This window comes from Chanodichthys erythropterus, chromosome 7 (genome assembly GCF_024489055.1).
Source record: "Chanodichthys erythropterus isolate Z2021 chromosome 7, ASM2448905v1, whole genome shotgun sequence".
Lineage (NCBI taxonomy): Eukaryota > Metazoa > Chordata > Actinopteri > Cypriniformes > Xenocyprididae > Chanodichthys > Chanodichthys erythropterus.
The window spans coordinates 29,531,861-29,820,218 of NC_090227.1; the positions used below are offsets into that span (position 1 = coordinate 29,531,861).

Genomic DNA, 288,358 nt, shown 5'->3' on the forward strand with positions numbered 1-288,358 from the left:
CACCTCAATCTCCTTAAAAAATGGAATGAGGGAGAATCAGTGATGCTGGCGACGGTGATTAGCGGAGAGGATGATCTTGGGCCAGAGGCGAATATAAAAAAAGAATCTCTCGCACTGGCCCCAGGGGGAGATCATCTCTCGCCCTCCCAGCTCATTGATTTAACCAAATTACAGGCAGAGTTTGCTGACGTGTTTTCTCCCCTACCTGGTCGTACAAATCTCATTCAGCACCATATCGAGACAGAGCCGGGCGTGGTGGTTCGCAGCCGGCCGTATCGCTTACCTGAACACAAGAAAAAAGTAGTTCAGGAAGAATTAGGAGCGATGCTTGAAATGGGGGTAATAGAAGAATCCAGCAGTACCTGGGCGAGCCCGATAGTTTTGGTTCCCAAAACGGACGGCTCAGTTCGGTTCTGTGTGGATTACCGCAAGGTGAACGCTGTGTCGAAATTCGACGCGTATCCAATGCCACGGGTGGACAAATTGCTTGACCGGCTCGGTACGGCTCGCTTTTATTCGACATTGGACTTAACAAAGGGATATTGGCAGATCCCCTTGTCGCCATTATCCAAAGAAAAGACAGCTTTCACAACGCCGTTTGGATTACACCAATTTGTTACTCTTCCGTTCGGGCTGTTCGGGGCACCGGCCACCTTTCAGCGTCTCATGGATAAAATTTTGCGGCCCCATGGTGCATATGCTGCTGCTTATCTGGATGATATTATTATCTTCAGTAATGACTGGCGGCGGCATATGCAGCATTTGAGGGCCGTCCTGAGATCGCTGAGGGGGGCCGGGCTCACGGCCAACCCGAAGAAGTGTGCGATTGGGCGTGTGGAAGTAAGGTATCTGGGCTTCCACTTGGGACATGGACAGGTGCGTCCCCAAATTGATAAGACAGCAGCGATTGCGACCTGTCCGCGCCCTAAGACCAAAAAGGAGGTTAGACAGTTCCTCGGGCTGGCGGGATATTATAGAAGGTTTGTACCTAATTATTCGGACCTCACCAGCCCGTTGACTGATCTAACTAAAAAGGAGGCACCAGATACGGTCCAGTGGACGGAGCTGTGCCAGCAGGCCTTTACCCAGGTGAAGGCTGCTCTATGTGGCGGGCCATTGCTTCACTCTCCTGATTTTTCTCTCCCTTTTTTGTTGCAGACTGACGCGTCGGACAGGGGGCTGGGTGCTGTCCTGTCCCAGGAGATAGAGGGGGAGGAACGGCCGGTGCTGTACATTAGCCGTAAGCTCTCTAAGAGAGAAGCTAAGTACAGCACCGTGGAGAAAGAGTGTCTTGCCATCAGGTGGGCCGTCCTCACCCTCCGCTATTATCTCCTGGGACGGGAATTCACCCTCTGTTCGGATCACGCTCCCCTGCAGTGGCTCCACCGCATGAAGGATACCAACGCGCGGATCACTCGTTGGTATCTGGCTTTACAGCCTTTTAAGTTCAAAGTGGTCCACAGGCCGGGTGTTCAGATGGCTGTGGCCGATTTCCTCTCCAGAAATGGGGGGGGGGGGCTGCAGGCCGGATGGCTCCCCGGCCTGAGTCGGGCGGGGGGGGTATGTGGCAGGGAGGGCGTGGTTCAGTGAAGTCTGCAGCAGGAGAGAGAGTCGGGAGATGCTTGGTAAGTGAGTGGGTTAATTGTAAATTATGAACACCTGTTTCTAATTCCAGTAATTGGCACGGAGACAGGATAAAACACCAGGAGAAGCAGGAGTGTGGGAGAGAGAGAGGGACTGCTGACTGAGAAACACTGGGACTGAGCTGGAGAGCACTACTGGAGTGAAGCCCGTCTGTGGATGTGGATTGTTTATTGTGCGTTGCACAGACTTTTGTTTGGACATCTTGTTATTGAAATAAAAACTCAGTCAGCAGTCAAAGTCGACCCTGTCCTCTTCCTTCCCTACGAACTTGAACTTGTTACACTAAGACTGACGGAAAATGAAAAGTTGTGATTTTCTAGGCCGATATGGCTTGGAACTATACTCTCATTCCGGTGTAATAATCAATGAACTTTGCTGCCGTACCATGGGTGCAGCAGTGCAATGATAATATGCACAGTGTAACTATACAGAAGAGTCAAGTTTTAAATAGGAAAAATATCAAAACTCTTTGGTCATTTTTGAGTGAGATGCTAACGGTCTAATCAGATTCAATGAACTATGCTAAGCTATGCTAAAAGTGGTACCGCCAGAACCGGAGATCGGCTGAATGAATTCGAAAACAGTAAAACTCAACTGTTTAAATCTAGGGGAGTTGGAAAATGAGCCTATTTTCAAAAAAAGTGGAGTGTTCCTTTAATAATAATAGTAATAAGATGCTTTAAAAAATGACAATGTTGTTAGTAATAAAATGCTTAATAAAATTACAATGTTGTTAGCCTACCGGAACCAGTAATAAACTTTTTTTCCAGGCTTCTCCAACATGGCTTTTGACAGTGCTTCAAAGCTTTTTTGCGTTTTCATGTGGATGGTGATTTTTTTTTAAAAAACCATGCTTGTGTGGACACGATTTCTTTTTAAAAATGATGGAGGAAAAACTCTGTTAAAAAAATACTCACGTACTTGTGGACTAGGCCTCACGTTCATCTGTTTCAGATAAAACTGAATGCACTTTTAGCACCACTCACTGGACATTTCACTTTGAATGTGTCAAAAAATAAAAGTAATCATTTTAAATATTGCCGCAATGAGAATGGGTTGCCAAAACCAGTTACAACACTCTTCAAAACGTCATCTTTTGTGTTCTGCAGAAAAAAAAGAGAGGGTTGGAATACCATGAACCAATAAATGACAGCATTTTCATTTTTTGGGTGAACTATCCCTTTAAGTAGCAGTTTAATTCTCCATAATAATGTTTTGTGTTTGCAGAAAATGCTATAAGAGTTTGACTGACATCCCTTTGTGCAGCACAGAGCACTTCACACCATTCCATGGAGACAGATCACAACATAATGAATTTCAGAGTACTATTGTTTTTCCTCAGGTTTCCACAGCAGTGGTCTCACAGTCAAGCTGAGACAGAGATACATGTTTTCATTGGCTCCGTCACTGGCCACTAAGAGTGATCTGACTCTCTTTGACAGCGGATAGTTTCCATTTAATTCTGTACAGCGCTTGTGTTTCCTGATTTAGCCCTTGAACTAAATGCATTAACTCAGCATGTCAAATTCCAATTGCAACATGCTTTTTCACCCTGTAAAAGACATTTCTTTAAAGTATCCCCAATGCTGCCCTGATGCCAGAAGATCAGACTTACAATGTGTGTGGAGTATTTTTTTGCTGATAAAAGTTAGACTTGTCTATGGGCTGTTCATATAATTCATACACCAAACTTAATATGATCATTTTCAGCCCGTTCAACATTCATCATTTTAAATTATGAATAATTGTTTGTGTTGCAAGATGTGTGTGTTCTGAAAAGTAAAATTCCTCCCCAAGCTCCTTTATTGCTTAACACTACACCCTTTCCCATGTGCTTTAAATCTGTATTGCGTTAAATTTGTGTTGTTTTTACTGCAAGCTATGAAATTGCACAGCATACAGTGGTATATAAGGCTTGTCTGTATTGCCAGTGCATGTAACATTTTATTCAGCACTACACCAGACTTTAATTTGTTTGTACAAATTAGCATTTTAATGAAAATGGTGCTTCTGGGATTTGAGGAATAATTAAAGTACACTAAGGTCTGTAATTACGAGAGTTTTTGCGAGTTAAAAGGGTTGGCGCACCTGTCTTTAAATATTCCTAGTATTCCCAAAGCTGAAAAATGTTATTTCTGTATCACTGGCCTCAGGTGGCAGCTCAGAGCTGTGTTGCATTTCCGTTCTGTAATGGTCTTTATGCACCTGGGGATGTTAAAATGGCCACATTTTCTAGAATAGGTTTCTGAGACATTGCCAGAGCTTCAGGTGTGCCTTATCTGCCTGACCGCACATTGGTCTTATCCTGCCATGAACCTGAATATATGAATTTGGTGCTGAAATTGTTAAATAACAATGAAATCCAAAAAACCGCCCCTCCCCTAACCCCCTTGCAGAGTATTTTGCATTTAGACCACATTTTAAAATGAATGAATGTCACTTCATTAAGGTGAGGTCACATTTCACCAAAATTCCATATATGGAGTATGTCTGGGTTTTTTTTACAAGCGTGTTCTATTTGAGAGAAATGAAAACATCTGTTATCTTCATCTCTTTTGGCAAAGTTTATTTCAGTCTGAAAGATGGGATGCTGCTTTGACAATAAAGCAAGAAGAGACTCAGTCCTTTCACGCACATCTGTGTTTATCTGCATCCTGCGAGTCTGTAAGGTCATTGAGCCCAAGCATTGGGAGAAGATGAAAAGAATGACAGAGACTTATGAGGAAACTGTAAAGCACGCCAGTGGCCTCTTTCTGGCTTGAAAAAGAATAACTGCACTAAAGTCTTTGTAGGTTGGGCTTTATCTGGACATATAAAGAAAACAGATTTTTTTTTTTTTTTTTAAATGTCCTTTACTTTGGTGTTCAATATAGTATTTAAAGGGACAGTTCACCCAAAAATGAAAATAGCTTATTATTAGTTCACTTCTGAATTAAAATTTCATGATAATTTACTCACCCCCATGTCATCCAAGATGTTTATGTCTTCGACTGAAGAAAGAAATTAAGGTTTTTGATGAAAACATTCCAGGATTTTTCTCCATATAGTGGACTTCAGTGGGGTTCAACGGGTGGAAGGTCCAAATTGCAGTTTCAGTGCAGCTTCAAAGGGCTCTACACGATCCCAGTCGAGGAATAAGGGTCTTATCAAGCAAAACGATTGGTCATTTTCTAAAAAAATAAATTGTATGCACTGCTCTGTGATCCACCAGAAAGGTCACGCATGACGTTGGCGAAAGTACCGCGGTAGGGCGAAAAACTCCATCTCATTTTCTCCTTCAAATTCAAAATCGGCCAATATCATACCTTTTTTCTTTTTTTTTTTTTGTAAAGGGCATTTGGCTTAATCTTTGCACATTCTCTTTGAAGACACTAAATATGTACTTTCTAACGTGATTACGTCGTGCATTGCGCAAGATATGAATTTTTGGTTAAAAAAAAGTATAAATTATTATTATTATTTTTTTTTAAATGACCGATCTTTTCAGGTCTAGATAAGACCCTTAATCCTCATCTTGGATCATGTAAAGTGCTTTGAAGCTGCATTGAAACTGCAATTTGGACCTTCAACCCGTTGTACCCCACTGAAATCCACTATATATGGAGAAAAATCCTGGAATGTTTTCCTCAAAAACCTTCATTTCTTTTCATCAAAGAAAAAAGACATGAACATCTTGGATGACATGGGTTTGAGTAAATTATCAGGAAATTTTCATTCAAAAGTGAACTAATCCTTTAATAACCTTCGACCTGTTTGAAAACACAAAAAAAATATGCTTTACAGAATATTTCTGATAATCTTCCCCTTCCTCAGATGAGTTGATACAGGTTTGAAACTAGTAAATTATAAAGACTTCATTTTTGGGGTGAACAATTCCTTTAAACTTTCCTTCAGCAGTTCATATCTATTTGGTTTATAGGCTGTTTGAAAATCTTTATAGAACAATCATATATTGGTCACTATAAACCTTTTTCTCATCACAAGTGGTTGTGTTCATTGCATTTTTTTGTGAAGAGTGTCACCAGAGAGCTTCATAATCCAGAAGCTTTTGAGCAACCAGCACAGCTCATTTCCTTCATGTGCTCACATCCTGTTTTAGCATGCCTCAGTGCCATCTCCTCTCACCGGACAGGTCAGGGGTCATGAATAACTCAGCTAAATGATTTCTGTGCCGTATTTAAAAGGAACGCCAGGCACGGAGTTTTGCACCATAAAATTAGACATTGACTGTGACGGGAATGACGAAAGGAAAAATGTCTGAATGATTCAATAGGAATGTTTGTGTACAGTGTAATTAATGTTACAGTATTTTTAGGGAAACTTGGACTTTTAGGTCCAAGCCATATTAAATCCACATCAAATGCGTTTGGGGTCTTTCTTTTTCTCTTACAGCAATAAACAACTCAGTGCCTTATTAAACGGTCTTGGTTTATGGCATGCAAACACACATCATTTTCTGCTCATCTAAACTTGGAGGCAAAATAATGTTGAGTAGTAAAAAGCCTTTCAAGTCCAGTACATCAACTCATTTATTGAGTTATAGTTCCTCTGGGGCTTGTTGAGTTTTCTTGTTGCATGGCCTAAATCAGTTTCGTTATTAGCCAGCTGGAAGGAGATAACCTTCCTTTCACTGCTACTGGTGACATTTCTTTGGAAAGACCACTAAGAATGATAAACCATTACCCATTATTGCCCATTTAATTACCCTAAAAAGGCAGCAGCATTTCATTGTGAAGTTTATGGAAAAAAAACTGATATGAAAAAGAATTCCAACATTTAGACTTCAGTTCAGTATACATTTTATTTTTTTATTTATTTAAAAACATGGAAACCCAAGAGAGCTTTAATCATTTCAAGAATATTAAAATAGATTAACAGCATAAGTTTCCTCTCATTACTAAACTGACCACCAATCAGAATGTATATTCAAATTTTACAACAATGTTTGCTTTTGTCCACAATGCAGCAGGGAGGGGCCAAAATTTGCCACCAATCATTATCAGAGGTAGAAAATCAGCTTCATCAAACTGTAAAAAGAACAGGTGATGAGTCTCTTTCAACTTCAGCCAAAATATCAATGAAATGCAAATTATTCAAGGATCTCAAAGTAAGTGAGGATTAACAACAAGCAATTGTCTCTTGTGTTTTTGAATGAATCGGTTAAGTAAATGATTCAGTGACTTGCTCATACAGACAGTCGCTTGTTTCATTGCTGAATGAAGTCAGTTGTTTTGATATGCACACAAAACACGTTACATATTGCATAACAGAGTACAGCACATGAATATACATAGTACACACAAAAACAGTAACACCATAAAATTATGAGACATAATACAGGCATTACTGTATATGGGTATGAAGACAACATAGCGTCAGTATGATGGTAGAAATAGTATGTACATTGTGTAAAGGTGTAGTGTCAATTTAGGAGGCACATGATATTCAATTCCAGATTGTAAAGACTGCATATGATTCCTGAGTTGCATGATGGGACTGAGAATAACATATTGTAAGCAAAATGTGCATATTGTTGCGCACAAAATATAATTTAGAACGAAGCTGACATGAAATGTACATAGGCCATTGCTCAAGGCTGATTGACAGTTGGAACATGAGTTGACAAGTCTGTTCTTTTCCTCAGCTGTTGTGATGAGAAGGCAACATGTTTCAGGCTTCATTCATAGCACTGAAGTTGTTTTCCAATGGTCTCCATTGGCTTCACATTGGACCACATTCAGCCACTGGTGGCTTATTGTTTAAGATCTTTAAGAGTGGGTTTCGTCCAGCTACTTGTGAAGACGGGGCTGTCAGTCATCTTTTCATTTAACAAAGACCAGCAATCCAGTGAAACCAAACAGAGGGATCAATTCAATCCTAAATGGAAACTTAAAATATCTGAGGTAACAAATGCAGCCAAGTGGTTTTTATGGATTCATGGAAGACTTTATGAAATCATTGTAGGCGAAAGACCAACACTGTGAGCAAAATATATAATACTGTGCAAAAAAAGAGGTTACAAAACACACAAATGCTAATATATATCCTCATTTTAAATGCAAATACTTAGTGTAAATTCAAATATTTACACTAAGTGAAAATAGCTCGGCAAAAGGCGGATTCGAAACCCACGTCAACCGTGTTAAAAGCCAAGTTTACGATCCTTACTCACTACTACTGCACCACTGAAGACATTGAATTCTGTGTGTATTTTTTAAAACTTGAGTGGCCCAACCAGACATTGGTGGGTGGAGCTAGTGTAAATAGCGTTTGCCAACAAGGGACGCAATTTGCACTTAGTGTAAATAGACACTCCATTATTGGCATACTTATTGCATGTAAATGTATCCATATCTTGTTTAAAATATATTTTAATATATTTAAAATATATTAGATGTTTGTTTACTGGTTCAAGTAAAAAGAGCCCACCACCAAGTATCAAATATGTTCTAGTCTTTAGATATGACTTTAGATAAGTCCCCAATTGTTTTTTTTTTTTTTTTTATTTCATTCAAAAAAATGTCTTAGAAAAGTACCACCCCATCTCTTTTCTATTTAATACATAACATTAGGGGTTTGTTAAAATAGCAAGCACAACTAATAAAATAGTCTTATGTTTTATTTTCACGATACCACAGAATTATATTTTTTGGAAACAGTATTGCAACAATCTTGTTTACACTTGTAGCATACTTGGTTTTGAGTCTTTGATTACCCAGATTCTGGTGTAGAAAACCAGAGTAGCATTATGGCCCGTCCTTAAGACAGCCCACCCACTTTTCTATGTAATTAAAATCATGTTAATACCACAGAAATTCCTGATGGCCTTCACAGACGTTCAAGCGCAGCAATAAAAACCAACTGTGGACAACGCCATCTCTCAAAGCCCTCTGATCAACAGCAGGACTGGGCACACACAGATGTTAACCGCATTAGTGCCATCTGTCTCGTACAGAGGCACAGCAGGCCTGTAATGACACAATCTCAACAACACACCAGCTCCAGTCATCAAAGAACCAGTGTGAGGACTCAGAGGGTTAAATTCAGCCACAAACCTCCCTGTGAAGGCATGAGACCTCAAACGTCAATCAGCTTATAGACATCTCCCCAGCCAGCATGTGCCATCAGAATGGGCATAATAGATTCATCTAAATGATTAATGAGCTATTCAGCACTTGCAAACTCCGAAGTTGTGCAGATAACAGCATATAGTTGATTCAAAGAGCTGGTGAAACAAAACAGTCAAATAAAGCAGCGGGATTGCATTGGAGCGTTTTGCTGGAGTATTTTAATATTCAGCCCTAGCTGAGTGCACATTTAAAAGACTGCAAATTTGTCCTAAATACATTTGCTGCAAGCTTGCTTTCACAAACGGAGTCTTGTGTGTGTAAATCAGCAGTTTTCCAAAAATCCATTTTTCTGTTACCTTTTCTGTTTGATTTGGCTAAATTGTTGCTTTCTCCACTGTATTACATTTTTAGCCAATCCAGTTCCAAACATGCCAGGCAGAGGGACTGATACTGTGCTGGCAGAATCCAGAGGGAGGAAATCGGTAGCAGCTGTGGCAATAGTCTAAAGGAAATGCACTTTTGCATGTATGGCATGGAAGAGTGGCGTAGCCAATGTTGGAAAGACTTGTGGGAATGAGGTTAGATGATGTTGTAGTGCTCCATTAAGTTCAGCCTGGGGAAATATTGTAATAAAAAATTTTATCTACACCTATGAATGAATGTATCTTAGGACTAATGCAACAAACAAAAACAGTTATTTTTCTCACCAAAATATAATTAACCCTTAAATGCATGGATGTTTCGCCAATCATTGTTACATATTCAGGTCTTTAGTGACCTGGATCTACAGTGGGTATGGAAAGTATTCAGACCCCCTTAAATTTTTCACTCTTTGTTATATTGCAGCCATTTGCTAAAATCATTTAAGTTCATTTTTTTTTCCTCATCAATGTACACACAGCACCCCATATTGACAGAAAAACACAGAATTGACATTTTTGCAGATTTATTAAAAAAGAAAAACTGAAATATCACATGGTCCTAAGTATTCAGACCCTTTGCTCAGTATTTAGTAGAAGCACCCTTTTGATCTAATACAGCCATGAGTCTTTTTGGGAAAGATGCAACAAGTTTTTCACACCTGGATTTGGGGATCCTCTGCCATTCCTCCTTGCAGATCCTCTCCAGTTCTGTCAGGTTGGATGGTAAACGTTGGTGGACAGCCATTTTTAGGTCTCTCCAGAGATGCTCAATTGAGTTTAAGTCTGGGCTCTGGCTGGGCCATTCAAGAACAGTCACAGAGTTGTTGTGAAGCCACTCCTTCATTATTTTAGCTGTGTGCTTAGGGTCATTTTCTTGTTGGAAGGTAAACCTTCGGCCCAGTCTGAGGTCCTGAGCACTCTGGAGAAGGTTTTCGTCCAGGATATCCCTGTACTTGGCCGCATTCATCTTTCCCTCGATTGCAACTAGTCGTCCTGTCCCTGCAGCTGAAAAACACCCCCACAGCATGATGCTGCCACCACCATGCTTCACTGTTGGGACTGTATTGGACAGGTGATGAGCAGTGCCTGGTTTTCTCCACACATACCACTTAGAATTAAGGCCAAAAAGTTCTATCTTGGTCTCATCAGACCAGAGAATCTTATTTCTCACCATCTTGGCAAACTCCATGCAGGCTTTCATGTGTCTTGCACTGAGGAGAGGTTTCTGTCGGGCCACTGTGATGGTTGACTGTAACACAGTTCGTAAATGTGGGAAGAAGGAGGCGGGAACCGGCGAACATTCAACGTAACTTTAATAAAAAAAAAAAAAACAAAGAACAAAACGAAAGTAATGCCGGCAGACCCTCGCAGACGTCTGCCGGCCACACAAACATAACATAAAGTCCAGGCCTGGTCCTCTCTCGTCCTCCACGGTCGTCGCTCCTCCTTTTATGCTCCCGGAGCTCCTCTGTGAGAGACTCAAGGCCGGTGCGCCTCCCAGGTGATGCTTGTTATCACTTGCGTCACCGGCCTCGCGCCGTTCCCTCACGGCTCTCGCCCGCCCTGGTCGCCACATTGACTTTCTACAACTTTCTCCCATCTCCCGACTGCATCTCTGGAGCTCAGCCACAGTGATCTTTGGGTTCTTCTTTAACTCTCTCACTTCTCCCCCTATAGCTCAGTTTGGCCGGACGGCCAGCTCTAGGAAGGGTTCTGGTCGTCCCAAACGTCTTCCATTTAAGGATTATGGAGGCCACTGTGCTCTTAGGAACCTTAAGTGCAGCAGAAATTTTTTGTAGCCTTGGCCAGATCTGTGCCTTGCCACAATTCTGTCTCTGAGCTCTTCAGGCAGTTCCTTTGACCTCATGATTCTCATTTGCTCTGACATGCACTGTGAGCTGTAAGGTCTTATATAGACAGGTGTGTGGCTTTCCTAATCAAGTCCAATCAGTATAATCAAACACAGCTGGACTCAAATGAAGGTGTAGAACCATCTCAAGGATGATCAGAAGAAATGGACAGCACCTGAGTTAAATATATGAGTGTCACAGCAAAGGGTCTGAATACTTTGGACCATGTGATATTTCAGTTTTTCTTTTTTAATAAATCTGCAAAAATGTCAACAATTCTGTGTTTTTCTGTCAATATGGGGTGCTGTGTGTACATTAATGAGGAAAAAAAAATGAACTTAAATGATTTTAGCAAATGGCTGCAATATAACAAAGAGTGAAAAATTTAAGGGGGTCTGAATACTTTCCGTACCCACTGTATATCTAACACGGATGGATCTTTGCTTGTCGCGATAATATAAAACTCTCCTGATATTAGAGTAACAATCACAGAAGAATAAAATAAAGCAAATTGTGTTACCTCTTTGAGTTTGGAAGGGTTCAGTTTGAGCAGATGTTTTATACCATCATCACTGTCCTCGTCAGAGCTCATTTCCCATAACATTCAGCATCTGGCTCATATTCACGATCTCAAACATATTCTCAAACTATCATTTTCAACATCTTCAAAATCAATATTTTGATCGCTGACAGCTTCTTCACCAGATCCACCATCAAGTGACAGTGACACTAATATTTGATTGCATTCAGTACTTGCTCTTCAGTAAATCGCTGAGCCATTTCAAGTTTTGCTGATGATAATTCCTATTCTTTTGTTTTCTGCCTGCAGTAACTATGAGTGAAACGTCACTTCATTGTTGTGTATCAGACATTTCCACCTTGTGGAATAAAGGTGAATTGCACTTATCCAGTCATCAAAGATTCAATTATTGTTGACCCAAGGTATGCATTTAAGGGTTAAATAATTTTTGGTTCCAGATTTTTATCAATTTTACTGTTTCATAGTCCACTGTATGAAGAATTTTTGGGTATAATATGTCACAGTTTACTTTATTTTGCTATCCTCACTTACATAAATCAACTATAGTGTCCTGCACCCACTCGTAAAAAAAATATCAAAAATTTTCAAAAGTCTTAATTTTTGGTTTGACTTTTTGTCATTGTCTCATTGAGTATTAATTTAATGTCAAAAGATGATAAGTATAGACCTGGTACAACAGACCATACGGATTTGAAGTTGAACGGTTCACAGAGTAGAGCGTGCAGTGGAAACGCACAATGAGAACCTATGGGCAAATAAGTGTAGGTGAGTCGAACCACCAGTGCTGTCATATCTGCCTCATTATTCATCCTAATGACTTGTGCTGTTAAAACTACTCATTTTCAGAGAGGGGAACCATGGGCTATTTCGAGAGCCCTGCTCCCAGGATATCCTGTCTAAGGGGCACCCCTTAGGGCCAGAGAAAAATTTTCACAGAAAGAAATGGCAGACTTATTACTCACCGGGTTTTAAACGGCACATGAATCTTCACTTTCACAAGAACCTTAATGGCGCTGTTTGATGTCTGAGCAGCACGGACTGATGGGAAAATGGTTGTGAGTCTTTTTTTTTTTTTGTCATGGTAATTGCTCTTTGGTGGCCATTCCACTCAGAGCAGCTGTGCTCCCACCATGCCAACTAAAAGAAAGCCAGGCCTTTTTGGGACGAATTCAGGATAAGATTATGGGGAAACTCTGGGATTATGAAAGGATAATTAATGAAATGGGGCCATTTGTCAAGCGCTCCCTGACATGCTGCAGACTTGAAACAGAGCCTTACCAGATTTTTAAAATTCTGGCTTTTAAAATACATCCACTTTATATTCAGTTATGCATGAGAAGTTTAATTATTAATGGCCATATTATCTTGGGACAATCTATGGCCTTTACAATGTGTCAAATAGATCAAACGATGCGCAGAGTACTTACCTGTTTGTCAGTCAAGTTGATTATTCTATGTTGTGTGCTTTACTTCACATGGTGAGGTTCATGGGGCTGCTGAGAAAGTTCTGCTTCTCAAAAGCATAATTTAATCCAGCTGTCTCAATTAAGGAAGAAACAGGGAAAGAGGAAGCTTCAGCCACATTTATGGTCCACCTCAAACCCCATAACATGCTGGCTACACCATTGATCTCATAAGACCACCGTGACCATAAAGCCGCTGGACACACCAGACGCAATCAAGTCCCATTCATTTAACTCTGACATTGCACACACAACACTGAATGCAAATAAAAGCCTTATACTGTGGCCATACCAGTAAGGTGATTAATGACTGGAGCTATACTGAATCCATATGGTGTAGAAAACACCACTCCTGGTTTTATTTGTAAATGCATGGTTGTAATCCTCAAAACTCATAACTTTCTCAGCCTTTAAGATCACGGATGCTCTGACATTTAAATGGGAGCTCATGGCTTCATGCTCAGCTCCAATAAGACTTCTCGTCCTTTTGGCCGGTTCACTTTTTCCATCTCAGTGAAAGGTCACATGTTTATCTTTAGATGCTCAAAGACCTGGAAGTAGTCGTACATGACCAACTAACCTGCACCAAGCAGGACTGGTCCTGGCTATTCATACTCCATAAAATGTAAGTTAAATCTGTCTTTTATGCAAGTTTGGCCACAGTGACTAAATCTAACCATAATGTTTTATGAATCCCCTACAAGATTTTTTTTTTATCTTTGATTTTATCACAATGCTTTGTTTGCTACCTTCTATATATTCTATATACTCATTCATGTTGCTTTTGGTCATGCAGTGATGTTTTAAAATTAAGTGTGCTTTAAATTGGCCAGGGAATGTTGCTTTTTATACACATGAAACCTTCTGGAAGGAACTTGACTCCTGGAAATTATGTCAAAGCCCTAAGGAAAATGGTTCCTTTGCAAACTTCTTATATTTCTATAAGTAAATAAATAAATGGAAGAAAAATAACATTTAGAACGCAAACTTCTTGGTTACCACAGAATCCAAACACATTGTGTTACATAATTATGGAATCCAGAGGGCTTTCACATTGCAACACATATTTTAAACTCAAAAGTAAAAATGTTTACAGCCCTATAAAAGTCGAATAAAATGAGGAAAAACTTCCTATTTGATTCTGTTAAATTATTTGAGGCTTTGCTCAGTGATTATTTTCAGAGTAATTTATTATTACTATGTGGTTAACACACAATTATATGCATATTTATGTGCGTAATGATATTTATGGAGAGGTCCTGCAATAAAATATGCAGTGAGAGGTGGATGTTGGCTATGGAAAGTTTGGGCGTGATCAGGCTCACACGGAATCTCCATACATACAGAAATCTCAACTGGATCTGTCCAATTGGAATTATTCACTAATAATAATAATAATAATTATTATTATTATTATTATTTAACAATTATAAAAAAGGCTATTCAAAAAGTCTGCTGATTCTGTCTTGGCTTCAGAATGATCGCTTTGAGGGTGAAATTCAGTGTTACCAGTTTCATAAAAAACAACCTTGGCTGAAAATAAAGCTTTCATTCAGTAGCGTGAACATAATTTTTATATTTATCAAAGCTCACCTCTTGTTCAACTTCGTTCAATGTCATGTGCTTTAGAGCTGTGACCGCACCACATTAGAACCAGATACTATGAAGCAGATAGGGCAACATAGTAGGCCAAGTCAAAAGGTTTACAGCAGATTTTCTCAGGCAAGATTTATCATGCTCTGACCTTGCTGTCAGTTACCTTATCATGGAAACAATGTGTTTTGACTGTGCTTACTCTCCGTACAAGGCCGCAAAGGCAGCTGGATAAGGCCTGTAAGTCTTTTGAACTTTTAATCCAATGCAGTTTTTTGCTGCCAGATGTATCTATCCTGGCAGAGGAGCGTTTCACAGTGGGCAGTAGGGCCATAGAACAAAATGTGCTTGTGATATAAGTTCTAGGAGTTAACTCTTAACACCTGGGCTTGGTTCTTGATTTACTTTGCATGAAGTGGGAGAAAATGCAAATATTTTGACTAAATATATATTAAGATTACTCATTCAGCCAAAACTGAATCAACCAATCAATCAATAATAATAAAAATGTCTTACTAATATATATTTGAACATAATTATTGAATTGACTGTAAATCAGTTAAAAAAACATTTGAAAAAAAATTAACCTTTCAGAATATAACATTTCAGAATATCATTTAAAATGAACCTACATGTCCACATCAAATATATTCTATTATAAGTGTAATTTATCAATATATTTTTGTATATTTTAAAATGTACAAATGAAATAAAAGCAAAAATTCTGGAATTTTGTATTTTTATTGAGACTTACTATTATATCAAAGATAAAATGTTCTTGTGTCACTGTGGACAATGGAGAGTGGTAGAAATGAATCAAGTAAAGAAGACTCCAATTTTGTAATATGAATCTTAAAGGGTTAGTTCACCCAAAAATTTAAATTCTGTCATTAATTACTCACCCTCATGTTGTTCCAAACCCATAAGACCTTTGTTCATCTTTATAACACAAATTAAGATATTTTTAATAAAATCCAATGGCTCAGTGAGGCCTGCATTGCCAGCAAGAATGGGCGATTTCAAAACACTGCTTCATGAAGCTTCGAAGCTTTACGAATCTTTTGTTTCGAATCAGTGGTTCGGAGCATGTATCAGTATTATTATTCTTGTCGCTTCATAACATTAAGGTTGAACCACTGTAGTCATATGAACTGTTTAAAAAATGTCTTTAGTAGCTTTCTGGGCATTTGAAAGTGTCAGTTTAGTTATCTTTCCAGCAATGGAGGCCTCACTGAGCCATTGGATTTTATCAAAAGTATCTTCATTTGTGTTCCAAAGATGAACAAAGGTCTTACGGGTGTGGAACAACTTGAGGGTGAGACAGAATATGACAGAATTTTCATTTTTGAGTGAACTAACCCTTTAACTAGTTCTCAGCCTCTGGATTTGTTCTTTCTTTTTTGTATGTTTTGTACCTCAATTTGAATGAGCAAGGATTTAAAAGGTTTCACAACCGTGTTTCAGTGACAGCACTCTGGATGCTACTGTAAATCTTGCCTGAGAAGTAATTCCAAACTGTCTGGACAAAAGACTAGAAACAAAATTGTTAAAAAAAGGCATTTTTAAGTCTCCAGTATGCCACTGAGATGTCTGTTTTCAATTATGGAACCCACCCAAGCATGGTCCCCTTCATTTGGCTGCTTTTCCTGGCGACTACATGACGCTTCTTCTCAATAAATCACCATAGTGTCATCTTAATATATACAACATCACAAAGGATTTAATTTGGGTAACCAAACGTGACGAATACATAGCCTCCAACCACAGTCCCTTTAAGAGCAAGAAACAGTCGTTTAATTTAAGAGCGAAAAAAGAAATATGGATAAAGCTCAAACAGGACTAGACAACCTTCTGGCAAAATGAGAATATTTGTGGGTTTTGACCAAAGAAACTGGGATGCTAACAAGAATGTGGAAAATTCCGCCAACATGTTTCTAGTCAGTGTGGTGGAAAAGTAATGGGAAATGGGAATGTTACCCTAAGGAGGATATAAATATAGTTAATTCTACAGGAGACTATACTGTATGTCCTTTGGCTCTGCCCTTTTTGCAAATGCTCAGCGGTTAGGATAGGCAGTCTGTGTCTCATTCAGTCTGGATAGTTCAAATGGTAAGACAGGAGTTTATTGTAAGTACAGGTTGCAGAGTGGTTTTTATTTCAGCAGCGTTGAATCTTGGACAGATGTGAGGTGTGCATATGGCTAAAGTCATGTGCTCTTTATTATAGACATAAAAATCACCCTTTTGGAGGCTAAATGTCTGAAAATCAATGCCAGTTTGACTTGAAAAGAGACATTTACAAGTTCCTGTGAATGTGGTGTGTGAACAATGACATTACACACTTCTAGAAATCATTTCAAGTTTCATACTCATAACATTCAAATGCTTTCATTTTCTTGTACAGTTAGATATTTCAGAATCCTTGTTTAGGGAATGTCGCACTTCCTTCATCAGCAACTTCTCTTGAGCATCTCAAACATGCTCACGTTTTTGGAACCGGCACATGGATCAGCATTGCACTGGCCTCATCCAATTTCATTATGAAATGCAAGGCATCCCATTCTATGACAGATGGAGCCTCACTAGAATGTAGCTTTCAACTAAAGAAGAACCCATAAAGATTGTTTTGTTCCTGAAACTGCCACCAATGATGCATGAGTTTTCATCTTATAGATGTAAATAATTTGTATTATTCAAGTGATTATTGCAACTTTAAAAATGATTAACTTCATCCTTTGTAGTTTATCTTGTATGCTGTTACCAGTGTTGGGGAAAATTACTTTTAAAAGTAATGCATTACAATATTGCGTTACTCCATAAAAAAGTAACTCATTGCGTTACTTAGTTACTTTTTATGAAAAGTAATGCATGTCATTACTTTTGCGTTACTTTTTCTCAACTGGTCTGGGCTTGCTTATTTGATTTTTAATAACAACAACAACAAAAAAATTCTACTTTTGGCAAAAGTTTTTCAGCCCTTTCACACCAAAAGTGAAATGAATAAGCCTCAGGCTGAAGGAAATTCACATTTACACCTGTACAGTAGAGTGCGCAGCTCAAACAAACCTTTCAGATGTGCTGCCATTTTGGGATTAAAGAAGAATAGGATACAGGGAAAGGAAGTTCAACTCTATTATATCTAAATCTAAAGTAATTTTTGCTTATTAGTATGGTTGAATTAGATCATTGAAGGTCTGCAGCAAAGACATTGGATAATAAAGTGAGATTAAATACATAAAGTATATTTGTGTAATTTAATATAGTTAATTATTACAGGTTTGCATAAAATTCTAAGATTGCCTTTCACTCTTTTTATTCATTTTAAGGAATACTGAATGTTTTCGTGCAAGTGAGATGAGTAAATGCATGTTCACAACTACAATAACCCTCATGTCCACACAGAGCACACAACACCTCTGCACTTTATTTCTCTCAACATGGGGACAGGAGAGCTGTCAGTCAATAAATGTGAAAAAGTAACTTGCGTTACTTATTTGAAAAAAGTAACTTAGATATTTTGTTGTAAACTGAAAAAAGTAATGCGTTACTTTACTAGTTACTTGAAAAAGTAATCTGATTACGTAAGTCAAGTTACTTGTAACACATTACCACCAACACAGGCTGTTACTATCCTCTTCACCCTCAAGATCTCCCTTGCACATAGAAATGTTATTGACATTTCAAGGTATTTATATTTTTTAATCTTTTTTACTTTTATAAACATATTCGTGTGTTTTATTAGTTGGGTGGTTTAAGAATAAATCACCAGATTGCCACTCCATCCTCCGCTATCATAGTCAGTATTCCAGACTGAAGCAAAGGCTCTATGATCAATAATTTATGAAATTAATAACTCACCAGGCAGTAGACTCTTGCAAAGTACTGCTCAGTTGTGCTGTTTCTTAAGATATGCAATCAGATCGTGTGATGTTTTCATGTTGCATTCATCATTTACTGGCAGTTCTCTAAAATCATCTTTTGTTGTATTGTCATTAATCTGCTTTTTAATCTTTCTTTTTTTCATTCAGTCATTGAATTTATCCATTTGACTTTTATGCTATACTGTTTAATGAAATAAAAAGAGAAAGTCGTTACAGAAGGGAATCCAGCATAGCATTGCATGAATACTTGATAAGCAATTTCTAAATGTTCTTTAGAAGTCATGCAGTCATGCTGTTGGCATATGCAAAAAGCAAATTTATGTGCAAAAGCATTAATTAGTTTTAAACAGATCATGGAAAACTTTATTATAAACTGTTAGACATTTACTAACCTGCAAATGGTCTTGGGAGGAGGCTTTGAAAGGTCAAAATCATGTAAATAAAAATGACTAAATTGTACATTTATTATTTTATCATCATTTGGATTTGCTGTGTCTAATTGTATGTTTTCCTGTCATGCTGAAAGTGTGACAGAGCTCTCACAGAGGTAAAAAAAAAAATGCTATTTATTTCTCATGCAGTTAATAATATGGAACAGAGCATTGCATAATGGCTTTTTATGTGACTGTAATTACAGTTGTCGCCATCTCCAGTGATAGAGCTTTTCGACAGCTAATGAAAAAAGCCTTTGTCTAAAACATTTGTAAAACCCAGCAGCACTGCAGTCTTGAAATGTCAACCACCCCGCTGGTATAATCTCTCGCATAAAACAGCATGTAATAAAATAAAACTGCTTTCCACTAGGAACTCAGAGCATTTGCAAATTTCAAACATACAATAGGATATGTCAAATATATCATAATATCAAACGCTGTGCAAAGTGTTACTGCAGTAATGTTCAAAGCGTTAAGACCAACACAGACATACTACTGGAAAGGTTTGCCTTCGCAGCTTTTTTTCTTCTCTGTAAATGCAAAAGATGGCCAAACTCATCCCTCTCCACAAACAAGACAGGTTTAACAAGACTTGAGACAAGAGAGATAGAAAGACGGGCAGTAAGTAGGCTTTTGCAGGAGATGGCTTCTTAAAAGAGCTGTTGGATTAATGATTGTTGTGGGAGATGGAGATGGAAGAGTATGTGATCTGAAGTAACTGCAAGACAGAAAAAATACTGAATTACAATTACATTACAAAATGGTATTAATGTGGTTACTATGGTAAAACCATGGCAAGTGTTGTGGTTACTATGGTAAAACCATGGCAAGTGCTGTGGTACTGTGCTTTAACTACAAATACCACAGTAAAACTACAGTAACTGTGATAATACCATGGTACGTGTTGTGTTACTGTGCTTTACAAATAGTACACAGTGAAACCACAGTTTCTGCGGCATGGTAAATGTTGTTACTGTGTTTAAACTACAAATAGCACAGTGTTAAAAGCAAGGTGTTGTGTTACTCTTATTTACAGTGGGTACGGAAAGTATTCAGACCCCCTTAAAATTTTCACTCTTTGTTATATTGCAGCCATTTGCTAAAATCATTTAAGTTCATTTTTTTCCTCATCAATGTACACACAGCACCCCATATTGACAGAAAAACACAGAATTGACAGTTTTGCAGATTTATTAAAAAAGAAAAACTAAAATATCACATGGTCCCAAGTATTCAGACCCTTTTCTCAGTATTTAGTAGAAGCACCCTTTTGATCTAATACAGCCATGAGTCTTTTTGGGAAAGATGCAACAAGTTTTTCACACCTGGATTTGGGGATCCTCTGCCATTCCTCCTTGCAGATCCTCTCCAGTTCTGTCAGGTTGGATGGTAAACGTTGGTGGACAGCCATTTTTAGGTCTCTCCAGAGATGCTCAATTGGGTTTAAGTCAGGGCTCTGGCTGGGCCATTCAAGAACAGTCACAGAGTTGTTGTGAAGCCACTCCTTCATTATTTTAGCTGTGTGCTTAGGGTCATTTTCTTGTTGAAAGGTAAACCTTCGGCCCAGTCTGAGGTCCTGAGCACTCTGGAGAAGGTTTTCGTCCAGGATATCCCAGTACTTGGCCGCATTCATCTTTCCCTCGATTGCAACCAGTCATCCTGACCCTGCAGCTGAAAAACACCCCCACAGCATGATGCTGCCACCACCTGTTGGGACTGTATTGGACAGGTGATGAGCAGTGCCTGGTTTTCTCCACACATACCGCTTAGAATTAAGGCCAAAAAGTTCTATCTTGGTCTCATCAGACCAGAGAATCTTATCACCATCTTGGAGTTCTTCAGGTGTTTTTTAGCAAGCTCCCGACTGCATCTCTGGAGCTCAGCCACAGTGATCTTTGGGTTCTTCTTTACCTCTCTCACCAAGGCTCTTCTCCCCTGATAGCTCAGTTTGGCCGGACGGCCAGCTCTAGGAAGGGTTCTGGTTGTCCCAAACGTCTTCCATTTAAGGATTATGGAGGCCACTGTGCTCTTAGGAACCTTAAGTGCAGCAGAAATTTTTTGTAACCTTGGCCAGATCTGTACCTTGCCACAATTCTGTCTCTGAGCTCTTCAGGCAGTTCCTTTGACCTCATGATTCTCATTTGCTCTGACATGCACTGTGAGCTGTAAGGTCTTATATAGACAGGTGTGTGGCTTTCCTAATCAAGTCCAATCAGTATAATCAAACACAGCTGGACTCAAATTAAGTGTAGAAAAATCTCACGGATGATCAGAAGAAATGGACAGCACCTGAGTCAAATATATGAGTGTCACAGCAAAGGGTCTGAATACTTAGGACCATGTGATATTTCAGTTTTTCTTTTTAATAAATCTGCAAAAATGTCAACAATTCTGTGGTTTTCTGTCAATATGGGGTGCTGTGTGTACATTAATGAGGAAAAAAAATGAACTTAAATGATTTTAGCAAATGGCTGCAATATAACAAAGAGTTAAAAATTTAAGGGGGTCTGAATACTTTCCGTACCCACTGTAAGTACAAATACCACAGTAAAACTACAGTTACTATGGTAAAAAATATGGAAAGTGCTGAGGTCAGTGGTATTATTACTTACGCATGAATTGCAGACAAATAGAATGATAACTTTAAAAATAAAATTAAATAAAGATTAAATTTTGTGACTATCATGAACTGCCGTGAGACTGGGTTGGGATACAACAAGGAAATCGTTTTTTTTTTTATTATCTCAAAATCTATTATCAAAATGTGTAGTACAAAACTGAAATCTGCCAGTTCTGATTACTTGAACTTTAAATGTCTTTAAAAATTTGATGTAACTGATTACCTGAAATTTTTTGAGTTTCGCCAACTTATTTGGGTTTACAGTGCTCTTGACCTCTCAAATCAGGGTAATTTTACAGTGTACAACAAAAAAAAAACAGCTGTTTAGGGAAAGTTCTATGGTGGTTTTTGGTTGCTTTATGGCTTTTATAATCGAAATGGTCTTTTACCCCGTGAGGCTTTTAGCCCATTTTGAGAATACAAGCCATTTACTCAATTAATATCTGCTGCCAGTGTACTATTTTCCAGTATTGTAAGCAGAACAATACTAACGTTCTTTCTAAGGTAGGCATTGTGTGAATATTGTCACAATCTAACATCACAGATCATTAATCCTTCTGAACACTTTGTTTACTATAAATATACAGGCATGCACAGTTTGATAAAGTAGCTTGCTTGGTTCTCTGTGTTCTGGCCCTTGTCTCTCTATCGGTTTCTCTATCATTCCACCTTGACAAAGTCCAGATGGCATCACAGAACAAACAGCTGCTGTGCTGGCTGGCTGGGTAGAGAGAGAAAAGGAGAGAGTGGAGACAGACAGGGCAACATTTCACGCATATGATGAGCGTTGATATGCAAACCCCATTGACCTTGTATGATATATGCACAGTGTGTAACTCAAAGCCAATACTAATGCTTCCATTAATCCCATACTCTATCTATATAACTGCAACTCTCTCATTAAAAGTTATAAATTCACAGAGTTTGCTGTATTTTTCTTGTCAGCTTGTGGTTTGGGTCGAAATTGGAAATTGGTATTTTGTCCCTGTCTCCATAAGAAGCTATAATTTTCTGCCAAGCCCCTCCATTCAGTGCAAAATTAAATGTCTCCAGTGGGATGTTTGACTGCAACAGATGTTTGTCCCCCTCGCTGTATACGGTTTTCCATACCTCATAAACACTCGGAAAACAAAAAGGTTGGGGAATTTTAAAAGGGAAAATACATGCTGGGTCTTGGCATGGCATATATATATATAGACAATTTGAGCACCATATTAAGGAGATATAACGTGAAACATATAAAAGACAAAATGTGGGAAGCGTTAGCTTGATTACTTAACACTCGCTCTCAGTTTTATGCCAGATGGGCTACTTTTGATCACATGGAAAAACATTTATGTGACTACCTAATGTCAAATAGCCTTTCCCACACTAATATAAAACATTTTAGCATGGTAAGTGGCGTGCAAAAGAGATTTGAGAATTACAGCTAAGACGACGATTTTAATCAAATAACTACATAAATTTTGTTATATTTCTCACACAAAGTTATCATGGTTATAGAAGATTTGGAATATTGCACATAATTATGGTACTGTTATTGTGCTATTTTGTCCATTTTAATCACAAGGGTGAGTAAACGATTACAGAATTTTCAAAGTTGCATTTATGTTTAATTGTATTGATCCTATGTTGTTGTTCAGTTAAGAAAAGATGCATTTCTGCTGAGATTTTATTCTTTGCCGTAAATTAAATTTTAGATTCAATAAAAGCTGTCATTGTTTCTGCTATACGTGTTTTTAAGTTTTGGAATTTCTTTGTTTAAATGAGCTGGTGATTGTCGACCAGATCTGGCAACCCTGCTCACTCTATTCATTGGCAAGTGGACGAGGAGAACCATTTTCACCTGGTTCCCCTGCATGAAGCTGTGCACTTTCTTTGGATTTTCTTCTAGGACAAAACGGGTCAGATTCACTATGCTCAGTAAAACACATGAGGTGATACATTCCAATGAGATGAGCTCTGTTTGCTCGTATGAAATCAAACTGTCCTGTGCAGTGACACTGTCATCAAACACCTTCTGAAAAGGTCTGGGGAAAATCTGAATCTGAGCAACTTTAACAAGTGTTCAACGTAAACCAGAAACCATCTCCATTGTAGTCTGCTGGGCCAAAAATAAAGGTCTTCCCAGATTCTGGAATACGGTGTAGTCATAACTCCCAGTAAGTCACTGGAATGTGTGTATAGTGTGTGATGGGGTGACATATGTGTTACACAGACTTATGTTGCAAATAAAACAGAGAAAAATCAGTAAAACTTTACAACTAACATATTGAGCTCTACTTCTGACATATAGCACTGAGAAAATGGGTTCTAATATGACTTATTACTTATAATAAACTGTATTAATGAATGAAATGTTCAGGGTGCCTGAATAAAGTTTGGTTTGACTGTATATATATATGTTCAAAACTTTTAGATCGGTAATAGAATACATATAATAGAAAAGAATTATCTTCTGCTCACGTGCATTTAAACGCAGTAAAAACAGTAATATTGTGAAATATTTTTACAATTTAAAAGTTTTATATTTAAATATATTTTAAAATGAAATTTATTCCTGTGATGGCAAAGTTGAATGTTCAGCAGCCATTACTCCAGTGTCACATGATCCTTCAGACATCATTCTAAAATGCTGATTTGGTGCTTTATATCCATTATAAATTTGGATTGTATTGTTTCACGGTTTCCACAAAAAGTAGCAAAAACTGTTTTCAACATGATAAGTAATAATAAATGTTTCTTGAGCACCAAATCAGCATATTATAATGATTCCTGAAGCATCATGTGGCACTGAAGACTGAAAATTCAGCTTTGCCATCACAAGAATAAATTACATTTTAAAATATATTAAAATAGAAAACAATTGTTTTAAAGAGATTATTCACAATATTACTGATTTTACTGTATTGTTCCTCAAATAAACTGATTTAAAATTAATAGAGGGAGATTTTCTCTTCTCTGTTGATCTCTGATGGGCTCTCTGATATGGTCCTAAAGGGTACAGATCTCTGCTGGCAATGTAATAGTTTGATTAATGAAGATAAATGTGCTGCTATCAGGAGCCTGCTGAGTCTGGGGAGTGTAAGCAGGCTGGTGGGACAGAGGTGTACAAGTTCAACCCCAGGATACAAGAAATGCAGTGAGGTGTGGAGAAAAAGAGGGGGCTTTCACTTCACTCATGTTTCACCCGCTGCGGCTGAGTTCACATGATGCAAATTAGATTTAGATTGGCGTCCTGCTGTAAATATCAAATAAAGATGGATTTCACTTAAAGTTAGTCTTGATGTATTTCTAATTTACTAGAAAAAGACACTCTCTTTGTGCAACTGATGAGTGCAAAATGAATGATGCCACTAAGTGGATGAAAGCTCCGCTGGATTATTAGGTTAAAGAAAGAAGAATCACTACTCCCTCCCTCCCCAAGCTTTTATAGGGCCCTAGGCAGAATTTTATTTGGGGGCCCCTCGGTTAAAATAACTTAAGATAAACAGTATATAAAAAATAAATGTAAATGTACAAAATGGACAAAAATAAATTAAATACTTAAATAATGACATAAAATTCACAGTTCAGATGGACCTGTAGGAAGATAACAATAATAAATGTATTAACATTAAAGGAATAGTTCACCCAAAAATGAAAATTCTCTCATCATTTACTCGCTCTCAAGTTGTTTTAAACCTAAATAAATTTATTTCTTCTGCTGAACACAAAGTAAAATATTTTGAAGAATATAAATATCTTATGTTGTGTTCAGCAGAAGATACAGGTTTGGAATAACATGAGAGTGAGTAAATAATGACAGAATTTTCATTTTTGGGTGAACTATCCCTTCAAGGACAAGGGCAACATGTTTACTATTAGGCGGCTGTTACTTTAAGACGCGCTTCGGGTGTACGCGCTCAGAAAAAGCGCATGTCAGAAAGAAATGAATGAAATGTTTAACCGACAAGGCTTTGAAGCACATGCAAATAATGAACTTTTGTGATAGAGAACAAATGCAGAGTAACTCTACCGCTGCGTTAACGCGATGCAATGTACTTCGAGTTGTATAGTATTGGAACGGAGGCACAGAACTGCAACTGATAAGCGCTGTAAAAAAATCAAGCTGTCATTTTATTTGCTCTTGGGGGCCCCCTGGTGGCGGCGGGGCCCTAAGCAGCTGCTTAGTTTGCTTATAGGGGGGCCTGCTCTGCACTTCACTGACAGATATGTCAAAAAAGATACAAAACATTTTCTGTGACCTTATTTAGAAGTGAGAAACACATTTTCTCTGTTATTACACTGGTTTAATAGCTTTTTAAATTAATTTTCTAAACATTTTTTAGGGCTTGGCACACTGTGCTTAAAGGGTTAGTTCACCCAAAAATGAAAATTCTGTCATTTATTACCTACCCTCATGCCGTTCCACACCCGTAAGACCTTCATTAATCTTCGGAACACAAATTAAGATATTTTAGTTGAAATCCGATGGCTCAGTGAGGCCTTAATAGGGAGCAATGACATTTCCTCTCTTAAGATCCATAAAGGTACTAAAATCATTTTTAAATCGTTTCATGAGAGTACAGTGGTTCAATATTAATATTATAAAGCAACGAGAATATTTTTGGAGCGCCAAAAAAATAAAATAATGACTTATTTAGTGATGACCGATTTCAAAACACTGTTTCATGAAGCATCGGAGCACAAATCAATCAGTGTGTCGAATCATGATTCAGATCGCGTGTCAAACTGCCAACTGCTGAAATCACGTGACTTTGGCGCTTCGAACAGCAGATTCGATACACTGATTAATTTGTGCTCCGAATCTTCCTGAAGCAGTGTTTTGAAATCGGCCATCACTAAATAAGTCGTTATTTTGTTATTTTTGGTGCTCCAGAAAAATGATCGTGGCCTTATAATATTAATATTGAGCCACTGTACTCACATGAACTGATTTAAATATGTTTTTAGTACCTTTATGGATCTTGAGAGAGGAAGTGACATTGAGGCCTCACGGAGCCATCGGATTTAAACTAAAATATCTTCATTTGTGTTCCTAAGATTAACGAAGGTCTTACGGGTGTGGAATGGCATGAGGGTAAGTAATACATTTTAATTTTTGGGTGAACTAACCCTTTAACCCCGGGTTATCGTCATTCTAAACACCGCTTTTAACCCCGGGAAAAGGAGCGTTTCACACTTGTAATTATGCGGTGTTACCACCGCTTTTTACCCGGGGTTATGAAACCCTGTCTGAAGTGTCTTTTGCGGTGCCAAACTTGTACAGTGTGCAACGATGCGGTGTTAGAATGTTACAAATAGAGATGCTTAGCAACCGACAACCAATCGCGTGCCTTATTCACGCGCTTTGGGAAGTCACGGAAACACAGCGCGATGTCTAAACAGTCGTTTGTGCGTATAGTAAAAATGTCAAACGGCGATGGAAAACGTCTCGGGTTACGAGTGTAACCCTTGTTCCCTGAGTAAGGGAACGAGACGCTACGTCGGATGACGTGATGGGAACCCTCTGTATTTTTGTGTTCGTGAAGCACCTCTGTATCCAACCAATGAAAAGACGCGACGTCAGAGGCGGGTGACGTCACGGATCAGGAAGCTATAAAGCACACCTGAACACAAAGCACGCCAGCTTCTGTAGGTTGTCTGAAGCAAGCGCACCAGGTATGCAGGAGATACGGCCACGTGACGTAGCGTCTCGTTCCCTTACTCAGGGAACAAGGGTTACACTCGTAACCCGAGACGTTCCCTTTCGTGGGAACTATCGACGCTACGTCGGATGACGTGATGGGAACGCAATCCCAACTACGCCGTCTCTCCAAGTGTCTGGCTGCTATCTTGTAGCACCCTGGCCCCCGGAGTGATATTAAGGTGAAGATTGTAAAATCTGATAAAGGTGTGCTGGGATGACCATCCAGCCGCACCACAAATGTCGTCCATAGAGACACCAGATAGAAGAGCTCTGGACGCGGCCATACCTCTCGTGGAGTGAGCCCGCACCATCAAAGGACACGGGCGCCCCACCGTCTCATATGCAAGTGAGATGGCCTCGACCACCCACTTGCTCATCCGCTGTTTAGATGCTGGGCCCCCCTTCTTAGGGGACCCATAACACACAAACAATTGTTCTGTTTTTCTCCACAGGGCAGCTCTGTGGACATACGCATCTAATGCTCTTACAGGGCAAAGCAGATTCTTCCTTTCCTGATCCAAGTTTGCAAAAGGAGGCGGGCAGAAGCCTCAAGTACAATGGGGCCTGGGACCCTCGTCGGAACCTTTGGAACATAGCCCGGCCTGGTATGCAAAAGGCTTTCACCATACCAGGCGCAAACTCAAGACAAGATGGAGCTATTGACAGCGCTTGTAAATCACCAATTCTCTTCAAAGAAGAGACGGCCAAGAAGAAAGATAGTTTTAAGTGTCAGGAATTTGTCTGACACCTCCTCTATTGGCTCGAAGGGAGCCTCAGCCAGCCCTTGGAGCACAATAGTGAGGTCCCAGGTCGGGGTCTTTGTGCGCACCACAGGCCTCAACCTGAGTGCACCACGGAGGAAGCGTACTACTAGAGGGTCTCGACCCAGCGAGGAGCCCCCTACAGGAATATGATGAGCCGAAATAGCGGCCACATATACTTTCAGCGTGGAAGGGGTTAAACCTTCCGAGAACTTTTCCTGAAGGAACCGAAGCACGTCTGAGACTGAAGAATGGACCGGGTCCAAATTATGTTGTTCACACCACACAGAGAACAATTTCCATTTGTATAAGAGTACAACTTCCTCGTGGAGGGAGCTCTGGAATGAAGGATGGTCTCCACAACCTCAGTTGGGAGACCAGATCCTATGAGCCTTGCCCCCTCAGGGGCCAGGCCCACAGTTTCCACATTTCTGGGCGGGGATGGAGAATCGTGCCGCCCACTTGAGACAGGAGATCCTGCCTGAGGGGAAGCTCTAAGGGAGAGCCGTGCAAGAAGAGACATTATGTCCGAAAACCATATTCTGGTCGGCCAGTAAGGGGCCACCAATATTAGGTCGACCTTCTCCTGGCGAACCTTTTCCAGAACTCCCGGGAGCATTGAGACTGGGGGAAATGCATACAGACGTAGCCTCGGCCACGTCTGTAGCATGGCATCCAGCCCTAGAGGTGCTGGGTGTTGAAGTGAGTACCACAGAGGACACTGAGCTGACTCCTCTGTGGCAAAAAGATCGACTTGAGCTCGACCGAAAGTTTTCCATATTAACTCCACCACCTTGGTGTGGAGTTTCCATTCCCCGATCTCGCGCCCTGCCTCGACAGGGCGTCCGCTCCCACATTCAACCGCCCGGGGATGTAGGCTGCTCTCAGCGAGAGGAGCTTTCCCTGGGACCAGAGGAGGATGCGCCTGGCCAACTTTGATAATGGGCGAGACCGCAAACCCCCTGATGGTTGATATACGAGACCACCGTAGTGTTGTCCGTTCGGACCAGCACATGATGGTCTCTCAGGTCGGGGAGGAAGTGTTTCAGTGCAAGAAGCACCGCCATCATCTCCAGCCGATTTATGTGCCAGGAGAGCTGATGGTCCTCCCAAAGACCCTGAGCCGAGCGACCACTCATGATCGCCCCCCAGCCCGTGAGGGAAGCATCTGTCGTAAGCATTACACGACGACCAGAAGTCCCCAGCACGGGTCCCTGGGTTCTAGGAACCAAGGCTTCTTCCACATGACCAGAGCACGAAGGCATCGCCGCGTGACTTTGATCATGCGAAAAGGATTTCCCCTCGGGGAAAACCCCTTGGTCCTGAGCCACCACTGTAAGGGTCTCATGTGCAGGAGGCCAAAAGTAATGACGTTGGACGCAGCTGCCATCAGACCCAACAGTCTCTGACACTGTTTTACAGTGAGTGACTGGCCTAATTTCACCCCTTTCACGGCCCCGAGAATGGAACTCACACGAGCAGGGGACAACTGCGCCTGCATCGTGGTGGAATCCCAGATTACACCTAAATAGTTTGCAACCTGACTTGGGACCAGCACACTCTTTTTTGGCGTTGAGCCTCAGCCCAAGCCTTTTCATGTGCGACAGAACAACATCTCGATGTTGAACTGCCAATTGTTCTGTTTGAGCTAGTATCAACCAATCGTCGATATAGTTCAGCACGCGGATGCCCTGGAGTCTCAGCGGAGCCAGCGCTGCATCCACGCACTTCGTGAACGTGCGGGGTGAGAGGGATAGGCCGAACGGAAGAACCCTGTATTGGTAAGCTTCGCCCCCGAAAGCAAACCTGAGGAACTTCCTGTGTGAAGGATGGATGGATACATGAAAGTATGCGTCTTTCAGATCTATCGCTACAAACCAGTCCTCGGACCTGATCTGAGGGATGATCTGTCTGAGTGTAAGCATTTTGAACTTCAACTTCCTTACTGATCGATTTAACACACGTAAATCTATGATCGGACGCAACCCTCCATCCTTCTTCGGAACAATGAAGTAGCGGCTGTAAAAGCCCGACCTTTTGCTGGGAGGGGGAAACCCTTTCTATAGCCCCTTTTTGCAAAAGCGTCGTTACTTCTTGCTCCATCACCAGAGACTGCTCTGGGGTTACCACCGTAGGAAGCACCCCATTGAACTTGGGCGGTCGTGAACCGAACTGAATTCTGTAGCCCTGTTCTACCATGAGCAGCACCCACTTCGAAACATTCGGGAGATTTTTCCACTCTTCCAAATATTCTACTAAGGGAACCAGTCTCTCGAGACTGGTCTCTGGTGTTTTTTGAGCACTTGGCTCGTCCATCTGACGCGGCGCACCGGCAGACAGGCGAATCACGTGCTGGCCAACCCTCCTCGGAGGATCGGCGGAGACCGCTGTGCCCTGACGCACGCTGGGTGGCAGGGTTGACAGGACGGTCCCCTGAGGGCACCGGGAGGGACCCGATATCCGAATCCCCCCGGAGGGGGCTGCCCTCGAGAGATCCTGCACTATAAAGGTCAGGACCTCTTCTTTGAAGCCTTCCGGGAGATAATGACGGTCCTCAGATCCGTCCTACCTCCGGAAGGCTTCGCCTGTGCCACCCGCCCCGGCCCCCAAATCTTTGTGGGGGAGCGCGGGAGCGACACTGGCTCTTTGTTGCACCCTGTGTGCTGAGGAGCTGGCTGTCGGCCGCGGCTGCTCCCCCCCCAGCAGCCTCGGGGGGATGAGAGCGGCGGGGAATAATTTTAGAAAATGCCGCTGTCTGCTTTCGTGTCTCCTGAAACCTGTCGACGACAGTTGACACTGCGTCGCCGAACAGGCCATCAGGAGACAGCGGCGCGTCCATGAGAACATTTTTATCTCTCTCCTTGATGTCTGAGAGGTTGAGCCAGAGAGATGCCTCTCCGTGGCCACCAGGGCTGCCATAGAGCGGCCGATGGATTTGGCCGTCTCCTTGGTGGCCCGGAGAGCTAAATCTGTTGCCTTTCTGAGCTCGTGAATAGCCTCAAAGGACGCTTCCCCAGTGTCATCAATTTCCCCCAGCAGGTCGGCTTGGTATGCCTGTAAGATAGACATGGTATGAAGGCATGCCGCCGCCTGACCTGCCGCCGAATAAGCCTTGCCCACCAAGCTGGAAGTTGTCTTTAGGGGCTTGGTGGGCAGCGTCGGGGTCTTAAGGGACGATGTGGGCTCGGGTGAGAGATGGCTCGCGAGCGTCTCCTCGACCCGAGGCATCGCCCCATAGCCGTGACGTTTCAGCCCAACTATATTGCTATATAGTGACGTCTGCGGGCTGTACAGTCTGTATTGTACTGGCCTCTTCCACGACCTCGACACCTCGGTGTGGAGGTCGGGAAACGGCAGACCCCGGCGCTGAGGTAGTGACCGCGCGGGAAGAAACCTTTCATCAAGCTTACTTTTTGGTTTATTTTCAGCTTTTTCCGCGGGCCAGTCGATTTTTAACTTTTCTACTGCCCTGGTCACTACCTCTAATAGCTCCTCATAAGCAGGGGATGAGGATGGCGGTTCCTCATCGACGCTCTCCACATCAACCTCCTCGGAGGAAGATATGTTAAGCATCGGTGCCTCTCTTCGGGAAGAAACCGCTACGCGTGCTTCCGCCACCAAAGAAGAGACACTGGGTCTAGCAGGTAAGGGAAGCGATAGGGCAGTGCCCGTCTCTTCCCCCTCTGCTAGATCCATCTGTGAACCCCACGAGTGCAGCCTTCGCTGTGCCTCGGCAACAGCGGGACCAGACCCGCGGGGAACACTCGCCTCGGCGCCCTCCTCAAAGAGCGCCCGGCGAGATCGCAGCACTCTGAGGGTGAGCTGATCGCAGTGTACACAGACGGCTCCCTCGAGAGCCGCCTGTGCATGCTCAACCCCCAGGCATTTCACACACATGTCGTGTGAATCTCCTGTCACTATGTAGCGTGGACAAGGAGGAGTACACTTTTTAAACTGTTGCTGCTTTTCCGCCATAATGCTTTTTGTCTTATTTTTGTGCTTTGAAACTCTTGTCCTCGGACGAAGAGATCACTGTGTGAATATGTATATATATATATCAGACAGACAACAATAAATAAGACAGACAAGATACAGAGAACGCTTGCTGAAGACAACAGAAGCTGGCGTGCTTTGTGTTCAGGTGTGCTTTATAGCTTCCTGATCCGTGACGTCACCCGCCTCTGACGTCGCGTCTTTTCATTGGTTGGATACAGAGGTGCTTCACGAACACAAAAATACAGAGGGTTCCCATCACGTCATCCGACGTAGCGTCGATAGTTCCCACGAAAGGGAACGCGACAATTGGAGTGAAGAAAAGACCGTCATTCTTACCTTTATAGTTCGAAAAGTTAACTCAGAAAAAACTTGATATTAGGTACTGTCAGCAATGTGTAATATGAGGGCGCGCAATGCTAGAGCTTTTATAGAATCAGGTCACGTGCTGCGTTTGTCCAGTCAGTGACACTGACACTGCAAATATGCAGATAAGGGGTTTAGAATGACCCAGGGTTAACTATTTCAAATGTGAAAAGCCCTCTTGTGTACAGAATTTAAAACGAATAACTATAGTTTATTTACTACTGTATAACCACAATCAAGTTTACCTAGGCTATGTACTAGCTACATGTAACATAACTAAAATGGCTCTTTCAAATGTAGGCTAATTATGCTTATTATTATAGACTGCGTCTTTTTAACAAAACAGGCCAAGTGCAATTAATGATGCACTAAACTTTTTTGTCAATTTTCTGTTGATCATGACAGCATTAAATGTGAATATTATTTATAAGAAAACGTTTGATTCCGAGATATACAGCATTACTACATAGTCCTTCATCAGAACTTGCAAATGTTCACTTGGAGCTCTTCATGCATACCAATTCATGCCTGCTGTGAGTCTGTTTAAATTTAATTTTGGTGTGTTTAATTCAGATGTATTTAGGGCATGTATTAATGATGAAAACCAAGGATAAAGTGATTAATACACACTCCGTTTATTTTAGCTAAGAAAGAATAACAACCTTTGGTCTCTCAAGAACTTGGAAAGTTCAACCTTCATCATTTTCCCCTCAGAGGCATTTAGCCCAAAAACATTCAGAATTGGGATCCATTATTTACATCGCCTAACTAACATAGAGCTTTGAAGAGCTTTCAAGAAGCACTTAAGAGTTATTTTCCTCAAATTGAGGGAAATCTTGTTAGCGTTTGCCAGTTCATCCAGGACACGAATGGTCTTTTTCAGGGTAACTGCGGACATTTCTAGTTTCTCGTGAAGTGTTGTTAAGAACATTCATTTCCTTTAAACTGCACAGCAATTATAATGGTTTATATACTTTTAAGGCCTACAGAGTGTGAAAGCTTAGTAAAACATTGATGCATCTGGAAGAACTGTTCTGTCTCAGATGTTTTATTAAAACTAAAGACCATCTTTTCAGAAACGTATGGTCATGGGTGTTTATTTCTTTAAAAACCCTGTTCTCTGTGCAGAACCAGAAAGTTTCAGTGTTCTTCTCTGTGGTGTTTTCACCCTTCATGGAAGGCTTCCATTATGTCATCCCATTATATCATCTCCAGACATCACTGATCTGTGCTGACAATGGAAAAGTCTTTGTCAGGTTTGCGAATGTGTAAATTTTGATGTCAGCCTCATAAAGCTTGGGTACAGTGTGAGTTTAATAAAGTAGAACCCATAATAGTTCTGTGTTACATTTCATCTGATCTCAATTTTAGATGTGTGTCACGAGCACCAGAACATAGTACAGACAGACGCATAAAATATGTATGGACATACCGTTATTAGTAAACATTTCCATATTGATTTTGCAAATAAAGTGCAAATGTTACTTAATGTACAAAGAGAGATATTCTGTCCTGTTAATAAGCTCAACCAACTGAACTGCAAAACATTTCGTGAAGTACTTTAATCATTCAATGAAATGAAGATGGCAAAACCCAGCTATGTTATCTTTAGCATAAAACATTTTATTTATACAATATTTATAGAACATTTTTCTGAAACATTTTAGACCAGAGAACACTGAAAAGTAACATTCCCATAATACTTGCAAAGACATTTTGAATGTTCTGAGAAAGAGTTTTTGTAACCTAGTGGTAATGTTAGGAAAATGTTCTTAGAACATATTTTTTCTTACACTAAAAAAAATTGTTTGTTTAACATAAAACATAAGTTACCTGGTTGCCTTAACATTTTGAGTTCATTGAAATTAAAAATTAAGTTAATACAATGAAGGCGATTGGTTTAATCAACAGAAATTCAAATATTATGTTATCTGAACCACATTAATTATTGAAGTTGATTTGACAAAAGAAAAAAATTTTGTGATAACAAATCATGAAAATATTTTTTTAAAGTGTAGCTATGAACTTGGTTACAAGTCAGATATCTTTAGCTGTATATACTTCTAGCACAGTTTGATAAATATATGTAGTGTATATAGTTCTGCTGAATATTTTATGTCCATGTATTTATTTATTTGCTAAGTATCCAACTATTAAATTAGCAGGATACTGTAAAACATTTTTACAAAATAAACCCTGTCAGGGTGTATTTTGTGATAATGACTGGCTGACTGTACTGTTTAACGCCTAGACTATTTTAAATAAACAATTTTCTCATTTATCATATTTTGTGTGTGGCATTGAAAAACAAACCACATGTAAAATATAAACATTTCCTCCACTTTACAACATTTCTGAATATAATAAACACAGAAACAGTTCAACTTCGTACAGACCAAAGGAAAGATCTTTGACTAACCAACCAATTATTCATTCCAAACATTGGTTTTGCCCAGCACAACTCACTGAGACTCATGGGAGAGAGGAGTGCTGTTGCAGAATGCTTATGTCTGAGATCTGAACTCCTCTCCTTACTGGGTGGGCAGCACTGTAAGATGTGGCTTTGATGATTTATTTCCCTTTTGTCCCTCTGAGTCAGCAGGGGCAGACCACACTGTGACTTAAATCAGCCGGTAAACCTGGACATCACTGACATGTTGACTGAACCACAAGCAGACACAGAGTGAATGAAAGAGTGAATCAGTCCCCTCATCTTGACTGGCACAGTAACATTTTATTTTAGAAACAACTTGAGGGTAAGTAAATGATGACAGCATTTTCATTTTTGGGTGAACTATCCCTTTAAAGTATAGTCAGCCAATTCATTTTGACTCTTGCTGTGTTCACACCATGTCATAATTACCATAATTTCGAGATGACAACTTCTATTCAGAGCTGTTCATGTCCTCGGACTGGGAATTATGCGTTTCTATGGTAATGCCAAACCACTTGAAGGCAGCCCTGCAACCTTAGCCAAAAAAAAAAAGCATAATGCCTGCTAACGTCACGGTACACAAGGAACTGGACAAGAGACTGTTTTTTTAATGGATGTCATTGGAGGAGAGGCTTCTTATATATGCATATAAGAAGTCACGGACAATTGTGCGATTCAGTTTACAGCACTTTTCATTCATTTCACTGGAATCCACAAACAGTGTCAGTGACTGTCACACAACTCTGAACGAAATTCAATGACGTCAAGGCTGTAATGTGATTGGTTATGAAGGCAAACGTGATCCAAGTTAGCTGTTCTCCACTGGTAGAGCCTCATATCTCCCAATAATAAGACCATGGCAATGCTATCAATGCCTAAATGGTCATTTGGTACAAGTTGGAGCTCTCTGAAAATTCCCAGCTAACAAGTTGTAATTACGAGTTCTACAAGGCCTTGAACACTTTTTACAAGTTTAAATCTCATAATTACGGTAATTACGCCATGAAATTAACACACCTCTAATCTCGGCTTCTTTCTTCTTCATTTCAGACTACACGATATGAGCCCGATTATGACATTTGTTTGACGTTGGGTGTTGTTGTGATTTGTAAATAACAAAGAGCCTCAGGACACAAGAATCAATCTTTTTATCTTGTATAGTGTCATATTGGATGACAATAAACGCCACATCTACAAGGTTTCACGATGTCCTGACAAAAAGGCTGTGTCCGAAATCGCATACTCTGTTGAGTAGGTATTTAGTGTATAGTACGAATGTAATCTGGACGTACTACATCTGCCATGTTGTTACTGTCATGTGACCTACCAGCATCAGTTGCATGGCTTTACTGTCATTCACAAATCTTCTCCCATGGCCTCATGGGATAGGAAAGTGTCCATCGTATGGACACTTCAGAATCTTGCCAGAAGTACCAGGTTATCTGGGAACATTTTGCCAACACTGTAAAAAAAAAAAAGAAAAAAAATCATGATTTGTTATCACAACATTTTATCTTTTCTCAAATCATTAATTAATGTGGTTCAGATAACATAATATTTTAAGTTTCTTCTGATTAAACCAATTGCCTTCATTGTATTAACTAAACCAACCATTCTTTTTACTGTGTACTCTTTACAAGTGCTGTTAATTCGGATATACTTCTTTTGTCACATACTGTTATTTGCCTACTATATATTAGGGAAGTATGTGATTACAGATGCAGCCAAAGACTACACTCTATAAACTGCTGGGTTAAAAACAACCCAAGTTGGGTTAAAAATGGACAAACCCAGCAATTGGGTTGTTTTAACCCAGTGGCTGGGTTAAATGTTTGCCCAACGTGCTGGGTAGTTTTATTTAACTCAACTGTTGTATAAAAATTACTGTATTGCTTGCTTAAAATGAACCCAAAATATGCTGGAAATTAACATTTATTAATATGTTTAATAAATGAGCATTTATTAATAAGATAATGAATAATAAACAATAAACATTTATTAAATTGCTTATTAATAAATGTATACCTTTTGATTATTATTGGTGCCTCTAGTAATTATGTGTCTGATTTTTAATTTCTCACCTATTTTGGATTCATTTTAAGCCAGCCATATAGTAATTTTTAATCAGTAGTTGGGTTAAATAAAACTACCCAGCAGGTTGGGCAAACATTTAACCCAACCACTGGGTTAAAACAACCCAATTGCTGGGTTTGTCCATTTTCAACCCAACTTGGGTTGTTTTTAACCAAACATTTTTTAGAGTGTAGCATGTTTACTTCTTTTCAGTCCTCCACAACGGTTTCTTTGACCAATAGGAGCACAGAAGCTCTTCAGCTTTCAAACATGTTAAAGGATTAGTTCACTTTCAAATTACCCCAAGTTTTACTCACCCTCAAGCCATCCTAGGTGTAAATGACTTTCTGATGAACACAATCGGAGATATATTAATAAATATCCTGACGCATCCGAGCTTCATAATGTCAGTGAACAGGGGTCATGAGTATGAATACGCCTTCTGTAATTCAACTTACAAAAAAAAAAAAAAAAAAACTGAACTGAACTGCCGTTGCGTCAGTTACACTTTTTCCGTAAGTTGAACAGGGAAGGTGTAGGATGTAGTGTAAGCGTTTTGAACTGAAAGAGTTTTACACTTTCTTCGTAAGCTGAATATGGAAAGTGGTCTGGCAGAGGCTAGATATTTTACTTCATAACTTGTTAAATATGGATATTTTTTTACAGAAACACATCGCTTCTCTTCAGAAGGCCTTTATTAACCCCTCGGATCCATGTGGAGTATGTTTATGATGGATGAATGTGAATGGAGGCACTTTCAGCTTCATACTCGTGACCCCTGTTCACTGCCCTTATAAAGCTTGGATGCGTCAGGGTATTAATATATCACAGATTGTGTTCATCAGAAGAAGAAAGTCGTATACACTTAGGATAGCTTGAGGCTGAGTAAAGCTTGGGGAAATTTTCATTTGAAAGTGAACTAATCCTTTAAGTATACAAGAGCTATGTGTATTTTACTGTACATAGCTATGGACAACCAGTGCAGTGGAAAAATGCACCACAAAACATGCCACTTCCTCACTGGTCACTGTCTAAACCACCATAATGAAGCATTGCAATATAAAACATTCTTCAAGAGTGTATCTTTCCCTAAGGCTTGATTTTTTTTTTTTTAAATGCGCTGCTTCGTCTGGCCCTAAGTACTGGCGCCTATCACACAGCTGTGAAAACAGTCTGTTTAAGTGGATTTCACAATTTGCAGCAGAAAATCATTTCATATTTCTCACACCTGCTTGTGTATGTTCCCTTTGTGAGTGTATGTGAAATTGTGTGTATATTTGTGCCAGCATTTCCCTGGAAGCGAACCAGATAGACAGATGAAAGGTCTGAAGAGGTGAAAGAGCAAACCCTTGAGATGCTGTCCTGATGTTATGAAAGACCTTGCAAGTGTGCACAGGACAGAAAGAGTCAATTGGCTTGTAGTTAGAGTGCAGTAAGCATTTTCTTGTCTAAAGAAAGATTAATATTAATAGGTCTGCTATGAAAATTACTTTTCTTCCAGTAAAGATAATATGATAAACCTTTGCCAGTTGGGTGAAACTCAGTGCATACAGTCAAGATATGGTTTTGCACCCTGAAAACAGTTTCCCATATCATAATACAACTCAAAATAGATTACCAGACACAAAAAGGTTGTTTTACAGCATGTAAGTCCTTTATACCACACTGCAAATCCTGTATTTGTTTTATTTTCCACATATAATACCTCAAAATTCCTGAAACAAGACCAATTTATTTATACTTAAATATAAATGTATAAATTTGTTTATACTTAAAACAAGTGGAAAAAATCTGCCAGAGCAGTAAAACGAAATCATTAATATTCAAGATAAAATCTATGAAAGTCTTAATGTCTTTTACAAGTTTTTCTCTCAAATAAATTTACCTTTTTGTTAGGATATTTAGATATTTTTGCTGGATATTTTTACTGCTGCATTGTTTGGCATCCACAAAGAGCCTAATTAACTATATTACTTGCCATTAAAATGATTATGATTATTATCGTTATAAATTTGGTCTTTTATCGTATTGCTGTTGCCAGCATTTTATAACAGCACTTGTGCCTAAGAACACCCCTTAACCCTGGTAAATCACTAGTCCCAAGTAGCATATCACTTTATTTGGTAACACTTTACTGTTCCGTCATTAATGAATAAGGAACAAATGAGTAATGCAATATTTACAGTAACTACTGTTAACTAACAAGAAACTTTGATTAATTAATACGTAACAGTTGATACGTAACAGACTGATGTATCAGTTGAATGTGTAGTTCACTGTCAGCTTATCAAAAACTACTATTTTTTCATACATCCCAGAGGACTACTAAGAACTAATATATACAGGTTTATAATTAATTACAGTAATGCACAATGTATAATTAACTCAAGATCATGGTAACCTATTAACAATGACTCAAGTATTAGCAAATCTTTCAGAAGGAATTACTAATTATTGGCAACAGAGCTATTCTAAAGTGAAATACACGATAGCTCCCTAGTAATAACTGAAGTCATTGTAAGCTTTTGAGGATTTCGTAAGTTTTTGGATAGTAATGACACAAGTGTTACTACATTCTTTTAAAGTATTAATTATTTGGAACAGTATTCTAAAGCACAGACCATGGTAACCCACTAGTACCTACTCAAGTGTTACCAGATCCCTCAGAAGCAATTACTATCCAAAACCTTACAAAAACTTACGTAAACGTGCAATGACTTAAGTCTAGAGCAGGAGTTTTCAACCTCTTGGGCGTGAGCACCTGTTAATTCAGCTCGAGTCGAGTGAAACAGCTGTAAATGTGAGATCTTACAAACAAATATTCCACTAGAGGGGGCTATTTTCCCAGCTAATCATTTAAGCTGTTTGTATTTTAATGTTTCAGTTTTTAAATAATAGCCTACCCTGTCTACACCGGACATGAGCAGCGCGATGCAACGCACAAAATCGCTGACAGTAAACTGCAATGTCTTGTCCTTTTAACAGTTAAGGGGTTTTCCCATGACTGACAGCAATAGTCAAAGCATTTGTCAGTTGTGTCTTGTTCCGTGTTCACAACAATCCAGTCATTTCAATATAAAAGTCTTCTCTACTGACTGACACACTCATAAAGCCTGACACACTCTTTGCCGCCATCTTATGGTGTAAAAATAACTTCTGTTGCAGTTCACAGTCAGTAACTATTTTTTAGGCTTTTAGTGATTTTACTTCATGAAAGTTGCATTGATACATATATTTTTTGACTTTAATATTTGTTTTGTGTGGTAACCGTTTTATAAAAGCAATAAAGTACTCGAGGCTGGTGCTGTATTGTGAATAAGTCACGGCTGAAGGGGTTGCTTCACGTCGTGCCTAACAACGCCCTTCACTTATTGCTTACATATAGCAATATGATGTTCGAACACATCAAGTTATATATGAATGATGTAATTAGATCTAATTACGAAATTAGATAAATGTAGGGGGCACGTGTACTAAAAGGTTGAAAAACCTGGTCTAGAGTTATCGTGCTTATCATGCATTACCAATTATACATTATTCACTTTAATTATGAACCTTTATGTAGTTGTTATTAGTCCTCTGGGAGGTATGAAAAAAATAGTTGTTATTGATTGGCTAATAGTGAACTACCTAGCTAGTACTTAGGCCTACTAATTAATTAATCAGAGTTTTTTGTTAGTTAATAGTTAGGATGTTAATATTAATTTATTCATTTATTCCTGTGTAGTTATTCATCAATGACGGAACTGTATTTTAAAGTGTTACCCTTTATTCTAATATGGTGCAGTATAACCATAATCTGCTCTGAAATTAATGGCCCAGTTTCTTTAAGATTGAATCTTCTGAATCACCCTGCTTTAGGCAGCAGTTCCTTGACCTTAATTTTAATCCCAACTAAGAAATTAGATCAAGCTATTGCTACTGTGTGTGTGGTTTATATATATATTACTAAGAGTGATGGCTTTATATATTTTAATATGTACTGTCTGCTTGTTTCAGCATCAGAATTATAATTATGCAAATCAGTTAATGGCTCAAACACATCTAAAACATCACATTACCTTCATTTAGACTTGATGTGTTTCTTGGAAGGAAACAGCAGAACTCCTTTCTTCATTGTATGTATGTAGTCATGCATAGCTGAATGCAACATGTCTATGCAAATCTGTTCATCGAGTACTAATTACAGTTTTTAGACACTGATATCACCGCCACAGCATGATGTACGCTAGTGTTCATGTTGCAAATTCTTACACATTTAGAGATTCAAAGGTTGATAATCAGTATATGAAACCTGTCTGATTAACCTAAAAGGAAAATTATGAGCAGAAGTTTTGCAAACCAACATGCCTTGGAAGAAGATTGTGCTAATGAATGCAAAGCTCTGTGGGACAGATGACCCTTGGTTAGGTGTGACTGTTCTGTGGCTGAATGTATTGGCCTCGGTGTTATGTGATAGTTCTCCAGGCGGCTGTTAAATAAGGGATATCCTTTCAGGTCAGTGCGCCTGGTGATTGGCCTGTGGCCAGGAACACAGCAGGAGATAAAATCAGAACAAGAGCTGTTTCCTTAAAGCCAACTGAGTGGTCAATCTCAGCACATTTCTATCACAGAATAATGGCAAATAAAGATATTGAAGCTGGGCCTTAGATCAGCTGCCTCTCTACGGTGGAAAGTGTAGCAAGCGGGTACTTGCCGTTGACGTTGTCTGTTTGCAACTTTGAATATACTTTTAATCAAGAAGGATGCATTAAATTCAAAAGTGACAGTAAAGACATTTATAATGTTACAGAAGACTTTTATTTTACAATAAATGCTGTTCTATTGAACTTTCTATTCATCAAAAAATTCAGAATTACTTCTGAAGGATCATGTGAAGACTGGAGTAATTGCTGCTGAAAATTCAGCTTTGCCATCATAGGAATATGTTAAATCTTAAAAATATATATATAAAATTTGAAAACAGTTCTTTTAAATAGTAATAATATTTTGCAATATTACTGTACTATTTCAATGAAATAAATACCTTGGTGAGCTTAAGAGACTTGAAAAAATGTACAGACCTCAAACTTTTGAACGTTTGTTAGTGTATGTGTAAGCCATGTAATGAGGTCTATTTCTAAATAAAGCTGGATATTCAACAAGTAAACATGTAGGATGGATTTCAAAAGAATTGATTGTGAAAATGTGCTCTATGACATGTGATCATAAAGGAACACAGTTTCCATTTATAATGCCATATTGCTGAAGTCCTCGGTGATATCAAGTCCTTTCTAGTCAGTTTTGTGAATATATTCATTTAGAATTTGCCCAAAAAAAAGAGTCAACCAAAAAAAAAAAATTAAGTTGTGTAAATTTTACATTATTTTACATACTCTTAAAAATAAAGGGTGTATCATTCTTTGACAAGATGGATGGTTTTATAAAGAACCATTAACATCCCTCGAACCTTTTCAATGCACAAAAGATTCTAAATAATGGGAAAAGGTTCTTTTAACTATATATCTTTTAAAATGTGCTTCACTCAAGAAAAAAATGGTTCATTTAAGAACTGTTCACTGAAAGGTTCTTTTATGGCATCACTGCAAAAACACCCTTTTGAAACCTTTATTTTTAAGAGTAAGTCGATAGACACATGTTGTGTAGAATTTCAACCCCCTGCCAAATTATTACCCCCCTCGTTGAAGTCGCTACCTAATTGCCTAATCTTAACCCCACCCTTCCTCCACACCTACTCCTAAACCTACCAATACTAGGGGGGTAATAATTTGGAAGGGGCTCAAAATTCAGCACTTCACCGGTTCACACAGAATGCGTTTTTGCTCTTAAAAATGCAAGACAGGTCGGTGGAACGAAAAAAAACGCAAAAAGTCAATGGACACATTTTTTAAAAACTTCAGCGCCTGATTTTTATGCACAAAATGCTGTGAAAGATGCGAGCACAATGGTTAAAGATGTCCGTCTCACGTGTTTACATTGTAAAACGATGAAAAAGTAGCGGAATGGGAAAAAACGTGTTCTCAGTAAGATAAGGGGGGCATTTATTTCATGACTTTAATCTATAAACATTGTAAATAAATAGCTTAAATATATAACCCTTTTACCTGTTATCTCCCCTTTGTGGGTGAGCCCATGCACACATTGATATGAGTGACATTCATAGCCACTAAAATCAGCGAAGTTCATGCCTCCAAACACTTTCCAAATGGTTTCAGATTCAACTTACTGTAACCTCAGACTTCACTTTAACGGATATGTTTACAATGTGTTCAGTGTCAGTTTGTGACAGCTGCTTATCAGCACAAGCCTTGCCTTCTCAATCCTGACACTTTTTAAAGGATGAACCGTTGGACAGCTCTCAAATACATATGTTTTTGGTCTTTCTACACCCTGTTGTATTCGTGACCTCTTCTTTTCTATTCATCAATACTCTTCTATACACACAAGGGAGTGAACATAAAACTGGTTCCATTGGAAGAACACTTTTTTGGCCTGAGATGATAAGCAGGATTATAAGCCCACATTGAATGCTTGTGTCTCAGGTCTGCTTTAGAGAGATTCAGGCTGGGTCGTCTGGCACCAGAGCTGCCTCATCAAACACTCCAGGGACAAAGCCTTGAGGCCAGAGCGAGGAGACCAGGATGTCCAGCAGACTTTACTAGAATCATCCTCTCCACAGGGATCACGATCACAAGCCCCAGATGCCTCTGAATATCGGAAGTAAGGAAACAATATGCTGCAGTTCTCAGGCATCATCTACAAAATCAAAAGGTTTTATTCCCATGAAGGTAAGTAGAGATGAAACCTTTACTTTATTAGCTGTTTGAATATTGACTGATTAGACTGCCACGCAAGAAAAAAATCATGTTTTAGTAAACCATAATTATGAAAAAAGGCGACATAAAAAATCTCAATTATGACATAAAGTCATATTTATAAGATTTTAAAGTCATAAGTCATATTCATGAGAAAGTCATATTTATGAAAATTCGAAGTTGACATACTAAGTACAAATTATTACATAGAAAGTCAATTTGTATTTGTATGACTTATGTTATAATTTCACACATAAGAGCTTACCTGACTATGACATAGAGAGAAAAAAAAAATTTGCTAAAGTTTTCAAAATTTTTGCAAAAATTTTTTTGCTAAGATGTCAAATGACAAAAGTTAATTAAACAGTTGCTTCTGTTGCCTTGGGCCAGTCAGCAACCATCTAGCAACCAATCAGAACACCTTATTAAGCAGTAAACTCCCAGCAACAGCCTAGCAACCAATCAGAACCATCAGTATTTTAGCTGTGTCTTTTAAAAATGTTACAGCAGTAATTAATTACTGTATATTATTTCTCAGTCACAAAATATAGCCAAAACATACTTAACTGCATGAAAAAGCTAATTTATTATCATTTAAACATTATTTCACACAACTTTTAATCTAGTATTTTAAATATATGCCAAAATATTCCCTCAATTGCTAGTTTTTGCAATATCAAGATGCTTCTACTGTGAAAAAACGGTGTGCTCTTAGTGAAAGTACTTTAGTTTTTCTTGTAATAAATATTTCTCCCTTTGATGATGATGATTAGCGTGATCTGTAGGCTGATTATGAGAGGTAATAGTTTGACGGTCGCGCCTGAGTATGTTAGCTTAGTTGTGGTTAGGACAATCAGCTTCACCAGCCCTAATCACAAAGTCTCAAGTATTAGTAATTTAGGGAAAGGGAGGAACATTGGACCAGAAGCCTGAGGATGGAGAGATTACAACAGATGGCTTCCACAGGATTCTGTTCTCAATGGAAACTGATATACAGGTGCCAAGAATCATGCACTCAGCAGGATGGAAGATGAACAAAAAATGCGTTTTTCATTCCTTTTTGCCTTTCAGCACGACTGTGAAGTGATAGACGTCATTGTGCAAAACCAGTTTAAAGCTAAACTTATTGGCCAATGCATAACAGATATGCATGTCTATTTTAAATAAATAGCAGATGCATAAAAAAACAATAAGAAAATAAGAAATTGAATACATGAGATGCAGGTCGTCAGATATGGTAATGTTACTGACATAGAGATGGCTATTTTTATTGTTTAATTGTCTAAAAAATGTATGTGTGTATATATATATATATATATATATATATATATATATATATAAATATTTAAAAAAAAAAAAAAAAAAAAAAAAACTGGAACATTTTGCTTTCTACTTCAGATCTGCATTCAGGCCCAAAAAAAATCTTCACTGAATGTTGACCTTTACATAATGTCAGGTTTTTACACATCTGTAGAAAGAGACCTTAATTTATGAGAGTGCGCAGTATTTCACAGATTCTTCTACAGAACAGACCAGGATTTTCAAATGCAATATATAATAAGGCACTTAGTAGACCTACCACAGTTTTTCACAAACCACTGCTTTCCACTCCAAGCTCCATAACACTAAATCAATCATATGCACCTTGGGTGTGTTTCACACTGTTTTACTTGTGAGCATTTGTAACAGCAACGCCTTCAAATGGAATGAAGAGGAACATCTGCTGCTGATGCACTTAGGCTTGATTTTGACAGTTAGACAAGTAGGTATCCGTTTAAAGCAAATGCTTACAGCAACTCTATAGCCAGATTCAATGGGGAAAAGGGGGGTCTCAAACTTGCAAAAAAGATTTTGGATTAACCAAAGAGCATCCATGATGGCAAATAGATGATCATCTATTTGCAAAGATATGAATTTAGCTGATCATTGACAATGTAATATATAGAGAAAATTGGAGCTCCAAAATGTGTTGAAAGGAAGTGTGTGTCAAATGTTGTTCTATAGCGCCATCTTGTGGGTTAAAAAAAATGCCAAGTGAAAAAAACAGAATAATGGTATTAAAAACATTTAGTTTTTCTCATTTATAAAACAAAAACACATAATATAATTAATGTAAGCAGCAGAATGTAAACTGAAATAGCACACACTTATCCATGAGTAACATTATGGCAAAACTGATGGCACACCAATCAGAATCTCAGGATAAATAGGTGATTGTGCTTTAGAAAATGCATCCTAACACTGCGACTCTGTGAGAGCTGAAAGAATCATCTACAGGGTTTTATACTACTTACACAGTATAATTATAATACACAGTAACAGTACAGTAAATGTCACTATTTTATGTACAGTAAAGCACATGTTGTACACCCTCAATCACATGATTTTAAATTAGTAGCCATTTTTTACACATAGCCTACTGTATTTTTGCAAAAACTGAGGAAATTACTGCCTATGCTAGGTAAAGTCTTTCATCAGAAGACCAAAAAACCAAGAAACTGCTATAGTATACTTTATTGAAATACATTTTTGAAAAGCTAATTTTTGTATTTTACTGTATCTGTTTAATTTAGGTTGTATAGGCTAAACTGTTATAGACATGAGCTGCAAAATTATTCTTGAATCCCAATAAAAGTGTTTTGTTACAGTGTTTTGAATTGATCCCACTATAATGTTCACTGGGCAGGAAAGTAGTCTGTTTGTTAGATTTGTGTGTCATGACTCATAAGGCCAAAGTTTGTTTCTGACAAAAAATGACTGAACTAATTGATTTTGACTTGACAGTTTGGGGTTTGTACAAGTTGGTGTGTAGTTCTGAGATTGTGTTTATAGTTTGAGAAAATGGTGAATTGTTTCATGAATTGAGTGTTAGAAATTAAGAAAAACTAATAGCTTACTACAATCTTGTCTCAGCAAAGCTTATTTACTGTAAACCGTTTGAATCCTGTTGACTGTCATGATACAGTTTCATTTTGCATTTGGATCTTTTTAGGAACTTTTACTGAACTCTCACTGCCACCTCAACACTGTCAATCAACACTACAACGGCAAGATATTTTATACGGCCTCATTATCTGGGGTTTAGAGTCTCTGAGGACCCTTTAAATACAGACAATATTTCAGCATGTGTCCATCAGGTGTGTTTTAAGGATCTCCACAGAGCAGTTAACAGATTTATTATCCATAAATTGTGTCCTCCTTTAAGCGTAATAAAAAGCTTCTGTGACATCACATAAATTCCAAAAGTTTATTTTGTAAAATATATATTTTGTACCCTATCATTTATGTTTGTATATATATTATTTAATTATAAAAAAAATGTGCACAAAACACAATACAGTTTGTCAGCAATAGGCCTATAATCATTCAATTTAAAAATATGAGCATTTTAAAAAGAAACAAAACATGAATAAATGTTTGCACTTCTCATCTTTATTTGAAATCACCCCTAGAGCACCATTAAGAAAAGAAAAATATTAATCAGTAACACTTTACAATAAGGAACTATTAGTTAACATTAATTCAGTAGTTAACATGAACTAACAATTAAAAAAATGGTAAAGCGTTTTTTAATCTTAATGTTAATTTCAACATTTGCTAATACATTAAAAAATAAATCCTGTAACAAATGTATTGCTGATTTTAAGATAAAGTTAGTTAATGAATTTACTAACATTTTCTAATAAGACATTATTGTGAAGTGCTACTCATTAACATTATGTTGACAGATAATTCATAAAGATGAAAATAGAGAGATATATTTGAACAGTATGCTTCAGATTAGATATTAAATTATGAATATGGGGGTAGCTGCCTTCTCAGTTCAGTCCATACCTCTGAATGTGACAATATCACAGAATTAGGAGCCCTTCTACTTTAGACTAAATTGTCTCTGATTTAAAGGGATAGTTCACCCAAAAATGAAAATTTGATGTTTATCTGCTTACCCCCAGTGCATCCAAGATGTAGGTGACTTTTTTTTCTTCAGTTGAATGCAAATTATGATTTTTAACTGCAACCGCTACCGTCTGTCAGTCAAATAATAGCAGTGGATGGGAACTTCAACTATAACAGTAAATAAAACTTGCTTAGACAAATCAAAATTAAAACCTGCGGCTCGTGACGACACATTAATGTCCTAAGACACGAAACGATCGGTTTGTGCAAGAAACCGAACATTATTTATATAATTTTTACCTCTAATACACCACTATGTCCAACTTCATTCAGCTTCCTGTTAGTGAGGTCAAAAAACGCGTTGTGATGACGGAAGTGATGTCTCGCCCATATACTTCAATGAGCGCGAGACATCACTTCCGTTGTCAGAGCGCGATCCGACCTCACTAACCGGAAGCTGAACGAAGTTGGACATAGTGGTGTATTAGAGGTAAAAATTATATAAATACTGTTCGGTTTCTCGCACAAACCGATCGTTTCGTGTCTTAGGACATCAATGTGCCGTCACGAGCCGCAGGTTTTAATTTTGATTTGTCTATGGAAGCTTTTTCGACTCTTATTATGCTGCGTTCACACCGAACGCGTCTGGGGCGTCAAATTCGCGCCAGACGCGTCTAGTTGGACGCTTGAACATTTTGAAGTCAGACTCTTCAGACGCGCGTAAAATTCGCTCAATTCGCGCGTCGAAACAAAGTGTGTTCAGACGCGAATTCGCATCATGGGAGGGGCTTTCATCTCTTTCTGCACAGATCCTCTGAATAAACATAATCTCGTCAGTTGGAAACCTGTAGCGGCAATTTAACTCAGTTATGCCGGCCGACTTTTGCTAGCTAAAATCATGCAAAAAGTTTTACAACTAACCAGACTGTCCGATTTCTTTGCTTATTCTCTTCCAGGCAAGGTCCTTTTTATTCCTGTCTCGATAAAAATATAATGACACATCACAGAGCTCGGGGTGGCTACACACAGCGACATCTTTGTTCTGGTCTCCACCACTGATCACATCATAAACACGTTACTACCAAAGCAGAGTCCCTGATTGGTTAACGCGCCGCGAATTTACGCCAAAGTTCAGATTTTTCAACTCAGGCGTTTGGGCGTCAGCCGCTCAATTCGTGCGTCAGCCGCGTGAACGCTCAATTCGCGCCGCGACATTTGCGCGTCAACGGCCGATTCGCGCCACGCTAGACACTTGATTCGCGCCGCAGGACCTCTAGACGCGCGTTTGCATTGACTTAACATGTAAATCAGACGCCTCAGACGCCCCAGACGCGTTCGGTGTGAACGCAGCATTATTGTTCAAGTTCCCAATCACTGCTATTATTTGACTGACAGACGGCAGCGGTTGCTGCATAATTTGCGTTCGACTGAAGAAAAAAAGTCCTCTACATCTTGGATGCACTGGGGGTAAGCAGATAAACATCAAATTTTCATTTTTGGGTGAACTATCCCTTTAAGATGGACGTCTCCATCATAGACTATAATGCCACCCCTGCTATGATGTGTGCATCATCTTTGTTAGGTTCTTTGGTGTCCAAAGAATGCAGACTGGATGGTGGGTCATCCTGTGTGCTGACTTTGTGTGTAGGGCAGAAGGGCACATATTTGGTCCATGTGAAGGAAGAGAAGCAGGTAGTAATTCCAAAGGGAAGCCCATACACGTCATCACTTTCTAAGGTGTCTGACTCATTTTGGTGGGCCTTGTTCCATGCTATAATGCCCCGTTCGTGTTTCGTTCCTGCGGGAAAATTAAACAGACTGTTATTGCAAAGGTGCCAAGTTACTTGATGAATCAGATGTTAAAATTGGTACAGTTACTGAAGTAGATTATTAGCAGAACTCACCAGGTATTGTGTTATCAAGCAGAAATCCAAAAAATCCTCCAACAAACATGCTGGTTGTCAAAAGCACTAGAAGTACATGGTCCAGTTCAACAACTCCTAATACAAAAATAAAGCACAAGAGATTTGTAATTGGAATGCATACAGGATGTTGACTGTAAATGTGTCCTTATCTAAAGAGTTTGTAGCATGTGATTTTCCAGTACCGATCAAAGTTTATATACCTGTTGCTATAGATGTTGGGTTTTTCATTATCCAGTTAGGAATAGTAAGCCCAGTGAACATGGAGAATCCAAAGATAAAGATGTTCCGTGAAGAATTCATGTCTGTATACTATTAATAATAGAAATCAGTCATGTTAACAATATATCATATTAAACATATGAAGAAAGAAAATTAAGAAATTAATACTTTTATTCAGCAAGGATGCATAAAATTTATCAAAAGTGACAGTAAAGACATTTATAATGTTACAAAAATGTATGTTCTTTTAAACTTTCTATTAATCAAAGAACCTTGAATAAAAAATGATCATATTTTCCAGAAAAATATTAAGCAGCACAAATACAAAGTTATGTCATGAAACTCTAGATGGCGCAGGCTAATAGGTCCTTTAACTCAATCTGCTCGTAATCACAACTATAGGGCACAGTTGATTGGTTCCTGCTGTATAAGTAGCCAATGAGCTCGCTGTTCAACCTTCAAAATACTTGGGTAGCATTTGCCTTAGCAGTGCAGTGCGCTTCAGAAACCCTCCACCTTCCCCAGCTCCACCTGTATTGATCTGCTACGGGTAATTCATGTATGCTATATTGTACAGCAGCAGCGTGTCTTACTTGCTCACAGCAGCATGTCATGTATGTATTGACAATATCAAGTCTCAAACTTGCTCTGCAGCAGCAGCACCAAGACCAAACATATCAACCTTGTCATACCCCTTGATATGCCGAACACTCCGAGAGTGGTCATGACAGAACTGTTTTTCACCTTAATAATAATAAGAAATGTTTCTTGAGCATCAAATCAGTTTATTAGAAGGATGAAGGATGCTGAAAATTCAGATTCCTGCCATCACAGGAATAAATTACATTTTAAAATAAGTTAAAATAGAAAACAACTATGTATGTAATGTATTATTTTTTTTATCAAATTGATGAATCCTTGGTGAACATACATTTCTTGCTAACCCCAAACTTTTGACTGGTATGTAGGTACAATATGAGCACCTAATGTGAAGCTTTTGCATTAACAAATCGGTTTTTACCTGTAGACTTGAAACACCAGCAGCCATAATGACCCCGAACATGACCAGAAACATTCCTCCAACGACAGGTGTTGGTATTGTAGCAAATATGGCTCCAATTTTCCCAAACATTCCCATTATAATCATTACAAAGCCACTGGCCACAATCACCATGCGACTACCAACCTGCAAAGAGGAAAGTTTCCTCTCAATTAGTGTTGTAACTTCACATAAAATTCTCCAAACAATCCAAACTATCCAAAAAATCTCTCACAATCTTATTTGTTTTTTGTTTTGTTTTTTGGATGGGGGTTGGATTTTTTAGTATTTTAGATAGTGGATAGTAGTGTTGTAAGCCTTTGCAATCATTGAAAAATAAAGTGAAACTCTGAACCTTGGTGATCCCCAAGGCTCCTACGTTCTCGCTGTAGGAGGTGGTTCCGTTGCCTGTGCCCCAGGCACCTGCCAGCAGACACCCAATGCCTTCAATGCCAATGCCCCTGTTGATGGCATGTCTAGGTGGAGGTGGGGCACCAGATAGCCTGGCACAGGCATGATAATCACCCACTGATTCAATCATTGAGGATATGACTCCTGCCAAGATTCCAAAAACTCCTGCCAGACTAACAGTTGGCACTCCCCATTGACCTGGAAAAAGAATTACATATCTATAAAAACTTATATTGATGATGTCAATAGCCTATGTGATAATACAACAGCAATAATACATTATGATTACTGTAAAGATACAGTAATAGTCATTAAAAATACTTTATTGGTCTTAATTGTGCTGGTTGTAAAACCTGGATAAGGAAATCTGAACCAAGGTGCCCTGCCGGTAATGTCTCCTTTAATGTCAGTCCGGGCTAGATAGCCATATTTGTCAGGGTCTGAGGGCAGGACATCGTAGATCGTCAGCAGGTAACAAATCAACCAAGACAGAGTGATTCCTAGCAGCACCTGAGGAAACAAACCTTGCTTATAAAGGAGTTTTTATGAAGCATTCATATTTAGAAAACAGATATAAAACTTACAGGCAGAATCTGAAATATGTAAATCTTGGTGGTGTGAAATTTCTTGGCTTTGGTGTATTTGGGGAAAGGGATGGCAATATGACGGAGGTACTGTGAGAATATCACAATCAAACACGTCGTCCTGTGGAGGACAATAAGACTGTGGTTATGGCTCTGTGTCATTTTAAGATTAAAAGAGCATTACCTGTAACCATCTCATGTGAGTGACAAAAAAAAAAAAAATCCAAACAGTATTGATTATAGGGTACCTGCTTCAAATTTTGATTAATGATGATTAATTAGTACACACATGGAAGAGATGCCCCAATGGTGTCCTGCATTCATGCCAGCGGAGTCAAACAGCGATAAGCCGATTAGTGAAATAGTAGGTGCGATGGTCAAAGGGCCAATGAAACGCATAAAGAGGCCAATGAGACCGGAGAATCCCACCAGCACTTGGAATAGGGAGCCCACCATGATTGAGCCTTGGATCTGTGAAGACAACAGAAACAGAATTGTGTTGATGTTGTGTTGCTGTAACAAGATAATCTTGTATATCTTCTGTTAAATAACATCTTTACCTCTACCTTTCCATCTATCTAAATATGCAGTGGCCTAAAAAGTATGAATTTCATTGTGTTAAAATATAAGATATTATACTACAGGTCTGTTGAATGCTCAAATCTGATTGGTTGACCAACATTCTAAGGAGTGCAGTTATTTTCAGGGAAACGCACGGCTAAAGTAGTTCTAGCAGGTTTTGACCGCATTGCAGTTCCATATCACTTTGCCAAATGATTTCAGTTATTTCAAAAGTCCTACAGACTACAACCGCATAAGAAACAAAACCCACAATGACACCGACCAAGCAAATAAATATAGTAAACAATAGGATGAAAATGACAAATAATTGTCATGGTTTTTGCCACGAAATACGTTTTATTGTGTCCTAAAATGGCAAAATCTCTCACGCGCTCTCTCTCTTTCAAACGTACACACGTAGCCTACTGTATACTGTAGTACGGACACACACTCATACAGAACCGTTTGGAATTAGCAACGGAGGCTTGGGATGAGATGCGTAAGAAATTAGTCCCACACACAAGAGTGTTTTAAGGACAAAAACAAAACAAATGTCTTGAAATAAAACATTGGATCAGTGTCTTGAGGTGTGGTAACGTATAAGAAATGATTGACAACGGGCTGTTGAATTCTTAGAAAATAAGAATTCAGCATTATTTTCTAAGAATTCAAAGATCCGTCGTCAATTATTCCTTACTTAAAGGTGCTAAAGAGGATGTTTTGTTTTATACATTTTTGCAATATTACTTGAAACTGTCTTTACTAACTGATAAAATACTATTTATTAGGTGCACTGAAAGGAATAATATTAATATACATCATCTGTGCACGAGGTAGGGCCTTAAAAACATCAGCCAATCGTTTGTGTGATCATCGCATAAACGATTGGCCCTCTGGTTTGTCAATCACTGCCATGACGTTCCTTGTGAGAGACGAGCGCGGCTGCGCGCTCCAGTAACTTTCCACACTCTACAGGCGCCACATGCAATGTTTTTGTCAGAAGACAGGAGTAACAACTGCAGATTATGATTTACCTGTGGTGAGTCCGACATAATGCATGACACAGCGAATGCCGGTGGTAAACACTCGTGTTTTTTTGGGAGGCGTTCCCTCGAAATGTTCTTACGCATGCGCTCATTTCAAAAACTCACTAACAGTCTTTGGTTTCTCAGTCGACGAAAAGATCCTCTTTAGCACCCTTAAGTCACGTGTTATCAAGCAACTTGCAAACAAGCAATGCTTTTCTCACGTTTAACTATTTTTGCAATTAACCAGCTGGTTCCAAGGTCGAGTTTCCCTCAAGTTCACAGGGGTGACCCTCAAGGACCACAGGTGTATCATTTTCATCATTTTAACTATGAACATGTTACAAATTTGACATCCAGAAAGTGTCCATTTTTAACAGCCATTTTATTTGTAAATGTATAAAGTGTCATTTTGCCAATTTTTTGCTTCAGTTTTATTTAATATAAATGATTTTTCTGATGACGTTTTTACTGGGGCGAGGGCGGGACAACCTGTCATTCATATGAGATCACAGCAATAGCAAACCACAATCATCCAATCAATTCTTAACAGACGAAATCAAGTCTCGCTCTACATTTTATCTTGTTCAGGAAGCTGTTTCATTCAGATATATGTCAAAATAGAGAAGAAAAACACTATCGCATCTTCCATTTCATGACACCTTTAACTATGCAAATAAAATTAGGACTACTCTACATACTCTACATATATGCAGGGTCTATCAGTTACTGAGATACTCACCACTTGCATTCGACTTTGCCAAACTTCTATGAACTCGGGTGAAGTGGTGTTGACCAGGCTGGCGTTTTGTGTCCAGGCTGGACAGCTCCATTCAGGCATTGAAAGCAAAGCCATGGTGGGCGAAAGGAGCGTAAATGTTCCACCCTGGAGAATGGGTAACCTTGCATTCGGAAAGAGAGGAAGCTTGTCACCAAAAGTCTAGCTCTTGTGGTTTTGATTGTTATTTTTGTTTGTTTTTTTAAAAAAGTGCAGAGAAATAGTGAACAATCCAATCAATTCCCAAATGTTCAAAATCAAGTCCCGTCCGACATTCTGATATGTATATCACAATAGGGAAGAATAGACTATTGCAACTTCATTTCACCAAGCTTAAAATTAAAATCTCATTAAATGTTATATAATGACTTATTTTACAATGTTCCTACAAGTAAACATCTAGAGTCATTTTATGCATTTATACTGCAAGCTTTCACAATATCAGTTACACCTACAAAAGGTAATTTAGATTAAATTATACAACAATCATATACTGCTTCACACAAAAGGGAGCTCCTCAGCTGAGAGGCCTGAGGAATAAGGATTTAAAATGTGCTGAACTTCATGCTAAGATGGAAAATTCCTAATCCTATTATGGTTTTCAGCTACTGCAGGAAGCAGTCTGACCAATGTCCCACATATTATAACTGCTGTACATCAGTAATGGATTGTTTCAGATTCATCATGTGTGATTAGCATAAATGCTAATGCTCTCTGAGTTCTTAGGGTCTGTAGTGTAGAGTTAGCATTGCAGGATTTATTTGGCCTGTTATTCAGGCAAAGCAGCCCTAGCAGAAGAACACAATGGGATTTCAGTCTAAAACATGCAGAGGCTTATCAGACTGTGAAAACATTGCGAAGTCTACATTATTCACACTTTCCTAGGTCAATGAACCCTTGGACTGAATATTTGGATTGTTGCCTCAGGAGTTGGTTTATCTGGAACACAAGTAACTTTTCAGAGTCTTCAGAAGTACAGTCAAAATAAATACATAAAAACTTATGCCCTGCAAATTGGATAGCATCATAAACATACCTCACAAAATCCAGGTAATCTTATAATTAAACAAGGAACACATTCACTTCAAGTGTAAAGGCATCTGCAGTTATTTGCTATAAGAGAAACAGCTTTTTATAATTAACCACACATGGTTAAATAATTCACAGAGAAAGTCCCTTGTGTCTCAGTAACCACAACACAACACTGATTTATGACAATGATCAAAACACTCTGTGTTTCGTTGTTTAACCAACACCTCATCTATAAAAAATCTTTACACATCATTATCTAACTTCCCACCCGGTACACTGACTTTGGCCTTGGTTCTGTCACTATTTTTGAATTCTGCTGTGCAATTTTTCATGAGGTTTCCCTGTGAAACATATGATGTTGCCATGAGTGATATAATGAACCATACCTCACTCCAAAAGTGACCTGCAGTAAGGTGCACAACCCAGACACAAAGAAAATAGTGCTTATCAGGTGACTTTGCGTGAGGCCGTCATGCTGTAGACAAAGACCCTGAGACAATATCAGAGGAATGGCTATGATGCCACCAAACGCTGTAAGATAGTGCTGTCAGAGAGATGGAGAGAAATAGTTATGTGTGTCTTTCAGTAACCTACTAAACACATTCTATGTACAGTGAAGTCTAAAATTCTGAGATCACTAGTGAAAATGCTTTTATTTTGCATAATTTATTAATTTAAAGGGTTAGTTCACGCCCCCAAAAAGAAAAAAATTGTCATCAATTTCTCCCCCTTGTGTCTTTCCAAACCCCTAAGACTTTCGTTCATCTTCAAAACTCAATTGAAGATATTTTTAAAGAAATCTGAGAGATTTATGTCCCTCCATTGACAGTATACACAACTACCAACATTGATCAGAAAACATAACTAGAAGCTCAACCGTACTTGCCTGATGAGCGAGAACAAACCTCATTGGTTTTTGCATAAACTCAAACATGCTGCCTAACCAAAGAACCTCGGTGGTTCTTGCACATAAAGCAAGCATACTTGAGATTGCGTTTACCATATCTGACGTGTGTGTTGATGAATGTGTGAATAAAAGCCTAAACTGTATCTGTTCATATATAAAGCGATTGTGTCTCTTCAAAATTTGGACTAAACCGCTCAATTGATATAGGGTGCGTTCACACTTGTCATGTTTGGTTCGATTAAAACGAACCCCGGTGCGATTGCTAAGTTGGTGCGGTTCATTTGAACATATGTGAACGCTGCCATCCGAACCCTGGTGCGCACCAAACAAGCGGACCGAGACCGCTGAAAAGATGGGTCTCAGGGTGCGTTCACACTTGTAGTTCGGTTCGTTTGGTTAATTTGGTCCGGACCAAAGAAGAAAAAAAAAACATTTAGTCCTGGTCCGGTTAGCGTTCACATTGGCAATTTTATCACCGAACCAAAAGATACCAAACCTTAAGGCATAGGGATACATTCACAACCTGATTGGTCGGATTTTATGACGTATTGCCTATTTTGAGATGGAACTTACCGAACATCCAAAACAGTGCTGTTTTCTGAGGTAAATGCGCTCGTTGTGTGTGTGTGTGTGTGTAGCCTGCATGTGATGGTATTTTGGCCAGCTGGGAACTCGTGAAGAGCTTATAAAATGTGTAAAGTAGTCAAAACACCGGCGGGAATCCATCCGTCACACACACAAATGATCTGCTGCATGGAGACGCGCGTCTGATGCCTGTGATGGGCAAACTCGCGACTATGATGAGAAAAACAGACATGCGTGATGATTCTGTCCTTTTTAGAGTCTCGTCTTCCTGTTTTTGGTTCGGTTACATGTCTTTGGTTGTGTTGCGTTCATATATCATTCGAACTGCACCAGAGTTCGTTTGGAAGCGGACCAAGACCCATCTTTTTAGCGGTATCGGTCTGCTTGTTTGGTGCGCACCAGGGTTCGGATGGCAGCGTTCACACATGTTCAAATGAACCGCACTAACTGAGCAACCCCACCAGGGTTCGTTTTAATCTAACCAAACATGACAAGTGTGAACGCACCCTCAGTCCGCTTCCAAACGAACTCTGGTGTGGTTCGAATGATATATGAACGCAACACGGACCAAAGACATGTAACCGAACCAAAAACAGGAAGACGAGACCCTAAAATGGACAGAATCCTCACGCATGTAGGTTTTTCTCGTCATAGACACGAGTTTGACCATTACAGGCATCAGACGCACGTCTCCACACAGCAGATTGTTTGTGTGTGTGACAGATGGATTCCCGCCGGTGTTTTGACTACTTTACACATTTTATAAGCTCTTCACGAGTTCCCAGCTGGCCAAAATACCATCACATTCAGGCTACACACCGCTACGCACACACAACGAGCGCATTTACCTCAGCAAACAGCACTGTTTTGGATGTTCGGTAAGTTCCGTCTCAAAATAGGCAATACGTCATAAAATCCGACCAATCAGGTTGTGAATGTATCCCTATGCCTTAAGGTTCGGTATCTTTTGGTTCGGTGATAAAATTGCCAATGTGAACGCTAACCGGACCAGGACTAAATGTTTTCTTTTCTTCTTTGGTCCAGACCAAATGACACAAACGAACCGAACTACAAGTGCGAACGCACCCATAGATTAGTTTTATGCTCATTTTATGAACTTTTTGAAGTGTCATAAGCTGTGTTTCCACCACAGGAACTTTCCCTAGGAACTAGGGGTGGTACTCTGTGTTTTTTGACCGCTGGAACCAGAGTCTAAACTAAGTTCCGGGTAAAAATTTCCCCCTCAGAAAGTCCCTGCTCATGAGGTAGTACTTTTTCAAAGTTCAGGAACATTTGGGGGGTAGGACTTGAGCACTAATCATGCAGATTGGTTGAGTTCACACAGCATTTTGATTGGTTGACTCCACACAGCATTTTATTTCAACCACCATTTTTAAAAGTCTGAAGTTTAAAAAATACAACCGATGGACCAACGACAAGGTTCAAGCTTTATTAAGCTTATATGTGGAGGACGAATTCCAGCAGAAACTGGAAAGTCGCGCGCAGTCCTCCGTCACCAAACTTAATCTTCATGGTACTTTACACCACGATGGAAACGCAGACAGCAACAGGTTTGGGGGGAAAATTTCCTTGAAAAAAGTTCCTGGGACAAATTGTTCCATGTAATTTCATGGAAAAGCAGCTAAAGTGGTAATTGCATGGACTGTCAATGGAGGGACAAAAATATCTCATGTTTTATTACAATATCTTTGTTTGTGTTTCAAAGATAAACTAAAGTCGAAGGGTACGTAAATTATCACAGAATTTTCATTTTTGGCTGAACTAATCCTTTAATGCAACATGTTTATATAGTCACCATAGCAATATAAGTTGAATAGGATTTTTTTTTACATGATTTGAGAATGACCCTAAAAACACTTGACCATTTGTACAAAAGACTTCTCATGATCAATGTCACAAATTTTCTTATTTAATTAAAAATAGTGCTGAATCTTTACCCTGTAAAGCCTACTGTATTATATTTGGTACATGAATCAGAATTTTCCTTACTTTTTGTCCAAATAAATAACATTTGCACCAAATTGCATATTTTTGCTCAGTTTGGGCCTCTGAATAAAACTGAGGTGTATCAAAGTTTCTGTAGATTTTCTTTTTTAATATTTTGTCTCACAAAACTGTTCCTTAAAAAAATAAAAGGATTTTTCTGACTTATTTCATATGTCAGGCTTTATAGGGTTAATTATGTCTTACTCATTTTGTGTCATAACCTTTGGGTAAAGATCTTTCTCTTGATGTGCAAGCATTAAAAATCTCAGAGATTGTCAATGTAGTTTTAGATTTTTGGACCACACTGTATATTGGAACTGTACATATTTATTGAATACTGTGCTGTTCATAGTGCATACTCCAATTGAGATTGATAAATTTGAATTGATTTATATGAGTCCAATGATATGCAAAAAATCAATGTTCACAGAAATAAGTGTGCACAGTGCTTACCTGAATCCCCAAGAAGATACAAAGGTACCATGGTGGAATATCTGTGACACAATATGCTAGCTTGTTACTGTCTCCCTCCTCTGAAAAACTACCTCTTCCGTTCATATTTTCTGGTAACTCACAGAAGCGGTCTACACCATCAACCTAAAGTCAAAAAAGATTAAACAGTTTCTGATCCAGTAGTTGTCAATCATCAACCTTTCCTAATTCAGTCAATTTCACATGGCACATGTAAAAAAATGTTCACTTCCTCTACATTTATTTGGATTATTGAATAAAAACCAATGCACCTCGCTCCCGAGAGATGGGTCTCTTGGTTTTGTATTGCTGTTTTTTATAATAAAATTGACTGAAATGTCTAACAATCTCCATCAAAATGTACACAAGCATCAAATAAATTGGTGCTTTATGCTAAATAATAACTTAATGATTTTATATATCAAAACTGAAGCATTATATAGGCTGAGTGATACACACGCACATTGCTCCGGTTACACATTCCAGTCACTAAAACACAGAGCATGACCACAATAACAAACACATGAGTAATGTTTGAATTATCTTGGGTGATTAGAATCTTCGGTCATAAAAATAAATTACCATACACCATAGATTTTTACAACTGTGTGATTTTAAGGATCTTATAACTGCAGTCTGACGCAAGTTGTAGATTTACGCAATGAAAACAAGACCCATGATAACATAGTACATTCAAATTTCAATGTCCTTGGATTCAATCTGTCCATTTCTAGAAGCTCTAAGATTAATTTAAGAAAGAATCGAGTACTTCTACATCAAATCTCTTGTCTATTAATGGAGGTTACTCACAGTAAATGCATAGTTGTCCAGCCCATCACTGGTCTTCTCTGGAGCCATGAGTGTGGAGACAGGAGGCAGTATAGAATTCTCAATGGAAATTCTAATAAGAGAGAGGGCAAGAGCTAGTTAAGGACAGCATAATAAAGAAGAAACGAGAGAGGAGAAAGGAGGGGGAAAAACAGAGACACGGGACTGGGTTTGGGGATGCTGCCGCTGATTGTAAATGCTATGGGACCCATCAGCTGCTCATGTGAACTCAATTACACCACAACTTGCAGGCAGCTGACCAGAGCCACGTGCTGCTGGAGCAGAGCTCTTTCTGGCTTAAGAATACACACTGAACCAAACACACAAATGTGCACGTATGCACCAATACATTTGCGTGCGTGTTAATCGCCATGCAATGCACCTTGGAAGTCTTTCTGTATTTTTTTCAATCAAAAACAATAGCAAAAATGTATTACTTCTCTCAGAGCAAGGGTCATTTTATGTTACTGAATGATTGCTAGGTTTACATAGTAACTTGGAGCAGGGTTAACTAAAACCATTACATTTTTGTTACTTAAAATAACATAAACGTTAACTGTCAACTTTTTTGTTTCAGCCAGTTGCCAGAGCAACATTTCTCATTTTCATTTAGTTTAACTAATTTTGTTCTAAAACAATTAAAACTAATTAAAATGAAAAATATATATATATGGAAAAAATTAAGAGACCACTATATATAAATATATATATAAAATTTTAGGGTATAACAATAAATTAAAAAATTAAAAAACCCAAACATCCACATTACAAATATTTGATATTATTCTATTCCCATAAAGTTCATGATTTGCTGAAATTGTTTTTCCTGCAAGATTTTCTTACACTGCAGCATGTTTACATTTATTATTTTGCCAGATGCTTTTATCCTTCTTATTATAGCAATTATTTGATATTAATTTTATGTTTAAAACCTGTGATACTATACTGGCAGTATTCATGCGATGGCAGGTTCCCAATTTAACCCATATGGCATGACAACGTGTGAACATGATAAACTGTTTTTGTTTTTGTTTTTGTTTTTTTCTTTTTCTGAGCAGTAGATTTTTTGCTCAGTCTTTAATTTATGTGCCTATATATAAAAACCTGACTTTCAAAAATAAACCATATGAGAAACATTTTGGAGTAAACTGTGAAAAATATGCCCTTTCTTTCTTGTAATGGTTTTAAATTAAAGCTCTACCAACCAGGCCAATGCAAGACTTCCCAAAACTATGTATCACATGTCTCTCATTTTGCAGATTTATCTTAGATAGTGACAGTACAAACCTAATCATCCAATCATTATCTCATCAAATCAACCCAATTGGATGCCCATTTAGAGATTCTTGTTAACATGAGAAGATTTCTTTCATTAGATCATTAGATAATGTTAAAGATGCCGTTTACTTACCTTAACGGACTTTCCTCAGATGAAATGAACCTCACTGTTTTGACTGTGCCATCCTGTAGTTAATGATTATGAAAGTCAGTGTTTTCCAGATAATACATCTGATCATGTGATCTTTCACCCTCTTTTTCACTTATTATTTATAATGATGTGCTTGCCATTTCCTGGCCAATCAAATTAACATTTGAAAAGTTGAAACCTGTGCCACACAGTATGAGAAAATTAAATCACATGCAGTCTGGTGAAGAACAGACATCCGGAAGTACAGTGTGTCATGAGGTCTTTTTCTCAGCCTGTTCTCTTCTTCATATAATGTCCTTAGGCATGCTTCATTCTAGTGCTCTCTGGATCTGGAATGTGTCACATTCAGTGTTACATGATTAAGCTGAAATGTGCAGCATGCATGGAGAGACTAAAGGAATTACGTAGCTTATCATTAAATGTCTTATTTTTATTGATCTGTGATTGTTTCATTGGCAGTAGATCCATGGTGATTTACACTTACACAACTATATCATTAGTTATAGCCATGAATTTGATCTTCAGAGCAGCTTTAAGACTCGTGATGTTGAGATTGTGATGTCAGTGGCCTTCAAGTTGTTGGCTAACTAGTCAATGCTCAAGATTATGGCTATGATACATAATGAGTTCTACAACCTTCCGACTCATTTTGAACAATGAATTTGCATGACTTGTCCAGTCGTTCTGGATGACTGGATTTTTAAATATCATTTATAGAGATAGAGCACTTTCAAAGAACATTTTGCTGATTACATATTTTAGAGCTGTGCATAATTAGACAATATGGTCACTTTAGAAATGTCCACGGTGTTTCCATTCCAGAAAAGCGCAATTGTACAGTTCCCTATCTTAATATTAGCATTATTAATATTATTAGTATTTTGCTCATAATTTCAACCACTTCTCTTTAAGCGTGTAATGTACGTTCTTTTCCAGCAGGTGGCTGAACAGTATTTAATAATAAGATTCTTGTTTTCAATCTAGTAAGGTTATAGCCCTAATCTGAAAATCTTAAAAATGATCACTTTTTTTTTCTTTCTCGAGGATCAGATGTAGCCTATTTGCTGTACATTATGTACCCCACCTAATAATAATAGGCTAAATGAATGTGTCGAATTAGAATTGGTTATTATAATTTACATATTAGACTACTAATTATATTATAGTTGCACTCTCTCTTCGGCTGTACCGTATAGGCTACATATAGGCCCACTACTAACAATATACTAATGATACTAATATCTAATAAAATAAACGATGAGGGGACTGGGAGAGGGAGTGACGTCACATGTTGAGAGACAGATTCAACTTCTGCACACTTTGCATTCCGGGTAGATGGCGCCGGTTTTCTTCATAAAATTTTAAGTGAAAAATGTGTATTTGATAGATAGAATAATGGTGCAGTTTATCACAGCACTGTTTACAATGAAACAATCGAGTCCAGCCCATGTCACTCGTTTAAACATCATTTAATCATCGGCAAACAGGAGGCGCATCGGGACGGACGGACTGCAGCATTCACCTGAATCTCCTCATCAGCCTCCGCCTCTCTGAGAGCGCGCGAGTGACAGAAACCGAGGACGCAGAGATTAGGCGATGGCAGCCGGGGGAGGATGCGGGGAATCGGTGGATCAGTACCGGGCCGAGGTGGAAAGGCTGACCCGTGAGCTCGCAGAAGCGAACCGGGAGAAGATTCGGGCTGCGGAATGCGGTCTGGTGGTGTTGGAGGAGAACCAGACGCTCAAGCAGCAGTACGCGGAGCTCGAGACCGAGCAGGAGGCTCTCAAACAGGAGTTAGAGCAGCTGCAGGAGGTAAACATAGCTTCGACGGTCTGATATGTATGTATATGTGTATGGGTCTGGAACAATATAAATGTATGTAAATGACAGGATTCATGATAATATTTGATATGTATTTTAACCTGTCACTAACAGTACCAAAGAATTTTCATGGCAGCCTACTGTTTTGTAAGTAAAAAATGCTGGGTTAAAAGCAACCCAAGTTGGGTTAAATATGGACAAACCCAGCAGGTTGGGTTAAAGGGCACCTGTTATGCCCTCTTTCAAGATGTAATATAAGTCTCTGGTCTGGTCAAGTTTCAGCTTAAAATACCCCACAAATTTTTCCCCTATTTTGGGGTGAGCAAAACATGCCTTTTACTATATTACTATATTGCTGGCTAAAAAAATAAATCCAAAATTGGTTGAAAAAAAAAATGGCTCTCTGGGTTTGTCCATATTTAACCCAGCATTTTTTATACGTTTTGAGATATTGTTGAAAGAAATTGAGTCAGTGCTGTGCTGTAGGTAAATTGTAGACTTGCTCAAGCGAGGATTGGTTTCATGGTTTATGAAGAATCTTTGGTGTGTCCTTTGGCCCATAAAGTCTATCTCTGCTGGGAAATTTTGTCTTCTTTTTGTGTATCTCTGTCTGAATCCCAGCAATATGTTTACTCAATAGCATGTTGTTGGCTTATTAGGTGTGAAGCTATTTGTATATACTTTTATTGTTCTAAAAATACTCTCAAAACTACTTATAAAACATCATATTCACTCCCAGTCCATGCTTTTTTTTTCATTTTTTGTTTTTCTTACATCCTTAATGATAAGAACAATGCAAATGGAGTGAACAGTAACCATCTAAAGTGGACACCCATTGCTGTATTCAACTGACCAAACTGTAACATATCTGGGACAAATGGACTCTTTTGGAGAGGTGAAATGATGAAGAGATAGGTGAAATGATGAAAGGAGAGAGACAGAGGAAAACTGATGACAATAAAAAGATGGAACAAGATATTTTCTTACTGCTGCAGTGATCCAGGGACTGTGGCTGCACAGTGTGACTGATGACAAAGAGGGGTAGGGATACATGTGATGTGTTGTATTAGTACCGTTCAAAGGTTTGGGGTTGGGAAGATTTTTTAATGTTTTGAAAATGTTGTGAAAGAAGTCTCTTTTGCTCACCAAGGCTGTACAGTATTTATTTGATAATAACAGTAATATTTTGAAATTTTATTACAATTATTGCATAATCTATTTGAATATATTTTAATGTAATTCATGTGATGGCAAAGCTGTATTTTAAGCATCATTACAACATCCTTCAGTGTCACATGATCCTTCAGTCTAATATGTTGATTTGGTGCTCAAGAAACATTTCATTAATGCCAATGTTGAAAATGGTTGTGATGCTTAATATTTTTGTGGAAATTTTTCAGGATTTTTTGTTGAATTGAACATTCAAAAATATCATGTCTTTGAAATATAAATCTTTATAACACTTTATAAAAGTCATTACTGATCCTTTTGAACAATTTAAAGTATTAATCTCTTTTAAAAAATTCTGATTGACCCCAAACTTTTAAACAATAGTGTCTGTTGCTTAAATAAACTTGTATGGAAAAGATGACCGCCATTGAGGCAGAGTAACTTGACCTTTTGACCTTTGTTTAGGTTGTCTTCATTGGTGTTTTCAGTGTAGTATAAAAAATAAAGACTAGCTCAAATAAAAATTCAAATTTTTAAAGTCACATAGAAATATCATTTGATGTTATTTGGACCCATTTTATTTCAAAGAATGAATCTTAATTATTTTATGAGTGTCCCTGTGTTTCCCTAATGACCCCTAAATTCCCCTGAAGTAAAGCAATGACTATAACTAATGGGTCTTTGTTTAGTTTGACAATGTGTATGAATGCTTATCTCAGACATTTATAGTTATTTACTGACAGCAGTGAGTCATTTGCAGTGAATAACTGTCATGAAATTGTGTCAGTAATTGCATTTTTTTGTGGCAGCTCCCCCTAGATCTGGCTACTGTAGTTTGCCCTGCAGGCTTGTCTTTAATTAACTCTATCATGCAAATCATGATACAACTTGTCTTTCCAAGCCAGCCAAAAATTGGGGTCATAATTTACCTTCATTGTATCAATTAGTTTGGAATTGCATAGAACTGTGCAGCATCTGTTAGTTATTTGCAATGCGGTAAATGTGTTTTATCTATACAGGTTTAATTTCAGAAAAATAAAAAATGCATTTTCTTTTTTATTTAGGAATGCTTTGAGTACAGAAAGTCCAGACAGTTCAAATGCAGATTTATCTTAGGGTTCATGATACGATCAATAATGCACATATGTTTGGGTCCTTGGATTTCGAATAGTATCTCTATCTCTCTTTCTGTTCAAAGCATCTGTGCTGTTTATAATAGAGTCTGTCTGCGGCTGATAGTCTTGTGAAGGGCACGAGTGCTGGAGGTGATATTTAATCTCGAGGATTGACTTGCTGTATTTGGTGGGGTTTTTTTGTTTGTTTTTTTTCTTTATCTGTCTCTGTTCCTCCTTTATTTTAATGAATATTAAACAGAATATAAAAGACCACACTGCACCATTTGCCTTTGGGCAATTCCTCTGAGAGTTTTCCCAGAATTTACTTGTAAATCAGATTCTCTGAATGTGCAAGAGAAGGAAATACTATATGAGATATTACAGTTTCTGAGGACAGTTTTAGGTGTTTTCACACATGGTTCGTTTGGGGTGTTTGTTTCGGAACCTGGTGCATTTTTTCCCTTAGTTCAGTTCATTTAGGCATATATGAACATGGCAATCATGCTCGGATCTGCAAAAAAGCATATATATCATTTTTCATTTTGAGCGGGAATGACGGCTACATTTGTAAATGTTTGCGTGTGTCTCGAGAGCTACAAATAAAGTCACAAATAAAGCTTGCAGAAAACTTGTCAATCCATCTTGATGTATTTCACAGAGGAAACTCTGACCAATTTTACTCACATGTAACTTGCATAAACACATATGTACGGAAGAGGATTAGGGCCAAGCAATAATAAAAAAATGAAACCATCTCGAGATTAAAATCGCTAAATTTCGAGAAAAAAGTCGAAATGAAATGTTGAGAATAAACCCGTTAAATTACAAGAAAAAAATCGTTAAATTTTGAGAAAAAATTCGAGATTAAATGTTGAGAATAAACTCATTAAATTATGAGAAAAAAGTTGTTAAATTACGAGAACAAATTCTTTAAATTATGAGAAAAATGTTGTTAAATTTCGAGAAAAAAGTTGAGATAAAATGTGGAGAATAAAATCATTAAATTGAGAAAAAAGTTGTTAAATTACGAGAACAAATTCGTTAAATTACGACCTTTTTCTCGTAATTTAATGACTTTATTCTCATAATTTAATGAGTTTATTCTCATAATTTAATGAGTTTATTCTCAACATTTTATCTAAACTTTTTTCGCTTAATTTAATGACTTTTTTCTCATAATTTAATGAGTTTATTCTCAACATTTTATCTAGACTTTTTTCTCGAAATTTAACGAATTTGTTCTCGTAATTTAACGACTTTTCTCGTAATTTAATGAGTTTATTCTCAACATTTTATCTCAACTTTTTTTCTCGAAATTTAACGATTTTTTTCTCGAAATTTAACAACTTTAATCTTGAGATGGTTTTATTTTTTTATTATTGCTTGGCCCTAATCCTCTTCCGTACATATGGGTATGCTTTGAAATGTTGCCGAACCAAGAAAATGCAACATTGTAACAAATTAAGTTTCGGAGCAAAGTAAACAATCTATAGTACCGGTCTGAAAACACCTTTAGAGATGCCCCCATCAAATACAATACACAAAATATTTTTTTTAAATAAAAATGTTTTTGTCAATATTTTATTGTTCCCATATATCCTAGTAAGAACTTTGCAATTTGTAATTATTGCTGTAATTTGCCTCTTTTGTGTGTTAAGCATAACTCTGGGTATACTTTTTTTTTCTACAGTGAATGAAATACACATATTTTCAAGTGTGGGTATCTGCAGGTTGGAGTAATGGGCATAACGAAAGGTTGGGGTATGGATAAAGGTCTTCATCATTGGTCATGAAAGCTGTCTGTCAGGGTGTGGGGTGAGGTTAGGTGTTAGTTTTTGCAATTCACCCTTCAGCTCGCCCATTACTCTGACCTGTAGCTATCCCGGTCTCCATATTTTAGTTAGCACACACTTGGCTGGTTATTTTTCCTATTCATAAAGTCAGAATTGATATTAGAACTCATCACTTAATTGTTTATCTTGTTAAATGGAGCATAAAGAACAAGATAATTAGAATTTAGCCATTGGAAAACAGGCCAGTACCATTAGTTTATTAAATGTATTATCTGTATTAACCCAAAACCCTGCTTAAAGAGATAGTTCACCTAAAATTGAAAATCATTTACTTGTTCTCATGTTAGATGTTAGACCCCACTGACTTTCATTGTATGGACCAGAAACACTGAGAAAAACATATTTTTCAAAATTTCTTCTTTTGTGTTTTACAGAAAAAAATTTAGCTGAATCCCTTTAAGTTCAATGGTAAAATGCATAATCTATTCACAGGCAGTTTTTGTTAACTGGTTACTTTTTTTAATAATTCTTCATCCACAAAGGAGTCAAATGATTCATTGTTTTGCATTTGTTTTTTTTAATCTACTTGTGGTAAACAGCAAATAGAGCTCAAAATGTTTTTCGGTCCCTCAGGAGTCAGGACACAGACTGTTGAGTGTTTTATGGTTACAAATGGAGGGTGTTTGTGTGTACTTGAACAATGTAGTGCCCTACAGTTCTGTTTCCACTGAAATGCTCTTGATCTGACTTGATCTAAAGTACAATGATAAGACAGGAGAAATTTAATTTTTTTGGAGATGCTGCACATCTAATATGCAGCTGAAACTTTATATTCTATGCTATTTTCAACATATAATGCATTTAAACTAAACATTTGATTAGTTAATGCATTGGCCTTTCTAGCGCAATTAGCTTTTAAACTATACCATGTCATTTGAGGCTATAAATAATCCTCAAGGGACTCTGTATGCTACACAGAAGTAGTCACAATGTGAAAGCTGAGGTTGTTTTCTCACAGATGTTTAATGCACTCATCGACATATAAAACAAACATCAGTCACACATTCAGTTACATGGAAAACACACATATGCCTTTAAAATCATAAATAAACAGAAAATATATCCACATACCACTTTTGCCTGCTTGTGAGCTAAGTTTCTTATCAATGACTTATAATCATAGAGAGAAACACCTTAAAATTTGCGAAAATCGTTTCATCTTTTCATACAGGTGATAAATCAGGAATACATACAAAAAGCACAATGAAAAAAAAAAAAAATAACCAAAAACTCTTAGAAAGAATAAATCTTGCTCAAATAAACAGTTGAGTGTAGCATTATGAAATAGTCAAAGTATTAAATAAACAAATTAGACTAATCTAAAGTTTAAGTACACAAGCAAAAGTGAACAAGTGAAAATAACAAAGAATGTACAAAAAGAATGTAAGTACCGAAAGGTGGAGTTAGGTAGGGTTGGAATATGGTTGGAAATCTGATGAACTCTTTGAGTCTAGACTCTAGACCTCTTTTAACTCACAAAAGGGAATAGAGCATTTCTAGGTCATCCATATGGAGTCATAAATCTGCCTGCCCTAGACTGAAGAAGAAAAAGAAAAGAGAAGTAGTAAGAGACAGACAGAAGGACACGGTAGAAAGGAAGCCTCACCACCCCCTCACAGCATCAGCAGAGGTTCAAGGAGCTAATCGATAAAGAATGGTTGACAGGCCCTAGTTTTCTGCCCAGCCCCCATAGCCTAACCTCTTGGCACAAAGGACCTCATCTCTCAAGATCCCCTAGAGGTGAGAGATATTGATTTAAGTCTCTGATGCAAATGATTGTTGCATTGTGCACCAGCACCATTCTCCAAATTAATACCAATAAACAGCATTTTTTAGTGCTATTAGACTTAATTAATTATATATCATTGGTGCTTGCTACGAAAATCACTATTTCTTTGTTCATCCTTAAGCTTAGGTATTTAGATAAAAGGTCTGCCAAATGTATAAATGTAATCTTTGGTGGTGCATAACTCAGAGATGGATGATACCTCAAATTATGCATCTGGTTGATAATTTTCACATGATGAACGATAAAATAGGAATAGCGTCTTCTGACTTGGGCAAGTAATAAACCCACTTAGCAACCATCAAGAAAGCCCTAGCAGTGACCTATCAATGTCATAAGTCCCTGCTGGAGTAGACTCCAATTGATGTGCTTGCTTAGTGAACTAGCCAAAGAATAATTTGAAACCTGAATAAAAATAAAAACACCAGAAAGTCTGTATCTGAATTCCCTACTATATAGTAGGTATAAAACTGTATTTGGAAAAAATAGTATCCAAGCTAACAAAAATGTGTTCTAAAAACATTTTGCTTTTTGCTAACGTTCACATTCCAGTTATAAAAATATTATTTCTGAATGTTCTCTGAACAGAACAGTTTTTAAAATGTTTTAAAAACAAGTTTTCTTGGCAATATACGGAAAAAGATTAGGGCCGAGCAATAATAAATAAATAAAACCATCTTTTTTTTTAATCAAATTTTGAGAAAAAAAACTCGTTAAATTTCGGGAAAAAAGTCGAGATAAAATGTTGAGAATACACTCGTTAATTTACGAGAAAAAACTCATTAAATTTCGAGAAAAATGTTGAGAATAAAGTCATTAAATTACGAGAAAAAAGTTGTTAAATTTCGAAATAAAAGTCTAAATAAAATGTTGAGAATACACTCGTTAATTTACGAGAAAAAACTCATTAAATTTCGAGAAAAATTTTGAGAAAAAAGTCATTAAATTACGAGAAAAAAGTCAAGATAAAATGTTGAGAATAAACTCATTAAATTATGAAAAAAAGTCGTAATTTAACAAATTTGTTCTCGTAATTTAACGACTTTTTTTCTCATAATTTAATGAGTTTATTCTCAACATTTTATCTCGACTTTTTTCTCGTAATTTAATGACTTTTTTCTCATAATTTAACGAATTTTTTCTCGTAATTTAACGAGTTTTTTCTCGTAATTTAACGAGTTTTTTTCTCGTAATTTAACGAGTTTTTTCTCGTAATTTAATTACTTTTTTCTCATAATTTAAGGAATTTTTTCTCGTAATTTAACGAGTTTTTTCTCGTAATTTAATGACTTTTTTCTCATAATGTAACGAATTTGTTCTCGTAATTTAACAAGTTTTTTCTCGTAATTTAATGACTTTTTTCTCATAATTTAACGAATTTGTTCTCGTAATTTAACGATTTTTTTCTCGTAATTTAATGACTTTATTCTCAACATTTTATCTCGACATTTTTCTTGAAATTTAACAACTTAAATCTTGAGATGGTTTTATTTTTTTATTATTGCTTGGCCCTAATCCTCTTCCATAGTAATACAAAAGTTAAGGGTACATTATAATTTTGTAAACATTATGGGAACGTTACTTTTGAATGTTCTCTAAACTTTCTGAAACAAACACAGTAGTAATCAATCAAAATGTTTCAGAAAAAAAGAAAAAAACTTTCCATGAACAATATATAAAGTTTTTTTTTTTTTTTTTTTGAGCTAACGTTTTGAGAAATTATTGAAGAACAGATCATTTTGAACAAACATTAACTTTACTGTAATGACAAGATGGCAAATGTAGTATGTGTGGATTCATACTACACACAGTCATCTAGTATATAGAACATATTTTTTTAAAGGGTTGCAAAATACTTGTTCGAAAGAAGTATCTAATTTCAAACTCTGCCATTATGAAAGTGAAGCGACCACAGTTGAGATGCAAGGAGGTCTCAAGTTTGAAAGAGTGTGCTGTCCTCTGATTGCAGGTCATTACAAAGCAGTCCAAAAAAGTATGTCTGTATGGACTTGTGATCAGTGGAGTATACTTTGAAAGGCTGGAAAGCTTGACCTTAAAATGTAAGTTAGTCTTACTGAGTGTTCTAGTGGATTTGTAAATATCAAACTGTTGTGGCTGTAAAGAATTGGTGTGGCTTTGGGCCTGTACCTTTTTATCAAGCAATGAAGATATGTGCCTCTTCATCTCTCAGTGAAGAAACTGCCTAGAACCCTGCACAGTTTTTCACTGTGTTTATTTCTGCTGCAATGAGACTTTGGGAAAGAGCCGGTCTGCTTTACCCAGGGGTGTGTGTATTGATTGTTGCTTTACTTTAGCTTTCTAGACTGCAACTTCAATGCTTGCAGTAAAAGAAACTGTGGGCTCTGACAATGAAATGAATAAAGTATCTGCTCTTACAGAGGACTTATGAATGTTTCAGGCAGTTGTAGACTATAGACTCTATATCTCTCAATTGTTCTCTCACTAAGACAAATCCATTTGCTGCCTGATAGAGCGCATCACGTTCAATACACTTTCTGTACTCCTTTCACTTTGTAGAGTTTTTCACTTATTATTGCTAGTTCATAATTGAGAGAAACCCAAATACACATCCATCCATCCATCCATCCATCATGAATTTGCTTTACTAAAATGCCAAACATTTTAACCCATCCATTTTTCATATCCATTTATTTCTGTAAAAAACAAAATGGGATTTTTCAGCTGTCCATATTCAGCATTTTATTTTAAAAAATGTGATTTTTATTTTGATGTCTTGATTCACAGCTGATCTGTGGTAAATATACATTCTAAGGCAACATGTACCTTGGATGCTTCCAGTGTAGACACAGCATTAGACACCAGACATGTATGATTATATCAGTATAATCCCCCGCTAAATCTCATTTCCCCACCACCACTTTATTTCTGTGTCAGCATGTTAAAAGCAGACTCGGCCATCCATTACACCCTGTTTGGATGATGCCCAGTGGCACAGTTTCCTGTCCTTCAGTGTTTGTATTTTCAGGTGGTTGTGGCCCATGACTCCTGACCTGTGTGCTAATTAAATGGGACCCTGCCCTGTCTCAGTTCACTTCCCAGCATGTATGTAGGACGCTTACTCTCAAAGGATAGCTACTAAGTGATGATGTTGTAAGATGCTTGAGGCAGAGGACTGGAATACAACCTCCCTATACAGGACAATTTACTGCCCTAAAAGACTCCAGACCTGGACTAGTCTGTGCACTCTGAAAAAGAGACAAAAAGGAGAGACAGCAAAAGAGATACCATATCATACTGGCTCATACTGTTTTAAATGTGATGAATGGGCTTGTTTTCATTGCCCCGAGAAGTGCAGCAAATTTATTGTTTATTATTTAATGCTGTATTAGTATGATGAGCTATGCATTTATCTTTGAAGTGAACTGCCATACAAGTTGCAGATAATTTACACATTAACTGACAACCCTATTGGCAGCGCGCAATGCTCATATGAATTAATGCTGCTTACACAAAGAGGTTCTGTTCAACTATGAGATTCTTTCATACTCTTTTGTTATTATGCATGCTGCGAATTTCAGTCTCAAACATAATCAAATTCTGCCTATCTCTTTCAAAAAGGTATAATGAATAAGAAAAGCCTCTTTACTGCTTGAGGCTCCTAATTCCCAGGCAACTTCTACCCTGAAGGGTGATTTGGAGTAATACAGTCCTCTATTATTCTCGCCCTGCATTCTATTGTCAGCTGAACGTGTTGCAGAATTAGAAGTGCTGCATTGCTGCAAAGGTGTTTAGCTGAAGAATTGGTCGGTGTTTTCTCCTCCCTTCGTCGTCTTTTTACAAATACCAGGAAGTTCTGGTTTAGTGTGTAATTCAGTTTAATTCACATTTATTTGTATAGCGCCGTTCACAATACATATTTCAAAGAATTTTTTAAGGTGCCATCGAACGTTTTTTTACAAGATGTAATATAACTTTAAGGTGTCCCCTGAATGTGTCTGTGAAGTTTCAGCTCAAAATACCCCATCATTTTTTTTTTATAAATAATTTTTTAACTGCCTATTTTGGGGCATCATTAACTATGCACCAATTCATGCTGCTGGCTCTTTAATTGCTCGCGCTCTCCGTCCCCCCAGAGCTCTCGACTCTATCGTTGCATAAACAAAGTTCACACAGCTAATATAACCCTCAAAATGGATCTTTACAAAGTGTTCGTCATGCAGCATGTCTAATCGCGTAAGTATGGTATATATTTGGATGTTTACATTTGATTCTGAATGAGTTTGATAGTGCTCCGTGGCTAACGGCTAATGCTACTCTGTTGGAGAGATTTATAAAGAATGAAGTTGTGTTTGTGCATTATACAGACTGCAAGTGTTTAAAAATGAAAATAGCAACGGCTCTTGTCTCCGTGGATACAGTAAGAAACGATGGTAACTTTAACCACATTTAACAGTACATTAGCAACATGCTAACGAAACATTTAGAAAGATAATTTACAAATATCACTAAAAATATATCATGGATCATGACAGTAATTATCGCTCCATCTGCCATTTTTCGCTATTGTCCTTGCTTGCTTACCTAGTCTGATGATTCAGCTGTGCACATCCAGACGTTTTGCCCTTGTGTAATGCATTGAACATGGGCTGGCATATGCAAATATTGGGGGCGTACATATTAATGATGACCGTAGACATGACTGTTACGTAACAGTCGGTGTTATGTTGAGATTCGCCTGTTCTTCTGAGGTCTTTTAAACAAATGAGATTTATATAAGGAGGAGGAAACAATGGAGTTTGAGACTCACTGAATGTAATTTCCGTGTACTGAACTCTTGTTATTCAACTATGCCGAGGTAAATTCAATTTTCAATTCGATGGCACCTTTAAATTGTAATGAAACCTGCATTTTCTTTAGAGTAATCTGTTATCAGAGATGACTGTCGAAGTAATGTCTATATGTCAAAAATGTCCAGTTCTACAGTTAGCTAATATTATGTATTCATGAAACAATGAGCTAAAGCAATTCTCATAAGTTGCGATTGTAATGATTGCAATATATAGACAATTTGGCAGTGGTGCATGTAGATTCAGATTTGACATCATCTGGAGTCCTGGCAGGGGTTTTTCTCATCTCTTCACAGGTTGGGTAATCTGAAATCTTCATAAGAGGCTGGATCCAAACTACACAGGAGTCAAACCATTTAGGGCCTTATAGGTCAGTAGCAATACTTTGTAATCAATATATAACTTAATAGGTGCAGAGATGATAGAATTGGTGTTATATGATCATATTTTTTTGACCTGGTAAGAACTCTAGCAGCTGCAATTTGGACAACTGTAGCTTGTTTATTGAAGATGCAGGGCAACCACCTAGTAATGCATTACAGTAATCCAGTCTAGAGGTGAATTGAATGAATTGTTTACATAATATATATGTGTGTGTTCTGTGTATAATAATTATGTATATATAAATACACACACATTCATGTATATATTTAAGAAAAAATTTATATTTATATATAAAATATTTATGTTTATATGTAATATAAAAAATATATAAATATATATATTTATAATACATGCATATATTTCTAAACTTTATACCTTTATGTGTGTGTATTTATACATCATTATTATACACAGAACACACACATATATATTACGTAAACACAGACTTTTATTTTGCAAACGATTAATCGTTGCAGCCCTAGTCGTGATGAAATATATAACCAGCATAACAATGGAAACTACTTACATGTTTTCTAATAATATTACCAAGGTGCAGCATGTTGAAAATAGCAGAGGGCCTAAAACAGACCCTTGCAGCACTCCATGATTAACTGACATTAACTTGGATAATTACCCATTTAAATAAACAAAATGGTAATAGTCAAATAGGTATGATCTAAACCATCTAATCACTGTCCCTGAATACCAGTGTAATTTTGTAATCTATCTAAGAGTATGTCATGATCTATAGTGTTGAATGCAGCACTAAGATCAAGTAAATCTAATACTGAGATGCAACCTTAGTCAGAAGTTAGAAGTAAGTGATTTGTAATTTTAACAAGCACAGTTTCTGTGCTATGATGGGGCCTGAATCCTGACTGTATGTTCATAGATATAATTTTTTTCAAGAAAAAGCACAATTGAGTGACAACATTTTCTAGTATTTTACACAAAATATTGTGTAGCATTTGAGCATGTAATGTTTATATATATGCTTCATTAGAACCATGCAGAAATTACTGTTCTCATCGACTCTCCAGTGTGCAGTACCTGTATTAAACAAAAATTTCTTGTTGTATGCAGTTAAATATTGTCGCCTTCAATCAATTTTTAGTTTTGAATATCATGCAATAATAACATGTTTTACTTTTTACATATATAAAATTATATTATAATGTGGATCAAAATACACTACTTTTCAAAAGTTCTGAATCAGTACATTTAAAAAAAAAAAAAAGAAATTAATACTTTTATTCAGCACAAATGCATTTAAAGTGTTCAAAAATTAAGGTAAAGATGTATAATGTGACAAATTACTTTTCTTGAGCAGTAAATCAGCCTATTAGAATGCCTATTAGAATGATTTCTGAAGAATCATGTGACACTAAAGAATGGAGTAATGACTGCTGAAAATAAGCTTTGCCATTACAGAAATAAATAAAATATATTAAAATACAAAACCAGTATAAACCAGTCCAAACTGGTCAACCGGCCTCAATTTTGCTGTTTGCTGTGCTGGTCCACCTGCTAGATCAGCAACAATCCAGAATTTACCAGTATGGATGTTTATGCAGGTATAAGCTGGTGTTTCAGCAAGGTTTAGTTCTAGAACGAAGATAGTGTTGTTCACTTTCTCTCACTGCTAAGGAAATCATTCTAGCCAGACTCCACCCTGGATTTATAAGCCACCTGAGACTATGAAAATAGCCCCATTTTCCTGAAACCTGAAAACATACCCTGGTGGTACCTGATAAAAAATACAACAACAGGAAATTACCTTGCGTATGCGATTAGAACCCCACCAAAACTCAACAAGCCCCAGGTGTAGCTGTTGCATTGATTGTGAACTGTAGCTACTGTTCTCATCATTACTGTTGGCCAGTACTGAAGCCAGTTAAAGTAAAGTATTTATTCTTTTGACATAGTAATGTTGGATTTGTCAAGCAGTACATATCAATGCAATTGGTATGGCAATTATTTTGCTTTATTATGCCTTACTGCAAAGCTTTTACTATTTGAGATTCCTGTTTTCTATGTGACTCCATTGCAAATATATTGTGCTGTTAGACTCCATAATGCTAGCTTGCTAATGTATCTGCTTCCATTTATATTCCTTCACATTGACAGGAAGCCTGTGAAACACCCACACTATCTCTGTCTGAGTCATGATGATGAATCTCTGAACTGGCAGCATGACCACTAGCCCTCTTGTGTCTTTTCCTCTGAGGACTTTGCCTTGAGGTAATTCAGACAAATATGTTAGTCTTTAAAGATACAGATGAGGGTGAGACTATTGCTACAGTACAGCAGTTGTTTTCCTAATACCTCTGGCTATGATTAAGTTTATGTTGAGGTTTTGAAAAATGGATAATCTGTCAGAGAATAATCTGATTTAAGAGCAGTTACAAAATTACATTCAGGAAATGTTTGTGTGTGTATGTGTGTGTGTGTATGTATGTATTGGTCTTATCACCAAACTGGAATTTCTAACTTTGATACGATACCTTGATAGTTATCGATATTCAATACAATTTTGATACCACAGGAAAAAAAAATGCCATACTGCCATATTGTCATAATTATGTTTAGTTCTGTGGACTCTTATTTTAATATGGTGTTTTGTTTCCCTTAGTTCCTGTTTCCCTACTCTGTTCAGTTTTGGTTTTCTTGGTTTCTGATTATGTCCCTATTAGTTCCTCATGGTTATTGGTTAATTATAATTATCAGCTGTGTCGTATTTAGTTCCTTGTTAATCCCTGCATATATACTCCCTGTTTGTCCTCTGTTGGTTATTATCATTATGTAATTTGTTGTGTACTTCCTGTGTTTATCATTAAAGACTGTGTTCCTTGTTTGCGTGTGTTGCTTATCCTCACCAGCATGTGACATATATTTAATATCTCATAATTTTTTGTCCATCCATTGATATTCTAGTCAGTCAATATTTTTAAGCTTCAAAAAGTGACACATCATAACAGTAATCCATATGAATCGAGTGGTTTAATCCAAGTCTTCTGAAGAGACACGATCACTTTATATGATAAGCAGATTTTAATTCAATAAAAACATTGATCAGTTACCATTAGAAAAATAACACCTAAATGTTTGCTCATTCAATGCATTTGTGTTTTTGCAATGGGGTAATTTTGTTACAATAGCTCACACAGCACAAGAAAGTTTGATTTCAAACTTTGGAATTAATTCACAAAAAAGAAATGTAAACAAATTAAAAATAAATAATAAGTTGTAGCACAAACTTTGTCAGGTAGATCTAACGGTAGTATTCATGTAAGAAATGTTCTTTGATTAACAGGCAGCTGCAGGTTTATTAGGCTGCTGTCACTTTAAGAGCTGATGCACAGATCCAATTTACTGTTGCACATGAGTTTCCTTTGTTCTGTGTTTACGCGAATAATTGACGTAATTTTGTTTTGTGTTTAAATGCAATAAGCCACAAAAATTAACTCCCCGAGCTGTTTGAGAGGTGGCATTATGTGTTCGGGAATGAGAAAACCTGTGGGAATAAGAAAAATATGCCCACATTCAGGTCCTGTAACACTGGAGCGAATGAGATGAGTGAGTGAGAGGCTTGTGTGTCAACTCAATGTAGCAGAAGAGAGTTTATCAGTACTGTAGGAAATGTATATTGGAACTTTCAGATATTTTATTATCAATATGTATCGAAAAATCAAGATTTTTGACAAGAGTAATATGTATATATGCATGTTAAAAATATAGATTTTTCAATATGTATTGATACCGAAATATTGGAAATGGTTCCAATACACATTTCTCACTAAAGAATAGCATTACAATTCTAGATCCCAGATCCTCAAATATAAAGTGCTTGGGAAAAATGCACTTAGGAGGTTAAACAGACAGAAAACTGAAACTTTTGTGAGCAGTAAAAGTCAGTGTACACCCACATACTCATCCACATTACAGTAGGGCTACTATATATGTAGCAACAAAAATGAATGCGATGAGCTTGCTTTTGCTTAAATCTTTGCTTAAGACATTGTTTTGACCATATATGCTGATGTCAGAATTCAAATCACTGTGTGATTTATGTTTAGATTCATTTTTGCTTACATAATCCTTGGTGTATTTTTGAGAAGAGTCATGAGCTTAGTTAGGAGGAGTGTGAAGAAATTTGGTTTGCCAATTATTTTCTCTCTTTCTTATTTGCTTGAAGGTTTGTTGTCGCATGCAGTTAAATATTGTTGCCATACTTGGATTAATACATTTTTTACTTTCAAATACAATAATCTTGCAAGGTCTTGCAAATTCAGCTGATACCATATAACATATTTTATTTACACTCAGATACAGATGCATGCTAACCGCCAATACCTTTGAATGAATGAGACATGATGCAAGGTTGGACTGCGGCCCTGTTATAGAAAAATAACAAGGATTTTCTGGATTGTGCTGGCAGCGTTACAGAACAGACTGCTGTCCTGCTGTCACTGACATGCAGATGCTGCGACCACGACTGTCTCGAACAAATCACTGACAGCATTGACTGATGACTGCTCTGAGCTCTCTCTTTCTCCCACTCTTGTCTTTTCTTTCTGTTTCCCATGCACACGTACATTCATGTGAAAGGGGTAAATGAATTCATATTAATTTATACAGATGATGTTTAATGTTATCGTGGCTGTTGCTGTTGACACTTGCGCTTTCAGAGGCTTCCTGTCGTTGTAACCAATGTAAAGCATACTGTTCCCAGGCACAGTTACAGTAATGCTTGCATGTAAATGAAAACCAAAAAATATTTAGATGGTAACAGGTCATCCGATTGATAATATCAAGTGATCATTGACTTTTTTTCTTTTTTTAATGGGATGTTTAGTGGCAGGTAAATCTAAAATTAAACAACAAAAATAAATATAAGTGGATGATTGTCACAAAATTTGTCAAAAACATGTCTGTCATATATCAAAAAGCATCCTCTCATAAACTTTAAAGGTGCCCTAGATTCAAAAATTGAGTTTACCTTGGCATAGTTAAATAACAAGAGTTCAGTACATGGAAAAGACATACAGTGAGTCTCAAACTCCATTGTTTCCTCCTCCTTATATAAATCTCATTTGTTTAAAAGACCACCGAAGAACAGGCAAATCTCAACATAACACCGACTGTTACGTAACAGTCGGGGTGTACGCCCCCAATATTTGCATATGCCAGCTCATGTTCCCAGCATTATGAAAGAGATTACACGTCTGGATGTGCACAGCTGAATCATCAGACTAGGTAAGCAAGCAAGGACAACAGCGAAAAATGCCAGATGGAGCAATAATAACTGACATGATCCATGATATTTTTAGTGATATTTGTAAATTGTCTTTCTAAATGTTTCGTTAGCATGTTGCTAATGTACTGTTAAATGTGGTTAAAGTTACCATCGTTTCGTACTGTATTCACGGAGACAAGAGTCGTCGCTATTTTCATTTTTAAACACTTGCAGTCTGTATAATGCATAAACACATCTTCATTCTTTATAAATCTCTCCAACAGTGTAGCATTAGCCGTTAGACACGGAGCACTATCAAACTCATTCATAACCAAATCTAAACATCCAAATAAACACTGTATTTACGCGATTAGACATGCTGCATGACGAACACTTTGTAAAGATCAATTTTGAGGGTTATATTAGCTGTTTGAACTTTTTTTATGTTGTTTAAGGCAAGCGCGAGCTCTTGGGGCGTGGAGCACGAGATTTAAAGGGCCACACACCCTGAATCGGCTCATTTCTAATGATGCCCCAAAATAAGCAGTTAAAAAAATGAATTAAAAAAATCTATGGGGTATTTTGAGCTGAAACTTCACAGACACATTCAGGGGACACCTTAGAATTATATTACATCTTTTAAAAAAAAGTTCTAGGGCACCTTTAAATTCAGAGACTAGCTTAGAGACTAGTTCTTGAGTGGGCATCATATTATGACCACCCCACTCTAAATAAAAGAAACCAGATGGAGAAAGTCGGCTTTGCGGACACACTTCTCCACAAACCATCTGCCTCCTACATTATACAGCAAAGAAGCAGTCTCTGTGGTCTTAGCAACGTCCTACACGTGACTCCTATACGTCTCTGTCTCTTGTTCTCTCTCGGAGTGCAGCTGGGAGGCAGAGGGCCTTCAGCAGGGATTCTGGGACATTGACAGGCCCTCATTTTAAATCACAATGAGAGCTTATTCACACTTCTGTCACTGAATTAATGAAAGCGGTGTATCCATTTACTTTTGTGCCTTGAGTTCAGCAATCAAAAGGAAAAAAAAATTGAAAAGTGTTAAAGGGGTAGCACACCCAAAAATGATTCATAGAACTTCTGCACTATATTCACTAGTCTTCTGAAGCCATACAGTAGCTTTAAGTAAGAAGTAGACCAAAATGCAATTCATTGTTTACTGATAATCTTGTGGCAGTGAGTTGTTAACAACTAAAGCCAGGTTATTGAATAGAACCTGAGGAAAGTGCATCGTAAATCAAATTCCTGACAATAATAAAATATTTATGTAGCAGGAACATCTCCATTATTCATGTTCATGAAATGGGCAAGTATGATAAATGGCCTGTGGTCACAACAGACAATACACTGATCCATTACAAAGGCACTTAAAAAAAAAGAATTCTACTAAATGTTGTTTACACTCTAATATGCAGGCAATATTTGCTCATAAGACCAAACTGTTTATGTGATGAATAATGACTAATTGTGCATTTGTTTGTACATTTTAATGACAACTAAAAACATTGTCCACCTAAATTCTCCTTACTGTAATACATTTTTTTTTTTTATATATATATATATTTTGTTTTATTTATAAATATATGCGTACAACGTAAATATATTTACATATAATTCCATTTTTGGATTTATCCAAACAACCTTTTAAAATATTGTATTTCTTTCTTGAAGTGCCCCTATTATGCTTTTTCAGATATTACCTTTTTGACTTTGATCCTTAAAACGTTTGTAATAAAGTTACCAAAGTGCTTGACAAATGGAGTTATTGTCAACCCCATCAAAAAAGTAAAAACCAAATTCTAAACTGCCTAAATCAGTAATTCTAGTCTTACTTCCTGCACGAACCTGCTCAGATTTGTATCAAATTTGTATAATGCCCACCTATGGTCTTCATTGGCTGCCCACGAACAACGTACACTTTGACCCACCCTTCAACACAGTGGTTGTAGCTGAGGCCTGGAAGACTTTGGTTTGTGTTGTTAACATTTCGAGAAGATGCTGTTTTCTGTGCTGCGAAAGCAAATCCACTTTGCATGCACTTCCAAAGGTTCAGAACTCGGGCTCAAATTGATACGGTAAAATCAATGCCATTGTTACTGTTCATATCAATGTGTATACAAGTGCTGAGGAAGCCTCTGGAGCCAAAATTCAGATATGTAACGGCTATTTAATTTCCAACACATGCTGTAGGCAGTAGACCAATCACAACAGGGCAACAGATCTGACCAATCAGAGCAGAGTAGGCTCTCAGATAGAAATTTGGAGACAGAGGTGATGCTGCGATAAAGTGTTTTTTGATCATGGATGCATGTGAATCTGTTGTTGTAAGTTAGTAATGACTGGAATTGATTAAGTGCTTTAATTCCAGTAATTTCAAAATCCACGTCAGCAATTTTTTAACCACCTCCACTCTTCAGTCAGATTTGCCATCTACCAGTGCTTCAATTGATTTTTGGTGCATCCTCAATTGATTTTCTCTTTTGATGGAAGGTCTCATCCCAGTTATGCTTTGCTCATAATGGTCCAGGTATTGGGAACATCACAGAGAAACAGTTTATAACCTGCACCAACAGATTATGATCTGTTATGTGCTTTATTGATTTATTGCTTAAAATGCACCATAATGTACTGCACATGTGCTAATGTACATGTAGTGTAAAGAAATCATAAAATGAGGATTTAATTATTTAATCATTTACTCATTTTTTTTAATAACCCTCATATACTGATTGAGTTGTGAGAGCCTTATGATAACTCTTCAAAACAGACTTTTATACCTGGCTCATTCCTCCTTCCTGTTTATCGTCTGCTGTCATCTTCCAAACAAGACAGGATGCTTAAGTCATGAAACGCCGGATCTGCATGGTGTGAAAACCTGTGTCAGGGGAATCGGAACACTATTTCTATTGATCAGAGCGAGCAGCTGAAATATTATCTCTGTTACCTTGAAGTGCAGAACTTGGGCAGGTGATGTGAGCGAAGAGGTGATGTTGAAATGTGGGCACTTTTCACATTGGAAGCATTTTTTTTTTATTATTATTCAAATGACATTAAACTTACATTAGCACATCACATATTGTACCATCTTGCTATATGGTTGAGACATACCTTGCTGTTGATGTTGATGTTGTTGTTTTTTTTTTTGTTTTTTTTCTGACATCTCAGTCGAATTTGAGCAAGTTTAAGTCTGTCATATCAGATCACATTATTGGTTTTGTTAATTTGCTGTCATTTAGCGTATTAGTCTATTCAAGAAAGTCACTTAATTGCTCATGACACTTGCTAATGGCACAAGTCCATCAGTGTGTTAATTGTTTGATCATTTTCTCTTAATTCAGTATGTTCTTATGCAATGTTAAAATATGCAAAGACTATCTGCAAATCTTCTAGTTGAGAGTTCCCAATTATGTTTTTTTCTGAAATAGTTTCATAATGGAATACTAGTATAAGGCAAACTGCATACTGTGTACTAATTTAAAAATATGTGCAGCATACAGAGATATGTTTCAAAGAGTAATTTGCTACAATGTTTACACAAATTCATTATGTGAGTCTTTGAAAAACATCTGTTTAATTTAATGATACTGCTTCTGGGTCTTTTGCAATAATAATATTTAATGGTTAAGTTGAGCACATTGTATTGTCAGATATATTGTAGTATCTCATGTGACTCCGATTGTATACAACACTTTCTGGCAAATGTAATAGACTTTTTGTATTGTGAAATATGCTTACAATTTCTTTCTTTTTTTTTTGTATTTCAATATATTTTTTAAATGTAATTTATTCCTGTGTCGGGAAAGCTAAATTTTCAGCAGTCATTACTCCAGTCTTCAATGTCACATGATCCTTCAGAAATCATTCTAACAAGATTTATCAATTTTGAATACAGTTGATGCTTAATATATTTGTAGATACGTTTTTCAGGATTCTTTAATGCGTAGAAATTTCAAAAGAACAGCATTTATTTGAAAGGTAGGGTAGACAATTTTTCAGAGAGGCTAGCAATAGCAAGCTAGCTTTGAAAGCATGAGATCCTACCCTCCAAAGCCACACCTTCTCCAAAACACATAAACGAACACAAAAGCGTCACGAGACGAGAGACAGCATTACATTTTTCAAAGCACATAACATTGCAATAATAATGAACGTATACAACTTACAGAGCTCTTACTTGTACCACCTGACTGCTGCAGATTAATTTCAGCGTTGATAGTGTTGACACAGAAATGCATACATCTGTTATAAGTCTGAGGACGTCGGCTCCAGGTAGAACGTCACGGGTTGCCATCTCGTAATTACAGTTACAACATGGCGTGAACGCAGCATAAGCTCATTGTTTTGGTTCAGGAGGAACTGTAAAAGGCGGCTGCTGTTTGTTTGTGGTGCTCGTGGTGACTGTCTGTCTACAACTCTGCATAGCTTCATTGAACGGGCTGATGATGTCTGTGCGAGCAGGGTGAGCGTAGGTATAGAAATGCATATGTTGATAGGCATGTAGGACATCGTATCATTGCATTTGGACCGAATTCAGTGATTGGATGAACATGTACAGAAGATGTATGTACATGTTAGACCACTTCTATTATTGATTCCTATCAGGATGTTTCAACCAGTATAACAAAAAGTGTTTCTTAAAAAAATGACGGGTTCCAAATTTTTGAATGGTAGTGCACATGCGGAAAAAAATAGTACTGGTTATATGGTAGTATGCTGTTGTTAACATACCCATAATAATTTTTGTAGACATTATTTAAACTGAACACTGATGTGCCTCTTTTCCTCTGTCTCTGTCATTGATTTTCCTCCAGGCGTTCGGTCAGGCATACACCAACCAGCGTAAAGTAGCTGAGGATGGTGAGACAAACGAAGAGACGTTGCTCCAGGAGTCTGCCTCTAAAGAGGCCTATTACATGGGACGTCTGGTGGACCTTCAAACCCAGCTAAAACTGAGCAGCTCAGTGGCCTCCAACTCCCAAGCGGAGACCGAACGTCTCAACACCCTGTTGCAAGAACTCAGAGAGGTGAGTATTTTCTTGTACTGGTGAAACTGTCATCAGCACACATTACATAATACACAATACACACATTAATACACCCTTTCTGAAAGTAATTAATTTTATGAAACTTCATCTTGGACCAAAGGGTTATTTTGAGGGCAGTGAGTCTGTGTGCGTGTAGTGTGTCAGCAGTCATTGGTGTCAGGGTCAGAGACTGTCGCCATAGTGCATTGTAGGGGGCAAATCCATGGCTAAGCTGGGGCATAAGAGAAATACCCTGAGGTCGGCACAAAGACACACTGTACACACAAGCTGCCACTGCGGCCCTATGAGACAGGGAATTTCACTACGTTTTTCACCCTGGGTTCACATACCTTAAATTTAGAATAGCTTAATTATCACAGTACAAACAGGTACTCTCACAGCATGGATTACATTAAAATGAGCATTTTTATTCAGCTATAGTTCGAATAATCAATGGAATGTCATGTTAATTTTATTTTACAAACAGTTTTACACTGTTTTCTTCTCTGATGACGTGTTTACTGATGCGAGGGTGAGGACAACCTGTCATTCACATGAGATCACAGCAATAGCAAACCACAACCATCCAATAAAAACCCAATGGACAATATCCCAGTAGTCCCAGCCTACGTTTTTTTCTTTTTGAGAAGTTGTTTCACTTGAATATGCACACAACAGGCAGAAAAGACTATTGCAGCTTCCATTTCAAGCAAACTTTAAAGGATTAGTTCACTTTGAAATGAAAATTACCACCAGATTTACTCACCTTCAAGCAATCCTAGGTGCATTTGACTTTCTTCGTATCAGTTACGCATTTTTCGTAAGTTGAATATGAAAGCGTTTTGAACTGCATGAGGTGTTACACTTTCTTCCTAAGTTGAATACGGAAGGTGGTCTGGTGGATGCTAGATATTTTACTTTATAATTTGTTAAATATGGATATTTTTCTGACACAAACGCATCATTTCACTTCAGAAGGCCTTTATTTACCCCCCGGAGCCATGAGGAGTATGTTTATGATGGATGGATGCACTTTCTTGAGCTTCATACTCATTGGTCCCGTTCAATGTCTTTATAAAGCTTGGATGCGTCAGGATATTTATTAAAGGTGCTAAAGAGGATGTTTTGTTTTATACATTTTTGCAATATTACTTGAAACTGTCTTTACTAACTGATAAAAGACTAGTTATTAGGTGCACTGAAAGGAATAATATTAATATACATCATCTGTGCACGAGGTAGGGCCTTAAAAACATCAGCCAATGATCGCGTAAACGATTGGCCCTCTGGCTTGTCAATCACTGCCGTGACGTTCCTTGTGAGAGACGTGCGCGGCTGCGCGCTCCAGTAACTTTCCACACTCCACAGGTGCCGCATGCAATGTTTTTGTCAGGAGACAGGAGTAACAACTGCAGATTATGAGTTACCTGCGGTGAGTCCGACATAATGAATCCACTAACACGACACAGCGAATGCCGGTGGTAAACACTCGTGTTCCAATACTCGTGCACGAGTTTTGGGAGGCGTTCCCTCGAAACGAGCTGTGAAGGAGGGGGGTTGTTCTTACGCATGCGCTCATTTCAAAAACTCAGTAACGGTCTTTGGTTTCTCAGTCGATGAAAAGATCCTCTTTAACACCTTTAATATAACTCTGATTGTGTTAATCAGAAAGAAGAAGGTCAAAAGCACCTAGGATTGCTTGAGGGTGAGTAAATCTTGGGGTAATTTCCATTTCAAAGTGAACTAATCCTTTAAGCATTAAATCTTTACGAAAATAGCTTTAGAAATCAGTTATTGTTTGTTATTCCTGCTTTTGGTAAGTGTAGAGTGACAAAGCAGTTGAACATAAACTTGACTTAAGGCCTATTCACACCAAGTATGCTAACTACAGTATAATGATAATGATAAAGATATAGTTCTGAATATAAAATAATAGCAGAGTTCACATCACAACTACAGCGATTACGGCACACCGGCAAGCAACAGAGAAACATTGGAGTTGCGTTAAAATCATTGGAGTCACTTTTAAAACAACTTTTTTCCAGTTGATGAACAATAAGAACATTGACAGCCAATCAGAAGCTATCCGGCTTTAAAGAGCTTGAGCATTCGCTGGTGTGGATGCTAATACAGTAATCATTATGGTTATCTTTATAGTTCTCGTTCTTGGTGTGAACAGGCCTTCCTGTATAGTTTATTTTTTTCTTTTCATGTCATTTCATTCAATTGATATCAATTTATGTATCTGTTGGTGTAACATTAATAGAGACGTATAGTGTGTGTAGACCAGCATAATGTGTTCAAAACTGCTAAGTTTCAATGTTCAAGTTTCAATGTTAAAATACTTTTAATTATTCTAATGTAATGTACAGGAACAATATAAGAAAGAAGTTCATAAACTGACTTCCCAAAAACTCTGTGGCACCAGTTTGGGGCGGGTCTTCCTATTTATTTACCAATGGAAGAGAGGGTAAGCTGAAAGGGATGTTCGGAAGTCATTATCTTTGCAATACCATTTAATGCATCTAGTTTCATTTTGGCCTTTGTGTACTTCATAATGTGCATGGAGCATTTCAGTCTTATAACTAGCATTACTGCTGCTGTTTCTGGCATGGCACATATTGGGTTTGTTCCAGTAATGTAGGCTGCTGCACTGCTCCTGACCCCTGAGTGTGTGAAGCCCATGATTACCACTGCTACAATAGAGCTGTAGTGGGAGATAATTGGTCAGTAATCCTCTGGAGTTCATGCCCAGCTCATTTGAACTGGCACAGCATGGCTTTGAATATGCAATGAGACATCACATCCTCTGGGTGAGCTGTGATATTGTGTACGGTAATCAATATCCCAGCTCATAGGAAGGTCATCTGCCAGGATGTGCAAAATATCTTACACTATAACAATGTTTGATCCTCTTATTCCAGTAATGGATGAGGGATTTATTGGTGATAGCATAAGTTCAATTTGGATGGAAGTTGTTGCAGCTTCAGTGAATGTCTAGACCCTTTTTTTCCGTGAACACTACAGTATAGGATGACAGATTACAAATACATACACACACAACCATTCAAAAGGTTTTTTTCATGGTTTTGAAAGAATGTCACCAAGGCTGCATTTATTGAAAACAATAATATTGTGAAATTATTACAATTTAAAATTTTATTTTAACATGTTTTCTATTGTAATATATTTTAAAGGTCCCGTTCTTCGTGATCCCATGTTTCAAACTTTAGTTAGTGTGTAATGTTGTTGTTAGAGTATAAATAAAATCTGTAAAATTTTAAAGCTCAAAGTTCAATGCCAAGCGAGATATTTTATTTAACAGAAGTCGCCTACATCGAACGGCCAGTTTGGACTACATCCCTCTACTTCCTTCTTTAATGACGTCACTAAAACAGTTTTTTGACTTACCTCCGCCCACAGGAATACACAAAAAAGGGGGCGTGACCTTGTTGCGCTCCCACGGAGAAGAGCAAGAGTTGCGTTTGTAGAGTGTGTTTGTCGCCATGTCGTCGAAACGCTGTTATTTTCATCCCGCAGTCCAATCACCTTTGTTTGGCCTTCCCAGGGACGCTGTACTTAGAGATCAATGGTTACAATTTATGTTTAACTCGGTTCCTGAAAATTATAATTGTGGTATCCTTACCGCAATAGTTAATGTTGGACTGCAGTGCACATAATGGCCACAAGAGGGGACTATGTTTATGTATATGGCTGTTTTCCATATGAGGTACTCTTCTGAGTGAGTGCTAACGTTGTACATTTTCTGTCGCTGCTTGTGGAGATTGAAGAGTTCAGTCTCTCAGGAATTATTGTCTTTTGTGTTCATTCGGCACAACACCACAATAATCCACATGTAAAACTATGTACAGCCACGTTATGGTAAAAGGCGTGACCTTTCCGGGCAAGGTTCGCTAAGCTGCTGTTGAATCACAACACAGGAACCACTGGCACAATCAGAACTCGTTACGTATTTCTGAAGGAGGGACTTCATAGAACAAGGAAGTCATCAGCCTGTTTTTATGACAGTGGAAACAGCGGTATACAGATAAGTAAATTATGTGAAAAATACTGTGTTTTTACACACGAAACATATTGCACACTATAAACACAAAGCTTAAAAAAAAACACGAAAAACGGGACCTTTAAAATGTAATTTATTCCTGTGATAACAAAGCTGACTTTTCAGCAACCGTTTGCTCCAGTCTTCAGTGTCACATGATCTTTCAATCAATCAATGTTGAAAACAGTTATGCTGCTTAATTTTTGTCTGCAAACCGTGATACTTTTTTTTCAGGATTCTTTGATAAATAGACACTTTTGGCCAATTTAGTGCATCTGTAACAAGGTTTAAGGCTCGGGGGAGAAGGTGGTGTGAACTAGCGAACGTTCAAACATACTTTAATTATAAAATAAACAAACACAAAATTAAAGTAAAGCGGCAACCCCTCACGGACGACTGCCACATGAACATAAACAAAACAAAATGTAAAGTCCAGGGGTGTATTCCAGAAAGCAGAGTTAACTTACTGTCACATATACCCTGAACTCTCGGTTGATTAACCCAAACCTTGCTGACTCGTCCGGGAGTAAGTTCAGCCAACCCAGAGTATGTTCCCGGTTAACACACAAGACATTCTCAACAGAGCGACGAATTGATGATTCACCATGGAAACAGACGCTAAGAAAAAGTGCGCCATTCTACTTCATTCTTCTTCTTTTGTTTAATGGCGATTTACATAACCTACTTGGTGCACATCACCACCTATTGGGTGGTTATGCAATCATTTTTTATTCTTAATATTGTTTGATGCTAATTATTAAATAAGATATCACATATATGCTATGTATTTTATTATAGAAATTATAGCATAGAAAATGTCCTGTTATAAAGGATAAAAAGCAGATCCATGTGTGAGATGACAATAAAATACATTTATATATTAGAATTGAATAAACAGTTATATATTGTATAATATAACATTGTGTATATAACTGTAACTATATAACAAATTTAGATACATTAATATAACCATATTGATAATATAACATGCATCTGAATTCCTCTTAAACTAACTAACCCTTTAACATAACCTGCTCCGGAGCAGGTTATGTTCAGAGAGCAAGTTGCTATGGTTACTTACATACCCTAAAAGTTACCTCCGTTTTTGGAGCCGAAAGTTGAGGTTATCCGCTTGCTTACTCTTAAACATACCCAGGTATGTCACATAACCTGCTTTCTGGAATACCCCCCAGGCCTGGTCCTCATCTTTGACTGTTGTCACTCCTCCGAGCCTCTCTGTTAGACTCGATGCTTGCTCCGTTCCCACGGCTCTCGGCCCCACCCTGCTTGACACAGCATCCTTGCTAAATAAAAGTTTTCATTTCTTTCTTAATCTCAGAAAAAATGACTTACTGTCCCCAGACTTTTGAGTGGCAAAGTGTAAATTATATATGTAACACAAAATAAAACAAGTGGTGTTCAGATTATTTAAATATGCAGTGCACTACACGCCTGTCCTACTGCCAAATCAGCTTCTTGGGTTCAAGGCTGGCTCTGTTCCCATGTCTGTTTCACACCTTTGACTCTTTATCAGCAGTTTTGCCCAGTTTGTGCAATGGTTTGGGGTTTTTTCTCTCAGTAATTGTGATTTTCCAGCAATCTGCTCTTGAAGAATGTTTTAAAGTATTCCAAAGATTACTACACCGTTAAGACCAGGGCCGGTACCTTGGAATAAAGCCATAAAGTGCTACATTTGGCCACTTGTTGTGGCTCACTGTTATATAGATTAATGCTACATTCTCAGACACCTTGCGATTTATACAATATTTTGTCATCTTGCTTGTCACATTCTGTTTCAGCTGTTAAAAAAAGGCCATTGTTTCAGCTTTCCCATATAGATATAGAACTTTGAGGAAGAAAGTGCTGACTTGAGGGTTTCATCTGGCAGGAAAGTAATTTGTTACCCAGCATTCCAGTCTGCACAAGTATGGACATGATCAGTCTTAGACTCTGACTCACTGACACAATGATATTATATGTAAGCCTAATGGATCTTTATAGATTGCTTTCAAAGATTCATCATGACATACTCCCACATACCACCAATATAATGACAATAAGGAGGCTCTAAATGGATATATAGGGTTTATTGCTGCTAATCATTATTATTTTATTTTATTAGTCACCCTCTTTTCAAATGATTAGTCATAAAATCCTTTGTAAACACTGGAAGTGTCATAATTCTCACAGATATGGTGGACAGACTACATAGGTGGATTGGCCTTTCTGGTACTGCATTGAACTGGTTTACATCTTATCTCTCAGAACGTTCTCAGTTTGTCTACCTGGGCACTAATAGATCTCAGACTGTGCCATTATGACAGGGTGTCCCTCAGGGGTCAGTGTTGGGTCCTACTCTGTTCAGTATTTATATGAGCTGACAACAGAGATTTAACACTCAGCTTGATTTTACTTCTGCCCCTTCAACTCTCTCTCTGCTTGTTTGCTGGAAATAAAGGCATGGATGAAACATAACTTTCTTAAATTAAATTATTCTAAAACTGAAATTTTGTTAATCGTACTAACTAATGTTAGTAAGGGCAATAACTTTAAACTTACTGCAGACAATAGCCTAATCTCTCCTTTTGTCCAGGTGTGGAATTTGGGTGTGATTTTTGATGCTCGGCTGACTTTTAATACCCATTTTAAAAAAATATTACCAAAGTTTCTTTCTTTTAATCTCCAGAATATCACCTTTATTATTAATATTATTATACACTCTAAAAAATGCTGGGTTAAAAACAACCCAAGTTGGGTTAAATATGGACAAACCCAGTGATTGGGTTGTTTTGACCCAGCGGTTGGGTTAAATGTTTGCCCAATGTGCTGGGTAGTTTTATTTAACCCAACTATTGTTTAAAAATGACTATATGGCTGGCTTAAAATGAGAGCAAAATATGTTGGAAATTAAAAATGAGACAATTACTAGATGCAACAATAATATGTTGAAATAAGATGAACATTTATTAATAAGCAATTTAATAAATGTTTATTATTTAATTATTATTAAACATATTAATAAATGTTATTTTCCAGTCTATTTTGGGTTCATTTTAAGTGATCAATACAGTGATTTTTAAACATCAGTTGAGTTAAATAAAACTACCCAGCAGGTTGGGTTAAAGATTTGTCCATTTGTCCATTTTTAACCCAACTTGGGTTGTTTTTAACCCAGCATTTTTTAGAGTGTAGTATTAAACCTTTTTTCTCTAGGCCTGGTGCAGAAAAACTTATTCATGCCTTTATTAAATCTAGGCTTTATTTCTGTAATTCACTTTTTGCATCAAGAGGTTGCAATATATGCAAAATTTAGCTGATCGTATCTTGACGTGTCTACATCTTCACATCAACACATTACCCCTGTGCTTCTTCAACTAAACTAGCTCCCAGTTCAATCAATTCTTATTTACTTTTTAACTTATAAAGCAGTACATGGGTTGGCTCCAGTTTGCATTTGTGATTTGGTTACACCAACCATACCTCCTCATTTTCTCCACTGTTCTGGTTCTCTTTCTCTTTATCAGCCCTTCTGTAAACTTACAACCATGGGAGGAAGGGCTTTTTCTTACATTGCTCCACAGTTATGGAATTCATTACCTGCTTCTATTAGGAATGCTCCTTTAAAAAAAAAAAAAAAAATTAAAGAAACTAAAACATCTTTTTAGTAAAGTTTTTAATTTGTAATTATTATTGTGGTAATTGATATTATTTACTTTGTATTTTTTGTTTTTTTTGCTTTCTGTTACATGTTGTAGCGCTTTGAATATGAGAAAGGCGCATTGCAAATAAAATGCATTTTTATTATTAGATACGGAGGTTACGTTTTAAATTAACTGAGCTAAATTGTTGCTAGAACCTGGCTCATTTATGTTTGAAGAGGAACTGCCTCCCTTGTCTCCTCGGAGAAGACAAACCCCTCAAACTATGCTGTCCAGAACATCAATATTTTTACCTCTTTAATAAGCTTATTTTGTCAGTCATCTTTTCTTCTGAAATGGGGTCATGCTTAAAAAGCCAAATGACTCACTTTTTTTCTGTGTTGTCCTTCCCTTACTCTCTTTCAGAATAATGAGATGTTAGAGCTACAGAGGAGCAGGATGAGAGAAGAAATACGAGAGTATAAGTTCAGAGAGACCAGACTGCTGCAGGACTACACTGAACTGGAGGAGGAGAACATCACTCTACAGAAACTAGTGTCAACACTCAAGCAGAATCAGGTATACTGTATATACTGTACACACACACACACTAATTGTGAAACACAAAGTCATTCTATGTGAGTAAAAGCCACTATAGGGTATAATACAGGGGACATAGCATTTGTAACAAGTTTTTCTTCACACTTATATATTAGTCAGGTTTCTTGCACCAAAAATGTTCAGAATTTAGTTTTATGCTACTATTTTCCACCCTCAAATTTAAGCAGGCTGTTTTTCCTACTGTACTTTCAAGCGTAACATGATTTATCTAAGTAAGACATGTTCCTGGATCACTATTCTTGTTGATCCTGGAACTACATTCCTATTAACCAATCAGATTTGAGGGTTAGGTTTAAGGTTGGGGTTCAGGGGTTACAACTACATTTTCATAATGATTTCCTCTGATTTTAGATAAGAGTTAGGACTATGATTTTATGGGATGATTTAATGGGAAAGCATGTTCACCTAAGAACATTTTTACTTAAAGGTGCCATCGAACGTTTTTTTTACAAGATGTAATACAAGTCTAAGGCTACGTTCACACTGCAGGGCTTAATGCTCAATTCCGATTTTTTGAAAAAATTAGATTTTTTTGCAAGGCCGTTCACATTTTCAATTAAATGCGACCTTTTGTGATCTCCTGTGTGAACGTGAAATGACCCAGAAGTGACCCGCATGCGCAGAAGAGTATGCAACGGTCAACGACGTCACTCGTTGTTTGCGGAAGTAGACGCCACTTCGTTTGTTCCAGTCTTTAACCTCCTTGTATTTGGCTTGGAGGCTTTTTATTTTTCGCTGGCATTGGAGCCAGGATCGTCTGTAACCACGCTCGGCCATTCCGCTGGAAATGTTATTGTAAACCGCCCGGTTCCGATAAGAGCCCTCGAGTTTGGCCTGAATAGAGCTGTCACCCCAAATATTAATTAAATCTGTGACCTCGCTTCCCTTCCATTGACTGGTCTCAGCAGCATCGTCCGCCATGGTTGTTGTTTATCTTCTCGTTCCCGCCTACTTCAACGCACAATTATGACATTTGTAGCGTATCAATGACGTACGGGTCGGATACATGTGGCCTGGCCGTTCAGACGGAGGTCGCATTTCAAAAGATCGGATACGTATCGGATTCAGGACCACATACCCAAGTGCCCTGGGTCACATTTGAAAAGATCGGATCTGTGTCGTTCAGACTGTCATGAAAAGATCAGATACAGGTCGCATGGGGCAAAAAAAATCGGAATTGGGTCGTTTCAGCCTGCAGTGTGAACGTAGCCTAAGGTGTCCCCTGAATGTGTCTGTGAAGTTTCAGCTCAAAATACCCCATAGTTTTTTTTTTTTTTTTATTATTAATTTTTTTTTTGGGGCATCATTAAATATGAGCTGATTCATGCTGTGCGGCCCCTTTAAATACTCACGCTCCCCACCCACGAAGCTCGCGCTTGCCTTGAACAGCATAAACAAAGTTTACACAGCTAATATAACCCTCAAAATGGATCTTTACAAAGTGTTTATCATGCAGCACGTCTAATCGCGTAAGTACAGTGTTTATTTTGATTTTTACATGTGATTCTGAATGAGTTTGAAGCTATGCTCCGTGGATAACGGCTAATGCTACACTGTTGGAGAGATTTATAAAGAATGAAGTTGTGTTTATGCATTATACAGACTGCAAGTGTTTAAAAAATGAAAATATCGACGGCTCTTGTCTGCGTGAATACAGTAAGAAACGATGGTAACTTCAACCACATTTAACAGTACATTAGCAACATGCTAACGAAAAATTTAGAAAGACAATTTACAAATATCACTAAAAATATCATGATATCATGGATCATGTCAGTTATTATTGCTCCATCTGCCATTTTTCGCTGTTGTGCTTGCTTGCTTACCTGCATAAAGTCTGATGTTTCAGCTGTGCACAGATCCAGACGTTAATACTGCCTTTCCTTGTCTAATGCCTTGAACATGGGCTGGCATATGCAAATATTGGGGGCGTACATATTAATGATCCCGACTGTTACGTAACAGTCGGTGTTATGTTGAGATTCGCCTGTTCTTCGGAGGTCTTTTAAACAAATGAGATTTATATAAGAAGGAGGAAACAATGGAGTTTGAGACTCACTGTATGTCATTTCTATGTACTGAACTCTTGTTATTTGTATATGTCGAGGAAAATTCAATTTTTTAATCTAGGGCACCTTTAAAGGGTAGTTCACCCAAAAATGAAATTTATATCATTAATTACTCATCCTCATGTCGTTCCACACCCATAAGACCTTCGCTCATCTTCGGAACACAAATTAAGATATTTTTGATCAAATCCGATGGCTCAATGAGGTCTGCATTGCCAGCAATAACACTCCCTTTTTCAATGCCCAGAAAGCTACTAAAAACATTTTTAAAACAGTTCATGCGACAATAGTTGTTCAACCATAATATTATAAAGCAACGAGAATATTTTTTGTGCACCAAAAATAACAAAATAGTGACTTTATTCCACAATATCTAGTGAAGGGCAATTTCAAGACACTGCTTCATGAAGCTTTGAATCTTTACGAATTATTTGTTTCGAATCAAACTGCCAAAGTCACGTGAACTATTGAAGTTTCAAAACGCTTATGACGTAACCAAGCCTCATTTACTGAAATCATGTGATTTTGGTGCTCTGAATCACTGATTCGAAACAAATGATTTGTAAAGATTCAAAGCTTCATGAAGCAGTGTTCTGAAATCACTAGATATTGTGGAATAAAGTTGTTATTTTGTTGTTTTTGGAGCACAAAAAGTATTATTGTCGCTTTATAATATTAAGGTTGAAACACTGTAGTTAACTGTTTTAAAAATGTTTTAGGTGAACTAACCCTTTAAGGTATTGTGCGTATCTTTAAGATCATGCCATATGCCAAAGGACCTCAATTGGATAACATATTTTTGTTGCAGTTGCAGAATAATAGTAATAATAAATAAATAGATAAAAATGATACTATATATTTTATACTATAATATATAAAATAAATACTTTACTTACATTTCAGATAAATGTTTTCTATAATTATATATATATATATATATATACTAAACAGATTTTTATGTCTAAGTATATATAATATATAATATATTATGCATTATATAACAATCTGTTTTAACTATAAATATATATTTAAATGCTAAAAACATTTGGCATTTGTCTATTTTATTATATTCTTATGCATTTAATTCTGTGCTAAATAAGGTACTGAAGTCATTAAATTAGTCATTTAAAAATAAAACAAAACATTGTTGTTATTATTATTATTATTATTATATATTCCACAGTCTAGTGCCAACCTGTTCTCATTCTCTGTCAATACAGGTGGAATATGAAGGTCTAAAGCATGAAATCAAAGTACTTGAGGAAGAGACGGTGCTACTCAACAGCCAGCTGGAAGATGCTTTGCGTTTAAAAGATATTTCCGAAGGCCAGTTGGAGGAGGCATTGGATTCTCTGAAGAGTGAGAGAGAGCAAAAGAACAATCTCAGAAAGGAGCTGGCCCATCAGCTCAGCCTGACGGACAGCGTGTATGGAGCCACCACTCACCTGGCCATCTCGGCCGTGGAGGGTTTGAAGTTTGCAGAGGAGGCGGCAACCAACGGCACATCTGCATCCGGGTCCAGCCCCAACAATGAGGACAGTAACCGGTGTAATGAGTGCAATGGGCATGGACCAAAAGTGAATGGAGAATATCACCGACCTGGAGGCAGGAAGGGAGAGGTGTTGCACCCAGTCTCTGATCTCTTCAGCGAACTCAACCTGTCTGAGATACAGAAACTCAAGCAACAGCTCCTACAGGTTAGTCACATGACATTTTCCCCCAATTTTTAGTCCATCTGCTTTTGCTCAGATATTCATAGTCAGATAAATCAATGAAGGTTGGTTTGATGGAAAACTGTTATGTAGTGCATTAAGGGCAAGAAGAAGAGATTTTCATTAGATTTTTTTGCCATTTAATGCTACTTTATAAACAAACACAGATACCTTAAACTTTACACATTAACCATCGTGCATCCAGACAGTTTCAGTATACATCATTCCTTCTTTATTGGCACATTTTTATGCACTTGACACTTCTACATTTAGACATTTTTGTACTGACTGAAAAAATACCTTAGGTATTAAAGAGTTTAAGTGTAAATTTGAGTGAAGGAAAGTTGAATGCAGTAAATGCAATGGTCTATTTTGTGCTTCGAGAGGCTACTGTCAAGTTGATTACCATTATGAGTGAGTGCTTTGTGGCTGTCCCTGTAAAAGCGGGACACAGTACTGTATGTGTGTGTGCCATGGGCATATTCAGCAAGAGAGACAGCATGGGATAAGAATAGAAAATCTGCCAGTGCGGACACAGAAACATAGAGAGCATCAGCTGCTTAAAGGAGTAAATGCAATGGTACATGTCAAACAAAAGTATAATATTAGAAAAACATATACCACAAAATATAATTTATTAAAATGTATCATTTGAATTTTAAGATAAAATTAATAATTACATCTATTTGTAATGATCTGTTGAAAACACAATGGCCATTTGGTCATTTATGATAAAAAAAAAAAAGAAAAAAACAAGGTTACCACACCTAAAAATTCATCACATAGATCTAAACAGATCAATTTCATGAAAAGTATTATATAACATGTTTACATCTAAGTTTCTCCTCTGGGGAATGTGGCTGTAGTTTTCTCTAGCTATGTGGGATTGCCATCAAATACATAGCCAGAAGCCTGTTATTGCAGCCTCCTATTGCACAAAGTAGTTGCTACAGTTTTAATTCATATTTAGAGGCACATTTTACACATTTTATCACTGTTTGGTTATAATGAATTGTTTCCTCACCCCTCAAGCAACTGTAATTGCCTGGCATTTATCCAAACAAAAAATGTTTCCTCATCCACCCCTATATATTTTCCTTTGTTTTTCTTGGATCCTCTCCAGTAAGGAATCGATTGGGTTTCGCTATCTCAGCCTCAAGCGTTAGATGGCTGACGCTTCTGATACAATGAGTGATCAAAAAGCAATTAAGCAGCACTTGAGCTCAATGACAGGAATCACATGTCTGCATTTATGCTAAATTTGTGACAAGCAAGCTAACACACCTAACTATCACAACTGTCTGTAGAATGGAATTTTACAAGCCAACAGATAAAGTGAAATATTCAGTGTTTTTTCCCAATTTTTCTAGCAAATACTGTAGATAAAGCCTTTAAAAGTAGGCTCAAATGAAAAGCTCTTTTTAAAGGTAACATGTAATTCAATGATGGTGCACTTTTGTTGACATTTCTGTGATTAATGGGATTAGCCAGTCTTGAGAAAATATTGTTCATGTCTGACTTTCCAAAAGAAGCCTACACTTCTTTGAAATGTAACCCTAGTATTTATTTGCCAAGGAGTCAAAGTTTGGCTGGTTACTATATTACTTACCCACCTGCCGGTAGATGTTGTACATTATCTGGACCAAAAAATCATCTTTGTCCATTGGCGGCATTTGAAAAGTAGCTGTGTTCAGATGGAATAAGATATGAAGCATCATAAATATAAACTTTTCATTATAATATAGTATTATAGTCAGCTGAGCAGCTACTATTAAGAGCAAGACTGCTTTTTTTGCATTAATTTGTATACTAATTTAGTTTATACTTGAAACTTGTTATTGTGTACTGCAAATATTGTTGACATATTATAAATTGCTTGTGATGTTTGCTAATTGTAAGTTGCTTTGGATAAATATGACCTCATCCGTTTGGGGTCAGTAAGATTTTTTTTATACGTTTTTTAAAAAGGTCTCTTACGCTCACCAAGGCTGCAATTATTTGATCCAAAACACAGTAATATGAAATATTATTATTATTTAAAATAACTATTTTCTGTTTTAATATATTTTAAAATGTAATTTATTCCTGTGATGGCAAAGCTTCAGCATCATTACTCCAGTCTTCAGTGTCACATGATCCTTCAGAAATCATTCTAATATGCCGATTCGATGCTCAAGAAACATTTCTTATTATTATCAATGTTGAAAACATTTTTTTTTTTTTTTGTGTGGAAACTGATCAATTTTTTCAGGATAATTTGATGGGTAGAATGTTAAAAAGATCAGCATTTATTTCAAATAGAATTTATTTGAAATATCTTCTGTGACATTATAAATAACCTTCAATTACTGACACTTTTGATAGATTTGCTGCGTCCTTGCTGAATAAAAGTATTTAATTAATTAAAAAAATAATCTTACTGACCCCAAAATATGGAACAGTAACATAAAGCAATGGCAAAGCTAACAATAGTACCTTCTTGGTATTTGCTAACTAGCTGCATGTCTTCTTGTCTACTAGGTTGAGCGAGAGAAGGCGGTTCTGCTTACCAACCTGCAGGAATCCCAAACTCAACTGCAGCATACGCAGGGTGCTTTAACTGAGCAACACAGTCGCGTTCACCGTCTTACGGAGCGTGTCAACGCTATGAAGCGTCTCCACAGCGACAAGGAGTTTGACACGGAGGAGTCTGAAAAGGCGGACGGGCCCATAAATGGTTGCTGCGAGTACGAGACGGACATCAATGGAATAGAGCTTCTGGAGTGCAAATATAGAGTTGCCGTGACTGAGGTCATTGACTTGAAGGCGGAGCTTAAGGCGTTGAAGGAAAAATATAACCAGTCTGTGGAGAGCCAATCAGAAGAAAGCAACCACAGTGAAGGGAAGGTCCAGGCTCTCGAAGAGCAGGTGAAACGGTTGGAGAAGGCCTGCCGTGAGGGCCGCGAGCGGGTTAGCAGTCTGGAAGCAGAGCTCCGGTGCGCTTCAGGTATGGCTAACGAAAGTAACGGTATGCTGAACGCAGCTCAGGATGAGCTGGTTACATTTAGTGAAGAACTTGCTCAGCTCTACCACCATGTCTGCTTGTGCAACAATGAGACGCCCAACCGCGTCATGCTGGACTACTACCGCCAGAGCCGGGTCACACGTAGCGGCAGTCTCAAAGGCCCAGACGACCCAAGAGCCCTGCTTTCTCCACGTTTAGCTCGCCGTCTCGCAGCTGCTAACTCCTCAGACATGTCCAAGAGTCCTCAAGATTCTCCATCAAAGGAACCTCTAGGAGAAGGAACTAAAGGGGAAGGAGGAAGTCCCAACAGAACCCCCTTTGGTTCACCAATCAATGGTTCAACTCTCTCGCCCTCCCCAGTACCAGAGACAGGTGATCTCCGCAGGGAGCCCATGAACATCTATAACCTCAACGCCATCATCCGTGACCAGATCAAGCACCTGCAGAAAGCTGTAGACCGCTCGCTCCAGTTGTCCAGGCAGAGGGCTGCAGCACGAGAGTTGGCGCCCATCTTCGATAAGGATAAGGAGGCTTGCATGGAGGAGATCCTGAAACTCAAATCCCTCTTGAGCACCAAAAGAGAGCAGATCGCCACCTTGCGTCTTGTCCTAAAAGCCAACAAACAGGTACTGTTTATGTGTTTTTGCAACATATCCCAATATCTCCTGTTGTGTTTGGTCTCAAATAAAAGCATATACACATTTTTTATTTTTAGACTGCCGAGGTTGCCCTGGCGAACCTGAAGAGCAAATATGAAAATGAAAAGTCCATGGTGACAGAGACAATGATGAAGCTTAGAAATGAGCTGAAGGCCCTCAAAGAAGACGCAGCCACCTTTTCCTCACTGAGGGCAATGTTTGCCACAAGGTGCGTTTTCGGCCATCCAAATTGTAAATACTTCCTTTTTTACATACACATTCCTGACCCTATCATTCATGATTCTTCGAAATGTAACTACTTGCTCTACCTCTGAAACTACTTTATTTTTTATCTGAAATCACCTAGGTAGGAAATAATTTTAGCCAATGACTAAATAGCCATTTGTAAGCTGTTGGTACGAATGGGAATTTAGGCTCCGATTCCTCTTAACGATTCCAGTTTTTTAATGGTTCCATTAAGAGTTTATTATTACTTTTGTGGCATATATATTTGGGGGGAAAAATTTAATACTTTCCATTGCCAATGATGAGATATTGTTAATAACATATATATTTATTTATTTTTTTATTGACTTTTATTTATTTGACTTTTTTATTGACTAATTTCTTTATTCACTTAAATTAAATGCAATCCTGTAATTTGCTTTAAATATATATTAAACAAATGAAAGTGACAACATCTCTAATTCTTTCATATTTATAAAATACTACTGACAAAAAGTATAATATTTAATTTTAGCTACACAATGTCATACAAACAACCAGTCAGTAATCTATACCTGTATGTGTTTGACTCACTAAAAAGAATTAGTCATTAATTTTTTCAGGTTGAATATTCTGTTTCACTCTGAAATACATTACAGTTCAAAAATGCATTCCAAATGCATGTTTCAAGTTTCCTTAGAGTTAAGATTCATAATTTTTTGTATAGCAGTGGCTCTCAACTATTTTGACTTCATGGTCCCCCATGTGTATATATATATATGTATGTATATAAAATTCTCCTTAATTCTTATCCAGTATATATGTGTGTATATATGTGTATATCTATATATATATATGTATGTATGTATGTATATATATATATATATATATATATATATATATATATATGTATATGTGTATATATATATGTGTATATATATATATATATATATATATATATATATATATATATATATATATATATATATATATATATATATATATATATATATATATATATATATATATATATATATATATATATATATATATATATATATATATATATATATATATATATATATATATATATATATATAATGTATGTATGTATGTATGTATGTATGTATGTATATATATATATATATATATATATATATATATATGTATGTATGTATGTATATAAAATTCTCCTTAATTCTTATCCAGTAAATCACAAACAATTGGAAAATCATGGGAATTTGAATATTGTTGTGGACAATGGGGAACTATGGAATCACAAAGTAAATCTTGTTCTTTTTCTTCAGAAATGTTTTTGATGGGCTGTAATATATATAAAATAAGAAATAGCTAAAAGCTTGTTTTGTCTTCAATCAATAAATCATTTTCTAAACCCCCTAGTGGGCCCTAACCCCCTAGATTGAGAACCACTGTTGAACAGCATGTTCTGATGTTTTATGTTTGATCACTTTGAGTCATATTGAGGTTCTCTCTCCCTCTTTCTCTAGATGCGATGAGTACGTAACTCAACTGGATGAGATGCAGAGGCAGCTGGCTGCCGCAGAAGATGAAAAGAAGACTCTGAACTCCCTCCTGCGAATGGCCATTCAACAGAAACTGGCCCTCACGCAGCGTCTGGAGGACCTGGAGTTTGACCACGAGCAGTCGTCCTGTGGCCGTGGAGGGAAAGTGCCAAAAATTAAGAGCAGCCCTCAAAAAGTAAGTCATCGAACTGCACTCACTGCTCCCCCTAGTCCCACTGCATCAGTTTCGAAGCCTCCTTCCTGTCTATTCCAAAACAATATGGTTGCATCAGCTGGTAGCTCTCCTTCCCTGGATGTCCCTACTCCATCCTCCTCCTGGACCTCCTCAGCCCAGCCATTTTTCCTCGGCCAGTCGCAGTGGAACCTGGGCACTCAGACTTTAGTCTTAGACCCACAGACGTTAAGTATTGAGTTTTGTCATATTGTTCATAGTGGAGATTCTGGCCAATCTGATGCTCACGTTCCCAGGTCTGCTCCGACTTCCCCTTACCGTTCTCCTGTACTGGGCGCTCGGCAGCCGTCGCCACGTTCCGTGAGATCTCGCATGCGCTCCAGCGTGACTCAGTTCACACCTTCGGCGGCTTCAAGAAACTCTCTAGTCCAGCCTGGGATTTCCAGAATCCCTAGTACTGACCCTCAGTAGGTGACACAGTTTAAGGACAGACTGGTTTCCATCTTGACTGTTTGAGTCAACTCAGGGATATAATTTATACTATTTGAAATTTCAACAATAATTCATTCTGAACTGATTTATGTTTTGCTAACTCTAGATACATTTGGGTCACATCATGGCTTTGTGAGATGGTACTTAATAAAATAAAATAATAATGATGTATAAAAATAAGATTAAATCAAGGAAATTGTTTGATGTTTTTTTTTTTTTGCGGACTGGGCTTTTGCAAGCATTATTGCTGGAAACTGCATCAGTAATGTATTCGGATCATATTGGAAGAATTATTCCTTAAAGCGAAACAGGTATTGATTGGTGCATGTAGCCTATCTATTGGAATATCATCCCTGCATGTGTGCTTCCATTTCATGGCTTGGTGAAATGGGTGCTACATACTGTATGCCAAGCAGTTACTTTGTATGATGGAGTTTTCAGTTATTTTTGCATTAGCAAACAGCACATCTGATCTGACATAACTATAGCTCCATCCACTGGCGACAGTGTGCATTTAAGGATAGAACAGTTACCTTGGCCTTTATATCTATGTATCCTCGGTCCTAAAGCTTTGTTTCACAGTGATTTATACTGGAATCATGAGCAGTAGCCTTTAATCATATTAAACCTATTCTAAAGATAAATGTAAACTGCTTTGCCAGCTAACAAAAAATGCTCAGATGATCCCAAGGCACCCTGCTTGATAAAATGTGCCAGAGAGAGCTGTTCTATTCATGGACACAGCATATGGCAGTGCTGGATCTGCCATATGCAAATGCAGGGACGTGTTCTTACATATGCTGCCTGCTGCCTGGCTATTGCATTTCAATGAGCTGTGTAGTACAGAACCACATCAGATGTGTCATTCATTCATGAGTCATTCTATGGAACTGGTGCCTTTTGAAGTTTGAATTTAAGTTAATTTCTTAATGATTTTAAACATTCTTTCATGCTTATGAGTTTACGTTTTAAACAAATGTATTGTGCCAGCTCAAGCTAGTGTAAATGTATGAATTTGAATGTTTAATAATGGTTAATATGTTGATATGCTGTGGGTAACAGGGTTAAAGGTAACAGTTTTACCATTTTAATATGATATTTTTAAGCATTTTGCTTATAACCATGGAATTAAAATGTGCTTCTTAGATAATTTAAAGTTATTTCTTTATTATTAATATTATTATATATAATGTATTATTCTGTATTATTATTATTACTACATCATTATCGTCTTTTTTTATTTCTAATTGCTTTTATACAAGATAATGATAACAGTTTGGCATTTTAAGCCCCCTATTGACATACATAACAGAGCAAAAGATAAAGTAATAAAATGAGTAGGCAGATAACTTCCTGAAAGGATGATGTCATTATGATTACATTTATTTATTTATTTAAATGAATGAATAAATCAATGTAATCCTAATAATTCTCCATCCTTTCAGGAAATTAACACTTCTTGTCCACTCATTTACTCTTTATTACTCAACTAAAATCTCAAAATACATAGGAAGAGAAATGCTACTTTTTATTTACATACTGTACTTCTTCATCAAAATGTGAATATTTGCTAATATAGCAAGGAGAATAACAGAAAAGCATATTCGTGACAAAAGAAAAATAAAAACAAGTGATTGACAACAAATAATGGATGACAAATTTTACTAAGTCTTAAAGTATTTTTTTACACATATGTATATTAAGTACATATAATTGATAGTATAATATGTATATAATACAAAAAAGGCACTTGTTTTGTAGAATGAGCTTTATTTAAGGAGCTGTGGGCCAAAAAGCATTTGACAAGTGGAAGGTTCAGAACATCTGTGTTAGGAGGATTGCTCAATCAAGACTGACCGAGATACAGTTCATGCAGTTCTGATGGTAGACAGTGGTTAAATTTACATGTATAGACAAGCCTTTGGAAGTGAGGTGTTTTTTTCCTAGGAGTAATCAGAGATTTCAGGCCTAGTTTAGTTTTCTAGTATTGCTGAATCCTGTGCCTTGCTTAAAGATATGTGATGTGTATTGTGTTTGATGTGACTCAGTAGATAGTGTTTGTAAATCACAGAGTTCAACAGTGTAGTGTAATGGAAACCAGTCTGATCCGCTTCACCTGTGTCACCTTGACATAATATGACACATTTGACGTAATATCAAATAAATGTATTACATCCATGCTCTGGAGGCATAACACTTTTAAAAATAGATTATATTACAACAGTGACAATACCCAGTAACATAAAAACGCTTTTATTATTCCCGGTAATGATGCCCCTAAAAGAGCAGCGGACGTTTCCTATCTCTGCCTGCAGGTGTCAGTGTTTCTAAATTTCACAACCTTTGCCCATCACTGAATGTGTCAAATGCTGTTTTGCCCATGTCAATTCAAAACATATCCCATCCACAGAGCTGTAGTTTCCTTCTGGTCAAAACAAAATAAGTATATATATAATTAAATATAATATAAAAGAGATATAATTTTTTGCTGTATGGAGATGGTTATGTCATAATAACCCAGTACACCCTAGCAAATGCATAGCAACGTTTTCAAAAACACATAGCAATCCCCTGACAACCACACATAAAACGCTAGCATCATGACGATGAGTTTTGCACAAAAACAAAAAGTTTTTAAAAAATGCCCACATATTGCTCTAGATGAGTATGTGCTCTTAGCTAGACAGCATCAACTATAATGTTTTAAATCGTACTTTTTGTCTTGTTAAATGTGTAAACGTATGTGTGTATGTACGCTCTCATTAACAAAGCAGCAACACTGAATGTCATTTGCTCCTGACACATGCTGTTTAAAAGTTTGAAATCAGTAAGATTTTTAAGAAATTAGTACTTTTTATTTAGAAAAGATGCACTCAATTGATTGAAAATGACAGTAAGGAACTTTCTGTTCATCAAAAAATTCCGTTTCCACAAAAATATAATGCAGCACAGATGTTTTCAACATTGATAAAAGTTATAATTATTTCTTGAGCAGCAAATCGACATCATAAATTACATTTGAAAAAAAATTAAATATAAAATGGTTATTTTAATTTGTAATAATATTTCACAATGTTACTGTTTTTGCTGCATTTATTAATCAAATATACAGCTTTAGTGAGCATAAGGGACTTTTACTTTACAAAAATCTTACCGATCCCAAACTTTTTTTTAACAGAAGGTGATACCTCCTTGCTTTCCTTCTATCTTTGTACCTGTCATTCCTCATGAATGTATGCAGCTGGGTGTTGGTTATTACAACAGCTCATTCTACATGCTCTGCGTGTGATTCTGCATGAGATTATTAACACCTAGAATCACACCCATGTTTTTAGGCTATTGCAATCATTTCCAGCATATTCACTTCTCATCTCTGTGCCCATTTATGTCTGTGTTTGAGTCACTAACACTGACTGTCACACCTCTGTATATCTGTCTAATTTATCAGTCTCTCTTAGATTGTCAGCAGCCTGCTGCCTCAGTACCGCCATCCTCCCCACAACTGAGGCGCGGGAGGGCATCCACGGGCCACAGGTAACCCGCAATTTGGAGGAACTAGCTCTCAACTGCGTCCTTTCCCACTCTATTTCTCACAGAGAAAAATGTCACACCTGTAGTAGGGTCACAAGTATTGTTAACAGCACCTACCCACTCAGTCACACTTTTACAATGCAATTGATATATACACTACTGATTAAAAGTTTGGAATATTTACGATTTGTTTTTATGATCCTTCAGAAATCATGCTAATATGCTGATTTGGTGCTTAAAGGTGCAGTCCGTAACTTTTTTGGTTAAAAATGATCCGAAATCAATTTTTGAGCAAGAACATAACCAGCCAGTGTTCAAAACTATCACCTTACCTTAGCCCGATTCACAACGGTAAGCTTGTAATAATGTTTTATAAAATCTCTACTGGTGGGTTTCCGCGGGAAATTCGAGCATGCAGCTGTTCATCTTTGCGCCGTTACGCCACGTCTGTTTACAATGTTGGGGGGTAGTTAACTACATGTAGCGGCGCTACTATTTTTCAGTAGCTTGTCAGTAGTTCAACTACTTTTAAAACAGAGTAGCTTTTCCAGTAGTTAACTACATATTCCAGCAAGTAGCGCAACCAAAAGCTACAAGCTACATTCCGTTTTGCGTTCTGCGATGCATTGAAGCAGCACAGCGTCTTCAGATCACGAAATAAAATCGTGCATTAACGCCATCTATTGTTATATCACGCATCTTGCGGCTTTATCAGTTCAGCAGTTCATCAAAAAGAGACCTTCTGGTGATTATGTAAAGGACAGGAGTGGGTTCACACTGCACGTATCGATTAGTAAAGGTTGCCCTTAACTTATAAACAAATGATTAAAACTCTGTCTGTTTCGAAGACTTCAAGCACATACAGGTGAATAATAGCATTTTTAAATGGATTGTCCTGCTTTATTGTAGTCTATATCAAATGTATGCAAACTATTTTATTACAGTGGTGACCCGCCAAAGTCTAATCTGTCCCGCCAGTTTTATAATGAACATAAGATCACTAACGGGGTGTTTTGAGTCATTGCATTGGCAAAGTATCCGTGAGCTGAACAGAAAACAACAACATAGCTTAGTGCGTTGATCTAATAAAATCGGTTGCTCGGGTATAAGAATGTTCACACGAGAAGCACATGATTCGCATAGAGACATTTAAGATGTTAAGTCATTTTAAAAATAAGAATTTCAAAATTATTGATACAAAAATTCTACTATTTTTCTAGTCTGCATTTATGCTTATTTTTATTACTGCACATTTTTGTCCCGTGTTATGGTTATGGTAGCAATTTTGAGCGTGAATGCTGCATTTCTGTGTAGGCTAGAAATCACTTCTCAAACTGCAGAGTGCAATTGGTCGTCGGTCCTCTCGCATTAAAAGCAAAACTTATAATACATTCAGAATTTTAATATATATAAAGCGTGCAAAAAGAGTCAGTGTGAGATATAGGAGTATTGACATTTGAGTAGCCTATATACATTTGAGTATTGTATTTTTTGATATAGTTTACAAAATTATGCTTTGAAATCATATTTGTAGTGCATTGCATAATTGAAGTGCATTAAAAAAAAAAGTAGTTTCGATGTAGCTAACTACTTTTTGATAGTAACTTGTAGTGTAGCTAACTACTTTTTCAAAAGGGTAGCTTGACTGTAGTTTAACTACTTTAATTCATGAGTAGCTTGTAGCTTCCCCAACACTGGTTAACATTAACAATTTGAGAACAGTATAACAATAATAATAATTTGCACAGCTTGACGTGATCCGAGCTAAGCGATCGTTAGATTTAATCACCATTGGTAGTGCGATTTACTGTAATGCTTTTTTTCTCAGTTGGTGAGAACAAAAGTGGCAGACAGGTTGGTTACTTGTTCAGATGACATTTTGTGGTGAAAATTCTTATTTTGGTCATACTTCCAAGACGTAGAATCTGTAACAAAAAAAAAAAAAAAGTACAGTATCCACACAGCAAACATTAGATTCATCCATGCTAAGGAGCCATGCCGATGCACAACCCACATAAAAATGATAATTCCACAAATTACTGCAATAGCAGGTTTCAAACAGAGATGGCGACAAAGAGGCAAACTTACAGACTGCAGCTTTAACATTGATACCCATAATAAATGCACCAAATCAGCCTATTAGAATGATTTCTGAAGGATCATGTGACACTGAAGAATGAAGTAATGATGTGGAAATTTCAGCTTTGCCATCACAGGAATAAATTACATTTTAAAATATATTCAAATATAGATTAGTTATTTTAAATGTTAATAATATTTCACATAAATGCTGCCTTGTTGAGCATAAGTGACTTCTTTTACATTTAAACATCTTAATTATTCCAAACTTTTTACCACTCGGTAGTGTATGCAAACAAATATTCAGATGCCCTTTCATCACCCTCTCATCCCTGTGCTGTCAAATATAGACAACATGCCTTTCTTCCCAAACTACTTTGCCTGCTTAAAAGCTACTAGCTTTTGCATGTGTCCCTGTGCGTCTGTTAAAAGTGAGTTAATGTTCATGTCAGAGCTATTGAATTATTTACATGATTCTTTTTCCATAGCAATTCCTCCAGTTTAATAGGAAACAGGATATGGCGATCTCATTTTACACCAACTTATGGTCACTATTTCTCTTTTTTCTCCCTTCTGGCTGTGCCGTTTGTCTCTTGGTAGTCCTAATGTGTTGTTAGCTCTTCAAGAGGACCAGATATCTGTGGCCAACTCCAGACTTCCATGTGACCCCTTCAACTGTCTGGCCCATCATTCTCATCTTTTCGGCCCGTAGCCTCCTGTCAGTCAACTGTCAGTGGCCTTTCCTTACAGAGGCAAATGAAAGGGGCAAGGTACATCAATCAGTCATGACTTTCAGCCAATCAGATGCCCCTTCGCCATGTGTGATGCCCCCACCCTAATTTCTCACCCAGTCACTGAGATGCATTATTCAATGATGCTTATTGTGAAAGTGCTAATTATCATGCAGAGTGAGATGAGAGCAAACGGAAATTGATTGATGCACTTATTTATCTATTTATTATTTAATATATTTGTGTTTTTGTTTGTTTATTTTAAAACATTATGTGTGGTATGTCTGATTATTTGGATGGTTTTGGATATGGATACAGCTTTGCTTAAAAATACACTTTTAAACCACAAAAATAGAAGTATTAATTACATCAACCCAGAAGTACATTATGGTATGCAAGGCCATTTGAGTGCCATTATCAGTCTAAGCTAATATTAGACTTTCAAAATGCACAAAAAAAGTGTGACATAATAGAAAGAGGTTGAATATAGGTGATACTGGTTAAATGGGCTATTTTTCAACAAGTAGAAACATTTTCAATGTGATAGTTGAGTGACTTTTATTTTGACCTTCAAGCTCCTGAGGTGATGTTTTCGTTACAGTGATGATACAATTTTTGAGTTTTGCAAATCTAAGCTTCTTTAACGTAATTGCACTTGGAATTTGTTTCTTTGTCTTTTTTTAACAGTTTATTGCTCTGCATATGCATAAAATATATATTTTATACCTTAATTGTTTTTTTCTATTGCTGAAGGGATGTCAGATAAGTCTTTGAGGACTGAGTGGACATGTAGGCCTAGTTTAGTACCTGATGGGCAAAAATCATGTTTGAGGAAGTGGAGTTATAGCTTAAGTGGGGCTTGATCCCATATGAACATGAAGTGGGTTTATTACTCTCAGATCTGTTCCAAAAACAGCATATTTACTCTATCCCATATTCACTACAATTTCTCTTTACATATCTTCTCCTCTCTGTTTCATTTTCTCTTTACCTTATATAAAGCACAAACATATTTATCTATGCATTTTGAAAAAGGCACAGGCTCATTTGATATAATTTGGTCATTTTTCCTCCAGTCATTCACACCAGCAGGATTTGGAGAAATATCAGATGTCATTGTTTTTATACAGCAGTAAACCACAAAAACACATTTTCAGTCTCGTCGATTGACTGAAAGGTTATTAATGTGTCTAGATGAAGAATACAATCAGCAGCTTCTCAAAGTATAACTATCTCCATTGTGGAACTAGAACAAAGCTCAGTCTATGTAATGACATACAAAGAAGGATATAAGATAAATGGTCTCATTCACACTCTCTTTTAGCTCCCAGTTCTCAGTTTCTGTTCAGTCTAACCCATTCATTTGGTGTTTTAGACTATATTCATTTCTTTTTGAGCATTTCCAATAAGACAAGAGGAGTTTCAGTTTTATTAACTACACATTGTGGTAGATTTTCTGCCTCTGAAGTGAGATATAGTTAATAACACCCACAATGTCACATGGTGTGGACTGGTGAAAGCATGATCTTGCCGCAGGATATTTTTATGTGTGTAAAGTAATAAACCACATAAGTTTTTTTGTGAAATAAAATTTAAAAACATAACTGAGTCCTGTCCTGATTATATAAGACGTGTGTGTGAAAGGTTTTTTTCAGTCTAGAGGACTGAGCAAATAAACTCCTAATTTTTACATCTCGTATTGTAAAAATTATTTTGTTAAAATTTATCTTTAGTAATAAGTTTCCAGAAATTATGCTGTATTGTGAAAATAGAAGCACTTTTATTTTATTGCAAGTTAACTAAGTTTTCTTAACGCCTATAATTTCATTGGAAGCGGCGTTTAAGTAAACTGATTCAAAAGATTCGACTCACCGATGAATCAAAACCCCATAAATACATGTTTTGAGGTCGGGGAGTTAAAATAAACAGTTGGAGATCAGAGCACAGAGGAAATGACTGGACCAATCGTGTTATCAGCTGTTAAGAGGGCGGTGATATGGTCTGATGAAGTGACAATGATTTACTCAGTGCAGTGCACTACTGTGGTGAAAGAAGGAATCTGAGGAAAACACTAAACGAAGCTTTTCGCTTTACTTTTGCGTAACACTATATAGACCGTTTACTGTTGCAGACGCAAGACAAGGACTTCGCTGAAATGCTGTGTGGACGTGAAACGACCATTTTTTATGTAGAAAGGATTCAATTTTTAAAACAAGTCTTTTAAATGTTGGAACGAACTAACAAAAACATGAGTGAATTGAGGAGAAACGCTATCAGGAGGAAATCTAAGCCGAAGAAGACAGGAGGGTCGGCGGAGGAATGCCCGGAATCCTCAGGTGAGTGCAGCGGTCAGGTGTGACCGGATAGTCCGCTTATGGGCTTATTCTTCTCGTGTCAGACGTACAATACACTGGATACATTTGTTTCAGGGAAACCATAGTGTGATGTAGTTTTATTACTTTTCCTGCCCACTGTAAGCTTCTTATAAAACTTCTATCGATTGATACAGTGATTGACACGATATAGCCTACCCAGGTGAAAATACTATAGTGTTTACAACACTTTGTTAATGATTGCTACAGCATACTGTGGTATTAACTATAGTGAACTGATAAACTGTAATAAATACTGTTGTATACTTTAGTTTTTACTACAGTAAACTGTAGTGTATATTGTAGTACAATATACCCTATAGTTGTAGAAAACTTAGTACAGTATTAGGTAAAGTAATTTGTTTATATTTCTATAGTTGTTACTTGTTATATTATCACAGCAACTATAGAATCACCACTGTAGTATTTTTTCACCATAAATATCAGACCTTTCCATGTTTTTACTTGCAAAATATTTGTGTATTTGAAACCATAGATGTTTATTGTTAATATGAATCAATTATTAATAAAATATTTGAAAATATATTTGATATTCTGAATAAAAAATATTTTACATGTAGTATAGGCTATAGCAATTAACATTTTTTCAAAAGTAAACATAGTTTGTGAAGTTTCCTGTTGACCCTTTTGGGGAATGGTGCAATGCTAGATCAAAATAAAAGATCTGAATCCTTTGATTTAAATATTTATTTTGGGCAAAAATATATGAATACAGTGTAAAAACAAAACGGTAACAGATTTACTTTTTGAGAGGTCTTTTTAGTTATTAGTTATATCATAAGACCAGCTCATACAATCTTTTCCACCTCAAGTTCATCATTGTGATTTGCCGTAATCTCTGACAGCACACAAGAGATTTGGGGAAATGCGTTGAAATACATGCTAGACTCCATTTTCTTCCTTGGAAGAAAGCCCTGTTTGTACTGTAAGTTCAGGATATGAGTGTGAACAAGTCCCAACGGGTTGCGTTATAGAGTGTTTGCAGTAGTGACATGTCTCATCTCTGACTATATGAACCAGCCTGCATAATTCTTTAGCTTAAGGACAAGAATTGTGCAAGAACTAGATTGAGTCAGTCTGTGTTTATAGGGATAACAGCCTACTGTCAAGACTACTCTGCACGGCACAGCACAACCATGGATGTATCGAAGTCAATTGATCCCATAGACTCCAATGTGACTGTCACTGGATGAATGCCAATGCATATTTTACCTTTCAACAACAGCAAAACATTGTGGTTCTTTGGATATTATTGCATATGAATACAATTTTAAGATTAGATTTTTGTGTTGTTTAGGTTAGGTAAAAAGTGATTTGATTATCTCTATAATACAGTGTTTATTCTTAAAGCCAGCTATTCACTATTGTCAGTCGAGAGAACTCTTGGTACTGTATCTTATTCAAGAGGCTGCAGTGGGTCTCATTTATTTGTCTGGTGAAGTTCCACTTTCTGAGCTTGTTAGCTTGACTGCCCAGTGAAACGGAATGAGCATGAGGAGTTCACAGTGGAGTTATTTTGTTGTTGTCTGTGGGAGTTCAATAGTTAGAAGTTGGATTTTCTTTGCTGATTAACATTGCTCTTAGGTGGATTTTGTTTAGTTAATTAGCTTCCGACATGTGAAATGATGCAAAAATACAAAGTAAAATGCAATGTCATTACCAAACAAATCCGTACAATTTATAATATATTAGAGACATATTAATATGTTTCTTATGTTTGTATATTTTTTGTCTTGGTTAAGATCTCCTCAACAAATCAGACTGTTTTAATCCATTTCTGATGCCTATGGTGTCAAACATTCCATGCTTATTGTGTGCGCTATTCATCTACTTAAAGGTGAAATGTGTACTTTTAGTTTAACACTTTTTATTGAAGCTTTTCAACAATAGAGATGAAAAGGTAAAATGACAAATCAGCATTTGTTTTGACATGCTAACAGAGAAATCAAGATAATTCTCTGAATTAGTCACAAAATACAATTATGTATGCTCGCACCAGATAATAAAAAATAATAATGAAGTATATACTGTATACACGCATACATACATACATACTGAGAAGGAAGAACGAAAGAAAGAAAGAGATAAAGAAATAAAGGGAGAAAGAGAGAGAGAGAGAGAATAAACAAATTGTGCACATACAGTATATATATAATCATTACCAACTAACAGGAAAATAAAATACAGCTTTTCTTTAAAAAAAAAAAAAAGGTGTGTAATTTTTTGATGTTTTATCAACTGTCACTGTAGAAAAAAAGGTTCAATGGGGTTATGTATAGGGCCAAAAGGTTTTATACAAGGATAAATGTTTTAAAGGGTACCTATTATGCAAAATCCACTTTTACATGGTGTTTGGACATAAATGTGTGTTGGCAGTGTGTGAACACAACCACCCTACAATGATAAAAATCCTCCTACTCCTTTTTTTTTTAATCCCCATTAAACCAAAGCAGTCTCATTAGACATGCCATTTTGATTCGCTGAGCAATGTGACATCACACTGCCCAGGCCCCGCCCACAGCCACTGACTGGCAGCCCTGCATTACCATAGTTTCCACCCTCAGCGAGTTGTACGCTGTCCGCCATTTTTCTTCATGCTCCAGCTTTACCGACAACAATGTCTCACAAAGGCCCTTTCACACCAGACGCGGTATGTGCTGCGCTGCGCTATGAAGCCCATTTGTTTCAATGGCTTGTGCAGTGCGAGGACTGCGTCGACCAAAGCGCAGACGCAGCTTGCACGCACGCCGTGGTCAAAGTTCAAAATAGTTAAACTTTTACCGCTGCGCTCTGTGACGATTACCCGCACGACCAATAGCAACGGGGCATCCAAACAATCGGAAAGCAAAATGGATGAACAGCTATTTACTGTGTTGGAATTTCCAGAGCTATACAATACAAGTTTGCTGGTCATATAGACATCGGGAGAAAACTGTGTCATGAAGACGTGACAGACACTTCTTAGCATGGGACATATACTTTGCTGCTGAACGAAAGGTGGAACAACAATCAAATGATAAGACGATTAGATGATTAGAGCTCCCGATACAAGTTTGGAAAACTCCAACTAATGTGCTCTGGCCAGCGCAGCGCAAATCGCTTTGTATCTGAAGAGCTGCGCTGCGCTGAAGCGGCAAGCGCAACGCATACCACGTCCTGTGTGAAAGGGCCTTAAGCAATCCTGTTATTCTGTTGTTGGATGTTAGAGTGAACATATGAGTCTTCATTTTCTCCCAACATCTGAGCCACTGAGAATGCAGTGTATTCATTTTTGAACGTAATACACCCCAAATTCGTTTATGTCTGCGCAAATCATTTAACTCTAGACTGCTTTGTGAACAAGGGTCAATGCAAAGGGACAATACAAATCACAGGCTTTGCTAAAAAGTTGTTCTTCAAGGATAGATCAGTACCAACTGTTCATTTTAAACCCGCGTGCGCACATGACATCTCCTCTGCGCGCAAATCAAGCCCTCGCGTGCTCGGACACGACTCACAGCACGCGCGTCATCACTTCCCACACTCGCGATTGATCTTCTATTTCGCTCGCTCGCTTTTAAACTTTATTTATTGACTGATTGATTGCATTATTATTATATGTCCTTACAAAATACTATATTAACTTGATTTATTATTATTTTTTATGGAGCTGTAGCTGCTGGGGAAAATGAGAACACATAGTTCTATTTGCTGTAGCTAGTTCACCGCTATTACCACTTTACTTCCACTAAACAGTATCTATGTTTACCCAGCCAAAATTATATCAGTTCTCAGAACTACAGAAATGTGAAAAGTGTGATTCTAAATCCAAAATTGCTTCATGTGGCTTTGGATGAAAGATAAATCACTTGTTCATATCAGTAAGCAAGAGTTGTTGTGTAAGCTTTTTGTTCTCATTCTTTGTCAGTTTAATATATTGTCAGGTTAATAGCCTATATTTTCCATTAAATACAGTATGAAAGGGTTTTTTTAGCACTTTACCCCATTGAAATGTTGCAGTTAAAGTTAAGATACAGTTCATGTGAGTACAGTCGTTCAATATTAATATTATAAAGCAACAAGCATATTTTTGGTGCGCCACGTGACTTTGGTGCTCCGAACCGCTGATTCGACACACAAGATTCATAACACTTCGAAGTTTCCTGAAGCATTGTTTTGAAATCGGCCATCACTATATAAATCGCTATTTTGTTTTTTTGGAGCACACAAAATATTCTTGTCGCTTTATAATATTAATATTGAACCACTGTACTCCCATGAACTGATTTAAACATGTTTTGAGTAAATTAATGAATCTTGAGAGAGGAAATGTCATTGCTGGCTATGCAGGCCTCACTGAGCCATCAGATTTCAACAAAAAAATCTTAATTTGTGTTCTGAAGATGAATGAAGGTCTTACCTGTGTGGAACGGAATGAGGGTGAGTAATTAATGACATTATTTTCATTTTTGAGTGGACTAACCCTTTAAAAGTAAGTACAGTGCACAATATAAGTGAGTACAACTGACCACATCTGAACAATGTTATAAAAAAAAAAAAAAACTAAATGTGTCTTAGATATTAATTAATAAGATTAATTTCTAAATTGGGTTTCAGAGGGGTATGATCATTCATACTGTGTACTGTATCTTAATTTTAACTGCAACATTTCAATGGGGTAAAGTGCTGAAACCCTTTCATACTGTATTTAATGGAAAATATATTAAACTGACAATATGTTAAACTAAGAATGAAAGAAAAAGCTTACACAAAGAATGAAGTGATGACGCGCGTGCTGCAAGTCGTGTACGAGCACGTGAGCTTGATTTGCGTGGAGAGGAGATGTGATGCGTGCGCGCGGATTTAAAATGAGCTCGCGGGCTCCCGTTTCCTCGCGTGTAGATTTGTTATCCTCTCGCAGAAGTGATTTACTGCGCGCGCAAGCATCAGTTGTGTGCTCGGTTATTAATGGCATTATAATGCCGCCATAGTTGCTGTGTAATTCGCCGTGTACTGTATGTTAATGCAAGGGAGAGAGAGAGTTTATGGATAAGACTTCAATGCACACTTCTTATACTGTGTTTTATTCAGCTCTTACGGTGATTTTCTGGAGTAAAACTAACGCTTCATCTTTTGTGTGATGTACAATAAACTTCATAAAACTCATCAGTATATTTTGGTCATCATTCGGACGGGGTCTGCTACAGCAGGCTTGTATTAATAGTGGATAAAATCAAGATGACAACTCTGTGGGAATCATTGTCTGACTCCGGTTTGAACTGAACACCATAGAGTACCTCAGGGATGGCGTGTTTTTGTAGGCCAACCTGGAAGTTAGCGGCGCACGGGTTCCCTCGATTGAAAGCCTATGCATTTTTCCCATAGACTTTAGGAAAATCGCAGAAAATAAGCTCTGTGTTTAACAGAGGGTTATGACACTTTCACGTTTTGTCTATCAAGATAATCTTTACAAGTTAACACAACATTTATAGATTTTGAAGCCTAAATAAAGTCATCAGATTTAAAAGGCTAACAGTAGGCTATAAACGGACTACAGCACACCATGGTCGCGGATCAGCATCACCACCACCTCAAACTTTATTTAGAAAACAACTCTATTTAAAAACATGCTCGCTGATTATGATCTGCGCTGTGTATGAATACTTATCTACTTTTTCATGAGAATTGTTGTCCAAATGTCCCGTTTCACATGATGACGTCTAAAGTCCCCGCCAAAGGAAGTAGTCCCTTTTAGCAATTTGTTAGCAATCGCCGATTTTAAGACACAGTAAAAGTTTTAAAAAATCACACGCGGGTTATAACTGGTGTGTTTTATGTCATAGATCAAAACGTGAAAGTATTTAGAGGCTTTGTTAACCACAGACCTTATTTCAGGCAATTTAACAAAAACCCATTCAAAAAACCCATAGACTTTACGGCGTTGGAACCGGAAGTCCTAAAATGCTAACTCGCTTCTGGGTTTTGCCTACAAAAATGCGTCATCCCTGAGGTACTCTATTACTGCCAGTTTCTAACATTTTCAGTGCTTGAGATTGTCCTGTTTGTTTTTTTGCATGAGCTCTTGAAGCTCCGCCCTCTTCTTGAAAGGGGGCCGGGAGCAGCAGCTCATTTGCATTTAAAAGGACACACACAAAAATGGCTTGTTTTTGCTTGGTCTTATGCGAAAGAGTCCCAGGACTTTAATATAAATAAGATATTATCACTAACATGCAGACAGAAATGGTAAAAACATAGGAATGGTAAAAACATAGGAATGGTAAAAACATAGGAATGATAAAAACGGCTTTTCAACACAGTCTACGTTTGAATTCGACCGATTCGACTCTTGCTTTGGAATTTCAGAATGATAGCATCATTTCAGATGCATTGAGTCCGAAGATTATTCCAGTTATGAATGAATTATTCTGTCTTTTTTAATGCACGTTTTATTCCTAATTTACTACAAGTTTCTTCTTTAAATATTTTTCCATCACGTTTTATGTGCATTTTATTTCGCTGAATGAAGAGTTACATTTATTCACATCTTGTGCAGTATCTTAAAATGTGCAGACGTAGTCGTTTTTTCAGAAAACCAATATGACTCATTTAAAATTCTTACATTACTGCATGCATAAGTTTTCAGAAAGCGAATGGTCAAATACAGTAGATCATTGCTAAGACATGGCATTGACCATTTTATGGTCCATTTATTAAGATTCTTAATGATTTTCAGTATATTTAACATAGATAGACTATACAAGGTTATTGACAACATTATTTCTATTATACTTCATTTTTCTGAACATGTACACGGGTTGTGCGTGCGAGCCTTTGAAAGTATTTAGCTGCAGAAAGACGCGTTCGGCGTGTGCGCTGCGCACTATCTAGTGGACTTTTGTTTTCAAGCACTCAATTCACTCTGTTGCACAGCATGGGCTGTTGCAAGACGGGTGCAACAGTGTGGAACGCAGCAGGGTGCTGAAAGTGGGCGCCGCCTCGTACAAAGATGCCGACACCGGCTGCATGTGAGGCAAAGTGCGCTTTCAGCTGTTTTTTTCTGGGAGAATCTTTCTGAAACGTCTCAAAAATGAACACAGCGAATAATTGTAGTCTACCTAAAAGAAAGAAACATCTCCATTCAATAAGAAATTCGTATGTCTTTGTTAAATAAGATGCGATCCATGGGCGTCAGAAGCAAAAACGTGGGTGGGTCCTCCCTCCAATTTTTTTTTTTATGCAATTTATAGATAGATAGATAGATAGATAGATAGATAGATAGATAGATAGATAGATAGATAGATAGATAGATAGATAGATAGATAGATAGATAGATAGATAGATAGATAGATAGATAAAATGCCAAACAATCGGTAGTTATTGATTTTTTTAAAAAAAATTTTTAATAGAACAACGAGACACAAACCTTTACATTCAATCGCATTTTTGCTCCCATTTATTTTCACACATTGATCACAGTGCATACGGTTTAGTCCCAAAAGCGTGCAACTGGAGGAATACACGTTTACCTTTGATTTGATTTGAGAAGCAGGCCGTACGCAGGGTTTCATAATCACTGAGGTCACAAAATGTATTATGCTAGGGGGGTTCGGGGGCATGGTCCCCCGAGAAAAGTTTGATTTCCTTGGTGTTCATATATGCATTTTAAGACGTTTTAAGGCCAACAAATTCGATAACAATAGCTCTAGAACCATGTCAATAAATACATACATGCACAGTTTTGAGGCAGCTTTAATCGCATGTTTGGTAATTTCATGACTTCATTTACAACAGAATAACGACGATGCATGCCCGTAGCTTTTTTGCGTTTTAGTTAAGCTATAATTAAAGTAATATGCAGCGCGCGTCGCCGCATTTGCGCGAGCAATTCTTGAGTTCGCGCTTCGAACACAGTAGGCTGATTGGAGTTTTACTGGCATAGCCTGACAACATCTCATCTGACCGCAGTTCACTGTTGTTCAACTGAAGCTACTTTTTCCGCGCTCGTTTGACTTGCGCCTGGCGCTGAGTCGAAGGGTGGAATGCGCGTCTGAAAAGTGTCCCGTTTGTGGTGGTCGTTAAGAGACATTTCTTTATAAACGCGTTTTACTTGTCGATGTTTTAAAACATCGACGGTAAAAGTGAGTGGGTCCAATATATTGGTCTTAAAAAGTACAATGGTTACAATGGTTCCGACGCCCATATAATATGTATTTTTCCTTGGATCTGACTGGGTGGGCAAGCTGTCAACAAGCTGTAGCTCCGCCCCTGTTACAAACCCACCTTTTCTTGTGAAATATTGGGTAACATACTGTCGACCCTTTGCCTCTTTCACTTCTCTTATTTTTTTTCTCTTTCCGTTTTTGACTTCCAGATTTTTGAGGCATTTTCACATCCTCTGTCAAGTTGAATCTGAAGTCAAGCTGTTTGTGTTGCCTTGGTTACTGGATACAATTTGGGCGGACTGAACCATTTTATGATAATCGAGAGGGGGAGAGGGGCCCATGGACGTTTGCGTTTCCTAAACAAATACATTTTTTGACACCAGGAAACAGCAAATAGAATAATTTAAAGTTAATTATTACTATCAATTTTTTTTTTTAGCACCACACTTTTATTTGGGGCTTCTCTGGGCCCCCTCTTAGTCATGGGCCCTGAGAATCATCATCGTTTACCCCCCCTTCACAGCGCCCCAGACTACACAACACCCATAGCAACAACTCTTAGCAACGTAAACTGTATGTTCTCAGTTGATATTGTTCATTGAAGCTTACTGTATTATGTAGACGAGTATTGTGAGAAAGAGATCGAGTGAGTGAGTTTATTACCTGCATTCAAATTTAGCATTTTCCTTCAGGTCAGTCCTATGTTCATGATAAAAAATCTGCTTAAATGTCCGATGTATTATCTTGTCCTTTTAACAGTTAAGGGGTTTTCCCATGACTGACATCACTAGTCAAAGCATTTGTCAGTTGCATCTTGTTCCGTGTTCACAACAATGCAGTCTTTTCAATGTAAAAGTCTTCACTAATGACTGACACACTCATAAAAGTCTTTGCTGCCATCTAATGGCGTAATAATGTAACTTATGTTGCTGTTCACACTCGGGGACTTTTTTTTTCTGGCGTAAGGAAGGCTTTATATGAAAGTTAACTTCATGAAAGTTGCATTGATACATATTTTTGGCTTTAATATTTGTATTGTGTTGTAACCATTTTATAAAAGCAATAAGGTACTCGAAGGCTATGTATTGCGAATAAGTCACGGCTGAAGGGGTTGCCCACTTCGTGTCATGCCTAACAATGGCCTTCAGCCGTGACTTATTCACGGTACAGCACAGCCTCTCGTAACTTATTGCTTACATATACCCATTTTTGAGAAGGCTAATTGTGCCATTGCTTTCTCACAGTACGGTAACTTTACTCTGAAGAAATTATCAGGCTGCTCTCATATTGAGCTCATTTAAAGAATAGAGTTGATTGCACACATGAACAGGAAAATGAACAGGGACCCTTGTGAGTTATTTCCTAAAATGTATGCTTTGCTCTTCAAACTTTTGGAATTTGATGAAAAGAGCTAGTTTTTGTTAGTTTCCACTAACACAAGTTCTTGTTAAAGTTAACTATTAACTGTTGGTGGCGCTTCACTAAATCCCATGTTTCACTTTCTTCTGTGACAATGTCAATGATTTAGGGGGTTGCGAGTCAGTTGGGTGAGACGGATTTGTGTATACTGAAATAGCAGAGCTGTAGTTTGTGATGTGAGAGATGTGATAGAGAGGGGCTATAAATAACTCATGGACATGTGTAACTCATACACACCCTCCATTATCCTCTAGTAAATATTTGAGGATGATGCAGTCCAGCCTTAGGAAATGGGTCATTGTTTCAGCTGTAACATTGAGATCTAAAATAAAATACTGTCATATCAGCAAACATTGACATTAATAATCTTATTTTTAGGCATGCTACTCTATGGAGCTTTTTAAATGTAGTTGTACATGTAGATACATCCAACAGGTGGCAGTATAACACCAAAAAACCTCTCAACAGTGTGCCCAGAGCCTAATGGACATTTCTGATGTTATTTCTAAATTGACACATTGTAAACTTTGTGTTGACAGAGTAGCTTTGTGTTAGTCAGGACTGTTTATTGTTCATGTAAATATTTCCTTAAGATTTTAAATGTCAACAACTTGAATTTTTTAATATATTTTACCGTCTCCCTCTCTTGGTACATCTTAGATCTTTTTTTTTTTTTTTTTTAATTTTATTTTAACTTTATTTATTTTTCAAAATTTTATTAAGATAAGATCATTTAAGGCAATTTATAGTTACAATTTATGATACAGTAAACACATTTATACTGTTACAAAAGACTTTTATTTGAAATAAATGCTGTTCTTTTGAACTTTCATCAAATACCTGAAACATGTATCATGCTTTCCACAAATATAGTAAGCAGCGCAACTATTTTCAACTTTGATAATAAAAAATATTTTTGGGCACCAAATCAGCATACTAAAATGATTTCTGAAGGATCACGTGATACTGAAGACTGGAGTAACGATGCTGAAAATTCAGCTTTTCATCACGGGAATAAATTACCTTTTAAAATATATTCAAAATGGAAAACAGTTATTTTAAATTCTAATAATATTTAAATTCTAACAACATTCCTGTTTTAATGTACTTTTTATCAAATAAAAGCAAGAGATTTCTTTTAAAAAACAAAAAGTTATTTTAGTTTTCACAAAGAAAATTTGAAATGACTTGATATTTTTCTATATAAATGTACAGGAGAGGGGTTCATCACATTAGTTATTTATTATTTGTTACACTGGGTGGGTGGGGGGTATATGCATGGGAAAGTCCTATAAGGTCATTCCAAAATGACGCACTTCCTGTCAGTCTGATGATAGAAGGTTCAATTCCATTCTTGCCTATTGTGAAGAACAATGCACGGTAGACGGGATGTTGCAAGGTCTTGTTTTAGTCATATCATACAGCAGGTTGGTAAATCGGGTTAAAAAGGTAGTCTAGGTCTGGCGATGAAAAATCAGGAACATTGGCGTGCACTAAAGGATGTAGGGTTTTTGAATTGCACCCTATGTAACTTCCTGTCTTTTCATTGGTTTTAATAACTAAAGAGACTTTAAGACCTTAGATGATTAATTTCTTCCTTAGTTGACTCAAGCCTCACCCAGGTCAGATCTCTGCTCTGTTTACCTATGAGAATTAGTGTAGCAATGATAGCAATGGAAGTTACAGCATGTTCCCCAACCCTCCACCCGGGGCAGTCCTGCCCATGCCCCTTCCTCTTGATCAACTTGGCGGTGATTCAGCTGCTTAGCAAATACTGTAGGGCTGGAGTTTCCTGATTTTTGTCTGGAGTTTCCCCCCCTCGGGCTGGAGGAACGAGGCAATCCTGTAGCTCTAACATCATGCCTAGGCTCATTTTTGAAGACTTTCAGCACCAGGAGCATCTTTCAACCACATACAGTCTTGCCGGAATGACAACATAAAATGTATTCTTCTCAAATCAACATCAGTGAATGAAGAAACATGGAAAAACTTAGAATCTTAAAAGGATGTTAGAAGAATCTTTTAGCTTTTAAGAAAAGAGATTTCTGCAAAAATCCCTCTCTTTCTTATCCCATTATGGGATCATTTGGATCTTTAAGAGCTTGATTTTATAAACCAGACTGCATTTTAGAGGTGTGCATGTGGGAGTGAGAGGAAGCGGTGATATAGTGGATATTTTTGTCCATTCTTTGTCTACAGGAAGCTGGGCTTCACTTTCTCCCCCTTTTTTCTCGTCTTCCATCAATGTTTTTAACTCTTTTTCTCTGTGTGCTGGAGTCATGCTGATGGACAGTGATGGATTTTTTGGGCTCTGGCTTTAGGAAAGCTCTCTTCTACCACACAGCCTCTGGTAGGTGACCCAACAGTTCTCGCTGTAATGAGCTGAACATGCCAGCAATGAGAAGTTTTATTGTGACTCTGGAAAAGAAAACAGCAGTTGGTTGTCAGAGAATGGAGGCTGTTGATAGAACTCTGACTCTTGCCTGGTTGAGATCTAAAAATGAATCTGTTGATGAGTAGGAAAGCTGCATCCATATAATCGGAAAAACAACAGATCATGGGGAATGGATTGAGAAAAATAAAGCATCGTCGAAAATATTGGTTTTGGCCAACTAAAGGTAATGTTGTGTTTCAGTAACTGTTTATAAGTTGGTAGTCAACATGGTTTGGTGTTATATTTGGGGACTGTGTGGGTAAATGGGTAAAGGGATAGTTCACCAAAAAAATTCACTCTCATGCCATTCAAAAAATATATATAAACTGTATATTTTTTTGTCTATACATTGAAAGTCAATGGGATCCAATGTTGTTTTGAACCCCACTGACTTTAATTGTATGGACGAACACTAAAAGGGTGAATATACAGTACAGTCCAAAAGTTTGGAACCACTAAGATTTTTAATGTTTTTAAAAGAAGTTTCGTCTGCTCACCAAGGCTACATTTATTTAATTAAAAATACAGTAAAAACAGTAATATTGTGAAATATTATTACAATTTAAAATAACTGTTTTCCATTTGAATATATTTCATAAAGTAATTTATTCCTGTGATGGCAAAGCTGAATTTTCAGCATCGTTACTCCAGTCTTCAGTGTCACATGATCCTTCAGAAATCATTCTAATATGCTGATTTGCTGCTCAATAAACATTTATGATTATTTTCAATGTTGAAAACAGTTGTGTACTTTTTTTTCAGGATTCCTTGATGAATAGAAAGTTCAAAAGAACAGCATTTATCTGAAATACAAAGCTTCTGTAGCATTATACACTACCGTTCAAAAGTTTGGGGTCAGTAAGAATTTTTATTTTTATTTTTTTGAAAAGAAATTAAAGAAATGAATTATTTTATTCAGCAAGGATGCATTAAATCAATCAAAAGTGGCAGTAAAGACATTTATAATGTTACAAAAGATTAGATTTCAGATAAACACTGTTCTTTTGAACTTTCTATTCATCAAAATAATCCTGAAAAAAAATATTGTACACAAATATTTTGTACAATTGTACACATTAAATGTTTCTTGAGCAGCAGATTAGCATATTAGAATGACTTCTGAAGGATCATGTGACACTGAAGACTGGAGTAATGATGCTGAAAATTCAGCTTTGCCATCACAGGAATAAATTACTTTGTGAAATATATTCAAATAGAAAACGGTTATTTTAAATTGTAATAATATTTCACAATATTACAGTTTTTACTGTAATTTTAATTAAATAAATGTAGCCTTGGTGAGCAGACGAAACTTCTTTTAAAAACATTAAAAATCTTAGTGGTTCCAAACTTTTGGACTGTACTCTATAATGATAGACTTTTAATAATGGCAGAATCAAACCATGAAATGTTATCAAAATGTGTTTAGTTCACCCAAAAATGAAATTTCTGTCATTAATTACTCATCCTCATGTAGTTCCACACCCATAAGACCTTCGTCCATCTTCGGGACACAAATTAAGATATTTTTAATGAAATCTGAGAGGTATCCGACTCGTCCATAGACAATTTAACCATCACTTTCAAGGTCCAAAAGGGACTAAAGACATTGTTAAAATAGTCCACGTAACTGCAGTGGTTCAACATTCATTTTATGAAGTGACAAGAATACTTTTTGTGTGCAAAAACAAAACAAAAATAGCGACTTTATTCAATAATATCCTCTCTTCTGTGTCATTCTCTTATGCTATTTATGTTCGACACTTCAGATTCTACGTCGTCAGGACCGCTTCAGTATTGGCCGACTCTGTTCATGTGAGCAGCACGACGCATGGAGGCGGTCAGGAGCCGGTCAATAATGAGCTGCCGTTCTGACGTAGAACCTGGAAGACCTTCGTTAATCTTTGGAATGCAAATTAAGATATTTTTGTTGAAATCCAATGGCTCAGTGAGGCCTGCATAGCCAGCAATGACATTTCCTCTCTCAAGATCCATAAAGGTACTAAAAATATATTTAAATCAGTTCATGTGAGTAATGTGGTTCAATATTAATATTATAAAGCGACGAGAATATTTTTGGTGCGACAAAAAAACTAAAATAACGACTTATGTAGTGATGGCCGATTTAAAAAAACTGCTTCATGAAGCTTCGGAGCACTTGAAATATCGTGTCGACCATCACCATAGCTCATGCATTTATTTTTTTTCCTATTCTTATTTATTTATTTATTCATAATTTATTTGACTTATTTGCTGTTTATTGTTATTATAGTCCTATATATTCAACATTCAACAAAGGAAAAAAATATGAAATTAAATAAATATGTCTGATCGTCCAGCAGGGGGCAGAGTGTTTTGACACTCATGTACAGAAGCCTGTGAAGTCTGCAATAACTCACTCACTGCACTGCTGTTCACATAGTCATTATAAAAGAATGCTCCACAAAACATTGTGCCCAAAATAAGTGCAGTTTTGTGTGTGTTGTGTGTGTACTGATTCTCCAAGTGTATAGTATTTATTTTGCTTTTGTGCGTATTTAGTACCAATTAAATTTTTGTGTATTAATTACATTTTTTTAAATGTAAAAGAGGAAAAATTGCTACATAGCAAGTGTCAGCTCTGTTTTTCCTTCAAGTTTGACTATTGATATTAACTGAGCCAAGTTGGACGACAATGAGGAATATTTTCGTCAGCTTTCGGGACTCACACCCACACAAAGCTGTCTGACAGGAAATCTGAAGCATGTTTGTGTTGTTATGCACACTTGGGAGGGTATTTTGGTTGTCCTGTGAATTTATAACAACGACAGGAAAGTTTTTTTCTTCAATAATAATGTACCCTTTTTAAAAACAAAAACACCCACACCTGCTCTCACACACACAATCAGTACAATAGTATAGTTTACAGATTCAGTGACATTCAAGTCATTTGAATGTGTATCTCATAATACTCGTAATACTGTCCTAATGGATGGTCAACAGCTGTTAGATGCAGTATTAGTGAACCAGCAGAGTTATGGTAGGATATGGAAGCAAAAATGGGTACAAAGAGTTTGCCAAATGTGCTGCAGAGATAAACTGTATCATATGACTTTGAAAGCACTTTTTAATAAAAAAATCTGTTTCATCTCGTTGGTTTTGGATGGATGGATGGATGGATGGATGGATGGATGGATGGATGGATGGATGGATGGATGGATAGATAGATAGATAGATAGATAGATAGATAGATAGATAGATAGATAGATAGATAGATAGATAGATAGATAGATAGATAGATAGATAGATAGATAGATAGATAGGTAGGTAGGTAGGTAGGTAGGTAGGTAGGTAGGTAGGTAGATGGATGGATGGATGGATGGATGGATGGATGGATGGATGGATGGATGGATGGATGGATGGACGGACGGATACATAGACAGATAGATAGGTGGATGGATGGATGGATGGATGGATGGATGGACGGATACATAGACAGATAGATAGGTGGATGGATGGATGGATGGATGGATGGATGGATGGATAGATAGATAGATGGATAGATGGACGGATAGATGGACGGATGGATAGATACACAGACAGACAGATGGATGGATGGACGGACAGATAGATGGACAGATAGATACACAGACAGACAGACGGATAGATAGATAGATAGATAGATAGATGGACGGATGGATAGATACACAGACAGACAGATGGATGGATGGATGGATGGATGGATGGATGGATGGATGGATGGACGGACAGATAGATGGACAGATAGATACACAGACAGACGGATAGATAGATAGATAGATAGATAGATAGATAGATAGATAGATAGATAGATAGATAGATAGATAGATAGATAGATAGATAGATAGATAGATAGATAGATAGATAGATAGATAGATAGATAGATAGATAGATAGATAGGCGGATGGATGGATGGATACACGGATGGATGGATGGATGGATGGATGGACAGATAGACGAATAGATAGCTATGGATGGATGGGTGGGCAGATAGACAGATGGATAGATAGACACAGACAGATAGATGGGTGGATGGATGGACAGATAGATACACAGACAGACAGACAGACAGATAGATAGATAGATAGATAGATAGATAGATAGATAGATAGATAGATAGATAGATAGATAGATAGATAGATAGATAGATAGATAGATAGATAGATAGATAGATAGATAGATAGATAGAAAGAAACAGGCTCTATGATTTGTATTTCTAGATTATATATTCTTTTAGGCCTGATTAATATATCAATACACTCAGTGACTAAATCATGTGGACTATGAAAGCAGTATGTCAAAGGATCATTCAAAAGCATCTATAGGGAATAATGTCAGTGTGAAAGACATGGCCTGAGGCTCCATTTACTACAAGCTGTGAAGGGGGAGGAGAGGAGTGAACATCTATTGATGGAGGGAGGAGCTAAGGGCAGGGGTGTAAGGGAGCTGGGAGTGGGGGCGTTAGGGATATGTGTTGTGTGTGTGTTTACTGTGATGTGACCTTAATAAAGTGTAGTTGTCAAAGGCCAAGAACAGTGGTGTTCACAGTGTTGTGTGTGAGGACTAAGAAGACAGATGAGGGAGTGAAAACAGAAAGGGAATACAAGAAGTGTGACTCAGAAGAGGTCAGGAGTGTTTAGCCTGACTGGTTGAATTAGCACAAGGGTTATCAAACCGAGGCATATGACAGAAATAATTAGGAGATTTATAGTCAAGTCAAGCCTATTGATGTGTGATTGTGTGTGTGTTTGTGCACGTGTATATTGGGAGGCATGTCAGGAATTCAGTATGACGCTGTCACCTCAGGCTGTCAGCCTCGGCTTTACTGGATCACTGAGCAATTTCTGCAGTCACCAGAAACCAAAATAAACATATTTAAAAACATGTAAAAAAAAAATATAAATGAGAAGTGAAAGAAATTTATATGAACATGCTAGCACTTTTTAAAGACCAAATTCAGTTTCCTGTATTTCACAGCTTTTTTTTATTTTATTTTTTTTATATATATATAGATTTGTTCTGTGAAAATCTGATTCTCTGTACACAGTAAATGTGAAAAACAGGAAGTAAATGTGTTTTTAACATAAGAGTGGGCCATTTGTAAATTAAATGCGTCTGGTTTGAAATAGTTCTACCATTTACTGCACTTTGTTATTCTTTTTGTTAGTCATTTTCCTATTGAAATCTTGCAAATTCACAGAAAATATCTTACTTCCGCATTGAAAAATAAAGTGGATAGTCTTATTTGACTCTTAGAGAACATAGACATTCTTTTGATTATGAATTAAATATAATTTGGTACAATTTGGATAACAGTGAAATGATTTAAATATAAATAAAAAATATATATTTTGATTCAAAATGACATTCTTTAATATTGTGAAATATATATAAAAAAATTATATATAATATATATATATATATATATATATATATATATATCATTTATTTTATTCCTGTGATAAGCAGCCATTGCTCCAGTCTTTAGTGTCACATGATACTTCAGAAATCATTCTAATATGCTCAAGAAACATTTCTTATTATTATTATCAATTTTGAAAACAGTTGTGCTGCTTAATATTTTTGTTTTGATTCATTTTTTCAGGATTTTTTTTTTTTGATAAATAGAAAGTTCAAAAGGGCAACTTTTATTTTGTAACATTATAAATGTCTCTACTGTCACTTAATGTGTCGTTGCTGAATAAAATAATTAAAGTATTAATTTTGAGTAGTTTTGAGTAGTATATACTATTCATAATGTATATTTGAATAACATATACATTTGTAAGGGTAAAAAAGTAAAGTGGCCTTACCCTGTTTATGGTAAAACTGTGTTACTTTGAGAAATATACAGATATATGCTGAACGATTATCATATTCATATACCAGTGTGTTTTTATGGTACTCCAGGGCATTTCAAGTAAATACCATGGTGCTACCTTGGTACATGTCCAAAAACTTCTGGTATTACCAGAGTAATTTATTGTTGTACACTGAAGAGTTATATTTTCCCGAATGGCTTTGTTTCATCATCTGCAACTGTGAGAATATTGTAGGTGGTGACAGTGCCCCCCCTTCCCCCACAAATCACTGACTCATCTGTATTCCTCTGCTGTCTCCCATGTGGCCTGCTCCTTTCGTCACATGGCCGGTGTGTGCCCTCCAATAGAATCAGCCTCATTTTCGCCCCTCCACTGAATTATAATGATACGTGGACTCCGATGACCCAACCAATCAGGCGAGGAGAGCTGGCATTCTCCAAATATCATACCCGCTCATCAATATTCCTCTAGTTTTTTCCTCCCGAGTCTCACCCCACCCCTTCATCCCAAACCCCCACCTCCTGTTTGTTGGCCCACCCCTCCAGCAACACAATAGGGGTAATTGTCCATGCAACACACACACATTGGCACATAAAGACGGACAGACAAGAGCGTGTGGCGTTTCCCTGCCATATGCCGTCCCTCCTCTGGAATGTGATTATCCTCTGTGAAGAAAAAAACAGAGGCTGAGCGGAAAACAGTGTGCGGGGGAAGCAAGTGAGGGAGGAAAGAAAAAGGAGGAGGAGTAAAGCAAGTGGAGAGAGAGAGAGAGAGGAAGGATGGAGGATGCAGAGTGTGTGGCAGCAGAGCTAGAGAAGGGAGGGTTCATGAGAGGGCAGTTCAGTCTGGTGTGATTCACTGGATAAGGACGACGTTACTCTGGAGAACTGAAGTGGAAATCTCTTTTGCACACACACACACACTGCTGCCATCTCAAAATCGACAAAGACTCACATCAGGTCAGTGCTGTCTCTTTTGCGTTTGCATACAGCTGACCACAGTTGAGAAGGGCTGTGGCTCTTGAAGCTCGTCAGGTTTACCGCAACTGACTATACGGTTGAGTCTTTCAAGTAGCCTGGAACAGAAACCTGTGCTGTTTTGAACATGAAAGCATGTTTGTGTGTGACATTTTTATCTAGGAAGACGCATTTTTAATTCTGCAGACACTGAAGCAGCGGTGTCTGTGTGTATGTGGGTGGATTTGAAAGGTGCTTTTGTGTAAAACCTAAAGCAAAAACATGGTTAAACTGCAATTTTTGTGTGTGTGCTCGAGTCACAGCGATGAACGTTCCTGGGGTGAATCAGACACACAAATGCGAACGCAGACACAGATGCAGAAACAGATGGATGTGGAAACAGGTCAGGGTGCTTCATGGAAGCAGGTGGAGATCTGTGTGTGATAGGTGTGAGATCAGTGTCCAGCCACCAGCAAACACCACACAGCTATCAGATTAATCAGAGAAGTACAGTATCTCTTTACAGGATCAAGGAAGTGTTAAGACTCGTTAATGTGCTAAATAACAAATATGTGTGGGCATAGCATCACAGATGGCTAAGACTGCTTTAGCACCTCGGTTCAAGCTCTATGTCAATCTCTTGATATCTTTTTTTTTTTTTTTTTTTTTTTAAAGTATACATTTTGTCTCAGATGTTTATCCTAAAATATAGACAAAAAGAGAGAACTTTTACTGTTACACTACTGGACCGAAAGTTTGAAATATGTTTTTGAAAGAAGCCTCTTATGTTCACCAAGGCTGCATTTATTGGATCAAAAATAGAATAAAAATAGTAAATAATATTACAATTTAAAATGATTGTTTTCTGTTTGAATATATTTTAAAACATCATTTATTCCTGTGATGGCAAAGCTGAATTTTCTGGAGCCATTTCTCCAGTCTTCAGTGCCACATGATCATTCTAATAGGCCGATTTTCTGTTCATTTACTATCAGTTATTATTGGTGCTCACTGCTCAATTATTCATAATGGCTCTTATTATCAATTTTGGAAACAGTTTTTGCTGCTTAATATTTTAGTGGAAACCTTAATACTTTTTTTTTCATGATTCTTTGATGAATTTTGATGAATTTAATATGTGCCTGCTGAATAAAAGCATTAATTTCTGTCTTTTTTTTTTTTTTTAAATCAACATTTGATTTCTGAAGGATCATGTGACACTGAAGACTGGAGTATTGATGCTGAAAATTTAGCTTTGAATCATAGGAATAAATTACATTTTAAAATATATTCAAATAGAAAACTTGTTTTAAAGGTGCCATCGAACGTTTTTTTACAAGATGTAATATAAGTCTAAGGTGTCCCCTGAATGTGTCTGTGAAGTTTCAGCTCAAAATACCCCATAGATTTTTTTAAATTCATTTTTTTAACTGCCTATTTTGAGGCATAATTAGAAATGCGCTGATTCAGGCTGTGGCCCCTTTAATTGCTTGCGCTCTCCGCCCCCCCAGAGCTCGCGACTCTATCATTGCATAAACAAAGTTTAAACAGCTAATATATCCCTCAAAATGTATCTTTACAAAGTGTTCGTCATGCAGCATGTGTAATCACGTAAGTATTGTATTTATTTGGATGTTCACATTTGATTCTGAATGAGTTTGAGGCTATGCTCCGTGGCTAAAGCTAACATTACACACTGTTGGAGAGATTTATAAAGAATGAAGATGTGTTTATGCATTATACAGACTGCAAGTGTTTAAAAATGAAAATAGCGACGGCTCTTGTCTCCGTAAATACAGTAATAAACGATGGTAACTTTAACCGTTACGTAACAGTCGGTGTTATGTTGAGATTCGCCTGTTCTTCGGAGGTCTTTTAAACAAATGAGATTTATATAAGAAGGAGGAAACAATGGTGTTTGAGACTCTCTGTATGTCATTTCCATGTACTGAACTCTTGTTATTCAACTATGCCGAGGTAAATTCAATTTTCAATTCGATGGGACCTTTAAATTAATAATACATCACACTATTACTGTTTTTACTGTATATTTTTTATCAAATAATAGGTGATCATAATTCAAAAACATAAAAAAAAAAAACCGTAATTATTCCAAACTTTTGACCAGTAGTCTGTATTTTACACTATTATAGAGCAATAACATCAGATAAAATGGGCTTGATTAGAAATGTGCATATTAATCTCTGACTTTTGATTATAGACTTTTTGTCTAGGCAATTCTGAGCTCAGTTTGTGTCTTTATTAAAATCTAGAAGTGTTTTTTACAGCAAAGTTTTAATTTCTTTTTCTACTTTTATTTCTGTGGAGAAGAAGCTATTGAGATAGCAATGCAGTCCCGTTTGTCATTTTTCTTACCTTTGTGGTGTCCGTCTACACAGTCATGTGGGTTGGTGACCTCACTCACTGACACCTACTCTGTCTCATACTGAGAAAGCGTGTACAGAAATGTTGATGTATTAATATCTGCTTCTCGCTGTTAAACATGTGACTGCTTTCAGTTGTGAAGTTAATCATGCACACACGCAAGAGGCAAAAAGCAGAACTGTGCTGCAGGAAAGTGATATAAAACAATTTAAAAAAAAGAGAAGAGAGCATCACAGAATTCTGTTGGTTTTAATTCATTTTCAGATCTCATAGTATTTAAAAAAAAAAAGTAATATAAAATACTATTCTGAAATCATTTTAAAAATTTAAAAGATTTATTTATTTATTCTCATACTAAGGATTAGGTATTTGTTTGAATAATTTAAGCACTAAACGTTGGCTCTAGCACCACTTGAGCAACAGGCATGAATGATACTTCAAATCGTGCAGTTTATTTATGTAAGGTTTGTTGACTTTTGTCTGGGAGATGATAAAACAGGTGAAAATAATCCCATAGACTTACATCGGAGGACATCAAACACATCCCCTATACATTATAATACTTCTAATAAATGCAACTGCACATTTTCTTGCTTAGATGACAAAATAATTGTGCTTTATTATGATAAAGCATGTAATGTACTGTACTGTTGAAATATTATCATTCAGCATGCTAAAAATTTGAAGGCAGACAAAAGTCATTTCCTGATTACATCATTAATACAAACCTTAGTGATGTATATAGAGTTTACCGTCCATTCATTTCCTGTTTTAATTCTTTTAAGGCCCATAAGGTTCTACAGAAACTCATAGTCCTGTTTGCATTGAGACAGAGAGAGAGAGAGAGACTAAAGAGATGAAAGCTGGAAAGTGGGTTTGTTGATATTACCACACATTAAGCCTTCCCTCTCATTGATCCCTCACTCAGCAGCTTTTATTGACTCCTGTAATTATTCTCCAGTCACCAGCAGTCAGCGAATTCATGTACTGTACATGCATATTTTTGAATGGCTACAAAACTGTGAAGAATAGAAGAAATTCAATGTGGTTCACTTTATTTTACTTCTGGAAATATTGTGCATCATCTAAGCTGATGTCTGTGTTGTTGTTCACTAAACATTATTGCTGTCAGTGTCTGGCTTCTTCTCACATTGGCTGTGAAACCGGTTTTGTGACCGGTAAGGGGAAAGAGTGAGACAGCCACAGGAAGAAAAAAAGCAGCTGCTTGTTTTGGGTGACACCTATAAAGCGAGTTGCATGTAGAAAGCATTTCCCTGTTGCTTAGCGTATTATTGTGTGATTTAAGATGGAGAGGAAACATCTTAGGAATGTGAGAGAAAGACAAACCCAGCCACACCGGAGAACCAATAGCAGAGCAGGTATTTTTCTAATTTCCTTATTGCGTTTCCTTGTGACATGACCTTCAGTTCATGTGTATTCGTTCCAAGTTCTCATGTTGTACTCTCGATATGTATTAGTTTTGTTTCGACAAGTTTTTTGACCTGTGCAGTTTTCACGATGAGGCAGAGCAATGCATACTGTTTGAATTGTCTAGCCCCAAAACTTCATCAGGCCATTATATATGTATGTTGGTATATGTTATCTATCTGATCATTTCAGCTTGTAGACAGTTTGATAAACGGGTGAATCTCATATAGCAGGTCAAAAATGTGTGCAGGTCATATATCACCACAAAATCAAAAGAAATATGACATCCATCTATCCATTCATTCTCCATGCCACTTATGACATGTGAAATTATCTTTTGCTTAAAGAAAATTAAGATTTTTTTTTTTTTTGCATTGTGACATTATTTTAATTAAAATTAAGCATATTTCCCCAAATTGTCATTATTGTAATGTGAAAATAAATATATTAAAAATAATTATATTATTATTCATTTATTGTATTATTATTATTTTTAATCATTTTAATGTAATATAGTACAAAAAAAAAAAGTAAAAAAGTAAAAAAAAATCTCTGGATCCATTACAGTGCTAAATAAATATCAATTATATTTTGCAAAAAAAAAAAAAAAAAATTAAAAATAACATTTATATATATATATATATATATATATATATATATATATATATATATATATATATATATATATATATATATATATATATATATATATATATATATATATAAAAAAAATTTTTTGGGGAGAAATATGACCCGCACAAGTAAGGAGATGCATTTGGTGATCATTTATTGGTATTGTCTTTAATTAATTATGAATATTACTTTGATAAAGCTATGCTAAATTGCATTAATCACCAGTATCATGAAGTAAAAAAAAAAAAAAATGAAACAATGACAACAATCGTGAATGTTCGTGAATCTGAAAAGCTTCTTAAACATTTTAATTGAGATCTCCATCTAATTTACTATGCTTTTACAGTAGTAAGAATGACAGTAGCTGCATGCTGTCATATTTTGGTAGAAACTGGTTACTATTTTTGTAATGTTTTGGCTGACATTATTATTATGTAAATAATGAATCAGTGTTTGGAGCACAGTTTGTAAATGCAGGGTTTATCTGATGTACTGTCGCTTTCATGCATGCAGTTCAGCTCAGTCTTTTGATAGTTGGTTACGTTAAATGCATGCATACATACTGGAAATTGTTTGAGCCTAATTTAGGGAAGCATTTTTTATTACATCAACCAAATCCATTACTCACTGCCTTATTGAGCACAGTATTTACAGTCATTATGGGCACTCGACTGTGAACATGATTCATGGCAAATCTACTCTAATGTTCTAACAAATGCTCCACATAAATGCTAAATTACATGCTACACAGTATCATAAATAAACCTCATAAACATGTCATTGCTATTTTTCATTTGTATTCAGATAAAAGATGACTGTATTTTGTGTTTCTAACCAAGCAAACTGATTAATTGAGGCGTCATGGAAACAAATTGGATGGTTATCCAGCTCCATACATCCCAGTACTCCATTCAGTGTGCTGATTTGTGCAGCATTTATTGGGAGAGTCTGTCTTTGATAGCTCATAAAAAGGCTTTATTTAGGGTCCCACCAGCCCCTTCTTTCATGTTCGTTAAAGTTTGTTTGTTGTGGTTGTCGTGTTTGCTTACAGGGTTTTTTTTTTTTTGTAAAGCTTCCATTAAAAATGATTATTATGTGAACATGTGTGTTCGTTTGAGTGTGTGGGGGACACCAGATCCTTCTGTCACAAGGGCTCCAGATGGCACAAGGAAAAAGCCTTGCTTTAATCTCACGCCCAGGATAAAATGCACACAAACACACTCACACACACACACAATCCCGCTCAAAAAAATACCTTACTTTAAACTTGTTTGAATCTACATTAAACTGACTGCTTTTGTCACATTCTCTGTTTACTTTACTTTGTTTCAGCTGGTTAGTGTATTTTCATTTGTTGAGTTCTTCATCATTTATCACTGCATTGTGTCCCTCTTTATTGTCTCTCAGTAGTGTAATAGTTTTATATTTTCAGCTGCGCTCTTTATAAGCTGCGTGAGTGTCAACGTGTGCCTTCATGCGCACATGTGTGTACAATTAGAAACCACACGCCACTTGTTTACTGTTTGGCTTTCATCTTTTATGTGCATTAGAAATAGAGTATACATCAACATGGCTCTCTGATGCCCTAGATATCACAGCAGAATTAATTGCTGGTGCGTCTCTGGGGATTTACTTTTCTTTTGTTTCGCTACAAATGCTGGATTAATGTTCTCTTATGCTCTCTTCACACGCAGACCTTCTGCTCAGTGTTATTATCATCCACATGTCTACATTTGTCTACTTTAATTGTTCTACAACATCATACATAATACAGTTTCATGGTTTCACTTTTAAGGTAAAATTATGTTATTTTGCATACAGATTTCTATTTATTTACTTATTAATCAATCATTGTGGCTTTTTAAAATTAACTTTGTTTAATTAAGTCTTATTTATTTACTTTGCATTGACATTATTTTAAGCTTTCATCTTCGTCTCAACTTCATCTAAATGATAAATTTCTTCTTATTAAATGTATTTATTTAGCACTATTTATGCTAGAATTATTTTAAGCTTTCAGTTTGCAGAGGGTCTTTTTCTATTTCATCAGGAGAATTCTCTGTGCCCTAAGCGAGGTTCATATTAAAATAATTTATTGAGTATTGTGTTAAAGAACTGGCCTGCATGAAAGCCAGACCTGAACTCCAGTGAACACCTTTGGGTGTGTTTTTTCTGGTGCCCACATTTAGTGATCCAGACATGTTCTTGACAGGTTTTGTGCCATTAAGATATCTTCCTGTTCTCTTTTTAGCTCACCCACAAGTTTCTCAGTATCTGTATGCTCCTCATTTTCCATCTGTATAGAGATAATCATGAGATCACCTCAAAATGCTTTTTGTTTTGTTTCTGGAATGTAGATTCCTGTATTACGTGACCACATGTGTCCATGTGTCTTAGGAGAGATAGTTTTACAGACTTCAGGGTTTAGGATCAAATTTTAATATCATTAGTGTTGGCCTAGCGATTGGCTGATGCTAACTGGGGTCAGTAAGAAAATAATACTTTTATTCAGCAAGAACGCATTCAATTGAAAAAAAGTGTCAGTAAAGAGATTTATGATGTTACAAAAGATTTCTATTTCAAATAAATGCTTTTTTTAAACTTTCTATTCATCAGAGAATCCTGAAAAAACAATTCTTATAATGACAATAAATGTTTCTTGAGCAATCAAATCAGCATATTTGAATGATTTCTGAAGCATCTTGTGACACTGAAGACCAGCTTTGCCATCACAGGAATAAATTACATAATAATTTAATTAAAATGTATTAAATTAGAAAAGTTATTTTAAATTGTAATAAAATTTTAGAATTTTTACTGTATTTTTGATCAAATAAATGGAGCCTTTAAAAAAACATTTAAAAAAAAAAAAGCCTACTGATTCCAAACCTTTGAACTGTGAAATGTTTCAAATGTCGTAATCGTGTTCCCCCATCATTTTTATGAATGGTGGCGAGAATAAAACTATTTTGATTTTTGGAAACTAAATATTTCTTATGTTGTCTTTCAGATAAAGCTGGCAAACCCAGCTGCTTTCCCTCCAAACAATCTGATGAAGAAGAACCTTGTGTTGGGGTGAAGATCGCTCAGAACAAAGGTGGGCAATATCCCTCCCTTCCTTCTGTCTCTTCCTTTCTCTGTTCATTTAGACTTTGAGCTTGGACCTGTGAGAATCTACCATTTTACTGTAGCTGTTGTGTGTCAGAATGAATCCGCTGCGAGCTGTTGTATTTATGATCTGTTGTAAGAAATAACAGATACTTTTACATGTTATGTAATAGTAGTTTTAAGTGTTATGGAAATGAATGGGTGTGACTGAGCCACACTTACTGAACATGCACTGGGATCAATGATTCATCCACCTCAGTTTTTGGTCTGTTTTCCCACATTTTTTTTCTGTTTCTCTTGATTAATGAAACAAGGAGGTTAACATGGAGGTGAATTTGGAGGATTTTGCAGTTAATTCATGCCATATTTGATGTTTAATGTACAATTATGTGGGGTAGGATCACTGGACCACAGAAACCATGTGATCTACAAAATATCCTTTTTCTTGTTGCTTCTCGGTGTTTGAGTTATAATAGTTTGAGATGAGTTGTAGTCCCATTTAGCCACTTGTTAGCAACCGATTTTAAAACATCACAAGAGGATATTACTGATGTATTTTATATCGTAGAATAAAACCTGAAAATCTCCTTGAGCTTTTGTTCACCACAGACCGTATTTTAAGCATTTAACCAAAAACCCATTCAAAAAACCCATTGAGTTCTGGACAATGGAACCGTATACATATACATATTCCATCATTTACATTGTGCTGTGAGTGTCTGTAGCTCCATGTGTAAACAAATGCCATATTATACCTTCACAAAGTTTGTTTTCATTTGTCACATCAGTGTTAACCGGAGAACTTTTGTTTTTTGTTTTTCTCCAGATTAAATGGCATTACAGCAGTTGTGCTGGTCAGACTTGTTGAAGTTCGGAGACATGAACACTGAGCATACTCTAGTAGTGGACTTATGATAATGCCAAATGTAAGAGATATCACTGAGTTGAATACATGAGAACTTCGCCTTTATTTGAAAGTTCTGAACAGGTAGTTAATGGTGTGGTTTTGGCCTTGAGTATATGCCCTATAACGGTCGAGTGGTTTTTCATTGATTTTTTAGATTGTGAATGTACAGTATTTTGAAGCATCGCACACTATATACAGGGCTGCCAAACTCACACATTTGACACTGTTCTCATGCTCTCATGCCACACAATCATTTTCTCATGCAGTGAAGCAATGATGATACTGACACCGACAGACAATAGGGCTGGTTACTTTTGATAACAAAGTATCAGCTTTCAAATAATCAATTTTATTTCGAAATTCAAACAATAAATATCGTTTTGGCACTCTTAAATGTCACGTGACCGATCACTGTTGCACCTCAGTTTAAGCAGCACATGAACTGATCATCTCTTCCTTTTTACTTTATGTTTATAGAAAATAAAAATGAATGAACATTAGAAGGTATGTTGAAAGATACATTACAACTTACTGAAATGTATCACGTCTCATGTAATAGATCAATCAGTGTTTCAACAAGGACAGAGATAAATCAATAAAACAGTTTAAATTATTAAATAATTATTTTGAACTTTATTTTCATAAAAGAATCCTAGGAAAAAAATGTATCACGGTTTTCAGAAAATTACGAATTAAAGGTGATAGAGAGGTTTTTTTCGTCGACTGAGAAACCAAAGACTGTTACTGAGTTTTTGAAATGAGCGCATGCGTAAGAACAACCCCCCCTCCTTCGAAGGAACGCCTCCCAAAACTCGTAAACACTCGTATTGGAACACGAGTGTTTACCACCGGCATTCACTGTGTTGTGTTAGTGGATTCATTATGTCGGACTCACCGCAGGTAACTCATAATCTGCAGTTGTTACTCCTGTCTCCTGACAAAAACATCGCATGCGGCGCCTGTGGAGTGTGGAAAGTTACTGGAGCGCGCAGCCGCGCTCGTCTCTCACAAGGAACGTCACGGCAGTGATTGACAAGCCAGAGGGCCAATCGTTTACGCGATGATCAATTGACTGATGTTTTTAATGCCCTACCTCGTGCACAGATGATGTATATTAATATTATTCCTTTCAGTGCACCTAATAAATAGTCTTTTATCAGTTAGTAAAGACAGTTTCGAGAAATATTGCAAAAATGTATAAAACAAAACATCCTCTTTAGCACCTTTAAGACGCACAACAGTTTTCTATATTCATAATAAGAATAAATGTTTCTTTAGCAGCAAATCAGCATATTAGAATGATTTCTGAAGGATCGTGACAATGAAGACTGGAGTTATGATGCTGAAAATTCAGCTTTGGCATCACTGGAATAAATTACATTTTGAAAATATATTAAAATAGAAAACAGTAATAATATTTCACAATATTACTGTTTTTATTGTATTTTTTTATCAAATAAATGCAGCCTTGGTGAGTATAACAGATTTTAGAAATGTAAAAAAAAATCTTACTGACCCCAAACTTTTGAATAGTAGTATATATATGCTAAACATTATTTACTTATGTTTAGCACATATAAAATCACTAAACGAATTTTCAGTTTCCTCCTGCAGTGGTAGCAAAAAAAGAAAAAATTGCAGCTTGGCCTGTTAAACACGTTTATATTATCTACATGTCTGGATCATCACATCATAGACTGTGCACCGATGGCCCTTTTGTGATTGTCGTGGATACTGTTGCTATGGCAGGTTGATGTTCAGATGTCATATCTGCAAGCCTCAAAATAGAAAATACTGAAAGTAGCTTAGAAATGGCACCGGAAGTGAGAAACAAAGCAGAAAATGGAAATTTTACTTCATTAACTATATGCAACAGAAAGTGGGCATAAGTATTTATAGACATTCTTTAGGTTTGAGATGAGTTTGATTGAGTTGTTGTTATCTTAGTGTTGTCTCGATACTGGAGTTTCCGACTTCGATACGATACCTTAAAAAATATCGATATTCAATAACATTTTCTATACCATGGGGAAACTGACATATATAATGCCATACAGATAATTTCTTATTATATCATAATTTTTTATTAAATAATTTTTAATAATTTGGGTAATTTTGTTGTAATAGCTTACACACAGCACAGGGTGGCTTTATTTAAATCGTTGAACTACATTTACAACAAAAAAAAAAAATACAAGTACAGTCAGTAATAAAATAAGAACAAATTGCAAATGATAGCACAAATAAAGAGACAAATAAAATAAACATGGCTTTAAGTTTTTCAAGTAGGTCTAACAGTAGTATTCAGGTAAGAAATACAGACATTAAAGTAATCAAATGTAAAATAACACTGAATAGTTTTCATTGTAAAAATTAAATACAGATTAATGTTTACAATTAAAGTTACAAAAGTTATTCAGTCAAGAGTAGCGAGTGATTTTTCTCTTTGTCTTTTGTTCTTTGATTAACATGATAAACAGAAGCAGGTTTATTGGACTGTTGTCACTTTAAGAGCTTATGCACAGATCCAGTATCAGTACTGAAGTAAAGGAGTATTGGAACCATTTTGAATCGATACATTTCAAAATATATTTTTGACAACACTAGTTGTGGCTGTCCGGGATGTGTGAAAATGGTTGTGCAATACCAGATTCTCAGGACACTAAACTCTTCTCTGTCTCCACTTGATGTCAAAATGAGATTAAAGTAAATCAGATCTGCAGTGGAATCTGGTAAACAGTTTAATGAACTTGAAAGGTGTGTCTGTGCATGCAGTATAAATGTTCAAGAATACTTGAACGTGAATTTTTCTCTCAGTATTTTGTAACGTCAGCAGGTTTATGTGCCACTCGTGCAAGTACACAGAGATTTTAGAGTTGGGAATGAGACTGATGCTACCCCAGGCTATTGAAGGGACACCATAGACTTTTGACAGGAATTAAAATGAGGTTGTGAGAAGTACAGTGCTTTCAATGAATTGTGTTGTGTAACTACATGCCCATTGTTCAACTGGCAAAACATCCTTCCAAAAAACTTTCAATAGACAAAAATGACATTGAAAATTACATCTGATCTAGGACCTTTAAGGCAGGAACACACCAAGCCGACGGTCGGCCGTCGGGCAGTTTTTGATTGTCAGCCGACTAAGTTTTCTCAGTGTGTTCTTCACCGTCTGGCCTTTATACAGTGCATGCCATTCCAAATACTATCCCTTTCAGACTTGTTTTCTTCCACTTAAAATTCAGTATGTCACCCACCCTGACTAAGATCTGTTCTGTTAAAAAAATTCCATCACTTGTCTTTCCCTCACAGTCAAACTCCTGAGTCACTCTGGTTCACACTCCATTAAGAAATGCAACAATACTCACACTGGACTGTGCTCTAAAGGTTTTAAAGAGTTAGTTCACATAAAAAATGAAAATTTAGTCATCATTTACCCCAAAACCTGTACTTTTTCTTCTCCAGAACACAAAAGGAGAAATTCTGAAGAATGTTTATATTTTTTATTTTTGAGTGAACTATCCTATTGATGTGATAATTCAAGATTTCCACTACAAAAGACCATTGTTTATGACTGTAAGTGAATGTAAGTGGCCTGCTGTGCTTGAGCGTGCTGTGTGTGTATGGGTGTGTGTGTGTGTTTAGAAGGAGGGGCTGTTTCCTCGTGTCTTTGTAGCAGAGTTTCACTCAGTCCGTGGTTTATAGAGGACCGGAAGGCTTGAATGAAGAAAACGTCTCTTATATTTTTCTTGTTGTTCTGGGTTTATTTGGACGCATTTTAACTGACAGAAGGTGAGATTACTCTGGCTTAACACTGATCACACATCTTACTCCTGCTAGTCCTGTTTTTTCATTGGTTACCAGTATAATTCATCTTGGCAACAGCACATTAGCGGAGGACGCTGGAAAAGCTTTTGTGTATTTTGAAACACATTTGTTTTGTTTTCTTCTCTCTGGCATATTGTTAGATTCAATTTGCATTAAATTTTATTTTATTTTGCAATTATTCTGTTATTTTACAGAATAATTTAAATCAGACTGCTTTTATGAATATTTTAAATGATAGGAATCCACTTCATTATTTTTTCTGCTGAAATATGTCTGTGTCAGACATTTGGTCACCTCTCTGCTTTATTTCTGACTTTCTCATGGGTTTGTTTGCCAACATCAGTGAACAAGTTTTAGCAGTTCACATTTTTTTAGTCTTGTTAGTTTGCATTTTTCATCTGACACCATTGCATGGTGAAGGAAATGCATTTTACATGTGTGCATTTCTAACTTCCTTCACATTTTTATTGCCTCTTTATGTTCCTGTATTTCAAGCTTTGAAACACTTTTGCTTGCTAATCCGTCTTCTCATGGTCAGTTCCCACCTCGTTTTGTGAACTAAATGAGCTGTTCTTATCTGTTCTCGTGTTGGTTTGTATACTTTCCCACAAGGTTTCTATTGATAGGACAGGACCAAAGTGCAGCCATATTCAAATATACTGCATTTTTCCCATAAGCTGGAAATTATACTATTCAAATTAAGGTTAATTATTACGTTCCAGTTTGTGACTGTAACTAGTTAAAACTGGATGTTATGTGTCAAACTTCCATGTACAAAAATGTAAACATCTGGAATGGGTTTAGGGACCAAAGACATAAATCCTTTACCTTTACTGGAACAAACTGCTGCTATTAAACTCAGATGTTGATCTGAGTCATTATCTTTAAATGTGCTCTCTATACAAGTCAAGTCAGACCACAGACTTCGTTTTCCTTTCTTTACTTAGCTAGGAATGCCAAAGTTGGCACAAATCTAGTTTTAGACTCTGGGAATGCGGAACATTTGTACTTTTTCCCATGCTCACATTTTAGCAGGAATTATTATCATAGGTTAAATTCACAAGACCACACATGGCTTGACATCAACCTGGCTTGCTCTTCTACTCATTACAGCTGCGAGAAAAACCCAGCAAGACATTTCTAATAGATCTACAGTATAAACAGGTGTTTCTCTGTTATGATGTGCACAATTTCTATTTCATCTGTTTTCCCAGACAGAGGATTATGGGAAGATGTTGCCATGGTAACTCAGAGGCTAGTTATATAGCCTGATCCAGGCTATGCCCTGAAGTTAGCTGCATTATTCACCTGAGGATGCTTTTGTTGTATTGTTAGGAAGGTATGCTTACACAAACAGCAAAATTGCCAAACTGCCTTTTCTGGTAAATCTACCTCATCTTAAACAGCTTTCCATCTTTTATCCATATACTGTATACCACTCAGACATCAGAACTAAAATGCTGTTAAAACTGTGATGCTAGTATGTGCCATAAATGGTCTTTAAGCACCATTTCAATGAGATGTTTGGTCTAATTTTAGTAAGAAAATCTTCAACTCTTCTAGTAATTTCTTCATCTGTTTGGATGGAGAGAAGCTCTTCATCTGTGCATCTATCCAGATCGATGACATTTCTTTCCACGGTGTCAATAATTATCATCCCGTGTGACAGGTTTGCAGCTAAACCGTGTGAAGTGTTGTCGGCTTTTTCAGAACTTTGGTTCAAACTGTTTGACAGCATTCTTATGCTAGAATGAGTCTTCTAACCTTGTACGTGTTCAAGCTATTAATCTTACAGTGTTTTTCACACATAGCATCAGAAATCTTCCGGCAGTGTTGCAACTTCTTCATTTTGACAAGTGGCCTTGATCACACATGACCTTTAAATAGAAAAATGATGATAAATGTACTGATAAGACTGAATGTGTGAAAGCGTCTGTTGGTAATCTAAATTATATTCCAATGTTTTCTGCATGTTTGTTAAAGTGTTTTGATACTTAGTAGGAAAGTACTATTGCTGTCTTTTCTGTAGTATTTGTATATAATATTTAATTATAATTTACAAACATTAATAATATTTTATATATTAATGCAAATCCAAATTTGGAACCGTGAGTGGAGCTTGCCTATGCACAACTCAATGTCAAAGTACTTAAGTGTTGTGAATGGTTGCAACTACAAGTTTGCTATATGTTTGCACAAGATTTAACATTGTGTTGTTGAGTAAACTCAGTAGGGGTGTAACAGTATTCAAACCGAACCAAAAAACCACAATACATGGTATGTACCAATGTACTCTCATTGCGTACTGAATGTACTCAATGCATATTCATTGTGTACTGAGAGTACCCTGCCCCAGCCCAGCCCTGGCCCATTGTTGAGGTTGGGTTAGGAGTGTAACGTTACATGAATTCATCCCACAAATTTTCGGTACGTGACGTGTCTTAAGTGTACATAACGAATACAGTGTTGTAGCCTTAACCATCACATATCGCAATAAGCTCTGCGTTTTGTTACTTTCAATTAGAAACAAAGTGTCATCTTTCAAATTCAGTCCATTTTATCACAAAATTCAAACGTCAATTTAATGTATAGGCGCCTCAGTTCAAGCGGCAGCGCGGAGCGCGAGTGAACGCGATCATCTCTTCCTCTTTAATATTAGTTTCAGAATAAACATGAATGAACATCTGAAGTTATGTTGAGAGATACAGGACAACTTACTGAAACATATATCACATGTAATCGCTCAGCGTTTCAACGGCGAAAAGACAAAACAAATTGTAAACAAAAGTTACCTCAGGCAAGTAATTCATTGTCCACAGCTTGTTAGTTTGCTAGAGAAATGAACACGTTTAATATACGCACTATATTAGCCTATATATTCATTATATTTTACTTAACCTGTTAGTGATGTCTTGATTATTTAATGTATGTTTAAATAAATCTATCATGAAAATGACAGCCATTGTGTAAATGGCTGAGTAATGACTTTGTAAAAATGGCATTGAGAATATTGCAAAATTTGTATTTTTAGACTCTGAAATATTCTGATATCAGTGAAATACAGGCATTTAAAAGAATTGCTCGTTAGCCTTAAAAAGAAAGCTTGTTTCAATCCTGGCCACAAACTGAACCAAAACTGAGATGACTGGACCAATCACACATGAAGCTCTTCTTACACCACCATCACCACCACCGCCACCACCATATATTTACTGCCAGCAGAACAACATCATTGATTGTCAGACATGGACAGTCCCATGCAGCCTATTGGCCTAAGATGTTTAGATTGGCCTAAGTGAAGAAAAGGGCTGAGAAGGCCATAGAAAGACTCTCTTTGTACTCACTAATGCATTAACATCCCCATGCTTTAATTTAACAGGACATGGGTCTCTTCATTTGCATGGGTGCCATTGACAAGATGGTTTACAGAAGAAAGCAACATACTTGGATGTCCTGTTCATTGCATCCAAATGAGGATTTCTAAAGAGTGCCAGACTTTCAATATAACTGTTAATGTTGTGTGTGCATGTGTATTTTGTTTATAGACTCAAAATGAAACTTTTTGCTGTACTGATTATAAGTGAACAAGTCATTTATTGAGGAATTTTGGAGAGATTAAAAGGTAGGGCAGGCAATTTTGAAGAGGCTAGCAATAGCAAGCCAGCTTTGAAAGCATGAGAACCCACCCTCAGAGTGCTCTCCAAAGCCACGCCTCCTCCAAAACACATGTATACAGCAGAGTCTGTAAAGAGTCACAAGATGAGAGACAGTGTTAAATTACCTCGTTTCAAAGCACATAACATTATAATAATAATGAATGTAAACAACTTACAGAGCTCATACTTATACCACCTGACTGCTGCAGATTCATTTCAGCGTTGATAGTGCTCACAAATTTGAGTCTGAGAACACGAACAGCTCTGGGTAGAGCTCTATTGTGGGTTTCTCCCGCGGTAGAAATTGCGTTCTGGGGGGGAGAAATGGGAACGCAAGGGCACCGCGATGCGACTGCAAAGGGCACTTTCACTTTAGCGATCAAAGGGGCAGGGGCTCAAGCGCTGAAATGACTTCACTTTTTGGATGACATTACCAGGTCCTCTTAATTTTTTAAAACCCCTTCCCCCAAAAACCTGCCAGAGATAATTTTTTACAATCCAGACAATTTCCAAAGGATAAAATCAAGTTGGAATGGGGTGGAAATAGTGGTGTCAAAAGTACCAACTGCGATACTAAGTCGGAACTGGAATTTTAAAAATGTGACGCATTGAACGTTGTTCATCGGATTTGTAAACGCCTCTATTGGCCTTTGTGTTCATGCGCTCATCAGATATGTCTGTGAATGATCAATGCACAGGTGCATTTGAAAGCACACGGAAGTGTTTGAATTTGAAAGAGTTTTGAAAGCACTCGTGTTTGAAAGCAGGTGTCTATCGGCAGACCGGTCCACTGATGGACGCCTACTTTCAAACGCTCCCATATGTATTTTAGGATAAGTACCTGTCTGTACCTTTGTTTTGTTTTTTGTTTTATACTTTTTTACTCATTCTTTTCCCAAGTGGCTTTGTTAGCCCACTTATATTTTGTTATTGATGTTTTGGAAAGATTGAAGTTTTGCTCGTACAACGTGGGAACCATATGAGGAAAAAAGAGGATTTTTTTAATTCTGTGGTGGAAACAAGCTTCCATAGAACCAAGATCATTCATGCAGTTATTTTTCCACATCTGAAACAGAACTGAATTCCTCATATGCAACATAATGATCCATGTCATTTTTAGATCTGAACTTTTCAAGGCTGTCTGTCATTGTCTACAGATATGTACGTGCCTTATTTGCCAAGGCTGTTTTTCAGGAAACATTTCTTGGTTGAGGCGAACAAAACTGCTTCCTCATAGTTTGAATATTGATCATCCAAACAATCTGAAACACTTTGTTTGTTCTGTAATTGACGCAGAGGAACTTGTGGTTATTTTTAGTTTTTGTTTGTCACTGTTAGTTTCAAGGCCACTTTTCTACCAGGCCTGACTGATAACAGGAGCACAAAAAACAGACCTCTTGCATTTCACTTCTGCATAGACGGTATATTTACCAGCGTCCTTACATGTTCATATTACTCAATTGAAGTTTGCTTACAGTATGACTTCTAAGCAATTAGATCAAATAAAAGGCTTTTGAAACAGCTGCCATTCCATTTATTTCCATCCTTCTTTTATCTCCTGCAGCTGTTGGCAGCAGCAGTCCTGATGAGCAAGGTCGTCACAATGAGAAGTTGAATCGTGGATGCAGATTCAGCAATAAGGGCCTTACTGGAGTAAATGGAAGAGTTTCAGGCCGACGGACACCACTGCAACCCAAACCACAAGGTATAGTTAGTTGCGCACAATATGCATACACGCATAAATCCTTCCACAGTTCCGCAGTGTTGATAACTACTCAAGCCGTACAAATTTACCAGAAGTACTTGATAAACCACAATACACACAAACACGTCTTCCCCTTACAGGCTCTGAACACCAAATGTTACCATTAACGGAATTCAAATCAGCATGGCTATTGATTAATGCTGAAATAACACTGCTGTAATGAGTACAGCATCCTGAGTGTCCTTGAACTCGATAACTAAGCCGTTTGTGTTTGAAAAGTGTGAATGATTTCCTTATGAAATGCGTCATAGTTAAACATTTTTTAAGTTCCTTTTCTTTAAAAAAAAATACAGATAATACTCTAAAATTCTATGATGTCATTACTCTTCATGTTTACTGAAAAGTATTCAGAAGAAGATTGACTGCAGATATGATTGTTGATTTCAAAATGTTTCACAGATCGACATTTGGCCGGAACAGAACAGAAAATAGCTATATTTTATCTCTATATTCTCATGTAAAATTAAAGGCAAAAATCCCACTGACATAAACCTCAAATACCACACTCACTTAATTAGAGATGTGTGAAATAAGTGTGCGCCCACTGTTTATATCTGAATGGAGCCATGAGCTCTGCAGTATCTCCAACCCATCAGATTGACTGAGATTAGCCGGTTCGCTCACCGCAGGTAGAGACAGACTCCTCGGCTTCCAGATGAACTTCATCTCACCTTGCCAAGTATTATCAGGTTCCATCACAACATACTAAAAACTGCACTGCCACCTAGTGGTGTTACAGCTTCCAGTTACATAGCACTAAACCAAGTGCTTCCTTAAAACATTTTCACTATTACGGGTTCAATGTGAGAAAATCTCACATAGAATTTTCATTTAGGCACTTTGTTTTACACTTCCTTGCATTTCGGGATGCAGTTTGAGGTTTAGTGAAAGCTCAGGTCTGGTTTGCCCTTGAGCAAGACACTTCACCTCACGTGATCCTGGGTGCTTATCCCTGTAAGTTGTTGCTGCTTATACCATTCTAGTGACATGGAGCATGGAGATTGTGGAAACTGTTTCCACTCATGCTGTTTGATATATTAGCATGGAAATATAACCTCTATCCTTTGTGATTTCCTGCAGTGCCTCCTAAACCTGCACACCTTCAGAGTCCGGTGACGGAAGTTTCCTTTCCTCAGGTTGCAGGAACGTTATCCATCAATCCCAGCATGGAGGGGGGAGGAGTAGGAGGAGCAGTTGGGAAGGGCCGAGTGTCCAACCTCATCAGTCGCTTTGAGGAGAACCGGTAAACTTGGGATCAATTTCTACTCCTCTTTCCTATGTTCAGGGATGTGTAGGTACTGATATTCATTTTGTTTGGTTTTGCAGAAGTATACCTCGAAAGTCGCTTTGGATAAACGCGTCTGGCTGATGATCAGTGTTTGACATATATTTATAGATTGATTCTTTTTTGTACAGTTTGCGTTCATGAGTACACTACCATTCAGAATTTGGGGTCAGTAAGATATATTTTTTGTTTGTTTGTCTGTTTTTGAAAGAACAAAGGTTGTAAAAACAGTACTGTAAAAACAGAAATATTAACACACACATATCTTCTTTGTCATTACACAAGAAGATCAAAAAGCAGAAGCTAGTTGTAACTTTAACGTCCAGTGTACAATCTAGTGTTTCCTAAGCATTGTGGAAAGAACTGGTTTTGTATGAGACATTTTTGTGTGCGATAACTTCAGCACAGGAGGTAAGATTAATTTATCAATTTATGTCTAGCCATTTTTTTTCGGGTACAACTATAATGAAAGTGCTTAAAGCTGGTGTACTTCAGCAAGGTGCAAAGATTTTTCTTTTACTTTACTAGAGTAGTCTTGCTCTACATTATCTTTCACTGTCAATAGAGCTGTTCAGTCATTTGTAGGCCAACCTGGAAGGCTAATTCATCATTGGCTCCCTGTGGAATTTCTAATGTTTTTTTTTAAAGAGTTTAAAATTATCCCATGATTTACTCAAACTCAAGCCATGTATATGATTATCTTCTTTTAAACATTTTAGACTTCTTTAGAACAGTGTTTTGTATTGCTCTATCCTCTGCGCTTCCGTGTTCATCATTGCGTCATGTGTCGGGTCAGTGGTTACTCTCCCGCCACAAATCGATGCTTATGGACGTCTGCTGGAAGCTAGTTATTATAATTAATAAAGTTTTAAATATGGATATTTTTCTTACAAAAACCCATCACTTCACTTCAGAAGGCCTTTATTAACCTCATGGAGCTGTATGGATTATTTTTATGATGGATGGATGCATTTTTTGGAAGGGGATTCAAAACCTTGCTCCCCATTCACAGCCATTATATATTTTTAAATATACTGTATCATCCCCTTGGAATTATAAGGTTCTATCTGCATTCCAAATAGTTTTGAGATATTGAGCTTCAAAGTTTTTGCATTCCATTCCATAGAACCTTTTTGTTTTCTAAATAAAAAGTCCCAAAAAGTACATAACATTTAAAAAAAAAACATCACATAATGTAAATAAGTTGTCACATAATAAGAATATGTGTAAATAACTCAGTTTTGAAAAAAAAAAAGTCAAATAGAACCTTATAATTCCAAGGGGACATATATCTCCAATTGTGTTCATCTGAAAGAAGATACATATATACACCTAGGATGGCTTGAGGATAAGTAAATCATGGTTTTCATTTTTGGGTGAACTATCCCTTTAAGGTCTGTGGCTGACATTATTTGAAGAGACTTTCGCATGTTATTCTACAGCATTAACAGTGGTGTAAAGTATTTGAGTACATGTAATTAGTTACTGTACTTGAGTATCTTTTTGGCTACTTTGTAGTTTTACTGAGTATGAAAGATATTAGCAACTTTTACTCTCTAATATGTACTCTTTACTCCAATACATTTGTGATGAGTAATGCAATTACTCATTACATTTTGCATGGCCCCTAACTTTTTCTGCAGCAGTTTATTTCTGCTACAAAAGAAGTGATATCGCCATCTACAGGGCATTAAAGCAATCTTGTGCACAGTTGTGCATCACAGATGTTTCATATATGAGATGAGAACATGGCTGTAGCCAGTGATGAGGCCGAAACCAGCATGTCCAGTGCAAGTAGGCTTTGACTATTTAATTTTACTTAACATTATTTTATTTCCGTTATATTGAAGGGACCTTTTTAGAAGGATATTGATTTACTTATTTCCATTTTGAGCACTTGAGCTTAACTGAGATTGTGTCTGTGTTTGTAGACGTTTAAGAGGCTGTTGTGTCGACCTTGATTTATTGCAGTTTTGAGAAAATAGGCTATACGTGATTGCTCTCCTGTCAAATCAACTGTTTCTTGTTTTTCACTGGCAGTCTCTTAGGTTTTAAGGAATAGCGTCATATGTTTTAAAAGAATTCAGCAGTTTCTAAAAATCAAATTTGAGGCACGACTCTGTGTAAATGTTCTATAGCAAAACAACTGTGAAAGTCTCTTCAAGTAATTTCCAAGGACACTTATGGTCCTATAGAACCAAATAAGTTAGTTGGTTAGTTTTATGTATTTATAGACACATATGATTTGAATTCTATATTAATACCAAGTTGCACTATTCATAGAGTGATCTTTGATTAGTACGTTGCATAAACTGCCTACACTTAGGCTAATTTATTTAACTATATTATTTGCAGAAGAATTGTTTATTGTGATTTTAATATTAATGCATTATTTATTAAACATTGATGCCTTCTTTCTTATTGCTTTTGCTGCTGTTTTATGAAATATATGAGACACTTTACCATTACCATTGTTATGTGGATTTAAGCACTAATGGCACCCCTTAACCATGATAAATTCAGTATAATGCATCTGCTTTACTGCTGTAACATTCACTACAGTCATCTGCTATAAGTCTGTAACTCAGCACTGGTGTAGTCAGGTCACCGAGCAAGCTAATATGAAACCATAAGGCCACCATTACAAAATGGACTGACCATTAACCCCAGTTCCTCACAAATAAATCCCTGCAAGCCCTTATCCTGTTTGCCTGCCATTCAGTGCATTGTTTTGTGTGTGGGTCAAAATCTGTGCAGGAATTCATCCTGTAAGCTCTGAAGCGAAGTGAAAGCGCATGGGTTGATGGTGTAAACCGGGGTCTGAAACTCTTGCAGCTGTCTGGCCTGGTCCAAAACGTACTTATGAATGCTGAACGAAGAGCCATGACCCCAGACAACTGCAAGGGAGGTTGGTTTACAACCTCATGGGAAAAAGCAATGAAATCCATACTGCCCTACTTGTGTGGATTCATTTGATAGCATAATTTTGCCTCGCATGTAACTACATTTTATCATACCAGATTAATAAGACCTAGATTTTGTTAGCCATCCACATGATCTTTGCACAAAACAGATTTGACATGTTTTGAGTGAAACACTGAACAATATATTAGCACATAGTAATCCGTCTCAGCAGTCCAGAGCTCAACAGCATATTAATAGCCGTCTGTAATCTGGAGTGTTTACTGTGGTGCTCCGTACCCTCAGATCCACATCTCTGTTCTCTATCTCACAGGAAACGCTATCTGATCTAAAGGGCAGGTGGGCCGTAGACAGGGAAACAGCTGGAGGTGCAGGATATCTGTTTATGTGTGTGTGTATGTGTGTGTGCATGAACCACAAAACCTTATATTGTGGCTTAATTTTTTTCGGTTTATGCACCTCTTACAGTACATCAAGTTATGAATGGATCATGTTTTTACAGTTTACTTATGTGAAGTTCTGATTATCATTAGGGATGCACAATATATCAGTGGCCATATCGCTAATATGATCTTTTGTTTTTATTCATATTATAATCAGTATTGGTCTGATTAGGATGATATTAGAAGCAAATAATATCATGTCCATAACAAAAATATGTATTATTGTTATTGTCACAATTTCTATATTGTGCATCCCTATTATTTATTATTCATCAGTCAAGTGTTCTTATTACGCGGCTCTCTGAAATACTTATTGGTTTATTGCTATATGTGACTCAATCATTTTAAGTCAGAAGTCGCAATGAGGCATTTGTGGAGTTGCGGTTCTAAGAAAAAACTGGTTTTATGTTTTGTTTTGTTTTGTTTTTTTTGAAGAAAAAAAGTCTCAGCTTTCTATACGATAAATGTTAACTCACTTATTTACTGCAAAAATTGAATAATACATGCTGTTGACGCTTTTTGATGTGGTGTGTACCGGTTGTCTTGATTATAATATATTTTATGTTGTAATAATATGTTGTATATCTCATATTTTGAATTGGGGTCAAAACTAAATAATTACATAATTAGAAAGCCGAGACTTTTCCTTTTCATTAAGTGCATGAAACATATTTTTAGGGATGCACCGTTATGGAAATTTTGTCCGATACCGATAATTCTTTATATTTGAAAGCTGATAACCGATATATTGGCCGATAAATCTAAATCCAAATAATTTTTGAGGGCCTGAATACAAGAACAAAAGTCTTACCATTAAAAAGCCATGTCCCAAGCACACAGTTATAATGTTATATTATATCTTTATCACAGATTTGCGCTGCACATGTTGCACTTAACTGTATTTTCCTTTTTGAAGGGACTCCAATCATATTTCAAGCAATTCAAAACCATCATGGCGAACAGTGTGCATCTGAAGTGTCTCAGCTGGAGGAAATAATCCATTATTTATCGGCTTTAACATATCGGCCAAATTTTATTATTGGGCCGATAATGATAACATTAAAATTAACGTATATATCCGCCAATACCGATATAGTGGCCGATATATTGTGCATCCCTAATATTTTTCTGGCCAAAGTCACTCAATTTGATGGAACAGATCATAATTTCTTCTCATGCAGTAAAATAATTTCAGCTTGAATCAATTTTTCATGTCCATTTATTTATTTATTGAGTAAGTAGCTGTGTAATAGTGGGATCATATACAGTCAGCCGGTCATTATCACAAAATAAACCCCTTTGGGGTAATAAAAGCGTGACTAGTCTGTCTGGATGCACTGTATATGATCTATATATATACATATTTTATAGTTTGCTTTTGCATTTCACTGTTCCTGAAAGCATTTTGTTCAAAAGGGGAAGACCGTCTCACTCTCTTGAGTGTGTAAATGTGTGTGTGCTCGCTTGCATGTTGGCATGTATTCTGAAGTAGGGCAGCCGTGTCTCATGGGACGCTCCGCAGCCGAATCTACCTCTCCTCACCCTCCCTGTTCCTCCCATCCTCCTCCTATCCTCTTTTCCTCCACTCCTCCCTTGACCCGCACATTCACACGTCCCCTGCAACACACACATGCAGACAGAGGAAGTTTGTTCAACACTTAATTTTTAACATCATCACACTCTCATGCACAGCACATCTTTCTCTTCTTCTTTGCATCTTTCTGTTCTTTTTTTATGCCAATACTGTTCGTCGTAAAAGTTTTTTGGTGAGTACAAGCGAGTTCTCTGACTCTAAAGAAGGTGACCTTCCTTTACTCTGTCTGTTTCTCTCTCTTGCTCACAGTCACACAGACGGTCGGAGGGAGGGCGCTCCTCTGAAGCAGGTCAGCAGATCTCCTAACTCCAGCCCACCTCATAAGAGCTACCAGAGACAGACGGAGCAGCCCACAGACTCCGGCTCTGGCGCGAACAGCCCACGCCATGCTCTCAAACCCCCCAATGGGGTTCTAGCACAGAAGAACAGAGACCAGGACAGAGATCAGGACATGGACGGTGTTAAGAGCGATACAGTTCCGGTCGTGAGGATAGACACGCAGGGACTGCTGAACGGAGATGCTGCCGATATGGCTGAGAGGGCAATTATGAACGAGGACTCAGTAGATATGCCTCATGCTCACATAGACCAGACTGAAGAGCAGGAGACGAAAGCACCAGAGCAGCATGATGTTGTAATGAACAGCATCCCCGAGCAGAAGGTAAGATATTTTTTGTTATCTGAAAGGATTGGTGAGGCATGTTTTGTCATAATACAGCAAAGATCAGCTCAGATGTTGTCAGTGTGTGTGCGAGTGTGTTTATGGAGTGGGTAGTGACACTGTCACACTGAAAGTTATTTGACACCTCAGGCCCGGCAGTGGCAATGTGCTGTCTCATCCGCTAGATTTACATGCTGACGTTTACATTAGAGCCTGTTTTTTTTTTTTTTTTTTTTTAATTTAACCTTTAGTCTTACAGACCATGTCTTCACTTCCTCTAAAGAAAACATTGCAGATGGATTTAATGCTTTTGGTTTTGTTTTGTTTTTTGCCTCATTGCTTTTAAAAACAATTGCTATATATTAACAATATTAATTAAATATATTTTTTATCATTTTATTAAGCAAATTAACTTAACATCTGCTAGAAGATGTAGTGCCTGACATTTCCAGTCAAAAGTTTCGACACAATTGACTGAAATGCTTAGATTGCTTAGTCATGTAGTCAATAAATTGTTAAAAAAGTTAAATATTTAAAAAAGGAAGAGAGTAAAGCAAGTGTCCAGCATACACGTGAACTTTCCAGTGGCATTTAAAAAGCATCCCAGCAAGCAACTCATGAATTTGGGTTAAGAGAATGTCCAGCGCTTGAATCTAGAAAAAGAATAAACTCAAATATAAGATGGTTTCAGATTTGTCTAACATTTTAGGTCACTAAAGTCTTCTTCATTTACAGTAGCACTACTGCGTTTGTGTAAACAGTAAAGTACTGTAAATTCCCATATGCTGTTACTGTAAAGTCATAAAAATACCCATAATGCAATGCATATACGATGAATAGTTAACCGTAAATAATATATATGACATTTTACTGGGATTTTTTGCAGTAAGTAACTGTAAAATTACAGAAAGGTCTAACAGTGTAATATCCTTACTTCCATTTGTGATATTTCATAGTTTTAATTATTTAATTTATTATTAATATTATTTGTTTTAACAATTTTGGTCACTGCATAATTCACTTCCATTTGTGTTATTTCATAGTTTTAATTATTTAATATGAATTTAAATATTTTACTGTTTTTATTTATTTTATTATTAATAATATTTTTGGTCACTATATAATTCATATACTTCCATTTGTGTTATTTTGTAGTTTTAATTATTTTAATAGTAATTTAAATAGTAATCTGAATGTTTTACTTTGTGTGTAATATATATTATATTTTAATTTATTTTTTAGTAAAATAACATACCCTTTAATAAAATGTAAGACCAGATTTTCTGTGAATGTGAACATGTTTGAAGCTTCAGATTCACCTTTATTCATATAGCGCTTTATACAATACAGATTGTTTCGAAGCAGCTTTACAGTGATAACAGGAAAATGATTCAATGATGCAAACAGTTCATTTCAGCTCTAAAGAACACTGTCATTGTTCTGCTGAAGTTATTTCAGTGTTGATTCAGTTCCGTTGTAAAGATCCTCAATTATTAAATTAGTTAATTTCATCTATAAAGCAGTTCTGCAGAAAACAGTGATGTCATTGTCCAGCTCAGTTCAGTTCTCATTGAATAGTGTCAGTACTGTCAAATCAAAAATGTTGAATATTAAGTGTGCCCAACTAAGTAAGCCAGAGGCGACAGTGGCAAGGAACCCAAACTCGGGTGACAGAATGGAGACGAAAAAAAAAAAAACCTTGGGAGAAACCAGGCTCAGTCGGGGGGGCAAGTTCTCTTCTGGCCATCGAACGAACACGGTGTGATTATGATTCAAGTCAGAAATCAGATTGAAGATCAGTAGCATTCCACTGTCCATGCCAGAACCTCTTTCATTGGTTTTACTTGTTTCCTCTCATCCATTCTTTCATTTCCTGTCCTCTGTGTCACTTTTCAACAATACACTTCTTTTGAATTGCAGTCAACTGTGCCAAAAGCTGGATAAATTGGAAGTTAGTTGGTTTCTTTCATCAGCTAAGTGGTGTCGAAACAGTTCAAAGGTTATTTATGTGAGCTGAGGTTGTAGATTCTAAAAAAAAAAAAAAAAAACAGGCTATGTGTCTTCAGAGTGCTGACAGGCAGATACTAGCAATGTTTGTGGTCAGTGTGCATCAGGAAGCTCCTTTAACAGACTTCAGCGTGTACAGTGTGTGTATGCCAGTGGATGTTCATTTGTGTATGGGTGTGATAGAGAGAAAGAGGGTGGAAGAAATGTTATGGTGAGGTGAGGAATGTAGGTGGAGTGGGAGTCAACTTCTGAATTGGCTTTGCCCTTGACCTTTATGTTGAGAGCTCTGTTTCCCTTCAGCCATGTGAGCTGCTGTGCTGAGCTGGGTGTCACACCAAAGGACATCTACAGTGTTAGTTCCCTCTCAGCAAAATGCAACAAAAATGTCTTGCATAATTTAAGTCAAAGCTTAGAACTTTAGACAATCTGAATTATTTATAGTGCCTCGAGAAGAGTTGGAAAAGTTTGAAAAAACAAACTCGTGTAAAATGTGAAAACATTTTTTTGATTGATTGTGAATAAAGGTCATGTTCCACCCAAATTTTGAATTTATATTTTACTAAAAGACTAATATAGTTTTTAAATTGTGACATTATTTTCATTACCATTTAAATATGAAAAGTATATAAATGACACTAGCATTTGAAGTACTGCTATTAATTATCAAGTTTTTTTTTTTTTTTTTTTTTTTTATAAAATAGACACGAGTATTACAGTAATGAGAATCTAATGTGAATCACCATTTATAATAATAAGAATTATAACAAACTCAAAGGTAAAGTATCTGGACACATTACAGTAATGGGAATTGGGAAAATTGTCATTAAAGAGTTTCACTATCCAAACATCTTGATGGTTATAATTATATTTTAGGCATAATATAATTCCTTTTTTATTTTTTGTGTTAAATATGATGTTATTTGTGAAATTCACCTTCAAAGATCTTTAACACCAACATTTGCATGAACCATCAGGTCAAAGAAAGATACAAAGAGATAAAAAATGATTTTCATTTGCATCTAATGCAGTATTCAAGTTCAAATTGAACCACTTTTGTTTAGGAAACCAATGAGCAGAAGCTCTACAAGATAGCAAATGAACTTCTGCAGACAGAGAAGGCCTATGTTGCACGACTCAACTTGTTAGATAAGGTAAGTCTGAACATTTTAAACATAGTAGTAAGCACTCAGATCATACCTCATCTAACTCTGGCCCTGCTGTGCAGGTGTTTTATGCCAAGCTGATAGAAGAGGCAAGAAAAGACACATTCCCCGTGGATGTGGTGATGAAAATCTTTTCCAACATCTCTTCCATTAATGCCTTCCACAGCCAGTTCCTTCTCCCTGACCTGGAAAAACGCATGGGAGAATGGTAAGATGTTCACACTCTCACTTTGTAGACATCCGTTTTGGTTTTAATTGGAAGAAATATGGTCTTAATGCTCTGAGACTTTTCCTCCAGGACGTCAACACCTCGCATCGGGGACATCCTACAGAAGCTCACGCCCTTCCTGAAGATGTATGCTGAGTATGTGAAGAACTTTGATCATGCCTTGGATCTGCTGAAGCAATGGACAGATCGATCACCTACATTTAAAGCTATCATTCTGGAAATCCAGGTGATAATTGATGCATGTAGTCTTTAACTGAGAATTCTTTTTAACCAGAGAGCTGGATAACTACTGGAATGCCAATAGGATTAAATCATATAATGCAATTTAATTTCAAATGAGAAATTCAGTGTTATTCAGTGTAATTAAATTATGAAATCAAGTTTATTTATTGTACAAAATATATAGTCAAAACTCAATGAAAACTCAAAATTATTTGAAAACACAATTTTTAAAAAATATATATGTATTGATAAGGATGTTGGTAGATTTTAGAACTGATATAAGGGAGAACTACCACCAATAATTTCAAAATAGACAAAAGGGGCTTTTACACCGGAAGAACATTTTTATAGTTCCTATAACTATTGGTAGAAGTACCCGCGTTTTGGTTTGTTCACACCATAGGAACTGTAAACGATTTCAGTTATAGGAACACCGACTAAATTAGCTCCTACTTCAGAGTAGGGTTCTAACACCGTGTCTACACCGGACCTGAGCGATGCAACGCTACAAAAGACAATAGAACCCATTATAATCAATGATGCTGTCTACATTGAAAGCGGCGCCATGCGACATGACAAATCCCCTACAGTAAACTGATGCCTCGTTCTATTTATGACATACTCCAAGCACGTGCGATACTTTTTATAGGAAGGACAAATGGATTTGCAATGGTTAGTTTGTCTCGTCCAGTGTAGACAGCTTCTAGCTGTTGTGGCACAATGTGACACGTCAACCACCATGTCAGGCGTAGACACGGTGTAACCCAGCACAATAGGAACTACCATGGATGTAAGTGTACATTGATTGGCCGAACACGTCCTATGAAACCATTTTTAAACCTGCCATTTAAAAAAAAAAAAAAACACAGTTTACATATACTTACTCCATGAACTGACTCCACAAACATGGAAAACAGCGATAGATGGACGGATGCCGAAGTCCAGACATTTCTCAACCTTTCTGCTATGACGTTGTTGAATGCTGCACTTGACAAATGATGTCACTGCCAGACGGCTTACATCAGAGTTCCTATTGGCGGTGCGAATGCAACCAGGAAAATGGCCCTAGGAAAACATTTCGTTCTCGGGGTACCTCCCTGGTGGCTAGTTTCTATAACTGTGTTCCTATAACAACCCGGTGCGAAAGCCTCTTTTGCGGATTTAATTGACCAGGACTGCATTTCGCAAAAGCATTGTACGCTAAGTTGATCATAGAGTGCCAATGGTTCATTGAAGCCAATGATTCTACTGTACAATCTGCTTAGGATGCTTTTGAGAAACGCTATCGAAACATCTCTATATCTGTACTTTTTTGCCTTTTTTAGTGTTTGTTGATTCATGTGTGTGCGTTTGTTTAGAGTCAAGAAGTATGTGGCAGTCTGACACTGCAGAACCACATGTTGGAGCCCGTTCAGAGAGTGCCACGCTACGAGATGCTGCTCAAAGACTATCTGAAGAAACTTCCTCAGGATCACATAGACCGGCGGGATGCTGAAAGTGAGTTCAGGAGTGAACAGGTTGCTAAAACAGACATTAAACTTGACCTTTCTTAAATACGAAATCTTTGTCTTTGCAGAGTCTTTAGAGATTATTTCCATGGCTGCCACTCATTCCAACACTGCCATTAAGAAAACGGTGAGTATTTTTCCTGTACAACTGAATCTCTATATTATGTCTCATTAGCAGTGCTTCTTTCAGTGCATTTTGGGATATTGCATAAAAAACACTGGATTGAAACGGCAAGATGTATATTAATTTAAAAATGTGCATAAAAACATATATGCTAAAGTGAGGCTGATACACTTTTTTTCCGATAAGAAAGCATGTGCATAAACTATGACGGAAACACTTTTACTGAATAAATTCCTTGATGCGCATCAAAAAAGTCTTGTGACTGCTCAATGGGACAGCATAACTGGACTAACCAGTGGACAGATCTTGTCTGAAATGTTGTTTTGGTCATTCTGAAATGCCTCAGCCAAAGTCTGTTATCAAAGTGGTTCAGTATAATTACCTCCCAAAACTGTCTTACACAACTGCGTTCCCAAACAGCAGGCATCCTCCTCCGAAAGTATGATAACATGACTGAATTTATTGCATTTCATCAAGTAATTTATTATATACGAAAAAACCCACAGTGGCTTCTCCTACTGCAGCAAATTACATTTTTCTTAGTGATATTTGACACCAGTTTATCAGGAAGTGACTATTTTGTTCTCCACGTCTCGCTAAATGGAATCGATACTTTATTCGCAAATGTTTTATGCGATATTCCAATTTTCCGCATAAGTTAAATTTGAAACTTTGGATGGAAACGTCTAATGTAGCAATGCCTTTTAAAATTTGGTCATGTCCTTTAGGTTGCTGTTTACTTGTTTTGGGGGAACAGAAATACTCCAAAATCATTGTTATTTTGAATTACATCTCCAATAAAAATGTTATTATAAATTCTTATAAATGTTTTACACTTTAAATCAGGCTAAAAAGCTGTAAGATTGGTGCAGCTAATGCTCATGTGAAAATAAAAATGGGCTTTTCTCTTGAAATTGAAAGACAAGACTACTTAAGATTTTTTTTTCTGTTTTCGGTCTTTCTTATCTCTCAGGAAAACCTTAAGAAATTGCTAGAAATTTATGAGATGTTGGGAGAAGAAGAGGACATCGTGAACCCCTCGAATGAGTTAATAAAGGAGGGTCATATTCTGAAACTGGCAGCCAGAAACACTTCAGCCATGGACAGATATCTCTTCCTGGTGAGGACAACTAACTATTGTCCATGCTATTTCAGTCATTGATGAGCTACAATGAACATTTAGCTTTAAATAAATAGCTTTAAGTAGCATTTGGCGATACATTTTCTTAAATATCTTCTAACTCTTTCCTACAGTTCAACAATATGCTGCTGTACTGCGTTCCCAAGTTCAGCTTGGTGGGACAGAAGTATACGGTGCGCACACGTATTGGCATTGAAGGCATGAAGGTGATGGAGACGTACAATGAGGATTATCCTCACACCTTTCAGGTTTCTGGAAAGGAACGGACACTGGAGCTGCAGGCCAGGTACAGACTTTACCATCTGTGCTCGCCACCTTTCTATAAGTGCTGGCATTTATAATTCATACAGAATATTCCTCACTTCTACTGTTTTTTTTCTACTTTTTACTGTTTTTAATTGTGTCATTATAGCTCCGAACAGGATAAAAAAAGCTGGATAAAGGTAAGAATGCAATATTGACTTTTTTATACTTGATAAATATTACCACATCTTTAGTAGTCCATTTCGTAAATTGACTTCCTCTGTGACTTAGGCATTCCAGGAAACGATACACATCTCCCTCCAGAAAAATGAGACCTTTAAGTCAGCATTCAAAGATGCGGAGGAAGCATCGGTCAGTATTTATTCTTAGAAGTGTAAAATTCACCTGGACTACATAACACAAGCTACCAAATGCTCTCTGTTATTATAAGGATATATTTATACATTTAAATAACAGAAAGGGTTTGCCATGCTTTAACTTTTTTATATTAATATTATTTAAAATAACAATTAAATTTAATTGTATTCAATTGTTAAAATTTGTAATTAAATCAATAATTAATTTAAAATTCTATTTCTATGCAGGAGCTTAAGATATCAGAGTTGGGTAAAAGAGCCCCTCGCTGGATCCGAGACAACGAGGTGACCATGTGTATGAAGTGCAAAGAGGGCTTTAATGCTATCAGACGCAGGAGACATCACTGTCGGGCCTGTGGATACGTAAGCAGCAGCAAAGCAAAAACTTTTTGTGTTTTCACAGATTTGAAGTATAATACATGTGCTGAAATGTCTATTTCGTTCAGGTGGTCTGCTGGAAGTGCTCAGACTACAAAGCCACTCTGGAATATGATGGGAATAAGATGAACAAGGTGTGCAAAGACTGTTACTCCATCCTGACAGGTCATGTAGACAGTGAGGAAAGGGAGGGCAAGAAGAAGGGAATTCTAGAGGTGAGTTCAGAATCGCATGAATCGTATACTTTGAGCCGGGGTCTGAACTGCATTCTGTAATGTATCAATTACCACGCACTGTACTGTCAGAAAAAAGACTTCATATAACTTTTATACATACAGTTACGGAAGAAAAAACGACGTGCACGAACTGTAGTGGTGGATTCGACAGCGGTAAGATCGGTTGGTAACACTTTATAATAACCTGCGCCAGTAATCAGTCATTAACATTCAGTAATGCTTAACAGATCAGCAGTTGATGTAAATTTTCATACATACTCATGAATTTACAAGTCCAAGTTTCATTTCTAACTTATTTACATGAGCTAATGATCTGTTTAGCATCATATAATGCAATAATGTTAATATTTATTATTATTGGACTTATTATAAAGTGTTGCCACTGGTATATTGATGTTTTAACATTCTGGTTTGATAAGACGTTAGAAGAGGGAGCAAAGCTGATTAATAATTTAAAACATTTGTGAATAGTTTTGCTTGTTCCCTTTTCTAAACTATCACTTTGTGCATCATGGGAGCAAACTGACTCTTAATGAAATTCTCTATCTGAAATTATTTAAAATTGAAACTTATGCTTTTCATTGGCTTTCTTTTGTTTTGCTTACTTATTGTACTTATCTCAAAACCTGCCAAGAACATGGTTATTTCACCTCAAAATCACAATAAAAAGTAATAAATTGTATTTTGCATAAAGTAAATGAAGCTATATTTTTGTCATGACAATTAAACACATTTATATACAATACTTTCTTATTTTGATGTTGAAGTGAAATACGACTCCCTTTAATTTGTATCTGAATACTAAAATTGTAAATGAATTACGAAACTGATAAAAAGAAAAAGTTAAATTATGACATGGAAAATGGAAAGAAAATATATTTTAAAAAAAAGTATGTATGTACAGTACTGTGCAAAAGTCTTAGGCCACCATTAGATGTTGTTTTAGCAATGGTATAACCATATATATATATTTCTCACTCTCTTTATTAGAAAATAACCAGGAAATTTGTATGCAGTATTATAAATCAGAGACAAAAAAAGGCTTCTATAGGCTAAAGTGGCAAGTATTAGTGACCTCCTCTTACACTAGAGCAATAGCAGGAACCTAGTTCTCTTAAACCTGAATTGAATGGAAAAGGACAAGAAGGCCAAGAAAACTTTCAAAATCTGATGAGAACTAAAGTTTCTCAGAGTTTCTTCTTTGAGAAACTGGAAGAAGTCCAGGAGGTCACACTAAATACTGGTTTTTGCTTAAGGAAGCCATTTTGTTCTGATTTTTTTTATTTACATATTTCCTGTATTTTCTGTTTGTGTCTTAAAGCTGCAGTCTGTAACATTTTTTTTGTTTAAAAATTAACCAAAATCCATTTTTGAGCAAGTACATAACCAGCCAGTGTTCAAAACTATCTCCTTACCTTAGCCCGATTCACATACGGTAAGCTTGTAATAATTTTTTCTAATAAGAGCGGTACTGGTAGGTTTCCACAGGAAATTCGAGCATGCAACCATTCATCTTTGCGTCATTACGTCACGTCTGTTTACATAAAGAACGAGTTCCAGCTAGGCTATATCATGTGAGGGTGCTGCATATGGTGCATCATATCCTTTTCTCACAGCAGCTGGAATAATTAAACGTATCAATTTGATGGTGGATTGTATGGTTTGACAAAGTAACGTTAGAGATTAGACTGTTCAGAAATTGAAATCAAGAGGTAACGCTAATACACACTAAAATCCACATGCTGGTGTTGTTAACAATTTCAGAACAAAGTATAACAATAATAATAATTTGCATGGTTTGATGTGATATGAGCTAAGCCAGTGGTCTCAAATTCAATTCCTGGAGGGCCACAGCTCTGCACAGTTTTGCTCCAGCCCTCATCAAACACACCTGATCCAGCTAATTAAGGTCTTCAGGATTACTAAACTTCCAAGCAGGTGTGAGTTGGAGCTGGTTGGAGCTAAACTGTGCAGAGCTGTAGCCTTCCAGGAGATCACTGAGCTAAGCGATCGTTAGATTTAATCACCATTGGTAGCGTGATTTATTGTAATGCTTTTTTTCTCTCAGTTGGTCAGAACAAAAGTGGCAGATTTGTTACTTACTTGTTCAGATGACATTTTCTGGTGAAAATGATTATTATTTTGGTCATACTTCCAAGACTCTGTGATTCCGAAGTACAGTATCCACAACGATGCGGTGACTGAAAGCCACACATTCTCCTCAAAACATTAGATTCATCTGCGATGCACAACCCACGTAAAGATGATAATTCCGTAAATAACTGCAATTGCAGGTTTCAAACAGAGATGGCGACAAAGAGGCAAAACTTACGAACTGCAGCTTTAAAAAAAGAGAAAAATAAATATGGATGGACATTTATAAAACAATAAAGCTGGTGGTGGCGTAAGACTTTTGCACAGTACTGTATATATGTATGTATATACATACATGCATACATACAGGCTTTGTGAAATTCACGTTGTCATCTCATATAGGAGTGATGAAGCATATATAGTGCTAAACTTCTCTTCTTCTCCCTCACAGATTGAAGCTGCTCAGTTCTCAGGCAACAGTATCATGTGTGGCTTCCTACAGTACTGTGAGAAGAACAAGCCCTGGCAGAAAGTCTGGTGTGTGATTCCTCAGAAGGAAGCTTTAGTTCTCTACTTGTACGGAGCACCTCAGGTCAGTGCGCTTTTATCTTCCTGAACCGTGCTATTTCTGTTCCTGTACATTACTTCCCTTTCCTAAACAAAGATTTACTGTCCTCACAGGATGTCAAGGCCCAGTCCACAATTCCTCTGCTCGGCTACCAGGTGGAGGACAACCCGAGACCCACCGACCCTCCTGCAAGTTTCAGACTATCTCAGTCTAAATCAGTCCACAGCTTTGTTGCAGAAAGCGAGGAACTGAAACAGCGCTGGCTCAAAGTGATCCGTATGGCGGTAACGGGAGAGGAACCAGAATCGCCTGAAGAAAGCCATTCTACGGAAATCACCCAAGAAACAAACTCTAACGGTGTCTAAGCAAAGAAAGCGTACTTTTCTTAAAGATTTCTCTACAGATGTGGCGATGCAATTGGTAAGAAAAGTGTTGACACTCCTGCTTACGTTGCACAGACTTGCTGCGCCATCACTGCTGGACTGTCCGAGCTACAGCATTTTGTCCTAAAGTCCCATTTGGATTTAAACACATCCAGGATATGGGAGTTAAAAGGAAATGGACATCAGCTTGACCCTTACCGGACAGATTTGAAGTTTATACAAATGGAGCTCATGGAGGAACTAAGAGATGCTATTCCATCATCACACCTTACTACAGCTGATGCCGCACTGTTTCAAGCCTAATGTAAATATTGTACAACTATTGTACAAAATATTGAATATTTACATGTTGTATGTATAGTATATTGAGGCTAAAATTCAGATGTGTTGATGGCATTGTAAAAAATGTGATGTGTATATGCAGGACATGAGCGCTTTTCAAGAAGTCAAGATTGCAATCTACTGCAACTATAAATTGCATTCAGTTCCAGAACGCTCTGAATGCAATAGAAACTCCTTCCTTATGGCCATCGTGACTTTGCCAAGACAGACATTTTGTGTTGACGCATTTGTTGATCCTAGGGTTGCAGCGGTATACTGGTTTCACGATATATCATTGTATTAAATTTGACGATTACAATACGGTTTACCTTTACTAATGGACGGTATTGGAAAAAAACACAACCGGACCGAGAATCTCCTCTGCGCACACTTGCGCAGAGGGAAAAAGTGCGAGGCTGAATAAAGCTTCACTAAATTTGTAGCGCTCCTCCCATTCACTACAATGTATGCTTTGTTACTTTTGATAAGAAACAAAGTTTCAGGTTTAAAATTCGGTCAATTTTGTCACGAGATTCAAACAATAAATGCTGTAGTGGCGCTCTTTAATGTGGCGTGACAAATCGCTGTAGTCTCAGTTTAAGCGGCAGTGAGCATAACCATGGTGTCAACCGATATACTAATTAGAGCGCAAAATAAATTAATGAACATCAAAAGTTGTTGAAAGATGCAAAACTTACTGAAATGTATTTGCTGTCATTTAATCGGCTGATCTGTGTTTTAACCACGGAAAAACGTCAGTAATACTGCTTATAAACAACATCAAGGACATTTACCTCAGGAAAGTTATTCAATGTCCGTAGCTCGATAACGTTAGTTAGCTAGAGAAAGATCTGGTAGGGAGGAGCATTTAATTAACCTGTTAATAATTTATGTATGTTTTGAATTATGTCATAAAGCAAGTTTGTATAAAAACTATCTGAAATATTTTTAAGAAAATCTGTTTTGTTTATGTTGATTAATATATTTGAAGTAGCCAAATGAATTTAATAGTTTGATCTTATTTACCTTTTAATATTACAGTAATGTTCCAAATGAGGAAAGCATTAACAAAGTCCCTTTAAGACAAGTCATTTCACTCGGCGGCCATCTTTGAAACGCCTTTTCGGCATTCAAATGCAGCTCCTGTTTCTCTGAATGGGGAAACATCAATTCTCCAAAGCTGTTTGGAATGCTTTCGATTAAATTTCATATTTGAGATCACCAATGAAATCTGACAACTGTCACAAAAATTGTTTCTAAATGCTCGAATCGTGACAAAAAAAAAAAAAAAAAAAAAATCTGTTTGGATCAAGCTGATAAGCAGTCCCGAATGCGCGTCTCTTGTGCCTCATTCCGGAGGCGCGCGTCTGACTGTTTCTATAGCAACCGGAGCTTCTAAACGGCCGCTGCAATGACGCGTGACTTTACCAATCGGCGATTGGCTCTTATTTAGAAGGCGGGACTTATTCCGCCATATTGCGCGTTGCACTTTCTCGCCCATTATTCTAGTCTTTGGCATTAATTGGGAGGTTTTTTTTTTTTTTAAAGAAAAACTTATGTTTATAACTGAAATATTTTCAAATTAATAAATATTGAATCAGCTTATGTAATACCGTATACCGTGAAAACTTGATATTTCCAGAGATGGTTCTCATACCGTGCAAATCTCTTACCGTTGCAACCCAATGAACCTCAACCAACCCTGACCGTTAGTGTTAGTCTAGGACCAACAAGGATGCCAATTAAGCTTGTCTGGGATGTTATCAAAAGAGCTTCACCGCCACCTTCTGGTTTGCAGTGCCTCAGCACATCAGCTAAGAAAGATTCATAAGCCTGCTGTACCTCGATCAAACCAGATTGGATCAGTTTCTGAAGAACAACAACAACAACAGCAAAGACAATGTGAATAATGTTTCACCCACCATAAGCTGTTTCACTTTTCCTCAATTAAAAACTCAACCAAATCAAACATGAACAGAATAATGGCTTTGATGTCAGCAGCTCAGCAATCAGACATTTTCCATTGGATTATCAGAGATGGACAGTATCAGATTTTACTCACTAATTATGGTAATAGAGTTAGTATTGACATGAAATAACTGGTTGTAAATCAAATCTGTATGTATGTTTCTGTAATAGACCTTTTATTCGTAGGCAGTCAGCCGACCAATGGGGAAGGGTGTGAGGATGAGTTGTTTGTTCTGTATATGTATTCTATTGTGGGCAGCACAATCACACTCAATAGGCCCGCTGGAACATATGTTCTACAATTATAATTTTATTATTTAAAAATAATTTATGGAAGATATGCATGATTTTACATAGCACAAAATTACATTTTCAGTCCTTCAGTCTAGTTTGGACCTTTCATACATTTGTATTGAAGATTTTTTCTTTTTGACACACCTACCGTCTCTTGCCTTGCTGTGCAGAACAAGCTGCATATTATTGATAATACTGGAAATTAATGTGGCTAACCCAGACCTTTAACACGCAACCTTAAGCTAAAATGTATTTTTTAAAAAGAAACCACTATTTGGTTGGGTGTTTCTGGGATACTCAGCAATGTGGTAACAACACTGACTTGTGCTCAATTGTACTCATTTTTTCCTTTGCAACCAGTTGTTGGTTTGTCCATATTTTCTGAATAGGACGTGCCTGACATTTATATTGCAGTCATGAACACATTTTTTATAGACGAACTACAGAGGCTACTAGGTTGGTATCTTGAATATGTGCATTTCTGTATTAAAAAATGGGCATGTGCTTATTGTTGCCATTTGAAACAATCTATACCATGTGATCTGAATGTAGCCTGCAGGTATTATCATTCCCAGAATCCTTTCTGCAGTAAAGCTACACCAGCTCTCAAAGCTGAGACAGAGCCCATTTTAAACAAATAAAACTGAACATTACGCACTTTACCTTCTTCTATAAAGTGTACCTTGTCAAATAAAACAAGATTATTCTCCGATGATTTTGTACCTCTGCTCTTCACAATGCAAATCACTAGAAACAGGAATGAAGTGCTTTATTTGCTCAAGCGGCTGTACTTACCAAGTAAAAAAAAAAAAGTCAAATATTTTGCCAAGAAAATCACAGAAACAACAGGGCTGTCTTTAGAAAACCATTTATTTACCACATTAGAAAAAAAAGCAGAAATCCAATAGAGATCTTCATAGCAAGACAATTTAATGTGTTGATAGTAATCAAAACTGCAAAAAGCAATTGTTTGACACCTAATTCAAAAGATTAATGTCTCACACTATTTGTGATAGTTCAGCCTTTGGCATGATGCACTAGGCCCCGGATCCTGCGCGTCAGGGCTTGGATGAAGGTGTGACGGGAGCGGGTTTTGCTATACAGCCCCTCGACCTCCAGCAACTTCCTCTGTAGCGGCTCACTGAAGCTGTTCGCCACATCACTCTGCAACTACACAAACAAGAAAGGGTCAAAAACAATACTAAAGCAGAGAGAGTCCATAAGATTTTTTTTGAAAGTTTCTTATGTTCAAGACAATTGTAAAAACTTATATTAAAAGTTATTTTAAATTGTAATATTTTAAAATGCTATATAATTTTGTGATCAAAGCTGAATTGTCAGCATCATTACTCCAGTCTTCAGTGTCACAAGATCCTTCAGAAATCATTCTAATTTGCTGATTTACTGCTCAAAAAACATTTTTTTTCCCCATTTATTGGAAATAGTAAAGACTTCTGTCACTTTTGATCAATTTAGTGCCGTAGTCAGGAACCTATGAATTGCTGATAAAAATCATGTGCCTTTTATGGCTACACTCACACTGTTTGGAAATGACAACCGAAATGTTGTTTAAACAGCAGCAGCTTACAGTAGCAACTCAAATACTTTCTGTATGATCAAGTCTCTATTATCATGTTTGCCATGACTGCTTTATAGAGGAAATTAACTGATTTAATAATTGTCAAAGCTGCTCAGAGACCATGTAAAAACAAACAAAAAAAGGGGGTGGGGCTAGTTCTGTGCCCTGAGATAAAATCCCGGTTTTCATTAAAATATCATTAGTTTTAACTGAGTTTTATATTACAGTAAAAGAGTAGTAAAGTCATTTATTGATTGAAGTTTTTGTACGCAGTGACGTCACTACATAGAGCAGATTGCGCCGTTTTGGTGGTCCATGTAGCAGCCACCCAATAAATGACTTTACTACTCTTTTACTGTAATATAAAAACCCGTTGATATTTTAATGAAAATATTGTCTCATACATATGCAAATATTTATTTCCGCATGCCAAGTCGCACTGGATGATGTTGTTCATTGGTCAGGCATTGACCAATAAAACGGCTTCCCCACCCTCTTTCTGCTCTCTCACGTCTGCTTTCAAGTGCTCAAGTCAGTTTTGCAACCGGTATATAGCAAAAAGAATAGGAAAAGTCAAAGCCCCAGGAATTGAACTTGTACTGCCAGATCTGAGAGGTTGTAAGTGCCAACTCGAAACTGAAGTAAAATATATGTCTCACACATTTGTGTCTGTGAATGCCATTTTAGACATTTGTAACTATTAATCTGCAACTTTAACTTTGTAACACAGGTGTTTTGATTGTTGTCTGTGTGTGCAAATCGAAACATTCAGCTTTTCACATCAGGACTGTGAGTGTAAATTTCAATTTACAAATACAAATATTAATACGACAAGTTCTCACATTCAAATCAGCAACCTCTCAAATTTTGCTACTGAATTACTTTCATGGGAATTATCTGAAAACGCTCACTCTACTTCACACCAGTGGACACAGCCGTGGTGGCAACTGCTTGAATGGTGGGTTCATTATTATTCTTAAAGGGGCTCTATGTAAGATTTTTACTGTAATGAAGCACCCGATATGTTTGCAGATATTTAGGAAACATTAAGTTCACCTACTTGTTCCTCAGAAAAACAATGCTACAGCCAGATATTCTACTTTGAAAATGTGCATTCCGGGGGGGAATGTCTGTCTTTGTTTTGGTCTGTGCGAAACCATGTGCTGCCAGTTTATCCAACAGTATTTCGTCATCACAGGTTGCCAATTGGTGGAAAACACCGTGTATTGCAACCATGGAAACCAACAAATAAACTGGGTCAGAGAATCGCAGATTCTACTTGACCTAAAAAGCCTCTGCATCCATCTAAAAATCTCTATGAACAACAGCGTATTGAAACAAATAAATCAACTCATCAGCTTACAGTGTTTAAGTCTCCTCAGATTTCATTTTTTCATTTGCACTCCCTATTGTTGCTGGCAACCCTCGTCTTTGAACGAGGGGGCGGGCCAAACAATATTTTGAATTTGGACTGCAGTACCCATTTTGAACACTGGGTGTCATTCCTACATAGAGCCCCTTTAATTAAGAACATCAACTAGAAACATACAACTAATCCTTTGCAGGAAGTCATTAACATTGGGTTTACATCCAAAATATTGCCAAATAGGAACTTTTACATTTCCCTTTGATACCAAATCTTCCGCCATCGTCTTGTCAGTCAGCTCCTCACTCTTGTGATAAATGAAATCTGATCTGTGCTTCGACTCTCACTCGACTAACGCTACACTGAGAACACACGTTCAGTTTTTAATTGTAGTCTGTTCTCTAACTGAACTAAATTATTTTTATTACTATAAAAAAAAATAATAATAAAATCAAGACGACGATGGGTGGGATGGTGGGGGGCGGGGGGTTTAGCTGGGTGGTACTATGGTGGGCGAGTGATGTAACCGGTGTTGCGGTTGAACACCGGAAACACCAACTATCACTGCAAGCCTACTGTCTATGGATCTAAATAAAAGGTATTGTTATTTAAAAACTTGTTTCAGTAAAATAATAATAATAGTAAATTATTTGTTTTTGTATTTTTCTTTTGAAAACAATATATTAGCAAAAACTCAAAATTGGCTCTTTGGTGAAAAAAGGTTCCTGACCCCTGATTTAGTGCATCCTTGCTGAATGAAAGTATTTAAAACATTTAAGAAAAAAACATCTTACTGACTTCGAACCTTTGAATGGTCAGTAATAAATATTTTGGAAAAGGAAAGAAAAGGAAAGGAAAGGCACTCCTGCAATGTACCTGTTCCAGATCTTGCTGGCTCACTCTTGACACACTTAAACCTCTGCTGCCACTAGGATCTACACAAAAAGAAATTAGACATTTGATAAATGAGTCTCTCATGCAGTTAAAAACAATCAAAAACTAACTGAAGGATAGTTTGAGAGACAGCTGACCTCTGTAACCTGGCAGAAGTGAGTCTTTGGGGTCAGTAGGAGTGCAGTAGAGCAAATAGAACTCTAGGTGGCGCCAAATCACAAACAGGCAAGTCTCAATGATATCTTCAGAAAAATGTCAAGAAAAACATACAACTGTTGTCCACTTCCCAGGTGTCACACTGTAATCACCAAAATAAATAAACATAAAACAAACAGAAGCTCAAGAAGTTATTTTGAAAAGCAAATTGTGGCATCTCTTGATTTCTCAGGCAATCTTTATGTTTTAGGATACAGGAACAGAGGGCAAGAAGTTTGGCTCGGTTGTTGACCAGCTGGACGAGCCGGCGCTTGGCAAGCACGTTTCTCTGCACTGATGGGATCTTTTCCACTCCACCAGAACCAGACACCAGACCCTGGCACAGCTTTGCACACAAAACGAAATATTAAACATAGGTTATGTCTTTCAAATTCTGAACCTTTTCATCAAACAAGCAGAGAAAAGCAATGTTCAGCATTGTATACCTCCTTCAGTTCCTCAGGAGGAAGCTGTTCCACTCGCTCTAGCTTGTTCAGGCTCTGCCTGTGGCTGTCATGGTATCGGAAGAAGTCAGTCGTGCTGTTCTTCAGTAGGAGCAGAACCAATCCCAGACTGGGCACCCGCGCAGAGGGAACGGACACATCTGATTCAACACAATGATGCACAGGAAAAAGCACAGTTAGTTTACAGAAGCCAGCCAGTATTTTCTTAACACAGACAATAAACAAACACAAAGACCAACCTGCCGGTTCACTTGCTGATGGGCTGAACAGACAGAGAGTGAACTGGGCTTCAGCTGAGCTTTGCAGCAGTAGCGTCTGGCAGTACTCCATAATATTAGCACAAATCTGAGAAATCACACAATACGCATCAGAGTGAACCATCTAAAGGCTGACAAAAACTACTCAACTTTTGCCCTGATCTGTAGTCTAGAGAATTTGACACAAGCCTGTCTGCAGATTTTGGGCAGTCAGAGTTGACAAATTTCACAGAAAATCTCAAGCTTTTCACACAGGGTATATGATGGGCACAGACTCTAATTTTTTTAACTTCAGACTATGATTCCATCCAGACAGAGAATATCAAACATGTTTGGCATTTTGAGCTAATTTTATAATTTTATCATGCATCACCTAGCAATGAGGAGCATGTTTCTGCATAAGTGTGTTCAGAACAGCCCGAAAGTCTGGTAGTGTGTGATCCTCATTCGATGACCAGTTTATCTCTGTTACCATTTACAAAGTCAGCAACTTTAAGATGGCTACAGAGAGAAGTAAGTGGGCACTAGGAATGCTGTGACATCGCACCTGTTGCATGGCAACCTCCATTTCCTCTTTCTTTTCTGCAAGGTCACCAGGGGAAACGGTCTCCTCAATCTGCTTCAGGTAGCGAGCGCGATCAGTGCCCACCAGCCGCACGAGCAGAGACAATGACTGACGCTGAAGGAGGGAGAAAGGAGAAAGGTGGGAAAAAAAGAAGAAAAAAAATAAATAAATCACTATTTTGTAAACTTCATACATTTACAGAATTTTCACCTTTAAAATGCAATCAACAATTATGATGTCATCTAGGGGTGTAACAATTCACTCGTCGCTTCATAAAATTAAGGTTGAACCACTGTAGTCACATGGACTATTTTAACTATGTCTTTACTACCTACTACTTTACTGTGGGCCTTAAAGGGTTAGTTCACCCAAAAATGAAAATTATGTCATTAATGACTCACCCTCATGTCGTTTCAAACCTGTAAGACCTCCGTTCATCTTCGGAACACAGTTTAAGATATTTTAGATTTAGTCCGAGAGCTTTCTGTCCCTCCATTGAAAATGTAGGTATACTTTCCGGTATACATCCAGCTTATTGGTGCATTACCGCCCCCTTCTGCTCCGGACAGTGACGCGATTAGGACATCCGCGACATGCACCATTTTAAAAAATATAGCAATACCAAAATACAAACAATGTAGAATAGCTTGAATACAGCATGCGTCTCCCTCAGACTGTAAACGAAGCTCTGGCGCAATAGATAACACATCATCAGCGTCACTGTCCGGAGCAGAAGGGGGCGGTAATGCACCAATAAGCTGGATGCAAACCGCCGTAAAACAGGAAAGAAGAAGAAGCGTCACTGTGGAGTGAAAGTGGATATACAACAGACCCGGAAGCGAAGACAATGCTGAATAAAGTCGTAGTTTTTGTTATTTTTGGACCAAAATGTATTTTAGATGCTTTAAAAACTTCTAACTAACCCACTGATGTCACATGGACTACTTTGATGATGTTTTTATTACCTTTCTGGACATGGACAGTCTACCGTACATACATTTTCAATGGAGGGACAGAAAGCTCTCGGACTAAATCTAAAATATCTTAAACTGTGTTCTGAAGATGAACGGAGGTCTTACGGGTGTGGAACGACATGAGGGTGAGTCATTAATGACATCATTTTCATTTTTGGGTGAACTAACCCTTTAAAATGTACAGTGACATTGCTGCCTATGTGTGGTTCAGAAACCTTCAGATTTCATCAACAATATCTTAATAAATTTGTGTTCCGAAGATGAACGAAGGTCTTACAGGTTTGGAACGACATGAGGGTGAGTCATTAATGACAGAAATTTCATTTTTGGGTGAACTAACCCTTTAAATTACTGTAGCATTTTTTATTCTAAATGAAAATACGATAAAGAACCTCACATCATGCAGAGGTGTGTTATAATGTTCTGTATAAAGAGGGCTTTCCTTACTATTCCGTGAGTTAGTTTAGGATTAGTTGAGAAAGTGTTGTTTGTTTTGCCCCCCCTCTCTGACCCCCTGAAGGTTGCAGTGAATTTTATTGTGAATCGTTCTTGAATTGAATCAAAAACCTATGAATTGAATGGATTCACTCTATCCAAAGATTGACAGCCTTCATCATAATGAACTGTGAACAGTCTTTCTTACAGCTGTCATCTTACATATTATTTAACCTAATTTTATTGTTTTCTTCCCTTTAAAAGTTGTTTGAATTTTTTTTTTTATATTTCACCTGGAATCTGCCTATGTGTCCCTGTAATTCCATAAGGGCTGCACTGTTGAATTCCTGTCCCATCTCGAGGGCTCCTGAAACACAAAATTGACATGCACAGCTTTAGTCCATGCATCAGTTTGTGAAGCATTTCAAACAGCTGCAGTGTTGCAGCACCTGGCAGTGCAGTCTTGCTGATGATGGCAGTGAGGAGAGAGAGTTCCTGTAGAGCGCCCATGCTCATATCTTGACCATGCAGAATGGACTGAATGACATCAGAGTGAACAATGAGCCACTGGAGCACCTATAAATGAAAACACACCATATGTTTATGTAGCATTTAAAACTAGTGATTTTAGTGTTTATTTATTTATTTATTTATTTATTTATTTATTTATTTATTAAGTATGCAGTAAGATGTAGTACTACATACAAGTATATACCTACCCCATAACTAGCTAAACTCTTATAGGACATAGCAGGGATATATGAATTGGGATTCAGACCATTTCTAAGGACATCATTACATGGACGTTTATGTACCTGTGTTGCCCCCTGCTGGTGCTGTGTGGTGGTGGAGGTCAAGATGACCTGCATCAATCTGAGAGTAGGTAGCAGGATCTGTCTGTATCTCTCTAGAGGATTTGGAATAAAGCCTGATGGATCTCTCTGCCCAAACACTCTGAAAGAGAAATAGAGAGAGTAAGAAGGCACCCTGAGAAAGACATTAGATAATCTATAGCTTTGACTCTAGATTATAGAGTACCTGAGTGCATCATTTTGAGGGAGCATGTGAAACACCTGACACTCCACTAGCTGACTGACCAGCCCACAGCGCAAAAGCTCCATTGCACCCTGTGCTGTCTTAGCCACACGGGTCAGCAGAGCCATTTTGGACTCGTAGATGTACAGTGGTTTGAGTAGTGGAGGCTGAGGTGTGAGCAGAGTTTGCAAGGCGGCATCATCTTGTTTCAAGCTCTCCACCAGCACACGCAGGTAACCACTGTTACACAAGTACACCAGCCACTGGCTCTGCCTGTCTATAGACAACACCCTGTCCAACACTGCCAAAGCCAGCATCTGAAAAAGAGATGATGTCCTCCAATCAACTCAATAGGTATTCCGAGGTCTTCCTCTCATAATACCTCAATAACTACGTAAGATATTGTTGACTTGTTTGCTCTTACCCTGCCAATCTCATGGCCGTCACAAGCATCTCTGCATACCACTTCCATAAGTGCAGTGCCATAGCTCTCAATTATGGCCAGGTTCTCTCTCTGCAGCTTGGAGAAACAATCTTCAGGGGCAGTCAAACGCTCCCACATGGATGCACCTGCAAATTCAGTATAATATATTTTAATATTTTAATATATTATTTTATATATTAGCATATATTACATAAAATCACAATGAAAATCATGTTAAAGCCTACATGCTTTTCATAGGCAGACACAGTGTGAACGATCACTCAATTTATTAAAAATTATATATATATAAAAAATGTGATCCAACTAAATATTATTATTATACTTTCTGGGATATGAAATGAAAGATATATGCAATATTGCCCAAAATTGTAGGTAGCTAAATCATGCTACTTTCTGAGGCAATCATGTTGCCCAAAAATGCTGTGTAGGAATGTATGAGTATGTGAATAAAATAACATTTTTCCCTTGTATTAGCATATGCGCTTATATACCTGTCTGCAGTGTCTCTGGCTCCTCAGGTTTCTGGGCAATTTGCAGGTAGTAAAGAAGAGCGCCATAAAGGTGAGCCCGTAGACGTTGGAAACCTCCACCTTGATGTAAACGAATAAGAAGTTTAACCATTTAACCTCAAACATGATGAATTCATTTACCTAGGTCAGTTGATTAGTCTTAAATGTGACCCATCTAACCTGTGCACAAGATAAAATCCAGCAGCTTCCTCAGGATGAGGTGAAGAGCGGAGTTAGCGATCGAAGCAAATCCTGATCCAGAGCCACCCTCTGGCCCCGCCCCCTGCTGCTCAGACAGAACTGATTGGCTGAGATGTGCTGTTAATGTGAATACCGCCCCGGCTACAATTGGCATCAATTCACCTGCAGCATCTTCTGATAACACCTAGAGGAAAGAGAGAGAAGTAAAATTGCTGTTCAACATTTGGATAAAAGCATCTGCTAAAAACAAATCACCGTAAGAACACAATCACTGCCTTTCCATCTGTTTTCCTACCTTGTCGTGCAGGTCCAAAAGCAGGTCTCTGATGATCAGCTGGCGCTGGTCTGCTGGGATGAGCTCTGAAGGACAGGCTGTGAGGATGGTTTCCACCAGACTCCTCCAGCTCTGAAGAGCGTGACGCTTAGCACTGAGACTACGCCGTACGCGGTTCCTCTCCACCACCTGCTGCAGGACTGAGTTCACTTCCTGATACCGACAGAGACCATAAAAGAACAATCAGTACCAGGAAAAACTTTTTTTTGTATCTCTTGAAATAACAGAGATGCACTCACCTCCATCAGCAGTGGTCTTTGCCCAATGGCCGCCATGCCCTGCAGTGCATTGATCTCTGCAACTAAAACTCGACGGAGCAACTGAAACATGATGAATTAATGAAAGAATTAAGGTTTTAGAATAAAATAAATTACAGTATGAGCTCTAGAGAATGCAGATCAGGGAGCCATCCACGTACCTTGACGTTGCAGACAGTGTGTCCCTGCTCGTTGACGTGTTCACAGTTGGTGATGACTTGTTCGATCTGAGTACGCTCAAAGAAGTCCAGCTGCAGAAGCTCCGGGGCTTCCTGACTGAAGTCTATGGCATCCAAAACGCTCAGCAGCCTCCTGCGTACTGAAACCACCAAAGGGCAATGGATGATTAACTAATTATAATTAAATTAGATGGCTCCTTTCTTTTCTAAATGGGCGGCCCCTGGTCAGAACAAGCTGAAGTGCTCTGTCAGACTTTCCCTTACCTTTGGAGACGGTGCCAAAATGCAGGAAACCGCTAACTGATCTACTCTCCTCCTCCATGCCTGTCTCTCCATCTGCTATAGATACAATGAAAGTATTTACTTCAGTGCGGCTGGCTGGTCATCATGAAGAACTCTGGGTATTAGTATTACCTGCATGTAATGAGTGTGGTTGGTCATCGAGAAGGAGGTTGAGCAGTCTCTGTGTGTGTGAGCGCTGGCGGTTCAGTGAGGTCACTCTGAGCTCAATGGCTGTAGTCTTCATCAGCCAGGACATTTGAGACAGAGCAGCGATCTCATTTTCTGTGGGACATAAATATGGAGTCAATCAGAGGCATTAACAGTTGTTGAAAGTTGGTGCATGCTATCCTTCCTATATATCATGTGAAAGTATGATGTGGGTTACAAATCAAAGTAAGATAATAAATATGTAAAAGGTGTCTGAAGGCCTACTAAACCCCACTTGACACTTCAGAGTGGCTGTTTTACTGCCTTTGTCATGTTTGAAATGGAAATGACACTACTGTTATTAAGTTAAGGTTTGATAAAAAAATAAAATGTAAATGTTTTTGAAAGTCTCTTATCTTCACCAAAGTTGCTTTTATTTGATTTATTTGATCAAAAATACAGTAAAATAGTAATATTGTGGATTTATTTGGATTTATTTGAAATGGAAATCTTTTGCAACATTATAAATGTCTTTACTGCTACTTTTGATCAATTTATGCATCCCTTGCTAAATAAAAGTAATAATTTCTTGGTAACACTTTACAATAAGGTTCATTGGTTAACATTAGTTAACTACATTAGTTAACATGAACTGCACTTATACAGCATTTATTAATCTTTGTTAATGTTAATTTCAACATTTACTAATACAGTATTAAAATCTTGTTAACATTAGTTAATGCACTGTGAACTAACATGAACAAACAATGAACAACTGTATTTTCATTAACTAACGTTAACAAAGATTAGTACATACAGTAACAAATGTATTGCTCATGGTTAGTTCATGTTAGTTAATACATTAACTAATGTTTAACTAATGAACCTTATTGTAAAGTGTTATCAAGTGTTATCATTGTTAAAAATTATTCCTGACCCCAAACCTTTGAAAGGTAGTGTACATTTTCCATTGGATGTTATGGACACACACTATTGTCAAACTTAAAACAAAGAATGCAGATAGGCAGTTTACCTGGTAGAATGAAAGGTAGGTGCTGCAGATGAGAGAACAGGAAGTCCTGACTGGTCCTGAGGTATCGCATGGTGGGCCCTGAAGTGTCAGGACACGCACACAGCTGATAGATTACCTGGAATGAACACACAAAATATATTATCTATTAACAACATATTATACACAAAACATATACAAAAAATACATTATCAGGATTGCTGCACATTTTTTAAATCAAATTTAAGACTTTTTAAGATGTAATGTTATGTAATATTTAAGCAGTACTCAAATTCATACTAAAAATATAGCTACAAATAGTAAACATGACAACATGTAATGTCTTAAATCATTGCTTAAAGTTCAAATCTAGCATGCACAACTGGATGTAATATGACTGATCAAATGACAGATTGTCATCTATGCGTTTCATTCTACTGTTCATCCACCATCCTACTGGCAAAAAAAAGAAGGAAAAAAAAAAAAAAAAGAGTAATCATTCCACACTAAAACTTGATCCATAATAGTGAGAGATAAGCGCCTGTTTCATCAGTGGTTCAGCATCTCAAATGAAGCTGCCGACTAGTGTGAAATACCCGGAGCACTTCAGCCTTCAGTTTTTCTGATGGTGCAAATCTTGCAACTTTGCAGTTGCGTCTGCCAACATGTTCACCTGATTAGAAGAGCTGCTGCTAGTTAAAACATATCATGATAATTGCTGAAGCTTTTATCACGGACTTGAATTAAGTTACAAAACATGTCCTCCTAACAGGTTTAATAATTATTTTTCATATAATAAAAAGAACAATTAAATTCAATATAACAATACATAAAAAACCTAAAAAGTAAAAGATGTTTCAAACATATTAAAGGGCAAAAGATCTATAAAGAACAATAATAAAGAATCAGAACATTTTCAGTCAATGTCTAGGGCACATTTTAGTCCATATTAAAGCGTAAAAATGTTTGGAAATAAACAGCCCATTAAGACTTTTTATTAAGTATTTAAATAGGCCAATTTGGTGTTTTGATGAACAACATAGCAAATACAAACATCAGGGGTGTGTTTCCCAAATCAAACTAGGGTCGCAAGTTCCGTCATTACTAATAGAGTTCAATGGGACTTATGACCACAGTTGACTAACAATGCTTTCGGGAAACGCACCCCTGAATGGCTCTTTAAAAACATACTGTTCAAAAACAGAAAGTAGCACAGCCTGCTTTGTTTTTGGGGTTACCGGGGTAATGGCTGCATTTAAACGTTGGCATAAATTGCTTGGCTTCATTGCTGTGTTAAATTTGCACTTCCCCATTTTTCCCGAATTTGTCCGCTCTCTTCTCCCAAGTGACTCACCCTCCCCATACCATCTTTGGTGAAATGTCACTGTGACGTACATAAAAATGTAAAAGTCAAGTTGTCAACTGGGTATTACCACAGCCTAAAAACCTGTGTTTTTCAATCAGATTTAAGATCTCATCTTAAAATGTAATGCCTAGCAGAAAAAAATACAAATATTTAAGACTTTTTAATGTCCTTAAAAGCAGAAGATTCTAATTTCAGACATTTAACACTTTTTAAATGCCCCACGGGAACCTTGATTATACATTAACCTAACGTAAAGGCCATTACGGTGTGTAAATATAAATCTGTTAAACTGTGTGTACCTGGTAGCAGAGTTCAGCTAGTTGAGGGGCCTGTTTGGTGAGCACAGGTCCAGAGCGCCACTCACTGCCCCTCTGGAGCAGGCTGAGGATCGCATGCAGGCAGCTCCTCGGACAGCCAAGAACACCTTATTGACAGAAACATGACAATAAGGAACAAACAATTTCTGTTTCAGGTATAGCATAGTATGTGTGAGGTCCTGCATTTGATTTTAGAGTCAAGCTGAGGTCTTACCTGGGTCCTGCAGGTTAGTGGAGGAAACCGGCTTCTTCACTTCATAGCCCAATAGATACAGGCCCAGGTTGGGGCCCTTTAGTTCCAGAGAGGTGATCAGAAGGTTCAGAATGTGGATCTGGGTTTCATGACGGATCCGGGCCACCCGTTTCTCAGGATCTGAGTCTGAACCAAGAAAAAGAGGTGCTAGGTTCTGCTTTAAACAATTCATAGATGACATTTGGCCATTTTGAGATTAAGGGCTCACCATCTGTGCTCACTCCCTCCTGAGCTTCCTCACTGTCCAGACACTCCACAAAACCAGCCATCAGCTTCTCACTCACTGCCTGCTCATTACAAAACAGTTCTTTCACATTTAAAGCAACTCTTATTTATTTTATTACCTATAGACAGTGTGATGTCTTTTACCTGATCATGTGTGAAGTCTCCAACCAGTCTGGCCTGGATGTTTGGGTAGCGTGCGATACGGCGCAGGATCTTGGCACTCTGGAAAGCAGCATCAGGGTTTGAGCTGCTGTGGTACAGGTACCTGTGAAGGCCAAACAAGTAAAATCAGCACAGGTATCGCTGAATCAGACACACATATATGGTAGATATATATGTAAATGTAGAAAACAGACCTGGCAATGTTTGTGATGTGATCGGCCTGTCTGCTCTGAGCACTGACGCCCTGCAGGAGCTGTTCAACAGGGGAGACAAGTAGTGATGTCTGACTTTCTCTCAACAGATCCATAAACGTCACCTCCTTCTGCAGGGCCAGCTCCAACAAACATAGACAGTGCAGCACTGCAGATTCCAACTGCTTCTTACCTAGAATAATATAATATAATGTAATAAACAAATACAAACAACTAGAGCAATCAGCCATTACTCCAGCATCACTCCAATAGGCTGATTTGGTGCTCAAGAAACATATTTTTGTGGAAATGTTTGTGGTATGTTTTCTTTGATTCTTTGATGAATAGAAAGTTCAAAAGAAAAGCATTTATTTAAAATAGAAATATTCATACAAAATGTCTTTACTGCCACTTTTGATCAATTGAATGTATCCTTGCTGAATAAAAGTATTAATATCTCAAAGCTTTGAACAGTACTTAATGTTTTCATGTATTAAATACTAAATTTCATGTATTTTATATATAAATTATAATGTTGTGATTTCATTTTTAGTGCTTTATTTTTTACCCTTTCAGTCAAAATAGTATAGAATTATCAGCTTGCAAGTATTGGCCACAATTTTATGGCTGCATCCCTAATATTATTATTTGAATAGGCATTCAATTTAATTAAGAATTATATAATGTTTTAATAACCTGGTAATAAGAGTTTTTTTAAAAGTGTTACTAAAAGCAGGCATCTTATACTAACCAGGGAAGGGGGCGTAGGTGTCTAGCTGACGAGCGCCCTCCTCCAACAGGCTAAGGCAGAGAGAAAGGGTGGGCGAGTCATTCAGCAGGTGGAACATCAGGCTGTACCCCGGGGGCTTATGGGCCAGCACTTGTTCCCCCTGCAGTTCCACCATCTCTTGCAGGAAGTCTGCTGGCTGTGGCTCATATTCTCGTAGAAGTTTGTGAAACACCTCCAGTACTGCCTCAGCTACTTCCCACTGTAAAAAAATAAAAAATAAAGATACAAGACCATAAATGGAGGCAAGGCAGAGATAAGAGACACGTTTAAATCTAGCAGGCTGCAGCAAACCTTTTCAGCTGGCCGACGGTAGGCACGTGTGGGGAAGGCAAGAAACACAGAGTCACGCAGGAAGTCAAGATAAGGCTGAAAGCCTGGTGCACGCAGTCCGGCTCCAAGATTCACTGGAAGTGCACTCTCTACCAGAGTACTAATCAGATGACAAAAGGCCCTTGTGAGTGGATACTCCTCACAGCTCGATTCAATCTCGTTCAGCTCCACCTGTTAGAAGAAAATTAAATTAGTGCCACGGTAAAAGCACATACATTATATATATATATATATATATATATACACACATACACTCAGTAGGGCAACACAATTAATCCAATTAAAACCAGAATCGCAATATGGCTTTGGCTGCAGTTTAATTAAATATATACGTCTGTTGCTGTGTGAAGCGTGCTACTGTCCTTTTTCACGTGAGCAGCTCATGATCCAGTTTCTCAGGTCATGATCAATTTTTCAAGTCACAGTAAATGCTATATAAAAATCCATATCCATAAATATTAGTTTTAAAATTGTACAGTTGTGCTGTAAAATAAAATTATTTTTTCTTAATTATTTGATTTTTTTACTTTGTTTAAAATTTTTATTTAGTAATACAGATGTTAATAATCTATCATAAAATTGAGCAAATTGTGAAGCCCTACAAACAAGCACAGCAAACTTGAAGCTCTAAAAATTAAATAAAAAACATAATTGATGAATTATGAATTTTGTTTCCAATTTTGTTTCCAAGTTGTGTAGCCCTAATACTCAGTATATATGACAAGAAACTGACAGCTTACCTCAATCCCAGCTGCCTGTCTCTGTCCAGGGGCTTTTACTGTCTGCAGGATCTGATAGGGGAAAAAAAACAACATTGATCAAAATCATTATAATAATAAGTCATTTCAACTGAAAAAAAAAGCCACTAAGGTGGTAAAATCACACTATCTCTGCTGAAACGGTTTAACAAATAGATTTTTTTGAAGTTAGTACAGCTAATTCAGTTTAAACATTCATTCTTTTAGTGTAGGTCAGAGTTTGTCAACCTGTGTGTACTCCAGAGATTGCCAGAGGGAGGCAGCGATTTCGGGAGATTTGCCAAAAGCAGCGAGAGCATGCAAGACTTCAGCTTTCAGCACAGGCTGAACGCTGCACTGCAGCAATCCCAGCATCACCACCACAGGTGTCCACTGAGGGTGTTCACAAAGAGCCAGACGTGCATTCTCACTCTGAAAAATATAAGTTTATACAAATGTTTAAACAATGACATACCAAGAGCACTTATACCTGCTAGATGATGTGATGAGGGCTTATTCTGGAATATTTCAGTTTTGCTTTAAAATGAAATCGAAATAGATTAATTTATTCATCACTAAATCAGATTCAATCAGAAAACTGCTCTTTTTTGCACTGGCTGATATCTAAAAAAGGGGTTGAATAACCAATTTAATGCTGACGTATAATACAGTTCAATGATAGCAAATAAGATGTATCCCAACTTGCTGAAATTAAAATACTTATTTGAATTAAAACAAAATTATTTTGCACCACATTTAGAAATGAAATTGTTCAATTAATTGATTGATTATAGTGGTCTTTCACTATTTAGCAAATTGCGATATATGTGTGCTTTACCCATGTGATGATAGTGGTAAGCAGCTGGAGGAACGCAGTGAGGCCATCCAGCTCTCTCTGAGTGATGCCTCTGATGGGTGGATGGCGGTACTGTGTGCTGTCTGCATTGGGCACGTCACGTCGGAGGTTCTCGTGGTAGAGCATGAGAGAGTGAAAAAAGTGCTCCCATGACACTAAACTACCCGACACGCCAACCTGCCGGTTCTCTCCTGAAACAGCCAGCATAAACAAACTTGTAACTTGTTTACAACAGTACTCATATTACATCATTCATTTTTAAGGTCTGTGGGTGCAGTTACCATGTGGAGCTCCGTTGGTTTTAAGAAGACTAAAACAGTAGTGCGAACACTGAGGGCCATTAGCAAGTCCTTTCAGCATGCGCAAGTAAGGGATGTAGAGAGTGGCAGGGAGCAGATCACCCATCTGACGCACAAACTTGGAGAGAACCACCTGAGGTGACACAAATGTATATTCAAATTTAGGCACTGTATATTATGGGACGAGCACTTTTTCTATAAAAATACATCTTTAGTATGGTTTAGCAGGCATATTCCTGACACACCTGTTTGTGAGGGGGTCTTTGGGGAGCTACTCCAAGAAATGATCCAGTGAATGAAGTGTGCTGAAGAGACTCAGATGGACACCAGAACTCCAGGGCCAGCTCAAGTTCAAATGGATCTTTACTGTAAAACTCCCCAATCTGAAACATAACATAATACAGCATTAATTACAATAGTTTAAAAGTGCCAATTAGTGATATAATGCTTCAGTGTTAGTTAAAATGGGTGCATGAGATCCTAATTAAATAGAATTGAGATCTTAGAAGCAATATGTGAAGATGCAAATAATTTCCTGGCTGTAGAGAGTTATGCAATGCTAAAGAATTCATCAAGTCTGAAGTACTTGATAAATGTAAAGGGATGCTCACAAGGATCATGAGGTGGTCCAAGTCCTTGCGTAGAGATGATGGCGGCTCGCTGCCCATCTGTAGAGCCATGTGGATCAGTCGAGCATCTTCATCGGCACGGTTGCGCAACTGCTTCACCTGCAAACAACACTCTTCACTTAACATCTTCATATATACTAATAAGCAAAATACAAAAAGCACAGTAAAAATTGTGTTTTTTTTTATTTAAATTAATACTTTTATTCGGCAAGGGCATATTAAATTGGTCAAAAGTGACAGTAAAGACTTTTATAATATTAAAAAAAGTTTTCTACTAATTTCTTTCAAATAAATTCTTTTCTTTTGAACTTTCTATTCATCAAGCAATCCTTCAACAAAAAACAAAAAAAGAATCACAGTTTTCACAAAAAATATTATGCAACAAAACCTGTTATCAACATTGATAATAATAAAACGTTTCTTGAACATTTCAGAAGGATTATGTGACACTGTGATACCATCGACTGGCGTAATAAAAATGAAAAATGTATACAAATATAGAGTCAATTTGAATTGAAATAATATGCTCGCACCTTCAGTGGCATAAGAGCCAGGAAATCAGTAATCAGAGAATGCAGTCGGCGGGTGTAGAATTCTTCTTGGCGGAAGCCATCACTTCCCAGGATGCCCTCTGTCAGGAAGAGGAAGACACCTCCCAACAGCGCCTGGTCTGCCAGAGCCTCATCTGCCTCAGTGAACTCCACTAGAGCTGAAAAGAAAATGAATGAAATTGGGAGAAAGTACATTAATCTGATAACACATCTTTAAATATTTTCATGCATTTTCAAGATTGATCTACTTTTTGCATCTACTATAACAAACCATAGCAAATACAGATCATGTAAAGACAGCAACTATGACATATCATGATATAAACTGCTGAAGTAAAGGTGATTTTGAAATCAACAACAGGCTAAGCTATGGAAGGGGTTGCCATGTAGATACCTGCGCCCTGTGGAAGTTGTGACAGGGCCCTCAGAGACAGAGCCCAAGCCAGCTGCACCACTGCCTGCAGTCCTGGAAGCTTCCAGGCCTGACCCTCCACCAGTCGACTGTGCACTGCCGCCACATACTGCTTCTCTGTCAGTAGAGGCAATGCCTGGAGCAAATCTAACCAACACACAAAAAATATATTTGTGAAAACATAATATTTCCTACTCTAGTAAGTAAACAACATTTTCTATTGATCATACTTGTATGAGTGTGAATAATAATAAAGCATTTATAGCTACCAATAATGGTTGGGGAAAAAAAGCATGAATACCTTCTCTATCCTCCGTTCCTTGCTCCAGAAAACTAACATCCAGACAATAAAGCAACGCCATGACTAAAGCAAGGTTGACACTATCCAATGAGCCATCAGCCTCGGCAGTCACCATCTCCAAATGACCGATGAGAGCCAGGGTGTCATCTTTGCTTAGAGGCGACTGGCATGTCCAGGCAAACAAACACTCTGCCAGTGACTGTCGGCACTCTTTAATGAGGTCAGATACCTGTACCATATGAAAAATACTTATTTAATACTTACTGTCTGTTAACATTTATTTGCACATGTAATTATTATCAATTTTATAGAATGCTTCACCTCTTTCCTGTGTTTCTCATTGCCAAGGCCCCGCTCTTTCTGAAGCCTCTCAAACTCGCGGGTCACGCTGACATCTGAGATCAAGTTCAGGATTTGCTTGGTCAAACCCTGAGCCATCAGCTCATCTGTGAACCGTGTGGTGAGATTCACTAATTCAGGACTACGTGGAAAGAAAACATGACAATGTTTGAGACATGAGAATTACATTAAAAATCAACAAACCTAAGCTAAGAACACAAATGAGTAGTTTCGTTGTTGTTTTGTTTTTTGTAATGAACACTGCACACTTCTACAATCTATCTGAAAGCACTGGTGAAAATTGTTTGACAAACTCAAACTTCTTTTCTGTTTTGACTTAAACCCTATTGAAACAGGTGCAAAATCCCAAATTTCCATTATCCTTGGAGTTGTTGAGTGGTGCAATCAATAACCTGTGAACCTCTTGGATATAATGCTTCCTAAAAGGGAAGCATGGAAGAATGATCTTGGTGAGACCAAATCATGGAGGATGCATGAAGGAAGAACAGCAAACCTCAAGTCAAGAGTGAAAGTCTTCCCGTGTCTGGACTGGATGAGCGAGCGGAGGGAGTTGGCCACGCAGCGTTTGCCATCCCAGTAAAGGAGCACAGCTACCAGGCCTCGAGTCAGGCCAGGGAAGTGAGCCTGCTGGTGCTCTCCTAAAAATACACATGAAGATCACATTATTACAAAGCACTTTCACTGCAATATCATATGAGCAATGTGCATTTCAACAGTACTGAACAAGTATGTTGAATGTGTGTACCTGCCAGCAGCAGTTCAAGGGCAGCTAGTTCTCCCAGGTCAAAAAGATCACTAAGGATGAAGGTTTCTGAGATGAGCTGCTCAGGAAGTAGTCGTGCTCCCTGCTGGCCCTGAATAGCAATGCCTTCTGTGCTGGCTTTCCGAACCTTCTCTCTTTGTTCCGCACTCTTCGGCTGGAAAAAAAAAGGTTTGTGGATAAATCATTCAGATCAGTTTTGTAAACTGATTTATTTAAAAAAAAAAAACGATTGAAAAGAATGAGGATTTTCAATTAAAAAAGACAAGCACACAAGTCACATGGACCACTTTTATGATACTTGGATGGCATTCACAACAAATGCTAGAATGTCTTTTGAAGCTTTCAAAGATTAAAGAAATTTTCCATTTCACAATTAATTCATAATTTCCCACCAAACTCAAAAGTACAATTACAGGTTTCCACACAGGTCATTATTATGTAAATAGACAATGTTTTGAAACCTACTGGGTTTTTGAAGAGGGAGAGGAAGTAGGGTTTGTGTTTCTTCAACTGCAGATCTAAAAGATGTACACTCTCAGGCTGACGTCTCCATATGGCACCCTCCACGGCTTCCCAGAGCTCCTTCAATGGGCCCCACAGACTGGCTCCTGCAAACGGATTCAAAACATGTCACATAAAATTTGGTTTAGGTCAAATTAAAAAGGGGTTTAATAGACACTTAATTATAATGTTCAATAATATTATTATTTGACTACAATGACACTGTTCACAAAATTTGTGAACTGAGCTGGACGATGGCAGCACTGTTTTTATAACTGAATTTAACTCATTTTATAATTGATGAACAGTTATCAGACTGAACACAGAGTTGACTTAAGCTCAAGCTGACGTAATACTGAATTTAAATTTGTCTTATATTTAATCAAGTTTGCATTATGGATTGTTATTTTCCTGTTTATTACTGTGAAGCTGTTACAATATATATAAAGTGCTATATAAATAAAAGTAACTTGGAATAAAATTATAAAATAAATTTCTGTATACACACATTATCAATGACTGTATTGAGGACACATAGTGTACTATCTGAATCGGTTATTCATGTGCAATTTTGTCCAACAATTTGTCACAAAAATTCTTTAGTGCTACCATGCTGAGTTGCCTTGACTTAAAATTAGAGGTTGATTAATACAGCATTATCATTAATACAAGAGATTGTAAACAGATATATAAAGCATGGACACCAACTTGGTCAACTTTCAATTTCGGCAGCGAGCAAAACAGGAGCAAAAAAGGAATGCAAAATAGATGCCGTGACTTATATTACAGTTACTATATAATAACACCAAGCTAAACTATATTCTTAAATACACATTAAAGCATTTTTAGACTTAAAACAGACATTATCTTGGCCACTATTAACCTTATTTACAAATAAAGACCGTATTCACAAGTTACTTTTTAAGAGACATTAATGTTTTAAATAAACTGCTTTGTCTAGTCACACAGAGATGATGGTCTTACGACGACATTTCATGTAATAATAATTATAATAATGTGGATAGATAGTAATAATTAAGGTAGTGTTACGCATATAACGTTAACGTTAGCTACACACTTTTCAACATAATTAGTAATGAGGGTAACATGAAGAGCCGACTAAGTATTTGTACTTTAAATCTATTGAATTACATTGGTTTGAATGGCCAATTCATTATTCGAAACTCTATACTGTATAAAACATGGACTATGGTTATAAAATAGAATATATACATTTATACCTGAATTTACCGCCATCTGCGTCGCCATGTCTGAAGCGTGAATGGGCTGCCCCGAATTTTGCCTGTGTGAAAACATAACTTTCAGTTTCTTTTGTAATTATTATTTTTTTTTTAATTTACATTCGTATAAATTTATTTATTGATTGATTTTTTATTTTTATTTTTTACAACCTGGTTTTGTTGCGTTACGGTTTTAGTGAAATAGAGTTGATAGAATGGCAATCGGCACGAGACTGATTACTGAAATAAGAGGCCCGAAAGTTAAGTCTCTAATTAGTCAGACACAATGGGACTAAACAATATGGTATCCGCTTTGTAGATTTCCATTCTATTTATTGTTATTGTATATTGTTATTTACGCGTAAATTATTGTACAGACTCAGGCTGCAAACTGAACACACATAGACAGCTTTGTCACATGGTGCATGTTCCTTTTCTCATCGCTTCTTAGAATGGGCTAATCACAGTCACCTGTGGTTACAGGGATATGGCGTTTCATAAAATCATTTTACAGAAAGGTGTTCGGTCATATCTGCATCTGTATGACGGAGGCAGATTACGGCATTTATTACATGTAAGCGATTATAATATCACTGAATCTTACTGATGCACAGTAAGATTCAGTAAAACTAAGAAAAGTGTCCTAAGGTAGTTTCCTGAGCCGCCAAGCGCCCCCTGGGGACCGAGCCCGTTTCGTGCAGTTATGAGAAAGGTCTTCCACATTACTGCTTGATCAGATGAGAAGATGCCCGACAACTAATCCTATGATGTTGGCAAACAGGGTCAAAGGAGATGGACAATGTGTTAAAATTGCTAACTATCTGTGGCCTATTTCATCTTCATAAATGTAAAGTTACTGACTGTAAGCCCAACATTACGCTTTTCTGTACTGATTTAAAACTATTTTATGACTCTCTTTGTTCATCGCTCAACAAGAAAGCTGCTAAAACTGCATCTATCTATCTATCTATCTATCTATCTATCTATCTATCTATCTATCTATCTATCTATCTATCTATCTATAGATAGATAGATAGATAGATAGATAGATAGATAGATAGATAGATAGATAGATAGATAGATAGATAGATAGATAGATAGGTAGTCTTAGATATTTATGTTAAATATTTTTTGCTTGCTTGTTTATGCATCCTTTTTTGTGTTTTGTTTCAAAATCTATTTAATGTATCCCCTGTATGTGTTGTTTAATAAATAATAATAATCCTATGATGTTACTTGGTGCACTTCTATGCACATAACAACCACAAAGAAATTTACATTTAAATATAAAATCAATATTAAATATACACATACAAACCTGCCATACCTGCTAACAGAAAATTCAGTAGTGGAAGTTAGTCATAGGTACTTTTTTAGCATTCAATTAAAATTATGTTTAGAGTAGGTGCAATTAAAATATATTAATATGCATTTATTTCTTCTTTTAATATGATCTTCATGATGCACTCCACTAAATTAATTTCATATCTCTCCTCTCACATGTTAATGACATAGGGTCTTTGCCATACTTTTGTATATGTATGTGTGTATTAGTTTTTTTGTTTTTTGTTTTTTTACATTTTTGTGTTTATATTGTAAATATAATTGGTTTTATTTTGGAATTTGTTCATTTTTTAACGTATGTTTTTGGTGGAGATAGCCCTATATACAGTGCATGCATGTTCTTTGTGCTGTTAAAGCAGGAGCTTGTTTTTCTTTGGTTGTTGTTCTTTGTGTTGTGTGTCAATTTATCCTCAGGGGTAGGCCTTGTATTTTGTTCAGAGGCATAGATTATTTTTGCCATTTTTCCATGAGTTGGGCATTGCCTCAGGACTTTTTGTTTGCACAATGTTGTAAAGAGAGAGTGCAAATGGGATAGTTTTCTTAAAAATACATTTACATCAGTATATCAGATCACGTCACTGACTGTTGCAAACTCCCTTTGAGACACAATGCCATAAATGGTATAATATTCAAAGAGTCCTTCTGAAAATATAGGGCTAATATCAGATCTTGCTATTTCAGCTATGATAAGTACATCTTTGTAAAGGCCTTCTTTCAGTGTCTGTGACACAGTTCACTCAGACCTACTTTTGCTGCCAGCTGTTCAACACAGCAGTTACATAAGAACCCCTGGAATTAAGACTTGCTCTATTTTCATTTCTATTGCTTATTTTACTTTTAATAGCATTTTTGAGTATCTAAGAGGCCAGTGTCCTAACATTGCACCTCTGCATTTAACTAAACAGATACAAAATGAAGCAAAACGTCACAATGCTTTTGAAGTCTCAAGTAGTTACTTGTGAATCGTTTAGACTCATGTTTATCCCTTTATATGGACAGTCTCATTTTATGTAGTGGGATGTGCAAATGCCAGTTGATTCACTTACACCTACTTTTCTTCTTGTTTCATCTACTTTCTTCATCTGCACAAAAATCTTAAAAGAATTACCTTCTTTTATAAGATCACTTACACTTCTTGGTTACACAGAAATTCATATAGAGATCAAATTAAAGAATTCCACATGATAAAATAATATTTATTAAAAGAAGGTTTTAAAGGAACACAAGGAGTGGTTATTTATTGGCTCAAATCTACACAAAACCATGTGTCTTTTCTTCATTAATAAACATCTCATCTTCTCTTTCTACTACCAATCAAGTGAAAGAAAACACATGCGTTTGCGTTTAATATCACATTGAACTAAAGTGTATTAACTTATTAGTAATGTAATCATTTAAAAAAGGTATAACAAAAATATTTGCAAAGAAATCTCACAAAACTAGAACTAGTATTGCTTATGAAATTTAGCAGAGGGAGCGCACAAATATAACAATTCATAAAAAGCAAGCATGATGCATCACAATTTGCATTGTTGTAACTTTAGTTTCCATTCTTTTGTAATCATCAACCAAGAAGAAAATGTTTTGAGAAGCCCTTTTGAACAAAAGCTTATGCTGAACATAAATAAAAGAGGATTGTTTTGGCTTAAAAGAGTCCATCCAGTGTCCCATTTCAGGTTTTGAAAATAAAATAGTAAAATAATATGTGCCCCCCTCCAAAAAAACAAAAAGTAATTTTGTGGTCTCTGTTTGTTCCGCCATGCATGTTCTTTGAAGCCGGTCAACCAGTGGCAAATAGGCTGCACCCATGTGCAAAAGTTTTTGTGTATGCGTGTTGTTTATTCTTCAAATCCTCTTTATTTTTGATTGTTGATCAGGAAAAGAGGCTGCGTGAATACTGGTTGCGTCTGCGAGCAGGCAACAGGAACCGTTCGTCTACAGTCACTTGTTTCACAGGGACACTTGGGGGAGGAACACCAGGAAATCCCCACAAACCACAGTCCAGTTGCCATGTCAACAAATGTGTCATGGAAACTGTTTCTAGGTGGCACGCTCCTGCCCGTCCACTTCCTGTTTGGTTCTTCTCAGATTGCTTTTCATTTTGACAAACTCGGGGGTGTTTTCTTGCTCCTCTTCATTTTTATTTTGTTCCAGTTCCAGCTAAACAGGAAAAAAAGAGCATTTTGGTCAGTACTTTCTGTATATGCTCATTGTACACTAATGTCTTCGTATGTGAGGGGACATACCTGTTCAAGTGTCTCTCGTCTCTTCATGAGCTCGACCTCAAGGTCTGACCTTTTCTTGTGTGCCTCCTGCTCTTCTTTCTGAGCCTTTAGCACCTGGTCTCTCTTCCTCTTCTCCATCACTTTCTGGAGTTCTGGTTTATTCTGCGGTGCGAGGCCTCTGTGATAAACAAAAACGAGGAGATGATGAAAACACTTGACAATAAGTGACTAGATTTTTACATTTTCTGAAAAATTGTGTGGAAATTAGCACTGAAAAACTCGCCACCATGATGCAAGAGTGCTGTGGTTGGTTGCCAGGGTGTTGCTATGCGGTGTTCTGGGTCATTGCTAGAAAAGGCAGCCCAAGTCAAAACCCATAGCTAAGCAAAACAAATCAAAAGAACCCACCCTAAAAATCATAACCTTGTCTACACCGGACGTGAGCGACGCGACATGGCAAAAGCAATTAGAACCCATTATCATCAGTGATGCTGTCTACACTGGATGCGGCACTGCACGACAAAATCCTGACAGTAATTTGATGCCACGTTCTATTTCTATTTCGTTTATTTTATCATCAAAAATTGTAAATTTCAATGCTTAGAAGAGTAACAGCACATTTCTCTTTGCATAATTTTAACACAAACAGAGCACTCTGAAGTTTAGAATTTAGGGTTAGGGGTTTAAAACCATAATAGCATCCATTTCGTGATTTCGTTCAGAGGTCCGACTCAATGAAAGAGCAAAAAGATGAGATGACTAGCACACTTTAGAGTAATAATCCATAGGGTTACATAATGTGACTGAAAATCCTGATTGACCCAAATAGTGTAATCCAGTATGGATGGATTCAAGGGTGGGTTTTAGGGATTGGAAATGGTTCGTAATGTCCAGAGGCTGTTTTACATTTAAAGCGTACAGAGATTAACTATTTAAATTACAGTACTTTGCTGTGACATCTTTGTTGCGTAATTCTGAATCCCATGTTTCTCAAATTTACCCTACTAAAAAAAAAAAAAGCTGAATAAGAGTCAACTGATGTGATTGACTGATGCCAATGTGATATCTAGAAGGGCAGATGACTGATAATAAAACAATTTAATGATTAATAATTACAATATAATATTTATTCAAAATGCCTGGCTAATGTAACAATTAATAATTAATTTTGCATTGCTTATTTATTTAGTTTTATCTAAAAGTATTAAAATCATTTTCAGTCAAACCTGATATAAATTAAAGGTGCCATCGAACGTTTTTTTAAAAGATGTAATATAAGTCTAAGGTGTCCCCTGAATGTGTCTGTGAAGTTTCAGTTCAGATTTTTTTAAATTAATTTTTTTAACTGCCTATTTTTGGGGCATAATTAGAAATGCGCCGATTCATGTTACGGCCCATTTAAATGCTCATGCTTCCTGCCCACGGATCTCGCACTTGCCTTAAACAGTGCATAAACAAAGTTTACACTGCTAATATAACCTTCAAAATGGATCTTTACAAAGTGTTCGTCATGCATGCTGCATGCATACATCGGATTATGTGAGTATTGTATTTATTTGGATGTTTACATTTGATTCTGAATGAATTTGAGGCTATGCTCCGTGGCTAACGGCTAATGCTACACTGTTGGAGAGATTTATAAAGAATGAAGTTGTGTTGATGAAGTATACAGACTGCTAGTGTTTAATAATGAAAATAACGACAGTCTTGTCTCCGTGAATACAATAAGAAACAATGGTAACTTTAACCACATTTAACAGTAAGTTACATTAGCAACATGCTAACGAAACATTTAGAAAGATGCCCTTGTCTAATGCCTTGAACATGAGCTGGCATTATGCAAATATTGGGGGCGTACATATTAATAAGGCCGACTGTTACGTAACAGTCAGTGTTATGTTGAGATTCACCTGTTCTTCGGAGGTCTTTTAAACAAATGAGATTTATATAAAACTTAATCTTAAATGAAAACTTGAAATCTTGCCAAGACAAATAACTGAAATAAATGTTTAAATTGAAGTTTTAAAATTGCTCAAATTAAAACTGAAATAAAAATTAACGCTATATTGATTGTTGTTTTTACAAATGCGCATAAAATTGCTAAAACTAAGATGAAAATTAAAAATGAAAGCTAATTCAAAATATGAATATATACTACATAATAAAAGTATATAAATAATACTAATATAACACTGACGACAACAACAACACACAAATCTGTCTTCTTCTGCTGTGTTTTAACATAATCCAGCTCTCTGCCTGGCACACCAGAGACTTGCTGACTGCTTTGTAAGTCCTTCCAAAACTTGTAGACTTGTCTAGACTAGTATAAAGAAAAAATGAGAGGAGCTAATGAGAATATCAGAGCTGAGAAAATAGGAGATGAAATGTTTTGGCTATTTGGACAGCGGTTATATAACTATGCCCCCCCCCCCAGGTGAGTGTAGAAAACACATCTGCCCGTTCTCCATTTCTGTGTCATGTCACTGATTTATTTTCTGAAAAGTATTTTACTTTATCCCTCCAAATATTCATTTTTCTCTGAGAAATAAGAACAACAGCAGCACACCACACATTAATCACATGGGTGGAATGAGTCTGTTGTGCAAGAACGGTAACTTTATGAGGGTAATTACAGATCAGCTACAAGCCACAAACATGATAAGGGTGAATAAACAATGCATTGGATAATGATTCAGGGCATAGATCTTATTGATGAATAAATCCATTAACAATAGTGTTGCCAAGCGGAAACTGGAAAGTGGAAAAGGGAAAGTTTCCATCCCAAGAAAAGAACTAGAATCCAATTTGTCTTAAAATTCGTTTTTTGTCATTTTGGTACTTTTTTACTCACTGGAAACAGTGTGAGTTATTTAGAAATTCTCTGCTTTGAGTCTAAACTAGTCCAGTTTAAACTACAATAAGGAAATAATAAATAAAAATTAGCACAGCCAGGCTTAAACAAGATGCAGCATTTTCAAAGTCAACACTTTGCTGGCTGGTGCAATAGTCTGACCACTGAACTTTTTGAAAGCCATTGTCTTAATTTGAGTCACTATTAAGATAAGGATGTGCTTTTGTCCATAGGTGTGGTTTTATGGTTGTTTGTCGTTCAGATAGAACTAGAACAATGGTTGGGTCTGAGACTGAGTAAACAAGTTATATTTCATAGTGAATTGACTTTTGGATCATAAATCGGCTCACAAAACACTGTATGTAAAGGGCTAGTGATCATTTGCTTACCCTCACATCATTCCCATAAGTGTTGTATTGTGCATACATTGAAAATCAATGGGGTACAATGTTGTTTTGAATATAATTTGGAAGAAAGTCAGATATACAGGTTTGAATGACAAGTGTGAGTAAATAATTGCAAAAGTTTACTTTTAGGTAAAGTACTCCTTTAAGACTGATGGTTTTACTGTAGCTGTACCTGGGATGAAAAGATTAAAAATACATCTATTCTGTGAATGGCTAAGGTACAAACATCCTCAGGAATTCTAGTGTGTGTCGTCAGAGATTATATAACACTGCCGTCTGAAGGAACACACTGGTCCCTTGGAAACTGCTAGAAACAGTCACTTTGTCCTTATGTGCGGTTACTCATCACAGACAGCTGGGCAATATAAGAGAAAAAAGAGAATGAGACAGATGAATAGCGACAATAAGAAACAAAGCAAAGAGGAGGCCAGCCTCGATTACATAAAGACCACCCTGCCCAATACATTATCTAATACATGATTCAACAGACTATATATAGCCTGACCTCCATCTCTCCATCACTCTGTGTTCTTCACCTTCTGCCCTGGCTGTAGAATTGATTTTATAACTCTGAGTGTACAGAAACACTTTGAGTGTTCGTGTACAGCAGGGTGGGAGGCAGACAGAAGGTGGGCGTCAGAGAAAGAGAACAGAGAAAGGGTAGGAGGAAAGTCTAGGGGATGCTGTAATTCTTCTTATGTAACTCTCCATCTTTCAGCATCCCTCTGAGCACCACATCTGGAACTAATCCCATTTAGATTATGGAAATGTTCCCTTTTCCTACACCAAAACAAGCACACACACTCAATTTCCCACTCTATATCGAGTAAGACTCTTAAGGAAAAATACAAGTGTGAAAATTGAAATTATAGCCCCTCTTTCTTGAGGTTCTTTATGATCTACAGGCCTGTGCGGTGATTAGATTTCATGTACCTCCACAACCCCATTAGTAATATTAGTAATATATACATCTTCGTACCTTACCAAAACCGTTACAGCCCTACACCAAACCATCTGCACGCTTTAGGGGGTGTGTTAAAACTCAATAGGCTCAGGGGAGGCAAGAGAGACGCAGACTAGTACCACTGTAACTTTACTTGCTGGTGTCGCTGTTGGAAAATGTTAGTTTCAAAAAACAATTTATACACTTTTTAATAGGGCTGCGACAAAACATTGATTCTCGATTCGCAATACAAAGAATCTGAAGCGATTCTGATGTTTTCCGTATCACAATTCTTTCTTGAATTGATTCTGAGCTTAGTTTTTAACAGCAGATGGCACTATGTGCTTTAGAAACACCCGTACTCTGCTTGCTTCCAGTTCCTTTACACATACCACTTAAACCTAAAATAATCATTTATAAAGTTTGAAAAGGTTGAAGAAAATTACAAGGGTAATCACAGTGGGCTGTGTTTACATTAATCTTACATGCCAAATGCATGATCGCTGTCCTGCACTCTTCTTCGTGAGCATTTGAATGTGCGGTTAAAAACATCAGATGGCGCTCTAGGCTAGTTAAAACTAAGCTCGGAATCGATTTGAAAGAGAAAACATCAGAATCGATCCGGAATCTTTGTATCGCGAATCGAGAATCGGAGTATTGTCCCACGCCTACTATTTAATATCACATTTTGTAATATTTGCATGGTTTTATTTTTTGTAATATGGATTATTTTGTCATCCATTTTTTTTTTTTAGGAGGCATTGCCTCCCTTGCCTCCTAAATTTCCCTGATTATTAGGGCTGGACAATTAATCGGAAAGTAAACCGAAACCGAAACCGAAAATCAATAATTTTCCCATGTCGGTTATTTAAAATGTTTATTAAACATCCTGTTAATACTTTCCCCTTAAAAACATACTACTGTGTGTGCAGTCATGTGACTCCACCCTGTCCAGTCAGCGGCATGGAAGAAACACAGAGGTGAACTCAAGTGCAGCACACACAGACAGTGCCCGAGCCCCGAAGTGAGATCGCATATTTACAGTACAAACCTTGTCTGTGAACTATGAGTGTAAAAAGCAACAACAACAAAAAACATTTATTCATTAATAGTAATCAAGGTAAAATGTTCAATTAATCAAGATTTTGATTTTAGGTCATATCGTCCAGCCCTACTGAATATTTATTATCAATTTATTTTTTAATGAATCTATACATTCTATAAACTTTCTCTCTCTTTAACACAACACCTGAGCTTGTGTGTCTTTCACAAATTTTTGCTATTCTGGGGGCAATCATGGAGATTTTTTTCACCCAAGAAAACATATTTATAAATTGAACCAGATTAGATGTTTAATAAAAGTGATTTGCTATCTTTTATGTGATGGAACTCCAAGATCAATAAGTATTGAACACCCACAAGCAACTCTGTTTTACAAATCAGTATCAAGCTAAGTCTTGCAGGTGACAAAGACTGACAAGTATGATAACAAAGCAAAATCTTTTCAAGCACTGCCTGGAACCTGCTGAATTATACACATACTCATGATTGGGAATCACTGGAATAGATCCCCAGTGGAGGATTCTGAATCTCTATGCACGCACAGCAGAGGACAAACAGATTTCTAGATGCTTAACTAATGTGGGAGGTGAGAATCAGTGGACAGGAGTTTATGTAATCATGCTGGTAACCGAGACATTGTGTGGGTTATGTTTCTTGCAACATAAATGACTTGTGCCGTGACTTATCCGTTTTTGTTCGCATCAAATCTGCAAGAACAACTTCTACCCTCAAGGGATCTTCTTAATAACTTCCAACTGCAAAGAAAAAACTGTTTTACGTAATAAGGAGCATGTGTATACCCTTGCTGTCACAATTCATCACCAATGAGAATGAGAGAGGTGGCGAGAAAAAGAATGAGGCAGAGAGTACTAGAACGAGTGACTCAAACTTATTGTTTCCAGTGCATTTTTTCCTGGTTCCTGTCTGCCTAGATACAGCACACAAACACAAAGGGATCTGCCAGGGGGAAATCATCCATCTTGTCCTGAAAGTCTTCTGGGCAGCATCAGCTTTCAGAAACGCACTAACATTTTAAGAACTCATTTGTGAAATATTCAACAGTGGAATGGCTGAAATTGATCTTTTTATGACGCATTACGATTCATATAGGCATTTATCACAGAATGCTTGATTCTGATTGCTCAAATGTGACCAAATGTGGTCAGATAGTTTTTTATATAATGTTATATATTTTTCATAGCAACCTGTTATATGAAAAAAGGTTGGCAATGTGGACTTGTTTCAGCCTTTACGTCCTAAATAAAATAGTTTATAATTGGCACATGTCCACACAAGATGATCAGATAATTTGCCTGCAGTGATGATGGAAATGATGCACATATTCATGTGAGAGGAGTAAACACGATTGCAGCTGGGTGGGGGAGTAACAAAAAGAAACAGTGAATTCTGAGAGGAAAGACGCAGAGAAAGAAGTACAGAGGAGGACTGATCTAACGTAGGCTGTATGTGCATCACCTTTTCTGGTTCATGAGGAGCTCTCTGTGTAGGTCCTGGTGATTTCTGGAGGACTTCACTGGGTTGAGGAGTTTCTTGGGCTTAATGAGATCATCGCCATCACCGTCCATATAGTCTGGCTCAGCCATAATGCTCCGCGCACGGGACAGTCCCTCTGGTATGTCTGCCTGGTCCAGACCTGAAAAAAAGACATTTAAATAAAGACATACATTTGAACATCTGTTACAACATAAACAAAAGGTGCTGCAATTAAATAAAAATGTTTTTCATTTTAAAAATAACATGAATGAGGCAAAAAAAACACCAGAACTTTCTTTAAATGTGCTCTTTTAAAATGCTGTCTTATTAACTCAATACAGATGTAATCGATATCAATTAGCATCGATCAATGCATGTGTTTACAGAGACATATATATATATATATATATATATATATATATATATATATATATATACACATATTATGTATGTATGTATGTATGTATATGTGTGTATATTTATATATATATATATATATATATATATATATATATATATATATATATATATATATATATATATATATATATATATATATCAATTAGACATGCCACATAAACATTGTGTGACAGATATGGTGTTTGAAAAGCATAAACCACATTTCCTAGAGTATATGTATTTTAATATGTAAAAAAATAAAACAATATTTGAGACAAAAAACAAAGAATTAAGTTAGAATTAAACCTTCAGATCAAAATACTTTTTTTTTTAATTACATTATTATTTTTATTATTATTATTATTATTATTATTAATATTAGGATATATAGGAGAAACCCCATACTTTTGGTTTCACTGAAACTTCTATATCAGGCAATAAATAAAACTCTCTTGCTGGTTTATCTTTTTTAATCTGAAATCATAAAACAGATGATGAATGATGCACCCATGTGACTGTTATCTTTCATAGTTGTTGTTTACAGCCGGATACTAGACATTAGTTACACACTAACAAACAAGCATGTATCATTCAGCACACAGCCAATTAAAAAGCTGAAACAACCGGCAATTTGATAAACTATATCTGAATAAACATGATAAACACCACTTGAAATACTTTACGTTATAGTGTCCATGTGACACACATATGACAATGTGAAATTACAAGTAAAATACATTAAGTACATGTAGGTCAACTCAGTATTAGGGTATTTTTTGTCTGTTTAATAATTCTAATAATTAATAATAAAAAAATAATAAATTAATAAATAATATCAAATTGTACTTTTTAACCATATTAAGACAATATTTGTATTTGGAATAAAAAAAATAAATAAAATAAAATAAAAAAAAAGGTGAATAAAACATTTAAAGAAATTTACACTTTCACTTATACATTTATATACATTTAACCCGCATTGCCAAAAAAGTGTGTATCCTAGTTATCTGACAACTACTCGCATACATTTAACCCCCCCCCAAACCTTACCTGGAAGGACTGGAAACACGGGGTATCTGAACATGGTTGTCATCTCTGCGTTTGAGCGTTTTTCAAAATCTCAGGATATTAAGCACTACTTCCCACAGCTAGATGAAACTGCAGCTCTGTATCTCTGACAGAGCGCTGCGCACTATAAACAGCTCTTCTGACTCCGCCTGATGCTTTATTACCTAACAGCCCAGCCACCCACCCCTGCCAGAACAGTTCCCCCGAACATCCCGTTTGTTAATCATTTATCAGCCGAGATATAAACATCAAAGAGTTTGGCCTCAAATACATGCCAATAAAATGATGAACACTCCCATCTAAAGAATTCACACAGGTGTGCTTCCATATATAGGATAAACTTTGAAGTTAGAGCTAATAATAGATGTTAGAGCTATTAATAAAATGTTTAAAGTGATGGGGCAACAGAAATGTATTTAATATTTCAAAGTGCTCTTAATAAATCAATGTGTTGTTATTATTAACACATTAATATGCATTACCACTTTCATAATCTTCTTTCTTATAACCTCAAAAATAAGTAGTTAATTTAGAAACAGTGCAGGCTTTTGGTACACAAGATGACATTTATATCACTCCATAAAAGAAATAAAATGGCAACACTGTATTTTACTACAGAATCAAAGACGTCTAAGTAGCCTATTTGTGCAACGTAGAGAAGGCTACAATTTGAGCTGCAGTTTATTTGCTGACCGCTAGAGGTCATTCTTGTCTACAACTAGCCAAGTGACGCACATGTTTTCAGTGTCGTGACATAATTTAATTTTAAGGAACAATATTAGGACATTCCAAACACTATGCGATTGCTTCAAGGACAAGAGTAAATTATGTCACTGCTTTAAATATGTGGCACTTCTTCAAGGACAAAATCAACACTCTTCGTAGGCCATGTTTGTTTAAAGCCTTTTTTAACTGTGCTCACTGTTTAAATACACATAATTGAGTTAAACAATATTGCAATAACTTTAGTATTTCCCGTTCTGATATGTTTGCACATGCATATGGTATATCACCTCAGTATTATTTACAACCATAAAGCATAATTTCATTATGCATTCAGGAAGAATACCTTGGGGAAAGTGGATGCTGGTGCTATTATCTTAATGCTGTGAGTCAAAGGCAGCTTTATAATGTGTGCATCTGCACTCAAAGTTCCTTTTCAGATGTAACGGAAGAGTAGTTCCTGTTGACATCGGAATCTAAATGTGTTGAAAGTTTGTGTTGAGAGTTTCACAAGAAGTCTCATTTCTCAAGTCAACATGGTACATTGATCTTATCTAGTTAAATGGATAGTTCACCCGAAAATGAAAATTCTGTCTTTACATTTACACGCCCTCACAGTCTTCCAAACCTGTATGACTTTATTGCTTCCATCATCTTTTTGGCCACTCTTTTCAGTATAATCAATGTGAACAAATGGGAATTTAAGTTGTCAGTCTCCAAAATGAGGAAAAAAAAAAAAAATCTGCATTAAAGGTGCAATATGTAATATTTTTGCAGTAAAATATCCAAAAACCACTAGGCCAGTGTTATATATTTTGTTCACTTGAGTACTTACAATATCCCAAATGTTTGCAACTATTTGTAAATCGTGAGAAAATTGCAATTTTAACCAAAGCTCCGGGATGTGTGAGGAGTCGCTTGTCAATTGTGTCATACCCACGTTACCCTCGGTTTTCGGTTTTATTTTGTAGAAACCATGGAAACACCAAAGACGCTTTAATATATTACACATCTTAATAGACAAGGGAACAACTGTTTTGATATATTTATAGACAGAAAACTAATTATTGTTATCGCTCCAGCGGCCTTGTTCAGCTCCCACAACACTCGGTCCTGCTCTGCTTCTTACTACAGTAACGTTAATAATCGCATCCATGAACATGATTTCTTCCCGAGTCCTATCCCTATTCTTTTGCACAGTCCATTGAGGTGAAGACCACATGTCCCAATATTCCGCGCTCAAACTTGGTGTCATCAAGCTACTCCTTTGTTTTGAATAGGCCTCTAGTGGACAGAAATCCTACATACTGCGCCTTTAAATTATTATAAAAGTGGTTCACAAGACTCAGATACTATAATTTCAAAAGTCATAGAATAGTTTATATGTAATAGTTTGTTCTTATTCACTTTCTGAGAGAAACCATGATCATGATACTGAATTTAGGAGTGAATTATTCTTTTGATGTGAATATTTTCAATGAATCAATTGATTCAGTTCACAAAAGTGCTCTGGGGTCCATTTCCCAAAGGCATTGTTAGCCAACTCTGTTCACAAGTTCCTATAATTTTTTAATTTTTTTGTTTTTGTTTATAAATAGTCGGTAACAACAGAACTTGCACCCATAGCTGGCTTTGACTGATTCAGTTGTCTATTTTACTTCCCTTACTTCAGTCAGTGATCTTGACAAAGTGATTATCGATAAGAATATCAGTGAAAAAAGACTTTCTCACAAAGCTATCATATTGCGTTAATATAGCCCACAGTTCATAGACCACTTTTATGACTTTTTTACAGTGCTTTTTTCCAACCCACATTCACTGTAAAATTAAAGATATTTTTACTCTGGTGTTATGCATAAAGAAAGTCATATAATTTTGGAAAATAAGAGTAAATATATTGACAGCTTTTACATTTTGTGTTATCTATCACTTTAACAGGTACATAACTAAATATGTTTAAATAGAGTGTAAACTGCATGCCATTAAACTTCATGTCACAGTATCAACAACACTTTTTGCATGGCTTGTGCAATGCTTATCTGCTTAAGTCTCTGCACAGGCAGCCCTGCAGGACAAGTGTATTTAATAAAAGGCCCACATCCAGCTTTTAATTACAGAGCTGCACTCTTCAACCCTGCGCAGGGCACAGACGTCTCTATGGTGACCAGCGCAACAGTAAGCACATGGGCATGTCCAAGGCTGAGAATTTCAATATATTTTCAGATCGATTGTGCATTGATAATTATACAGAGCATTTTTTTACATGCATGTCTATGTTTGTGCATGGAAGTACTAAAGGAATGCTTTTAAACCGTCTAGTCACTCATTAAAAAGGACTGGAGGTGTTAGGCAGGCATCTGTTTGCCAGTCCTCAGACTTGTACCTTGTTCCAGCACATAGACTTGCACATGAAGGGGCCAACTCTCATTTAACATCACAATACATATGGGCGATCATGCATATCAGCCAGATTTGCATTAATGTTTAAAATGTGCTGTGCTTTTGTTTATGCTCCACTTGAAGTTTAAGACTTAAAAATCCAGTTAGATCAAGAAATAGACATTTAGATCAAGTTAAGTTGAATCATTTAAATTTATAACACTAATTCAAGTGATTAAACTTAACTTGTACTTGATTAACTTGGTCTTGGTTAACTTGGTCGTAAATTGGGCAATATGCATGACTTTGGTAGAAACGGGTATATCATGACAAAACACATTTTCCTTGATCTTTTGAAACAGTTCATTGCAAAACACACTGTAACTTTCAGAGCTCAAAACTTTCTCCCCAATCCAAAAACACTATTTATTGGTACTGAGATGCTTTCCATACTTAGTATTTGAAGACATGCAAATGACTACCACATCTACAAGTCAATGATTGTTCAAAAACGTGGCCTATATTATTCCTAACACCAGAAAAACAACAATAAAATATGGAAGTGTTTGTTAAACTGTTTGTGATGAATATCATTCTAAAGAATACATCAGACAGAAACAAGCTTCCTATTTTAATCTGATCTTTACAGCGACTGACTGGCATTTATATTGTGTTAAAGGAACACTTTATATATAAGAGCAATATCATACTCGTAGCCATGCGATATGGCTGTATATCAGCACGGCTAGGATTCGGCCGTAGCGGCTGAGTGCTGTAGGTAATCACAGCATGATAATATACAGCCATATCGCATGGCTACGGATGTGATATTGCATTTATACAACAGTTCAATGGCACAAGTGTGTAAATAAATAAGAAACAACAGAGTGTCTTTAAAAACCCTCTTTTTTGCAGAACTACTTCCTTCCGCCATGGATTCAAATCTCAATTTGACAGTTTAACAGTTGAGCTCAAGCCTGCATTATTAGCCATTATAAAAGACAAACACAAGCAAACAATTCAGTCAAATGTCCAAAAGTAGCGCTCCAGTACAGGATTTAGGTTAGTTATGAAATTTAATTTTCCCCTTAAACCAAATTGTTTCACTCTGGAACAAGTAATAGATTAACAAGATCAAAGATTGCCCATTTGATATACCCCAAATTAACTATATTTTTAACCACTATCTACATCTGTTCTCTGTGGGAACATGAGCACTGAACGGCCGCTGATGGCCTGGAGCTCGCATCTGCGAATGTGTCAAAACAAATAGTAAAATAGGCACTATGTTTATATATGAGTCACATATTTGAGGTCTAAATAACTGCATTCTTGCCTAAAAACTCTTTAAACTACATTTTGCAAGTAATGTTTATAACAAATATGGTAGATTTGCTCAACCGCCATGACAGGTCCCGCAAGCGGAGTGATACAAAAGGTGAAGCGGTACAAGTGCTGATACTGATCAGATTCCGAGAACCAGATTTTGGTTTGGTCTTATTTTCAAGAGTTCATAATGACTTGGATGGCCCTTATCAACCCTCTCAAATAAACACACACTCACACACTAACATGCACACATGCCTACACACTTCCACAATAAAAGCTGGGGAAATGCAGAAAAAGAAAACACCCACAACTCCCTTTGAGCAATAACCATTACTGCAAATGATCACACAGCGACATCATCATGATTTCTGTGTTTATATACTTGGATCATTGTTTGTGCAGATTTGCTAAGAGTCATGCGGTTGCACGACTTCAATCTAAAGATCACATCCAAAAATCACAGGCTTGAAATGTGACCCCAACAGCATGATAGGGGATTTCAATACTGATTTCTGTAATACTCTCAACAGTCTAGCCCAATATGTTTTTGGATTTGTGATTTTATGTACTACAACATAATAGGACAGACCAGAGGGTAGCCGCACCTTAATCAATCACCCTTAGCTTCCTTTTCCAGTCATCTCTCCAATGCCCACACACACAGACCTTGAACGAAGACATGGGGCGGCAATAACAGGAAACAGACAAACTCTAAAAAAATCCCATTGCCATTTTGGTCACATTTTGGAGATGAAAATTAAGCTATTTGTGAGACTCCAGTACTGGGACACACACAGAGAGAGATGAGGAGGAGGTGGAAAGGATGCCACTTCTTTGTTCCGCTTTCATTAGGAACAGAGACATGCAGGGAGGAAGGGAGCAGCTGGCAGTCTATTGCACCATCTGACCCTTATTGGGCACCGTTTACACACAGCAGGAGGGAATATTAGCCCCTCCCCAATACCAAAATCCCTTTCACTAGTACTGTAGTGCTGTCACTTTCTCCTATTCTTCATAATGTATTCATTTCTAACCCAACACTCAAGAAAACCCTTACACGCTTTTCTAAACACTAAACCCCAATTCTTGTATAAAGGCCTTTCCGGACCATCCCCCACCCCACGTCCCACCCCGCCAGTCATTACAGACCACAGAGGTATCAATTCGTATCAACAGTCCTCTAGACGATTCATTTCTCCCCCTCATTTTCATGAACCGCCTGTCTTTCCTTGACAGGAATGAATCAGACCGCCACTAACCAACTAGGAACAGAAAACTGATTGTATGTAATCCTTTAAATGAATAGTCCAGTATAAATATGCGCAAGTAGCCACATAAATAGATGGACTGACTTACACTCACAATCAAAGTATATGGGGGAAGTATATTGAAACAGGAGCCTTATTTCAATATTATTTATATAGTCAAGTCATCTTTATCTATTTTAAAGGCAACAGCAAAAACAGTCACACTTATCCTAAACTGATTTTTAATCTCATCCATTTAATTTTGCTGGTCCAGTGGAAAATGTTAAATCTCATAAACCAAGCGGGTTTCCTACAGCACAGAGAAATAAACATTTATGGGCTTCTCTTAGAGGGTCAGAGGTCAGACACTTCATCTTACTAGCATTTAACTGCTTGCATCACCCCCACTACATTAGCCATTCAAATGAAAATACAAAAAAATAGTTGAACTCCATAACATATGGTTGAAATCTGTTTATAATCTGTATGATTAAAACAAGTCACCTGTACAAAGCTCAACCATGTTACAACTCACTACAGTCAAACTACAAAATAACAATAAAACTGATTCAGTCCATATGCCAATGCTGAGACAAAACACCAACACAGCGCCCGTGCTCATGCCATCTGTGGACGCACCTGGGCATTGCTGTGGGGGTTGTGTATCTGTGGCAGTGGAGAAGAGCTATGTTATACACTAATAAACACAGGAATCAGGTCAAAAGAGATAAGTGCATCTGGACTGTCTTATTCTCACGCTCAAACTAAAAAAAATACAATAACATTTCCTTGTGCTGCTCTCTGGTGTCTGTGGATATCAAAAACAACATTACATGTTGCAAAGTCAATAATTCAATAGGCTTGATTAATGAAACGCTGTTGACATACAATATGGCAAATCATCATGTTTTGCAGCGTTTTAGGAGGCTATAGCTGGATCTGGATGAAAGGTCCAGAATTATTCTAATTTCCGGTCTGAGTAAAGGCAGGACCTCTGGCATTTCAAGGCCTGACCTTAAGTAAACCACAAGAGAATTAGCTCATGTGATGAGGAGATGTCATAACACTGCTGCATACTGGGAATAGGAAGCACTTGTTTATGTGTGTAAGCGTGTAGTTGCAAGTGGAAATCGCAGAGTCTTTTGTCCTTAGTTAAAAGCTCATATTGTGCATTTTTTTATATTTCATTGTTGTTCCTGTTACACAATAATGTTATAATCAAGTGTTTTTTTAATCAAAAAGTCTCATAATTTAGCTTCTCATGACTATCACCCTCTCCCTTAGGGTACATTTCCATGACAATGTGTACTAAAAATGCTGTATTATGCATGCCAGGCCAGTAGTTGGCGATGTCACTTTGTAACAAAACATTACGTGTCTATCCACCTTATTTTTCAGGTTAGAGCGGGAGCGGGTATTTGTAAATTTAATGTGTCTGGCTTCCGGTGTCATTCGCTTTCAGTTATTTTTAGCTGTACAAAACAGCTTGTTATTCTGCTTGATATTGCAAACTGGTATTTCTTACCATATTATTTAGATGTATTGTCTTAATTATAAACACACTGGTTTGTAGCGCAAACAGTTTAACAGTTTACTGTACTTTGATATTCTTCTAGATATGTCCCTATATTTCCTTGTGGCAAATAAATCAGAAGTCTTGCACATTCACAGAAAACACCTTACTTCCGTGTTGAATAATAAGGTGGATAGACTGAACACAATACACATGACGTCACCATTTTCACAAATTTACGGTTTTGTAGTATATTTTGTAGTATATTTTGTAGTTTTCAAAAACTTTGACACCCATTTTCAAAAGTTTGCATTTTCAGGCCCACAAAACGCCCCTGTCGTGTAAATGGCCAGCCAAAACGCGTGAAAAGTTTTCAGTTTTTAGTTGAAAATGGTGTTGTGTAAATGCCACCTAACCTGTGACAAAATAATATGCTAAAAACAATACAAAGAGACAAGCAAAGAAAGTTTTTGCCCTCCTCAAGCAACTTTGTCAGTCGTTCTGACTCCTCATGCACACATTATTTCTCATGATATCACCTCTTTATAGGCCTCACAGAAGTCAATTAAAAAAGCCATCAAAAAGGTATATAAAATGACTAAATGACCAAGTAAAATTATGTAGATGTTGTTTGACAGTACAACACCACTGAGGAAACTACATCCTCACCTACTCAAAAACACATCCTCACCAACTGTCATCCATGGGTTTAGGCAAGAAAAACAAAGCAAATTTGCTAAATATGTGAGCTGGTATTGTGTCTATTACTGCATTGTACCAAATTACCAATAGATACAAATCCATCATGCATGCTATACAGTATGTACAACAAAAGACAAATGTATCACTTAAGTTTTTCACAACATAAAGTTTATATTCTTACTCTTACTCAGTTGGTTGGGTAGGTCAAAACTTTATGATACTAAAGATCACACTATCTCGACATCCGCGTTCAAACATCGTCATACCACCTCCTGCTGCTTACACACATTTGTGCCTTTTCTCAATTCTGTGGGGGCATAGTGCTAACTGTAAAGGGGAAAAAAATGATTTCCTGTTCCTCTCACCCACCAACCCCACAAGTCTTTAACCTCAAACTTTTTCTGCTCTTGCTTCAAGTCTTGACTTGATTCTATTTAAGCTGTGACCAAACACCAAATGACTATAAAACCTGTCTTATGACAGTCATACGTGAGGGTAAAATGAGAAAGCAATGAGTTGAGTGTACAGTGTTGGTATTATTAACTGTAGATTATGTTAGTTTTGTGTGTGTGTGTATTGTTAGAGAGGCCTTCAGAGGGGATCTCCAAAAGAGATATACTGCATGAATGGAGATTGTTCAGCGAGTGTAACACCATGTTATGTCATACCACAGGAATGTGATGAACCTGCAAAGGCTTTCTAATACGCAAACAGAGAATTTGCCATCACCTTAACTAAAAACTATTCAAATAGATCTATGACATACAGGTCTTTGTAAACTACACAATATAAACCATACAATAATAATAATGTTTTAAAAGTTTAATTTCAGTCTGACTAAAGCAATAATTCATATTTAGTTCATCTTGCACGTGTCAAATTCTTTCAAAGTCTGACTAGCAGACCAAGAAAACGTGATAATAGTCAGGATTCATGCATGTTTTGAACTCTTTATCAATCAGTCTTCTTCTTTATAATAAGTTAAGCATGAAATGGAAATTGTGGTCGTCTTTTCTTTCCTAATATGAGTCATATTCAAGTGAACTGGCTTCTTGAATGACAACATATTTGGATTGTTGTCATTTGATAACTGATAATGAAGTTCTGTGAAATCAAAACTGACAATTCTTGCAGTATTTATTATAAATTATTTATCCGTTAAAAATCGTGCAATAATATAATTGTCATGATTTACTCACCCTCGTGTCATTCTGTATGACTTTCTTCTTCGGAACACACACAAAAAAAAATGTATTTTGACGCATTCATTTTTGAATATTTAAAAAAAAAAAAAAAAGGGATATTTTCCAAAATATCTTCTGTTGTGTCAAATTGGAATGCCATATGGTTGAGAAAGTAAGTGATGAAAGAATTTTTATATTTGGGTGAACTATCCCATCAAGCCAAACGCTGTAATCTAAACCTAAACCAGCATCTCCATGCTCAGGTCACTGTTAAAACCCCTGACCATATGGGGACTAGATCAGGGGTGCAGCAACTGTCCAGAATGGGTCAGGTGTGTGCAAGTATGTATATGAAGGGATCCAGCAACTGTGCGCTATAGAACAAAGAGAGCGGAACAGAGGGGCCATTGATTCTGCTCAGCTGTGGCCAGCACCTGCTGGGTCACAGCTTACGTTAAAGAGCCGTGTGAGAGGTGCTAATGTATGTTTGGGGACGTGTGTGGACGCATCCAAAAGGATGTGACATTTAGGATTACTGACTAATGATTTCAAGTAATGAAAAATCGCAGAGTGGATTGACACATTGATCCGTGGAGCTCATGTAGGCAACATGACTTCGAATCTATCTTTCGTCATTATTAGACCTTATTCCTCCCATCATTTTTCTGTCCTATTTCTATTTTACTATGTCAATGTGACAAAAAGGCAGATAAAAAAAACTAAATATACAATTTCACATACCCAGCGTTTACACTGAAAACATAAATTTAAATGCACAGGGCTTATATACAGGAAAGTCTAAAAACTGCAAACACTCCACTCAGAGGCGTGACAACAAAATGCCAACTGCTGCCCTCAATGAAGAGGATAAGCCATCAAAGAGTCTGCTGACGTGGCACTGTCTGTCCGCACAGACAGATGTATTTAACCTGAAAGAAAAAAAAACTACAAGTGTCTGCAATGCATGCCATTTGTGTGTACGCCTGAAAATAGACAGCAAGTTTTGTTAGTGGTGCTTGCTGAGGGAAGTATCACTATTAGTATTGCTCGTACAAGAGAAGTATCACTAGGATTAGTGATTTGAACAAACATGCAGTCCAAGTATAAAATTTCGGCAACATTTGTGCTATGGATATTAGTCATACCTCAGATCATGTGGCTTGTTGAAGAGCGCTCAACAGATCAATGATTTTTGCATCGAGGTGATAAAACAGGTGTAAGTAACCACCTAGAACATCCTAGCAAGTTGCAACCATCTAAAGCACCCTCGCAACCACCTAGAACATCCTAAAAACCACCTACAGCATTCTAGAAATGACCTAGAACATCCTAAAAACCACCTACAATATTCTAGAAACGACCTAGAACATCATAAAAATCACCTACAGCATTCTAGAAATGACCTAGAACATCCTAGCAAGTTGCAACTATCTGCTCTAGAGAACCTTCCCAACCACCTAGAACATCCAAAAACCACCTACAGCATTCTAGAAACGACCTAGAACATCCTAGCAAGTTGCAACCATTTGTTCTAGAGAACCCTCCCAACCACCTAGAACATCCAAAAACCACCTACAGCATTCTAGAAATGACCTAGAACATCCAAAAACCACCTACAGCATTCTAGAAACGACCTAGAACATCCTAGCAAGTTGCAACTATCTGCTCTAGAGAACCCTCCCAACCACCTAGAACATCCAAAAACCACCTACAGCATTCTAGAAATGACCTAGAACATCCAAAAACCACCTACAGCATTCTAGAAATGACCTAGAACATCCAAAAACCACCTACAGCATTCTAGAAATGACCTAGAACATCCAAAAACCACCTACAACATCCTAGAAACCACCAAGAACATCCTAGCAAGTTTCAAAAATCTAGAGAACCCTCCAAACCGCCTAAAACATCCTATAAACCACCTACAACATCCTATAAACTACCTAGAACATCCTAGCAAGTTGCAACCATCTAGAGCACCCTCACAACCATCTAGAAGATCTTAAAAAAACACCTACAACATCCAAGAAACCACCTAGAACATACTAACACCACCAATAACATCCTTGCAACCACTTAGAACATCCTAACAACCACCTAGAACACACTAGCAACCACCTATCGCTTTAGCAATCACTTAGAACACCCTAGAAAGTTGTAAACACCTAGAACACCCTAGCAACCACCATTAACATCCTAACAACCGTCTAATACACCCTTGAAACCACCTAGAACATCCTAGCAACCACCAAGAATTATGACTAGCAACATTTCTTCACAAAACTGAGAATATCTAGTTATATTTACAATGACACATCACCTCTCAAGCATTTTGGGCTTCTATTAAGACAATATGAAATGTTCCACAGAACAGAATGTTTTATCCGTGTCTATGACATCCTGATTAAGATCTGAGATTTATCTTGTGGTCATGAATCAGACACAATATCCATTAGTCCAGCCTTCACTATGCCCCGTGAGCTTTCTTGGACCATGTCGGGTGAGGGAGAAGAGGTATCTGATTGTTATGTTTCTTTGTTTGATTTAAAGGGAGGGGGGGGAATCAATGTCAGCAACAGAATGCGAAGCAGCTATTGGTCAGATCCGACTAAAGGATTTACAGACAGCTGTCCTTGTCTAGATTACGCTACAGATCTATAATTCACACAAACATACACCTAAACTCATGTGCAAACAATATGCAAAAGCTACAGCTTACACAGACTTTTTTATGATGGTGTAAATTACACAGATTACAACCACAAGACAAAAAGAAAACAGCATGCAATTTCCTACATCATAATTCAAGTCTGAAATTAAAACCATTCTAATTCGATAAAGCAACTATGATTCCATTAAACGTGATGCTAAAAGAATCCCATCCTAACCCAGATTTATTCTCCCACTGCTAATTTCTCCTACACAAAATGCACAAGATATCGCTCTACACATGTTCATTAAAAACAAACCCTTATATATTAAACAACATTCTGCATCACACATATAACCGCATATTATCTCATTTCTCCATCCTTTTGTGCCGCGCACCTAACATTAAGCCAGAGACGCTTGAGACATTAATAATGGGTTCGGGGCAAAACTCTTTGTTCATGCCCCAACAAAAACACAGTATGCACTTCTATGTGACAAAATAATGAATGCAAACTATCTGTTCTACAATTTCCTGCCTTAAACCATCAACCAAGCAACAAATCCTAATGTCGACCCATTCTTCAAAACATAACGCACGCTGTTTAGCATAACAACTCAAAATCCAACCCCTGGGTGTCAACGTCACCGCAGAAATCCATGGAAACGAGAAAACAAAGAACATAAACATGCACTCTGTGCTTTATGATTTCAAACCCTACATGAATATTGCATCATGTTTTAATGAGCAGATATAGCTCATAATCCTTTGTGTGCCAGAAGCAGATATGCAGTCATATTAAAATGATGTATTATCATCATTTTTAATATGTATATGAGATACAAGAGAAGGTATGTGTTATAAACGGGCAGACAAGGGGAAACAAAGAGACCTGTCAAAGAACAGCTCTGCTATAACAGAACAAAGCACACTGAGCATCACGGAGACACATACACACGTGAACACGCAGACCAAAACAAAGATCCATATTGATGTGTATCAAGCGTACAGAAATGCCACTGCCCCACAACAGAAAGAAGTTCCTCTAAAGCAACATGTTCATTAGGTTAATCAATACGCTGCATATAAATGCACACCAGCATGCACTCAATATGCAGTGTAGACAAAATTCAGTCTAGACCCGAGCATGCTGCTGACTCATAGTGTGTTCAGATAGCTAAAAAATAGAAAAAAAGAAGAGGTAATTCCAGAAAAAGTACATTCCCAGTTTACCAGGAAACTAAATAAGCCAAAGTATTAATTTTTAATATTTAAATGCATTTAATAACATGTCAAAGTACATACATTGTTTAATTCTCCATCTCATCATCTATAGCTCAAAAGAAAACTATTGAGAAAGGTCCAATTAAGGAAGCATAATGTACCCCGGGTTGACCCCACGTGTAAAAGCTGATTTGAGAATACTAGTCGGAACAGTTTGGACTGAACATTTCTTAATGTAACCAACCCATGACCTAATATGCTGTTTTGTAAGGCTGAGGACATCGAGTGACTACCCAGAGAGCCTCTAATCACTCAACTCCACTGTCCTACCCATCCGCAAGAGACTAGCATCACCATGTACGGGAAGTCTGAAGTCATGACACTGTCTTTCTCTATATCTCACTTTCTCTGTCACATTCATGGTTCTACAGAACGGAAACCACACACAGAATGATAGCGTGTGTGTTTGTGTGTGTGAGAAAGAAAAAAAAAGATATAGAGATAGGCAAACAGAAACGGGAAGACTTCACTAGCACTAGTGGGGGACTGGTTCAAAGATCAAAAAACAGATGTAAGGCGTTTGACAAAACAGACTCCAAATTGCAAACACATGTGATCGGAACCAACCCATTGCTACCCCCTCCAACTTCCCCTCCAATACAGAAAATCTGTTTCAATATGATCATACTGAACATTAAATAACATACTGCAATATCTCTACTAGCAACCAGAGTCACTGTTGAGCATGTGCTCAGATTATGTTCACTTGGGCATAATATTTACTGTAAAAGTGAATTAAAATAACACTAAAACATCTATTTTTAGAAATATTCAAATATTATTAAGTTCCCCTTTAGTTTGTGTCATAAATGAGAAGGTCTAATGTATGAATAAGACAAAAGCAACTTTAAACGGAAATCTTTTACACTAAATTTGACACTGTTCTACAGTGAGGAAAACATGACAAGACAAGACAAGACATGACATGTCCCATGTGCTTGGAATTACTGCTGAATGCTACTCTATACTTTTTTTACTCAACCTGCATGCATTATTACTTTCTGAAATGCAGCCATTTGTTAAGAACGTGAAAATAATAGAATTTAAAAAAAAAAAATACTGAATAAATTGAAAAGTGAAATATATATATAGGCCTATATATAGATATATATATATATATATATATATATATATATATATATATATATATATATATTTATTTATTACAAGTTAACTATTCAAAAAAAATATTGTATAAATTACTAATTATTACTTTGATTTGTGAATGCAGTCTTATGAAACGCGCCTACTTTCATTATTTCAAACATTTGTTTGCCATTGTTCTGGTGCGTTCTGAAGCGGGTGATTTGAGCGCTTTATTGTTCTATTGCTCATTGTTTGATATATTGTCTCATACATTCACTATATAATCAATATAAAATATGACTGTATACATTAACATTGTTTCCAATAACGCGACTCTCATTTCTACAACGACAAATAACGCGTTTCGATGCAAAGCGTCCTGAAAACGGAGACACATTCAAACACACACATACCTCAAAATGAGTCCTGAACGATACTTCTCTATGGTAAGTGACTTCAGATGAACCTCAGAAGGAAAGACATCAGTTCACCTCTCCTGTTATGAAGGTGTGTCTGTTAAATCTGGTTTTTCTCTCTTGGAAACAGTTCAGTTGTAGACAGGACCCTTAGAAATGTAAATTAATACTTGGAGTGGGGGCGGGCGGACAATATGACCCAACGCCTAAGTCACATGCGATGCTCCGCCCATTTCTCCTCATGATTATTCATCAGCAGGGGAGACCCCGAAAACCGTCTGGGCGTGGCGCAGTATCGGTGGGCGGAGACTATTCGTACAGCGTACACAAAGCAAACGTGAAGAGGGAGTTCATCCACAAAATCTGCCATACTTCACCCTTATGTTGTCCTATTACTTTCAGAAAAAGAGAAATGTTTAATAATGTCCTGGTTGGCCTCTTCCATATGGAAATAGGATTGCCAAAAAGATGCAATCTCACTATAAAAGTATCATAAATATAGTCCACACGATTTGTGCTTTATATTCAGTGTTCAGAACCGATTCATTAAAAAGATTCATCTCAAACGAACTGTTCCAGTTTTAAAAAACACACGTGGGTAAGTAGACGATGACAGATTTTTCATTTTTGTGTGTTTTTTTATTTAATCCTTATTACCCCACTACATTCAGTTATAACGAATTCTTTATTTAAATCAAACAAAATATAAATAAGGCATTTCATTAGCATGCTGTCATAATTTTACTTTGTTCACTGGTTTCTGCATGTGGACTAGTTAAAATAATCGGCTTAACTGAGCCTGGACCCCAAAAGCCCCACTACCCCCATCAATCGACGGGATTTCTGCCTTTTTCACCCCCTTTTTCCAGTACAGCCCCGCCCTCGATGCCCCTCGCTGATTCACGAGCTCGTGTGGAACGTGTGCTGTCTGCTGTGTAAAACACCGGACTTCCGGTTACTGGGGCGGTATGACAGCTGTGTCATACAGAAAGTTTGGTACAGAAAAAGAGATTTTAATTTTCTCTTAAAAACACAACGAATATATGGGATAGGGCTAAGGCAAGCGAAATTATGTCCCTCTCTCTTTCCCATGGTTAGGCCTACTATATTTTCACTATATTTTCTGTCAAAGCTTAGCCTAGTTTATAACAATTAGCCTACTAAAGTTTCTTAAACTGTCCAATGGATATTCATTTACAAGTGTTTTAGCTGTAATTATGGTTAAAATGGTAAGCCTGTATTTTGTAATAATCTCTCTCCTATCTGTAAACTATTTTGCAGACATGTTTTCAAGCTCTGATGTAGACCAAGTGAAGTCTCCCCAAAATATGGGCGTTGTCCTTGCTTTGTTCCTTAGGCAAGAACAAACATGCCCCCACCCATATAATAGCTTAAACTAAATTAATTAATTTAAAAAAAATATTAAATTGAAAGTAATCTAAATAATACACAGATTCAATATAGGCCTATGTTATTAAATATAATTTTGTATTTTATATATTTTAACTCGCCTATTTGGTATTTTTTACAACTTTTATTCTTATATTTGTCATTTTCTGAATGAATGCTCCCTTAGAACCAGTTTCATTATTGATGTAATGCATTCCACTGTCGTGGTTCATGTAAGTGAGTCTTTATAGAACTACAGGGGAATGAGTCATAACTGCTCCAGAGGTTACACAGAATACAGTCCCACCAGATTTTCGGGGAACATATGTGGACTAGAGGTTACGGGAATTTGGGAGGGGTCCTAATGTTTGGATGGGGAGGGGGTTGATGTAGTGGGGAAGTCAGCCAATCCCAAGCCATTCTTTCGCAATCTCTGAGCCCTAAGAAATAAGAGGGACTTGGAGGGAAACAAAACTCTTTTATTAAAATGTGTTTATACAAGAAGTAGTCAGCCACATTATTGTGCAGTCATTCATCGTGAAATTAATTGGAATCAGATTTGAACATTTCACATTTATGTACAGCTATGGCATTACATTTGGTCAGGCATCCTAGGAAATATCAATTTACAATTTGGTCTTATAAGCAATAGTTTACAGCTTTATATTATATCAGATAATGTTTCTGTTATCATTATCTGCATTATTAATTTAAGATTTTCCTTGTGGTTGATTTCCTGTGCCCGGCCCCTCTCTAACCACTTTCAACCTGTTTGCTGTTAAGCAGGAAATGACAGTTTTCTGAAACCATGGTAATGACTCTGGCTTCCTCTATCACACTGGCCTAAAGGCATCACTTTGAAGATCAATGTGTACATCTCCTTTGCACTGAACACACCAGTAAGACAGACACGTTTCTATTTAGGAGGGAGTAAAATGACTCTCATAATGATTAGATGATAAAATAGGTGCTTGGATTTGAAAATCTCTTTATTGATTCTTAAATTTCATGCATAAGCAATATTTAATATATCAGCACAGTTAAGTTTTCTTAAGCCCTATGTTTAGTAAATTTTTCTTTAAATGATTACAACCAATTAGAAAGGTCGAGAAAGTAAAGAACAGTCCAGTAAGGTGTGGGACTCACTATCAAGCACCATTTAAAGGTGGGACCTCCTGTTCTGACATGGTCACAGAAGCACATGGTGTGAGAAGAAGGCAGTATAATTTGCTTTAGTAATCTATTTTAAAACATGATGAACTGTACATAAAACAATATATGTGTGTGTATGAAGGTGTAGAGAAGCCTTTTGTCAGATTTTATGAATTTTTTTATTTTATTTTGCATGTTCAGAAATTCAGGTTTTCTTTCCGTTGCTTCAGGGCAACGATGTGTGATAAGGGGTACGTTTCGAGGATGTTTTGGACAATACATTGGCCATAATGTGTTATAAGGGTTCCTGGGTGTGCAGGAACACCCAAAGTGATGTGCAAAAATTGTAACATACACCTCTATTTCACAGCAGAGAAGAACTGCTTTCTGAAGTTTCGTACAGAGTGAAATCTTATTACATGAAGTACATTATATGGCATGACACATTACATGATGCAAACCTATGCATGCATCAAATTCAATATATCAATGTTTTTCCCTTTTTACTTAATGATTTCTTAACATTTGTTTTTTAAATTGTGATTTTGATGACACAACGTTTGCACAACGTTACCCTGAGAGTCAAAAAAAAATTGATATCAATAAAATGTTCCCAAATGAACCAAAAAATGAAGTGGAATATTTTTTTTCATGTGCCATCAACATGTGTGCAGTAGAGGGCTAATACAAAATCCCCACTCACAAAGTCCCTGAACTTCATGTGCATGTAATAAGCAAGAGTTTAATCTTTAACTATGTCTGCTTTGATCGGGTTGACTTATTGCCATATTGTAGAGCACTGAAAATAAATAGTTATGGCCATAGTGAATGTCTGTGACCTACTTTGACTGGACTGGGGACCCACTTTACCAATGAGATTACATCTTACAGGAAAATATACGCCCAGAGTGTAGTCATACTGAGTTCATCTTATGTGTTTTCCACTGGAATGAAGCCATCTCTGCTTCAGAGGTTTGTTTGACCAACAGCATTGTCATTATGTTCCACACTTATGATGTGCTGTTACAAAATTCAGACCTCTCAGATGTCAATACATGTCAAAGTATTTCAGTCAATACTGACATACATCTGTACTTTATTTGCATTTGCTTATATATTCCTGGAATGGCTTTTAAACAATATTCAGATTTTTTTTTTTTTAAAAATCTCAGTTTGTGTTCCATGGAAAAAAACAGCATATGAATTTTCATATTTGGATGAACTATTCCTTTAATATGGAAATGGGGACATGTTGCATTCTGAAAAAAATAATATAACATCTGCAAAGACTTTTTGCAAGAAACTGAGACACCATCTGTTTTAATGAGGATTGGGTCTGAATCACACAATATCAAATGTACAGAGTCACAGATGTTTGAGCGGTTACACACTCTAGGGAAGACTGCGCTCTAGGGAAAATGAAACTGAGTTGGGAATACATGACTAGATGTGTTTTTAAAAAAATATACAATCCCTAATTGAGTTGTGCTACCTGATGAGAAAAATGTGTTGCGATCTCAGTGCTTTTTGCAGACTTTATTGTTTGTGTGAGTTTCAAGCATGTCAATGAATGTTTATTATTTGTTTGTTTAGATTTATTTCTTTGTACTGCTATTTTGCATTGTATGTATGTGCAAAGAATAATTTTCTTTTCTTCAAAAATGTAAAAGCTTTGATGCTACTTAAATACTTTTAAAGCATAAAAATCTTTCCAACATGTAACCACAAGTCAGTCAGACTATATTTTTATTGAGTACACAGAGAGAAATTAAAAGAAGCAATAAAACAGGGTAACATCAAAGTCATGCATATGTTTTCCATTTGCAGCTCCACTGTAATATTAGATCAGTTTAGTTCTATTTATTTAAGAAAGAGTCCTATTGCTACATGATTGAAGAAAATTCTTGAATCATTTGAGTGAAACTTAAAATACATATATCCTTAAGCTAAAATGTACCAACATTTGAACACAAATTTGTGATATATTTACAATACATATATTTGTTACATGCAGAATCAATATGGAGAATTTATGCTATGTATATTTAAAAAGGTTCATGACGCAACTATACCTGCTCAATCAATCAATCAATCAATCAATCAATCAATCAATCAATCAATCAATCAATCAATCAATTTAATATGTAAATTTATTCTTTTCTCTCTTTCTCTCTCTCTCTCTCTCTGTCTCTCCTGTTGTTACCATGAGAGCTGGGCAGAAGATGGGCGACTGATGAGGAGCTCAGCTTCATTTAATCTAATAAACCAACTCTGAGTCACGCTGCAGGATGGGCGGCACCCACGTTTCTGGATGACCCTGCTGCAGCCCCGATCTGACATCATCATATTATGGCCCTGATGCTGATCATGTGCCAAAATACTGCCAGTGTATGATTAAAGGTGTTTTTCTCTAAGAAGTCAGACCACAGCTTACTATAAAAGTGCTGTCTCGTTCATTTTACTTAACTTGTGGGCTAATGGAAAATTACATATATAGAGAGGGTGTGTTGATCCTCAAACTGTTTTTTGGGGCCGATCATATCCGTCACATGTATCGGTGTTAACGCTTCTCATTTACTTTGAATGTGTTGCCGAAATGAATTGTGGTTTCTGTTGCTTCACTCACGTTGCTTGCAGTAGAAGTTGAAGATTTCTCGACTTTTCAAGCGCCAACACAGGCGTCAACCAATCAGATCGCCTTATGCAAATTCCCTAGTGCAGACGCTAGCCAATTGCGCTTATGCAACAGCAGAAAGTAATGTGATTTGCTGTTATCACTATAACGGTCATGTCAGCACAAGCTTCAGACACGCCCTCCATCAAGCGTTGACACAGACGCCCTGTGTGAATGCACCATAACACTCACTTCAAAGTTGGTATGCTATGCTTGTCTGTGTTCCAGACAGACTGTTAGTCTGTGCATTAGTGGTAAAGATTTTTCAGTGACTCTTTCTGCAGGTTACATCGTTGTGCCAGTAGGTGGCGATAAAAGACTGTGTTTTCAGTGAATCCCTGAATCATTAATTCAAATGATTCATTCAAAAACTTTTTTTTATGAAAGAAATACATGAGTGTCATTTGAATCATTTACCCAACCGACTTGTTCAAAAATGGCGATTAATTCAGGAACAAAATTGTCTGAGTGTCTGAATTTGTAACAGCATACTATATTACTTTTACTGTTTCTCTCATATAAAGAAATAGTAGAAGTAGCATGCTAGTATGCTGTTCTGAAATCAGTCACTGTCTTAACAATTAAGTCATTAATTGTTAAGAAGTAAGGTCCAAATGACAATCATCAGTGACAACTGGAGATTCACCCGCAGTCAAAAGCAAAATACTTCAGACTGCGGACATTGAAATCTACAGGTATCTCTAATAAACACTAAATACACACAATGCTGATATTGTTAACATTAACAATTTGAGAACAAAGTATAACAATAATAATAATTTGCACGTTTGACGTGATCCAAGCTAAGCGATCGTTAGATTTAATCACCATTGGTAGCGCGATTTATTGTAATGTGTTTTTTCTCAGTTGGTCAGAACAAAAGTTAGATTCATCCACGCTGAGGAGCCATGCTGATGCACAACCCACGTAAAGATGATAATTCCACTGTGACGACCAGGGCGGGCGAGAGCCGTGAGGGAACGGCGCGAGGCCGCTGGCGCGAGAGTTAATGAGCATCACCTGGGAGGCGCACCGGCCTTAAGTCTCTCACGGAGGAGCTCCGGGAGCATAAAAGGAGGAGCGACTACAGTGAAGGACGAGAGAGGACCAGGCCTGGACTTTATGTTATGTTTTGTTATGTTTGTGTGGCCGGCAGACGTCCGCGAGGGTCTGCCGGCATTACTTTTGTTTTGTTCTTTGTTTATTTTACATTAAAGTTACGTTGAATGTTCGCCGGTTCCCGCCTCCTTCTTCCCACATTTACGAACTACGTTACATCCACAATTGCAGGTTTCAAACAGAGATGGCGACAAAGAGGCAAAACTTATTTTTTTAGTATCTTTTTTTTTTTATAAATGCTATGCAAAACTTTTGTTTGACGTTCCAGACATTCCCTCACACAGAAATATCTGCATCATTCCAGAAGACTCATTCATTTAAGACTTGATGTCATCCTGAATACATGATATGACTAGTATACCAACTATATAAGGCTATATAGTGTATATATAAATTCTGATTATATTTACAGCTGATTGAATGCCCAGTATTTACAAAGACAGCATTCAGCCTAAATCCTGCTGTGTGTCCAGGCTGTATCTGTCGCTGTGTCTTGAAATAGTCCCACACAGAGTCTGTGCACTCTCTGAGCACTTTAGCTAATGGAGTTGATTGGTATGAATGGGAAGGCTGGTGCAGAGCAGAGCCGCTGTAGAGGTGAGTGATGTAATAGGGTTTTTTTAATACCCTGCCAGTTGAATCAATGACAATCAATCAGGATGAAGCGCTGAACACACATTAGAAGATGCAGGCGTGGTTGCAGCGTGACACTGGAGTCTTAACGCAGAACTGATACATGCAAGAACAGTCACAAGGAGGAATCACACACATAACTGTAAAGGTTGTAGATGCTGAGATGAGGAAGGATACCAGCTCTTTCTGGTTTTCTAAAGACACAGTAAGAAAAAAATTAAAGAGAGAAAAGGACAAACAGATCCCATAGGAAAGAAAAATGACAGCAATGAGATTAACTGAGGGCAAATGGAGACTTTATAAGGGGCCATTTACACGACACAGTTTTCACTTAAAAATGGAAAACTTTTTGGTGTTCATTTACACAGCATTTTGTGGGCCTGAAAACGCAAACTTTTGGTTTTAAAGTGCAAGTTTTTGAAAACAATACTGTGTGTTTTACGAGTTCAGTCTATAGTGTTTCTTTACAAAGTGACATTGCCAACTACTGGCCTGACATACATAATACAGCGTTTTTAGTTGTTTTTACACTTTTTAATGCTATATTTTTTATGTTTCTATATCTTAAAGGTGCCATCAAACGTTTTTTTACAAGATGTAATATAAGTCTAAGGTGTCCCCTGAATGTGTCTGTGAAGTTTCAGCTCAAAATACCCCATAGATTTTTTTAAATTACTTTTTTAACTGCCTATTTTGGGGCATAATTAGAAATGCGCCGATTCAGGCTGTGGCCCCTTTAATTGCTCGCGCTCTCCACCCCCCTCCCGAGCTCTCAACTCTATCATTGCATAAACAAAGTTCACACAGCTAATACAACCCTCAAAATGGATCTTTACAAAGTGTTCGTCATGCATGCTGCATGCATAAATCGGATTATGTGAGTATTGTATTTATTTGGATGTCTACATTTGATTCTGAATGAGTTTGAGGCTATGCTCCGTGGCTAATGGCTAATGCTACACTGTTGGAGAGATTTATAAAGAATGAAGTTGTGTTTATGAATTATATGACGGCTCTCGTCTCCGTGAATACAGTAAGAAACGATGGTAACTTTAACCACATTTAACAGTACATTAGCAACATGCTAACGAAACATTTAGAAAGACAATTTACAAATATCACTAAAAATATCATGTAATCATGGATCATGTCAGTTATTATTGCTCCATTGTCCTTGCTTGCTTACCTAGTCTGATGATTCAGCTGTGCACAGATCCAGACGTTAATACTGGCTGCCCTTGTCTAATGCCTTGAACATGAGCTAGCATATGCAAATATTGGGGGCGTACATATTAATGATCCTGACTGTTACGTAACAGTCGGTGTTATGTTGAGATTCGCCTGTTCTTCTGAGGTCTTTTAAACAAATGAGATTTATATAAGAAGGAGGAAACAATGGAGTTTGAGACTCACTGTATGCCATTTCCATGTACTGAACTCTTGTTATTTAACTATGCCAAGATAAATTCAATTTTTAATTATAGGGCACCTTTAACAACTGTCTCATTTGTGTCTGTTTATATTTCTCCAAATAAAGTTTACGAGACATCTGAGAAAATCTGAGACAAGGTCGATACTTGAAATAAACACAATGGATAACTGCATGAGGTCTCCAGAGCTGTATATGAAACAGCAAATTGTGAGCAATAAAATTTTGAAAAGACAGGACATGAACTGAAAAACAAGTTTAACGTCATTCAAATCAATAAAACTGCATCTGTAATATTGCATTGTTATTTACTCATTTATAGCCCGATTCATATTCAGCTGGTGTCTACACATGACGTCCCTCAGACGTCAAAATCTGCCACAAGGTCAAGGGGTCCAGTCTACTTTGTTGCACTGTACTGTCTCACTTCCTCACAGATATTCTAGTGAGACATGACAAGAAAAACTGTATTAAGGATGTCTGTTGTATCTACCACACACTGATTTCCTCTCATAAGGTTACACAAACATACACACTCAGACATGCAGCATAAACAAAGAGGTTTTGTAGGCAAGATCTGGTCCTCTGGGGACTTCTAACATGTGACGCACTGGAGGTGGACAGAACTGGAGAAAACAATAGAGAGCAGCCTGACTGACTGATCAGCTGACCATAAATATGCTGAATCAGCAGGTCCTGTGACAGAACACACACACATTCCTGTATGAGTGCATACATCTACACACACACACACACACACACACACACACAAACCTTCAAAAACAACCATTAGGAAAGTATTATTTTACTTATTCTCCACAACTTTTTATTATATACAGTGTTGTCATACATTTCCTTCTTAAAAGTCGGCATAAAACAGAAGTGACTCAAACGTATTTGATTGACAGATTGTCCCGCCCTCGCGCCAGTAAACACGTCATCAGAGAAGAGAAAAGATTTCAGAGAAGAAATCAAATCTCGCCCTACATTTTTCTCATTCCATAGGCCATTTCACTCAAATATGCATCACAACAGGAAAAAAAGACTATCACAATCACAACTTCCATTTCATGTCGACTTTAAAGATTATGAGAGCTGCATGAATTTAAAAAAAGTGCAAAGTAAATACTGCAATATTCCATAATAAAATAAGAATTGTCAATTTTGATTTCATGGTGACTTTAAATTTAAAAATGTAGTACCTAATTTTTGTATCTAATTTATAAAAGAGAAAAAATAAGTAACATGTCAAATATGTCTTTGCTGAAACTGTTCCATTTTCACTTTTTGTGGTTCCCCTTGTGGTTTATTGTTCTGCTGAATTAATAGAGATGAACCCACTAGTGATTTTTCAGCCTGTTTTTTTTAAAAACATACATATACACAATACACATGCACACAAACACACTCCATACTGAGAAAAAAATGATGATCTCCATAGATGGAGTGTACAATGTCATTTGCTTTTTCTATCAATCCCGGATGAGATCTTTGTGAGGTCATGATTGTCTACATTGCATGAATTGACTTAAAGACCTGTGCAAATGGACGGGACAGATGTGTGTGTGTGTGAATGCTTCACTTTTGTTCTATGCAGTTTGGCAAGACAAACACACAAAGAATCCAGCATGTGAGTACCGAGCTAAAAGAATCCAAAGAACTAGCCTACTGTAAAATCTATGAACATTTCTGTGGAAAACCCCATGAAATCATAAGTGGAGTTTTGTGGTTTATAATGCTTGTGTTTTAGCTTTTAGGTTATATATACAGTGTGTTAGTACACTACTAAAATGCTTAGTAGATGTACATATTGAAAAAGGATTTTCTATGGGATGCAATCTCTTGATTTTGTCTCTTGCAAATAAAAGTTTGCTGAAAATGCTATTAAAACATTTTATTGTCATCAATATGGTTCAATATCTTGTTTTTAACCAATGTTTCAGTTACAGACGGTACCCAGACAGACTAAATGTCTTGTTATGCTGCCATATGTCCTTAAAACATGCCCTCACAGGCCAGCCATAATGAGACATGGAGAAGAAATAAAAATGAGTTTCCCCTTGTTTATTAAAGGTCCCTGACCGAGTGGCAGACTCGGTCAGTACTCAAAGCACCACGCTAAAGCCCAAAATTCAAGGCCATGATTCAATGTGATTATATTTTCCACAAAGGCTGATGTCTTTTTCCACTGTGTCTGCTTCAATAGATTTCCTCTCCAAATCTCCAACTCGGAGAGGAAAAGGAGGAGAGGAAACCTGTGTTGTTTTTTGATAGATGTCCATCCTTTGCCTCTTTGTAACTATCTGTCCTTGGAGTGTGTGTGTGTGTGTGTGTGTGTGTGTGTGTGTGTGTGTGTGTGTTCAGTACCTGATAACGGTCCATCCTCTGGCTCAATATAATCTGTTCTGACTGGCAGGCTGTCCTGGATTGGGTGCTCCTATTTTCAGAACACACAGAGAAACAAAGAGCACTGTCAAACAAACTATTTTAAACACATCATTTTAATGTTGTGACCCTGAGTGATATAAAAATCACAGGACTAAATAACAGTCCCCTGAAGACAGACTGAAAATTCCAACATGCCTCTTTTTCCAGACTTGACTTACATGAAAAAAATAACACTATAACTTCCAGAATTAGGAAGGAAACTTGCATTCCAGAGTGACTTGCTGTATAATTTTACATAACAAAAATAATAGAAAACATGTGGGTAAAATTGAAATGATATGTACTCTAGGTGAACTTATGTTATTGCAAGTTTAGCATTTCCTGTAGCTTAAACAGTAGAACATGGGTTCGCAGTGAATGCATGGACTTATAAAATGCTACAAGCAAATGGATTATGCTTTGTAAGTTGATGTAAGTAAGATGAAGATTCCAGCAGAACGTTTCTCAGCGGTCGCTCTTTCACAGCTCAAGAGACTTAATGCAGATTTCATTAAAATATCAATCCAATGTTTTTCCTAAAATTCCTTATTTGACATAAAACCAAAAAATACAACTTTTGACCTACAGTAAAGGCCCGTTCACACCAAGAACGATAACTATAAAGATAACTATAATGATAATTAGCCTATAGGCTATTAGCATCCACGTCAACGAATGATAACGGTCTGTTTATTCTAATCTAAACTCACGCGCTGTGGTTTCAAAGTGTGAATAACATGTTTTTGCTGTTTCTGTTGCATTTACATGGCTTTAACCAGCAGAGGTCCTCAGTATGCTATGTTTCGAGTGAATAGCTAGTAGATTCGATCTAATCTAACGGCGAATTTATCTGACAAAGTCAATATAGTGAAGAATAAACAAAAACGCCTAGTCTTTTTTTGCCGCAACTTCAAAGGAAGCAAACCAGCACTGGATACCTGAGGTAATTTTATGTTACACAGTTTGCTAGCCTGGCATAATGATCTCATTGTTAATACTGTAAGAGCGTTAATTCTTTATTTCTCATTGGTTATTCACAATCACGTGGGCACAGGTGATCACTTCCGTTTTCTTTATTATTTCCTTTGTGGGATTGATTAGGAGTTGTTGGAAGGGGCGAGTAGCAGGAGCCAACTTTCTGTTGATCGTATTCAGTGCTTGTCAAGTCATGTTTTTATGTGCTTAAATAAAACCAAAAGGCAAGTTAAATCTTCGTCTTCCTTTGATGTCAAGACCAAGTGCGAACGAGTCACGAGCCCACTACTTAGCCTCTATGTGGCTATTGGATGCCGCTAATAAATACTTCTCACCATTTATTCCCGGGTTGGGTATGACCTATTGTTTTCCATATATCCATTTTCTTTAAAGTATTTCTTAAAAAGGGGGTTTGACTTATCAAACTGTGGTGGCTTTTTCTGGAACTCAGGTCGATTATGTGCCATTTTAAATGCGCGAGCCCATACATTACTGATTCTGATTGGCTGTCAGTGTTTTATCGTTCAACAGCAGGGGAAAAAAATATTCTGAAAGTGATCCCAAAGATATCGTTTCTCTATATCGTAATATCGTTATAGCTGTGGTGTGGACAGTGCTATTCTTTTATTTTAAAACTCTGTCTTTATCGTTATCTTTATAGTTATCGTTCTTGGTGTGAACAGGACTCAAGAGCATACAGCTACAAAATTAGGAGATTCACAGGAGACTCAGCTAAATTTCCTCTCAATTTAATCTCGGTGCTGTCTAGGAGAAACAATATTAAAGAGATATCTTTTGCGAATTTGATTTGGGTTCACTTTCTATTATTCGAGAGAAAAAAAGACGATAACTACGATTTCTGTTTCATGCAGATTCATATATTTGCAGAGGACTGCCACTGAAAGTGTTCACAAAGGCAGATGTGGTTCACAAAAATATTAATGTACAGAAGTTCACACGCATGCACACTAACACACACAAAAGCATGCACACACACATTCAGGTTTCCCCTTGTTCAACATGCTTTTCCTTTTTCCTGTGGCCTAGATAAAGGAGGTGCGGGTGGATTCATCTGGATTTTCCGCTGAACATCGCAAAACATCTTCACACTCATATATGCTCAGCTTACACTGGGGCTAAATTAAGTTTATGATAACCTATAACTTCTCAGACGTTACTGTGGTTCATGATTCCAGTGTGACTGTAGACTGTAATGTGCTTTATTAGCTGTGTTTGCAAAGTCATGCATCACTATTACTGCTCATAATTAGTGGTTAGTGAAACCACTGAACTGAAATATTTTTAACTATAAACTTTAGGATTGTGCTAGAAGTAAATATGGATGGATGTGAGCTATATTTAGTGACTACAATATCATAGAGATGTGCAACCACACAGAACACCCTAGCAACCACCTAGAAACGTGCTAACAACCCCCTTGAACATTGTGACAGTGAGTTTTTCCACTATTTGCATTTTCTTCAGATATACAAACAGCATGTGAAAAGAGTATTAAATTTATAAGTCCGAATTTATAGTTTTCAAAAAACAGTAGGCGATATAGTAGTGGCCAAAAGTAATGTCCGGAGGGCATTTTTTTTAAATGACCCTACAAGTTTGATTAAACCATCAAAATATGAAGAAAATATTTTATATATATATATATATATATATATATATATATATATATATATAGATAGATATGAAATATGAGGGAAGAACAAAACATTAAACTTGCGGTTAATGTATTTATCTGACAAAATTTTGTTTTTAATAATTAATTAAAAACAAAAAGAGGGAAACTACAGCTAAGTTTTATTTTACTATGCATGAAAAAATGCATAAAAATGTATGGAAAAAAAGCTCACAGAAAAAAAGCATATATTGACTACAACAGTCAGTTATTAATATTTTGTTGGTTCTCTCTTGTTTTTGCATGTGTTCATAATTTCTTTGTATGACAGCATGGCCAAAAATTGTCTGCACAATCTGCATGTTTCATTGCATTATTCAGATAAGTGGTATCAATCTCAGACGGGTTTGTTAAATAGTTTGCCAGATCTTCATAGGTAAATGAAAAACCTACTTAAACAATTGTTCCACATTATTAAGCAAGTGACAGTTCTCACGAAATACAGGGAGGAAGAAAGATCTTTCTAAAGAAAAGCATGAAATGGTGCAATGTCTTGCTAAAGGCATGAAAACAACTAATATTTTGCAAAAACTGAATAGAGATTATAGAACTGTATTTCTACACCCACTGTAAACTTTTCTCTTTAGAAAGATCTTTCTTCCTCCCCACATTGCATGACAACTGTGACTTGCTTAATAATGTGGAACAATTGTTTAAGTACATTTTCCATTTACCTAAGAAGACCTGGCAAACTATTTATCAAACTTAACAGTTATCTAAAAGGATATGGGAAATAAAACAAACAAACAAACAAACAAACAAACAAACACTTTCTTTGAAAAACTAAAATCTGAATTATATAATAATTTGGAACACAGTGTGTGCTGTCAAATCGATTAATCGCAGTTAATCACATCTAACATAAAAGTTTGTGTTTATATAATATATAATATATGTATATATATATATATATATATATATATATATATATATATATATATATATATATATATATATATATATATATATATATATGTGTGTGTGTGTGTGTGTGTGTGTAAATTAATTTTCACTTCATGACTATTATATAAGGCACAAAATATAGGGCTTGATAACTTGATAGCTGTGGCATGGTTTTTATCTCTGAATCATGTTTCACATGAAAGTGTGTACATGAGAAAACCACTAACACACACACACACACACACACACACACACACACATTGCATATGCAGCAGTTAGAGCTCCTGTAGAAAAATGATAGCCCTTTAATGGCATCCATCCCCCACTTCTCTTTAATTGACCACACACATTTTCACTGCATTTGAACTCGAGACCGTAACTGACCTATCTTTGTGGGTAGCAGGTGTCTTATACTACCATATTACTTCAACATGAGCGCTCTTGTCAGCACTGGCTGCTACTACAACACCACTGTGTTTTGTGCGTGTACAAGTTTGTGTGTGCCTATAAAGAAGCACAAAGAATGGGAAAAGTCTCTTGGCCTGAATCTAAAAAGAGTCCTTGTCACAGCAGGGGAAGTGAAGGACAGGCTGTGCACCAAGAGGTCAAACATGGGGAAGATCAATCTTCCTTAAAGAGAGACGGAATGCTGGATTTATGGGCAGTGATGACGTGGGACAAGAAGCATTCAGGGAGGTATACAATACCTGGAGAGAGCTATTCATTAGCATTCCCATTCATCTCAATGGCACGATGTTCTGGAAGTACATTGAAATAACTTTGCTCATGGACACTCAGATCTGGACAACACACAAAAACACATACAACCAAGCCCTTCGCTAGCAACTTTACTGAGCTCTGACAGAATGTTTGTAACAAAGCTGATCTCATCCCCAATTGACTACCATAGTATTTTTCCTTACTATGGGAGTCAATGGGGGGCGTATGGAAGCCCATTTCCGCCACTGAATAAAAAAATAAAAACAGTAATTGCGACTTTTTAATCACAGAATTATGACTTTTTTTTTCTCACAATTGCGTGATATAAAGTCACAATTCTGAGATATAAACTCGCAACTGTGTGATTAAAGTCACAATTCTGACTTTTTTTCTCGCAAGTGTGAGTTTATCTCAGAATTGTGACTTTATATCACGCAATTGCGAGTTCATCTCAGAATTGTGACTTTATATCACGCAATTGTGAGTTCATCTCAGAATTGTGACTTTATATCACGCAATTGTGAGTTTATCTCAGAATTGTGACTTTATATCACGCAATTGTGAGTTTATCTCAAAATTGTGACTTTATATCATGCAATTGTGAGTTTATCTCAGAATTGTGACTTTATATCACGCAATTGCGAGTTTATATCTCAGAATTGTGACTTTATATCACGCAATTGTGAGTTTATCTCAAAATTGTGACTTTATATCACGCAATTGTGAGTTTATCTCAGAATTGTGACTTTATATCACGCAATTACGAGTTTATCTCAGAATTGTGACTTTATATCACGCAATTGCGAGTTTATATCTCAGAATTGTGACTTTATATCACGCAATTACGAGTTCATCTCAGAATTGACTTTATATCACGCAATTGCGAGTTTATTTCAGAATTGTGACTTTATATAACACAATTGCGAGTTTATATCTCAGAATTGTGACTTTATATCACACAATTGCGAGTTTATATCTCAGAATTGTGACTTTATATCACACAATTGAGTTTAACTCAAAATTGTGACTTTATATCACGCAATTGCGAGTTTAACTCAAAATTGTGACTTTATATCACACAATTGCAAGTTTATATCTCAGAATTGTGACTTTATATCACGCAATTGTGAGTTTATCTCAGAATTGTGACTTTATATCATGCAATTGCGAGTTTATATCTCAGAATTGTGACCTTATATCACACAATTGTGAGTTTAACTCAAAATTGTGACTTTATATCAAGCAATTGCGAGTTTATATCTCAGAATTGTGACTTTATATCACGCAATTGCGAGTTTAACTCAGAATTGACTTTATATCTCAGAAGTGTTAGTTTAATATCTCAGAATTGTGACTTTATATCACGCAAGTGTGTTTATCTCAGAATTGTGACTTTATATCACGCAAGTGTGAGTTTATCTCAGAATTGACTTTATCTCGCAAGTGTGAGTTTAATATCTCAGAATTGTGACTTTATATCAAGCAAGTGTGTTTATCTCAGAATTGACTTTATATCAAGCAATTGCGAGTTTATATCTCAGAATTGTGACTTTATATCACGCAATTACGAGTTTATCTCAGAATTGTGACTTTATATCACGCAATTGTGAGTTTATATCTCAGAATTGTGACTTTATATCACGCAATTGCGAGTTCATCTCAGAATTGACTTTATATCATGCAATTCCGAGTTCATCTCAGAATTGACTTTATATCACGCAATTGCGAGTTTATATCTCAGAATTGTGACTTTATATCACAGAATTACGAGTTTATCTCAGAATTGTGACTTTATATCACGCAATTGTGAGTTTATCTCAGAATTGTGACTTTATATCAAGCAATTGCGAGTTTATAACTCAGAATTGTGACTTTATATCACGCAATTACGAGTTTATCTCAGAATTGTGACTTTATATCACGCAATTGTGAGTTTATATCTCAGAATTGTGACTTTATATCACGCAATTGCGAGTTCATCTCAGAATTGACTTTATATCATGCAATTCCGAGTTCATCTCAGAATTGACTTTATATCACGCAATTGCGAGTTTATATCTCAGAATTGTGACTTTATATCACAGAATTACGAGTTTATCTCAGAATTGTGACTTTATATCACGCAATTGTGAGTTTATCTCAGAATTGTGACTTTATATCACGCAATTGCGAGTTTATCTCAGAATTGTGACTTTATATCACGCAATTGTGAGTTTATCTCAGAATTGTGACTTTATATCACGCAATTGCGAGTTTATATCTCAGAATTGTGACTTTATATCACGCAATTGTGAGTTTATCTCAAAATTGTGACTTTATATCACGCAATTGTGAGTTTATCTCAGAATTGTGACTTTATATCACGCAATTACGAGTTTATCTCAGAATTGTGACTTTATATCACGCAATTGCGAGTTTATATCTCAGAATTGTGACTTTATATCACTCAATTCCGAGTTCATCTCAGAATTGACTTTATATCACGCAATTGCGAGTTTATTTCAGAATTGTGACTTTATATAACGCAATTGCGAGTTTATATCTCAGAATTGTGACTTTATATCACGCAATTGTGAGTTTATATCTCAGAATTGTGACTTTATATCACACAGTTGTGAGTTTATCTCAGAATTGTGACTTTATATCACGCAATTTTGAGTTTATCTCAGAATTGTGACTTTATATCACGCAATTGCGAGTTTATATCTCAGAATTGTGACTTTATATCACACAATTGTGAGTTTAACTCAAAATTGTGACTTTATATCACGCAATTGCGAGTTTATATCTCAGAATTGTGACTGTATATCATGCAATTGTGAGTTTAGCTCAGAATTGTGACTTTATATCACGCAATTGCAAGTTTATATCTCAGAATTGTGACTTTATATCACGCAATTGTGAGTTTAACTCAGAATTGTGACTTTATCTCAGAATTGTGACTTTATATCACACAATTGCGAGTTTATATCTCAGAATTGTGACTTTATATCACGCAATTGCAAGTTTATATCTCAGAATTGTGACTTTATATCATGCAATTGTGAGTTTAACTCAAAATTGTGACTTTATATCACACAATTGCGAGTTTATATCTCAGAATTGTGACTTTATATCATGCAATTGTGAGTTTATATCTCAGAATTGTGACTTTATATCACGCAATTGTGAGTTTAACTCAGAATTGTGACTATATCTCAGAATTGTGACTTTATATCACACAATTGCGAGTTTATATCTCAGAATTGTGACTTTATATCACGCAATTGCAAGTTTATATCTCAGAATTGTGACTTTATATCACGCAATTGTGAGTTTAACTCAGAATTGTGACTATCTCAGAATTGTGACTTTATATCACGCAATTGCGAGTTTATATCTCAGAATTGTGACTTTATATCACACAATTGCGAGTTTATATCTCAGAATTGTGACTTTATATCACGCAATTGCGAGTTTATATCTCAGAATTGTGACTTTATATCATGCAATTGTGAGTTTAACTCAAAATTGTGACTTTATATCACACAATTGCGAGTTTATATCTCAGAATTGTGACTTTATATCATGCAATTGTGAGTTTATATCTCAGAATTGTGACTTTATATCACGCAATTGTGAGTTTAACTCAGAATTGTGACTTTATCTCAGAATTGTGACTTTATATCACGCAATTGCGAGTTTATATCTCAGAATTGTGACTTTATATCACACAATTGCGAGTTTAACTCAGAATTGTGACTTTATATCACGCAATTGTGAGTTTATATCTCAGAATTGTGACTTTATATCACGCAATTGTGAGTTTAACTCAGAATTGTGACTATCTCAGAATTGTGACTTTATATCACGCAATTGTGAGTTTAACTCAGAATTGTGACTTTATCTCAGAATTGTGACTTTATATCACACAATTGCGAGTTTAACTCAGAATTGTGACTTTATATCACGCAATTGTGAGTTTATATCTCAGAATTGTGACTTTATATCACGCAATTGTGAGTTTAACTCAGAATTGTGAGTTTATATCTCAGAATTGTGACTTTATATCACGCAATTGTGAGTTTAACTCAGAATTGTGACTTTATCTCAGAATTGTGACTTTATCTCAGAATTGTGACTTTATATCACGCAATTGCGAGTTTATATCTCAGAATTGTGACTTTATATCACACAATTGCGAGTTTATATCTCAGAATTGTGACTTTATATCACGCAATTGCGAGTTTATATCTCAGAATTGTGACTTTATATCATGCAATTGTGAGTTTAACTCAAAATTGTGACTTTATATCACACAATTGCGAGTTTATATCTCAGAATTGTGACTTTATATCATGCAATTGTGAGTTTATATCTCAGAATTGTGATTTTATATCACGCAATTGTGAGTTTAACTCAGAATTGTGACTTTATCTCAGAATTGTGACTTTATATCACGCAATTGCGAGTTTATATCTCAGAATTGTGACTTTATATCACACAATTGCGAGTTTATATCTCAGAATTGTGACTTTATATCATGCAATTGTGAGTTTAACTCAGAATTGTGACTTTATCTCAGAATTGTGACTTTATATCACGCAATTGCGAGTTTATATCTCAGAATTGTGACTTTATATCACACAATTGCGAGTTTATATCTCAGAATTGTGACTTTATATCACGCAATTGCGAGTTTATATCTCAGAATTGTGACTTTATATCACGCAATTGTGAGTTTAACTCAGAATTGTGACTTTATCTCAGAATTGTGACTTTATATCACACAATTGCGAGTTTAACTCAGAATTGTGACTTTATATCACGCAATTGTGAGTTTATATCTCAGAATTGTGACTTTATATCACGCAATTGTGAGTTTAACTCAGAATTGTGAGTTTATATCTCAGAATTGTGACTTTATATCACGCAATTGTGAGTTTAACTCAGAATTGTGACTTTATCTCAGAATTGTGACTTTATCTCAGAATTGTGACTTTATATCACGCAATTGCGAGTTTATATCTCAGAATTGTGACTTTATATCACACAATTGCGAGTTTATATCTCAGAATTGTGACTTTATATCACGCAATTGCGAGTTTATATCTCAGAATTGTGACTTTATATCATGCAATTGTGAGTTTAACTCAAAATTGTGACTTTATATCACACAATTGCGAGTTTATATCTCAGAATTGTGACTTTATATCATGCAATTGTGAGTTTATATCTCAGAATTGTGATTTTATATCACGCAATTGTGAGTTTAACTCAGAATTGTGACTTTATCTCAGAATTGTGACTTTATATCACGCAATTGCGAGTTTATATCTCAGAATTGTGACTTTATATCACACAATTGCGAGTTTATATCTCAGAATTGTGACTTTATATCATGCAATTGTGAGTTTAACTCAGAATTGTGACTTTATCTCAGAATTGTGACTTTATATCACGCAATTGCGAGTTTATATCTCAGAATTGTGACTTTATATCACACAATTGCGAGTTTATATCTCAGAATTGTGACTTTATATCACGCAATTGCGAGTTTATATCTCAGAATTGTGACTTTATATCATGCAATTGTGAGTTTAACTCAGAATCGTGACTTTATATCACGCAATTGCGAGTTTATATCTCAGAATTGTGACTTTATATATCACAATTGTGAGTTTAACTCAGAATTGTGACTTTATATCACGCAATTGCGAGTTTATCTCACAATTGTGACTTTATATCACGCAATTGTGAGTTTATATCTCAGAATTGTGACTTTATATCACTCGATTGTGAGAAAAAAAGTCAGAATTCTGAGATAAAACGTCGCAATTACTGTTTTTATTTTTTTATTTAGTGGCAGAAATGGGCTTCCATAGTGGTGAAATCTGCTTGGTTACAAAAATTCTTTTTAAAATATCTTCCTTTGTGTACATCAGAACAAAGAAATGTATATGGGTTTGGAACAACCTGAGAGTGAGTAAATGATGACAGAATTTTCATTTTTGGGTGAACTATCCCTTAAAAAAGCAGCAAAAATATAAGGCAATTATTTATAGTACCATACCAACACCTACTCTATCATAATGAAATGCTATTGACATGTTATGCTAATTACACAAATATTCTTTTGCCTTCTTTAGGGTTCTTTTTTTGAGAGTGTACACCCTCTAAAAAATGCTGGGTTGTTTCAACACAAATCTAGGTAAAAAATGGACAAACCCACTGTTGGGTTAAAATTTTAATAAAAAAAAAAAAAAAAAATGTAACCCAACATTGGGTTTGTCCATTTTTGATCAAAATTTTGATTGAAACAACCCAGCATAGCATAAGAACATAGAGTAAATAGAACGCCATTTGGGCCACAACTGTAGGCTTTTTCTTTTTGGATAAAGGACAAAAATATTAAAGACATCATCTGGCACTACAAAGATTTTTGTCCAATCAAATGCTCTCTCTGTGAATGCCGCTCCCCCTAATAACACCTGCATATAGCTAGCATGATGTAGCTAATGGCTGTGATATGCTAGCATACTACTCTTACAATTTCTGCCATTTAAATATATTATCTGCCATAACAATTTTAATATTAAGACTAGTATCCTAGTTTTCCAATTCAGCCTAATACCTAGTGTCTATTACATTTAAAATAGGAATCATTATGTCCCACCCAAACTCAAATATGAAATACATCTGCAATCATCAAGCAATTTCACACACCGAACCTTAATCTGATCATACTAAAAAAATTTAATGCAAATATTACTGACATAAAGTGCTCTTACCTTTTGTGGCCTGATGATAGATGGACGGGGAATATGTGGCCGTTTTGTGTCCAGTTCAGGGCTGTTATCCTGGGCATCGTCTTCCTCTGAGAGCCCTTCTGAGCTTGGATAGGAATGAAGCGTGTGCTGGTTATCTGTGTCCGATTCTTTGGTTTTGGAGGTAATCCCATTAGTCTTGGTCTGGATGGAGATGCAGCTAAATGAAGGCTGGCTTTCAGTCCTCACTGGGTTTACTGGACCAGGCTGAGTGAGAACAACTGGGCCCATGGCAGGATCTGACCCATTTTTGGAGAGTTCTGAGTCCAGGTATGGAGCGGAGTCAGCAGAAACATCTGGAGGACCACCAAAACAGTACTGTAGCGCTGAGCATGGGAGCTCGTGCATCACGCCAGGAGATACAAGCGCTTTCTTTTTAAGTAATACAACAGCTTTTGGTATGCAATCAAATGTTGAAGCTCCAGTTTATGTATGAGATCCCAATACGCAAAAGGATTTCAGGATACCATCACAGTGTTTTCCATGGTTCCACGCAAAAGATCTAAAAAACTATTGACCTCAAGAGACCTTCCTGCAAACTACTGAGTTTTGCTTAGAGACTCAACTTGTTTTGCAGAGGAACATAAGCGAATCTAGCCCTGAATACTTTCTCCATGAATGCTTCTGAGAAACGTCTGAACACATCCCTGTCAAATCATCAACTAAATCCTGTTGAATCTCCTCTATACTAGTTCTTCCTCTCAACCTGCTCTCTCTGAGGATAAAAGTGAAGCTCAGGGTTTTGCGAGCGATGGGTTCGTGGGGGTGTCCGAGTGTCTGGTTACCTGAGCAGGTACTCCCCCTGCCAAGGGCCTGTGGCATTGTCCTTACGCATCACGGTGTGCCAAGCCGAGGTGTTGGGTTTCAGGGCCACAGTAACTGATAGGCCCTTAGTGAAACTCAATTGTGGCGGATTGTGGTGAGGAGCAAAAGAGTGAGAAAGCGTTATCAGAGACATCAGAACTGGTCATTGGACTGAACAAAAACAAATGGGAAAAAATAAGGTCAACTAGTCAGGGGTCACTGAATGTGAAATATTTACATGTTGAGAAAATGAATTGTGCCTACCCTTGTGAATACTTTTAAAAAGAGTATTTATTAAAATAATACATTTTAAAATAATATACTTAAAATGAAAACTAAATGTAATATTTTCTGGCACTTTACTGCATGTTAATTAAATTAAAATGCATTATAGTTTAATTTATATTAAAAACAATTAGCTACATATTGCACTTTTTTAAAAGTGTACTTCAGTGTAAGAAACAGTCATTAAAATGTACTCTCTTTAAGTATATTTTATTGGCCCTTAATATTATATCTGTAAGTACGGTTTTAAAAAATTACAGAAATAATATCTCTTATAATATACAGTACTTAAAGGATTAGGTCACTTTCAAATTAAAATTTCCAGATAATTTACTCACCACCATGTCATTTAAGATGTCCATGTCCTCCTTTCTTCAGTCAAAAAGAAATTAAGGTTTTTGATGAAAACATTCCAGGATTATTCTCCTTATAGTGGACTTCAATGGCCCAGTTGAAGGTCAAAATTACAGTTTCAGTGCAGCTTCAAAGAATTCTACGCGATCCCAGACAAGAAATAAGGGTCTAAACTTGAGAAACCATCACTCATTTTCTAAAAAAATAAAATAAAAAATTATATACGCTTTAACCATAAATGCTCATCGTGAACTAGCTCTCTTCTTCTTCTGTATTAGATTTCCGGCAGTGTAGACACAGCTAAGTGTTTATTACTGCCCTCCACAGGTCAAAGTTTGAACTAATTGTTATATACTTGCACTAGCATATTGTATATGACAATTTAGTTCAAACTTTGACCTGTGGAGGGCAGTAATACACTTAGCAGTGTCTACACTGCCGGAACTCAAATAGAGAAGAAGAAGAAGAAGAAGAAGAAGAAGAAGAAGAAGAAGAAGAAGAGAGCTAGTTCAAGATGAGAATTTATGGTTAAAATGTATAATTTTTTTATTTTTATTTTTTTAGAAAATGAGTGATGTTTTCTCTAGATAAAACCCTTATTTCTCGTCTGGGATCGCGTAGAACGCTTTGAAGCTGCACTGAAACTGTAATTTTGACTATTTGGGGTGCATTGAAGTCCACTATATGGAGAAAAATCCTGGAATGTTTTCATCAAAAACTTTCATTTCTTTTCGACTGAAGAAAGAAAGACATGAACATCTTAGATGACATGGGGGTGAGTAGTTTAATTTGAAAGTGAACTAATCCTTTAAGTTCTGAATGTAATGTAAGGGACACTTAATTGCATGTTATTTACAATTAAATGAAAATGTATTCTAGTTTAAATTTACATTAAATGCAAACAGTTGAACACTTAATAGTGCCTTTTTGACCCACTTAAATAAGACATAAGTACATCTTCATCTTAATCGTTGAAATATGGTTAAAGAGTACTATCAAATGAACTAACAAGCATTATCTACATTTGCAATGATGAAGATGCAATTTAGTACATTAAAAATAAATTAACTTTAAATGTAACATCAAATAACATACCACTTCAATCATACAAATAAGCAAAAATTACTTTAGATAAAAATCACATTTGTTGTTTGTTTGTTTTTATTGCTGAAATAAGTGTAAGGAACTTTCTTGTCCTGCATTATATTCTTCTGCAATCCAGAATGGCAGTAGAGCTGAAAGGTTTGTTTAAGCGGCGCCCTCTACTGTACAGATGTGAATTTGCATTTTCTTCAGCCTGAGGCTTATTCATTATACTTTGGTGTGAAAGTCTTTTTTTAACATACTGTATACTTGAGATTAAAATTTGAAGTACACTATTCAGTACAGTTAAGTACACTTAATTAAACCTGTACTTCCCTAATGAAAAAAAATAAAAAATAAATGTTAGTAGTTAAAGACATTTAATATAATTCTAGCTGGACTTTTCAGCAAGGAAAGGAAGGTTTATGCTGGTTGGTACTAGTCTTGCTAATGGAGCAGCAAAATTAAGTAATTCACTAGCAAAACTAAGCTGAAGATACTGGTAAGCCACCTAAATCTTTTTTCTTGACACTAGTTAATCAAGGAAAACTGTATGACTTTCTTCTATGGAACACAAAAGAAGATATTATGAAGAATGTTAGGAATCAAACAAAATTAGAGCTCACTGAATTCCTTTGTGTGGACAAAACACAAAAAAACCCTTCAATTTCTAACATTCTTCTTTTATGTCCCACGGACAAATATGTATACAAAAAAATATTTTTGTGCATTTTTCATAAATGTCCAAATACACTATTATGAACTGCAATATTTAGAATTTCAAATTGTAGTCCTTTTCATACTAGTCATGCAACAACTGTATCAGACAAACCAAAATAACTTGAGGCTTGTTGTTTACTTGAGTTATGCAGGTCTAAATAATCAAGCTTTCTCTGAAAAATTCCACCCATCTGCACGGTCTATCCTTTAAAATATACAAATAAAGCATTGTTATTAAGTCAGTGGCTTCATATCACTTCATTCAGACACTCAGACTCACTGAGCTCATGTTTCTCTGGTGCACATATGGTACCTCGGCTCCTCGTGGAGTGGAAACTGTAGTCCTGTTTACATTCTCGAACAAAAGGGTTCATCAATGTTTCACCAACACTGCATTGTTCAATTTGTCCACCTTGTTTAATGTGGCGAGGGAGTGCTAATATTTGCCTTGTCAAATGCGGACATATTTTCAGACCTAACTATATTTACCCTTAAAGGGCTTATACATATGATGTTGAGTCTTAACATGGCTGCCTACCTGCCTTTATATTATGTGATCTTTTCACCAATGTATAGTTTTACACTATCAGTACCCTGCTGGATGGACTAGTATGGCTATAGTCACTGGCATATGTTTTTGTTTTGTTTTTTGGATGCTATAGTGCCCCTCCAAGCCAGCAAGGTTTGGAATGACAAGAAGAATTTTCATTGGAATTTTTATTTTTGGGTGAAATATCCTTATAAGATTTGCAATTTATTGGTTTTGGGCTGTAAATGCAAAATAAAGTAGGCAACTTCAGAGGCATGGACTGAAAATAAACGCTAAAATGTCATATAAATTAAAGGCAAAGTCCCTTTAATGCAGCAACTAAAGCAACTTAAGCATTAAAAAGGACAGACATAATGGAAAATATGTTTTTTTTTTTTTTTTTTTTTTTGGGCAATTTTATAGGAAATGCATTTTTCAGTAAGAATGCATCAGATATTGTACTACCAATTTACCCACTAGGATGTGCTATACATTAATAAGTGAGCTCAAAGCAACTGCAGAAAAAAAAAAACTAGCTCTATTTAAAGGGATAGTTCACCCAAAAATAAAAATTGTCATCATTTTCTTACCCTCAAGTTGTTGCAAACCTGTAAAAATTTAGATACCCAAGCAGATCTCGCCCCCTACCATAGTTTTTTTTTTTTCTGTTTTTTCTACTATAGTAGTCAATTGTTTCCTCCCTCTTATATAAATCTCATTTGTTTAAAAGACCTCCGAAGAACAGGCGAATCTCAACATAACAGCGACTGTTACGTAACAGTCGGGATGTACGCCCCCAATATTTGCACATGCCAGCCGATGTTCCCAACATTATGAAAGGCATTTGACAAGGGCAGCCAGTGACGTCTTGATCTGAGCCGAATCATCAGACTAGATAAGCAAGTAATAACAACAGTGAAAAATGGCAGATGGAGCAATAATAACTGACATGATCCATGATATTATGATATTATTAGTGATATTTGTAAATTGTCTTTCTAAATGTTTCGTTAGCATGTTGCTAATGTAGGCTACTGTTGGTTAAAGTTACCATCGTTTATTACTGTATTCACGGGGACAAGAGCAGTCACTATTTTCATTTTTAAACACTTGCAGACTGTATAATTCATAAACACAACTTCATTCTTTATAAATCTCTCCAACAGTGTGTAATGTTAGCTTTAGCCACGAAGCATAGCCTCAAACTCATTCAGAATCAAATGTAAACATCCAAATAAATACTATACTCACATGACCCAAAGTATGCATGCAGCATGAATGACGAACATCTTGTAAAGATCCATTTGAGGGTTATATTAGCTGTGTGAACTTTGTAAATGCACTGTATTATAGAGTCGCGAGCTCGATGGGCAGGGAGCACGAGATTTAAAGGGCCAGCAGCCCTGAATCAGTGCATGATGCCCCAAAATAGGCAGTTAAAAAAATTAATTAAAAAAAATCTATGGGGTATTTTGAACTGAAACTTCACAGACACATTCAGGGGACACTTTAGACTTATATTACATCTTGTAAAAAAAACGTTCAATGGCACCTTTAAGTGAGTCTAACTCAATGGTATTTCATGAAGTGAACAGCAACTACAAGCGTTTCAATTCTGATGAATGCTGTAAGTCATTTGAGTCAAACATGAAAACATACCAATCAGTTTTCAGCACTCAGTATGTGTAAATTTGTAAAGTTTGATATTGCAAACAACAGTGAACCATATAGTAGTAATTTTTAATTGTCACTTAAATAATCAGCAGATTTGTAACTACATGTCAAGGAAGTTCCAACCAGACAAACTTAACAAAATTGAAATAATAATAAAAAATCATTCCAACAAATAAACAAGGGCAGACCAAGTGACAAAATAACAGAATTGTCCTTTTTCTTAGAGCAAATGATGCTCCTGTTTGCAACATTAACACAAAAATAGTTTAGCACAAAGGCAAGAACACAATTTTAGCATGAAATGAAGTACAAATTGCCAAGGGATCAGTGTTTTAGTGAGTCTAATACTAGTTTTCTGCTTTCCTAACACATCAAAAGCGAGAAGTCACAGAGGAATATACTGTACCCATTTGATCAACAGCAGTTTAATGAGCAATAGTGCATCCTGGTACAATAATTATAATAATAAACAATTTCCGCTATTAAATGATGAGCACTTCATGACCACAGAATACAGTTGGGGAGCCAGAAATCAACTTTAGACATAATCCTGACCTTAATCGAAAATTTTAGTTTAAAGAATTCAAACTGCAATACAGTTTAATTAAACAGTGGTAATACTGAAAGTACTCAGGCCAGTTTCATTTCCAGAAGCAGATGGACAGTTTAAGGAATGTTCCGGGATCAAAATGAGTTAAGCTCTATGCAGATATCCTCCAGCATCTGTGATGTACTGTTGATTGCCACAGATAGTTTGTAAAACATGTTCACAGTAATGCACTTACAACTGGGCAGGGCTTTATAGAGGTGATTATGATTGTGAATAGAATACAAATTATTCATAGTTTCTACCCTGTATATTGAAATACTCTACCGGTCAAAAGTTTGGGGTTCTCTTGAACTGTTGAACGTTTTGTTTATCAAAGAATCCTGATAGAAAAAAAAATATATCACAAACCCCAAAATCAGCCAATTACAATGATTCATGACTCAAACATTTGAATGGTAGTGTACTGAAGTGACACAATCAGTATCTATCAGTAAATCTTCCTCCGCAGGACGTGTGCAGTTCTGTTTATTAACCGCTAGAGGGCCAAAAATCGCGGACAGCAGCTTTAACTCTTATATATTTTAAATTAGCCAATCAACTGGTGGACCACAATTCTTCATTGACTACAGTTTGAGAACAACTATTGTATTTCAAGGATTAGTTCACTTCAGAATTAAAATTTTCTCATAATTTACTCACCCCAATGTCATTCAAGATGTTTACGTCTTTCTTTCTTCAGTCGAAAAGAAATTAAGGTTTTTGAGGAAAACATTCCAGGATTTCTCACTATATTTCCATATAGTGGACTTCAACAGTTACCAATGGGTTTCAGTGCAGCTTCAAAGGGCTCTACACGATCCCAATATATGTGTATACTTTTTAACCGCAAATGCTTGTCTTGCATTAGCTCTGCAATGCACCACGCATTACGTAATCACATTGGAAAGGTCACACGTGACATGGGAGGAAGTACCGCGGTAGGGCCAAAAACTCAATCTCATTTTCTCCTCCAACTTCAAAATCGTCCAACATCATTGTTTTATCTTTTTTTAGTTTTTTTGTAAAGGGTGTTTGACTTAGTCTTTGCATGTTCGCTTTGTAAACACTTGCTTGGTACGTCCGCCTATGTCACGCATGACCTTTCCAACTTGATTATGTAATGTGTGGCGCATCGCAGAGCTAGTGCAAGATGAACATTTGTGTTTAAAACATATATATATATATATGTATTTATATATATTTTAAAGAAAATTACCCATCTTGGATGACATGGGGTGAGTAAATTATCTAGAAATTTTAATTCTGAAATGAACTAATCTTTTAAGTACATTACTGAAAATGCATTTTTTATTTGTTCACAATCTGTCAAGTTGAACCTGGAACATTTCTTTAATTTTAACACAGTTTCCTCCAATGCACTGGATATAATAAAAGCTGTATGTCCAGCTCTTCTGTAGATGCCAAACATAATCAAGGCATATGGAGATGGAAAACGTCACTACTTCAAATACTTCAACTGGACCCTACAGTGTAATTAAGACAATACGTGTAGGGTTCAATACTGTAATATGAATGCAATGTGTGCTTTATGGCCGTTAATCCAAGATCAGCATCACAAGAGGACAGGCAGAAGATGCACTGAGAAATAAAACGTAAAATAACATTAAAAATAATAATAAAAAACTATAGAGATTCGTTTAAGGTATCAATAGCAGTTCAATTTTCAGTGATGAGAATCTACAAGAGCCAGTGCAAGTATAAAATCCAAATGTGAAGGCAGTGTACACAGCAAAGAAACAACACAATGTGAAAATAAACCCACACACACACCTCTAACCGAAGACCAAAGGAAAATTTTAGCTTCAATATCCTGGTCTTTACAGAGCAGTTGCTACCAAATGACGTAGGCGACTAAAGAAGGTAAAAAAAAACATTGTTCTTCAGTCTCAGGACACTGCTTTTGTTTTGAACAACTAAATTGTTGGAGAGGAACATGGAATATAGGAGAAATGTCTACTCTTCCTGTCCTAATGCTCTCTGCCACCAGGCGGCAGCAGAGGCTACATGACGTACAGTCATTGTCCTCTCAAGAAAAGCCACTTCCATGGGAAGTACAGTGCAGTGTAGTGCAGTTTTTTTGCCTGATGGAGCTGGAGGGGGCAGGTCTCAGCTGTGGTAGCTGGGTACTGCCGCCTGTTTCTGTGAGAGGCGCATCAGTTCCTCTCGGATGGCTTTGATGAGGGAGGCGGACGAGTGGTTGGGAGGGGAAGGTTCCTCAAGGGGAGCGGAGGGAGCGTAGCCCAGGCCGAGAGAGTCCAGGTGGGTAGGAGCGGCAGATGGCTCCTTCAGGCCATTCCTGGAGGTCTGGAATACAGAGATGGAGGTGTAGTCAAGAGAGCCAAGAACCTAAACAAAATGAAGGAAGGAAGGAAGAAATGAGGGAAAGAAGATTTAAAAAAAGAGTTTAAGTGAGAAAAAGGGAGCCAGAATAGCTAAGGAAGTCAGAGTTTGAAGAGGACATATTCTGTACTTCTTCATGTAGCATTCCCTGAAGCCTGCTTATAATGGTGTACTATTTCTTTTAATAATTCCTGGATTATTGCAGTTTATTTTAGTCCAAGTTTATTTATTTATTTTTTTAAATACACTCTTTTATATGTATAATGTGTAGAAGCATGGACGGGTGTTTGTGGTCCTATTATTATTTTCCTGTTGTCATGTCATATATTCATCCTCACAATTCAATTTCAGTCTAATAACAGAAAAAAGACATGATTTATAATAATTATAATAATAAAATTGTAATATTGTTACAGTTTTCATCTTGTCCCTATGTGGATGTTTTAATGGACTACTTTATGGATAGTATACAGTAGGGTTTTCACAATTAAAATAAAATACTAAAAAAAATTCTGCATGTCATGTTGTGAACATGCAAATATGTTGTTAAATTATTAAAATATTAACTTTAAATCTGAGGGGTACATCATTCTTTTATTTCAAAGGGGTTCACCTCAGTGTTATTTTTTGAACTAAAACTAATATATATATATATATATATATATATATATATAAAACATAATAATATATATATAACATTTTTGTTAACTGAAATAAAGATAAAGCTGAACTAAAATATAAATATTAGATGAAAAGCCTAAAATTAAATTAGAAATTTTTCCTGGAACTGAAATAAAAGTTTACATTGAAGTACTAAAATGACTAAAATTAAATTAAAATAAAAATCAAGTTAAATATAAAAAAAAAAAAAAAAACCTGAGAAAAATGATAAAAGCAAATAACAAAATGACTAAAAAACAACTCTAAGTTTTCATTTAAATATTAGTTTAATTCAGTTATATTTAATATCTATCTATCTATCTATCTATCTATCTATCTATCTATCTATCTATCTATCTATCTATCTATCTATCTATCTATCTATCTATCTATCTATCTATCTATCTATCTATCTATCTATCTATCTATCAATCAGGCATGCAATAAGTGGTAATGCCCATACACACTGGCTTTAAGACTTCTCTATGTAAATATGTTATTTGTCCCTTTTTTAATCTAAGTAAGAGAGTATTTCAAACTTACAGGCTCTCTGTTGTTAGAAAGCTTGCTGTCGTCCTCATGATACGGGCTCCAGTTTAACCCACCAGGTTGCCGGCTGTCACCTACACGACCTGTCAGACCAACGTGGGATAAATGATGTAGCTGGGCACCTGTGAACAGACATGTATGTTGCATACAGTATACTTTATATTGCATCATTTGTCTTTATCCATGCATCCATTGCTCTTTTCTTTTACATTGTGACAAACTCTTTGTTTCTAGTTAAACCTTTAAGCTCATACCTGTAGTGCCACCTACAGGTCGTGGCCTGGCGGAAGAGGGCAGATCATCTGTGAGTCCACCTCGACCAGTGTAAAGTGACTCCGGTTGTAGCTGTTCAACAGGCAGGGCTTCTCCTGATGGGATGAAGCCAGACCCCAAACCCTGTCTGTAGAGATAGAAAGATGTCAGACCCCAGCTATTAACAAATCACACTGCACTCTAACAAAATGTGACTTGATCACATTATAATTAAGCAAAGGTTGAAATGTGATTGCTTTGCGCACAGCTCCAGAAGATCACACAAACCTTCTTGCTTGGACTCAATATACTCTAGTGTCTAGTGGCTGACTGATATATATCGCCATGGCTGATTTATTGGCATTTTTTAAATTATTGGATTATTATTAAAGGCATAGTTCACCCAAAATTTTTAATTCAGTCATCATTTATGCGCCCTCAAGTTGTATAAATTTCTTTGTTCTGCTGAACACAAAGATATTTGGAAGAATGATTGTAACCGAGCAGATCTCTATTACTTTCTTACTTTGGTAGTCAATGTGGGGTGAGATCTGCTTTGTTACAAACTTTCTTCCAAATATCTTCCTTTTTTTGTACAGCAGAACAAAGAAATTTATACAGGTGTGGAACAACTTGTGGGTGAGTAAATGATTACAGAATTCCCATTTTTGGGTGAACTATCCTTTTAAGTTTTTCTGTTTGGCTAATAAGTATCAGAAGAGAACTTTTGTTTTGACAGCGCCTGGACTTTTATTTTGACAGTGCTGAGAAAAATGTAAAAGTAGTGCAACCCAGTCTTTATTTGAGAAAATATGATTCCCAGTACACACAGACATACCGGATTTGTGAGAAAACGGCATTGGCCATTAAAAAAAAATCCATATCGGTCGAACACTAATATACTCACCTATGTAACAAACCTTGCACACTGGAAGGAGGCAGACCTAATTCAGCATATCTCTGAAAGAAAGTGATAACATGCAGTCGTTGAGCTTAAAACAGGTGATGATTTTTGGCACATCCATTGTACTTACTGATTTAATGCATAAAATGTTTAATTTAATACATTGCTAAGTCTGAAACACACATTAATAGCTGTATATTCCACCACAACTGGAGCTTCTCTGTTTATCAACCTAAATAAACCCAGTGACCCAAAAAACAGAAAAGCTTTTAAATAGCTGAGCTGGGAATGCCATTTTAAGGACAGCACACCTTCCCCTGCTCCATCTTGACTCTTAAATAAACCTTTGAGTTATTAGTCAGTTCATATTTTGCCTCTGTTGGCCTTTGCAATTCCCTCTTTCCCTTCCACGAAAAGACCTCAATCTAACAGAAATATTTCATTCAAGACAGTGTTGACAGATGAGGCTTCCATTCTGGGTTGTTTATTCCCGATCTGTGAAAAAACCCAAATCTAGTTCCTCTGATGTGAGTCCAGTGCATCAAGCTTGCTTTAAATTGCTCTAGTACGGTTATTACACATCAAAACACATTTATAATGAAATCAACAAATTAACTGATGGAAACAAACCACTGTAACCAGAAATCACAAGTGCACTTAGTTATTGCACCTTTGCTCTAATGAAGCAGACACAGTAGTTTTAAAAAGGATTAATACATGATTTATACATGCTTAAATGTGGGCAGTCAAATGTTAATGTGCTCATGGTTGTTTTGCATTTCTAAATGCTCATTTCATGTATTTTTAGTTTATTTTTAGATGACCTTTGCCATCATCCTATGGTCATCCTAAAGTTTAATCCTGGCTTAATCTAAGCCCTGTCTGTGAAACCGGGCCTTAGTGTTTTATTTTTTAATTTAATTCACAAATGCAAGACGAAGACGAAACTGGTGTCTCTGTTCTGGATGGAAGTTAATGGACCATGAAGTCTAGCGTGACCGCAGATTCAGACAAGGGGAAATCATATAAGTATTGGAAAGGAAACAGTAATACATCAGCTTTCATCATCACATGAATGTGGATAATTTATGGGTTTCTCAGACAGGATGTGTTCTAAAAAAAAAAAAAAAAAAAAAAAAAAAAAAATTGGGAAAATCCCACGTCCAGTCACTTAGAAAAGTAATAGCACCTCTCCTCAACAAGCTGTACAATTTGAGGTATCATTCATGATTTCATAACAGGACGATTTATGAGCCGAGATCTTGGCATTAACAGTTTGTTCAAATATCTAAAGACAAGTATGAACAATCATAATAAATAAGTGCACACTATCTCAGATTCAGAGACTTGGAAGCAGTGCAGAAGAGTAAGGCTCCAATAGTGAGAGTTTATCCTCAATCAGTCTGTCAGAAACATTACTGTTTTACTACAATCAAGAGCTGATCTGTGATCTGCTGGTTCCAGGTTCATGATCTAAGGCTGAAATCAGAGGCTCTTCCAAGGTCAGTTTGACCCTGACGTCTAAAGTCAAGGATATATTTACTGTTAACAGATGGGGCGTCCTCAACTGATTACTGCACGGATCTAATTCTCCTCAACCAGTGACTTACAGACTGAAGCAATGCAGAGATGTTTGATGAATAAAGCTTTCCATCTAGTTATGCTTGTTTATAAAATTAAAATTAAGGTAATAAGGGATTTTTAAAAATAATTTTAAGAAGTGATTTGTAGACTATGAAATATTTCTGAGAATATCCATTGTTTTTTTTTTTGTTTTGTTTTTTAAATAATTAATTAATAGATCATTTTTTCCACATTTTTCCAGGCCAGAAAATAATTGTTTTAAAATTTTGGTGAAGTTTCCATAAGGTTTCCATTACTGCTATTGCTTCCATTACTGCTATTGCTACAACTGCTATTCAAAGTTAATTCACTATGGATTGTTCTTACCCCAGTGTAGGGATTCAGGGGCAGGTATCCTGGGCCCCAGGGTCGCGGACCACGGGATGGCGGGCTCAAGGGAGGTGGGGGTCCGGGGTTAAGACCAACCCCAGGCAGAGTGATGCCAGCTGTGCTGCCCTGAGACGAAGGAGACACAAGGGCGAAGGCATCATCCAGTAAAGAGTGCATTTGCTGCCGGGCCTCTTCTATAGATGGCTGAGGGGGCAGATATGGGGGTGGTGGAGGAGGATGACCAGGAGGAGGAGAAATGGGGCCATGGAACACGTCATCCGTCGGAGACGGGGTATGATGCTCAGGCCCCTGGTCTGGGTCCGACTGCAAAATAAAAGCAAATGAAATATGATTAGCATTCAAAGCTGCAACTATATATATATATATAATTATTTATTTAATGAAAAATACAACTATTTTTTATTTTAATATATTTAAAATGTAATTTATTCCTGTGATGGGAAAGCTACATTTTCAGCCATTACTCTAGACTTCAGTGTCACATGATCTTTCAGAAATCATTCTAATATTCTGATTGGTGCTCAAGAAACATTTATTCCTATTTTTAAAGGTGCCCAAGAATGCTATTTCACAAGATGTAATATACGTCTAAGGTGTCCCTTGAATGTGTCTGTGAAGTTTCAGCTCAAAATACCCCATAGATTTTTTTTAATTAATTTTTTTAACTGCCTATTTTGGGGCATCATTAACTATGCACTGATTTTTTTCAGCGCGCTGCCCCTTTAATTCGCGTGCTCCCTGCCACACGAGCTCTCGGTTATATTACAGCACATTTAAAAAGTTCACACAGCTAATATAACCCTCAAATGGATCTTTACAAGATGTTCGTCATGCATGCTGTATGCATGCTTCGAATTATGTGAGTAAAGTATTTATTTTGATGTTTATATTTGATTCTCTATGAGTTTGAGGCTGTGCTCCGTGGCTAACGGCTAATGCTACACTGTTGGAGAGATTTATAAAGAATGAAGTTGTGTTTATGAATTATACAGACTGCAAGTGTTTAAAAATTAAAATAGCCATGGCTCTTGTCTCCGTGAATACAGTAAGAAACGATGGTAACTTTAACCTAATTTAACAGTACATTAGCAACATGCTAACGAAACATTTAGAAAGACAATTTACAAATATCACTAAAAATATCATGATATCATGGATCATGTCAGTTATTAGATCCAGACGTTACTGGCTGCCCCTGTCTAATGCCTTTCATAATGTTGGGAACATGGGCTGGCATATGCAAATATTGGGGCGTACATACCCCGACTGTTACGTAACAGTCGGTGTTATTTTGAGATCTGTGTGTTTTCCAGAAGTCTTTTAAACAAATGAGATTTACATAAGAAAGAAAAAGCAATGGAGTTTGAAACTCAATGTATGTCTTTTCCATGTACTGAACTCTTGTTATTCAACTATGCCAAGATAAATTCAAATTTTGAATCTAGGGCACCTTTAACGTTGAAATCAGCTGTACTGCTTAAAATTTCAGTGGAAACCGTGATATAATAATTGTGATACTGTGTATAATGGTCCCAAAACCCATGAAGTCCTGTTAGTTTAAACATTCAAGCTAGTTTAAAGCATTCAACCACAAAAAGACATGAAAGAGAACTCAATTCAGAACTTGCATGCTGTTTTGCACATAGAGCTGCGCAGACAGCACGCGGATACCTATTTCAGTTCTCTTTCTCGTCTTTCTGTGCCTGAACGGACACATACGCTGAAAATGCCTGTCTTTGCGAGTATCCTCTTTGCTTAATTCTTTTAAAACTTTAAGTAAGATCATGTAAATCCATCAAACTACACTATTGTTTGCCTTTTTTTTACAGAAACGGTAGGAAATTAGCACCTGCTAATTCACTGCATGGAGCTGATTAGAGATGTTTTGAATTACAAATATATTGGGAAAACGGGGAAAAAACAGTATGGAGTTGATTACAGAGTCACACGCAGAAGTACAGTGTAGAGACGGAAAGAAAAAGAACAGATTTCTTCATGACACTGACCACATATGCTATGTTATTGACTCCTGGGTATTTCCTGTATGTCCCATCGCTGTCTGTAGTTATGAGTCTATCTCGGTCAGCATCTGTCAGATCACCGTTCATCTGCTGTTTCCTTCTCTGTTTAGGAGAACGCTTCCCTCGGTTGCTGCAAAACATACACAAACACACACACTTGAGTGAGCATTTGGCCAAATATTAAAGTTACGTGGAAATGTGGAAAGTGATTTTCTTGTTCTCGAACTGTTCCAATGGAAAAGCACTATGAATCATCACAGTATGATATTGAAGATGTTAACAGATTAGAACAGGCCTTCATTCTGTGTTCAGGATTAGTCTCATTGTCAGTTGCAGATCTTTTTACCCTTTCTTGGGCTCGGTGTACAGAGAGGGCATGGGAATATCTGGATCAAGTATCTTGTCAATCTGCATCTTGGCCTTCTGGTAGATTCGGTCCTGCTCTTTGGGGTCGCCAAGACCATCAATGAGATCATCCATAGCAGGGAAGTCGTAATGGCCTTTCCTTTTGGCCCTCAGGCGGATCTTATTGCGATGGTGCTCGATCTCAGACTTGTGCCGTAAAGCTACCTGGATCTGGAGGAGAAAGGGCAGTAAATGACCTTGGAGTCAATGAGAAGCACATATTGATTATTGGTAATGAGGCTTTTGAATCAAATTCATAATCGTAGGGACCTTGAGATTTGAAATGGGCCCCTAGGGAAAAGCCTTGTGAAATAAATGTGAATTAGATGTATGGGAGGTGAAGGGTACCTCTTTGTTCAGCTTGGTGTTCTCTGCAGCTCTGTCATTGGCGGTTGGGCTGGGCAGAGGCAGGGCTGGCATCGGTTGCATGGCGATGAGCTGGATTTTATTAGGGAGGCGTTTAGGGCCATCGGTTGGACGGGACATTCGGTCCACATGCTCAAAAATGGAAGCTGAAGATAATGGCTCATCCATGCCATTCATTGGGGGTGGACCTATAAGGACAAATACAAGAGGGTGTCAAACTTCACAAGTGCAATATATATATTCACTACTATTCAAAAGTTTTGGGTCAGTCATTTGTTTTTAAAGAAATTAACACTTTTATTCAGCAAGAATGCATTTTAATTGATCAAAATTGACAGTAAATACATTTATAATGTTACAAAAGATATTTCAAATAAATGCTGTTCTATTTAAAATCATCGCATAATCCTGAAAAAGAAATGTTTCATGGTTTCCACACAAATATTAAACAGCACAACTGTTTTCAACATTGAGAATAATAAGAAATGTTTCTTGAGCACCAAATCAGCATATTAGAATAATTTCTGAAGGATCATGTGAAACTGAAGACTGGAGTAATGATGCTGAAAATCCAGCTTTACCATCACAGGAATAAACTACACTGCAAAATATATTAAATAGATATATTTTAAATAAATAAATACATATTTTTAATTGTAATGCACTGTTTTACTGTATTTTTAATCAAATAAATGCATATTTGATGAGCAAAAGAGACTTATTTCAAAAACACAAAAAATTCTTAACCCTTGACCTTTGAATAAGTGTTTATGCTGTTGTTCCTTAAAATAAATGCCATTTATACATTTATCATCAATCAATCATCACTGATTAGATTTGTTTTTATATAATGCAATGCAATTCATACATGCCACTGTCGCTGACATGTCTGTATACATTTTGAGGCCATTGTATATCACACACACACATGCGCACACACACACACCTTAAACAATTCATAAACATATCTAATGCGTTCCACATTATCAAAACAAAGTTAGCCTCATATGGGCCGACAACTAACAAAGAAAGCATGTAATTCATCTGAATCTCCTCTCTCGAGTATCGTTTCACACCAGATGAGGGCAGTGTTTTCCTGACTCTAACAAGACTCATTTAGAGCTTCAAGAGCTCAAGGGATGAGGATGATCCATCTTTTTTTTTTTTTTTTTTTTTTTAAATGTAGGATGACATTCACGAAAACTATGAACATAAATTAGAAGATCTAACGCTACTGTATAAAACAGCACCACTCTTACCAATTCTATTCTTCCCTGTGAGCCAGTAACAGATGGATGAATGGATGGAGGAAGCGTAAAAGAGAGAGAGAAAATTTAATGATGGCTGAAGTAATGGAGATTGTTTTATTGAGATAAAATATAGCATGGGTTGTATGTAAAAGCATGTTTGAGTGGAATGCTGGGTAAGACAGTTTTTGATCTTGGAAAACACATCATTGGAAAGCAATCATGAGAAGAGGAGGATGAAAGGGATTTTCAAAGGAAAGGGCGTTGAAAGGGAATAGCAATAAGACAGAAAGGAAGAATGTGAGGTGCTATGACTGAGTTCCATGTCATTTCTTGGCTAGTCAGACTGTAGCCTATTTAGTCTGGTAAAGCAGAAATGAGTGTTGAGAGAGGGTTATCGCCACAGGCACTGTTTGACAAGAGAGGAACATACAGAGAGAGAGATAAAGGGAGAGAGAGCAAGAAAGTGAAAAAAAAAAAAAAAAAAAAACAAGCAGCCAAGAGTAAGACGAGGGTTAGTCATTCTTCACAAAGGAGGCAGGATGAATGAGTCTGGGCTGACTAGAGAGGAAATCAAGAGGAAGAGCCACAAATCTTCAGCTGAAAGACTCAGGTTTTATTACTTTCCCCTCTCTGTAAATCTTACGTCACATGTTCTTCTTCCACTGGCTATTATGGAGGACTAGGACTGCCACTTAATAAAACCAAGGAATCTTTCGCCTTTGCTAGCAGCCAACATGCATCAAAAGGGTGTGTCTTAATATTCAGTCAAAATTTCATTGGTTGCCCCCACATGTAAACTATCCAATTACATGTGAAATTAACAAATAGATTGAGATTTTTTTCTGTTAAATTAACATTTAAAAAATGTAAAAATAATTTTATTTTTTTATGTAAAAATATTATTTTAAATTTAAAATATATATATAGTATTTAATTTAATATTATTTATATACTATTATAGTATTTATTAATATTTTTTATTATATTTTATTTTAAAATTGTATATTTTCAGTTTAGTGTAGTTTAAGTTTCAGTAATTTGTTTGTTAGTAAGTTGATACGTTTTTAAGTTTTTTCATCTAATATTTATATTGTATTTTGTAACGAAAACGATTTTTAGTTGACAATAACAGCACTGCTTTATGGTTACATTTAACTATATTTTTAAATATGAATTTAATTTCTTCTCAAAAGTCTTAAAGGTGCTAAAGAGGATGTTTTGTTTTATGCATTTTTGCAATATTACTTGAAACTGTCTTTACTAACTGATAAAAGACTATTTATTAGGTGCACTGAAAGGAATAATATTAATATACATCATCTGTGCAGGAGGTAGGGCCTTAAAAACATCAGCCAATTGGCCCTCTGGCTTGTCAATCACTGCCATGACGTTCCTTGTGAGAGACGAGCGCGGCTGCGCGCTCCAGTAACTTTCCACACTCCACAGGCGCCGCATGCAATGTTTTTGTCAGGAGACAGGAGTAACAACTGCAGATTATGAGTTACCTGCGGTGAGTCCGACATAATGAATCCACTAACACGATACAGCGAATGCCGATGGTAAACACTCGTGTTCCAATACTCATGCACGATTTTTAGGAGGCGTTCCCTTGAAAGGAGGGGGGGTTGTTCTTACGCATGCGCTCATTTCAAAAACTCAGTAACAGTCTTTGGTTTCTCAGTCGACGAAAAGATCCTCTTTATCACCTTTAAGGAGATATTTATGAAGACGTTAAAAACTTTAGTCTATCTGTTTGAAGATATATATATTATATATATATATATATATATATATATATATATATATATATATATATATATATATATATATTTTGATCTAATACAATCAATGAAGAATTAACCTAGCACAGATACATATCTTGAATATTACGATACATGTCAGGATTCAGTACATTGTCATATTACAATTAGATCACAACTTTAATGAGAAAAAGATGTGCAATACATCAATATATGATTGTACTGCCAGAGTTAAAATACACACAAACTTACCATTTAATCCATTAACAGCTACTTTACGTGATTGCTTTGGATCGGTGGGCAGACCAGCGGGTCTCATGCCCTCCTCAGGCGATCCTCTCTCGCTGGGTGGATCACTGCCTATGGAGTCCCCCTCAGATGGAGAAATCCTAAGGAAACATAAAGAAAACCTTTTAAATCTAAACCATGGTATGAAAACACAATGTCTTTGCCCTGTGCCATACAATTTATGCCACAAAAGTGTTTTGAAGACATTTTAAAAACAATGTGGGAATACAATGAAAGCTACAATTCAATTAATTACAAATTGTATCCCCCTTTTAACTGTACACATGAACCTTGGCTCTAATTCACAACATCTCCTCAGAACCTTGACATTCTCATCTTGATGGACAACAATATTTATCCCTCATCCAGTTTTGATGAGGCATGTGTCTCCAGGGATAAAGCAAAAGGATGATGACCTAATCCTGTCATGCTTTCAAAGAGCACTTTCAGATCTAATGTGACCAACAAAAAGATCATGACTTGGTCATGAATCCATTACATATTCACTACCCTTTTAGTCTAGAACTATTTGGCCTACTAACTGTCCTAATTAATAGGAATGTATCTAGTTATTTTAACTTAGACTGTTTAGTATGTGCACATTTATTAATTTTATTGATCTATATTTAAGTATAGTCCAGAAATATGGATTATTCTGTTTCAGCTAATACAGTAAAGAATATATCAGAATTACATTACTTCTGTTTACTTGGAACATGGTTTCATACACTGTTTGCAAGACATGAGATCTGTGGTAATTTCACCCCTAAGACCCTTCTATTGATTAGAGAGTGAGATGTAATCCTTTTAAAAAGCTTTCTATTGATCAACAGTCGACTCACTCTTAGCTAGATTCCTGCCTTTAAATAAATTAACAAGTTATTTTAATATGAGGATCATGCAGCAAAATGCAAAACAGAAACAATTTCTTTATCATTATTATTTTATGTAGATTTTTGGGTGGTTTAAAAACTGGGAAACACTTTACAATGAAGTCCCTTACAATAACGTTAGTTAATGTATTATTTAACATGAACTAACAAGCAATGAGTTAATGGTAACACTTTACAATAAGGTCTAATTTGTTACCATTAGTTAATGCATTAAAGGGGTCCTTGATTATGATTTCACTTTTTTAACTTTAGTTAGTGTGTAATGTTGCTGTTTGAGCATAAACAACATCTGCAAAGTTACAGCGCTCAAAGTTAAATGCAAAGGGAGATATTTTCCTTTAGAGAAATCGCCTTTTAAGGACTACAACAAACGGCTGGTAGGGACTGCAACAAACTTCTTCCCGGGTTGGTGACATTACAAACCCCAAAATTTACATAAACCCCGCCCCCGGGAACACACAACAAAGGGGGTGAGGCCATGTTGGGTTGCTTTAGAGAAGAGGAAGAGTTGTTGTAGTAGAAATGCCGTCATTTTACGCCGGACTGCTTCACAAATGAGAGTCAATTCAATGCTGGATTTGCACAAAAGATGCTAGTCGATGAGTTCAATCAACTGGACAGCATAAATTCATCCACTAACCATTCAGAAATGAAAAATTCACCAAGCAAAAAATTCAGTTGCATTCTAATAGTTGTAACTTCTTCCTGAATCTCTCTATCAGTGTCCGACTCCGGTTTGAACAATGCAATGAACACTTACTGACAATAGTCATTTTGGCTGCGTGAGTTTCTCCAGTTTTGCTGTTGTTGAGCAACCGAAGCATGAGCTGTTAAAGCTCCGCCCTCTTCTAGAAAGGGGGCCGGGAGCAGCAGCTTATTTGCATTTAAAGGGACACACAAAAATGGGGTGTTTTTGCTCACACCCAAATAGGGGCAAATGTGACAAGCTATAATAAATGATATGTGCGGTATTTTGAGCTGAAACTTCACAGACACATTCTGGGGACACCAGAGACTTCTATCACATCTTGTGAAAAAGGGCATTATAGGTCCCCTTTAATAAACAACGAGCGATATATTTGTTACAGCATTTATTAATTGTTACTGTTAGTTAATAAAAATGTTCTTGTTAATGTTAGTCCATGTTAACTAATGTAAAAGGGTTAGTTCACCCAAAAATGAAAATTATGTCATTAACCCTCAGGGGTCTGAGGATTTTTGGGGCCTTGGAGAAGTTTTGACATTCCCTGACATTTGTTGTTCATAAACATATTAATGGAAAAAGTGTCATTACACTGTATTCAGCACAAACTAGGCTACAATAATATGTGAGGAACATGTATGTACATGTTTGTGTTTTTGAAGGAATAACGTTTATGCATGGTTATTGAAAAAACAAAAAACTCAAGTCACTGAAATAAAGCCAAAACATATATATTAAATCTTTGTTCTCAAGACTTCTGGGTATTTGAGGTTCTAGACTAGAGTTTTTGCTTCAAGATGAGGTAAAAATTATAAAACAATAGAGAGATTTAAATTTTCTAAAACATCTTTGGTCAAGAAACACAGTATGCGTGGAGGCGTGAATAATCATGTATAATGGGTGATTCTCACCTGAGAAGACAAAAGAATTGCATAAAGAGCTCTAATGAGCTGCATAAATAATGAGCTCTTTCAGTCAGGTAGGCTGTGAAAAAACCTGAGACATTGATCATGTCTCAAATCTCATCATGGTGTAAATCAAACATAAAGAAAAAATAGCAATACTGTGAAATATTATTACAATTTAAAATAATGGTATTCTATTATATTCTTTAAAATATACTGTATTTCTGTGATGCAAAGTGTCTGAACAATTATGTTACCTCTATGGCATTTCATATAGGCTTTTAGCTTAAAAGCATGCACATTTGGAGAAATACTGATGAATTCTCATAGGTTTGTCAATTTTCTATACAGAGGAGTACATTTATTCAGGATTTATTGTCATTACTATGAGTGCTGGATACTGTATTTTCAATTCATACTCACAGCCGGAGGGCGCTCTGTACACCTTTAGTCCACAAATTCCTGAGCACTAAAGAAGAATAGGCAATCCAGGAAATAACTGAACTAACAGAGGCCAGAGATCGCTAACTATGGCTATTCAAAACACTTTTCAAGACAATAAATACATGATTGAGACGATGAATGCATGTATTGACTCTGAATTTGTGTCTGAATAGCGTTCCCTCCGTGGGCGTGGCCGCATTAGCGGATAATGAGCTGAATCAAGGATTTCTGACATGGCTCTCTTTTCATACAGATTACATAAACACAGAATGTTTGTTTTCGATTTGACTTACACGATTTAAAACCAGACATTTCAACGTTTTTTCAGACACAAGTCTAATTTTTTTTGTCATTAGTATTCACTAAGTTACAGTTCATTTTCTGAGATCTATCAGATTGGACTTCGTTCAGAGGGAGACGAGAGATCACGCATCATGTTAGTTTTCTTTATTTTACAAACAGCACAACATTTTGTTGTTACTCTGAGTGTACACAAATAAGAGAAGATATTCCACAGATTAAAATGGTGTATAACTCTTAATTGTATGTGCAACATTGACAGAGTATTTTGAGTCTCTTTCACACTGGTTAGAAAAAAAACGCGGTGATCACGCCGGCATGACCGCCAACCCGAGAGTGACTCACCCTCATGTCGTTCCAGAATTGTGTAATGCTTAATTGTGAACTTAGAGCATTAAACAGTTTTTCACCAAGTCTCTGCTCAGGTTTTTTTGGGAGGAGCTAAAACGGGGGTCTGATGACGCACTTGGACCCACGAACATGGCCCCGCCCCTAACACTATATATCTGTCGATGACGCACCAAGCTTGGCCCCGCCTTTAACTCTACAGCGGTTCACTTGCTCAATCTTGAGTGTCATTACAGTTATACAGCCCTTTGCACATTTGGCTAGTAATGCCTTCGTCTTGCAAATGCATATTACATGGTTGTTATAATATACAATATGCTCGGTCTCCTTATTTAAATTTCCTAAAACGATGATATGAAGGATTCTAAAGTGATCGTTCTACACTGGATAATTTTACAAACTTTCATCAGACAGCTGGGATTCACAGATGTGACAGAACAGACATCGTCCCCCCTCCCGTCCCCCCGATAACCGATGATATATGGGGACGGACAAGAGTCTCTCCCGTCCCGGCCTTCATCCTCCCGTCTCGCGGCACCGTCATTTGTCGACTCGACAACAGTCGGCAGTACGTGCCCACCAATGAGTGCAAGTTGCCGAGTTTGCTTATGTTATAATTAGTAGGTAGTCCACAGTAACTACTAAAATTTGCAACCCTCTAAATGATTTTTTTATATGCATCAGTATGTTTGACTCATTAGACTCAAGTCAGTTGAGACGGCAGCTCTTGCGAGTGGGTGTGGTTTCAGCGCCGACAGTGGACACGCCCCCAGCGTTTGAGAGCAGAGAGCGCTGCCTATTTTTTCAAGATTTTGATAACTTATTTCATTTACTTGCAGATTTTTTTAATCATTCAAATTTGGCTGGGTGGTCAATAACACATTTTTCTGCAGTGTGACAAACTCAGAACACATATTTTAAAATGACTTTACAGGGACTTTAACATCATGACCAATAAATGCTGTAGATGTATTGTTCATTTTAAATAATGTAGATAACTAATGTTAATAAATGGAACCTTATTGTAAAGTGTTACCAAAAACTCAATTATGTGTAACATGTTTGATCCTGAATATCAAAGAAACATTTACTAGTAGACTTACTGGCCCCTGCGCCGCTGGCCATTGCGGGAAGCTTTGGAGGAGTCTTTGGACTTTGGAGTGGGTACCTCTGCATTCTCAGCTTGCTCCTTTGTGGGCACAGGAAGTGGCAACGGCTCCTGGATGACCATGAGATCATCCTTACTGTGCTGGCCCATGTGCAGCTTGGCAAAGTCAAAACCCTTCACGCTGGGTGCCTGCAGCTAAAGAACATCACCCCAGAGAGAAAAATGTTAATTTGGAGAATCAAAGTTAATACAGAGGGATTTTTGTAAAGAAAAAGGAAGTGAGGGATGACAATTAAACGACTAAATGTTTATTTAAAATGAAGACGCACTGCTCACAAACACATGACAGAATCAGGTCAGGCTTTTTCGGTCTAGGGGTCTCTTAAGAGACTTAAGCGTACACAAGGCACACAGATAGAATGTGAATTTCCATAATCCACAGATTGTCACAGTGTCATAGGAATAAATTGAGCAAGAGGAGATTAATTGACTCTCAAAGAGACAATGAGAAGCATGAGCATTCAGAATGTATGCACTTGATTAGAGGTCAGCAGACTGACCGCAGGCCAGACAAGCTAGACGGGCTGTAATGGCCTGTCTGTCTGCAGCGCTATGAAAGATTAAATGAACCGAACAAACCAAACAGCAGAGAAAGCAAATTCACATTGGCTCTTTCAAAGACCAGCAGCCACCAGAAAACCAGTGAAGTCTTAAAGAATGAGATATTCAAATGAAAGATTTTTTTTTAAAGAAATAGATCACCCAAAATGAAAAATGATGTCATTGTTTATCCACTTTTAAAGGGATATTTCATCCAAAAATGAAAATTCAGAGCTCACCCTTTAAGTTGTTCCAATTCTGTATGATATTTCTTCAAATTATCTTCTTTTGCATTCAACACAAGAAATAAACTCATAAAGGTTTGGAACAACCTGAGGGTGAGTAAGTGATGACAGAATTTTCATTTTTGGGTGTTTCAAACCTTTTGACTTTCCAAGTCTTCTGAAAGCGGATGATGACTGTGTGACAAATAGGCTGAAAAGTTGTTATTCATTGATTTTTTTTTTTTTTTTTTTTACATAGCTCTTCTTGGAGCGATTCGGATCCGAGTTGGATCTTTCCACTGAATCACTTGATTCATTTCACAAAACCGGTCTGTGCGATTTATTCTTACTCGCTGATCTACTCTCAATAGTAAACAGAAAAGAGTAATTTCTGTCTGTTCATCACACAAAGTATGACTTCAGAAAACTTGTATGATATAATTGCATCACTTTACTTTTATTGTATTAAAAAAGGAAAACATCATGGACCATCGTGAAAAATATCTTCTTTTGTGTTCAAAGAAAAACGGAAAGAATACTAACACTGACGGTGAGTAAATGATTTTCATTTTAGGTGAACTGTTTCTTTAATGATAATGAATCACTGTTGTTTGTTTTATGACTTTCCAGATCAAACAAACTGCAAAGGGTCACGGCGGGTCAAATTAAAATCTCTGTTTCATATATTGCCAGAAAACACAGAGATTTATGAAAAATGCATAAGCTGAGCTTTGTGTCGTGCAGTGAGCATTGCTGCACAATAGAGACGGACTGAAATATGCTCATCTTCTGGGAGTACGTCTATTTCTCTGTTTCCCATCACATTCTCTTTCAAATGCAAATGAGGCTGTTTAGACAAATTCTGTTTGTGATAAAGAAAGCTCTTATCTCGTTTTTGTTTGGCTGTGCTGCTGCTGTAACCGAATCTAGGCCACAATACAGTCGAAGCTGCACAGGCTTAGACAAAATGGCCGGAAACAGACATTATTATTGACACATTCAAATACATACATCTGTTGTTGAGATTGCACATTTGTTTTCTCCAATTGCTGGTTATCAGTGCCATAAAGGGAGATTATCAGGAAAAACTAGGACTAACTGCTGCATTCTAGGAAATACATCTCTACATCACAACACTCCTTTCGGATACTGTACAGTTCAGATACCTCCGGCCTCCTCATTCTATACGGCAATGGTTTCTTTACAGCTTTCTTGGGTTCTTCTTTGGCCATTTCCTCCTCCTCCTCCTCCTCCTCCTCCTCCTCTTCCTCCTCTTCCTCAATACTCTCTTTTTTCTTTAAGCTTCTGGCAGGTTTCTGATTTGGATTAGGGTGATAATAAGAAGTTGCTTCTCTTCCAATCAAGTCAGATTCCAACAGATAACCGACATGTTGGACTGTTCCATCTACTACATTCTCACAAACACTATTTTTGATGGTGCTAACAAATATGGTTATGGATGGGAATCATAAGGAATCTAACGATTCTTCGCACTTGAGGAGGCAGCAAACAATTGATAATTAACTACACTACTATTCAAAAGTTTAGGGTCAGTAAGATTTTTTTTTTTTCTTTTTAAAGAAATTAACACTTTTATTCAGGAAGAATGCATTAGATTTATCAGTAAAGACCTTTATAGTGTTATAAAACATTTATATTTCAATTAAATGTTGTTCTTTTGAAAATTCTGTTCAAAGAAAAAAAGTATCAGATCAAAAAAAAGTTTCAACAGTTTCCACAAAAATACAACCGTTTTCAACATAAAAAGAAATGTTTCTTTAGTAGCAAATCAAATTTCTGAAGGATCATGTGACACTGAAGACTGGAGAAATGGCTGCTAAAAATTAGGTTTTGCCATTAAAGGAATAAATTACATTTTAAAATATATTCAAATAGAAAAAAGTTATTTTAAATCATAATAATATTTCACAACATTACTATTTTTACTGCATTTTTATCAAATAACTGCAGCCTTGGTGAGCATAAGAGACTATTTAAAAAAAAAAAAAATCTTACCAATCCTAAACTTTTGAACGGTAATGTTTTCTAACATGGTAAAGAATCTTGGTTTATTTCCAATTGGATAATGGCTTATGACTCTGTAAGTGAATCAGATGCTAATTCAGAACCTCTCCAACTGATTCAGTGAGTGAGTGAACTGCTGTTCAGAGCCGTTCTTCTGCTTCATTCATGTGAACTGATTCATTTATAAGAACCAGTTCAAGAGTCATTTGTTTGTAAACCATACTCAAGTCAACAGGGTCCACAGAGAACTACAAAATGGTCCAAACATAGATGACATTGACACAGTTGCACTGGTGCCTCAGACTGCTGAGGGGCAAAGAGGAAGAGGAATCTTGTACTTCCTGTGCGAGGACTAACTGGAGAACAATTCTACAGTCTACAGCAGGGATGGGCAATGCCGGTCCTGGAGTGCCGCTGTCCTGCAGAGTTCAGCTCCAACCCTAAAAAAATAACTCACCTGCCTTTAGCCTTTGTAATCCTGAAGACTCCGATTAGCTTGTCCAGGTGTATTTGAGTAGGGTTGGAGCCAAACTCTGCAGGACAGCAGGTTGCCTATCCCTGGTCTACAGTATACTATGACGACTCATCTACCAGCTTCTACCTTCTCCTCTCTCCTTTCTTCCTCTTCCTCCTCGTCATCTTCTTCCTCCTCCTCCTCTTCACCTTCCTCTTCTTCTTCTTCTTCTTCTTCCTCCTCCTCTTCTTCCTCATCACTACTATCTAAAAGCTCTTTGCTCTTGACAGGAGTCATTGACCTTTGGATTACTGGTATTGATTTCTGTAATGAGGAGGAGGACTGCACAAGCATGGGAGAGTGTTAAGATATGAATGAATGCGTGTTAGATAAATGAGGGATAGAGAAGTTCTAAACGGGCTCCAATGTATTTGCACGAGAACAAATAGCAAAACAATGTAGATTTAAAAAAAAAATAGTTTAAATGTGAAAAATGTATTAGAACATGTAGAAACATGTATTAGAACCTAGATTAAAACTATAAAATGCTGTAAAAGTATTCATACTCATTATTTCATGATGCCTAATATCGAATTGAATGTTATTGTAAAGTGTCACTAAAATATAACATATAAAAAAATAAATAAATAAATAAACTGCTAACTTAAAAGTATTCTTCACCTAAAAATGAAATTTACAAAAGAAAAAAAAGAAGAAAAAAAAAGACAACGTTTTTAAAAATATCTTTTGTTCCACTGTCATAAAGTAAGCATAAACTTAATGGTAAGCAAGTGATGACTGTCCCTTTGTGTCAAAGTACATTTTGCCAAATCCGCGAAATATCAATTTAAGTGAAGCATGAAGAATATTTGAGCATGAAGAATAAAGTGTAAAGCAGGCTATTTAACAATGTAAACTGATTAAACCAGAGAACCTCATTGAAGGATTAAGCAGGGTCATTGGTGAGAATGTAAATGAGAGTAAGGATAGTTCCTGAGGGTAGTGAGTGTGTTAGTAAGGGCACACATGGAGTGTGTAATGACTATGCACTCCTCAGATGAGTGTAGTTAAATCAAGGAGTTCAGACTGAGAGAATCAGCAGGCATTGCTCTGGATAAGAACATCACTGCTGAGCATTAACCCAACAGCCAGCTGAGCGTTAGACTTCATTACTGCTGTGACTCTTTGAGTGTGTGTGTGTGTGTGTGTGTGTGTGTGTGTGTGTGTGTGTGTGTGCTTGTGCATGTCAAGTCTGGTTATAGTAGCAAGATTAGAATGAATAGTGATATCTGAATTCATTTGATAGTAAGGACAGGGCACTCGAAAACAGCATGGGTTGTGACGCAATGACCAAAGACAACTAAAGTAATAAAGTGTGTGATCATAGCGGTGTTGCTCTAAAGATGACTCAATAGGATGAAATCAACTTAAAATAACTAATTATATATATACATACAGCTATGGAAAAAATTAAGAGACCACTCCAAGTTCAGAAATCAATTTTAAGTGGTCTCTTAATTTTTTCCATAGCTGTATGTGTAATATATATATATATATATATATATATATATATATGAAGAGTTTGGTTCCAAAACGCGATAAACGCCATTTTTTAAAAAAAAGTTTGAGTTTCCGCCAAAATCAGTATTGTATCTGGTTGGTATTGAAAAGTCATTCATTAATCGTGTTATTCTGTCATGTTTTCTCCCTTGCTTTCCAAAACGTGACAAACGCCAGTCTCCTTTTTCTGCAGAATGCGATGTATCCGCTCAACCAATCACAGCACACAATTCCACCCACTGTAAACATTGAAGGCTTTTTAAAAAAGCTGTTTTTAATACCAATGTACTCGGCAAATGTGTTTATTTAACTGTGAGGTGGCGCCAGATACTCTTTAATCGGTAATGATAAATAATTTATAACATTAACAAGATGACCCATTGAATTCATTTTGGGAGCGATGGCTGAATGTATTTTTAGTAAAATGCCTGTGTATATAAGATAAATATTGTTTATAGTTTAGACTAGTCATATATATATATATATATAAATCTTTTCAAAACACGTCATTCAGACAACACACTCATTAGTCAATTTTGAAAATATGTTTAGCTCATGCCTAGTCACAACCCATACAAAAACCTGGAAAAATTAGATAGAGATAAACATTAGAAAGAATAAACATTTATTTCACTACAAAAATGACGCAGCTACTTCTGGGAACTCTTGACTTATGACTCAATGAATGACTGAATCGGATCATTAAAATGAACTGTCTAAACGAACTCATTTGCTAAATGAATCAGCCTTCTCAATGCCAAGAATAACTGAGCATAAATAGGTAGAGTAGCGGACAGACAACTAAAAAACACTTCTTCATGTATCCAATTCTGATCTTTCAAAGTTGGCTTGTATCTGGCTACAGTCATTTAAATCAGAGAGGAGATAAGCAGCTCAGACTCACAGGAGCCACCTACTTATTAGTAATGTCACTGACACATCAGCAGAGATGGCGGACAGAAAATGAAACAAAACAAAATGACGACATGACCTATGGTTGAACCTTAGAGCAGAAAGTTAGTTCAAAACATTTCTGCAGAAGCAGTACTTCAACATCCCAGAACACATTTCATTACATTTAAATCATTACACAGCGTTTCCTGTCTCTCTATCTCTCTCACCTTCTGCCTTTGCTGGATTGTGCTCATGGTGTCTGGCTGGAATTCCAGTTTGTCAGTACGGCAGAGTTTCCAGTAAAGGATAGTTATTATAATGACGACCACCACCACAGGTACCACCACCCCTACGATTATCCACGTGTTGGTCTTCTCTGTGTCTGAGGGAGGAGAGGCCTGTTTCTCCACAGCTGAACATACACAAGGGTAAACGAGAATGTCAGTGACTTAGGACAGCATGTATTGTTCAAAAGTTTGGAGTTGGTAAGTTTTTTTTTATGCTTTTTATATTCAACTAGGCTGCATTTATTTGATCAAAATACAAAAAATAGAACTCATGTGAAATATTACCATTCGAAACTAAAAGTTTTCTATCTTGAATACATTTTAAAATGTTATTTATTCCTGTGATAGCAAAGCTAAAGTTTCAGCAGTCATTACTCCATTCTTCAGTGTCACATGATCCTTTAGAAATCATTCTAATATGCTGATATGGTGCTTAAGAAACATTTCTTATTATCATCAATGTTGAAAATGGTTGTACTGCTTCATATTTTTGTTGTAACCATGAACCTTTTATTTTTCAGGGTTTTTTGATGAATAGAAAGGTTAAAAGAACAGCATTCATTTGAAATTGAAACCTTTATGCCTTTACTGACACTTTTGATCAATTTAATGTGTCCTTCCCGATTAAAAGTATTAACTTCTTTAAAATAAAAAATAAATGACTGTCTTCTTACGAAAAACTATTACATTCACAGCATTGCCACACGGCATCACACAATCTGCTTCATCAGAATTAGCGTAAACTGTCGTCTACAGTACTTTTTCTTTTTCAGGTCAGCTTCTATCATGGTGGAGCAGCTATCTGCAGAGAAACTTGTTAGTTAAACTGTTGACATGTTTATAACAAGCTATCTGAATAGTATAGCTGAAAATAACAGTTTAAAGGCACGGACACTTAAAGGAAACTTGATTCTCCCTTAAGTAGGGATGCACCAATACTGCAATTATGGCCGATATAGATAACCCCATAAACATTTTTAGATACTAAAATGTTACCCTCTTCTATCTAAATAAATTAAAAAATAATAAATTAAAAAACTAAAACCAATCATTTTACATGCTTCAAGTGAATTTGGGCATTATAACATTATAAAAATTACAGTATAATAATGGATGGATATTTTGAGATTTGGTAAAGATTACATTTAACAGGTGTTCCTAAATTATTTTGTTTTTAAATGGTTAGTTCAACCAAAAATGAAAATTGTATCATTATTTTCTCACCCTCATGTCGTTCCAAACCCGTAAGACTTTCGTTCATTTCGTTCATGAGAGATTTCTGTCAGTCTACGCAACTACCGCTTTGATGCTTCAAAAAGTGTTTGTAAAAGTAATCCATATAAATCCAGAGGTTTAGTCCAAATTTTCAATCACTTTATATGATTAACAGATTGAATATAGGCATTTATTCACATATAAACATTGATCAGCAAACATAAACAGAAGCTCAGCAGTACTTGCTTGATGCGAACAAACCTCATTGGTTTTTGCAGAAGCTCAAACGTGCTGCGTAACACACAATAAATGTCATTATAATAATAAGAAGAAACCTCATTGGTTCTCGCACATCAAGCGAACATGCTTGAGCCTCCGTTTACCACAACTGATGTGTGCATTGATAAATGTTTATGTGAATAAAAGCCAAAATTTAATCTGTTCATTATATAAAGCGGTCAAGTCTCTTCAGAAATATTGTACTTAACCGCTCAATTCATATGGAATAGTTTTATGATCACTTTATGAACTTTTTGAAGTGGTAGTTTTCACTTTTTCATAGTGGTAGTTGCGTAGACTGTCAATAGTGGGACAAAAATCATTTTGATTTCATCAAAAATATCTTAATTTGTGTTCTGAAGATGAACAAAAGTCTTACAGGTCTGAAACAACATGAGGGTGAGTAAATGATGAATTTTCATTTTTGGGTGAACTAACCTTTTAAATGAATGTTAGATGATGGCAAAGATCATCTAAATGTAAAAGCAATTAAATAACCAAAATCTCAAACATCAGTTTGAAGGCCTGTTCACACCGGGACGAATATCGCGCTCGATTTTCGCTACGTTTAACGCCTCGTGACTAAACAACGGGCGGAAAACGCGAAGCGTAAAAGCGTCATTTTTAAAAAAACGCCTCGGGTTATTTTTTTTTTTTTTGATGCGCCACGTTAAAAACTGGCCAACCAATGAGATTGGTGCTTTTGTTCACGTGCCTGGAGCTGCTGAAGTTACAGTAAAACACGACTTGGTGGCGCTCAAGCACAAAACGGTCTTGCCGAGCACACAAGACAACGAAGAGAAAGTAGGTAGATGAGGAAGACCCCTACAAACTATCCCTGCGTCTCAAACAGCTCCCTAGCTTCCTAGGTCGTGTATCAGTATACCATTTAAATGAATGTGGCCGACTCCCTAATCAGTGCCCTGACTAGTGAACTAGGGAGCTGATTGAGACGCACGCTATGGGTGCTCTGCCAGTTCTTGGACATACCAATAGATGTGTATTATTTCTGTATTTTTGCTGTTTTTTTTCTTTTACATTCAAGAAATATAGTTGAGAATGTCTATTTCATAAATGTTTATTTGCACTACTGTTTCTGACTACCATCTCTCATATATGCCATTTAATATCTATATTTTTATCTTCTTTAACTTTACTAAAATCATGTTTATTTGCACTACCGTTTCTGACTACCATCTCTCATATATATACCATTTAATATCTGCATTTTTATCTTCTTTAACTTTATTAATATCATAAATATGTTTATTTGCACTACCGTTAAGCACAAGCGCCACATACTGTCAGGGAGTGAATTTGCACGTTCACTCTGCGCATCGCCAGTGAAAATCGCTTGGGTGTGAAAACAAAAACGTCTTGAAAAAGGCTGGCGATAAATGCGTGCGATATTTGTCCCGGTGTGTACAGGCCTTGAGAGATGATTGCATTAAAATCAGCCATATATTAAATGGATATGTACAATTTCATACATTTGACAACAGATGTTGGATTCATTAAACAGCAAACATCAATAATTTAAGTTGGTCCTGCTTTTGAATTCACTGTAATTGGAGACCTATTAAGATTTATGCTAAAATTCAAAAGTCTAAGATGTTATACAACAGGAAGCTACTAAATTTAGTCTAATGAATCTAGTGTTTATGCTGTGGGTGATGCTGTTGTAAGCCTGCCACATGTTACATAAAAAGGCAGAGCTCTCTTGAGATGTCACGCTATCTGAACTCTCGTCTTTGACGTTTAGAGCATTAGAAATAAAGAACGTTACCACAAAAACCACTGCCTGCTATGTTACCATCAATCAAAATAATTTAAATGACCACTTCATCATTGTTTTTTACCATTATTGTATTTTGGTTTATTGCAATGCTATGTTATATAGTTTCTCTCCCACTGATTTTTTTCTACTGAAAGAATTAAAAGTCAGAATGCTCACGCTGTGCTAATATTCCCTGGATGCGGTATCCCATGATGATCGCTGCATGCTGTACGTCAAGACTGTTGAGCATGTTTGCTGTGGTTGCGGCGGGAAGTCTCTGTCCGTTAGCTCCTTCCACAAAGTAGATAATTTCTAGAGGGTTGTCAGGGCCCACAAGACGAGTGGTCTGTACAATCTGAACAAAGTTTAAAAATTAATTTCATTCACTGTCATGCCTTACCAAAAATATTCACACAGATGCAAAAATGTTGTCATTCAGCATTTGAAACAATTCAATCGAAACATCTGACTAGCTTTAAAAACAACAACAATGTATTGCAAAACATTCTCAAGACTCTTTGTGAAGGAGTTTATAGAGAACATTGTGTTCATTTTACATTTTGATAGAATTTGAAAGAAAAAGAATCATTTAGTCTTATTTTGTGAATTCAATCATTTAAAGGGATAGTTCACCAAAAAATTAAAACGATCTCATTATTTACTCACCCTCAAGCCATCCTAGATGTATATCTCCTTTCAGACAAACACAATCAGAGATATATTTAAAAAAATATCCTGGCTTTCCAAAGATTTATAATGGTAGTGAATGGGGGGCAAGATTGTGAAGAAAAAATGCATCCATCTATCATAAAAATAATCCATATGGCTCCAGGGGGTTAACAAAGGCCTTCTGAAGCGAAGTGATGGGTTTTTGTAAGAAAAATATCCATATTTCAAACTGTTTAAACTATAATTACTAGCTTCTGGCAGACGATTTGCGGTGGAAGAGTAACCCCTGACCCGACGCATGAGGCAATGACGGACGCGGAAGCACAGATGATAGAGCAAAACAAAACACCAGTCACAAATTAGAAGTCTAAAACAAGGAATTTTAAAGAGAAATGTCTGAGGATTTTGAGGAGGAGCTTGAGTTTGTTTAAACCGCGAGAGGCGTCTAAGCTTACGCTACTCCCACATCCTGCTTCATTCGTCATTACTCTTGTGGCGCAAGTCAACTTGCAAAGTATGTGTATGGTTGTTATTTTAGTTAATAAAGTTTTAAATATGGATATTTTTCTCACAAAAACCCATTGTTTTGTTTCAGAAGGACTTTATTAGCCCCCTAGAGCCATATGGATTATATTCATGATGGATGGATGCATTTTTTGGGGCTTCAAAATCCCGCCCCACCCATTCACTACCATTATAAAGCTTGGAAGAGCCAGGACATTTTTAAATATATCTCAGATTGTGTTTGTCTGAGAGGAGATGGCTTGAGGGTGAGTACATCATGGGATAAATTTCATTTTTGGGTGAACTATCCCTTTAAGTTGAAGTACTAAAATGACTAAAACTGAAATAATAAATAAAGCTTAATGGAGAGAAAAAAGACAATAGCACATAACAAAATGACTAAAACTTCAGCTATAATTAAAATAAAAAACTGAAAAAAATGAAAGCTAATCCAAAATATTAATCAATTCTATAAATAATACTAAAATACCACTAGCATAGGCCAATTTTATATTACTTTTATGGTGCCATTTTGAAGCTTAACAACCCCAATTTGCGTTTAATTAAAATAATGCTTGGGCTTTTCATCAGAACTTTACCTTTTATGTTCCACAGAAGAAAGTAAGTCATACAGCTTTGAACCGGTGAGTAAATGATGACAGAATTGATCTTTTTCAGTCAACTTTTCCTTTAACTCAAATGCTAATATAAACAAATGCTAATTGTTCCTCACACACAAAAATAGGAATCAGAACTCTGAATATGCTACAATTAACTTCTTAAAATTTAAATGTCTTTTAGACAAAAACCCAAAAAGGCTTTCAGAGAGACTGATGGTCTAAAAGATGAGCTAATATGTTTCTAGTCTCCAAGGTTATTGGGGTGGAAAAAGAGAGTGGCAACGTGTGAGCTTCACCTGAGCTCGACCTACATTAAGAGCCCTGAGTAGTGAACTCTCACTGGCCAGGGACGTTAAAAGCTCATTTTGAAAGTGTTGCTCCCTCAGGGTGCATTATCAGAAACAGCACAGAGGATGACCACACAATGTCATAATAACATCCAAGCTTTCATCAACCTACATTCAGTTTAAGAGTGCTTGCAAGATATTCCATAATTCGTCACCTCTCTAAAATTAGAAATTACATCACTGAGCATCATTAACACAGCTCCATTCCTTCTCAACTAATAAGCGGTCATTAATGGACTATGACTTGTTATCATCAACACAAGTCATTTGGAAACTATAAGGTCAGCTAGTCTGCAATCGGGTCTCTATGAAACAAAAAAAAAATCTTCTCTATGTACGCAGAAAGCAATTAATGCTTTAAGAATCGCTCTAGCTGTCTGCAAGCTGTGTTCAATAATTTATCTGAGACTGCAGCTGGAGTAAGACGCGCCGACAGCCGACAGGGGTGAAATGGTTGTTTTTTGAGTGGTTCTGCAGGCCAAGGATGAATAGGAGAGTGTTGCCATGGATACTCCTTGTCCCTGAATGATGATGCGCGGAGGGAGAGCAGGTGTGGGGATGTGCCACAAAGACAGAGATTGATTAAGAATCCAGAGAGGCATTAGACATGCAGGAAGAGCTCTATAAACGAGCTCATGCATGGAAAGCATGAATAGAATAAGGCCACATAACACAGATGATTTACAAACCTGCACACTGTTGTTTCCCACACTTGTTGCTCTCTTAAAGCGACGCCCTGTGCCCAATGCATCGCCCAGCAACAGAGCCAATCTCCTCTCAATCGTAGCCTGGAAGATCTTGTCACTCGCACGCGGGTCCAACACTCCCAACAACACTGAACAACCACAAACAATATGTAATACATGACATTATGGCACTACAATTGCTCATTTCCATTTTAAAAATAGACTGGATATTTGATAATATAGTAACATTACACAACAGTAATATTGTGAAATAGCATTTAAATTTGTATTGCAACTGTTTTCTATTTTAATATGTTTTAAAATGTAGTTTATTCCTGTGCTGTAAAGCTGAATTTTCAGCATTACTACTCCAGGCATCAGTGTCACATGATCCTTCCAAAATCACTCTAGTATGCCGATTTGGTTCTCAAAAACATTTCTTATTATTATCAATGTTGAAAAAAAGTCGTGCTGCTCAATATTTTTGAGGAAACTTTTTTTTCGGGATTTTATGTTTATGTTTTTGAGAACCAAATCGGCATACTAGAGTGGTTTTGGAAGGATCATGTGAAAATTCAGCTTTACAGCACAGGAATAAACTACATTTTAAAACATATTAAAATAGAAAACAGGTGCAATACAAATTTAAATACTATTTCACAATTTTACTGTTGTGTAATGTTACTATACTATCAAATAACCAGTCTATTTTTAAAATAGAAATACCTGCTGTACACATATACATTATGTATGTGATTACTTTAGATTAATTAATCACAGAGTATGTAATTAATTAGATTAAAAATTTTAATCGATTGACAGCCCTATTAAATATATATATATATATATATATATATATATATATATATATATATATATATATATTAGGGCTGTCAATCGATTAAAATTTTTAATCTAATTAATTACATACTCTGTGATTAATTAATCTAAAGTAATCACATACATAATTTTTACTGTGAAAGTATTAAATATGTAAATTCAAATGAATCAATGCAGGGTTTTTCCTGGGTCAAAAATGGTCTTCGGTGGTGACAGGCATGGTCATCCACACAAACAGTAAAAAGTGCCCTATCCACGTGATCTGCAAGCCCGATGCTGATAATAAAGTACCCGACACTCTCACTGTAATTCTTTCTTGCCCTCTTCGCAAAAAAAAAAAAAGAAGTGATTTTATAGCTTTGTAAGAGAAGATGCTTTTTTGCTAAACCTGAAAAGTATTAAAAAGTAGCATTTAGAAGTTATATTAACTAATAATATAATTTTCTACCATATAGCCTACAATTGAAGGCACCTAGCTAACAACAACTTGCTTTGTTCTGGTTTCACCTCACTCCAGTCTAAACTAACTGATTTTATAGGTAGGCCTAATTTACTACACATTGTCATTTAAATAACCTGAAAATATTGTGGTTTATTAAGGCTAATTTTACTAACCACTCTTGCTAAATGGGGTAAGCACACTTATGTTCTCATTTCAGAGTTGTTTGAGTAAATGATTCATTATAGACCGTGTGGACAGATCATTTGTTGTCATGATTCATTAAAATGAATCTGTTCAAATGAGTCATTAACGACTGTTATTAGGACATCGCAAAAGATTTGTCAACACGGAAAACACTTCACCACTGGATAGGATTTTTCTTTTTGTTTACTGAAAGTGTGGTTTATGTCAGCTGCACGTGCAGGGCGCCTGTCAGAGAAGATGAGGTAATGTTCTTTTGAGCACTATTCACACCCAGCAGTTATTCAGTAAAAACATTCTCAGAATGCGCCTCGTGAACATGGATTCGGTCTTACGAACTTTTAGCATTATGTCCGTTGATTTGGCATATTATGTGTGAGGTAGAGAGAGTGCAAAGACGGTGCTTACTTTGAAAGAGCTTGCGCGCGAAATCGGCTCCAGGTTCAAAGGTCAATACGGAATGGATTAATCTGCGTTATTTTTTCTCAGATTAATTAATCGAAATTAACCAGTTATTTTGACAGCCCTAATATATATATATTATATTAATATATTATTATATTATTACAGACCACCTTTTCTAAGGCAGTGTATTTTGGAATACCAGTGTGTTTACTCACCTTCAAGCCATCCTAGGTATATATGACTTTCTTCTTTCTGATGATGTATTCAACTTACAAAGGAAGTGTTATGCCGCTCAGTTCAAAACGCTTAAGCTACATCCTAATCCATCTCTATTCAACTTACAAAAAAATGCGCAACTGATGTGACAATATTTTACTTTATAACTTGTTAAATATGGAGAGTTTTCTTACACAAATGCATCGCTTCGCTTCAGAAGGCCTTTATTAACCTCCCGGAGTCACGTGGAGTACATTTATGATGGATGGATGCACTTTCTTGAGCTTCAAACTCGTTGCCCCCGTTCACAACTTGGACGCATCAGGATATTTATTAATATAACTCTGATTGTGTTTATCAGAAAGAAGCAAGTCATATACTCCTAGGTTTGAGGGTGAGTAAATCTTGGGGTAATTTTCATTTGAAAGTGAACTAATCATTTAACATCAGCAGGCCAGTACCTGTTCTAACCCATGAAGAACGCAGCAGTTGGGTTGTGTTCAGCGCTGGGTAGTGGAAAGCTAATGGTGAACAGAAGAAATAAACATCAAATATGAACAAATATAATTCCATTTTCATTAAAACATAGCACACCACATTGAAGCTGCTTTCTAGCTGGTTGAAATTGGTCAATATGTTTTTTCAATATGACCACCATAAGCTGCTATCATGACATTTATGTTTATATATATATATATATATATATATATATATATATATATATATATATAAAAGTTGTTTTGGGAGTGTATTTATGTAATAAAACAGTAATGAGTGTATGGACTCACGTTCTGCAATCTGGCGTACAGGGAAGCCCAGGTAATAGCTGTACTCAACCATGTTAAGTTGTCGAAGCAGAGCGCTCACCTCTGTCCCTGGCACATACCCGCGGATATCACGCACCGCAAAGGTGATCTCCACTGGAACCTTCTGCTGTTGTGCCGCCATGCCCTCAGGACTCAGTGTGATGTTTAAAATCTACAAAACAATTCAGTCTCTAAGATACAATTATCTGAAACTAAAGCAATTAGACATTAGAATGGATTTTAAAAATTACTGTGCAAAAAAAAAACATCCTAAAGACATATTTCAGTGCAATTTTAAAAACAAAAATATCCAGGTTTTCATCAATCAAGCATCTAATGTAAAATGTGAGCTACAAAATAAATAAATAAAATATTATATATAAAATTATATTATTATTTTAAATTACTTATAAATTATGAATTAAATACATGATTAAAATAAATATATAAAACAAATATTCTAGTTACTAAAATAGTAGAAACTAAAAAAATTGAATAAAAATCTTAATATTAAAACATTTTATCCATGCAAGCTCACAAGTCTCTTCAATCACACTCACTGATTTAAAAGACTCATACAATTTCAGAAAGTTACTGAGTGAAATGAATAAGAGACATTAGTTTTGTTGCCTTGACAACATATGAATTGAGCAGTCATGCTCTTTCCTTATCCAATCAGAGCAAACAGTTGGAGATGATGTCATCCCACTGCACTAAAGGCAATCAAGCCTTGAATTCACCTCACACAAGTTAAAAGCATGCTCCTTTTTTGTCAACATCAAAAATTTGCTTGTTCCAGAATAAAAAGTAGCAATCTTTACTGTAAAATTTAGCTAGTTTACATTAGGATCATACACGACTGCTATATAAAGAAGTCATTTAAGAAAATCAGAATGAAACAGAATTAAGAGGATTTGAAGGGGTTCAGTGTCAGGATATTGGTGTTTTTAACTCAGCTGAGCTCTTAATACTGTTAACTGGGTAAAGCAGTCAGCTTACATTTACGGTGAAGTTTGTGGACTCTTGTGAGCGTCGCCGGACTTCAGCTAAGGCTGTGATCAGACCCTTCTCTGTCTGCTCACTGAAGGTACACATACGCACATCTATGTGGCTGGGTACAAACTGAAGTACTGCAAAACACACACAAAAAAAACTTAGTGAAGATGTTTGGTAAAATTCATGATATCTTGACGTGCAACAAAATATAAATAAATAATAATTGTGACATAGTTTGCACTGCAGTGTACCTGTGTGTACATGGTACTGCAGGCCTGGTACAGGACTGATCGGTGATACGCTCATAAAAGAGCTGGTGGTCCGAGCAGAGATTCTCAGAGCATTGATGACTGATATGGCGGTGTAAACCACTGTTCCAGACACAGCACGAAACACAAAATCTGGAGGAGCTTTCACTACCTATTACACATGAAAAGTTCATTATCAACATTAAATGTCAAGGATATTTACATTATTTTTGTAATAGCAATTTAACATCCTTCTCAAGCACATGGAGAAATATCAAAAAGCCTTTCTGCAAGCCTGTAAAATTCACAGCTGATTTCGCACTGTGTTTAAATGCAGAGAGTTGCAAAGAACCAGTTTGTTCCCAGTGAGCAAAATTAGGTGTTGTCTGTTCATGAGGACCCAAGAGATAAAACAGGAAGGAAAGATTTTATCTATATGTTCCACTGACACGTCACTGGATTACAAAACATATTTAAAGTTTCTGTGATTCAAACCAAGAGTAACCAGGTTAAACAATCCCTATTATGCTACATTTTTAAAAGAAACAAAAGCTTAAACAAATGCTGTCTAATTTAAAAAGAGCTTCCTCGGTCTGAATAATAGAAGCTACTTTTCTTGCTCATTTCAATAGGGATTTCTTGAGAAATTACTGGTGAAAAACACCTAAATTTGTTTCCACTCAAGTAATAGTAATAATTGCAAAAACTATTTGTGAACGAAACAGCATTTTCATCCTACAAGTTCAATAGAAAAAAACTTTTTTTTTGTTTCCATCCTGTATTTTCGTGCAATATCCCAAATATGCATAAAATATAACCATGGAAACCCCAAAAAACAGAATGATTTTAGGTTAAATATTTAAAGTGTATATTTTCATATGCTGTTTTTTTAAAAGCACCAATATTCAAGGTATTTGTAGTTGTAATTGTATTGTTTAATATTGTTTAATAGTTTAGATGTAGTAGAGTTGCTGTCACTGCTTGAAATAAAAAAGACAAGCAAAAAAAGAGGAGAAAAACACAACATAGCCCTACTGATCACATGTCCATAGTACCTGTAGCTCCACTGAGCGGTTGTACTCTGCTTTGAGAATCTCTCTGACTTTAGCTTTAGCATATCCAACAGTGGACCCTGGAGGAAACCCTACAACAGAGCAAATATCAAGCTTGATGCTATTCCTAGAACCTTAAATATAAAAAGAACATTAAAATCAAATAAAAGTAGGCTTGCATGGTTGAAAATCCAGTTATTGTTTAAGGTGCATCAATGCTTTATGGGTTGAGTCACACATTGATCCTCAAAAATTAACAGGAGCACCTTGCTGGTTTAAAAATGTGTAAACTGTACAGCAAATTCATTTTCATTATGTCTTACCGACTCTGATCAAGTAGGTGTCAGGTTTAGTGATGTTGCAGAGATACTTCCGGGCAGTGGTTGTTGGAGGGGTTGTGTTTAGGGTTGTACCTGATGTGTCTTTCGCAGTAGTCACCATTGTGTTGTTGGAGCTTGTGATAGTAGAAGACGTGACAGTGGTGTCATTATGTAATTCTGGAGAGGACGTGGTTGTAAGGCTACTGATCGGTGTGGTGTTATCGCTATCAGTAACCATGGTGTCAGAGGGTGTTCCAGACACGAATCCTTCGTCAGCCATCTCGGTTGAAGGAGGGGAGGAGGTGACGTTGAAGGTTGAGCCAGTTGGTAATTCAGAAACACTGATAGAGCTGGTTACTAAAACAGTGGGAAGTACACTACTAGGAAAGAGGGTCTCTGTTGGGAGTGAGGTGATAATCCATTGGCTGTCATTAACAGAAGACATGCCATCTGGTTCTTTAGTCTCTGGAGGTGGGCTAGTCACCAGTAAGGAAGTGTTGTACACTTTAAAAGGTGTGGTAGCCCAATCAGTGGTTGAGTTTATATCTTCTAATGAAGTTGAAGGGTCAATTGAGGGTGTCAGTGTGAATGACGGCTCCAAATATGGCACTGTAGTATCCGGTAAAACTTCAGAGGGATCCAGGATAGTGGTGTTAAAAGGCTCAAATCCAGAGATATCTGTTGACGATTCCTCAGTCCAGGAACTGTTACCTGCAGCCTGTAGATCTTCATCAAACAAAGCTGTTAGCATGTAACTTGGGTCAATGGTGTAGGTTCTAGTGCTCACAATATTGGTGGTGCCCACCGGAACGAAAGAAAAAACACTAGAGGCTGTCTGATTGGTAGTGTGCTCTGGCAAGCTACCATTGTCCTTTGTCAGCTGGATAGTGTAGTATTCTAAACTGTTCATGTCTGGCAAAAGAACATCAGTTGGTTGGATGGTAACAGTGCCTGCCCAGTCAGATGCCAACTCTGAGCTCTCGTTGACAGACTGGTTCTGGTTTAAGACATCTGAAGTTGTCGGGACAATAGGTAGAGAATGGACTCTGGTTGGTTGAATGGTTAAGAGAGATGGAGAAATGGTGTGTCCAAGGTCCGATGTCAAAACACTGGTAAAAACTGTAGGCCTTGATATGGTGAAGGGCGCAACGTTTGTAAAACTCTGAAAATTTGTTATGTGTTTGGTTAAGTCACCGTTGGCTCCATCTGATGTTGAATTGCTACTATAACTGGAACTTTCAACAAGTTTGCTGGAGAAAGAACTAGTAACACTGGTAGATGAGGGATACAACTGTTTGCTGGAAAATGACATCACCACTCTTGTGGGGAACGTAGTGTCATAGGTCTCAGAGTTTGAGTCCTCAAAGTCATACACATCAGATGGGAGATTGGAAACCAGCGAGTAGTCGTTACCTTCAGATCCCATGAAGGACATTGTTTCTACGTAATCTCCAGAACCATAGTCCACATCCATGGTGTTGGTTGGGAAAAAGTCTTCGGGTGGACCCATAGTTTGCTCGACAGACGCTGAAGTCACTGTATATATGAAAACCACATTACTTGGCTCTAACTGCTGATAGCCTGGTTGGATGTTTGGGTAATGGCTGGCTTGTAACTGAAGGTCTTGGATTCTGCTGGATGGTTCCAATTGGTCTCCAAAAGGAACATTAGTGTCACTGGCTCCCACTGTCCCATACTGTGTTTGAGGGGAAGGAATGGGATATTCATCAGGAATTTTCAAAGAAGAATTTTGTCCAACTGAAGGCAAGCTAGAAGGCACAGATGAATCTGTTGCCTGTGAGATTTGGGGAGCTGGGCTGATACCAGACCGAGATAAGGGCACATTATGGAATGTAGGCACTGGAGAATTTAGTTGTCGAGGTTGTCTGGAGGAACCTCTGTGAATAGATCCAACTGCCTCTCCAGACTTTAAGGAACGTAAAGGAGGTGTGGCAAGAGGCTCTGGGATAGTGGCAGAGTTCAGGGAGTAAGTGAATACTGATCCAGTGTTGAAATTGTGATTGTAATTCTCTGTGGATTTGGATGAATCCGAACTAGGTGAAAGAGAAAATCCAGACAAGGCGGTGGATGCATTATGCAGCACTTCCATCGAAGAATCATTTGGCATGTTTGGAGCCTCCAAAGGCCAGACTAAGGAACAAACAAAGACAAAAAAATGCAATAAATGGAATTATCTGAAGAAATGTAGAACTATAGAAATAGCAATAAAACTATATGGAAAACAGTTAATTGAACAAATTAATGCAGATATCTGCCTTATCAATGCAATTTAACATACGTATCTGTAATAGTTCTAAAAGGCTTTGTGAACAAAAATGTTCAATAATAGAATTGGCCCTATTAAGGTTATACACTTGTATGCACATTATAATATTTAGCCTGTGATGTTAACAACGGACCTCATTCATGAAACGAGCAGAACAAATTTTTGTGTAAATTGCTTGTAAAGCTGTTCTGAAGTAAAATTTCAGAATCATGAAAGTGTTCATTTCATAAGCAGTGATTTTGCTAATTGTGCATGAGTGTGCATGCGTGCTTTACTTATGAATGATTGGAATTCATTAACATACACACATTTAACTATCAAATTTGAGGTTTACAAAGCGAAGAGTTTTCGGGAAGGTCTATTTTATGCCCAAATTACTCAGAATTTACTCATTTATTTATGAAAGTTTCATGAATGAAGCTCAACTTAACCTGAATGACGCACAAGAACAAACCTCTTCAGGAAGTTCAAACGTGCTGCGTAGCCAACAAGGTTCATTCTCGTGTGTTACGCAGCAAGTTCAGGTTAGACTGAGCATCTGCTTATGTTCGCTGATCAATGTTTACATGTGAGTAAAAGCCAAAATTAAATCTAATAAAAAGCTATCGAGTCTCTTCAGAAAATTTGGACTAAACCGCTCAATTCGTATGAATTAGTTTTACGATCTCTTTATGGACATTTTGAAGCATCAATGTGGTCATTCGAAGGCAATCAATGGATGGACAGGCATCTCTCAGATTTCATCAAAAAGATCTTCATTTGTGTTCTGAAGATAGTCTTATGAAAGTCTGATGAGTTTGGAACGACATGAGGGTTAGTAATTAATGACAGAATTTTAATTTTGGGGTGAACTAACCCTTTAATCAGGGTAAAACCCAATGCAGTGTGAGATTACTGGATATTTTTTCACAAAGTTACATCAAAAAGTTTGAGTGAGGACGTTCATCATGCCATTGTGCCCAGATGCTTCAAGGCTTTTTCTCCTGCATAAGTCACATTGTCGTGATTACCCAAGTCACAATCTCACACATGTGCAGGTGGTTTGGAATGTGCCAAGGCCATGAAACAGGAGAGTATTTAAATAATTAAGCGTGCCACTTTCAAGAAGGATTCCTGAAAGCAGTATCGGCCTCTCTGGTTTATATTCCACTATACGTTTTATAAAACTTTCCATTTGCATTGCTTTTTACGGTGGGTGCTGAGGTTGGGCATAAAAGCTGGCAGTGTTTGGCCTGATATTCAGAAGCAGCTGCACAGTAATGAAATGACCCATTCTGAGACCATGGATAGAGAGCAAAGGTGAGGAGCTTCTTAATAAAGCATGAGCAAAACAGTCTTAAGCCCTATACGGATGTGACTAGCTTTCCAATAGGAGGTTAGGTAAATTCATTTTAACCTGTGTCAAATAATAATAAAATCAAATTTTCATTGTGCTACCTGGTGCACTCTATGGATTTAGACATATTTACTATTTCACAGTATTGTAAGGTAAATATTGCAATACTTGATCACAAATGTTGTGCAATAAATAAATAAATTAATTCATATTAAGCTAGATTTCACATATGCTGTGTCGCATTATGTCAATGCACACTTGATTTTTCCAAATAAAACAATTTCTAACAAAAATAATGTAATACCATTACCTAAATTTCAATATAATATCATAATAGGATGATTTGCAAAGTGGAATTGATCAATGTGAAACTAGGTCAATGCAATTCCTGAGATGATTTACAAATTACATCAAACCAATTTTTCATTCATGCTATGTGTTTTGCCATTTATATTCAAATGCTTATGCAGGCACAGCCAGTCATCTGCAACAAATCATATACATTGCGACTCAAGGTTCAAAAGACATCATAGTGAAACTCATAATAACATGAATATGAGTAATAGAAAAATAGTAAGCGTTCAACAACGTCTTGGATTCAAATCATAAGCCAGACGGATTTGTGATTCAGGAATAACTGACATCACTCAGCCTTCTGAAGAATTCCCCATGACACATGGGCTTTATACAGATAACTTGTTTAACCCACAATTCTTAGACCAAATATTTAGACCAAAAAAAAAGGACATGCATATAAGATAGAGCATGCTTTCATATAAAACTCTGGCTCTGTTATTCCCAAAAAAAAAAAAAAAAAAGCATTAGAGAAATATCCATAGTGTGAGCCAAGTCCACTGACCACTTTAAAGATAATGAAAAGCAAGAGAGAAAAAAATCTGTGACTACAATCGAGCTGGAAATAAGAAACAGCTTTTTGGCATTAATTATGTAATTTACTTTTTTATCAAATATACATCACACAACAGCAATGCGCAAAAGAAACATCTTATGCTACATTAATCAGGTCAGTATGCTCTTAGTTTGGGCTTCTTAAGAGTAAATAGTACTTTGATAGTATATGAGGCCGCGTTACTCACTGCCTGGGCCAAGTGTTTGAAGCCCCTATAAAGCAGGCGGCTGTGTAAAACAATGATCAACTAAATAACAGAGAAAGAGAGCCTGAAGCAGAACGAGAAACAGTTGTTAGACCTTAATGGCAGCAAGAAAAAAGTCTCAAAGACACCATCACTCAATGTTGTTACTATTAGCTAAATTAAAACTATTAATCTTATGACTAATATGATGAAAATGGCTTAATGTTTCTTGTATGAATTATATTACATACATGCACCATGTAAATTATATAGCCAACTTTATTATTTACCAAACATTAAATGTTCAGTTTAGCTACTTACATCCTATCGCACAGTTTTATTAACTGAAGCGTTGCGCTGGAATTAGCACTAAGCAGCTTCTGGAACATAAATCTCACCTACTTTGATTTGATTGGTCATGTTAAACATTTTGACATTGACGAGCACTATCTGACCACTGACGCAGCTCAGATGAGAATTTTGGTTATCGGTGTTGTTCAATATTCTTGCAGCACCAAAGTAGAGTTAATATTAGGCAATTATTTCACAACCTTTTCTATATACTTTTCAGAAAAATACAGAGGTCCGGACCCCAAGGACCTCAATGGTGGGTATGGCCCTAATTGTAAATGATATAGAATAAATATATTTTGTTCACAAATTATATTTACATTGATTTTTCTTTGTTTTCTTCATGGCAATATTTGTCTCATATTTCCTCTTAAGTTTGTATGCAAGAGTCTACATAATAGCTAATTTTAGTACCTTAAAATTCTGACATTTTAACTAAAGTTCATACATTTAATATTAAACTATAAGCTTAAAAAGGGAAAATTCCTAACATTTTTATTTTAAAAAAAGTTTAAAAGGAATAGTCGCAAACTATAGTCACTAGCTTAAAAGACAAGCAATTTATCTACATTTTTGAAAGGCCATACAAAAGCTTTATAATCATCATACCTTTAGCTTACTTTTTATGCATTATGATTTGGGACACATAAAACTCATCTTCCATACTATTTAGTATATAGTTTGCAGATTAGAACACAGTATACAGTATCTCAAAATGTAAAGCAATGTTGGTGTACAGCTTTAAATAATTTGCAAGTTTATTATTAAAGCAAAATTATGGCATTTCATCTGCATGATTGATAAAGCTCTAAATCTCACAGGAATTATCAATATCCACAGTTTGATGAATGAGTCTCTATGAGAGGGAAGGCGACAGTCATTAATTAGTCTTTTTACTGTAGCAATAAGTGGTTTAAATGACACACGAGTGAATACTAATGTGTTCAACTATCTCAACCAAACACCAATTGCTGATCCACCTTGTCTCAGGTCACTGAGCAAGACTAAAGTTAACAAACAGGACAGAAGAGGCACAGATTACTGCCTGACCTCTGACCTCATTGGATGAACGTTCAGACATTTAGATTTCTATTCGGAGACCCCTATTCCCTCAGGCGAAATTCAATAAAACATTAAAGCCACAACCACCCATGTTTTTCTGTGCTAGGCCAATCAAAATGGGCTGTTGACCCAGTTTTGAAAACACTACAACTGCAAGTCATGTAACACATCCATGACTGACAAGCTAAGCAGTGGACTCTTGTCCCTTAGCACAAGTCTTTATTCTCAAAAAGAAAATGACTCCAGTTAAGTCAATCAAAGACCTGCAGAAAGCACAACAGTCCAATCTGTACGCTACTATTATTTCTGTCCTGAAAACTCTGAGTGTTTGGCATGGTAATGGATAAGACAATGCTGATATGTTTGTTCTTGGCGGAATAGATCTGCTACACTGCTGCTGCTGCAGAGCAAGTACAGGATTACATACACAACACACTGACGTGAGCAAGAAAGACATGCTGCTGTCGTACAAAATAGCATACATTAATTACCCATAGCAGATCTATACAGTTGGAGCTGGGGAAGGTGGAGGGTTTCTGAAATGTAAGCAAATATAATAGGTGGGCTAAACAGTTTGCCAATATATATATATATATATATATATATATATATATATATATATATATATATATATATATATATATATATATATATATATATATATATATATATATATATAATATACAGTTTAAATCCCTATGTATATGAACATTAGTCCGACCCTTGATAACATAAGCAAAATGGAATCAAAAAGACATTTATTAAAGAAAATCTAAATGACTAAGACATTTTCAAACCATTTTTATTCTTGAATGTCCTAGCATCACATTCTTATCAAGCCACAAAAACATGAAAAGAATGAAAAAAAAAAGGAAATCATGTAAAAAAAATCTATTTGTGTTGTCATATGGACAACACAGAAAACTAAATAAATAAATAACTGAAATACTAAACATTTATTTGATTAATTTCCTTTAATCAGTTCAAATAATTCATTTCACTGAATTAAAAACTAAACAACTGCTCAAGAAATTATCATCACTCAAAGATGTTTCAGGGTGGCATTTTCATACATTTTCATAAAAAAATATATGCAGGTAAATATTGTTGTTTATTATTAAGTATGGTTACATTGATCCATATAAAAAAAATAATTTAATATATTGCCTTGACTGTGGAAAACATGCTTGGATGATAAACAAATAAATATATTTTATACCGTATAAATACTGTATTTTACATTTTTTATCAAATATTTTCATGAATCTACTTGACGAACCATAGCTGTTCTACTTGACCAATAGCTGAATCTACAGACAATAGCTGTTTGGTTTAAAAGAATAATTAAATATAGAGATATACTGAATATCATCAAAAAATATTACTTATTATTTAGCTACATTGCCTATCCCTAACTCTACCTTTCTGTCATCTGATAAAGTCCACAAATATTTATTTCAAAGTTTAACCTTTTAAACCAGAATTTTAACAATATATTCTTGAGGAATTGTTGGTGAGCCGGACCAAGCGAAATGATGTAAAATGGCACCAAAAGAAACTCTGATCACATTCAAGACAATTAAGTAATTAATGATGGAGTGACTTAATAATCCTGATCGACGGACAAGTTCAATAATTAATTGTAAGAGAGTCACCTTCAGAATAAACGAGCAGTGTTTATCATGAGTAATGGCAGGGAGCCTCTCGCCCGACAGACGGGCAGCAGGGGAAATACCGTGACTCCACACAACAGTGCAGCAATGACTCCTCTGCCACCTGGTACAGAAATGTAACCGTGTAACGCATGGACAGTCTGGCAATTGTTAGAGCTATCGCTTTCACAGACAGCGAGATCTACCTAAGAGATACGTGTAAGATGCTAATGTAAAAGTCAATGGGACAATGCAAATGTGCGACAAATGTGCAGTATTTAAAAGTGATTCATAAAATATTTGCTACCAGTTCCATTTAAACCTGTAGTCATCAACAGCATAAAATAAATCACAACATGACCAACATATTCCATTTCAGCTAAGAGATTAACAAATATAGCATTCCTGTGAAATAAATAATAATAATAATAATAATCAAGACAAAAAGTATTCAAATGTAAAACAACACTGCATTGTCTTCACTGTGTAAATACAATCTAGATTAATCCTAATAAATTACTAAAGAGGAGTTAGTAATTTTCTCTATGGCTGTGTCCAAAATTCCCTCCTATACCCTTAAAGGGCACTATTTGAGGGGACAGCCATTTGTAGTGGTGTCCCATTTTGTCATCTGATTAACATTAATGACACAGACGGCAGCAAGTAAATTAGGCTGCTGTCACTTTAAGACCTAAAGCATGGATCTAATATACTGAAACAAATGCATTCGATCGTTTAGGCACGAACCTGAAAGTATACCTTTCTTGTCCGTGTTCCACTTCCTCTTGGAGCATGTGTACAGAAAGCCGCTTGGGGAACAGTATCTCTTTCGTGGATTAATGTAGTTTTAATAACTCTTTTTTATTATCGGGCACATATCCTGGTAAGCAGTATGCTTACTAAAACCAGCCAAAAAAGGATTATTAGACCTTAAAAAATTAAGTACACAGAACACAATGATGTAATTAAGTACATAATCCAAAAAGCTAACAATTAAAAAGATTAGATTCACATTTACCAAAGCAAATTCCTAAATTTGCTGTTGGCATGCATTTATGTTAAAATTGTTGGAAAACACTGAAAAGGAGTTTAAAAGCAGGCAGTTTTTGTCAAAGACAAAAGGACAGCGAGAAGAAAGAGCTACAGAGACGGTGAAGTAATTATCATCACAAAAGGAAACAGTAAGCTACTCTATTTCGAGCTCTACATGGCCACACCAATAATAAAATAACAGTTATGACCTATTGATGACTTCCTCTACAAACAACAAATGAAGTGTGTTGCATGATGCTTTCAAAATAAAACACAAATGGATCTAAAATTAAATGAAATTGCTGCAGAAACAGGATTATGGTCAGGATGTCTTTCTGTCTGTCTCTCTATCTTTGTCTTTGTGAACAGGATGACGTCTTAGGCTGAAACCACAAGGAGGCTGAAAATGAGATCAAACCCATATAAATGATTCAGTTTAGCACACCCAAATGTAATTTGCTCCTCCCTAAACTCCTGTCCAGTGGTAAGTGGGAGAAATAACTCAATAAACCCATCCCAAAAACAAAGCCAAAACAATCTGATCGTC

General features: G+C 36.8%; 6 protein-coding genes across 22 annotated transcripts in view; 2 read left to right on the forward strand and 4 right to left on the reverse strand.

The window, feature by feature from the left end:
* Positions 1-43,230: 43,230 nt before the first annotated feature.
* On the forward strand, positions 43,231-110,635 carry bicd1a (bicaudal D homolog 1a). 5 transcript variants are annotated; one of them, XM_067390096.1, is made up of 10 exons: positions 43,231-43,624; positions 62,837-63,161; positions 84,376-84,588; positions 92,716-92,868; positions 96,200-96,676; positions 99,212-100,321; positions 100,411-100,562; positions 102,067-102,277; positions 106,215-106,300; positions 108,977-110,635. In XM_067390096.1, the coding sequence occupies exons 2-10, from the start codon at positions 62,946-62,948 to the stop codon at positions 109,086-109,088; spliced, it is 2,730 nt and encodes a 909-aa protein (XP_067246197.1). In that variant the 5' UTR covers positions 43,231-43,624; positions 62,837-62,945; the 3' UTR covers positions 109,089-110,635. The 5 variants fall into 5 exon arrangements, with proteins under 5 accessions (XP_067246197.1, XP_067246198.1, XP_067246199.1 ...); XM_067390097.1 differs by having other exon boundaries at positions 106,225-106,300; positions 108,977-109,080; XM_067390098.1 differs by lacking the exon at positions 106,215-106,300.
* On the reverse strand, positions 48,146-61,555 carry slc23a4 (solute carrier family 23 member 4). Its single transcript, XM_067390093.1, has 13 exons — positions 61,332-61,555; positions 59,903-59,993; positions 59,075-59,218; positions 55,509-55,666; positions 54,055-54,214; positions 52,016-52,197; positions 51,727-51,847; positions 51,496-51,652; positions 51,087-51,340; positions 50,714-50,878; positions 49,674-49,782; positions 49,453-49,548; positions 48,146-49,346 (listed from the first exon to the last, which is right to left on the reverse strand). The coding sequence occupies exons 2-13, from the start codon at positions 59,948-59,950 to the stop codon at positions 49,087-49,089; spliced, it is 1,854 nt and encodes a 617-aa protein (XP_067246194.1). The 5' UTR covers positions 59,951-59,993; positions 61,332-61,555; the 3' UTR covers positions 48,146-49,086.
* A 481-nt stretch (positions 110,636-111,116) lies between the features above and the next one.
* Positions 111,117-168,877, forward strand: fgd4a (FYVE, RhoGEF and PH domain containing 4a). 9 transcript variants are annotated; one of them, XM_067390105.1, is made up of 20 exons: positions 123,442-123,678; positions 125,264-125,493; positions 137,747-137,833; positions 138,671-138,770; positions 147,800-147,940; positions 149,081-149,243; positions 154,494-154,905; positions 157,974-158,063; positions 158,138-158,283; positions 158,374-158,530; positions 159,885-160,023; positions 160,103-160,161; positions 161,132-161,278; positions 161,413-161,585; positions 161,712-161,742; positions 161,834-161,914; positions 162,148-162,282; positions 162,366-162,512; positions 165,079-165,219; positions 165,309-168,876. In XM_067390105.1, exons 6-20 carry the CDS (start codon positions 149,167-149,169, stop codon positions 165,558-165,560), a joined length of 2,187 nt encoding a protein of 728 aa, XP_067246206.1. In that variant the 5' UTR covers positions 123,442-123,678; positions 125,264-125,493; positions 137,747-137,833; positions 138,671-138,770; positions 147,800-147,940; positions 149,081-149,166; the 3' UTR covers positions 165,561-168,876. The 9 variants fall into 9 exon arrangements, with proteins under 9 accessions (XP_067246201.1, XP_067246205.1, XP_067246206.1 ...); XM_067390100.1 differs by lacking the exons at positions 123,442-123,678; positions 125,264-125,493; positions 138,671-138,770 and adding an exon at positions 111,117-111,443 and having other exon boundaries at positions 165,309-168,877; XM_067390104.1 differs by lacking the exons at positions 123,442-123,678; positions 125,264-125,493; positions 138,671-138,770 and adding an exon at positions 122,899-123,410.
* Positions 168,878-169,001: 124 nt separating this feature from the next.
* Positions 169,002-189,619, reverse strand: nup205 (nucleoporin 205). The gene is made up of 41 exons (XM_067390099.1): positions 189,573-189,619; positions 188,296-188,438; positions 187,813-187,984; positions 187,561-187,705; positions 187,029-187,188; positions 186,708-186,936; positions 186,389-186,553; positions 185,977-186,152; positions 185,426-185,542; positions 185,060-185,197; positions 184,797-184,947; positions 184,498-184,706; positions 183,909-184,091; positions 183,663-183,713; positions 182,884-183,093; positions 182,554-182,791; positions 181,806-181,995; positions 181,594-181,714; positions 181,433-181,511; positions 181,186-181,350; positions 180,954-181,078; positions 179,313-179,427; positions 178,265-178,414; positions 178,115-178,189; positions 177,833-177,990; positions 177,654-177,734; positions 177,376-177,567; positions 177,060-177,264; positions 176,862-176,960; positions 176,350-176,495; positions 175,929-176,242; positions 175,706-175,844; positions 175,340-175,466; positions 175,184-175,257; positions 173,464-173,595; positions 172,899-173,004; positions 172,642-172,799; positions 172,412-172,541; positions 172,138-172,242; positions 171,983-172,041; positions 169,002-169,331 (listed from the first exon to the last, which is right to left on the reverse strand). Exons 1-41 carry the CDS (start codon positions 189,598-189,600, stop codon positions 169,179-169,181), a joined length of 5,913 nt encoding a protein of 1,970 aa, XP_067246200.1. The 5' UTR covers positions 189,601-189,619; the 3' UTR covers positions 169,002-169,178.
* A 2,477-nt stretch (positions 189,620-192,096) lies between these two features.
* Positions 192,097-216,037, reverse strand: fam107b (family with sequence similarity 107 member B). Of its 2 annotated transcripts, none has more exons than XM_067390112.1 (4): positions 215,879-216,037; positions 199,884-200,061; positions 193,163-193,319; positions 192,097-193,076 (listed from the first exon to the last, which is right to left on the reverse strand). In XM_067390112.1, the coding sequence occupies exons 2-4, from the start codon at positions 200,009-200,011 to the stop codon at positions 192,957-192,959; spliced, it is 405 nt and encodes a 134-aa protein (XP_067246213.1). In that variant the 5' UTR covers positions 200,012-200,061; positions 215,879-216,037; the 3' UTR covers positions 192,097-192,956. The 2 variants fall into 2 exon arrangements, with proteins under 2 accessions (XP_067246213.1, XP_067246212.1); XM_067390111.1 differs by lacking the exon at positions 215,879-216,037 and adding an exon at positions 201,351-201,507.
* A 27,296-nt stretch (positions 216,038-243,333) lies between these two features.
* Positions 243,334-288,358, reverse strand: part of si:ch211-1e14.1 (UPF0606 protein KIAA1549) — a 66,336-nt gene continuing 21,311 nt past the window's right edge. For 2 of the 4 annotated variants that reach the window (XM_067390113.1, XM_067390114.1), the window contains exons 3-21: positions 279,001-281,148; positions 278,681-278,769; positions 277,629-277,797; positions 277,381-277,511; positions 276,364-276,553; positions 276,037-276,096; positions 273,475-273,620; positions 270,823-271,000; positions 267,315-267,499; positions 261,326-261,525; positions 256,594-256,730; positions 253,314-253,519; positions 252,907-253,136; positions 252,546-252,690; positions 250,516-250,842; positions 248,569-248,621; positions 247,664-247,809; positions 247,404-247,531; positions 243,334-246,206 (exon numbers count right to left, since the gene is read on the reverse strand). In XM_067390113.1, the coding sequence (XP_067246214.1) occupies positions 245,967-246,206; positions 247,404-247,531; positions 247,664-247,809; positions 248,569-248,621; positions 250,516-250,842; positions 252,546-252,690; positions 252,907-253,136; positions 253,314-253,519; positions 256,594-256,730; positions 261,326-261,525; positions 267,315-267,499; positions 270,823-271,000; positions 273,475-273,620; positions 276,037-276,096; positions 276,364-276,553; positions 277,381-277,511; positions 277,629-277,797; positions 278,681-278,769; positions 279,001-281,148 (5,108 nt within the window). In that variant the 3' untranslated portion in view covers positions 243,334-245,966. The remainder of the gene's footprint in view (positions 246,207-247,403; positions 247,532-247,663; positions 247,810-248,568; positions 248,622-250,515; positions 250,843-252,545; positions 252,691-252,906; positions 253,137-253,313; positions 253,520-256,593; positions 256,731-261,325; positions 261,526-267,314; positions 267,500-270,822; positions 271,001-273,474; positions 273,621-276,036; positions 276,097-276,363; positions 276,554-277,380; positions 277,512-277,628; positions 277,798-278,680; positions 278,770-279,000; positions 281,149-288,358) is intronic. The other 2 variants (XM_067390115.1, XM_067390116.1) reach the window with 2 other exon arrangements.

Coding starts and splice junctions, on each gene's coding strand:
- slc23a4 (XM_067390093.1), bottom strand. CDS start 59,950: ATGGCTCCAGAGAAGACCAGTGATGGGCTGGACAACTATGCATTTACT. Junction 55,667..59,074: donor GTATCTTCTTGGGGATTCAG/GTAAGCACTGTG, acceptor TCTCTCTGACAG/CACTATCTTACAGCGTTTGG. Junction 51,848..52,015: donor CATTGGGGCATCTCTTCCAT/GTGTGTACTAAT, acceptor TGTCCTCCACAG/GACGACGTGTTTGATTGTGA.
- bicd1a (XM_067390094.1), top strand. CDS start 62,946: ATGGCAGCCGGGGGAGGATGCGGGGAATCGGTGGATCAGTACCGGGCC. Junction 92,869..96,199: donor CAACACTCAAGCAGAATCAG/GTATACTGTATA, acceptor CTGTCAATACAG/GTGGAATATGAAGGTCTAAA. Junction 100,322..100,410: donor TCCTAAAAGCCAACAAACAG/GTACTGTTTATG, acceptor TTTTATTTTTAG/ACTGCCGAGGTTGCCCTGGC.
- fgd4a (XM_067390100.1), top strand. CDS start 111,332: ATGTTGGAACGAACTAACAAAAACATGAGTGAATTGAGGAGAAACGCT. Junction 160,162..161,131: donor ACACTGCCATTAAGAAAACG/GTGAGTATTTTT, acceptor CTTATCTCTCAG/GAAAACCTTAAGAAATTGCT. Junction 165,220..165,308: donor ACTTGTACGGAGCACCTCAG/GTCAGTGCGCTT, acceptor CTGTCCTCACAG/GATGTCAAGGCCCAGTCCAC.
- nup205 (XM_067390099.1), bottom strand. CDS start 189,600: ATGGCGACGCAGATGGCGGTAAATTCAG. Junction 184,707..184,796: donor AACCAACGGAGCTCCACATG/GTAACTGCACCC, acceptor TGGCTGTTTCAG/GAGAGAACCGGCAGGTTGGC. Junction 173,005..173,463: donor TGGAGGTTGCCATGCAACAG/GTGCGATGTCAC, acceptor GTGATTTCTCAG/ATTTGTGCTAATATTATGGA.
- fam107b (XM_067390111.1), bottom strand. CDS start 201,393: ATGACAACCATGTTCAGATACCCCGTGTTTCCAGTCCTTCCAG. Junction 200,062..201,350: donor CGTGTTTCCAGTCCTTCCAG/GTAAGGTTTGGG, acceptor TCTTTTTTTCAG/GTCTGGACCAGGCAGACATA. Junction 193,320..199,883: donor CTCCTCATGAACCAGAAAAG/GTGATGCACATA, acceptor TGTTTATCACAG/AGGCCTCGCACCGCAGAATA.